The following is a 288,358-nucleotide window of genomic DNA, read 5'->3' as shown; positions in this document are numbered from 1 at the left end:
CAAAGACTTGCCGTATACTGCAGAACAAACTCTCCTGCAGAAAAGAGAGCACTGACCTGACTGCGCACCTTTGTCGAACACCAATTTGTGAACAAGCGCCACTTTAGGGCGTAAAGTTGCCTGGTAGAAGGGGCTCTGGCTTGGTTGATCGTGTCTACAATGGCAGGTGGTAGATCAGCTACATCTTCCGCATCCCGTCCAGGGGCCAGACGTGGAGGTTCCAGAGGTCTGGGTGCGGATGCCAGAGCGTGCACCGTCCCTGAGAAAGAAGGTCTTTCCTCAGGGGATTTTTCCAGGGAGGGACTGTTGCATGGAGTATGAGGTCCGAGAACCAAGCCTGGGTGGGCCAATAGGGAGCCACTAGAGTGACTTGTTCCTCGTCCTCCCTGACCTTGCACAGCACCTGTACAAGAAGGATCACTGGGGGAAATGCGTACTGCGTCTACCTGAACCTTGCCGAACTGTTTCCAAATCAGCTGGACCGACTTGGGGTGAATCCTCCACTCTCCACTGGGCAAGCGTTGTCGTGATAGCACGTCCGCCACCACAATAAGGTTGCCGGGGATGTGAGTGGCGCACAGCAACTTGAGTTGCTGCTGGCTCCAAAGGAGGAGACGACGGGCGAGTTGTGACATATGGTGGGAGAGTACGTCGCCTTGGCGATTTATGTACGCTACCGCAGTGGTGCTGTCTGATCTGATCAAATAAAATAAATTCAAATGGATTTGAAAAGGATTCTCCTCCTGGCCCTCCACCAGGGGACGGAGTGGTCTGCTTACCTGCTCCGGAGCGAACATCTCGGCCTCTGGGTAGATCGTCTCAGGAGTGCCTGCAAACCTTCCAGGTCCTCGAGGTGGTCCGTGAGACACGTGAGCTTCCTGCGGGGTGCTCGACACTGGGGCTGAGAGCTGGGCCAGGTTGAGGCAGAGCATGTTTTCTAGCCACAGGAGGACGCCCTCAGTGAGCATACGGGGCATGGCCCGTGGCAGGAGGGTTGTGGTGGGGCAGGATGTGTGAAATGGCCTCTGTCTGCTTTTTCACTGCGGAGAACTGCTGGGCGAAGTCCTGAGCTTCCATTTCATGCATCTCGACCAAGTTCAGCCACAGATGACGTTCCTGAACCACAAGTGTGGCCATCGCCTGCCCAAGTGACTGCATTGTGGCCTTCGTGGCCCAGAGGGCGAGGGCGATCACTGAGCGCAGTTACTACAGCACGTCGGGATCAGGACTACCTTGTGCAGATCTTTAAGTGACTTGGCCTGGTGGACTTGCAGGATGGCCATGGCATGCAGGGCAGAAGCGGCCTGTCCGGTGGCACTGTAGGCTCTGGCAATAAATTATGACATCGTCCTACAGGCCTTGGAGGGGAGCACAGGGCGACCCCGCCAGTTGGCGGCGTTCTCGGGGCATAGGGGGACTGCAACCACCCTATCCACCTGGGGAATCGCCGTGTACCTGTGGGCCGCTCCGCATTCGAGGATAGTGAGAGCGGATGAGCGAGGGGCTTCGTGACGAGCAGAGAGGGGTGCTCTCCATGCAGTCGTCAGCTCATCATGCACCTCTGGGAAAAAAGGGACCTGGGGGTGCATGGCTGTGAGCGGCGCCCAGAGCCCAGGAACCAATCATCCAGCCGTGATGGCTGTGGGGAGGACGGAGGGTTCCAGTCCAGCCCTACGCTGGCGGCGGCCCGGGAAAGCATGTCAGACATCTCCGATGCAGCTGCATGCTCATCCAGCTCGGGTGGCTCAAGAGGATAGGCAGGCTGGCTGTGAGGTGAGCCGCTGCTGCCTTGAGCCCGACGGAAGTCAACGAGCATGCCGGGGGGCAGGAGGTTCGCGGGGACGTACCTGGCGAAACCGCGCCCGCTGCCATCCCCGGATCTCCTCCATCGCCAGCCGCGTCATCCTCAATCCCGCGGGAAGAAGAGCGACGCGGGGGGCGGCTGGAGTGGCGTTCCTTCGGTTGAAGGAAAGCTGCGACTGCAAAGTTGCCATGGTCATGCTCTCGCAGTGAGAACATGGGATGGTACAAATGCTGCCTCGGTGTGATCGCAGCCCAGACACACGAAACGGAGAGCACTCTACCGCATCCAGAAACTACACAGGGGCGGAAAGGCATCTTTACAAAGACGCATCCTGAAAAGGATGTTCAACGTCACTGTCGAAGCGCCAAGGGGCAAACTGCACTGCCGTGCAGAGAAGGAGAAAGACGCTGAAGTGCGCCATAGATCCAACAGCAGTATCGCTCAGAGGTAGAGGAACAAGTGTGTGACTCGCAGCTCACTGCATACATGACCATTGGCTCCGAAGAACATTTCTGAATGAAACAGATGCATTTCCCCGGCTTTATACCCGTATGTCCGGGGGCGGGACATGCAAATTCTGTCAAATTCTGTCAACTCCGCACTTTATTACCTTTTTTTTCTTTATTATGTTATTTTATAGAGTTTACTTGCATGCAGAACTATAAATTGTAGTGTACTATAGGTTCGGTTTGAGTAATTTTGATTTGTTTTTGTGTAATTTCAATAATCTCCTGATTTTAGTGTTATACTGCACCCAGAGCCGCTGATCTCGGTGTGAGTGGCGCGGCAAAAATAGGCTCAACTCCAAAACAATTAGCTTATTGTCATGTCCGGGACGCTTCTGGGACGCATCACCTCGCGACTTACGCTTGCAGTGCAAACGGTGTCATCTGTTAATATGGGTGCCGAAACAAAAACGCGGCAATCACGCTCCGCTCATGGAGGATGTGTAAACCTGATGTTAAAGTGGAGAAACAGATGCATCTTAATACCAGGTGTAAACAAGGTATTAATACATGCCTGTCTGTTTGTATCTGTCACACTTCTCCTAGAACAGAGGGTCATGTGTTTCCACGTGTGTTTGTGATCAGATCGGATGGACTTGAGAGTCGGGTAGTGTGCTATTTGTTTAAAATCTGTTTTTAAAATTTGTGTAGTGTAATCCAGTCTTGATTTGCTTTTTTATAGAACTGTTATATAAAAGCAATATAACACAAGGAATAAAGCTGTTGTTTTTGCAAGGCTGTCAATTCCTGTGGCCTTGTGCCTATGGCCGATTCACCGCTGTGCTGATATTCAGTGCCACAGAACTCTTGCTCATGTGATATTGCTTAAATACATTGTCAGTGTGCATGTTTGATTTCAAACTGCATGTCTAATAACGTAGTCTAGGCCATCCATCACAGGATGGGCCAGCTGAGAATGTGATATTCTCTTTTTTCACCTCTGTGAAAGGTTCTCTTATTCTTTTCTCTCTCTCACTCTAATCTATGTATAAGCATCTCTCTAAATCAAAGGCAGCCCAATGAGTCTCCCTGAGGGAGTCTCTTTACCACACAGAAGAAGATTAGACACTATCACACTCCTACTGGAACTCTCCGTTCTAGAACCGATTACTGAGAGATAGAGAGCTCAGTCTTTACAGCCATTCTCCATTTCACTTTCTTCAATCTTTTTTCTCTCTCTCACGGTCTGATCAATTTTCCAGCAAAAATGATAGCAGATAGCAATTTTGTTGCTAGTGACGATAGGCTGTACGGGCAAGTCAATAGCTCCAGTATTGATTGTGTTGGGAACTCACAACCCTTGAAATTTTCTCAGGTTTTGAGGCTCCTCTTAGACAAGTAACTCTGATTAGTTTCAGCATACCCTCAAGATATGATCGGCCACATATTCTGTCCTATTTGTGAATCTAGTATGCGCTATATGAGAACATCAGCCATTAGACTATTGGCTGATGTATTTATTTTAGTTATTCTGATTGATTTTCTAATTGAAGCTAATAAAATACAGAGAAATCCATGAAAAGTCTGATACATTCACAGTTTACATTGAAGATCTAAATGATTCTAACAATACATTTAACATGAGGTATGGAGTAACCTCTGTATCTGCTGGTGTGTGTATGTTTGATGTCTAAATGGTGACTGACGATCTGGCCTATGACAAGATTAGGGATTTGCAAAACTACCAATTTCTTTTATAATCGTTATGTTGGTGGGTTGTTTACATGACCTCCTGGTGGCTCAGTGGTTAGCAAGAAGGTCCCGGGTTCGAGTCCCAGCTCAAGTGGGCCTTTCTGCGTGGAGTTTACATGTTCTCCCCATGTTCTCATGGGTTTCTTCCCCCACAAGTCCAAAAACATGCAGGTTAAGTGAATTGGAGACTCTAAATTGCCCACATTAAGTCCCCCAACCACTGGGGGTTGCTTCAGGAAGGGCATCCGCCATAAAACCTGTGCCAATAGGTTTTTATTATTGAAGATCTCTGACGTTCACCTCTACATTTCGACTGTACAATAACAAGCACATTTTGAATGAAAATTCACAAGTTTAAAGTTAACATGAAATAGTTTTTACATCCCATTTTACTTTCGTAATGTAAGACATTTCCAAGTGAAAGATGATATTCAATGGGGAAAAAAGTAGGACGGGACGTTATTCTATCCATCATGGACTGATTGAATTGTGAAAAGTGGCACTGTATACAAGAATAGAGCAGTACTCTCCTCCTCAAAGACCACCGGTTCCCATTTCTTTGGTTTTCTAAACTAGACATGGAAGCTGAGGGTCAAGGTCACCTCGAGATAATCAACTATTGGCAGGATTTAAGAAAGACTGTATCACCTACAATACTAGCCTAAAAAAAATGCCTAAATAGCTATTTGGCTATTGTTTAACATTGACCAATAGCCTGCATGGCCTAGGTGACATGAGTCAAATAAGAAAGTTGTCACAGAGGCGGAGCAAGTCATTGCATTTTGGTGAAAGACAACAAAAACAAACTTTCTAACAGATAAAAAGGGTCAATTAGGATTTCCAGAGAGAAATTAATATATATCAAGCATGTGAGCAGGGAGATGAAGATGAAGCAGACAGGCAGAAGTGATGAAGAGTCTGTCACTGTGCATCAATGAAAAGTGGGTGTTTAATGTCAATTCTTAAAGGAGAAGCAGCACCAAAACCAAGCGTTTCTGACAGAGGGTCAGAATGAGAGTGGAAAATGATCATGATTTACAAATATATGACTGTTTTTTGTGCAAAATTTTGTTTTTGCTTTCATTTCTTCAAACATATACCTTTCGAAGACTTTTAATATGACATAGTAGGAGTTCCATGGATTCTGGGTCCCTTTTTAATCTTTAAAGTGAAGCCCTTTCCACTATAATTGCATTGGAAAGACAACCTGTGATATCCATTAAAGCATCCACTTTAGTGTTCCACATAAGAAAGAATGACATCAGGGTTAGTTAATCATGACAGTTTTATACATTTTGGGTTAACTATCCCTTTAATGCAAGGAGCGATGAGGGGTCTTGCGCCCCTGCTGTTCATTCTTTTTAGGAATGGTCAATTGCTCTCTGGTGCCCCTTCTTTTGCCTAATTATTCCAACCTCTTCATGTCTTCTCTAAATCACCCCTCTCTCTGGGATAATCAATAGTTAGCTTCTTATATTCTGACCCAGTTGTGTGTGTTTGTCCAGTACCCACTCCTTCCATGTGTGTATCCACCCCTCCCCCCACCAATATATGTGTGTTTGATTGTCTTCTGTGCTAGGCCTCCTATTAGTATTCGGTAACCATGGTAATCCTGCTTTACTGCAAGATTATCAACATATGCCGACACTGTGGCGTTCTCTCCCCCTCTTCTCTCACTCAGTTTCTCATTCAACCAGAACTCACTCATTCATCATTCCCTCCCTCCATCACACTCTTTTTTTGAGATGGCAATACAGTAGAAATGAAGATGTTTCCATCATATCATGTCTTGTGCCTTTGGGAGGTGTCTTTCTCTGTATCCAACAACACACACTTGAAACTCTACTGGACAGAACAACATAAATGAGAAGAAAAAAAAAACATTCAAGCTGACCCAGTTAAAGCAAAGTAGAACAGTGACACCCTCCTTTACCTCTCTTTCCCTTACACACACACACACACACACACACACACACACAACAATAACATTCCTTGCTAAAAAGGTTGTAGTCATGGAAGTAACATTCTGAAAGGTCTCTTGGTTTGCAGCCACTCAGAACAATAAGTGTCTCTACACTTGAATTATAAGGGCAAATCCCTCCAGACTGGGTTTTGTCTACATCCAAAGCAATCAGGGGTGCCAAAACCATATATGCAATATATGCAACGCATGGGGTGGTTGGATGGCAAAACCTTCAAAGGGCCGCCAACTGATATATTGCAAAAATCCAGTAGACAGCCCTTGGTATCAATGTATTTGTCTTCTTCATTCTGAAAATTTATTTATCCAGCCTGATCTCATGAAAATTATGTGTCTGTGGCAAAATGTTTGGAAAATTTAATGACGTAGTTCATTAGATGTATCGCTGCAGTTTCAAGGTGAATTGTCCTCTGAGGGGCGCTATAAGCAAGTTATACTTTCTCCCAAAAAGATTAGGTTTTTAAAGGTTTTTCATTGCATCCAAAAAACGACAGACTGGAAATCAAACATTTCCATTGTAGTCTCGGGAGGGCTGCGTGGGGTTCCGACCATCTCCAAATGCGACATTTTCAGATCTGATTTGAGCTTCAGCTGTGTTGAAATATTTCACCTTGTGCGATTAGACCGTATGCAACCGCCCAAGCAGATGTGATGTATTAATAAAAAAAATTAGCATGAAGTGAGAAATAGCAATTATTTTTGTCCTTAACTTATTCTAATCGTAATATTGAATGATTATGATTGTATAAGTCAGAAATAATAATTTATGTTGCAAATATATCACAACAGCTTTTTGTAATAATGGTCAATGTGTGATTAAATATGTTCATTTATCTCTTAACTTCTGCTGTCTGGCTAAATACAAATCAGAATATATGTGGTTTATTTAGCGTTTTTATTACGTTAGATGATGACAGAATGCAAATATTTGGGTAAACTATTCTTTTAAAATAAGAGAACTGGAAAAATTTTAATTAGAAAATGTTGAACTAATGTTAAATATGCTTGATCTAAAGTTGTATTCTAACAAAGTTTATGAAAATTGACAATAATACTGTTGTTTACTTCCTGCAGATTAAAGTGACAGTTTGCCTGCAGTATGCTCTCTGTCCTCCAGACTAACTCTGTCCTCACTCACACCCTTCCTAAAGGCAGCAAGAGAGAGCGAGAAAGATAGATTTATATAATAACTGTCATCAACACTGGTAGACATCAGTGTTCGTAGAGTGACAGGAAATCATAGGCTGCCCTGCAGATGTCTCACTGCATTAGAGCAGAGGTCAGAGTTAGGTCAGCACTCACCCTGTATTATATAAAATGTTAAGCTCATTGAGGTGAGCAATACACACATACACACTCATACATGCAGGAATATGCTAACAGAGATGCTGTGATGATCTCAACAGACTGATGGGTTCACAGACCTCATCATCACAACAGAGTGAGATCATATCTACCCTCAAACACATACTCACACAGTGGAACTGTGTCAGCAATCAAATCACAGGTATGTCAGCATGTGGAACAGTAACTCTGGAGATGTGAGTATCAGACTGATCTCACTCACTCTCTTCTCTGTCAGACTCTCTGTATTGTCCATGGCACACAAACTCAAGGAGAAAGACTAGTAAATGGTAACAGCCTGGTACCGCAGGACGCTTTGCCCTCTTTATTTCTTTTCATGAGTTTGTGTGAAATGGAGCATTCTAAATTCTTTGCAAACTTTTGGGTTACCTCTCTGCGACCTCTTACCAAAACAACTACATATCACTTTGTTGTCCAGGGAACATTATAAAAATGCTTTCACTTTATTAAAGTCAATGTGTGTGATTTCTGCACCTTCAATGACACCAAATGTAACTGCAAAAATAATGTTTTCTAACAGTTTCCTGAACACTTGTCTGTCATCTGTCAAAAAACAGGTAGTCCCACACCAAACTCACACCACTGATTGAGCCAATGTCTGGTTGCTTAAACAAACAGCATAAAGTTTAAAGCACCACAGGGCCACAGTAGCTATGTTGTATTTAATTTATTAGAAATATCTGAATATTGACAAAACAATTTGCGAGTAAAGCTGCGTTTCCATCCCATGTGTTTAAGAGGACAAAATTAATTCCAAGAAAATTGGAAGTTGAAGCCATTGTGGCTCATTATTAAATGTAGTTGCTTTAAGAGCGTGCAGACATAACACTCAGAAAATGTAATGTTTGCAACATGCTTTGGCTCTCGCATTTCAGAATAACCAGAGAAAAAATTGAGACGAGATAATATTGCTGATATTTTCTGAGTGAAATTTGTATACAAGTGGCTTGTTGAGGCAAAGTCAAGTGACTTTTTTGAATTATGGGGACACTAGAAATGTCCACATAAACCACATTTATATGATAATAACCTTGTAATTACCAGTTTTGACCCTAAAAAAAGTCCTCATAAGCCACCCAAACCGCCCACACACACACATACACACACACACGCACGCACGCACGCACGCACACACACACACACACACACACACACACACACACACACACACATACACCAAAAGCAGACTCATTAGTGCAAAACCAATGGAGTGGAGGTCTTGTGACAGACATGACAGAACAAAACACTAAAGATACCTACAAGTGCGACAGGTGTGATTTGAAATAATGATGCTACCTGGGCACAAAGTACTTTTGAAGAAAAAAAAAAAAAAGAACTCTTTTGACCAATGCATTTCAATTTCTATTCAGTGACTTTTTCATTTGCTTGTGGTTAAATAATAATAGTGATTTTTTTTTAAATCATTGTATAGAGAATTTTTATAAGGCACACATTTGTGTTTGGGAGCAAGACATTTATGATGTATACCAAACTAAATGAGAATGTGTGAGTGTGTACCCACCACTGGGCCACTAGCATGGTAAAGGCATCTGCTTCAGAGTTCTGAAAGATTTTCAGTAACTGCAGGTCAGATGATAAGTGAGCCAAAAGACGCAACTCCACCTGACAGAAATCTACACAAACACACATACACAAGCTTAATGATGTCCTCTTCCAAACTTCATCTTCATCCAAAATGATGCCATAACTCTCTCTCATGAAAAGAAATGGAAAGGGGAAGATGACAGTGATTAGTGTGTGTGTGTGTGTGTGTCAGCAGGAACATTAATCCACCCAGCAGCTTCTCTGTCAGATAAAAGAGAATGTGTGAGAGGATAAGCACACCAACTCTGTGTGTGAGTGTGTTTACTGCTTTGACTGCCAGAGTGCTGACTCACCCCCCTAACACATACACACACCAACACTCTGGAACCCAACATATCCACTGCCATTCTCCCACATTCTCCAATCCTTTTTGAAAACTGTTTAGTAAAATGTGTTCTGTAATTGTGTCGTACAGATGCTGAGCAGCACATTTACAAATTATTTTAGAAAAGATCTAAAAAAAGAAAAATAGAAGAAAACTTAAACTAAAAAATTTATTAATAACAATATATGTGCATCTTTTCATGCATGCTTGTATATATAAATACAGATAATGAGGTAGTCTGGGAGTATATGTTGTGCAAAGATATGCATTATCCTTGTAGCGCAAAAGTAAGAAACAAAGTTTTCCCATTCTTAAAATTGATAGATAGATAGATTAATCAATACATTTATTTATATACAGAAAATGCACACACAGAGATAAACGCAGGGTAAATCTCATTATTAATGAGCAGCATGCTGGCAGGCCATGGGTCATGGTGTCAGTCAAAGGAAATCCAGTCAAGATTCAGTGTTACTTTCTCTCTGTCACCATGTGACAGCAGAATCACAGGGCAATACGTCAACTCATATACCACACCCCATTTCTTATAAACAAAATATAATAAAACCAGCTTCATTACCTTTGCCAGTTTATGGAAATCCTGACTAATCTGACTTGAGGCAGTCTGTGTGTCAATCCCTGTTTTTTTTATTCTTTCTTTTGATGGATTGAACAATATAGAGAATATCACGTATAATATTTCAAGAATGTTAGTAGCATGCCTTCTGTAAATGATGGATTGAACTGAAACATTTCTTAAGGGCAGATTTGAATAAATAAAAAGTGGACAGCATTAATCATTTTGGGGTTACAGATGCTTGGATGAGGGCCAGATGGCCATATTGGATCAAACCCTTTCCTCTAAATGAGCAACTGTTGACCTTTTGCAGTGGCATAATGGCCATGAATCTAATATGCCTAATACACCCAGCATTCTTCACTGCTTCTCTCTGACACACTTACCAAAGTATATATATTACACATTGCTGGCCAGAGAATATACAATTGTTTTTTTTTAACTTTATTTGATTACAATGTTTTACTTTATATAATGCAGTCTATTAGACTTTGTAGCCTGCTTTATTGTCTGCCAGGCAAAAGTCTGAATGCTTTCAAAGGTATTTGCACACCTATCCTCAACAAGCCTCACGATTTGAAGTATAATCCCCTATCTATTTCAGTGTTCGTGCTCCTCAACTCAAGAAGCGGCAGGAGGGCTTCCAGGAAAATATATTTATTCATAGAGGCTATTGACTGGTGGAGCTATTAAGAGGTTGCATTGTGGGTTGTTGGTTGATTCTTTTTTTAGTTGCAATGCTGGAGCAGCCTGCCAATGAAAGTTGATGGGGAATGATAGAGTGAATGATTGTGAGGTGATCCGAGGGCTCATCGGAGAGTACAGGTGAGCAGAGGCGATTCTAGGGACTCTGGGGGCCCTAGGAAAAAAAAATAAAAGAAGCACAGTTTAGCCTGTGCTTGATATCACCAGACAAGCAGGGAATGTGGCATGACTTTGTCCTAATTCTAGTCTCTCTCTGTTCTCTTTATGGAAATGACAAGATGCATCGCTCAGTTGGATATGACAAGGACATCCCAGGGACAGCAACTCAAACTGTTCCTCACACGTATTTTTTGCCCATCTCAGCTAACATATATGAATAAGTACATTTAATGCTTAAAAATATCAGAGAAAATAAAACTATTAGCCAATCTCACTTCACTCTCCTGTCTCTCTCTCTCTCTCTCTCTCTCTCTCTCTCTCTCTCTCTCTCTCTCTCTCTCTCTCAATTAATTCAATGGGCTTTATTGAAAGTTGCAAAAACAATGTTGCCAAAGTATCATATAGAATAAATAAAATAAAAGCAAAATACATTTTGTCCAATAACTTGGACAGTATATAATATAATTATTAGTAATATATAAATAACAGCAATACTGTATATAAATTATTATTATTTTTATTTATTTGACCATATCACATCTCTCTCTCTCTCTCTGTCTCTCTGTCTGTCTGTCTGTCTGTCTCTCTCACACACTCACACACACACACACACACACACACACACACACACACACACACACACACACAAACACACACACACACAGTTTTAGGGCCTTTGTGTATCAGACTGTTGTTTGGCCAGTTGATGAGATTGTGGGCCAGAACAGGCTGTTTTCAAGGTTATGGTTATGCTGCTGGCATGGTGTCTGTCTGATGGCTGGTTTCCTCTGCTGCAGGTTACGATGTCCTAACTTTGACACTGTTACATAACAACACACTGACACACCTCACACACACATTACTATGTGCTGTCAGAACACATCCACACAAACCTTTCCTGAGGTACAGATAAAAAAAACACTTTGTGCATCACAGCACATTGCACAATCCCATAAAAATAAAAGAAGACACCTCACACATCAGTTGGAGGTTATGGAAGGACTGGTATGCATCATCAGCTTCGACACACGAGGAGACAGGGTTTTGGACCATTGCTATTCTCCTTTCCGGGATGGCTACAAATCCCTCCCCCGCCCACCATTTGGCAAATCAGACCACTCTTCCGTTCTGCCTCTGCCCGCTTACAGGCAGAAACTGAAACGGAATCACCCACCCTCAGAACGATCCAGTGCTGTTCGGACCAATCAGACTCTGCACTACAAGACTGTTTTGATCACAAGGACTGGGAGATGTTCCGGTCCACCTCTGATGATGACATCGAGGTTTACGCTGATAGCGTAACGTGTTCCATCAGGAAGTGCATAGAGGACGTTGTTCCGACCAAAAAAATATGGATCTACCCCAACCAGAAACCATGGGTTAACAGGGATGTTCACACGGCACTTAATGCGCGGACCTCCGCTTTTAATTCTGGGAACGCGGAGGAGCATAAACAAGCCAGTTATGCCCTCCGTAAAACTATCAGAGCAGCCAAACGCCAGTACAGGCACAAAATTGAAAGACAGTTCAACTCCACCGACTCTAGAAGTATGTGGCTGGGAATTAACATCATCATGGACTACAAAAGGAATAAAAACACCGTTTCCTCTCTCCCGGATGAGCTAAATACATTTTATGCTCGTTTCGAGGAAAATAACACCACCCTCGCGGAGAGAGCACACACGGCCGACACTACAGAGGTTGGTTCACTCTCCGTCTCTGTTGCGGATGTAACACGATCCTTCTGAAGGGTGACCATCCGTAAAGCCGTGGGTCCAGACAGCATTCCAGGCCGCATCATCAGGGCGTGCGAGAACCAACTGGCTGGTGTTTTTACGGACATTTTCAACATGTCCCTCTCCTTGTCTGTAGTCCCCACATGCTTCAAAACATCCACCATTGTGCCTGTACTAAAGCAATCAAAATTCACTTGTTTAAATGACTGGCGTCCTTTTGCTCTGACCCCCATCATTAGCAAATGCTTTGAGAGGTTAATCAGATATTACATCTGCTCTGTGCTGCCCACCTCACTGGACCATTGCAGTTTGCCGCAACAACCACTCCACTGATGATGCCATTGCATCTACAATACACACTGCTCTCTCCCACCTGGAAAAAAGGAGCACATATGTGAGAATGCTGTTTGTAGACTACAGCTCAGCATTCAACATCAAAGTGCCCTCCAAGCTTGATGTGAAACTCCGGGCTCTGGGCTTAAACAGCTTGCTGTGCAGCTGGATCCTGGACTTCTTGTCAGGCAGACGTCAGGTGGTTAGAATGGGCAGCAACATCTCCTCATCACTGACCTCAACACTGGAGTCCCGCAGGGCTATGTTCTCAGCCCACTCCTGTATTCCCTGTACACACATGACTGTGTGGCAACACATAGCTCCAATGCCATCATTAAGTTTGCTGACAATACAACGGTGGTATGTCTGATCACTAACAATGATGAAACAGCCTACAGAGAGGAGGTGCACACTCTGACATGCTGGTGTCTGGAGCACAACCTCTCCCTCAATGTCAGTAAAACAAAGGAGCTTGTATTGGAATTCAGGAGGAAAGACAGAGAACACAGCCCCATCACCATAAATGGAGCACTGGTGGAGAGGGCCAGCAGCTTCAAGTTCCTCGGTGTCCACATCACTGAGGAACTCACATGGTCCGTCCACACTGTGGCCGTTGTGAAGAAGGCTCTCCAGCGCCTCTTCTTCCTGAGACGGCTGAGGAAGTTTGGAATGAACCACCACATCCTCATACGGTTCTACACCAGCACTGTAGAGGGCATCCTGAATGGCTGCATCACCACCTGGTACGGCAATAGCACCGCCCACAACCGCAAAGCCCTGCAAAGGGTGGTGCGAACTGCCAGACACATCATCGGAGGCAAGCTTCCCTCCCTCCAGGACATACATAACAGGCGGTGTGAAAAAAGCTCAGAGGATCATCAGAGACTCCAGCCACCCGAGTCATGGGCTGCTCTCACTGCTACCATCAGGCAGGCGGTATCGCAGCATCAGGACCCGCACCAGCCGACTACATGACAGTTCACTTGATCTCTCACGATCAATATACATCAGCACTGCACTTTATTAATCTTATTATCTCACACTGGTCTGTCATAATTATATTCTCTTCACAATACAACTACTGTATATACAGTATATTTTTATTTACATTTTATTAAAAAAATATATTATATGTGTATTCTATATTGTGTGTATTGTTTATTGTACATTGTATATAATTATTGTGTTGTGTAAGTATGTGTACATTTGATATGTAAATTGTGTTGTGTAAATATGTTGTTTATTGTAATTGGTATATGTCTCGTCACTGTCATGACTGCTATGTTGCTCGGAACTGCACACAAGACTTTCACCCACTGTTGCACTTGTGTATATGGTCGTGTGACAATAAAGTGAATTGATTTGATTGATTTGACACACACACACACACACACACACACACACACACACACACACACACACACGATTATGCAGTCGTGTGTGTGCCTGCTTGTGTGTAGAGTACAATATGTTACTGCATGTTTCTAATTGAAAGTATTTACAGTGTTGTGTTGTTAATGGTGACTAGAGGGTATCAAAATGCTTCACGTTGTCAAATACATTTAAATACCAATGCAATTGATTAATAGTTTTTGATTTCATGTGAACAGGGACATGGTGCTAACTCATCTGATCCTAGATCAGCTTTCTCACACTCAGAAAATGTGCTGGGCCTTGTCTACATATCTATTAGTACAGTAGTATAGTATTTGTAATAGTATTTGTGACATGATCCTTTTAGAACTATTCTGAGATCAGCGTTCTGTTGCTGTTTCAGCATGTATGATATCAATTGATCTCAGGTTATTGTGCACAGTAAATCTGGATGTGATAAAGGCTGCTAGTCTGGGAGAGAGGAAGAGCTTATAATAGCAGCTGAGGCTCCCTGCTTCTGTTCTCTATCGATCTACAGCAATATAAGAGAGAGAGAGAGCGAGAGAGAGAGAGAGAGAGAATGGAAGAGTGAAAGACTGTTCTGATTCCATATATTATTATTATTATTGAACTAGCCCCTAAACCTAGGTATTAAATGTCACAATGTAACTCACCCAGCTCAATGTAACTACAGTATGACTGAACGTAAAACACCAGACACACTTCAAATTGTTTACTTTGTTGAGCAATTTCTTTTCTAAGTGATAAGACAATTTTTTCCTGGCAGATGATACATTTTGTTAAAAAGAAAACTATTAGATTTACATTAATGCAGTGGTTCTCAACTGGTGGTCAAGACACAAATATGGGTCACAGCTTATGCATATTTTGGATAGTAAAATAAATAAATAGGCTTATCAACTTTCAAAAGGCTGAAGAATAAGCTTCCCATATCTTTTGTTGTTGATATTAAAGGCTGCACATTCAATCTAATTGTACCGTATCATATCGTATTCATCTGTCACTTTGTAATACGGTTAATACTAATACAATAATTGACCAAGTGTTTGTTCCACTTAGTTAGGCTGGTAAGTCACACTCCTATTGTTATTTATGAAGTTGTAAGATTTTAAATGTTCCTATTCAGCTTATATATTAATAATTTTGCATTTGTTGGTATTTTCAGTTCATGGTAATATTAATAATGTTCAATGTTTGATTTAAGGACATTTTTGTTTACTTTTAATATGATAAACAATTTACCCAATTTTAGTATGATAATTATTATTATTTTTATTTTTTTAATGACATTTTATTTTAATGTATTGTAGATTCATCTGTACAGCACTTCGGTCAGCTTTGCTGTGTTTGAGTGTGCTTTATAAATAAATTGTACTTACTTACCCTTCACTAAGCAAACAATTATCACAAACAATTAAAAGAGAAAAGTGTCATATAATAGCGATACACACCTGATAACCTTAGTGTAAGTGAACAGAATGTCTCATAACACACTCACTATGATGCTGTGATCTCCTTATTTACCATAACCTTTACTAAGACCTAAATCAATAAAAAAAAATAATTACCATTAATTATTAACTTTAATTTACCTTGGAGCAAATGTAGGTGTCTTGTCTGATGTTATACATGTTCATTTGTGAATGAGGGCAGTTTAATCCATAACATGTGCTTCTCAAGATTTATTTAAAGATGTTAAAAAAGAAAGATAAAGACTGCATTTATTGTCTGTAAGTACCTTGTGTCACTATTTAAAGTGACTCAGCAACAATGTTTTTTTTGGAAACAGTTAAAACTACTTGTGGCAGGGTGGAGGGCGGGGCCGGGTCGTGATCCTACACACCCGGTCCCGTATTAGGCTAATCAAGCCTCCCGAGAGGGATAAAGGTCGACTGCAGAGGATCGTTATCCCTCTCGTGAGGCTTGATTAGCCTAATACGGGACCGGGTGTGTAGGATCACGACCCGGCCCCGCCCTCCGCCCTGCCACACTACTCAAACACAAGTTACCCCTGTAGACTATCATTGGAAAAGGGCAAACACTTGTAAGTAAAATGGCAGATGGGATTGGTCAAAAATGCTCTTAAGGCGGGGCTTAGCAAAGGGTCAGTTTTGGGCCGCCACTTGATGTCGAAAGTAAAATCTAGGTCTTGAAGCAAAACCATTTGAGTACCACTGGATTAAAGAACAGACCCAAGCCATAGCAACCACCCAGAATGTCCTAGCAACTACATAGCAATGTGCTAAAAAACACTGAACATCCTAGCAACGCCCTGGCAATCACTCACAACCACTTATTTTAGACTGTTCAGTATCATAACTACTGTCTTACAATAAAGCACACTGAAAACTTAAGAAAAACTGAGGGAGGCAAACTCAAAGAGAGGGGGAGACAGGGATAGAGAAAGAAGAAGAAACAGAGTGAGAAAGAGATGAAAGAAATGGAGGAGAGCGAGAGGGAGTAGCGGTGTAGTATTGATTTTAGGATCAGGCTGGACTCAGCGATTCGCTCTGAATCTTATCCAGCTTAATCTGGACAAGACAGTACTGCTGCTCACCACGCTTTTCTCACACAAACACACACAAGGGCATATTTACACTCAAACACAGGCACTGAACAAACACACACATAGAAAGTTAAGCAGCTTGTGGGCATTGGGTGATTTTCTCTTTAACCTTCGTTCTTGCTCTCTTCAATTCCCTCACTCTTGCACACATTCCTCATTCTTGAGACAGGTGATTTTGCAAAGCTAGTGAAGAAGACACCACTGCTCATCCAGAACTCAACTGATCAATTAGATCAATAGAGAGAGAGAAAGCAAAAGAAAACAGTGAACAAAAACAACTGAGAGAGCGAGGGTTGAAGTTGTTTACAATAGTGTGTGTGTGTGTGTGTGTGTGTGTGTGTGTGTGTGTGTGAGCGTGTATTTATCACTTTGTGGGGACCAAATGTCCCCATAAGAATAGTAAAACCCGAAATTTTTGACCTTGTGGGGACATTTTGTCAGTCCCCATGAGGAAAACAGCTTATAAATCATACTAAATTATGTTTTTTGAAAATGTAAAAATGCAGAAAGTTTTCTGTGAGGTTTAGGTTTAGGGGTAGGGTTAGGTTTAGGGGATAGAATATAAAGTTTGTACAGTATAAAAACCATTATGTCTATGGAAAGTCCCCATAAAACATGGAAACACAACATGTGTGTGTGTGTGTGTGTGTGTGTGTGTATGTATACGCACTTCACTACAGTTTGGGGACAAAACTGTTCACAAAAGTGAGCTGAATCTAACAAAACCTACCTTTGGAGACATCGACTTATAAAGCAAATATTGTTTTTCAAATTCTAAAAAAGTTACAAAGTTTTCTTTTAGGGGTAAATGTGTTTATAATTAGCTATATATAAAATGTCTATGGGATGTGCTCATTTATCAAGTAAATGTTCCATTTTAGTAGCTGCTAGGTAAATAACTAGAAAGAGAAAAATACTTACAGTAGGTGGTATAGGGTTAGAATCTATGACACAACAAAATAATTAACATAGCATTGTAATATGAATCTAAAGTATGTTTTGGCAACAACTACAATTACGATGTAACGATGCTGCTGGTAAGGATGAAGACGGTGACATGAAGTGTAGAACCCAAGTGCAGTTTATTTACAGAAGTGATATCCAAAAACCCTAACTTTAAACGTGAACAAAACATAAACATGAACGTGACTATAGAACCAACATCACACCAAAAATACTCGACAAAGGACGATGGCAAACATGAGGGATTAAATACATGACATGGGGGAACATAAACCAATGAACAAACAGAAATCTAAACAAGATAATTAAACAATAAATTGATGAAGACAAGACAAACAGGACATCACATGACCAGGGGAACACATGACACGAACAGGTACTAAACTTTTCAAAATAAAAGACATGGAATCAAGAAATGAACAAAAACATACCTAAACATGACATAGGATACAGTAATGAAGTAATTCGATCATTCACACATTAAATTGTCATGCTATAGTTTTGTGCAGAAACGTTAGAGCCTCTATGGTGTTAAAGCATAAAATGCAGTTTCTTCCTGTAAAAGTAAAGGAGAGCATGGAGATGCGATAGAATTCTTCAGTGTAAACCTTCATTCATATTTATCTGCATAACCCAGATGATACAGTTATTCATTTATTTCCAAAGGCTATGTTTAATAAGCAGCACTAAATGTGAGATCTACATGTCTATGAACTATACACCTGTAAAGAAAGAAAGAAATGTTCTGACTCAAGAGGAAAAAAGAATATTGTGTTTATTATTTTGCCAAGATAAAACTGCTGTTTACTGTAGTGAAGGTTGATGCAATAAAAGTAAGTCTGTGAACTGCTTTGTGGATGCCATGAGACAGAGAGACACAAAGAGAAGTCAAATACTGGTGTCTGCCTCAAATGGGGCTTTTGAGGACTGTCAGTTTCAGTGTCTTGCTCTATCATTCATTATCCCGACAGTCTAAACAATTGTCTGCTGGTGCACAGGCGTGTAAGGAATCTGTTGCAATTTACACAGCCGCAAAGTGCAGAACAAGATAAAACTATATGCACAGTGAACCAATGCGTTTATGGGGCCTTTATGGGGCCCTAAGCAGAATTTTATTTGGGGGCCCTTCGGTGCCGCCAATATGATTGAATATTGTCAATGCTTCATTATTCGCACACTATAAATCTAACACACCCCTTATCAATTGTATTAGTTTTAGCTGTGTTGCTTACAACATACCAATGTCTGCCTGGCATGATTTTACCCGTCTACGGTTTTAAATGTAACAATAGCACACCTATATTTACCCAATCCTGTTGATCCTCTGTTACCAGTTTTGTGTACTTCCTAGAGAACAATTTGCAGCAGAAGCTGCAGACTGCATCATGTCTTTTTGAATAAGTGAGCAGATCCACTTACATTTTTTCCCCATTAATTAACTTTCTGTAGGTGTAGTGGAAGCTTCGGCCATCAGGTTTTTCAGGGGATGTGAAGTTTTTTTTGTGAAGTTTTCTACTTACCAGATCAGTCCTTTCTGATGAAAGATGAAAATAATAATAATAAAAGATAGCCATGTTAGATGTCATATTAGAAGGTAATGCAACTGTCTGTCAAAAACAAAGGCATGGTTTATCCATATAAATATAATGATCTGGGATTGTTGAAAAATCATCATCAGCTGTAGCACTGGAACTTGGGACACTCGGGGCAGGTGGCGTTGGTTGTGCCCCACGTCCAAAATATTTCAACAGTGCTCCTAGGGAAGTTTCATAAGAGTACATATTTGACAGAATATTTGACAAAATATGTTATTTTCTCAACACAAATTATTATACACAGCAGCAAGCCATCTGTACACCTAAAACAACAACTCTTAATCTATAACTAGCTAATTGAGGCATAATGATATTGGAATATAATAGCAAAGACCCCAAAATGGTAGACTAATGTAAATAATGTTACGTTGTTATCAGTACCAAGTTTATGGAACAGAAGCTTATTTTTATTACAAAAATATACACCCAGGAAAAGTTATTTTTTACACAGAAGACAAAAACTTGAATCTAAAACTTGCTAAGTAATATGTTGTACTAATAATATATTAAGATGTCAAGGCTATTTACGGATGTTTAATCAAACTTTCCTAAAAAAGAAGATATGCTACATAGGCTATGTTAACTAACTAGCCAGCTAATGTTAGCTCGTAAATTAGCCTAGCTACTTAACATACCTTTATCGTGCTGTTTTTTTTATCTTCCTCTGTTTTCTTCTTTTTCCTTTTCTTTGCACCAGAGGATATGTCCTTTTTTGTGACATTGCTGTTTTGCTGTCTGAATGTGCTTCAAAATTATGAATTATGCCCGTTAAGATAATATTGCATTTACTATTGCGTTTTTGTATAATTACCATTGTCCATTGACAGTATAATCACCCAAAAAAATCAAATCAAATCAAACTGTCATTTCATGTGCTCTTTGGGGCCCCCTGGTGGCTACCGGGGCCCTAAGCAGCCGCTTAGTTGGCTTATGCCTTGGGCGGGCGGCTCTGACGGTATATTTGCACTAGTCATATAAAAATCCATATCAGTATTGGCATTGGCCATTAAAAAACCCAAAGCAGTTGGCCACAAGTAATAATAATTAATAATAATATTACAAAAACAAACATTGCAATATAAATTTTGCAATATAAAGCAGCATAATTAAGTATTTTTGTACAGTTAAATTAACTGAATAGTAATTATAAGCATATAAGTCTGTGGTATGTCCCCATTTGTCACTTTAAACAGCATATGAGGTAAAATTCAAGAACCTTCAATAAAAATGTTTATTAGGAAGTGTTGTAAGGCCCTATAGATGTTAGAGCCTTTTTGTGTTAGCGTTTACTTTTTTAGCATACTAAATCTGAGACTAAATATGAATAATACGTAAGATACAAGAGGGGTGTGTAGGACTCTGTCAATGATGGTCATTCCAAAGTTTTGCAAATCTGCATATCTTTTTGTAGAATTGGCACAGATTCTGTGCAGGCCTGCATCTGAGAAAGTGTAGAGTGTAGGCTGGTTGATTTATGATGTCAGATCCACCTGCTCAGCTCTCCCAACAAGCATCACTAGAGTGTGACACTAAAAGTTTGGACAACAGGGAGCATTATCACCAGCTTTCAGTATACCGCAATACGCGCAGCCTCAATGGTGCAACAAACCCACCCACTGCTCCTCTCTGATTCTAGTTCACCCACAGCAGAGGACTTCCCTTTATTTTTTTACCTTAATCTCTCTCACTCATGAACATGCACACATTTATACACTGACAATGATGGCACTGCAGGAGTGTTGCAGGGTGACAGAAGGCTGGTCTCCACGCTGCAGGCCTTTCCCCTCCTGAACATATGCTGCACAAGGATTACACACATATACTCACACTACAAGAGATATGTGATCTCTGTCTCTCTCTAAAACACACATATGGTAGCAGCGGTGGTATTAGTCTGTCACTCACTCCAGTAAGTGAGTAATTATTCCCAAACACATACATGCAATCATGTACACATTGTCTGCCCTGTTTTTTCAGGCTTTATGTCCATCCTCAGTTTTTCATTCTCGATCTCTACTCTTCTCTCCGTCAATCATCACAGTAGCTTTTAATTAAAATGTGTCACACTGTGAACCTGTGACCTATGCTTGTCTGGGGTTTAAGTGACAAGGTTTGCATCACTCTGGTCACAAAGACAGATGACATGGCAGAAAAAAAAACGCAGCTTGGTTCAGCTCCTTCTGTTACTGCTGACTCACACACACAATCAATACGCATCACTCACATGGAAGCCGCCCTACAGTTTCCCTGCAGCTGTTGAGTCAGGTTCTCCTCAGTTATCAAAGTAGAATAGTAAGCAGGAGAGGAAGTGTACGTTTGTGTGTAAAGTCATGACAAGGTCTGAATTTATTCATGTTTGAGTATGTGCAAAAATTTATAACAGTACTGGGAGTGTTAGCTTACTGGTTCAGTCTCAACTCACTAATGTTACTTTCTGATACAATGTTTATATCAGGACAGTTGATCAGTTAAAATGCAAATTGATGTCAGTTGTAATGATTTTAAAGGAATTTTCCAGATTCAATACAAGTTAAGCTCAATCGACAGTATTTGTGGCATAATGTTAATTACCACAAAAATTATTATAATTTGTACCTTTACAATTACACAGTTACAGAAAGGCCCTTACACTGGAAGTGAATGGGCCCATTTTTGGAGAGATTATACTAAAGGCAACCGTGTGAAGCTTATAATCTTATAAAAGCACTTACATTAGTTCTTCTGTTAAAACTTGTGTATTATTTGAGCTGTAAACTTTAAGATTTTATAGTTGATTTGGAGTTGGCATTATGTCGTCATGGCAACAAAGTTGTAAAACTGGATATAACATTGCACATAAAAGATTACTAAACGATTTTATCAAACTAAAATCATGTTAACATGCATATTGTTTACGTCTTGTGGCAATACTTTTAAAACAGTATTTTGATGGTTACGGATTGACCCCATTCACTTCCATTTTAAGTGCCTCATTGGAACATTGGTTAAAAAAAATGGCAAATTAATTTTTGTTGTAATCACCATTATGTCACAAATGATATCGGTTGAACTTAACTTTTATCAAATCCAGAATATTTCTTTAAAATGCACATCGACATCTATCACAAAAATGGTACTGTAGCTATCATCCTCACACCCCAAAAACAACTACATCTTTAACTTTCAGAAGAAAATGTGAGTGTTGTTTGCCCTTGCCCCTGCAAAACTACTATGATGCTAGGATGTTCTAGCTAGTTGCAAGGATATTGCTATGCAGTTGCTAAGGTGTTCTGAGTTGCTGTTAGCATGTTGCTAAGCATTTGCGAATGTGTTCTTGGTAGTTGCTAGTCCAAGTCAAAAGAGCCCACCACCAAGTCGCAATCTGGTCTCATAGTCATGTAACTATACCTATATTTTTGCTAAATTAAATTTACGAGGCTGGTTGTACATATTTTGGCAATTTACTGGTGAAATGAACACTACATCAACAATTAATTTGATTAACTTTCACAGAAATCACGAGTAAAACGGCAGATCATCAAAACTTTTTGCCCTGTTCCTTGCTCAATACTATCTTATGATATCTAAACACTTTTACTATAGCACATGACTTGTAAGGTGATATATTTTAAGGTTTGCATTACACAACCAACTACATTAATAAGCTTGTTTGGATGCAATCAAACTGCACTGTAGTATTAGGACTGCAAAGCACCACAGTCCTGAAGAGCACGAGTCAACACGAGTCAAAATTATCATTTAAGCATCACAAATTATCTGATTGCTTCAGCAATTGTGTTTTTCATCTCACATTTAATTTTATGACACTAATGGCTAGGATTAAGTGTAAAGTTTAAGTTAGGGAGGTCAGTTTTGTTGGTTTAAAACTCAATACAGCATTAACATATCATTAAAATAACATTTGTTTTTCTTCTCACATTTGCTTTTTATGACACTATTGTTTAAGATTTAGGTTTAGGGTAGGGAGGTAAGTTTTGTTGCTTGACATTTACATTTATGCATTTGGCAGACACTTTTATCCAAAGCAACTTACAGTGCACTTATTACAGGGACAATCCCCCCAGAGCAACCTGGAGTTAAGTGCCTTGCTCAAGGACACAATGGTGGTGGCTGTGGGGATCGAACCAGCGACCTTCTGATTAATAGTTATGTGCTTTAGCCCACTACGCCACCACCACTCCATAAAACTGCCGTGATACATGTCATAAACAACGTAATAACATTTTGAAAATATGTCACCACAGTCACATAATTTTCAAGATATTCTGGTCCCTATATATGGCTTGAGTACCTCCTTCAATGTAAGTCTATGAGATGTATTATCGTCTGCCAGATGAACTCCGATCGCCTTGTAATTTGTGGTATCATAGATGCTTTTTCAACAACGGCAAATGTGTGCCAGGGCTATCAACAGGTAAGCCAGGGCCGATAGCCTCAGACCTTGAGACCAAACTTGATCTGCATTCCCACAATTGGGCTTATAGCCCCGCAGCTTTGCCCTCAAACCATCCCATAATAAATCAACCTTGTGCTGACTCACAGACCTGTATCATCTACTGATCAATTCTGATGATTCTCCATTCTCCGTTCATCTGTTGAGGCAAGCTGATAACTAGATATGAAAAATTGGGAAATGAGTATCTTGGGCCTGATGACCTGACTCAATTAAACTCCGCCCTTGACATTGACCCCACCTTCTTTGTCCCAAGGGTAATTGATGGGCCAAAGGCACTTGGCCTTTGGCCACGAGGAGGCACAATGAAGCCCCGAAGTGACAGTGGGAACACAACTGGCTATGGCACGCAGTAGCACGCTCTCATTCCTCGATGGTGAAAAGCGGCTATCGATGTCCATAGCATAAATGTGTGGGACAAGATACATGCTAAAGTTTAAAACTCAAGAGTTAGGGGTTTGTTCAAACACTACAGTGATAGTGATGTTTGCTTTCCATAGCACAAGAGAAAGGTTGTCATCCTCACACATCCCTTCTTTTTCATTTTTTTTTAAGAAAACAGAAGAATTATGAGATCTAGTGATCATGATGAGTTTGCAGCATACAATCTGTGAGCTTGATAGAAACCCTACAATTCTTCAGGGAAGAACTGACCCAAGTTAAATGTACAAAGAGCAATTCAGGATTCCATCCAACAGCCATAAGTTTATTTACTTTTCACAGTTCACGTGTAATACTTCTCTGTGAACAGCTCAAGTAATGGTTCTATTGGTCAGGGCTGCTGCCATCAACTGGAAGATTACTATAACTGCAACTACCTCATCTTTACTGCAGTACACACCAACGCCCACACACAAGATCATCATTACACACAGGGGTGTTGGATGTTCATTAACCAACACAACAGGGGGTTACAGCTGAAAGAAGAGAAATATAGTGAGAGAGTCTGTGTGCACGCTCATATTTCCTTTTTTTTTTTAAGTGTGAGTTGGGGTGGCAACATCAGCCAGTAACGGTTGGACAATCTGCTATATTGATTTTGAGATCAAAGAGGTTTGGTCTGTTAATTAATTGAGCAATGCAACTGTAGAAATCACCAATTAGAGACTCAAAACCACCAGCAGAACACATAATCTAGAAACACTATAGTTTATATAATACACATAATTTCACAAGGATGCAAACATCTGAACTGGTGACCTCAGCCCTTTATATTAGCGTGTGATAATGATATTCATTAAACTCCAGAAATGTCTTTATTTATCAAGACACAAAAGCAGAAAGACAAAAGATTTGCTGCTTCATAGGGGCAAAAACATCTCTGATGTTAGTGTTTTATCACACTTTCAGTCCAAACTGAAATTACCCCCTATACACCCTCCCTGTGTTTCTGCACAGTTACCGTGGCAACACACCCCTAAATCATTTAGGCGATGGGTGAAATCCATCACCATCCCACAGCGGCACCCTGTCGGCATGACAATGATGAAACATGCTGCCTCTGCTGTTTCTGAGGCTGAGTAAGAGATACAGTACAGGCCTTGTTTGTGAGTCATTGTTATGAGTGCTTTACAATGATTTGCCACAGTCTTTGGCAAATTACTGAAAGATAAATGGTTTTCCCTGCTGTTCATCCTTATGATAACTACAGCGAATTGTATTGACAATTCTTTGGGGTGACGGCACAGATGTTTCTGAAGCCTGTGAGACAACAGAACCCATAGTAAGAACTCTCTCTCTCTCTCTCTCTCTCTCTCTCTCTCTCTCTCTCCTCTCTCATTAGCATATTGTTGCCGCATGGCCTCTCTTCTCTGTTGTTACTCATCTGCCACTGTTTGTGTTGTGTAGCCAAAGCTCAATAAACACAGTAAGAAGCGCAATGCAGAAACAAATTAAAAATGAATAGGAGGCTGTTGTTTTCAGAGCTCATCAAACCAGGCAGTGTGAATATAATAACACAGATAAACATCTCTTTGACACTAATGTGTTACTTAAGCTAGTAGAGCTTGGTTTGCTGTGTGATGTCTTTGTTTCTGCTCTGTGCTCAGTGAATGTTCACTTTTTTTGTAGTGGATTAAAACAATAATTGCTTTGTTTGGGCAGTCAGTCAGGCTTTGATGAGATTTCACTATTGCACATGAAGGTAAATTGGTAAACAAACATGTGTTACGTGTTAAAGCAAATCAATGTAGTGGCCTGGGAAGCTCAGCGAGTATTGACGCTGACTCCACGCCTGGAGTCCTGTTCGAATTAGTGTCTCCAGCCAGGTCTCCTAAGCAACCAAATTGGCCCAGCTGCTAGGGAGAGTAGAGTTACATTTTGTAACCTCTTTGTGGTCACTATAATGTGTGGTTCTCGCTCTTGGTGGGGCACATAGTGTCTGGATGTGCGTGGATGCGGTGGAGAAAAGCTTGGGCATCCACATGCGCTACATCTCCACGGTAACGCACTCAACAAGCCACGTGATAAGATGCACGGATTGACGGTCTCAGATACGGAGGCAACTGAAATTCGTCCTCAGCCACACCACCATGAGGACTTAGAGCATTGGGAATTGGGTATTCCAAATTTGGGAGAAAAGGGAGCACAGACAAACACACACTGGTGACCCATTTTTCACATACAGTATACAGACACAGATCTGGCTGCAGATTTAAGAATGTGAAAATAACAATGCACATGGGATCTTCAGGTCTACCAAAAGTGGGTGGACTTTCAGCTAAAGTTTTTAAGCTAAAGAAATGATTATGTAACTTAAGCCCTATACAACAGGATTTGTTTCCTAAACGATGTTTGAGTTACATTTAGCATCACATCTGAGGTTTAACGTACTGCGATCTCTATGTTTAGAGATGGGAATGTCTGTTTTCTAGATGAGGGCATTACAGAAGTTTGAACACATAATTTAGGTGATAACATTAACCTAAAATCGCAATGCGATTATCTTTTAAACTTTATCAGTATACATTTAAAATAACTTACCAAAAAAATTATTTATTGATTTTATTGTAATTTATTAATTATATGCTACATTATAAATGACTTTTTTTTTTTAAAGCCTATTAAAATACATTTTGCGTGAGTTTATAGAAGTGGCTGCTTATAATAAAAACTGAAATAAACAATATGTATCTGTGAATGTAATTATAACCCTACGTAATTGTGCGGAGAAACAGCAATCACAGACATGTGTATTTGGACTGGATTACATTTCTCTTGAGCTAGCCGAGATTGTGTGAGAAAAACATACTTTTCAGATTCGGACGGGATTCAAATCACAAAGGATCTGTGAAAGACGAAATTCCCTAACCTCTTCAGGGAACATGAAAGTCCCAATTGTTTCATAAGCAATGGATATTTCAAGCTCTATTTTCGTGAGTGAGCAAAGCGCAGCGCAACGCGCTACAATCCTGCGCAAAGTCTTTTTTCGTGAGAGCTCATTCTAAGTGCAATTTTTGTGCCATTGCAAAGCGCAAATGTGTGTGGGTTACTACTGTGGGTGTATTGTATGTAAATTAAGTGGTGCTAAGCGCATTTTGCTATTTTTCGAAGAATTTGGTCAATGCGCTAATACATTTCAAAACCACCTCTTAACTCAGGAAAAGTCCAAACTCAGTCCAAGATTTCATCAGCAGGTGGTAATAAAGTTCATATCCAAATTCTGAGAGTACAGAACCTCAAATAATGTCCTTGACGATTGCTGTTGAAGCCGACTGTTGAATACAAAATTATGAGATTTGTGTTACATTTTCAGGAGATCATGGTTTGTTTTTTCAATTATTATTATTTGTATTGTTATGTTCAAGTCACTGCGAAAAGGGTTTGGTGTGCTTTTTGACCACTTCGTTATTCTGATTATATTATATAAGTGTAATTTGAATATAGGCCTAGAAATATTTTTGGTATAATTATTTGGTGTTTCAATAAATGAATAAAATGCTTTCAAAATTAATGTCGACTGTTAGAAGCGAAGTTTGTTTCGATATAATCACTGTTAATACTAGCCATGAGTTGTGTGTCAGTAGATGACAATTATTAATAATATTTACATTTCCATGTGTGTAAAAGGAACATATCTCATTTAACAAGGACGCACAAAAAAAAAATACAAAAAACGTAAACCATATTTTCTTCCAATTCATGGCATACTGTCCATTTATACTACCAACTTCTTATGAATGTACTGTCTTTGTTTATATCTCTGGTGCTTGACAGGGAATGGACTGTATAATAGTACGGAGACAGTGCCGGAAAAGAACCTCCATTGACCCGATTAGTGCCTCACACAGGCGATTTCACCAAACCCAATTGTGCCTATTAGCACATATACACGTAAATACCAAAAAATACCAAAGACTCCAAAAATACCATTTACTTTTTGCTTATGAGTTAAAGCATTGCGCTGCGCTTAGCACTTGCATTCTTAAAATAGGGCCCTTGATCTTACACCAACTCAAATGAAACATTTATTATTTGTAAAAGACTAAGATGTGCATCTATCATTTAGGTAGGTGATATTTGAATACTAATGGAATACGTTAAAGGCAGAGCACCTTTAGACTTATATAATAATTTAATCATTTGTAAATTTAGCATTATTAAGCAGCATGTTACAAGCCTTTCACAAAACAAACAAAGTTTGCAATATTTTGTCAAATTCATTAAGAGATGGCATCATCTCTGGCATGATATGGAAACACAACACTTATAATAGGCCTACAGAGTTAGTATAAAGCTGTTAGCTGTTTATAATGAGAACAAATGCTTCCATTATAATTTGACAGCCCATTTAACTATAGCAAACCACATGCTGCACTGTTGTGGTGTAAATTGCACTTTTGTTTGTTGTTGGTACATCGTTACAATAAGAAAAATATAAAAATTGTTCATTTAGAATATCATTTTCTAATATGAGTCTAAACAAACCCTTCCTGACAATTCACTGTACATAGAACTATAACTAACAATTTTCTTAAAGGTGCATTCAGTAGTTTGGAGCCGATTTTAAAAGTTTTACACTGAATTGTGTTTTTGTGATATTTATTCTGAATTATGTACACTCACATGAGATAAAAAATGTACTCAATAGTTTCCTATAAAAAAGTGTTTTTAATTATATATGGTGCAGGTCAACCCTTCAATGTGTTTCGCCATGATGAAATTACAGGACCCGTGGTGTTTCACAAAACGTCGAAGAAGAAAATCCTTGTGCTCATTGGCTAACGCCTATGTAGATATGCTTTGCTATGCTATTATACTTATTTAGCGTGCTTTAACAGCAGAGAAAATGTGAGATCCAGTAGCTGTACTGCTTGTACAGTTATCAAACACAACAGTAGCAAAATAGCGCCCTGTTTTTAATTTTGAAGAGGCGATTACATCTTTTTCTAGCATTTCTTTGTAACAGCAATGGTTTAAATGTGTCTCTCTTGCCACCTTATGGACCAACTAATTAGTGCCACTAACTCGAGGCACGTGCATTCTGCGCATTTAAAGACTCCGTTAAGGAGTGGTACCTTTAATCACTTTGCGTGTTCGGTTCCATCTCGTCACAACTTTGAAAGTACACCTCACGTGGATGAGCATGAATGGACACGTTTGACACATGGGCAGTACAATTTCTTTGTTATACGCTACCAGACGTTAGAGGGCAGCACAAAGTCGTCATTTCCAGGACATCCGCTCTGAAGGATAAAGAAGAAGAAAAACTGAGGATCCGCCATTAGAGGAAGCAAGAACAACAACTACAAAACAATGAAGAAGGATATGTTCTTCGAATAGTGCTTGACAGTACAGCCCAGCTGTGCATATTGCCACCTTGTGGACTCTTCTATCTCAACAGTCAACCTTGCGCATGCGCGTTTGTCTCAGCAACTCGTGTATCATCTAGAACTGAGTTTCCCACTCAACTTTGTACAACTTTGCTTGATCGTACATGTGCACGGAGCTCATAAGTATAATATTTCGGAGCTTTAAAACTCAAATAATAAATGTGTAAGCTTCACATTCCTTTCTTTAAACCCTCTAAAAATTGGCCCCATTCATTTCCACTGTAAGTGCCTCACTGTAACCACAAATGAGGGGCAAGTCAAAATAAATTTGTGTGGTAATCACAAATGCTGTCGTTTGACCTTATCTTCTATTGAACCCGGAATAGTCCTCGTGGTGGCGCGGTTACTCACCTCAATCCAGTTGTCGGCGGAGGACAAATCTCAGTTGCCTCTGCTTCTGAGACCGTCAATCTGTGCATCTTATCACGTGGCTCATTGTGCATGACACCGCGGAGACTCACAGCATGTGGAGGCTCATGCTATTCTCCACGTGCCCCATTGAGAGCGAGAACCACTAATCATGACCACGAGGAGGTTACCCCATGTGACGCTACCCTCCCTAGCAACCGGACCAATTTGGTTGCTTAGGAGACCTGGCAGGAGTCACAGCACGCCCTGGGTTCGAACCCCACATTGCTTATATAATTTCATAGCCACACAACCCATTTTGGGTACTGAAATCATGTAAGTTATAACTGTTTGAAACTTTGCTGGGAAGAAATTTAGTGAACAGACATTTTGGAAATGTATTGAATAGCTCTAGTATATATCAAGCTACTGAATGATTAATATACCATGATAATAACATAGTACAACAAGATGTTTTAAAGAATACAATGGTATTACCATGGTACCATATACAAAATATTATAACTAGCTAATACAAAAATAGGCCAACTGAACAATCCATCCTAAAAGACCTGCGGTCCACCTTAGATTTTAGAGCTGAAGTCGGGCCTGAACAAAGGCCTATTTATACACAATAGAGACTCTAAAAGCAGAAAAAAGATTAAAACATTCACCTCTTTAGATTGAAGTACTGGGCGCATCAAGAAATGAAGTAGTTTTTAAAGAGTCATTATTCACGCCATGTTAGATCATGCTACTTCGTGGTTTCAACATGTTTCAACTCCATCCGAACAGTCGATTCCCTTGCAACTTTCAAAAAGTGTCTAAAGTCGCATCTCTTTCGTAAGCACTTAACTCAATCCTTCTAATGCACTATGACAAAATAAATAAAGAAACAAAAAAGAATTATATATTCTTTCACTATGGTCTCTCACTCTCCTCCAGCTTGGACTCTTAGCAATCTTCAAACTTTTGTATTGCAGCACTTCTTATTGCCTTATAAGGATGAATAACTTCATTTATAAGTAGCTTTGAATAAAATATCAATTTTAGATTTCCAAACATTCCTTTTGAAAATAGAAGTAGAACAAGGAGCCCTGCAACAGATGGTTTGGCCCCCACGGAGTCTGGACCTCACTGAGTCAGTCTGGAATTACATGAAGAGAAAATTGAGAGCCTAAACACATATAATTGTGTTAATTTCTCTAAGATGCTTGGAACAACCGATTTGCCCACAACCTTGAAAAACTGTGCGCAACAGTTCCTAGGAAAATTGGTGCTGTTTTGAAGGCATAGGGTAGTCAAAACACATTGCATTTGTATTTTTTGCACAGTACTGCATATATATTTACAAACGCACACACAAAGAGATGAGAAGTTTATGGGATTCTGATACTCTCTCTTCTCTAGCACACAAACATAATCCTGTCAGATCTCTGTGTCAGTAGAATTTAATTAATCAGCTCACACACACATACACAGAGTGAAACAATGAGTCACCCACCCTGCAGCAGTGTTATTATGCACAGCTCTGTGATGCTTGGGTGCAGCCAACTTCAAACGACTAAAGGAAAGCCATGCATCACTTAAGCCCCTACCACAAGAATGACAAATGGATAAAATGTGTTTCTCATGTTTATTTGAGTTTGTCTAATTGCACTTTGAAAACACCTCACGAGAGTGTTTAAATGACTTACTAATTAATGACTTATACAAATGTTAGCAAAGAGCAAATATACTGAATAATGAAGATCACACAAGAGACATTATTCCTGAATGTGGCATTTCTTGAATGGAAGCAGATCAACTCTCTGGTTTAAATTGCAGGCTAGCAGGTGTGGGACAGTAACTGTATGTAAAAGATACAGTACAAGCGATTTCGTTGATTTTAGCAGGACATTAAAACCCACCCAATACAGAGGCTGATTTGAACAGTGCAAAGAAAGAAAGACAAAAAGAATTGAAGATGAAGAGAAAGATGTCTGGCCTCATTCTTCTGTTCTTGGTGTAATTTCAAAGAGTGTATGTGCATGTCTCTGGAAGGATGAGTGATGTCCTGCTGTTTTGTTACAAACAGAAATCTTGGGGGATTCTGATCCAAAGGCAGGTCATTTTTTGATTGTCTAACTGCCTCTGAAGACTATTGAAGAGTTGCCTTAACTTGACCCATATGAAAGCAGAAAAAGCTGCTAGCATCCTTTTTCATTTGTAATTATGAAGATTTTTATGTGCATATTGAAAGACAAAGTAGGAGAGAGAAGAAAGAGAGAGTAAGGGGGAGAAAGTTTGTGTGTGCGTGCACATGTGTGTGTGTAAAAGAAACATATTAGCACGAGGCAGCCATCCCCTCTGCAGTAGAGCAGACACAGCATTCAAGTTTCTCAAATAGAATAGGGTACAATCCGTATTACACACATATAAACATCAGTCAGGGTAGACACCATATTTAAAATGATCCAAATGTGAATGAGCCTTTGAGGGATAGACGTTCAATAAGGTGCACCTTGTTTTTAATCCCAAACATCGGTGATATAAGACATTAAGACTAAACTAACCTATTGAAGGACTCTAAATAAAGTCCTCCTGGAAGTCAAATAAAAAAAAAAAACAGATATAAAAATGCAAAATGCTTCACTTACACTTTGCGATTAAAGCACACTTTTTTTAGCACAAAGGATGGAAAAATTACACAAAAATCAGCTCTGATGAAAAACGCTGAATTTAATCCTTTTTAAAGCTGCATAGTCTGAAAGCTTTTGGCTTAGAATTACTTTCGAAGGATTCGGAAAGTGGAAGAGAAGAGAACAAATGAAAAAAGTATGACAAGCAGAAGTGCATTGGCATGTTTGCTAGGTTTATGGTATAATGTAAAACTAAACTCAACCACTGGAACAGAGAAAAAGTATTAAAACGTTGAGTTGAATAGGGAATTGCATGAGAATTTCAGCTTTTATATCACATGATTCAGCATAATACTGCATAAAAACATCCTCTTATTACTACTGTAATGACGCTTGCAGTCGCACCCTAGATTGCAATTAATTGATAAAGATCTTTCCAAATTAGTCCCAGCAGCTAATGAAGCTCTTTGTTGTACTACCTCATCAATGCAAATTAATTTAAGTGCCCTGGTTATTGTACAACACTCATGTGAAAAATCTCCAGAGGTGAATTGATTGAATTCAGTTTGCAGGAGAAACAGAACATTCATAAATGTTTTTGACAAGTGTGAGGTCTGAGGGATTTCCTGGTAAAAAAAAAAAAGAAAACAGAAAAAGAAGATAAATTCAGTTATATTAGAGAGAGAGAGAGAGAGAGAGAGAGAGAGAGAGAGAGAGAGAATAACCAAAATGATGGATTAATGATGGATTGAAAGCTTGGTTGGAGGAAGCAGATATTATTAGAAGAGAACATTCCGTGTCTGTGTGGTAACAGTGGAACTCCTTGAGCATGGACCTGCTGGACCCAGACCATGAGATGAACTATCAACCTGTCCCAACAATGTCACACACACACACACACACACACACACACACACACACACACACACACACACACACACACACACACACACACACACACACACACACACACACACACACACACATGTTGTGTTTCCATGTTTTATGGGGACTTTCCATAGACATAATGGTTTTTATACTGTACAAACTTTATATTCTATCCCCTAAACCTAACCCTACCCCTAAACCTAACCCTCACAGAAAACTTTCTGCATTTTTACATTTTCAAAAACATCATTTAGTGTGATTTATAAGCTGTTTTCCTCATGGGGACCGACAAAATGTCCCCACAAGGTCAAAAATTTCGGGTTTTACTATCCTTATGGGGACATTTGGTCCCCACAAAGTGATAAATACACGCTCACACATACACACACACACACACACACACACACACACACACACACACACACACACACACACACACACACACACATGTTGTGTTTCCATGTTTTATGGGGACTTTCCATAGACATAATGGTTTTTATACTGTACAAACTTTATATTCTATCCCCTAAACCTAACCCTACCCCTAAACCTAACCCTCACAGAAAACATTCTGCATTTTTAAATTTTCAAAAAACATAATTTAGTATGATTTATAAGCTGTTTTCCTCATGGGGACCAACAAAATGTCCCCACAAGGTCAAAAATTTTGGGTTTTACTATCCTTATGGGGACATTTGGTACCCACAAAGTGATAAATACACGCTCACACACACACACACACACACACACACACACACACACACACACACACACACACACACACACACACACACACACACATGTTGGTCTACCTATCATTATGAGGACTTTCCATAGACATAATGACTTTTATTCTGTACAAACTATAGATTCTATACCCTAACCCTAACCCTACCCCTAAACCTAACCCTCACAAAAAACTTTCTGCATTTTTACATTTTCAATAAAACATTGTTTAATATGATTTTTAAGCGATTTAAATTATGGGGACACTAGAAATGTCCTCATAAATCACATTTATAGCATAATACCCTTGTAATTACTAATTTGTAACTTACAAAATTGTCCTCAGAATACAATCACACACAATACAACACATACACATACACACACACACAACACATCACACACACACACACACACACACAGAGCCACTATTTGCTAAGTCTAATGCATTGTACCTGACAAAGCTGGTATTTTTGGAACTGGGTTGCAATTTCACCCAATAAGATATGAAACATTGCTGCAAAGTTGTATTGTACCATCCCAGCTGTATTGTAGCCTGTAAAAGCACCATCTTGGTAGGATGACTGACAGAAGCTTGCAAATGGATAGTGAAATATTTATTTCATTTTCAAATGTTGTGTGTGTGTGTGTGTGTGTGTGTGTGTGTGTGTGTGTATGTGTGTGTGTGTGTGTGTGTGTGTGTGTGTGTGTGTGTGTGTGTGTGTGTGTGTGTGTGTGTGTGTGTGTGTGTGTGTGTGTGTGTGTGTGTGTGTGTGAAAGAGAGAGACAGAGAGAAAAAGAGAAACAGTTCATGGCAAAATAAAAAAGTGCAGAAGGGAAAAGAAGGAGAAAAGGAGGAGGAGAACATGAATCAATAGGAACTGAGCACTTAATGGAGGGATGAAAGAGAAAGAGAAGGAGAGCACTTACAGGATGTTTAGCAGACAGTCAGCCACTCACTGTAGTCGCCTGATTCCATGTGGAAGAAATGAATGTCTGAGAAGCAGAGAGAAAATTAAACTAAACACTGACTTTATATTAGCTGTGTGTTACACAGCTATATACTACTATACTTAATTTGCACAGACATACATTTTCAAACACGAACCATTCAGCAGCTCAATTTCATTGCAAAAGCACAGAAACTCTGTGAAGTGAATCAACCAATTATGACACTCTTGCACTGCCATCTAGTGTTTTTATTTCCTTCTCTCCCATAATGATTCATATAAAAAATTTATATTGCTTCTGAAATTTTCTGTCAGAGAGACTGGTATTTCTCACCTTGAGAAGACCAGTGGTGATGGGCCAAAATGAGTGCTAGACAATAACAGCTCAAGAATGAAAAGTGATGGCTGTTTGTGTGTGCTGTTGTTTGCTTGTTTTGAGAAGCTTCTTATTTTCACAAAGCTCATGCAAACGCAGCTTCTCAAACAGGATCTGAGAGAGAGAGAGAGAGAGAGAGAGAGAGAGAGAGAGAGAGAGAGAGAGAGAGAGAGAGAGAGAGGTTTATTATACAAACTCTATATAGGATCCTGCCAACTATTAACAGACTGAATACTAAATATAGTGCAGGATGCTGAAATGTCTCATGAAGCCATTTCTGGGCATTATAGGCATATTTGAACATTGTGATACCCAAAAATGCAGTCTAGATAGGCAGCTCCCTAGGTTTGGAAACACAGCCATGAACACACTGACCAGTCTGAGGTAAGCACTGCTGGACACCAACAATTGTTGACTTGCAGCCCGGTGAGCTTCCTGCTCCAACAGCTTAGACTGAGAGAAAGAGGGAGAAAACATTCTCATTCTATTGCTCACAGTAAGTACCATAGGAAGAAACTCTGGCACATTCTGACATTAACAAAACCAGGATAGACTAACTGTACAATACAATAAGGGGGTATCCACACTGAATGCATTCTTATATTCGGCTACACAGAGTATGTGAGTGGAGTACAGCGACAGCTAGTTTCCTCCGTCCTCAAAGCATTGTGCAATCACCTCTGTCCAAACCAACTAAAACGTCCTATGCGTCATTCTTTTTTTTCTTTTTTTAACCTTGCTCTGATAATTTTATAATTCCATCTCTCTTTTATTCTGACTGCTAACAGTCTATTAACACTTTTGAAAACATGTTTAACTGCTGACATGCAATTGTATTTTGGGCCATTAGCATACATACTATGCTCGAGTGCTTTTGAAGCCATCTCTATAATAAAAAAATGCTTCTGGCTCCAAGCAAAAACAGATCTTGTTCCATTGCACACTGCTCACATACTCTGCCCGCTGCACTAAATGTAATTATTGTTATACAGAAACATAGACAGATATCTTTAACTGTTTTTTTAGCATCTCGCACCATAATCACTACGTTTTAAAGTTAAAACGCCACGTCAAGTTAAAAAATGTAAATCTATTAAAAATGCATCACTACACCCAGAGGCGCAAAAAACATATATGCAAACGCATAGGGGCACCATATTAAAGGGGGCACCGGCTGCACACCAAGAAGGCACAATTGGGACCACCCCCCAGAGATCAAAAGTGTGTACAAATGTAGGTCATACATCCTTGAAAATGGTTAGTTGCGCCCCTGACCACACTCGAGCATTTTATTCCCTTTCGCTTTGCTGTTTTTAACACAAGAACACTCCCTGTGGGAACAGCCCCTAACACACACACAGTGAATAATCTAGCAGTATTTAATGCATCCTTTCATTTCATCTGATGAGAGGAGTTGAAGTAATGTTCTTTTTGAGAGAACAGGTGCCAGCAGTAGCAATTCTGGTCATTAATATTAACTAGAGTCCCACAGCAGAGTGCCCACCCCCTCAGGACAGAGAGGAATGAGTAAAGAGCCCAAGAAAATCATTCATATTTATAGAAAGCCGGATGCATACATTTGCTTGCCTGTCAGTGATTTTTTTTAACTGGTTAGTGTTAACTCTTTTATTGAATCACACACACTCTTTTTTTCCAGCATATCTGAAGTCCTTTTCAAGGCCTCCTTGTCCATGTGCATTTTTATAGTTTTCCATTCCTGAGAGAGAGAGAGAGAGAGAGAGAGAGAGAGAGAGAGAGAGAGAAAGAAAGAAGGAGAATAATATTGAAGAAGCACTCAAAAAGTACTGACTTAAATACTACTTCATAGTAACTGAATGAATGAATGAATTAATTAATTAATGAGTCATTAGAGCAGTTATATATGGCTCCTTTCTCCAATAATGCTTCATTTAAATTTAAAGATGTAAAGAATAAATGTGCTAGACTGAAGATTAAAAATCTGACTTAATCATTTAATAGCGTCTCTACACCTACACATCCTGAGGTGAGCAGAGGAAAATAAATTGAGGAGCTGTGTTTGGTGTGGAGTGGTGGTGGCGTAGTTGGCTAAAGCACATAACTGTTAATCAGAAGGTTGCTGGTTCAAACCCCACAGCCACCACCATTGTGTCCTTGAGCAAGGCACTTAACTCCAGGTTGCTCCGGGGGGATTGTCCCTGTAATAAGTGCATTGTGAGTCGCTTTGTATAAAAGCATCTGCCAAATGCATAAATGTAAATGTAATGTGCGTGTGTGTGTGTGTGAACAGTATGTATGTATGGATTTTATATTTATGCATTAAAAAACTAATCTTTCACATGCTACCTGATTATAGAGAATTCACTTTTAAAAATACTAGTTTGAAAAAAACGGATTAAATTAAAATCAAATAGGGCATGAAGTGTCGATTTTAAGATATCACTGTCCTTTTCTACAGTATAAAGAAGTCTACGGATGTAAAATTACATGACTGATTATTTTAACCCAGTGTGCATATGTGTATGGAGGACAAATCCTGCAAAAATAATAAATAAATAAATACATAAATAAATTTAATAAGAAGAAAATAAATAAAGGAATAAATGTCTTGATAAAACAAATATAATTAGTTTTTAATTAACGTTATTCCTGAATTTATTTTTGTAGACTTTTTTTGTTTATTTATTATTTTCTGTTTTTATTTTTATTCTTTAAAACGTCTTTTATTCTTTCATTTTTTTAATTTATTATTATTTATTTATGCATTCATTTATTTTTATATTTATTCTTACATTTCTGTCTCTTGTATGATAATGATGTGGGCGGGTCCTGCTTACCATTGGCTTATTGTAGACTGAAACGTGTGCTCGATTACTCTTGACTTGTTTTGATGTGACGTTAGGTCATATATCATGTAAACTACAGCTATTTGTGGGGCTAAAAACATAAGAGCTTAAGTCAATCCAAGATTTATTGGTTATACTACAATCACAAAATAAATGGGGAGCTGTTTCTTCAACAAAACCACAAAATGGGCAAGTTTCATAAATTATATGATTTAACTTTATGCTTTTCTATTTTTTTCTGTGTATTTAACTTCATATTTTGATGTCCGCAAATCTATAATTTTGCTTTCTGTTGTTATGATTGTTCATTGTAAAAGATACAACCATGGTTAATTTCCCTGATCGTTTATGTATGTATGTATATATAAGTTCTGCAATAAAAAACGCTAGCTGACTCTTCACATATATCTAGAGAGTTGCGCAACTTAGCGAATTAAGTCGATAACCACACATCAAATGACTATGTTTAATTTAGAGTAGAGGTGCTTATTGATGGTTTAGGAGAGCTGTAGGCTTGAATGTCGAAGCACATCCTGGATTGTTAGACTCTCTGCAAAACGTTTCCCTGCATATTCTAAATCTGTGCGAGTCAGAGGGTGTTGAGGTGGGACGTCCATCTTATTTTCTTCCGATAAGTACTATTGAGCTCTTAACCAATGATGCACTGGAGTTACGCAAGGACCGCCTCCCTCATTTCCATGTTGCACACAGAAAAGTAAAAATAAATACATGTATAAATACATAAATATGGAAATAAATGTATGTGGGAATAAATAAATATAAAAAATAAATGAACACATAAATAAAAAAATAACAAACAATGCAAAATAAATGAATAAATAAAAAAAATAGTTAAAAATAAATATAGAAAATAATAAAGGAATAAAGTCATACAATAATAAATTCAGGAATACATTTTATGAAAAACGAATTATATTTGTTTTATCAAGAGATTTATTCCTTTATTTATTTTTTATTATTACATTTATTTATTCTTTTTGCAGGTTTGGGCCTCCATATATGTGAACATGTTGATGGAAATACACTCACGGAACACTTTATTAGGAACACCTGTACACCTATTTATTCATGTGATTATCTAATCAGCCAATCATGAGGCAGCAGTGCAATGCATAAAATCATGCAAATACAGGTCAAGAGCTTCAGTTAATGTTCACATCAACCATCAGAATGGGGAAAAATGTGATCTCAGTGATTTCGACTGTGGAATGATTGTTGGTGCCAGACAGGCTGGTTTTAGTATTTCTGTAACTGTTGATCTCCTGGGATTTTCACACACAACAGTTTTTACTTTTTACTCAGAATGGTACCAAAAACAAAAAACATCCAGTGTGTGGCAGTTCTGCGGACGGAAATGACTTGTTGATGAAAGAGGTCAACAGAGAATGGCCAGACAGGTTCCAACTAACAAAGTCTACTGTACCTCAGATAACACCTCTATACAATTGTGGTGAGCAGAATATCATCTCGGAATGCACAACACATCAAACCTTAACGCGTATGGGATAAAACAGCAGAAGACCATGTCAGGCAATTTATTAGGACCATAGTGTTTCTTAGAAAGTGCTCACTGACTGTAAATGCCATAAGAACATGACATGTCTCAAAAGGGATGTCTAAGAAATTACATGAAAGAGGAATCGCTTGAATAAAAATGTGCTGTATCAGTATGATTTTTTCATTAAATGGAGGAAAATGCAGTATGGTGAAATCATTAACTTTTTTATCTCATAGATGTGTTTACTCATACCTGCCAGAACTGGAATCATCTTCTATTAAATGCAAGAATAGAGCATCCACAGTCCCTGAGTCTGCAGAGAGAGAGAGCTAGAGGAGAGACAGATGGAGTAAAACAGGAAGAGAGACAGAATCTGCATAATGACTTATTAAGAAAACATTCAAGGTGAAACTACCTGAAGCTTTTACTGCAGTTCTGCCATTAGTCTGTATAGCACAGATACATTCGAGTTCACTTGTGTCACCTGATAAAGCAGTGGGGAGACAAGAAAGAGAGAGAATGATTTGAAAGATGAATGGAAAAATGTAATAAAACTAATATTACAAGAGAAGATCTCTAGTTTGTGTAAATGTGAAAGTGCCAAGGTGAACTTGCTGGATTGTTTCCATATACACCTGCTGGGTGCTTTTTCTGAGCACCCTGTTGCAGAAACTAGCCTGTGTATTCTGACCTTGGAGTGTCCGGGCACAGGTTGTGGTGGTTTGCTTGTAACTGGATGTGTGTAATGTTTGGAAAGCAGGGTCTGAAAGCAGGATGTGGATTAGGCAGTGTCTAATAACCATGCATCAATCTGAGGATCCATCCCCTGACATCCCAACACCAAACAGAACTAGCAAGGCCATTCAAAATCACTAAAATATTACAGACAAAGCCACTGTTCCCAAATACAGGGGAACGTTTGTATTTAAAGAGTGTTTCCCTAAGTTGGGAATGTTTATTAAATGGAAGCTGGTGAAATAATCAGAGAAAAGGATCTCAATATTGAAGTTAGCACATTTTCATCACCTTGTTGCAGCTAAGGTACCTACTGAAGTGTCTCAGTACTGTGTGGAGCAGGTCTTTAGCTTTAAAGCATACAAATGGCTTCATGCTGTTCACCATCTGCAACTGCATCAATCAAAAGACAGAGATGTATAGATGCACACAAACGCACACTGAACACAACCTGCCATCTACAAAATTATCTCAGTATAACATACTGTACCACCATTTCTTTATAGAAAAGCTAATAATGAATGTCACAAACCATCTGTGATAGAAAAAAAAAGCAAAGATATAAGGCCTTAAAAGGAGAGAAGACTAATGCAAACAACTCTCAGTCTTGTTTCCTCTCCCAGAAACACACACACCTAGTAATGACATCCTTCAAGTGTTTATTGTCTTGTTGTAGTCTAAGATATAGCACTCTTTACGGTGGTCTGTCATCAAGACCGTCTGATTCCAAATCCCTCTTATGCAACACCAGCAGTCCACACACTCCAGGGCATGACCTCTTTAGGAAAGACAAAATACAGTACACACACAGCCATTGAAAATGCACTTACATCAGCAAACTGTTTTAAACAAGATCAGAGTTTACTTAAGACCAGTGGATCTCAACTGGGTTTGCTTCAGGGCCCAGATTTTACATTAGACATCAAGTGGCAACCCAATACGGTAAAAAACGTAACCTCTATTTAATGTAGCCTGGGTGGCATTTTCTTTTATCTTTCAAGTTTTGTTCATGGTTTAAGAATAAAGCTATGTATCAATTGATATTATTTTTGGGGTTGATGTCATCAATAAGATAGAGTTCGTTTTCTCTCCCCCTTTTCAGAGTTAATGCGGCTAATAATTGAAAGTATAGTCAGTTCTATTTATTGTCCAGTTTATTTCCTAATATCAAACATCATTCAAACAGAACATTACAATGGAGGAAAACTTTGTACCTAATTTGTCCATATATCTTGAAGGTTCAGATTTGAAAGCCCTTTATGAACCTGCCCTTATATTTATAATGCAATTTCATATAAACAAAGGTAAGACCATAGATGGCTCCTCAATACAGTGGTTAGATTCACGTAGCTAGTCTTTCTTAAAACAATAAATAAAATAAAATAAAATAATTATATATATATATATATATATATATATATATATATATATATATATATATATATATACAGTATATAACAGTAGCCTCAACACATTTAGAACCTTTAACTACAAATGCCACAGTAGATATAATATTAACTATAGCACTCACAGGGGTCAAAATTTCATCAAAATGTTGGGGGACAATAAACATAACAAGTCTCAAGAGCAATTTTTGAAGGGGACACCAAGGGTTTTTTTTGTTGTTGCCCCATTTGCATTTGTATTATTTTATTTCTTAAACAATTATTTTAAGAATATATCATTATATTATTTACAATACACATATTTTAATGATATTTTAGGGGGACAACCTCGGGGGTCCTGTCCCCGACCCCCTCGATTTTCTCCTATGAGCACTCATCTATTTTAACTATAACATTTTTATTACTACTGTAAAATCATGATTAATTTAGTAAGGGTCATGATGTGTAATTTGAAAAACATTTATTTTGGCGTTTTTTTCCTTTCCTTGTGAGTGCTGTTTATGATGTCAGGGCTGTCTTGCTGTTTGAGTACTTTGACTTATTTCACAGCACTCTAAACTTGAAAATTCTCACTAGATTTCAAATGGGTTTCACAGTCTGCACCACAGTATCAAGGGAAGTAGGGTTGACATGCAGGCTCTTCAGAGATAGCAGAGCAGATCATTGGCGTGAGTGGTTATGTAAAGGCAAGAACAGACCTGCGACCCACCAGTTGAGAAACACTGATTTAGAGAGAAGAGATCTTTTATTACTTAGTTTTGATCTGCATTTGAAACAGTATACATCAAAAACCACTTTTACTACATTTGAGCTACATTTTCTTAAGAAATTATGAGTTGTGCTTAACCATGCAAAACTAACTCCCATGATGCTAGGGTGTTTTGGGTGATATTCAGAGTGTTGCTAACATTTTTATGTCCATATTACAAACAGCACAGGACAAAATTCACACCAAAGTTTAATTTGAAAACAAACCAATAACCCTAAGTAACAGTATCACTTGCCTTTGCAGACACTCCTTATTTCAGTCCAGGCATGTATTGTATGTTGTGAGCACAGTGGGTACATTTTAGGATCACTTGTGATACCCTGAAGGCCTATTTGCCAAAATTTGCTGTATATAAACAAAGCTTAATAGTTTAGCTACTAATGCCCATGTGCAATACTTTCTATACATACCCTTCAGCTTGATTTATGTCAAACTAAACTGAAGACAATGTAGTGGCTCTGTTAACATACATGTTCTGGATCAAGCTGTATGGTGTCATCCTGGTATTCCATGGTAACAATGAATACTTCTGCTTTTCCAGCCTCCTCTAACACACACTCTCTCTTTAACAGTGAAAGATGGCCAGCATCACACACACTGGACAGGTCAAACTATAGGAAGCTCTGGAAGTCAGTCATCTCTATCTTTCTGCAGTTTCTGAAGCCATTTGATTGCTTGTACTGGATCGTGACTGACTTGGTTCAGTTCTCCTAGAGGCTTTCAAGTGGATCAGTTCATTACACTCATGATTCTTTGATTCTATCTGAGGTTACAGTATGTCTATGCCTATTAAATCCTGACTTTGGAGTTTTTGGTTGATTTCTTAATGTTGTCTCGTGGAAGATCTGTGTTCTATGAATAGTGGAGGTGGTGGAGAACCTCAATTTTCTGAATGTCTTTCTGCAACTCTCCTGGGATGAAGTGATCTTACGAGTTCCTGTGAAGGTCTGGGGTGTTTCCATTTCTCTAAGCGCTTTGGACAAGTTAACTTTGCCTTCCTTATGATCACCTTACCAGCTTGTATGTATCAAGAAAGCACATATACAGGGAAAGACAGAAAGAAATAGAGAGCAGCAGTTACAGAGATAGAGGAAACTTTTATTAAATAGACTGGCGCTAGCTCATATTCACAAATGTGATATAAATAAAGCCAATGTCATTACTTCAAGCTCAATCAGCACTAGTACCAGCAAAAGAAAACACTCATATTCATAATGTGGCTGTCAGCACCAGAATAATCAGCTTAAGAACGCTTGATGTGAGAATATTACTGTCTCAATGCTGTCACTAAAAAAGCTCTTCAAAGCAGTTTTTCAAGCTGATGCACTCATAATGTTATCACAGAAAGCATAAGTCTTGTACTTCTCAACCTATGAATGACTCGTGTTTCTTTATGAAATAGACATTTGCAGTGTAATTTCCATTATTCATTAGAAGGCCTCCTCACCTTGAAAAGTTTCAATGGAACTAAAAACACTTCTGCCCACTAGATAATTGATCCCTAGGTAATTCTGAGTTTGTGAACTTGTTTTACTCATACAATGCCTAGAATTTAATGTATTCTTTGACTAGATTGTGTGGAAATATGTCAGAGAAAATGCAGTCATATTGTTTGTTTGCATGACTAAATGTTTAGTTTATTTTCAGTAGGCTACTTGTCATCACCCCTCCAAAGCCATCCAAAACCCTCAGGAAGTCTTCCTATTTTCTTCTCTCAAAAATGGAAACTTATTTCTTCATATTTCCAGGCTGCCACTTTATCTACAATCCCACAGTGTATTGCTGTGCCCCACAGTTAATCCTTTAAACTTTAACTGATCCTTTAAAGACCACCTTTTTTTTTTTTTTTTTACCTGAGCTTAAAATATTCTAACTGCAGTTTCAGACAGAATACAACACAGACTCATAATGCCAGCAAGTTGTAGAAAAGATCAGGAAGGCAATGACAAAAACTGGATTCAGAGGTCTAAAGAGGTGTCAGAGCAAGGGTGTAGCACTTACTGCATGTTACATCACAATGTCTCATGGTGCTCACATGGATGACACAAGTTCAAGTCTGGCTTGTCTCTCTCTCCCCAATCTCCCTTGCATTTCTCTTCTAAGCTTGTTAAGGGGCGGGTTTACTCCTGTCTCTTTGGCCTATTGATAAGTTGAATAATTTCACAAACAATTGTGATAATTAAACAATTAAGCAAGAGTTTTATTGTATTGAAGTTTTTCTGTATTCTTTCACCAAGAAATATTCAGGCTCTTAAAGTGTGTAAGTGGGAGCTGTGAGTTATCAATGTTTTGTTTTAGAAGAAAAGGAAAACATTCAGCATTCAACATTCAGAGTTTCAATGACAATCAGCATTTTTAGAAGATACAGCCTGTAATTTCTCTTAGAATGCAGTCTTTTATTTTCATTTTTATATTTCTATCTCTCTTATAATATTTCTCTAAATCTATTACAGGAATTGTTGGAGTGATTGGATGTTTGTAAGTCACCCTCTTGCACCAGAAGAGTCCTACTGGTTTTACGATTACATCTGACCCTATTCTGCGTAGATCAGCATTTCACCGTATTTGGATAGTTTCCATAAATGTTTGTATGGCTAACCTATCAAAAGTCTGTAAAGATGACGTCAACTCATATGCATTTGCCTATAATTGTTGCCATTTTTTTATTTAATTCAAGGATAGAGCCTCAAATTACTTTCTGCTTCTGTCTTTTGCCTTTGAAAATGTGGAGAAATTTGTCTTCAGTAAACTCTCTCTCAACTAACTGAAACTTCAACTTTGACTCCTGGTCTTTACTGGGTATAACTGTATATTACCTTACACTTGTCAATATGATATAATATGATTTAATAATATAATGTCTTCAGAGGTAAATGTTGGATCTAGAAAACAAGACTATTAATGATTTCCTCTGCAATTTAATGACACAAAACTGTCAAGATTGTCTTCTCTCACCCCTGCTCGAGAACCACACTTTAGAGAGGGACTGGATGCTGTGCTGCACTCTTTCAGTAATGAGAGGCACTGTGGGCTCCAGCTCACCACCATCGGGGATGTCAGGAAAGGCAGCAATACAAAGTATTTTATACTATTTTTGTAGAGTACTGGATGTATCAAGCACTGCACTTACTAGTTCTTCCCTCGATAAACTTTATCCTCTCTGATCCACTGTCTTCTTTATCCATTACTGAGTCCAGTGATTTACAAACAGGTGCATCCAAGTCATGCTCAAGATCAATGATGGCTGACGAGTCTGTGTTTGAGACGGTGATGCTATCACATTTTTGGGCATGTGGACAGCTTTCCAAAGACACAATTCAGAGTTTCTGCTGTCATGGCATGAAAAGCTGGATTCTAAACATTGTAACTTGTATTTTGGTTCCTTTACATCAGATCCAGTATTACTGGGATGCGCTTCAGCTACCTTACCTATCCAATTATGGTCACATTTTGCCTCTTTTGCGATGCCTTCACAAGAAGAATTAATGTTATCTCTTGCCGTCAAACCCTGACTTTTCATTTGATTCATTTGAAATCATCTTCTGAATTCAATCTAGACCTCCAAAATTAGGCTACCTGTCCATTTTTTTCTCTGCTTATCCACAATATCCATCCAACATCTGTCTTCTCCTGATGTCTTATGACAGCTGTTTAGTGGCAGTGTGAGCTCTCCAAAGCTTGATGAGGGGGAGCCTCATGTTGATTACCATCTATTGGACTTGGTGGTTGAATCCTCTTTTTCAGTCTATGTCTCTCTGGTTCTGTCATAATTCCTGATTTAGCTTGGGGGCTGCCCTTGCTAGTAAAGCCACATAGATAAAACTTCTCCCTGTGCAACTGGCTTATTACACAGGCCAGCATACTTTATGACATCATAATCAACATTTTAGAGTGCAGACCTTTCATTGCTAATTACATCCCTCCACTTGAAATACTTCGATTATTCCGTTAATGCCAATTCGTGTAAATCCAAGAGATAAAGATGACATGAATTGGGTATCAAGCTGAGAACTCTCTGGTCTGACTGTTTGAGAGCTGGAGAGGCCTGATGAATGCCTGTACCAGCAGCTGAGACAGTGAGAGCAATACACAAGTCTTTCAAAGTATTTCAAAAGTTGGTTTTTACAGTAACTGGACTCAAAAAGATAAAGGGTATCATTTGTAGCAATTAAACACATTTTCTGCACATTATGCCATTTCAGATATTACTCACTTGTTTTCGGTTGTATACAACTTCAGATTTCTGAGACAGGTACATTCTACCACACAAAGCTGTGATTTTAAATAACACAGACTCCAACAGACAGAACTTTATTTTATTACTCCTGTTTGTGAACTCAAAGTGACAACAGCTCTTTTAACATGTCTTCCTTTGCTGTCATAAAAAGAGAAGTCAGAATAGTAAAGTATTTGGTTAGTGAGCCTTATGATACCTTTTGGTTTATCTTTGAATACAAGAGCATCTGCTAAATGGCATTTATTTGGAATACATTGCTGTATAATTTAGGTCTACAATCATTCCCACCTGCTGTTCTCCCATCTTGTGCCTTAACCCTATACACACATGCAGAAAAATAACAGTGCAAACTAGAGGTGCTGGAATAAAGTTAAATCTGACAACAAAATGTGAAAATGTGAGACAAGCAACATCAATTGGCTGCTGTATGAATGACTATCCATTATTCCAAGCATAGGCTTCCTGATTTCAGGACTACCAAGGAATAATACACACAATTTGTTGGAGTCTTTTTTGGCTAATCTTTAAAATCAGTAAAATAGCTTAAGTACATAAATGACTAAGTACTTAAAGTTTTGCCACAAAAAATTCAAACACAGGTTACAAATATTTGTTTATCCACAAAATTACAAGAACCGTTAATCAAAAAACTATTTAACAACGTTTGAAACATTTGTTAAGTTACAGAAAAAAATGTATGCCAATATGATGATAATTAACACAAGTGTAAAGTTTGTCTTAAAGAACATTCACTTTTTGTAGAAAAAAAGAATGAATACATGAGTATAACAGTTCTAAGGAGAAGCACAGCATTGAAGCAATATTGGTCCATAAAAGTCAACTTTATCTTTTGTAGACTTCTGTATATTTGTGCTAATGAAAACAAGGTGAATCTAAATCAAAGTAATTTCTTAAATTCATATCCTACATAACCACCTCTCGAGCCTCCATATCTCTCACTGCTTTGGTGAGCAGTCTGGGATCTAGGTGGAAGTAGACATACAGATCCCTTTCTCTCCTTAAAGTGGCACTGCGTTCAAGCTTGGCTCGTTTGGCCTTCAAGTCACCAACTATGTCCTGAAGAAGCTTGTACAGAGTCTTCTGCTTGACCTCCAAATCATCAAGAACTATTGTGAGGTCCTAAACAGAGACATTAAGATAGTGAGGATAAGAGGATTTGACAGGACAGATGGGCAGACAGACAAACGGGAAAGTGTGGGAAAAGACAGTAAAATCCCAATCATCATACTTATGAACAGTTCATGCATTCAGCTATGTGCATGCAGGCACAAAGAGGTGAATAAAGCCCAAAGTATACTTCAGCTACAAAATATTCACAATGGACAAGGATATCATTTTAGCGGTGAATTTCTTTTTAATTTTACTCAGACTTTAACTGCAGCATTAAAAAAAGAGACTGCTTGGTCATTCATTTTTTTGCTGGTTTCACGTGCTCAACATTCGCCATGCCTTCTTCGCCCCTGGAATTTGCCCATGTAAACACAAGTTATGACCCCAACATAAGCGTTCACGTCAAAACCAAAGTATACTTTGGATGATAAAGAATATGGTAGCGAGAGTAAAAAGAGTAGAAAGACATACCTGTGCATGAGGGAAGAGCTCCGATGTGGATGTAGCACATACCTGCGGCCTCAGAAGAGGCTGCACAATGTCGGAGTATGCCACTTGGTCGAATGCATCTCGGTCATGTTCTAACCGAGCTCCAGTGTAGGCCTGCTCTCGTCTGGCCCCATCCAATGCCTCCTGTACAGTGATCAGCTCCCCCTGTAGGTTAAAGGCTGCTCCTTCCAGCCTACTATATGTTTGGAATGGATCCTCTCGCTCTATAGAAGCCTTACCAAATTCAAGAATTTGCTGCAGCCTGAGGGATGAACACATGATAAGGCTTACAAACAGCAAGGCTTATTTCAGAAATTTTTCTTTGAGAAATAGCCTATTTTGCTAAATTAAAGGTGCTGCAAAGGTGCTTTTTTTAATGGAATGGTATGCAGAAAATATTCAGTCTATCTAAAAGATATCTCTGAAATAAACGTCCCGAGATATCTAACTGGTCTTTGTGTCAGCACTAGACTGTGTAAACAGCAAACAAAAAAATGTGTCTGTGGTCACATTCTTTGATCAGCCATTGAGAAGACTTTGATATAATGTCTACTTGTCAACCATTTTGCACATTCCCATAGTTTAGTAGTTGAAGCGGTTCATTCGGTAAACAGCATATTCAGATTCATAACAGTCATCAGCTGAGGGCATTATTTTGCAATTTTTGTGTTTGACAACAGTGAGAAAACACACTGCTGATCTTTTGCAGTGGTGGTCTCAATGGTATCTTTGGAGGTTGGTGTTTTGGAAAGAGGGGCTGTGCCTAATTAAACGGCTCAGTCTCGTGGAAGTTCCAGAATGGCTAAAATCACTCACAGCACCTTTAAGTTTCTCATTTTATTGTATGGCATGTGTTACCTGCTAAAGGCTGTGTCCTTGTAGCTGATGACCTGTTGTTTGGCATTAGTATGGCGTTTAATTTTGGACAAAACAGCGCAAGCACAAAAAGAGAGCAGCCAAGACGGACACTTTGGCCCTGTCCCAATACCCCCACTTGCGGTGTCAGTCTTGCTACCCACTTGTCTTACAGATTTCCAGTGATTGGCAACTAGTGTGCAAGTAGTCGTGAAGACTGCGAGTGTGTTTGTATGACTTTTAACTGCAAGTTGGGACACCCGTAGACTTAAAGATGTTGGTGCTGGTTGTGACTGCTGTCTTTTCACTCAGTCGAAGACTGATTGTTTTTGGTGACTGTTATAGCCTAATTAAAATAATAAATAACTGAAAGTGTTACCCATCATTTCATTTATTAATACACTGGTACATACATACTTGTTGTTGGAAGTGTATCGTGTTGTAAAAAATATTTTTTTAATATAATGTTTTTACTGTGTGAAAATAATTGTAACAAATTTTGATTTCAATACTTTAAACATGAAAAAAAAAAAACAAGATTCATGTTTAACTATAAAATTGCATTGCCCAAAACTGCTGTAAAATATTAAATAAAAGAAATTCCTTTCTACTTTCTTTCTCATTACACTTAACTATTGTAACAGTTCTTTTTTTTTTTAACCTTGGTTTAACTACTGAACTTCAGAACACCAGGTAATAGACCAGTTTTGGTTTGCTATGGAGGGCAAGACTGATATGACTAGGAAAATATCTTGAAACAATGTTATATTTAGAAAATTTATGAATGTGTGTGAAATGAAATTACAATACAGGAATACAATAAAAAATAAAAAACACAAATGAATGTTTTTTCCCTTATTAGATCCTTTGAATTCCTTTTTAATAACCTCAATGTTATTTTAAGCTCTTTTATTATTTTACTTATTTATATTTCAATTATATAATTTTAAGGTTTAAATTATTTATTCTATATTGATTTTATAGATATTTAGATATATTAGTTTAATAGCTTATTTTAGAGCTTTTGCTTTTTGGATTTGTTCTTCACTATTTATTTATTTCTGATATGGAACTATTAACCCATAAACAGAAATTACAGAGTCACAAAAAACAGGTTGAAATCAGTAAGAGAACAATGCAACTCCTCAAATATTACAACAGCTTAACAACATTTCACAATCTGTGAAATAAAATTCTCAGTCCCTAGAAGCGTAGTGTGTGAATTAATGTCCTTTGAGGCATCCAAAATAGATATAATAGTCACTGGTAATAAGTAGTAGTGGAAAAGAATCAGTAGAGAGGTAATCAGTACAATCCTACCGATGAGAAATACCAACAGAAATGAATGGGCTCCACTTAGTTGTAATAGTAGAAAGGCTCTACTCTGGTGATCAACTTTAGAATCTCTTCTTCTCTTCTCTCTAATCAATAATCAGTCACTGGGTGGCTCGCCATCTCAGTTTTTGAAGGGTTTGATCCAATCACAAAACAAAACCTGACCAAATCCGGGGGATGTTATGTCAACCTAAGCTCATCACACTTTTTTTTTTTTAAATTACACCATGGCTTTTAGTAGACATTATATTTCATCTGTTTAGTATTTCTGTTGAAAATATAGTTATTGCAAATTATATTATTTTTATAGTCAGTCGAATTACGACCTGTGTTACACACTGCATAAAATTAAATAAAAAAATAAAAACTTTATTCTATAAACCTGTGTGATTCATTAATAGCTAAATTAAATTAAAGACGCTGACTACCACCCCTGGAGTCAGGAGTTAGAATCCAGGGCGTGCTAAGTGATGCTTTTGTAAGTCGCTTTGGATAAAAGCGTCTGCCAAATGAATAAATGTAAATGTAAATGTAAGTCACTCCATCCCAGACTCTTAAGCAACCAAATTGGCCCAGTTGCTAGGGAGGGTAGTCACTATGGTCACTATTTGTGGTTCTCGCTCTTGGTGGGGCATATGGTGAGTTGTGCGTGTATGGCGTGGAGAGTAGCATGAAGCCTCCACGCGCGCTATGTCTCTGCGGTAAAGCGCTCAACAAGCCATGTGATATGATGCGCAGGTTGACATTCTCAGACACGGAGGCAACTGAGATTCATCCTCCGCCACCCGGATTGAGGTGGATTGAAGACACCACCACGAGGACTTAGGGAGAAAAAATGTATACTTGTACAAACCATTTAAATGATATGCTTTGGCTTGTCATAAGATGACCAAAGACTGCTTTACACAAATAATCAGTGATGTGGTTTCATACAAAAAATGAAAATCATTAAAACATATATTTTAAATACATAAAGATGAATCTGTGGTTTTAGTTGATACATTTTTAATTTTAAAACAACTTTACAAGACCAAATATTGTGTGCTGGCTGATAAATGACCAGCAGTATTAGGCAAGAACAAACAAAATAAAGTGATTACTGGGCGAGAAGGATAACAAAGAGTTAGCCTTTATAAATATACACATAAATAATATTTTATAATTATGATGCTGATATTAAGTCATCCCAAACATGTTATATATTGTTGAATACTTTCATTTATACTAAAATAAATGTATGCTTCACTTATGTTTCACTGTCTGATTATAATAAATATCTTATGTTGAAAAGCTTCCCTTGACATTATCATGGCGAAAATATACTGTTCGCTCAGGTAGGCGGGGCATGGCTCCTGATCGTAATGAACTTTGGGAAACACTAAAGGGGCTTTTCCACTACACAGTACAACTCGACTCGACTTGACTCTGCTCTGCTCTGCTCGCTTTTTGGGGGGTTTCCACTGTGGATGGTACCTGGTATTTTTTTTTTTGTATCACCTCGGTCGAGGTTCCAAGCGAGCTGAGCCGATACTAAATGTAACGTCAAAACCCTGCAGATCACTGAATGGTCAGAGAGAATCGTCACTACCAGCGTCACTGGATTTTCGACATGAGACATCAACCCGCTAGTTTTCAAGTTAGCTACAGCGATAGCAGTATTATTTGTTCACGTGACTTTCGAATTATAAAAAGAAATGGCTTTGCGCATAACCACGCCGTGGTCAGTAAACGAGGTGCAGACGTTCCTCTCGTTAGTGACAAATTAAATGCAGAAAATAAGTGTTTTAGCCGTGTTTGCAGCACAGCTGAGCATGGCTACCACCGGACCTACCAACAGTTTAGGGAAAAGTAAAAAAAAATACTTAAAAGTGACTACAGAACCATCAAGAAAAAATGGATGCTATCTAGACCGGCGAGCAATGGGAGGGAGAGCGTCCTGGACTCAGCCAAGGCTGGAGTCCACGATGGAGGATGGTACGTTAACTCTATACTCTGCTTGAAATCTTCACTTTATTTAGTTGACCAGCTACTGGAAAGCTTGCTAAAACAACCAGGCCAATTTAACTGTTACACATGTGTAAAATCACCATGCAACAACTTCTTTATGCAGCACAATGAGCTAGTAGCTAACAGCTAGTGGTTGTGTTATTGTTTTGTGCTGTATTTAAGATGATGTCACGGCAGTAGAGGCAGTGCAACTATGACGATCAGCCTATAATCCCATCCACGTTGAGGCGGCACTAAACAGCAGTGGAAAAGCAAGCTCAGAAAAGTAAAGCGAGTAGAGTCGAGTCCAACCATAACGTGCAGTGGAAAAGTGCCATTAGCCTGAAAGACTGCTCCAAAATGGTATTCGTACTAGTCTGGATTTAGTGTGGGTTAAGTGCACTGAGCTTTGGCATGTTTTAGACATGGGACAGTTTTGAATACTTACTTCCTGTTGCGAGTACATGCACTCAAGTGGCCAAGACCGCAAGTGTGGGTATGGAACATGGCCTTTGCTCTTCTCTTGGTCTGCTGAACCTACATCAGTCGCAGAAGATCTCGAGATGTTTACAGACGAAATGTGATTCTGATAGACAGATGCTTGAATTTTACACAAATAATCAGAAACATTAATTTGAAAGGTTTATGTGCTGCTTACACACACGCACACACACAGTTCACAAGTTTAAAGACCACACTTACAGAATACATTTAAGGATCTTTACTGGAATATTATTGAACTACATACAAGTTCAACTCCTCTCATAATCATCCCCTCTCGTCTCTCTGTTAATGCCTCTTCGCTCGTTGCTGTATATGAATTGACACTTGTGGAATGACAACACTGGTCAGTTCCAATCTTCTTGGGTACAATTTGGAGAATATGTTCACAGCTTCACCTAGGTTGACTGCCATGTCATAGTGAGTATGGATGAGGGTCAGGGATGACAAGCGGTCCTCTCCCATGCGGCTACGCATGAATATGTTCAGTCTCCGGAGAGTGCTGTCTGACCGTTCACATTCACATGAGGTGATTGACAGAGTACAAGCTATTTTGAGAAGTTTGAAGATGTTTGGGTAGATCAGCACATCACAATCTTTGATTGCCTCAGCACATGAAGTTGGCCTTTGTTCTGATGACTTGTGTTGCCACTTCAGTTTCCAGCGTTGGAGACTATAGGCCTCTGCTTTGTATTTGCCCTGCCATCCAGTGGACATCTTGGCTGTAATCTTCTTTATGGAGACCAAGTGCGATGACTTCTAAAGTCTTAACAATAAAGACGAAGGCACTATAAAAGTGGCTGTAGGTGTCATGTCTTTCTGCCCATCTTGTGCGACATATGTCAATCAGGGGTTTCTTCTGTCAGGAAGAGTGTGCATCCTTATTTACAACCTCCACGAGTAGGTGTTCACTCTTCAGGCTGTAGGTGAAGAACTGGAAGAGCACAGGAGTGTGCAATGACAAGGTTCAGGCAATGCCCATTACAGTGCATGTACACTGCCTTAGGTGTGTCTTTCTTGATCAGAGCCTGGACAACAACATTGTTGTCATGTTGCTGGCACCGTCATACCCCTGGGCTCTGCAATCACTAATCTCTGTGTTGAGGGGACTCAGCACATCCTTAATTGCGGCTGCAATGTGGCTGCCTGTGATTCGTGGCAGAGAGCAAATCTCCAGCAATCAATCCCTAATATTTAGGTCTTTGTCCACAAACCTTACACACAATGGCATCAGCTCTACATTATGGGATGTCACCTCATCAGCCATGACTGTATAGATCTGTGTATTTTTGACCTTGTCCACAATTTGGGCCTGAATCTTTCACTTTCCTATCATGTCAAAAGCTCAGAAATGCCACCTACCTCTCACCCCAAACCATGTATATTATTTGGCATGGATAACCAAAACTTCCCCACAAAAAGTTCACCACAAATTACAAATTCAAATCACAAAACCAATTAAGCTAACATATTTTTTTAAGTGTTTTTGTTTCATGTTGTGAAACTTTTTGAAGTTTTGAAGAAGTCACTCAATTTAAATTAATATTTGTGGGATCACTAACTTATAATTTGTCAGCAAACTAAGGTTGTTTTAAAGGGTAAAGGTGCTTTATTGATTTGGCCTATACTGCGTGCACGCAAGCATGCACACACACACACACACACACACACACTTGTGAATGGAGCGCAGACAAAGAGGAACACACATCACAAATATGCAGGGTAAAAACCTTCTGAATTGGTCACTGTAGCTAGCTAGTTCCACTGGATGGATAATGGTCAGAATTGACTGTGTTCTTCAGTGACCCATGCTATACCGCTCCACTGAGTTTTTTGAAAATCGGTCTTGTAGTTTTTGCGTAATCCTGACAGACACAGACACACATGAGTGAAAACATTAGCTACCTTCTGCTCCTGTGCAGGCGCGGAGTTCGTGGGGGGCAGGGGCTCATTGCCCCCGGTGGCTGAAACGGGTAATTGCATTTTTTCAACAAAAAAAAATATTGCATTGTTTAAAAAAGATATTATAAATATTTTAAATAACACAAAACAACTAAATGGTGGTAGGTAATACATCTGATTTTATATACTGCTTTAGTAAAAAAAAAAAATTCAGGGCTCTGGGTCATGTGATAGGCCATGTAACAAGCGCAGTTATGTGGTCGGACTCGTTACACCAAAATATGGACATAAGGAGATTTTTAAAACGTCGAGCTCCAAATGACACAAATAGTCAGTCATCGGGATCTAAGGATACAACACAAACAACAGTAACCGATGATGACGATCTGCAAACAGACACTGCTGTGAAATTGGAGGGAACACCGAGCAGCTCTGGATCAGCAGCAGCAGCAACCGCTAGCAGTCCTGACGTTCACTCCACGCCCACAGATCGCTTAGCTGCAGGTAACGCCAACAAAGATGATCTTGGAGAAAAACACAGCTGTCCCAAATGTTTTAAATGTTTCATGAAGTAGGCTACAACAAAATGTGAAATATAACTTTGCCACAATGTGTTTCAAAAGTGGAGAGTATTGTGTGATTGTGTTAATTTTTCCCTCTCAAAATGTTTTAAATGTTTCATGAAGTACAACAAAATGCGAAATATAGGCCTAACTTGTTTTTTAATCCCTCTCATTACCACAGTGTGTTTTGAAAAAAGGAAAGAAAAACTTTAAAAATCTTTTCGTTTTGGTTGAAGATAATATTTTAACAGTGCAAAAGTGGTCCACATTTCATTGATCCTAATTGTGTCCGAAGTTCCGATGAAGATGCGATGCGAAGTCAAGTGGCTGTTTATGCGAAGTTCTACTGGTTTACAAATATGATTGTATTGTAGGCCTACTGTTTTTTTCTTGGGTTAAAAATAAATATGTGTTTATTTAGCATGTTTGTTTTGTCCATATGTGCTAGTGCTGAGTTCCCCAATAGACCTTTTTCACATACGGCGATGACGCATTTCCGCCTTATGTAGCAGCGTAAATCTCACGAATATATGTTCTTTGCATTAAAAATAATCATAAAAAAATATATATAAATAACGGTAAAAAAAATTTGAAAAAAAATCTCACGAATATTTTTATTTTATTAATTTTTAAAATATTGAGAGTAAATTTATAACATTATGCTTTGTGTTATATTACCATGGAATTCGTTAAAAAAAAATTAATTACCACAGCTGTGAGGGGGTTTCTATTAAAGCTGTTGAGGGAGTGACAGTAAATTTGGCATCATCTCAAATTTTAACGTCTTACTCCACCACTCTCTATTTTTCTCCTTTTCTGGAAAGTCATTCAAACGTAATAGTTGATTTTTTCTTTTGGTCTTGGGGCAAATGGGTAAGTGAAAATAATATTTGCTGTGATCTCCCATTCACCGCTGTCGAAGTTTACCCTGCAATCGTTTACTTCCGCGTTCCAAAACCTGGAGTGTGAAAAAGGTCTACGGCTACAATGATTTTTTTTTTTTTTTTTTGCCCCCCCTGGCTCGAATGTCAAACTCCGCCTATGCTCCTGTGGGGTTGACGACTGTTAGCTAGCACGTAGCTAGCGTTAGCTATATCAACTGTTAGGTTAGGTAGTAAATATAACAACTTTACCCTGTTTGCAGTCTTTTTGAACATATATTAAATATTCTGGTCGTTCGAACTACCCGAACTCCCCCCAACCCCCTGTCTACGGGCATGTACTCTTATTTCTGCCATAGACTGACATAGCAGAAGTAGTAAAAGTAGTAGGTGAAGTATGCAGTTGTAACGCAGCCGTGAAACATGCGTAACTGTTGTCACGTTGTGAGTCTGGCCAATCGTGAATGAGATGCAACTCCTCTGGGGCGGGCTGCACCAGCTGTGCATAAGTTAAAACTTAGCCTAGTTGTGGCGTAAATTGGCAATAAGTCACACACAATTCGCACCTTCTAAATATTTGAGCGTTGCACCATTAAACTTAGGTAGGATGTAACCTTACATATAAACTAAATATTTACGGAAGTCTCCTACCAGGAGTTACGGATGGAATAAAAAGCAGACTAATTTAATGACATAAACGAGCTCATGTTTTGGCTGACAGGCAACAAGCCTTTCAACATATATGATGGTGTTGGCATTTTCACCCATTTACATTTACAAGAGAGATTTATTTTTATTTTATTTTTTTACTTTTAAACAGCTCTTCTGATGCCTAATTGTGCCGTTTTCAGTTTCAACATATACAAAATATATAAGATATTAAAATGAATAAATGTCTATTTTTCCATCCTGTTGTATTAGTTTAGTTTTATTAGTTTATTACGCATCTTATTTTAATGGGGATATAATTTATTATATTATATATATATTATATACAGTTTACAGATACGTGAACAAACAAGGATTGAACATCAGCCTTAACAAGATCAAACTGAAGCTGGTGGATTTTTAACACTTCTGTGTACAAATTTGAAGGCTGTTTATTGGATAAATACGTCTATGCCTCTAGTTACAAACAAACTAGTAGTTACTAAGCCCTTAGTGTGAACTTTACGTCCCAATTTACGGGAGAATGTACGCACAGCTGCTGCAACCCAGAGCCATCTCTCTATGGCTCTGGTGTATGGCAAGCCCTTTTAACATTTAAAAGCTAGATTGGATAGGTGTTGCAGATATCTGTAATTCAGTTTTGCCTAGTCAAAAAGAACTTTTCAGATATCCGAAACTACATTCTTCCTATCCATAATTGTCATTTCAGATATCCACAAAGACATTCTTCCTAGGACAAATGACGTCACTTTTGCCATTCATTTGTATGGGGTTTATCATTACAGATATCTACAATTCAGTTGCAGATATCCACTATGTGAATTATGGATATCTGCAACTGAGTTGTAGATATCTGTAATTCCAGTTTGTGATATCTACAATTTGATTCTGACTAGTCATAAACTCCAGTTCAAGATATCTTTAATTCACCTCAATTCAAGATATCTACATGTTCCTTTTCAGATATCTTAAATTAAGTTTTGACTAGGCTGAAATTATGTTGTAGATATCTGTAACTGGAATTATGACTAGTCAAAATAACGTTGTAGATATCTCAAACTGGAGTTAGGGATAGTCATAATTTAATTGTAGATATCTATTATCAATTTATAGATATCTTGAAATGAATTTTGATTAGAGATATCTAAAATTTGAGATATCTGTAACTTTCATTCTGCCTAGTCAAAATGTAATTACAGATATCTCTATCTGTAGATTCGACTGGTCACAGTTACGTTACAGATATCTTGAATGACAATTCCAACTATCCAAAATGTAATTACGACTAGTCAGAAAGACGTTGTTGATATCTACAATGTTAATTCCGGATAGTCAAACTTTGCTTTTAAATGTTAAAAGGGCTTGCCATAGTGGTGCAACCCTACCCTAGAACAACTGCAGATGCTGCACAAGCCGGCTGCTCTCGAATCGCTCTCGCGGTACTTTGATGGCGGTGACGCGCCGGTGACGTCGAATTTTCCAACCGTAAACGTCATATCTTATCTGTCGTCTTAAAAGAAATGGAAAATTATTTAAATGTGATAACACTGTTAATAAGAAAGCTATAAGGACTGTTGAATTTGCTCTGCTTTTGGAGTCTTCGTGTGATCCTTTTTATTTGATATAATGGCCCTCTTATTTTATTTTTTTTTTTTTTATTGTTGTTTTTTATAAATGTTATTGTTGTTGTTGATATTTTGTGCTGTACGTTTATTTATTTTATTTTTTTGTCGAATGTTCTCAACAATAAATTAACCACCATGCACTGCTTCAAGTCCAGCGCTGCATGAAGTCGAACACGCCTTTTCACTGCAACTGCGACTGTGTGCTGTAAGTATAATAGAAGAATAGAAAGCTTTGTGGACACAACGTTGACAGGTATGTGTATTAGGAAAGTATTATTAAATCGTGGTGCTTATCACGACTGTTCCGACCGCTGCTTTTTTATGTAAATGAATTGTGAATGGATGCACGGTGTAAAGAAAGTTGGCCTCCCGTTAATTTTAGTGTTGTAAAGGGAGAGAGTTAACATCTTTTCTAGTACTCTTCTTTGCATATGTCGAAACGTGCATGTAATATTTGTTTCATTTATTTTCCATTGTTGCTCCAAACAAAGAGCCATGGTTCTTCAAGCCAAATCTTGGGTCCTGAAGCAGCACTTTGAGGGCTTTCCCAAAGTCAGCGACTTCCAGCTGAATGAAGAGCAGCTCCCTGAGCCCAGAGATGGAGGTTTGTGCTTCTCAGATTTCATACGTTTCTTCTACTTCGTTTCTCTTTGCCCTGTTGAATGCCAAATGACAATTATTATTATTATTATTATTGTTTTTTTTAAAAGAGGTTCTTCTGGAGGCTCTGTTCCTTAGTGTGGATCCTTACATGAGGTGAGTGAGAAGTGCTTTAATGAGCAGGTGCACTAACATATCTGTATTTAAACAATCAGACTGATCCTGCATGTTTGTAAATCATTCTTTGTTAGATTTTTTAATGTAAATTTTTCCTCTGAAATCATTGAAGACCGTTCAGTCGTGTTCGAATGCAACCTGGAGACGTGATGATCGGAACTCAAGTGGCCAAGTAAGAGAACTAGCCACTCTCTCTCATAACAGCTGCTTAACATCTACCTTACCTTCAGACCAGTTTTATTCTGTCTATTCCTATTCGCCAGCATTACAATAGAAATCCTGAATCTCCAATCAGTGTAAAATGGCATCTTGCTAACAATCTGGTTATAGTAGAAAAGAGAACGCCTCTGTGATTCATTTACACTCCCATGATTAAATACTTTGTAATATACAGTTTAGGGACTGGCACATTGTTCAAAGTAGTGACTGTTTATATCATGCATGAATCTGTTTTTGACACACACAACAATGGGATAATGCCTTTTACAATTGCAGCTTTAATTATAGGGGTTTGTGTTGCAAACTGATACCTGCAGAATTATTTGATATAACATTTATTTTTATATGCGTTTCAAAAGGTAGATTGATTATAAATGGGCTTTTACTATATACATCATGACTGGTTTAAATACAGCAGGCTCTTTAAATCACACTCTGTGTGTTTGTTTTATTCGTTTAATTTTTCCGAATCTCTTGTTATGCTGTTTTGATTTTAGGGTGATTCAAAGCAATAACCCATCATTTCCTGTGGGCTGCCATGTGCTTAGTCGATGCGGATGGAGAACACAGACAGTTTCAGATGGGAGTGACATCACACGAGTCTTGGCTGACTGGCCTCAGGATGTCCCCCTCTCCCATGCCCTCGGAGCCATAGGCATGCCAGGGTACAGACTCACTGCTTTTTTTGAACCATTAAGAGCAGGAATATTTTAAAAAGAAAAGTGTTTGTTCCATTTCAGATGAAAGTGTAGGACAAACTCCAAATCTGCTAAATGTTCAGCTTGTATTATTATCAGATGTTTGAGCTGTGCTTATGAAAGGGAAACAATTATGTTGTGAATAGATTACAGCTGAGTTCCAGGAAAAGTGGACATGTTTTTTAAATTACTCACTTTCTTAGCTTTACTAAACAAACATTTGTTACCCACATGTGCTTGATGGTGAGATTCTTTCTGGATCACTTTTAGCATGCATTCATGGATTGTGCTGTTGCTGACTGTCCACAGTTAGAAGCACTAGGTAAACGAGAAGAATTCAACAGCACAGTATGTCAAGCTCTAAAGCTGGAAAAAACGAAATCAGTAATGCAGTGCAGAAAATATATAAAGAAGGAAGCCGTTTGTTTTGCCAAGCTCTTCCAGCTAAAATGTCCTTAATCCTTTTATATCCTTTATTTTATTTGGCTAAGTATACTCTGCTTTTTATTTGTGGCACAACAGTGAAACCGCCTTATTCAGTGGCTAATTTACCAATGCATTTTAGGCAGCCAGCAGCTGTTTTAAAGATAGGAAATGACCGCGCATCCATGTCAGAAATTAGCTTTTTTTTTATTAAGGGATTAAGGGGCAATGTTTGTCTGTTGAATTAATGTTATGGGGCATTTTTACAATTGTGAGGGAATTTTATATTCTAACTAAAACATATACTTCACAAACTTTAATCAGAATCAAATAATTGAAATAATTTCTCAATCTGGAAAACTATGGCAGTTCATCATAAAATTATAAAAAGTTTTGCCTGTGACACTACATATTCTAAAAAGTGTTAATGATAGATAGACTTGTATATTGGTTTTACCGATAAATCTGTGCCGATAGTTGTTTTTGGAACTTTTATCGGAAAACATCTATGCTGTTAGTTTTTATTATTTATTTTTATTCCAATATAACCGCAGCCTCTAGAAGTGAAATAAAAACAATCACTGACACCTTGTGGGGATTTGTTATAGCCACATCTTTCGTCATTGATAATATTCATTCATATTTTTATCATCACTTCAATGCATATTTTTGCTATTTTGATTAGTGTTCTAAATTGAAGTGAGAGCATGCAAAGAAAAATGCAACTATATAGAAACATGCCCAATGGCACATACATCATGTCTCCAACCTTCTGGTGAATAATAATAAAAAACCTCACCTGGTGATATATAAATTCCATATATATAAGCACATAACTGGTAGTCTAGTAATCAGAAGGACACTGGTTGAAACCCCACAGCCACCACCATTGTGTCCTTGAGCAAGGCACTTAACTCCAGGTTGCTCCGAGGGGATTGTCCCTGTAATAAGGGCTCTGTAAGCCGCTTCGGATAAAAGCGTCTGCCAAATGCATAAATGTAAATATAATTCTCTGTCATCTCAAAATAAGAGTCCCAAAATAATTACATGTATTTCAGGCTTGTTTCCTTTATGAGTCCTTTATTTTTTCTGGCTATTAATGGGATTTGGTCGCACAATAGACTGAATCTTTTTTTTTTTGTAGCCTCTAACTGGCTATCTGCCTATTCAACCTAGTACATTACATAAATAACATTAGTTGTGCTCCACAGGCTGACTGCACTCTATGGTTTGGAGGAAGTCTGTGCCATCAAACCAGGTGAAACCTTACTGGTGAATGCAGCTGCAGGGGCAGTGGGCTCTGTAGCAGGTCAGATTGCCAAACTTAAAGGTTGCAAGGTTGTGGGTTCAGCTGGTAGTGATGACAAGGTGGCATACCTGAAAGAGCTGGGCTTTGACCAGACGTTCAACTACAAGACTGTCTCCTCACTGGAGGAAGCACTGAAGAACGCTTCACCTGAAGGATATGACTGCTACTTTGAGAATGTAAGAAATGTATATAATGAAACTACTTCTCAAAATATCAATAGATTTGAGTGGGCCTGATTTTAAGATTAGAATTGGATTTTAATGTAAATAAAACAGTATCATCCTGATTATTCAGTTATTTTGTAAACTTGTTTGGGTTCCAGGTGGGTGGTCATTTTTCAAGTGTTGCTATTTCACAAATGAAGGCTTTTGGACGAATTGCAGTGTGTGGAGGAATATCACTGTACAATGACACAATCCCTCAGACCGGTTTGTACCTCGTGTGCGATAGCCATTTTGCTGTTGACCTGAAGAGGGCTCAATAAATTGGCTTTGCACCAGAGCTTCTGCACCTTCATAGTGATGACCTAACAAAATCCTAATAAATGTCAAGTCACCATTAGTGGATAATAAATGGAGTAATGAATCATACACAAGACTGTCTATTTACAGTGATAATGTGTTTATGTTTTTGATCTTTGTAGGCCCTTATCCACACCTTCCCATGATTTTTAAGCAGTTGAAAATGGAAGGTTTCTTGGTGGGCAGGTGGGAGCATAAAAATGAAGAGTCACTAAGGCGAATGTTGACCTGGATGCAAGAGGCAAGTTAGAAACACTTGGCTTCATTCAACAATATTGGCTTATTATTTAGTGCATGGCTTTTTTCAAGTTTTGCATTTTTTATGGACTAGACCAAAGGGTAGATGGTTTTGGCTAATGGTGTCATTTCTGTTGTTTTGTGATTCGGTGGCTTACAGGGAAAGCTCAAGTGTAGAGAGCATGTTACATATGGGTTTGAAAACATGCCTGCTGCTTTCATGGGGATGCTCCAAGGGGAAAACATCGGGAAAGCTATTGTTAAAGTCTTTCAGTAGTTTGCCCTTGTAACAACAATGCTGCCTCTTCTGTTAGGAATTCTGCATTAATAAGTAATCTTTTCCATGTTGTGTGTTTTACTGTTCAATGTCAAGTGCTTTATTTTGTTTTCTAAATAAAAGTCTTTAATGCATTTCTTTGTAAATGACTATCATTTTATGTGTTTCCTAGGACAGAGAAATGTGTAAATCGGAAAAGAAATAACATACTTTTCTCAAATTGTAAGCCTGTTTTTATAAACTTGTTTAAAGTCTTCAATTAGTTCAAAATTATTAAGATTCTGAATTTCTAAATTCTGTTATTAAATGATTTTTTTTTTGTTTGTTTAAACCAGGATCATGATGAACAGCAGCAGATACTGTGAATTAACTATTGATTTTTAAAAGTTTTAGGAAACAGAATTTGAAAGTTTTCATTTATAAGGCCCATTTCAATGAAGTGCGCTAATAATTAAATCCTTGTGTGATTTAATATGGTTATAGGGTATCAATGCTTACAAGTCATTTAGGACTAACTCCTAATTGTTAAAGGGATACTTCACCCAATATTTAAAATTCTCACATAATTTACTTTTTTCATGCAATCCCAGATGTGTATGACTGACTTTCTTCTGCTGAACACAAACAAAGATTTTTAGAAGAATATCTCATCTCTGCATAACCTTTCAATGTACTTGAATGGTGACCAGACCTTTGAAGCTCCAAAAAGTACATAAATGCAGCATGAAAGTAATCTATTTGAGTGATTTAATATGTCTTCTGAAGTGATGCAATGGCTTTGGGTGAGAAACAGGTCAATATTTAAATCCTTTTTTACTATATATCCACTTTCAGAATGTTGATAAAAGAAACATGATATTTGCAATTCTAATAATCTCAGGTAACTAAGTAAAACTACTGGAGTAGTTATGAAATGGATGAGCTTGAAATACACTTTCTTTCTATTTTTTTCTACTTTTGGCTATGTCCCTCATTACTACAAGTCAAAGGAAGTGTGATGACAATCAGTGCTTCAAAATAAATAAAAGTGCAATTAAATATTTATAATATTTTACCAGAGTGTAAAGCATGCTTTAAATGTATATTACTGGACATTGTAATTTAAAAAGATAATACTTGTTTCATTTCTGACATCATTCAGTAATATTGAAGCAAAACAAACCAACCCATAATATAAGATCATTTGCTGTGCTAATTTATAATGATACACATCTTGGATATTCAACTTTACATACTGGCTTGTCAGCACACATTTTGAGATACAGCACACAATGTTTGTGACATGGCACCTCAATATTAACACACTTCCTCACGAGTGCGAATGTTCTAATTTCAACCCTAATTCATCATTAGTTAAGCTTCTGGTTTGAGTTCACGAAACCACTTCTTTGTACTCCCAACTCAAGATTACCTTCTGCATGTTGCTGCCTTCTATACTATAGAAACAATACCTAACCATTCCTTATGAATGTCACCCATCAACCTTAGAAATAAGCAAATGTTGATCATAGATGCATTTATTGAAACTGAAAGCCATTGCATAACAGAAGAGAAACTTTGCTATCCTTGATTCTACTCAAACGGCAGAAAAGGTAGGCTTCCAACGGTACAAACCTAACTTACCTGTACATGTTTTTCACAAGCGCAAGTATACAAGTAAACAAAGGTGTTATTGCCTATCTACCCACAAATATCAGTTCAGTGATGATAATTTGCAATGTAATTTAAGTCAATAAAAATGTGTTTTTGGATGTTTGTGTATTTGACGTGAAATACTTGGGAAGTTGACATGTCCTGTGGTGTGACAGGCTGTGCTTCATCTAAAACTCTTTTTAAACAACAGCATTTTGCTAATGAACTATTATGCAAGCAGTTTTTTTTTACTTTGTATTAACTGAGAGTGTAAATGGGATATTTGTACTTTTAAAGAAATAGTTCACCTAAAAATTTAAATTCTCTCATCATTTACTCTCCCTTATGCCGTCCAAGATGTGTTTGATTTTCCTGCTTCTGCTGAACACAAACAAAGATTTTTAAAACAATATCTCAATTCTGTAGGTCCATTTAATGCAAGTGGATGTTATTAGCACTTTAAAGCTACAAAAAGCACAATCACAGTAAAAGTAGTCCATATGACTTCAGTGGTTAAATTAATGTCTTCTAAAGCGTTATGATTGCTTTGGGTGAGAAACAAATCAATATTTAAGTCCTATAAAGGCCCAAACTTACTCTACTTAAGTACAGGAACGCAGACGCACCTTGCTACGCTAGCTCGATTTGACACGCCGTTGCAATGGGAAATGTGTCAGCGCTCAATTCATAACCCAATGCAAGTTCACGCTGCATCTCAGCATTGCCACAAGGGGCGCTAGAGTGGATTTTCTTCTTTCAATCAACAACTGTTATGGCGGACTCAGGCAGCAATTTGAGTTGAATCTCTTTGAAAAATATATACAACTTTTTGTCCCCAGTCCATTCAAACAAATAGTTTTTTTCTCCATGTCTCTCCTCACTTCTCAACTATTGACTCATCTACCACATCCAGTTTTGTGGTCATGCCTAAAAAAAGTTATTGCCCCCTTGTGATGTGAGGTTTGTAACCGCGAAAGAAACACAAGAGCGCATGTAATATATGTACAACAGGACCATGCGTTGTCTAAGCACTCACGTCTGCATTTGCGTACTTGCGTGAAGTATGTTTCGACCATAATTGTTTACTTCTGGTCACACTCCAATGCACATTCATGAAAGGATGAGTTTACGCAACATCTCTACCCAGGCAGTGATGTTGGGCAGAATGTTAGGGACTGACAGCATCAGTCACTATTCACTTTCATTGTAAAAGATGCAATGAAAGTGAATGGTGACTGAGGCTGTCATTCTGCCTAACATCTCATTTTGTTTTCTGTGGAAGAAAGAAAGTCAACGCAAGGACAAGTGTGACAGAATTGTCCCTTTGACCACAAACACATCAAAGAACATCAATGGTGTCAAACCCTTCCATAAATGATAAAAATTAAAGAGAGGGTTCTTGAAATAAAATGACCTGCATTACTCAAATGATTCTGTAAAGATTCACAGTTATCCAGATCTTCACAGAATGTCTAGAATAGTTATTCTCGGCAACTACAAATTACTCATCCATGTGGCTTCATTTATGTAAACTGATAAAGCCACTTTGATGAATGGTGAAACATCTTGAGCCACAGAGAAACACATTCCATTAACTAGAATAACTCCATTAGACATGACTCTAAATGACTTTTGTGTTTCATTTAATCAAGAAAATAAGCAAATGATCTAATTTACATTTATTATACAGTGTCATATACCAGAATATATTCATTCAAATACAGTTATCAGTTTTACCAAAATCCTAATTCATTGTTTGGTTGCAGGGTGCTACAGAGCAAGGACCCAGCATTTCCTGAGGGATGTTATTTGCTAGCTGAGTGTGGGTGGAGGACACACACTGTAACCAGAGCAAAGGGCCCAGATGGGCCAATCTTGACCCAAATAGTACCGGAATGGCCCAAAGACATGGCCCTTGGTTCCTTAGGGATGTCTGGGTAAAGTACAGTAATCACTACTTACAGGAAGAGGTTTGAATAGAAGGCAATGAAACAAAGACTCAAAGTGGGGAAAAAATATTTTTTATTTATTTTGTAATTTATTTATTGACTTTTCAGCATTATTACAGGTTCTTCAAGATGTTCCTCAATGCAGAACACTGAATTATTTTTCCGTTACAATAAAACGTCAATACTAGTTAAACAACAATTCAAAATACAATAAAAAAAACATACAGTATTAAGATATACCCAATTCTAATCTAACATCAAATACCCCCACATTACAAATTCTGTAAATAAATTCTAAAATCTACAATCATTTAGAAGTCTGCACATATAGGGAATGGGTGATCTCCAATATCTCTCAGTTCGACATCTTGGAATTGTCAGTTTATTTGAGTTGCTTGTCTGGCGATCTGTAAGTTCCTCCCTGAAGGGGGGTAGCCAGTCTCTGAAACTAGACTTGAATAGCTTTCTGGCAAAGTCAAGACAGGCTTGAATTCGTCTCTCTGCTAGAGTGCACAGTCCAAGGAGACAGAGAGCATCTGAGTACCCTAGATACCTTTGACCAAGTATAATTTTACAGACCTGTTTCTGCACACTTTCCAGCCTTTTAACTTGATTTGCAGTCAAATAACTGTGCCAAACAGGAACTGCATACTCCAGCACAGGGCGCACATATCCTGTATAGATGGTAACCAGTTCAGGGTCTCGGACACCACATTTCTTTAACCGATGGAAAACAAAATATTTTTGTTGGCCGAGGTTAACATGTGATCCACTTGACTATCCCATCTCAAATCACTCTGAATGGTGACCCCCAGAACTTTAACAATGTCACAGACTTCCAAGACGTTCTGTTCAATAAAGAGTAATGGCCAAGCCGGTACCTGTCTCAAACTAGTCACATGTAAAACCTTGTATTTCTTTGGTTGAGTTTCATTTTGTGCTCCTCTACCCAAACGTCAAGACCATTCAATGTCTGTTGGAGGGTACAGGGTAGTTGAGAATTCCACCTCTGAGCCATGTCATCTCCAACTATTTCATCCTGGAGAGCACTGTTAATCAGTGCTAGGAAGATTAAGGGCCCTAATATAGGTGCATTGGTGGGTCAAATCTGCTAGATCAAAGGCTCCAAGGTTGAGGGTTCAGCTGGTAGTGATGACAAGGTAGCATACCTGAAAGAGCCGGGCTTTGACAGACGTTCAACTACAAGACTGTCTCCTCACTGGAGAAAGCACTGAAGAAAGCTTCACCTGAAGGATATGACTGCTACTTTGAGTATGTAATTAAAAAAATAAAAATAAAATGTGTATGTATGTTTACAAAAGCTAAGTTAACATATCTACAGAAGGAACTAACACTCTTTGTGTTTTCTTTGTTATACTCTCAAGGTGCAGGACCCTTTACTGCAGCACTGAACAATATGAATTCAGGTGGCTGTATTGCTGTCTGTGGTGCAATAGCTACATACAATGACACAGCACCACAGATGAGTATGTCTTTAATACTTTAATGGACACTGAATTCTTGTGGCAATTTATCAAAGGCAATGTGGATTTTATTTTTATTTATTATTATTATTTTTGTGCACTATATGCTGACCAATGAAGTTATGATTATAGTGGTTGATGTCAAATATTTGTATTGTATTTAATAACAAATAAAATATTTTGTAATTTTTTAATATTGTAATAACTAGCTACAGAAGCAATGATACTTTTGAATAGTTGCATATGTCAACCACTAGAGGACGCACAGTACCAGGACATGAATTCACCAGTAATTTCTCATTAAATATCCCTTTTAATTAGAGAACAAATGCAAGCTGGGTAATGTAACATTAGGCCATTGAAACTGTTTGTTTTATCTCATATAGGTCCTTATCCTCACTTTACGATAATTATTCAGCAACTTAAGATAGAAGGCTTTATGGTGGCACAGTGGAAACACAAAGAGCCAGACAAGAGAACGCTGCAATGGATGAAAGAGCAAGTTACTTTAGAAATTATCCAAATGTATTAAAGTTGAGTTAATGAGTTAATGATAAAAACTTTTCAATACCTCATAATCTGAGATATAATATAGTTACTATTACACTGACTTTAGTTTAGAAGAATCAACCTGCAGATGAGAAATAAAGTTTTTGCTTATTGTTACTGCTCGTGTTTATAATCAGATATGTTCAACCTTTTCCTTGCAGGGCAAGCTGAATACGAAGGAATTGGTCACTATTGGCTTTGAGAATATGCAAACTGCCTTCATGAGGATGCTTAAGGGAGATGGAATTGGGAAGGCGATGCGTGTGAAACAAGATTTCAACCAAGGCTGTACATTTTGAAATCTATGTGCTTTAATTTTAATCAATATGAATATTAATATACAAATAATTCACAGTATGACAAATTCTAACAGTATCTCCTAGACTGTAAAAGTGAAAATTCTTTAAGGCATTACTACTACTACCTGATCTGACCCTTAAAAATGACTCGGATTACAATTACACACAATTACCTGTAGTCAGGTCACTTGAAACAATTTTACAAGTTTTGGCACTTCTTTTGCTCTCTATTTTAACCCAATTTAGGAATATGTTTTACAAATAAAGCTATGTAATTCCTCAGATTTGGGTTGGATCTCGCTGATTGCTCTCTGAGAACACGGTGCATACCAGAGTCTTACAATTTATAGAAATTTGGGCCAACATTTGTTTTTGTCTCTCCCAACAAACTACTATTAATATTCAAGTTTATGTTTGGCGATTACTCAAAAATATTTATCACGCGCTTTTGCAAGATTGCGCAAAAGTATAAATAGTCATATTGGCTATTATTACACATATTTTGTCTAGAATAAATTGTTGGAATAAAAATAGTTGGTTCTAGAATAAAAATAAAAAAAGTAGGCACAAAAGTTTTCTAAAGAACTGCATATGATCAAGGAAAAAGGTCATCGCCCTCATGTCACAATTCACAACACTGAATAATAAAGGAGGAGGCTAAAGGTCAGAATTCAAAGTTAACCAATATTTTTAGTCCTTCTTCATGATTTAGTTAGTAATAACGAAACATTATCACCAGACAACTTCCACAAGATGTGACATGGTAATGAAAATAATTTCATGATATTTTAGTACATAAAGTTTGAAAGGCAGATAAACACAACAGAACAGTACACACTTGCTCATAAGCAGACATGTCTTCTGTTCATTGCAGGCTACTACTCTTCAGTCAGTGTTGCATCAGGTTTAAGTACACAGGAAACACACTCCACTCTTTTGGCTAATCTCTAATGTTCAGGCCTGCTGCTCTGTTCACATTTTAACTGACTGCTTTGATTTCTCATTACTAGATATTATCCTTTTTTTCCATTGTACATAACCTCTGATCTTCATTAGCAATGAAGATCCTCTTTAGCTATAGTTACAGTATACGGTGTATAGCCGGTAATTTGGATTCCCTCCCAGTCCCAACTGAACTAACTGCAGACTGTTGTCCTGTTCTTGCTTTTAACCTTCTCAAGATCTATCAACACTGTCCTCAAGCATCCACTAGACATTTTCCTCCATAATTTGTCCTTTACCTTACAAAAGCTTGCATCAGTGCAGGAACTCGAGTCATCATTCCTAGAAAATTTATGTAAAGAAGCTTGAATTGAAACTGAAAATGGTATAGTTATTTATAGTGCCTTTTCTGAAGTTTCATTCTTTCCTGGCTGACCACAGGGGTATGGGTTTTCCCTTTATGCATTGGTTTCTCTTTGCCTTTTGCTTGCTTACTGAGACAAACTCACAAATGCTCTAAAGTTATAATGTATATATAGATAACTTACTGTCAATAATAAAATCCCCATATTAAAAGGGTGGTTTAAATGTACCTAATTTTAAATTGTGCAATTTTCCATGTCAGCTTCATAATATTTTATATTAGTTTAATATGAATGATACTTTCCCTTCTTGGGTACATATAGAACTACAAATGATGAATATTCCATTAAAGTACATTTTGTACATCGAATCCCAAAAGGAAGTGTGTAAATGGTCTAAAAACCCAATTATAGTCCACTCATATACTGTAGGTGTTGGAGAAATTGTAATGAACTGTTTGGATTTGACAATTTAACAATATATACCCCACTATGGGATAAAGTAAGAATACCACATATTCCCATAGATAGTATTACATTGGCATGGTGAATTTTGCATTAACACTATGGGTCATTTGTTCTCTACTTCCTCCATATTGTGATGTCACACTGTGGAATACATTTGCATAAGACCGCCTCCACAGCAATACATGTAGCAATACTACTTTGCCTTTAATCACTCCTGTAGTCGATGGCAAGGAGAGAAAGCAGGTCAGTCAAGAGCAGAGAGCCAATAATAATAGGGAGATTTCTGACAGAGGGTTAGAATGAGGGTGGAAAATTATCATGTTTTACAAATGTATGACTGTTTTTGTGCAAAAAAACTAATATAATAAGGCGTGGTAAATAAAAAATGTTATTTATTCTGACTATATTAACCTGACAAATTACAGAAGGTTATACAAACAAAAGCAATGTTTATAGATAAGACAAAATTGAAATAGATGGAAATAGATTTGAGGTCCACCTCTGAATTAATATGAGTCATTACAGACTTGTGCCTGCAAGAAAAGAGTGAAAAAATTATTATGCTTGTTGCCTTCAGGTTTTTTCACTTGTTTCAAAATGAATATTCTGAAGTTGTGTGGTTAACATGGAAATCAGCCACAGTGATTTAAAAAAAAAAAAAGGAAATACAGGAAGCACAAAAAAACTTTCCAAAGAACCCAATGACTCCTTGCATTACTCTCACAATCTGCCATTATTACTTAGATTTGTTAATGAAGGGAGATGTTTGTTTTGAGAACATGCCAATTGTCTTCATACAGATGATGGAAGATGGCACTGGGAAGGCTATTGTTAAAGATGTATTTCATCGAATATCTATCATGAAATACATTTTTTGGTGTAGAAAGTTTTACTGATACATATAGTGCCAGTATATGCCACAAAGCCCCAAGATACAAAGAGCTGACCCCAGAGAGAATCCCCCTCAGCCAGTTGGTCTTAAACCCGTTCACACCACAGGCGGCATGTCGCTAGACATTGTGATCTGTGTCATTGGTGGGCGTTCCTACTGCTGCTGCTCTAACATTATTGGTGGACTGCTCAATTGGCCATAGTAGCATTTGAAATGCTGTTTACAGATGATACTGCAGATAAAACTAAGACATCATACTAATTTGACAAGAAATGTGTTCTTTTGCCTCTAACCTACAGCACTGCTTAATGCATCATATCATTAAACAAGACGTCTCTTTTACGTACGTAACCTCGTTTCCCTGAGACAAAGGGAACGAGACATTGCAATTATTAACGCATATGGGGAGTGTCCTTCCACATGACCTAGCTGAAACCTCTCTACAATAACACAAATATTCTAATATTGGCTATGGTGTTTGAGTCCTGCCCTTTTGCTATAAAAGCAGGCGTGCAAACACCATTCCTCAGAATTTTCTGAGTACTGAGTACACTTGAAATTGCGTTTGCTAACACATATGGGGAACAGAGTCCCATTACGCCGCATTACACGCCATAACCTTCCAGAGAGGAAACATGACATGAGTATGCTGCTAGTGAGTGACCCTCATGTTGGGCCAGGGGGGAGCACTCAGAATGAATGGTTGGCTTATAACCTTAGGCTCATAGCCTTTTCTGGGTTAGACAGTGGCTTTGAAAGACCTGGGCCAAACTCCAAACATGAACTGTAAATTGATAGTGCATGCAAGTCACCAACCCGTTTGACTGAGGCCAGAGCCAGCAGTAGTGCGGTCTTAATGGAGAGCATGCTTCCAAAGAGTCCAAAGGTTTGAAGGGGGGCCCTAACTTTAAGAAAAAAGTTAGGTAGCAAGTCGGGAATGTAGCCAGCCAAAGTGGATTTAATTGTCTTGCTCCTCAAAGGAACTTTATGATTAAATCACTTTTGCCATAGTGGCGTCGGCTTCAGGTGCCTGATATGCAGATATAGTTGGCACATAATTTGAGCACTGACGGAGTGAGTCCTGTGTCTAATCGCTCTTGAAGGAATATGAGAATTTCATGTATGGGCAGTTTACTGGGTCTTTGCCATGTGAGACACCAATCAGTGAACATATTCCATTTTAGCACATAGAGGCATCTTGTGGGCAACGCTCTGGCCTATAAAATGGTGTTCAGTTCTGGCACGTTTAGCGGGCTCAGATCAAAGGCCACGTGTGTGTGTGTATATGTATATATATGTATGTATGTATGTATGTATGTATATATATATATATATATATATATATATATATATATATATACTGCATCAAAGCCCGCCAAAATGGGCGTGGCTAGAGTGCATATAAGCGTAGTTCAGTAGGCTGGAACCCTGGTTTTCATTGAATGAAGCGAAAGTCAGCTCATGGCGCTGAAGCACGGCGGCTACGCTAATACTCGTTCCCTCATCTAGAGAGAACCGAGGTTACGTTAGGTAACCGATTCGTTCTCTTACGAGAGGTTCTCTCAGATATGCGTAAGCTAGCTTACGCTCACGGGAACCCATTGTCAACGCCGTCGCGCCAAGCATCCACTGCATGAGCCCGGGGTGGGGGACCGGGGAGCCCTTGTGAGTGGGGAAATAATATTTGGCCGGCACGAGTGCGGGCCAGTGTGTGTGTAATACATAAGCACATAGTGGGAAGGGAGCGACAGAGCGGCGGTGCCGGTCTGTGTGGAATGAGTCCCATCAGTGCAGCTCACCAGGGGAGCTGTAGCGTATTAAACCGCTAGTAGTTTTGCCTGCAGGGCGGGCACTTCCAGATTGTAAAATCTGACAAAGGTGGAGGGAAGCCCAGCCCGCTGCCACACATGTGTCGTGAATGGAAATCCCGCTGGACCATGCCCACGATGAGGCCATGCCTCTAGTGGAGTGAGCCCTAATGCCCAACGGGCATGGCAGGTCTTTTGACACGTATCGCGGCAGCAATAGCGTCCACTATCCATCTAGACAGTGTCTGTTTCGAGGCGGCGAGACCTTTGGTGCGCCCTCCGAACGAAACGAAAAGCTGCTCAGAGCGTCTGAAAGAGGCGGAGCGCGCAGTATACAATCTCAGTGCTCTGACTGGGCAAAGGAGATTGGCGTCGCATTCGCTATTGGATGCTGGCAGCGCCGATAGGGAAATGACCTGTGCTCTGAAAGGAGTACCGATCACCTTGGGAACATAGCCGTGTCTAGGCTATAAAATGACCTTGGAGTCACTTGGTCCAAATTCAAGACACGCAGCGCTGACAGACAGCACGTGAAGGTCTCCCACACATTTGACTGATGACAGGGCAGTCAGAAAAATGGTTTTGAGTGAAAGGTATTTCAAATCCACGGATTGAAGCGGTTCGAAAGGTGGGGCTTTCATAGTTTCGAGAACTATAGAAATATCCCAGATAGGAACCGATGGGAGCGCTGGGGGTTCATCCTTCTAGCTCCCTTGAGGAAGCGGATGACCAGCTCGTTTTTTCCCAGTGACTGGCCGTGCAGGGGTTCAGCGAACGCCGCGACGGCCGCCACATACACTTTGAGCGTGGATGGGGATCTGCCCTTATCCAGCAGCTCTTGTAAAAACACGAGCAGCGACGACACCCCACATGTCCATGGGTCCAGGTCTCTGTCTGTGCACTATTTTGAAAACACAGACCATTTTGACGCATAGAGTCTTCTCATGGAAGGGGCTCTAGCGTGTATGATGGTGTTTATTACCCCTTCTGGCAGAGCGACGGGTAGTCGTTGATCACCCACGCGTGCAGCGCCCAGCGCTCTGGGTGGGGAAGCCAGATCGTGCCGCGAGCTTGAGAGAGGAGATCTGCTCTCACTGGGATGGGCCACGGCGCTGTCAGTGACAGCTGCGTAAGCTCCGGGAACCATGTCTGATTCTCCCAACGCGGGCTATGAGGAGCACCGAGTGGCCGCTTCCCTGATCCTCTGCATTACCTGTGGCAATAGCGAGGCGGGAGGGAAGGCGTAAAGCGGGCGGTTGGGCCAGTCCTGGGCCAGCGGCGTCCTCGCTCGAGAAAACTATTAGGCAGTGAGAGTTCTCTTCTGACGCAAGAGGTCTATCTCTGCTCTGCCGAATATGCGCCATAACTTCTGGACTGTTTGAGCGTGCAGGGACCATTCCCCTGGAGGAATATTGTCTCTGGACAGTCTGTCTGGGCCGTCGTTCAGGTGGCCTGGCACGTGCGTCGCCCTCAGTGAGCGCAGGTGGCACTGGGACCAACTCAGTATGCGTTTAGTCAGATGGAAGAGGTTCCTGGATCTGACACCACCCTGACGGTTTAGGTAGGATACCACAGATCTGTTGTCCGAACGGACCAGGACGTGGTGACCCTGAATGACCGGAGAAAGCGCATGCGGCGTACTCGACCGCTATCATTTCCAGACAATTTATGTGAAGGAGCTTTTCCTGAACTGACCATAGGCCAAAAACCGGAGAGCCCTCGCCCCAACCCGTGTTGGACGCGTCTGTCGAGATGACTTTTCGGCGAGATACAGCTCCCATCGTCACTCCCCGCTGATACCATTCGGCCACTGTCCAGGGCTGCAGAGCTGAAATACAGGTCTGAGTCACCTTGATCGGCTGGCGGCCTGTGGCACAAGCCCGGCGAGACGCGGGTGTTTAGCCAATGCTGAAGCGAGCGATGTGCAGTAAACCCAGCTGAAGTACTGCTGCGGCTGAGGCCATGTAACCTAGCACTCTCTGAAATTTTTTCAGAGGCGTGAGGCTGTACATCTGAAAGGACGCGGCTAGTCGCTGAACACGGCGCGCTGTGTAGATAAGCGAGCCGTCATTGCCACGGAGTCTAGTTCTATTCCAAGGAAGGAAATTGCCTGACTGGGCTGTAGTGAGCTCTTGGTCCAATTGACTGCAAGACCCAAACTGTTCAGATGGCTGAGGAGAACTGTTCTGTGAGACAGAAGCTCCGTATGTGACTGTGCCATAATCAGCCAGTCATCCAAATAGTTCAGAATTCGCAAGCCCTGACTCCGCGAGGGGTGCGGCGCCGCATCCATGCACTTCGTGAAAGTACGGGTGCTAAAGACAGGCCGAACGGAAGGACGGTGTATTGATAAACCCGGCCGTCGAGGCGAATCTCAAGAATGGCCTGTGACGGGATTTATCTGAATCTGAAAGTAGGCATCTTTCAGATCGAGAGAGATAAACCAGTCCCCCTGGCGCATATGCGCGAGGAGTTTCCTGATTGTAAGCATTTTGAACGGTCTTTTTGCAAGCACCTTGTTCAAACCCCTGAGATCTAATATTGGTCTGAGGCCGCCGTCTTTCTTGGGAACAAGAAAATAACGGCTGTAAAACCCCGAGGCGGCACTTTCTCTATGGCCCTTTTGCACAGAAGGTTTGCTATTTCTGAACGAAGCATGCAGGCTGCTTCCGTGTTCACAATAGTTTCGAGCCGAGCTCTGAAGCGGGGAGGGCGGCGATCGAACTGTAGCAAATAGCCCTGATTTATTGTGCTTAACACCCATTTGGATATCCCTGGGATAGCTTCCCATGCTTTGAAGCATAACGCTAGAGGGTGAATGGCCAAATCGCCTGATTGCCGCACACAGCAGCTGAACAGAATGTGTGAGCGCTTACTGTGCTTATGCATGACTGCTCGCAGACAGCAGGGACAGGCTGTTCTGTGAGTGACTTCCGATTGAGGTGAATGGGGAAAGAGTCACATCTGTTAAGTGATGCGCGAGCATAGTCACGGGCACTGGACTTACATACAGAGAAGTGTTTGCTGGCCGTGTGACAGAGCGGGCAGAGAATGGGCGCGCGACGTATTCGTGAGCGCGTTTATTGACTCTAACACTCGAGCGGGTTGTGTCCGCTTTATGTGAGTGGGCTCTGATCGGGACACGGGAAGTGTAATGCTTGTGTGTAGAGGTGAACACTGGATTGTGGGCACATTTTCTACACATAAGGCTGGTCGTGTGACAGAGCGGCCAGAGAAGGGCGCGCACAGATTCGGTGGGCGCGTTTATTGACTCTAACACTCGAGCGGGCTGTGTCCGCTTTATGTGAGTGGGCTCTGATAGGAACACGGGAAGTGTAATGCTTGTGTGTAGGGGTGAACACTGGATTGTGGGCACATTTTCTACACATAAGGCATGTTTGCTCTTTACAAGATTTCTTTGGGTCGCTGTGAAACGGCGTTTGAGTGCAGGCAAGCGGGCAGTATCACCGGCTTGTTGGCTGCTGAATCCACCACTGTAGTAGCCTGAGAGAGGGGACTGACAGGGGCTGAAGCTTTGACTGTGGTCCGCCGCGCGGGACTGAGCCGTCGTTTTTTCAACAAGGCTAGGAGGACTTCGGTTGCTCAGGTTTCAGCGCAACCTTAGACCGAGGCCTGCGGGGGGGCGGCGGTCTGCGGCGGCTGTCTGAGCGCGATCGAGGGCGGCCGCCTTGTCGACGCTGAGAAGTCTGACTTTGTTGAGCTGGGCGCTGTGAAGAGGCTCGTGCAGGAGGCTGGTCACGTGGGCGGCCTGCAGAGGAGCTAGCGCGACAGGAAGAGGTTCATGGCTTGGGTGGCTTTCTGGACTTCTGAAAAGCGGTCAACAATGCAACTCACCGCGGAGCCGAAGAGACCGGTCGGAGAGAGCGGTGCGTTGAGGAACGTGGAGCGCTCTGCTTCTCCCATGTCGGCTAGCATTAGCCACAGATGTCTCTCGGTCACAGTCAGCGAGGCCATGCACTTCCCTAGAGCTTGGGCTGCAGCTTTGGTGGCGTGAAGGGCGAGGTCCGTCGCGCTTCTTAGATCTGTAACAGCCTCTGGGTGCCTGCCTTTCTCATCCCACTCCCGAAGAAGGTCCGCTTGGAGGATCTGTAAGACGGCCATGGAGTGCAGAGCAGATGCGCTTGGCCGGGCGGCGGAATAGGCGCGCCAACATAGGCGGAAGTCGCTCTGCAGGCCTTAGACGGGAGCACTGGCTTAGACCGGCATCTCGCGGAGGGCGGGCAAAGGTGTGCTGCCACCGAATCCTCGACCGGGGGGATGGAGGAGTAGCCCTTGAGTGTGGAGTTCCGGCAGGATGGGAGCGGCCCGGGCCGCGGGTGTTGCGCGGCGACGGCTCTGAAGAAAGCAGCCGTCGAGTCTGTTGGGAGCCTGCTCAGGGGCGGTGACCACTCGAGCCCGAGGCGGTCGACGGCCTGTGTGAGGAGGCGTGTCAGTTCCCCTTCGACTCGGGCGCTGGTCCTGCTGGATTCCTGGGCCGAGGAGGAGCGTGGGAGCCTGACCACTCCTCGCTGTCCGAAGCCATGATGGAACAGCCCTTATCCTCCGCCTCGTCCTCCGAGATGGCAGCAGTGCGGCCGCTGGGCGGCAACTCGCGGCGTCCGGGGCGGGGAGGGTGAGAGCGATGCTTGAGAGAGAGGCTCGGCGAGGCAGTCGCTTCTATCACCGGTTCTGGCAGCCTTTGAAGCGGCGCTTTTCCTGCGCTGGCGAACGGAAGGCGCGCGGCGGCTCGGTTCTGAGCGCCGAGTCGAGCCTGCAGGGTCGACATTGGAAGCTCCTCGCAGAGATCTTCTGAGTTAAGTCAAGACATTTATATTTGTATAGTGCCTTTAACAACACACATATTTTGAAAGCAGCTTTACAGAAGATCAGGCATTAACAGAAGATAAAACTGAAATATCTAATGTATAATGTTCGTGAATGTAGCTCATCATTTGCAAAAAGTTAAAATTTTCCCAACTTGTCTTGTCCCTCCCCACAATAGCTTGTGTCGCACTCATCGAAAATGAATGGCATTGTGGTGCTTCATTGCGTGGGCGCCGCTTGCGGTGTGAATGGGGATTTATAACAGACAATACAATCCAAAACATATCCAGCTAAACCCAGAACAAAACAACAGCTAGACCAAATCAAATTATTTAAACATTGGACAGAAGTAACAGCCCAACAAAGTAAATTGGAATGCTATCTGTCCCTAAACAGAGAATATAAAAGGACAGAATACTTGAGCACAATCAATGACCCCAAACAAAGAAAAGTCCTGACCATGAACAGGCACAGTGAACATAACCTCACCATAGAGACGGGCAGACACAGACAGACCTGGCTGCCAAAAGACATTCAGTCCCCACTAAATGAAATGGAAACAGAACTGCACTTTTTAACATCATGCACTAGTTATGCACAAATTAGGGAAACAATTTTCCCCCACTTCACCACCCATCAAAAAGACTTTAATCAGATTCAACACAAAGACAAACTTTCATACCTACTTGGAGAAAATCCAGCAAACCAAAACCTGGCTGCGAGATATGTAAAGTCCTGCTATGACAAAAGGACAACCAGTGGAACACGACCACACCGAACAATAACCGAAACACTATGCCAGTTCAATGGAAACATAGAACTGACAGCTTTTATTTACACTTTTTACTATTCCATTTTTTTTATTATTGTATTTTAACATCTGTTCCTTTAAATGCATAAATATGTGTGTAAATGTGTATGTATGCATAGTTAATGTTACCATGCTTTGGCAATGTAAAGCTTTGCTTTTACCATGCCAATAAAGCTATTTGAATCTGAATCTAGTGCCAGTATATAAGAAGTCCAAACTAAAGTCCCATGTAAACCCTACTGTTTAATCTGACGCATAGTAATTGTCCTATTGCTCTTTCATAGTTTAGTTCCCCAAATGCTTGGTAAGCCTTTGTGACGTCACGGTGCGTACAGTAATCCTGGAATCTGTCAAGTCATTCTGACTAGCTCATAGCAAAATCAGGATTGTTTGCCTTTCCGTTTCATTCTGTTTCTAGATAAATTGAAATATTCTACTCTGTATCGAAGTATATAAAATATCACAATCTCAGGCTACACAAAACGTAGATATATAACGTATAGCCAACTATTCCGGCTGATTATATCATCGTTTGTTGAGTACTCGTGCGGTGAGGCGGAGTCACGGGATTTCAGTATTCCATGATTGGGTCGTCGTCATCATAAAGGCGGGGCTAAACAACAGCGTTCATATACGACGTTAATGACACTCCTGCGTCTTTGGCTGTAACCGAAGTAGGCGCGTCCGAGCAAACGTACACAATAGTCAGTCAGAAGACATCCAAAATGGTTTTGATAATTGAGGATAAGGTAAGAATATAATAACAGTATTTACGATGCCTTTATATATATATATATAGATATATATATATTTTAAGATATTATAATTCAATATGGCTTATTGTGATGTCTATTGATAAAATCTATTCAAATAAGTTGTTAATAGATCCTTTTAATTTTGTAATAGATAAAAGTAGTAGGTCTGTTTGATGTTTGGATAGCAATTTAATAACCACACGACTAATGCCAAATACTGAAACTCTCGAAACAGGCTGTCGGAACACGGGCGGCAACTTCACATCGTAAAAAATATGAAGGTTTAACAACAGGTCTAAAGATCAACAGAGCAGTTGCACTTGTACCCTAACTTAATGAATGGCTATATTTTAAACTTTACAAGAATTGGAAGCAAGGATTGAGCATTCCATTGTTTTTGGCACATTTTTAAATAGGGCATATGCTTGATTTGAACCGTGATAATCAGTGATAAATTGCTCGCATGTGCAAAAACCTGCACAGTTGTACTCACATGTGGTTTGTAGAGTGTTGCTGTTCTAGACTTGCGTGTCAAACATTAATAAAGATGCAATTCAAGTAGCATACCTCATATTGCTCCACGCTTCTGCTTACAAACTCGAAAGTTTTAACCTTTTAATGCAAGGGAATTTCATCAAACACTTACATTTTAGGGTCTTTACAGATGTATGTCTATCACAAATGGATAGAAAAAATGCCCAGACAGTTTCATATATTTTCAAGATAATTAGAAAATAATGTAATCAAATATATTTAGCTATTTTATTTGTCATATATCAAAGAGATATTGCAACACATCAGAACAAATCTAGAACAGGATTCATTACTTTCACTGAAATTTCATGAACTGGCTGTCAAACACATATTGAGCTACACCAAAGTTTTTCTAGCAAGTCAGTCCACTGTCGGCAATCTTTGGAACGCTCTCAGGAGGCTATTTCCAGTCATGCCAGTAAAGCCCCTATCTACCTGAATGGAGAAAGACCAAAATCTCAAAAACGGTTGGTCAAGATTACGATCAAAGAACATATTTCAAATCAGCAATAAAATCTGACAATAATGATTCTTTACCTCATATTATGCTAAAAAAACGTAATTTGCATAGCTAATGCGCATTGACGAGTTGATTGACAGACGATGTCTGTAGCCTATTTAAAAGGGGATTGGCTCTTTTATCTGTAAGGCAGGACTTCCTTTCTACATCTGTTGGACGCTCAGAGCTTAAGCATTTCTCCAATTCATTTTAACTGAAGTGCCAAATCTCTGTTAAATAATCTCTGGCTAAACGTAACATAAAAAGATACACAGGGTACATACATATAATCTACGTACGAGTGTTTACTCAGGTTTAGTACATCATTTCAGTACACCCAAATGGCAAGTCATATCATACTTTTCATGTGTTGTATTTGCTATAGTTTACTTGCACATTGCTTTTTCCTCAAATATAAAACAAGTCAATCACTGACACATCAGCGCTACCTTGAATAAGAAATAGCATGTATAATATGTAGGCCTACTGTATGTGTACACGCATATGGAATACAAATAATTCAGATTTTGCGCTGAAATTCAATTTCTCTTGTTATAAACAAAGAAATGGATATCATGTGATTGGTAAATATATAGATATGAAATAATCATAAATATAATTTATGGAAGTGTAAAAATTTAATAAAACTGAGACTATTACATAAAGACCCAATAAACTTTTGGTACTTAAGCTAATATATATATATATATATATACACACACACAAGATAGATTGAGGAATACTAAATAGGTGTGGTCACAACTCCAAAAATATGATGAGGTGGAATGAGGTCCCGGTTACCAAAGACCAGAGGCATGCATTTAAGGGGTTAAATAAAGGTATTCAATTCATACATTATATAGTAAAAATTTTCACCATTAATGTATACACGTACATATTAACTTTGTAAAATTTGTATATTTTGCAAAAACATTATAGTCATTGCAAAGCACAACGTTTGAAATACTATGTGCTTAGCCATCAAGACATTGTTTACTCTGCTTGCTGCACAGCTTCATCAGCTACTTGTCTTAAAGCAGTGTAATTACAGGGAAGTGGACTAAGTGATGCGGATATGGGCGGTTTTCCCAGCTGATAATTGAGTGATAAGAAACCGTTCTGTATATGCTTCCTGGTTCCTCATAGACCATAATTATGGAACACCAGTCCCTTCTTAAACCACAGCACTATGACGCACACATTTGAATGAATCTCAACTACATGATTCCAGAAAAGAATGTGTCATGTTACTTTCTAAATGAGTAACAACCTCTCTCTCTCTCTTTTTCGCAGCCTGCCTTTGATAATGCTCTGAAAAATGCTGGTGACAAGTTAGTGGTAGTGGACTTTACAGCCACATGGTGCGGGCCCTGCCAGAACATTGCACCATTCTTTAAAGTGAGTATTCATACAGCACAAATTATGTCACCGCATCCAGGATTCAGAGTGGCATGTCATGATTCTATAGAGGCCTCCAGAATCATCGGGAGTGGCTGCAATGTTGTGCTGTGTTGTCGAGGCAACCGTGGGGGAAGCCTGAATCCTTAACAGAATGCAAATGATAGTATTAATAAAGGAAGAAGAGAAGGATGAAAAGAAAATAAGCCTATAAGTGCGGATTTATTTTGGTATAGTTGAGAACCAATGGCACAACAAAAAAACAATCTCAGGCACCTGTACTAACTATATAAAATTTGCTGCGTGCTTAATTTTGTTTTCACTTAAATATAATTGAATTGATAATTGGTTAAGGAAATGAAGCACATGCAAATTTCCCAGATGAAGCAGAAGGAATGAAAAACTGAAGTTCAAAGGAAGCTCTTTGATTGCGAGCTTTGTGGTTTGCTTTTTACTACCGCCTCTTTTTTCACAGGGGCTGTCTGAAAAACCAGAAAACAAAAATGTGGTGTTTCTAAAGGTGGATGTGGATGATGCACAGGTTAGTGACCTGGTTTTTCTTCTCCAATTAAGAAAAACACCCTTTTACACAGATTCACCTTTATTGACAACGATGGGCGACATAGCAATTTACACAGAAACATGATGTTTATAAGCAGCCTAGAACTGAATTTGCATACTCTCATACAGACCAATCCTTTTGCCTGGGATGAAAACTGGATGTGCATGCATTAGAGCATCCCAGCGCACCCCTTCAGCTGGTTGCTGTTCTCCAGATTGGCTTTGCTGATAGTGTGTTATTTGATACACAGGATAACGCTCAGAAGGGATATTGGCTGTCATTCAGCAATACGAGTTAGATCAGGACAGGGCCAGAATGGTACAATTCTGATAGTTGCCCATGTTGTTTTGGTTACAGTGACTTTAATTACAATGCCGTGTTGCAAAGCAGATTATGGGGTGTGTGCGTGCGCGAGCTGAATTCTCTGTAAATGTTTGCAGTTTGTTGAAATGTCATGGTTTAAATTGCAAGTAAGGATGGCAAATGCAAGTAGATTTTGTGCTGTTTTTGATGTTTCTGATAACAGTCCATACATCCGACAATCCAGTGGACCTTTTTTACGACTGAGATTCATGCTAAAGATCAATTAAAGGAATGTCCCGGGTTCAGTACAAGTTAAGCGCAATTGACAGCATTTTGATTAATACATAAAATAATTTCGACCCGTCCCTCCTTTTCTTAAAAAATAAAAATCAAGTTTATATTGCGGCACTTACAATAGAAGTGAATGTGCGCCAATTTTTGGAGGGTTAACTGGCAGAAATGTGAAGCATATAATTATATAAGTACTTGCATTAATTCTTCTGTTAACTTTATTTGAGCTGTAAAATTGTATAAATGGAAATTTTGTCATTTTAGGGTTTGTTGACTACATTACATGGCAACAAAGTTGTAAAATTGCCTATAAATTTACACAAAAAGTTTAGTAAGCGATTTTCTCACACTAAAATCAAGTTTACACGCATATTGTTTGTCTTATGACTACTTTTTTGAAAAAAAATTTCCCCCTCCCCAATTTGGAATTCCCAATGCATTCCCAAGTCCTCTTGGTGACGTAGTGACTCACCTCAATCTGGGTGACGGAGGACGAATCTCAGTTGCCTCCGCGTCTGAGACCGTCAATCCACGCATCTTATCACGTGGCTTGTTGAGCGCATTACCGTGGCGAACTAGCGTGTGTGGAGGCTCATGCTATTCTCTGTGGTATCCACACACAACTCACCATATGCCCCACCTAGAGTGAGAACCACATTATAGCAACCACGAGGAAGTTAACCCAACGTGACTCTACCCACCCTAGCAACCGGGCCAATTGGTTGCTTAGGAAGTCTGACTGGAGTCACTCAGCGCACCCTCGATTTGAACTTACTCCAGGTGCGGTAGTCAGTGTCTTTACTTGCTGAGCTACTCGGGGCCCCCGAAACAGTGAGTATTTGAATGTTTATGGACTAGCCCCCATTTACTTACATTTTTTTTAAAGAAAAGGAGGGACGAGTCAAAATTAATTTTGTGGTGATCATCATTACGCAACAACTGCTGTTGATTTGAATTTAACTTGTATTGAACCTGGAATATTACTTTTTTAAGCTAAATAAAAATAATTGAAACAATTGGTCGTTCCAAGTTTAATTTTGATGCTATGCCTTTTAAGCATTAAATATGTTTATCATCAAATACCAGACTGAATAAATCTATTAAATCATTCTCCATCTCTCTAGGATGTGGCTAGTTCCTGTGACATCAAATGTATGCCAACATTCCATTTCTATAAGCATGGGAAGAAGGTATAAATACTTGGATATTTTCAATTTCTAGAGTTAGCTTAAAGAAATGTGTTTACAGTACCTGTTCTTTGACTGTTCAGCCTATTTGATCCCCTACTTCGGATGGGTAAAAACAAACTTTTGTTTTTCACCAGTGGATTGTAATTGAGGATTGTTTTTTTTGAAAAACTAACATAGATGTAACTGTGTTCTTACAACTTTTTTTTTGCAGATTGATGAATTTTCTGGCTCAAATCAAGCTCTGCTGGAAGAGAAAATCAACAATCTTAAATGAAAACAAACATGCACACATTCATTTACACAAACCAATGATTGTAATAGCTCAACACAGGTTAGACTTTCCAGCATGGGTTTGAGAATGTATGACATCAAGTAAATATATTTACAGTACAAGTAAATTAAAAGGAATTGAAATGCTCTTGTATTTTAGTTTATAAACAGAGAAAATGCATTCCTGAAACACTTTTTTTTTTTTTTTTTTTAAGGAATATTTGGGCCTGCTGTATATTTTATGTTGGCTTTGTATGAAATGAAAACGCTAAATTAAAAAAATAAGTTGAATTTTACAGGTTTCTATACTTTGTCCATAAGAAATTATTCAAATATTTACTTCACTAAGTCATATGAGAGAGACAGGTAAAACAAACTGAAAGTTTAATTGAAAATTCTTCATAATTAACTGAGAAAGTGAGAATTACAGTTGGTTTATGGTTCTATTTTGTTTGAATAAAAACATGACAAGAATAGTTTATATACATGTACACTGGACAATCACATCAACATTTTTACACATCGAACAAGTTCATGTATATAGCAGCAGCATATATTTAATACTGTTTCATTTTCTACATGAAAAAATACAGCTTTAATTTACAAAAACACTAAGGACTTTAGGTGGGATAGAGAAAATGAGTTGTTTACAAGTTTCTGACATGAAGGCCTCTTGTTCCAACACGGTCAGACTCAAGCTCATGTAGCTTGGCACATTAAAAATGAAAGTATGCAGATTTTCTTTTTCTGAAAGATGAGAAATAAAATTCAGATTCAGATATTTATTACATGGGTGAACATTAACATCAGCTGTGTGTGTGTGTATGTGTGTGTCATTATCTATATATATAGATAATGACACACACACATATTATGATTTTGTTTTTAAGGAAAACCATTTCAAATATCATATTCTACAAACATGGATAAATAATTAATATCTTTACTAAATGGGTCTGCTTTTCATCCCAGATGTGTATGACTTTATTTCTTCTGCTGAACACAAAGTTTTAAGAATAATATTTGAGGTCTGTAAGTCATTTTGTTTTGAAGAAACTGATTAAAAGTCCTTTATATGATATAAGAATATAATTCCAAATATAATGGAAAACAAAACAATCAGTCTGGGGTTACTGTTCTTATAGTTTAGAGAAAGTCTTCAAGTCCTAAGAGCTCATTTGATTAATTGACTAACGAAGCATGAAGTAAATCTAATTGTGAATCACTCTATCCTTTAATGATAGCTGCAGCCTCTAATTAGCAGAGGGATATGGATACCAGCAGACTGGCTGGAAACACTAATAGGAAAAATCAGCAAATCAATAGTACTCGAGTGAGAGGCTCTTTTGGTCAATGAAATCTTGACATTGGTACAGAGCCAATTACTTAAAAGAATGAATCACTAATTTAATAGTAGCTGTATCGGTTAACAATTAATCATAGTTCACTCTCAGAGACCAAGGGCAGCCGTATAACTCCCTTTGCCAACACAGTGTTTAGATTCATACCAACTAAAGTGCCCTGGGAAATGCATGTTTACCATTATTAAACTAGGTGTGTCAAAGACAAAAATTAACATACTGACACACAGAGTTTAAAGGATGTATATATCTCTATAATGTCTTAACATTCAAAATCAACAGGAAACTCCTAGTTTAGAATGTTAGTGCTCCATATGCATATGTTAACATAAACATGCCACATGAGATTCACTGAACACATGTCCATCAATTGTGTATGGCTTACCTTGAGCAGTCGTATCCTCCCCATCCTTGACTACAATGACACCTGTTGGGTCGGATACACCTGCCTCCATTCAAACATGGCATGGAACACACCGCTGTGAACACATATCAAATAATCCCATTAACCCTTGCACATAACTACATCTGTAAATATAATTTGTTCATGCATTATTCTGTTCTATTTTGTATTTCTCTATATATTTTATTTACTGTATTCTATTTTAGTTTCATTATATGTATTTTGAATTCTTGCAGTGATAGCTTTTATCACCAGGAAAAATTCCTTGTGTGTGTAAGCATACATAGCACTAAAGCTAATTCTGATTTGAATAATTCACATAGAATATGTACACTTTACAGTTATAGACCTCTAAAGCAACATTATATTAATTTAAACTTTTCATTATACAGAAGTTAAACATTATATGAACTTTTATTTCCACTTACTATGCATTAAGCTACTTATTACAGACATCAGAGTATAACTGTGTAACTTGAATAACTTGTCATGTTGCCAAAATAGAGGTGTGAATCTTCACTGGCCTCATGATTCGATTACGATTCAAAGGGTAACAATTCGATTTTAAAACAATTCTCGTTGCATCAAGATGCATCTTGTCCTTCAATTTCTTTTTTCAGTTTCTGAATATTACCTATTTTTTCCCTTTCAGTTTTTTATTTAGCAGCTGATTTAAAAAATCAAAATGAGTCACATTACATTAACTGGCCTTTTCCATTCAGTATGAGCTGTGAAGAAAACATGGAACATCCACAAGATTTAAGAAATGGTTCTATAGTTTCTCAGTTTTTCAGTTTCTTTCTTTTGAACATAATACAAAATCTCTTAAAAGAACAAAAAAAATATTGGTTCTCCATCAAAACACACTGAATACTATTACTTCAATTTATTATATTATAATTTTTATTTAAGCATTGTAAATCATATAATAGTATTTAATTATTATTTAAAATTAAAATTAATCTATGTCATGCTATACATTTTCATTTTTAAGCACAAATGGAAGTTGCTGGTCCAGGATGAGAGATATATCTTCTTCTATGAGAGAGCAGCTGAAGCTTCTCCTCTCCTCACCTGCACAGGTGATAGTAAAGCGGTTTAAATCGTGCAGTTGTTGCTTCAGAAATGTATCAAGTATCTCTTATTCCATCAGTTTAATCTGCGAGTAGAACATCGCACGACCCTGTCGCAAAAGCTGCGATGGATTTCAAACCTTTATCGTCAGGTGTGCGCACTGTCCTGGCAAGTGAGTGACTGGCAATAAAGCGAAAGTCAATGAAATGGAGAGCGTGCAAGAGTAGAGAAGATAAATATTTTTAATTTGGTAGTTCATATGTCCTTTCAGGAACTGCAACTGCAGGTCACAGGAACACAACAAAAACAGTAACCATAAAGTAGACTTAACTTTACACCTCCACAATTCTTTTAAACTTACTTGAAACATATATTTAGGTAAACAAGGCTGGTTTGTAACAAAACCAGGTAAGTTCTTCACAAGAGATATCCCCTGTAATTTGGAGGACTTTGCCCTACATGCTTTTGTTCTGACACATTTAAGCACGCCTCATAAATCAACACAGGCTGAGATAAAGATAAAACACAAAGAGACTAGTCACAACAGCTGAATAATAGCCAGTACCTAACCAGTAAAACTTGTACAGCAACTATTGTATGAGTGTAGGTCACAGGATTCTCCAAACCCATCAATCCAATGTACATTTCATATAATAGTGCATTTCAAATGCAAGCTTGCTCTTAACAGGTCATAAGGACAGAAGATTATTGTAGTATTGTGATTTTGTATATCACAACAACGGTATAGACCGGGCATGACTGATGTAAAAAACAGCACCATCACTGTTTGAAAAATTTCATTTTTGATTAAATCAGGACAGGCCCCATCATCAGCAGCCATCACTCCAACACCTTATCCTTGAGAAATCATGCTAAATTGCTAATTTGGTACTAGAAAATCACTTGCCATTATTCAACAAACACAGTTGAAAGCTATTTGGTTTGTTAAATGAAGCTTAACATTGTCTTTATGTTTGTTTTTGAGTTGTCACAGTATGCAATAGACTGACATGTCTTAAGGTCAAAATTAGGCCAAATATGGCAAAAAAGAAACAACATTCTCTAGAGACTCATCATTCAATTATTGTTTTGAGGAATGAAGGCTATACACAGACATTGGACAACAGATAATTGGAAAAGTGTGTTATGGATCTTAACACCATTGAGCTTTTGTGGGATCAGTTAGACTGTAAGGTACGTGACAATACAGCCACATTTATGGCAAGTGCTACAGGAAGTGTGGGGTGAAATGTCATCTGAGTATCTGGACAAACTGGCAGCTAGAATGCCAAGAATCTGCAAAGTTGTCATTGCTGCACGTGAAGATTTTTTTGATGAGAACTCTTTGAAGTAGTTTCCGAAGTTCTGAAATTGTTTTTCAAATTGTAATAGTAATTTTTCACTTTATTAATGTCCCCACTATACTTTGTGATCAGTTGAATGCCACTTTGGTGAATGAAGGGGAGTGCAGTTTCAGCTCAACACCTTGCTCATGGTTGCCAGATTGCCTAAAAAAGCATAACACTTGTAGAATATTTGTGCAAGCATAAAGATCTGACTGGAGGATTGCAACCTCACAGTTCTTTGGATTGTTGGATTTTAAAATCTGATAGTCCAATCACAGTTATTTATCATTAGGAGAGAATTTAATCATTTTATTTGCACTATTAATTCTAAGTAATACATGATAATTAATCTAAAGGGGATGGTGAGAGGGATGGCGGTTTTACAAAGGCGATGTTTTTTTGTCATTCCTTTGAACAAGGGGGGTGGCATCTCTTGTCAACCCCCTCAACTCGAGCGCTGTCTATACATATCTATAGGCCATTGCTCCTAGAAGGGCCACTCATCATGAATGTGGCCTAAATCAGATTTTCTGTTCAAATCTAGATTTTTTTTTAAGGTTGTTCACGTGCCATTTTAAATGTAGCCCAAAATACACTAGTCTGAACAGCCAAAGCTCATTAACTGACCCCCATGCTTATAACATGGAGCATTTGTGTAACAAACCCAGACATAAATTATTAAAATTGTTATTAGCGTTTTTTTGTTTTTTTCCCCCAAATAGGACACTTAATTGATATCTAATAAAATATCTGCAAGTGATGGAAGGCCAGCTAAAAAAAATATTTTAAATAAAGTAATTGCAGTCATATGGTTGAATTGAATTACCACTGAAGCTCAAGAATGTAACATTATGAACAAGACAAAATCAAATTAAAGGACAGCAGGAAAAACTGCATTATATATGTAAGGTAAGATTTGTTACCTGCAATTTCTTTCATATTTGCATTGACTTGCTTGCATTCACATTTTGAAACAGTTTGAGAAATTCAGAAACTGTTTTCTGCATGAGTGACATGAGCAAAGAGCCGTGTTACCTCTGCATGCTTTCATGTGCTTATTTTACTATGTGAAATTCAAATGAACTGCTGAACCCAACTGTTGAAGCCTAAAATTTCCTTTCTTGTCTTAAAAATGAACTGAATGCATTAACTAGAAAATATATGACTTGAAATTAAAAGTTTGTATGATTAAAAGGCATATTACAGTGTAAAATCAAGCATGCAAGTGACGAATGTTGAGATAGACTGATGTAAAAAAAAAAATTACATTAAATCTGACCTAGCTGTAAAAATTGGAAAAAATCAGATACATATTCAATTTATTTCCACATATGAATGTGGCCCAGATCGGATTTGAAAATGCTTTTGGCTGTTCACATTGTCAGCCAATTAACAGATTTGTGTCACATCACATGTGAGTGAAAAAAATAAGATTTGGGCCACGTTCAGCTGGGGTGTGAACGTAGCCCATGTGGCCTTTTGTTTTATCACCTGTGTTACTATGGGGGTTTACAGAACATTTAAAAGTGCAAAGCAGATTTTTTTTAAAACCTAAGTAGGTTGGTATATTAACATTATTTCATTTACTAAAAAAATAGGGTAGTGAACCGTAAAATACACAGGCACCAAAATGACATCAATTTAGAGTGTATATATTTATTTTTAAATATATATAAATCAAATTACAACCAAACGTGAATTAAAACTGAACAAAAAATTCTAGTTGAAGGGAAGTTTATCAATAAAAACATCCCCAATAATAACGCAATTTTATATATTTATTCACTCAATGTGTTTTGTTTAATACTTGAGCTCCTGGGATATATTGCAAATCACTATTAGTGGACTGTTGTCACAGGCGTTGCCTAGCAACAGCATCAGTGTGACATAGGATGACCCCAGGAGATTGAGCAATCCCTACATCCCACCATGAGGTCCTTCTCCCTGAAATCAAATCACTCTCTTGCAAGCCACCTTAATTTATATCTCTTAAGTTTAACCAGTTTAGCAAAAAAAATTAAAATGATGGCAAGAGATGTTTCCCTAAGAAGCAACTTTTTTTTTAGAATTAGTTGACTTGAGTCTTAGACTAAACTCTGAATTGAAGACAGATCATAAATAGCTTGGGGGAAATGGTGGATGTTATTTAGACTCCATTAATTGCCAGTAATTAAATGCTGTGAGGTTATAACTAGGCTAAATATAATAAGTCTCAACTTGTCAGGATTGAATAAAACAAATGATGTTCCCAAATTCTGTTATTAATTGTTGTATCATACAAACAAGATTCCCCACACTTAAATAAACATACACTCTTACCATTGTGGCAGCGTGTGCCTGTCCAGCCTGTTGGGCACTCACACTGGTATGGAGCTACACAGTGTCCTCCATTGAGACAAGGTAGGATGCAGATGGCTGCATTTAATATAACATAGATACACAATTTTATTACAGTCTTAATCTATTGACAGCCCTAATATATCAACACAGATCAGCCACAACATTAAAACCACCTGCCTAATATTGTGTAGGTCCCCCTTGTGTCTCACCACAATTGTACAGAGTGGTTATCTGAGTTACATTAGACTTTGTCAGTTCGAACCAGTCTGGCCATTCTCTGTTGACCTCTCTCATCAACGTGGTGTTTCCATCAACGAGAACTGCTGCTGTTTTTCCATCAACAGAACTACTGCTGTTTTATTTTTGGCACCATTCGAAGTAAATTCTAGAGACTATTGTGTGTGAAAATCCCAGGAGATCAGCAGATACAGAAATACTCAAACCAGCCTGTCTGGCACCAACAATTGTGGTGAGACGAATATCATATCAGAATGCTATTCTAAGATGCGGGTTGGTGCTGTTTTGGCAGCACGAGGGGGACATACACAATATTAGGCAGGTGGTTTTAATGTTGTGGCTGATTGGTGTGTGTGTGTGTGTGTATGTGTGTGTATAGGTAGGTAGGTAGGTCGGTCGATAGATCGATTTCTTTCCAATTAATTAAATGCAACTGTTATTTTGTTAAATAATGCATACATTCACAAGCAAACACAAGTGTGGCTTAAGCATCCAAACACTTTTTGGAGCCACTATGCTACTTCACTGTTGTTTCACTGTGCAACATCAACATCTGTGTTCTAGCTCTTACTTTTCTGTCTGATTCCATTTCCCACAAATTCATGCATGCAAATTCACACATTTACACATGTATGCACCACACCCGAGGGTTATGGCTTTCTGAAGGAGACCAAAGATAGGAGTTTTTGTTTCTGTTGAATTATCTCTGATGGTTTGTTAGTGTGAGAGAGCAAGAGAGTAGGAGGAGCAACTCTGAGACAGGAGATGAGAGAATGAGATGCAAAAAGAGATTGGCCATTCCAGTGAATATTTTAATATTTATTGTTTTATATGTGTGTGTGTTGTACGTTGGAATGACTTACGCTCCTCGCAATCACGGCCCATCCATCCCTCTGGACAGGAACAAGCATTTGGTCTTTGGCACACACCTCCATTCTGACACTGGAGCCAACACACAGCTGTACAAACACACAATCATGAATAATAATTGGTAACACTGAGTAAAATCATGTCATCTCTAAAACAGAATAAACGGTACAATCATTGTGCAGCTCTCCTCGAGTATGGAAACTCTCCACGACCATTCCAAAATGGCACACAAAACATGCAGCAAGAAAATCCAAATGTTAGATGAATGTTCAGACCTCTGTGAACTTTCACTGGTAAGAGCTGGTTTAAACAAGCACCCAAACCAAACAAGCCCAAAGACTCAAAAGACAGAAAGAGAGGTTGAGGAGGATGATTCTTGCATAATCAGAGTTAAAGCACAAGCATGCCAAAAAGAAAAGCACTTCATAGCTCATCAGTCATGACTTGATGAAAAGAGTGGCATCCTTACCAAAGCTCATCTCTATAAAATCTATAAGTATGGGACAACCCTGTTATTCAATGGCTATCATAAAATGGATAGTTCTGCTCCTGGATTCTGAATGATTAATATAGCTTACCAGTCATACTAAATTACATGAAATAGTAACAAATATCATGCAAAACACTTGTTCACCTAGTTACTGTTACTAACAGTGTATATCACTGCATAGAACCCATAGAGAACATGTTCTGTTATTGTTTATGTCTAAGGGACTAAATCTTCTTGAGGAAGGATGGCACTTAAAACATTTGCTTAATAAAAATTATGTTTAATGAAAATGTGTCCTAAATACTTTTATCTAATCCATATATACTAAATAAAATGGCTTCTCAGACCTTATTGCCCAAATACACTGCCTGGCCCAAAAAAAAATAGCATACTCTAATATTTAATTGGGCCGCGTTTAGCTTTGATTATGGCACGCATTCAACATGGCATTGTTTCGACAACCTTATGCAATGTCACAATATTTATTTCTGTCCAGAGTTGCAGGTCCATTTTTGGCCAAGATCTTGTAATGATGACGGGAGAGTTGAACCACTCCTTAAAGTCTTCTCCAGCACATCCCAAAGACTTTCAATGGGGTTAAGGTCAGGACTCTGTGGTGGCCAATTTATGGAAATGAAAAATATTCCTCATTCTCCCTGAAGCACTCTTTCACAATTTGAGACAGATGAATCTTGGCATTGTTGTCCTGGAATATGTGCGTGCCGTCAAAGAAGAAAAAATTAATTATTAATGGGATAACCTGGTCATTCAGTACATTCAGGTAGTCAGCTGACTTCATTTTATTGCTGCATAATTTTGCTGAGCCTAGACCTGACCAACTGAAGCAAACCCAGATCATAACATTGCCTCCAGAGGCTTGTACAGTGGGCACAATGCATGATGGGTGCATTGTTTTATGAGCTTCCCTTCCTACCTTGATGCACCCATCGCTTTGGAATAGGATAAATCTGGACTCATCAGATCACATGACCTTTTTCCATTGCTTTATGCTCCCTCGTTATTTTCCAATTAGCCTCACTAACAAGTGACTTTCTTGAGGCCACACAGATGTTTAATCCCAATCCTCTACGTTCTAGTCACATTGTGTATGTGGAAATGCTCTTACTTTCACTATTAAACATAGCCGTGAGTTCTACTGTCGATTTTTTTATGATGTGACATTTTACTGATCTGATCACGATCATTCAAGATTCTTACGCGAAGATGACGGCAAAAAAGAAACTATCCTTCAAGGTTTTACTAATTCGTTGGACAGTTCTTAACCAAATTCTAGTGATTTCAGCAATCTCCTTGCTTGATGCAGGACAATAATTAGCCACTCCTGAAACACAGTAACATCTTTTTAATGACCACGGGATACATCTTCCGACATGGTTGTTTAAGAAATGGAAATCTACACACTGCATCAGTTAGGGTTAAAAGAATTGTTGCCAGCTGAAACATATTAATCCCTGCAATAATGATCCAATCATGGCTCTTAAGTATCTGCTTATTTAAATCCAAACTGCAACTTTTTTTTGGACAGGCAGTGTATTTTAACGTTGGCTGATTTAGGGCATGTTCTAGCCTGGGATAGTTATCATACAGAAAGTGCATAGGCATTTGGGGTTTTGTATGCATAATCCAATCTTATAACTTTTTTCTTTGATTGGTTTCCAATCTTTTATTTTGTATTATTAATATCATTATTATTATTTTAATGCAATGGAAGTGCATGTTGATATTGGGTATATTTTTTATGTATATTTTCATGTGCTTTTTAATATACATTTATATGTTTCACCATGAAAAGTGTAACCTTTAAAAGGAACTTTATAAAAATAAAGTTCATTATTTTGAAGCAAGTTTATTATTATGTTTATTACAAAGGTCGAAAAATAATATGCACAGGTACGTGAATGCAGATGCTTTTAGCAAAGCAAAGTTGATTTTGTGCATTTTGTCACAATGTGTCTGACGTAATTCATAACAGTTTCGATACCACAGCCAAAACTAATTTGTAATTTAAGTAAATAAATTATATATAAACTGATATTTTGCTTACGCTCACTTTAGACATAACTGTCTCTGTTTTTTACATTAATGACTCGCCAAGGGTATACTGAATACATTTTTAATTGTATATGACTGTTTAAACTGTTATGACTGTTTGTTGTGTATTTGCATCTGCATCTGGTAATCAGTGAGAAAGCGCACTGGTACCAAAACTTGGTACTACCGGTACTGCAGAATGTCTGGTAGTGTTACAGCTTTTTAATTTTAGTATCAATTTGAATTTCACCTGAATAATAACACATCCAGATTAATGGCATATACTTGAACACTGAGGTTTCCTACCACCACAAGGAATGCACATTAACCTGTTCAAACAAACCACATATTGGCCAAGTCCTTTCATCTGGTTATGCGTACTTGGGTAAAGAATGTTTCTGGCCTTAGTGTACTGCGACTTTTGACACCAAAAATGCCTCACAGGGTTTTAAATCTGAAGCCATTGACTAGCAGTGTTGCTTTGTAGTCATTTGCAGTAAAAACACTATTGGTTATAGTGCCCAGACAGCCAGCGCTTGTGTTCATTTGTGTTTGTGCAAGCCCAGTCAAAAAGAATTGTAAAGATGAAGGAAAGTCCTTTGAAGTCAAAGCCAGGTGGGACTGAAGGGCAATTTCTACTGCTACCTTTGCAGGTAGGGGGTGGGGTCCAAGTGCTATTCTCCAAGCACACACTCCTGCTAGAACCCTCCATGGTGTAGCCTGCATAACATGAGTACACCACCATATCTCCAAACTGGAACACTGCCCCACGGGCAATCCCATTTGACACGTAATGAGGTGGGCCACAGGACACCCCTGTGTATGATCAAAATGGACCAAATCGTTTGGTTAGAAAGGAAAATTCTCAGCAAGGATGAAGCAGTCCATTAAATAACTAAAGAGAACTTTGTGGGTCTTTCAGGAATTGTTAAGAGGTAGCATACTTGGTTGCTCCACGTATAAAAATGGATGAAGTTTGCCCACAAAACAGTCACAGAGGGAAAAATTTGATATTAGAGCTGCCACAATTAGCAAGTTATCAGAGGTGATTAATTAAAGTTTAATGCGTACATTTTTCTTAATCGTGATTAACGCATAAACACTGGTCAATACACTGACGCATATTCAGTGATTCAGTGTCAGTGATAAATTGATGGGGAAAGGATGCTCTTAATGCTATTTGTTGTACAAAACAAGCCTAGATGGAACTTGTGACAGAAATCAAATAATTTTCAGCCCAAGTAAGGTGAATTTTAACTACCACAGAAGTACAGCAAGTCTTAAATATGACCAAAACTCAGAAAGAGACGTTTCTGTCTGCAAGCGCTTTTCATGTGGAGTTCAAAGTGGCGCTTGATGCTGATGCCCTGATGCGATTATGAACGCGGCTTCATGATATCTGAAAAAAAGTGGACAGACACATTCAGCCAGCTGATTAATATTGTGGGGGATGAGAGTTTAACAAACTTAATGCCTCTTGCTATGAAAATGAAACATGTGTGGGGAAACTAGTTCTTCCAATTAGTCAAACTTCCACTTAGATCTTTATACTGTGGAAGGCTTTGTTTGGAAAATGTTAATAAAGCATTATATTGTTACACATTGTTTTGTTTTTTTTCTAAGAAAGAAAGAAATGTGTTTTGACAGGAAAAGATTTATACATTTAGATTAATCACGATTAAACATTTTAATCAACTGACAGCACTAGTAGATATATGTGTAAATGTAAACATTGCAAGCAAGCAAGCAAGCAAGCCACCACATACATTAAGTAGTACACATATCATACTGAAAAACTTCAGTGCCAGCATGCAAATGACCAAAGGTTTAAATATCATAAATAATGCAACACAGCAGAGGAGCATGAACTGACTGTGAGATAGAGTAGGCTTGTTTAATTCTAAATGATATCATGCAGAAACAATGGGACCAGAGCTAACTGCAGCTGATTCAGCAAAGTTTCTGAAAAAATACAGATAGTGCTATGGAGATACCATGCAATAAGATCAGTAGAGCACACAATCACTGAAATACCAGATAGATGTGATATTTTCATTCATATACATGGCTAACCAAACCTTCTGCAAATAACACTTTGTGGAAGAATGTAGTGATTTTTATTCATTACACATTTAGGTTCAAAACTGATTAAGCACTAAATGAGGAACAAGGACATTGTACCATTGGTCAAATTTCATACCTTACACAGCTGTAATCAGCAGCTGAGCTTGAGTGTGATTACGAGAAACAGAAGTGCCTTAAACCACCAAAACATGCAGCTATCCTAAATCAGAAAGTCTGTTTTCTCTACACCTTGTTGATATGCAAATATTGTATTCAGTTTGGGGGTTTTCTGCAGTACATCCTGTTTAGATATATCAAGGGGACATTAGATATTAGAGTAGTGTTATGTAGGCTATCTGGAGGTTGTGTGCTAGCTTGAATGAAAGTTTCTTACATATTTCAGAGTCTCTTTCTATGTTGAGTGATTTGAGTGCATTTTCTATTTTCAAGCATTTTTTAAAAAGTTTATAATTTCAATTGTATGTTTTAATAAGAAAAAAAGAACAGTAAGCTCAGATTGAATTGTAATGCATGTACCTTTCCCTCTTTTTTGTGCAACATCTGTAGGACATTAAAATAAATTAATTGAAGTTGTTAATTTTAGCCTTTTAAAGCAACTGAAAACTACCTTAGTGTAAAAATGGAAAAAAGAAAGTTTGTACTCACTCTCACACACTGCACTAATGGGGGTCCAGGTCTGATCACTTCTGCAAGTTAAGGTGGCGGTCCCTTTTGCCTGGTTACCTTTGACCCGTTGACCTTTAGGACACTTGACTGGTACTGACTGTCCTACCAGGAAAACTTTCTGTGTAGTGTTGCTATTGACACCAGTCCAGCCAGTAGGAGGGTGGCATGATTTGGCTGTGGGGAGGGGGATAAGGTTTGAGATGTGTATATTTAAGCTATTTTGTCTTATTGTGCATGACTTTGTTGTTAAAATGGCTAAGCAGACCTATTATGCAGGAACATCAAATTTTCTTTGATATACAGTATTAATACTGTACTCTAAAAACATACTGTAAATTTCAGAACCCAAATCTTCCTCACCAGTCCAAAAAAGAGCATTTATAGTTGCCACCCTGCTGAAACGTTTCATTTGGAAATATATCTGTTCGTGACGTCCCCACACATTGCTCATTTATTTTTACACATCCCACAACAGAGAACAGGCCTTTCGTGGCTAAATATTTCTAACATAACACCTAAGGGGACCCATCTGGATATTTTGAATTATTTTGTATATGAGCTACATGAACTACATAGATTCTATGACCGCTGCCATGTATCTCACAGCTTTTAAAAGACACGGTGTCAAGTTACAACGCTGAAAGTGAGAAGAAAAAGCTGCTGCCTCTTGCTGATGCTCTCGATTTCAGGCGATGTGCACCTCAGTATGTGTGTGCATCATTACATTGTTCTTTGGACTATGATGTGCTAATTCTTTTCAGCTTGTGTCAGCGTCTATTATTTTAAAACCATCATAAATGATTCATGCTTTGCAAAGGAACTGTTATTGATGGGTGGGGCAGGTAAAAACCATTTCATTCATGAATATTTCCAATGTCATGACTGTTTGACAGTTCATGGTGATAACAGTTGTGCTTGATATTAACAGTTTAATTTATTCAGATGCAACATGTTGGAGGTGCTTTATGTGTAAACCCAGCAATTTTGTTTTATAATGTCATGGTTCATTCTCTTCTGATTGAGTTTGCTGAATTTGAGAGGCTGCATGATGTTAGCCAATCATAACAGTAGGCGTTTAAGTTTAAGGAAGCGCACAGTCCAATACCAAACGTTTCAGACAGAGTGCCAGAGACAGGGTGGAAAATGATCATATATTACTAAATTGGGACAGTTTTGGTGCAAAAAAAACTCTTATAACATTATCATTGGACCTCAGGGAAGATAATAAAATAATAAAAAAATAGCACATTACGACCCCTTTAAATGTTCCCTGCTTTGCAATGTAAACTGCATTCTCTCAGTGTCAAAGGGCATAAATAAAGCCTGACTTGGGCTTGAAAGCTTTATCTTGGAATATTTGACAAGTCTTGCAATGTTTGCAGAGAGAAAGGAATGCATATTCTTAGACTGAGAGTGAACAAAATGCCAATAAACAATAAACAAATACCTAACTTAACAGAAACAAGCAAATTAGGCTATAGGGCAATATCAATGGGCCTTAGGAAAAAGCATTCTTTTAAATTACACAATTAACTCTAAAAAGGGCTCTGAACCTATGTATTACACATAATCTTAAAACTGGAGTAAAACAATGGTTCTGTCCTTTATTATGTATTCTCTTACAAATATGTTTTATTTATTTTGTATTACTTGTTTTCTGTATAGTCGGTTATACAGTTTTACATGTAGTTGATAGGTCAATGGGCAAGCCCTTCATTCATAAAAGTCTCTCTTTAAAGTTTGTCACAATAGATTGCTTGACATACGTTTGCAGACAGGGAACGATGAACTCCAGGAGCTGTTTCCCAAACACATGACAAGAGACTCTCCCTGCAGCGTGTAGCCTTTCTCACACTGAAATTCAAGTGCACGCCCACTGGCTAGGTTGTGTTCCTGCACCTTTCCATTCAATAAGTCTGTTGGCTTCTCACAGCCCCCTGGGACTGAATATTTGTGTGTGTGTGTGTGTGTGTGCATTAGTAAAACAAAAAAAGGAGAGAGAGGGAAACAAAAACGTGAAATAGAGAAACTGAGATGGAACCTTATACTGTGGTCCTTCTATACATATACACACAATTACACAGTGACTGTTCAGTCTTACCTTCACATGCTGGTGGCGGTAAGCTCCATGTTCCATCAGCCTGACAAGTGATGTTATGTGGATAAACCAAACTCAGGCCTGAGTTACACATATAGCTGACAGTACTTTGGTATGTCTCACCACTGGACACAGTAACTGCATTGGCCACCACTGGTGGAGGACCACATGACACAGCTAAAAACAAGAGACAACAGATATGTTTGTTTAAATAGGATGAGATAATGTGTGAAAATGACAGAAAAGAATATATGGGTGCCAATATATTTCAAGTTCAACTACCTATGTATAAAATAGATATTTCTTTGTTGTGCTTGTGTTGTTCTGTCCTGATTAGTTCAAAGGCTAAATCTCATCTCTATTGAGATTGTTATTCTCCCTTTAACTTGAAAGGATAATTTTATTTATTATGTAATATTCCTCTGAAAAATTCTTACCAGCACACACTGGCTGAATGCCACTCCATGTTTTATCATACTGACATGTCTGAAAAGAGTCCCCCTAAAAGAGGGTGATGAGAAAAGAGAAAGATATAAAGATTGCTCTTGGCTGACAAACATACATCTGATTAACTATTGCAAAATCATTTGTGACTGGGATATTGCTACATTTGCTTAAAATGATAATTCACCTAAGGCACCCAAGAAAATTCTCTCATCATAAATCACCCTCATGTTGCAATTAAAGTGAATGGTGTGTGAGACTAACATCTCCTTTTGTGTTCCATGGAAGAAAGAATGTCATGCAGATTTGGAACAACATGTGAGAAAATTATGCTAGACTTTTTGGATGATCTATCCCTGCTGATTTTGTAATGTAAATAAAGGTAATGTAGCTTTCTTAAAATAAAATAAATTTCTGACATATAAAATCATGTACCAGCAGTTCAAATCCTGGCATACAAGTGTAACTAATAATATCTCCATAATTGTAGCTCTTGCCCTCAACAAAGCCATTGAGAATGGGGAGAGGCTTCTCACAAATGACAGGCACACAGGTCTTTGAAGAGAATGGTGGTGACCATTTGCTAAAGAGCTAGATCAAATAAGAGAGAAATAAAATGTTAAGACGTTAGTGTTAATGACAAAATCTTCATCAAACGATACTTGAATTGGTAGTCGTAAGAGCAAATGCACAGCATATAATCAAATATTTCAAACTCTTAGCACATTACTTACAGCACATTCAGATAACCCAGGTCCCTCAAGATAGTACCCTGGTCTACAGGAGATTATGACTGTGCCCCCTACAGGTGTGAGCTGCTTCCCTGTGACAACTAAATGGGTGAGGTTGGCAGGGAGGCTGCAGGGTGAAGGTCGACACCTAACACTGTGTTTTGACCAGGTCCCATCACTTTGACAGATAACGGAGTCTGTCTTTGTTGCTAATTCATACCCCTCTTTACACCTGCATCAGTTAGAAACATTTATTAGTTCAAGGTATTTATAGCTAAATATCTCATCTTTAGCTTTTATTCAAACACAAGACATATTACCTGTACTGAGCTTTGCTGCCATAGGTGATCACCAGTCCAACAGTCTCAGCATTCAAGAACAAAGGAGGCACGCCACAAGAAACAGGTTCACAGTTCAGATTGGGCTCCCCCCACCTGCCCAACCTTCCACAGGAGAGATGGGGGAAACCTTTCAAATGAAAGCCTGGCCTACAACGGTAGGTGACTGTGTCAATGGAGTAGGCAGCACTACCTTGTACGACAGCATTAGGCACAGTTGGCGGAGGGCTGGTACATCTCCCTCTGCTGCAGATAGGTACTCCTGGACTCCATACACCACCCTTGTCACATAAGGCCTCTGTGGGGCCAAGAGTTTTATAGCCTTCCTCACATCGGAACCAGACGCTAGCTCCACAGGTGTGGTCTCGGCCAAGAACAGCGCCATACTTCAGCACCGGGGGACTGCATACACATGGTCTGCATTCGGGAACCTCCCCTTGCCAGATTCCTTCAGCAGAACATCGTAAAACTGGACTGCCAATAACCTCATAGCCTGGGAAGCAAATATACTCCACAACATCATCAAAATTAAAGCTTGATCCATTCAGGTAACCATGGCTAATGTCCTCAGGTGGATCGCACGTGACTATGTCGCACCGTGGAAGGGGGTCATCCCATAGTCCATCACCTCTGCATATTAGAGTAGGATTTCCAGTCAAGATGTAACCAATGTCACACTCATACCTAACCATGCCATTGTAACCATAGTTTTTGCCTGTTACTCTGCCGTTTTCAATTACGGGTGGTTGACCACAGTTGGCTGGGAGGCATTTTGGAGCAGTCTCACTCCAACTGCCATTGGGCAAACAAACACTGGTCGGTGCTCCCTGTAGGACAAACCCGAGATTGCAGCTGAACAACAACCTCTTGCCAAATGTGTAGTCATCTCCTCTCACTAAAACCTCCTTTGAAACAACAGGGCGACCACAAGATACTGCTTTACACCATGGAGCTTTGTTGTCCCATTTTCCATCATCTTGGCAAGTTCTAGTTTCCACACCCTCTAGGACAAACCCACTATGGCATTCATAGTGAATAACTGCCTTGAAGTGAAAGTATTTTCCAAGCACCTCACCATTCGCAATGCCTCCAGGATCACCGCATGAGATAGGAAAACAGTAAGGAGCTTCATTGCTCCATTGGCGGCCAGAAATGCACTGTCGGACAGGCTGTCCATTGAGTTCGTAACCCTCCTCACAACTGTACTCTGCAAGGCTGCCAAGTGCGCTACTTGCTACTGCTACAGATCCATACTCAGGGCTGGGCGGTGTCTCACATTGTGCAGGAGCACACACAGGGGCTGTTCCATTCCATGTTCCATCTTCCTGACACATCAACAGAATGCCACCATTCGTTTCATACCCTGCATGGCAGTGATATTGAACCATGGACCCATGTAAAAAGCTATTCTCTACAGGTAACTGTTGGTCTGTATGTGTCTTGTCTTCTGCTAAAGGGTCTCTGGCCTTCATGTAGTCTCCAAAATCAATATGTGGAGGCAGGCCACAATCAGCAGGAGCACAAATGGGCTCAGAGCTTGACCAACCATATTCTTCGCAAGTGAGATGATTATTACCAACTAGGAAGAAACCTGGGAAGCAGCTATAAAAGATAGTGACCCCAAACTTATGGTCCCTTCCTTCCACAAAGCCATTGTCAATAGGTTTAGGAGGAGAACAGTAGATTTGCACACAGGAAGGAGCCTCCTGGTCCCATTCTCCATTCTCCAGACAGGTGAGTGTTTCTGGGCCTTGTAAGCGGTATCCCCTCTGGCAGAAATATGTAACAGTTTGGCTAAACTGGAGCTTTGAATACTTAACCGAGCCATTGGGAATATCCTTAGGTGCAGCACACTTAACAGGGTGACATACAGGTACACCTCCTATCCACAACCCGCTTTGACCACAAAGTACAGTGTTGTTACCTACTAAGTCATACCCTGCTTTACAGCTATAAATGGCAGTGCTGAGGTACATGAGACCATGAACATCCACAATTCCATTTGATATCTCCTCAGGCTGTGGGCATTCAACAGGAATGCATTCAGGATAAGGTTTGCTCCAGGTTCCATCTGCCTGGCAGCCAACAGAAGCTTCTTTCCGCAGAGTAAAGCCATCCATGCAGGAGTAGTTCACGACACTCCCGAAGTAGGATGGTGTATCGGATGGGTCACCAAAGGAAATATCAGGAGGAGGTCCACAGATCACTTGCTTGCAGACAGGGAAAGAGTCATTCCACTCCTGTGATGGGGTGCAACGAAGAATTTGTGCACCATGAAGAACATAGCCTTCCTCACAAGAAAGCTCCACTGTGCCAGAGTCAGAATCTAATACATGCAGTACGAGATGATTCTCTTCTAAAGGTGGCTCGGGGCACTGAACAGGGGAGCAAAGTGGGATTGTGCTCTTGTCCCACTTTCCGAACTTTAAACATGTCCATGCAGAATCTCCAATAAGTTCATATCCCTCATTGCAGACAAATTCTACCTTACTGCCAACCTCAAAGGTAGAGGCATGATAGCGTCCATTTTTGATATCAGGTGGGGTGGAACAGGTGAGGAGGACACAAACAGGAGGGTTTCTGTTTGACCATTGTTTGTCAGCCATGCATATACGTTCAGGCTTCCCAGTCAGGCGATAACCATCATTGCAAGCATAGGTCACCTTACTGCTGTACACATAGCTGTTGTTTCTCATTTGGCCCTATAGAGAAAAAATAAACATACACATTTCATAATGTATGTAAAATGATTCAGGATTGCATTTAAACCACTAAACAAGTATAAATGCAATGGATATTTATTACATTGATAGATTGCATTCTATTTACCTGGACGAAACCATTAGCCAAGTGAGGTGGCTTGGGGCAAGAAACAGGCTGACATGTAGGCAAGACACCACCCCATTCACCGCTGGCTTTACAAATCCTCCTTTTCTCTCCTCGAATGAAATAACCTTTATCACAGCTGTATGCAATCACAGCTCCAAAACTATAATTACTCCCACTTACATAGCCTTTCTCAATACTCTCTGGCTTTGAGCATCTTACAGGCATACAGCCAATGTCCAAAGTTGAAGGTGTCCATTCCCCTCCTATCAGGCACTTCACTGTTCCTGTTGTATTGAGAACAAAGCCCTCCTCACACTTGTAGCTGACCTCTGTGTTGCTTGCATACTTCGGTTTGTTGATGGAGTCCAGAATGGCATGAGGTAAATCTGGTGGGCGCTGGCAAAAGTTGGCAATACAGCGAGGAATACCAAAGCCTTCTGGGGGTGCCCAAATACCTTGGGCATTGCAGAAAAGTTTAGTATTGTTACCAGCAGTGTAGCCATCATTACAGAAGAAGTTAGCCATGTCACCAAACAGCTGGTGTCCAATATCAGGAAGGTAGGCATGGTCAACTGGTGGTGGTGGCCCACAAGACCGAGGTGCACACTGGGCAGAATGCTGAGTCCAATTACCACTTGGGAGACATTCCTGAGTTTCTACGCCAAGCAAGGTGTAACTACAACAAGACAAATAGGATTTAAGTCTTTCTTGAGTAGTGTCCTAAAACTTCAATATTTATCTGATTTAGTGATAACAATGATGGACCCTTTTCCCATTTTCAGCTTTGGAACGTGGAACAGCAAATATTATTTTAGCATTCTCATTTGCTCCCATAGCAAAAGAAAAGAAATCCACTATTATAGGAAAAAAAGAGATGGATTACAGCAGTCAGAAGAGACAAAGATGCCAAATTTACTGCTATTGCGAATGTATTTGATATTACTTATTTTTTAAATGCAAGGGTAATATAGCACCAAAAAAAGTTAATATAAATATTAAATAATGTATACATTTTGTACTAGATTTACGATTCTAAATCAAGATGGAAATGTGTAATCACTGTCTGTGAAAAGAGTCCATGGTGTCACTGGTATCAGTATACACAGATAAGTTTAATCTGATCAAAGCTATTGTCACAAATGATACATACTGTAAATTAAGTAATTTACCCCTCTTTGCAAATATAGTAGACTCGGCTGCCCATTGTGAAGTTGTCACCCTTAATCACAGCACCTGTCAAAGGAGGAGGTTTGCCACAGTTCACTCTGGCACAGACAGGGGGAGGAGATGCCCACTCGCCTGATGCCTCACAATGCAGATCCATGGCACCCTGCAATCTTTTAAAACAAACTAGCAGTGTCAATGCATTCACTAACATCCATATTTTATAAGCACTAGAGGTCGGCCGATAGTGGATTTTGCCGATACGATAACTAAGGTGGTGGAAAAGTCTGATAACTGATTAATCGAATGATAGTTTTTCAAATTAAATTATAGAATGTCAAAACGAATTTTTGTTTTCTTACTATGACAGGCACAGAATAAGAGTCCTAAATTAATACCAACCAAAATCCCCCAAAATAACCAGAACATTTCAAATTTGGAGCATAATGTGGGACTTTTTAAAGTATAAACAAGTCTGAAACATGACAGGGACTCTTATTTTGAAATTACTTTGTCACAAGGTCTCTTCCTTAGTCTTGAAGGAAACAGGGGAAGGGGGTGTAAACGCTCCACGTAAATATTTATTTTACACACTTTTTCTAACACACAAAGGATTGCTTTTCAGCACACTTTTCACTGCAAACACAAACAGTAGAGTTTATTTTAGAGATAATTAGGATAGATGACAGGTGTCAATCCTTACCGTTCTTCCTCTCTCAGCCTCACTCTCCATAGAAGTCACTCGGCCACACCATCCCTAAAGTCATGGGGACAGCCTCCCTCCAAGGTTTTAGTAAATTGAGGTGGTAAATCTGACATGCTCTGCCTCTATACGTTCGTTTAACCTCATAATCGTGTGATCTCAAATGGCCCTTACCAATAAGCCAGTAATTTATAGCTGGATGTGGGGAGTTATACAAGGACTTTATCTCCCGGTGTAAATTCTTGTAGCCGAGTACCCCATTATACAGCCGGCTTTGACGTTCTTGAGCCTTGAGCAAATACTTCTGTGTTCTCAGGTCAAGAACATATACAATTTATTTTTTGCTGTTTGAAGGTCCCTCCTCCCAATTTTCTATGGCAGCAAGGACACCCATACAATAATTAAAATGGGGAGAACCCCGTGGAGGCTTGGCAAATAATAGGGTCTCAAGCCACTTGTCCCAGTTTCGAGTGTCTTCCTGCACGAATTTACAGATCATATCTTTATTGTCCGATTAAAACGTTCAACCAAATCATCCATTCTGGGGAGCTAAACGCTGGTCCGAATCAGTTTAATCCCCAATAATTCATACAGTTTGCGTAGTTAACGTGACAAACTTTGAGCCCTGATCAGTGAGGATTTCTTTCTGAATCCCCACTAGGGAGATTATTCTGAAGAGTGCCTCTGTAATACAACATGCTGAGATGTTGCGCAGAGGCTCTGCTTCCGGATATCACTTTTCATAGTCCACCAGAACCAAAACAAAGTGATGCCCTCATGACGTCTGCTTTAAGGGTCTGACGAGGTCCATGCCAATTCTTTTGAAGGGGATCTTGATTAATGGAAAGGGGTACAATGGCGCTTTTGAGGTGGCCGAGGGATTCACCAAATGACATTCACAGCATGCCGCACACCACCAGCGAAAATCTCTGTGAATGCCCAGCCAATAGAAATGGGCCATCAGACGGTCTAGTGTTTTTCCCTGTCCTAAATGACCCTCCATCGGATTATAATGATTCGTCTGGAATAACGTTTCCTGACGGCTCTTCTCTTACAATCAATTGGGTTGTATCCTCCTTTGTCTGAGCATCGATACAACCGATCCTTAATAATCAAAAAGTACCGAAATGTGAGTGCAATGTCTTGCTGGAGGCACTGACCATCAATCACATTCACTTGGTCATAGGCGTGCCTAAGGGTCTTATCTCGTGTCTGATCCAGAGCGAAATCGCCAGCAGGGAATCCTCTAAGGGCTGGGGAAGCCAAGACTTCCCCCTCCCTTACGTCCTCCTGATGTGGATGTAGACGACCCTGGCTCTGCCTCCCCAGCCAGCGAGTCACACACCTCACACCAATACGCTTTGTTGCAGGACCCATCCACACACATTCCCCTTAATAAAGTAGTAAATGCCGGCCAATTCGAACCACTCCACCGTTCCTGTCGGTACCTTGGTAACTGTTCCAGTACCACCAGATCGAGCACTTCATCTGCGCCGCGTTCTTCAGCCAGTAGCCACCTTCGGCATGTACCGGAGCTGTTGGGAAAATGCGCATCGGTGACCATGTTCATGGCAAGAGTCCAGTGAGCGGAAGTGTTGCTGATGTTGTTCTGGGCTGCGGCCGACCCTTTGCAGAATGGCCTTCCTCAAGTCCTTGTACACCAGGAGGTTGGCTGTGGGAAGTTGTTGAGCCGCGAGCTGGGCTTCCCTGGACAACAGCAGCAGTAGGTGGGCTGCCCACTGGGTGCTCGGCCACACCCTCATCTCCACAGATGTTATGATGAAAAAATTATTGCTAATTATCTGCATATATTTTTGCTGATAACGATAGTACCAAAAAGCAACTATCGGCACCAATTAATCGGTTAAATCGATATATCGGCCTACCTCTAATAAGTGATGCAAAGTATTCAACTTTACCTGTATCCTTCAATGCAGGTATATGTTAGGGTGGATAGGTAGACTTTTCCGTTGAGGGTATACTTGGCATAATCCACTGCTGGAGGCTCACCGCAGGTAACAGGCAGACAAACAGGGGGGTCTCTGCTCCACTTTAAATTAGATTGACACTGGCTTTCTATTGGCTCATGGGGGACATAGCCCTTCTCACAACTGCAGCAGACCAGAAAAGGCAAAGATTATCTACACACACAAAAAAAAACATTCTTTCCAGTTAAATGCAATTGAGGGCTGAACAATTTGGACAAAAAATCTAATTGAGATTATTTTGAAAAATATTGTGATTTTAACTGCGATATGATTATTAACATTTAAAAAAATAAATGTATACCATTTTCTCACAATTTGGAATGGCCAATTCCCACTACTTGGTAGGTCCTTGTAGTGGTGCGGTTACTCTCCTCAATCTGGGTGGCAGAGGACAAGTCTCAGTTCCCTCTGCTTCTTAGACCGTCAATCCGCACAGTTTATCTTATTACGTGGCTTGCTGTGCAAGACAACGTGGAGACTCCAACTATCCTCCGCAATCCACGCACAACTTACCATGTGCCCCATTGAGAGCAAGAACCACTAATTGCGACCACGATGAGGTTACCCCATATGAATCTACCCTCCCTAGCAGCCGGGCCAATTTGGTTGCTTAGGAGATCTGGCTGGAGTCACTAAGCACACCCTGGATTCGAACTCACAACTCCAGGGGTGGCAGTCAGTGTCAATACTCACTGAGCTACCCAGGCCCTATGATTATTAACATAAAAAATTAAATAGTAAGTGTTCCTTAGTATAGTATATAACAGTATAGAAATACTGTTCAAGAAAGAGTGTGATAGGGTCTTACCCCCCCTTTTTATCATTATTTTTTGGAACCCGATAAGAAGTTATGAAGTTAAGTAATTATTATGTAAATATATTTTTAGAATATTAACAACAACAACAAAAACTATTATTATTCGTTTTATTATTATTATTATAAAACAGTAGCATATTTATTTAATATATTCAAAACCTGCATGCGACATATTTTTTTTTTTAGCAGAAGCTTTTATTTTGGCAGTACACTGAAGGAAGACCTTTCTGAAACACTCTCATCCACACTTCTGTCAGCAAAACCCAGTGTTTTGAGGTTATTTTAGATTTGTATTACTTACTACAAGTGGCAAAGCATATTTGGAATAACACAAATGTGCAATTAGTGAATCTAGTGTGCTGTAAATTTAACACGCTTTACTCACGTGTCCTTTATTAACACTACAGAGATCTGAGCTGTGCTCATACAGTAAGCACAATGAGCAGCGCTTATTTATTATAATAAACGATGTATTTATTTCATTAAATTGTAGCCTTTGCAGTTTGATAATCACGCTATGTCATATTGCAATTGTATTTAGTCATATTAAATTTTATTTAGTTTAATCGTTCAGCCCTTGTACAAATCAGTGATGTGCAGTGTATTAACCGGGTACCCCTTCAAACCCCACAACCCTGAAAAAAAAAAGCCCAAAACACACACACACACACACATACACACACACACACACACATACCATGTAATATTACATCACAGTCCTCTTAGGCCTATTTTTGGTCTTACTTGTTCTGTTGTGTTTCTTGCATAACTGTTTTTCTGAAGATTCTGACATCGCAATAGTGAAAACAAAGTCTCTTTCACTGGGATTACGATTGCGCACATCACAGGAAAGTTGTCAATTAGTCTATTCGTTTGAAGAAAATAATATCAGTTGGATTAATTGCTGGTAACTCCTCCAAGGTTTTTAAGACTGCATGCTCTGTCTGTAGCTGGAACATGTTGCACTGTTCACCGTCAGAATCGGGTAGAGACGCAAATGCTGCCAGAGGAAAGGAAACTAAGTGCTTCTCCTTGGAGCTGTGCAGACTCCTGAGTCCTGACAGCCAGGACCCAAGGTGAGAATAATTAATTTGATTGGTCAGATTTGCTGTCTTTCTGCTAATACAAATGAATTACAGAACCCTTCAAAATCTCCTGTGTGGCCGCAATAATGTTGAGCTACAGCGCGATAAAGAGTCATTCTGATTGTTTCACTCCGTCAAACAGGATAAATGATGCAAAAACATAATTGATTAATTGATTTTTGACACGTTTTAATTGATTTATTTATAATATGAATATGTGTATAAATAATATTTCCATCCTCATTAATGTCACCCTTTCTCTGAAGGATTTGAAGGGTCTGACTGCACACCACTGTTACAAATACAGTCCCTCTAAAGATTTGCTACAATACCTCAGAAACCGATTCTACATCTAACACTGACAGTGATACCTGAAAGTCACCTTGCTTCCGTATGTGAAGTTTGTCCCTTTCAGTATTCCATATTCTGGGAGAGGGGGAGGAGCACAGGAAAGGGCTAAGGGGGGAAAGTTTAATAGGAAAATCATTAGAACAAACAAGCAGATTATATTCTGTGCTCAACTACATGAATTGAAATTCAGACAGTCATTGTCATCTTCACATTAAATTCTGTTATGTCAAGAGAAAAAACAAAACAAAACTAAGTTAAAAGAGTGTACCCAGAATGTGTAAAAATGTAATTTGATTGGTGTGCAGTGGCTTAAGGTTGCAAGGCATTAAAAGCCATTTCAAGTTGTTGGCCAGGGATAAGGATAACACTCAGACAATGCAGAAACACTGAATTGTTCCAACAACAAGGACAGAACAAAGCTACACAGTTGTTTATCCGGTCAGGTTGCCAACATATAATGTACAGTCTCTATATCTCTATCAGGCAAGTTACTCAATCCAATCACATGTGAGAGCAGTGAGGCTTGGTCACAGGGTCACACATACATCTACATTTAAATTAGAGGCTAAAACCATTTGCATTCCAATATCTCTTTTTATAATACAACATCAGTCCATTAGTTCAATATACTGTGTATACTATTTTATAATTTTTATTCTAGATTAGATTCATTAATAGATTAGATTAATAATGTTCTGGATTTCTATAACAAAATAGTTGTGTGTTAGCATTTCTGCATGTTTACTTATTATGTTGGCAACCTTTAGCACTGATAAACAGTATCTCCTGACAATACTGTTCCAACCGATACAGAATAATGTTTATAAAAAAAAGGCAGCAAAAATAATTTTGAATCTGATCCAAAGCACATTTCTTACAACACACAAAAACAAAATATCAGATTGCTGTTACAATAAAGTTAATGTATAATGCTGTCCTATCTGAGAGTATGCAGTACCTCTGCAGTATGGGACAGCTCCCTCCCAAATTCCTTCCCCTGAGCAGGACATATGAGATGAGCCAATTAGCTCATAGCCCTCTGTACAGGAAAATACCACATCATTGCCCATGATGAAGCTACTGCCCTTACGGTGCCCAAACTCGGGAACACCTGGATCTTGACATTTCACTGGCTCTAGTGAGAGATAAAGAAACAAATTACTGTCTTCAAGTCAATTGACTTATTTATTTTGTACTCAGTAATTTTTCCTAATTTTATTTTTTTACCCCAAAATAAATGAAGAGCACTTCTGAAATATATATATATATATATATATATATATATATATATATATATATATATATATATAATATACACACACACAATGCATCCGGAAAGTATTCACAGTGCTTCACTTTTTCCACATTTTGTTATGTTACAGCCTTATTCCAAAATGGATTAAATTCATTATTTTCCTTAAAATTCTACAAACAATACCCCATAATGACAACGTGAAAGAAGTTTGTTTGAAATCTTTGCAAATGTATTAAAAAAAAAAAAAAAAAAAAAAATCACAGCTGTGAATATGTATTCACAGCCTTTGCCATGACACTCAAAATTGAGCTCAGGTGCATCCTGTTTCCACTGATCATCATTGAGATGTTTCTACAACTTGATTGGAGTCCACCTGTGGTAAATTCAGTTGATTGGACATGATTTGGAAAGGCACACACCTGTCTATATAAGGTCCCACAGTTAACAGTGCATGTCAGAGCACAAACCAAGCCATGAAGTCCAAGGAATTGTCTGTAGACCTCCAAGACAGGATTGTATCAAGGCACAGATCTGGGGAAGGGTACAGAAAAATGTCTGCAGCATTGAAGGTCCCAATGAGCACAGTGGCCTCCATGGAGCTGGCCACCCGGCCAAACTGAGCGATCGGGGGAGAAGGGCCTTGGTCAGGGAGGTGACCAAGAACCCGATGACCAAGAAGCACTCCACCAATCAGGCCTGTATGGTAGAGTGGCCAGATAGAAGCCACTCCTCAGTACAAGACACATGACAGCCAGCCTGGAGTTTGCCAAAAGGCACCTGAAGGACTCTAAGACCATGAAAAACATCTGGTCTGATGAAACAAAGACTGCTTGGCCTGAATAGCAAGCGTCATGTCTGGAGGAAACCAGGCACCACTCATCACCTGGCCAATACCATCCCTACAGTGAAGCATGGTGGTCATGCTGTGGGGATGTTTTTCAGCGGCAGGAACTGGGAAAACCTGCTCCAGAGCGCTCTGAACCTCAGACTGGAGTGAAGGTTCATCTTCCAACAGGACAACAACCCTAAGCACACAGCCAAGATAACAAAGGAGTGGCTACGGGACAACTCTGTGAATGTCCTTGAGTGGCCCAGACTTGAACCCGATTGAACATCTCTGGAGAGATCTGAAAATGGCTGTGCACTGACGCTCCCCATCCAACCTGGTGGAGCTTGAGAGGTCCTGCAAAGAAGAATGGGAGAAACTTCCCAAAACTAGGTGTGCCAAGCTTATATTATCATACACAATAATACTTGAGGATGTAATTGGTGCCAAAGGTGCTTCAACAAAGTATTGAGCAAAGGCTGTGAATACTTATGTGCAATAATTAATTTAATACATTTTGGAATAAGGCTGTAACATAACAAAATGTGGAAAAAGTGAAGCACTGTGAATACTTTCCGGATGCACTGTATATATACACACAGTGTACACTCACCGACCACTTTATTATGTACACCTGTACACCTACTTATTCATGCGATCATCTAATCAGCCAATTGTGTGGAAGCAGTGCAATGCAAAATATCATGCAGATATGGGTCAGGAGCTTCAGTTAAGGTTCACATCAACAATCAGAATGGGGAAAAATGTGATCTCAGTGATTTAGACCGTGGCATGATTGTTTTTGCCAGATGGTCTGGTTTGAGTATTTCTGTAACTGCCGATCTCCTGAGATATTCTCCAGAGAGTAAAGAGGATGGTGCTAAAAACAAAAACCATCCAGTGAGGGGTAGTTCTACGGATAGAAATGTCTCGTTGATGAGAGAGGTCAATGGAGAATGGCCTGAAAGTTTTGAGATGACAGAAAGGCTATGGTAACTCAGATAACCACTCTGTACGATTGTAGAGCGCAGAATAGCATCTCAGAAAGCACAACATGTCGAAACTTGAGGCGGATGTGCTACAACAGCTAGGGTTCCACTTCTGTCAGCCAGTCAGCAAGCAGTTTTGTACCCCACAGCCATTGTGTCCTTGAGCAAGGCACAACTCCATGAGGGGATTGTCCCTGTAATAAGTGCATTATAAGTTGCTCTGGATAAGAGCATTTGCCAAATGCATAAATGTAAAGGTAAAACAGAAAGCTAAGGCTGCAGTGGGCCTACCATCTGTGTACCTCAGCAGAAATTGATATTCATCAGACCAGCTATGTTTTCCAGTCTTTAACTGTCCTATTTTGGTGAGCCCGTGCCAACTGCAGCCTTAGCTTTCTGTTCTTGGCTGACAGATGTGGAACCCAATTTATTAGAGATGTGGTCTTCTGCTGTTGTAGCTCATCTGCCTTGAGGTTCGACATGTTGTGCATTCTGAGATGCTATTCTGCTCACTACAATTGTACAGAGGGGTTATCAGAGTTACCGTAGCCTTTCTTTCAGCTCGAACCAGTCTGGCCATTCTCCTAATCAACAAGGCATTTCTGTCCACAGAACTGCTGCTCATTGAATGTTTTGTGTTTTTGGCACAATTCAGAGTACTCTAGAGACTGTTGTGTTTGAAAATTCCAGAAGATCAACAGTTGTAGATATACTCATACCAGCCCATCTGGCACCAAAAATCATGCCACGGTCCAAATCTCGGAGATCACATATTTTCCCCTGATGGTTGATGTGAACATTAAATGAAGGTCCTGATTGCATGATTTTATGCATTGTACTGCTGCCAAACGACTGACTGATTAGATAATAATATTAAACTATAAAAATCTATTATAAAAATACTAAAGTTTGAAAATATGATAATCAAAATAAAGAGTAAAATAAACGTTAACCATTTCAGTTTTTATGGTGTAATCAATTTTTAATTTGTATACATTTTTCAACATTATCGACAGTACCAAAGTTGTGGCATAGTTTACCTGTGCAGTTTCTTCCATCTCCACTGTAAGGGTGTATGCAGGTGCATATATGAGAGCCGTCTGTGTTCTGGCAACTAGCATGTTTATCACATTCAGACCCCAGAGCACATTCATCCACATCTGTAATGTAAGTAAAAACCAACACAGCCACACACACACATGTTGGGTTTCCATGTTTTTTGGGGACTTTCCATAGACATAATGATTTTATACTGTACAAACTTTATGTTCTATCCACTAACCCTACCCCTAAACCTAACCCTCACAGAAATGCATTTTTACATTTTCAAAAACATAATTTAATATGATTTATAAGCTGTTTTCCTCAAAGAGAACTGACAAATTGTCCCCACAACGTCAGAAATGTCAGGTTTTACTATCATTATGGGGACATTTTGTCCCCACAAAGTGATAAATACACGCACACACACACACACACACACACACACACACACACACACACACACACACACACACACACACACACACACACATGTTGTGTTTCCATGTTTTATGGGGACTTTCCATAAACATAATGGTTTTTATACTGTACAAACTTTATATTCTATCCCTAAACCTAACCCTACCCCTAAACCTAACCCTCACAGAAAACTTTCTGCATTTTTACATTTTCAAAAACATCATTTAGTATGATTTATAAGCTGTTTTCCTCATGGGGACCGACAAAATGTCCCCACAAGGTCAAAAATTTCGGGTTTTACTATCCTTATGGGGACATTTGGTCCCCACAAAGTGATAAATACACGCTCACACATACACACACACACACACACACACACACACACACACACACAAAGTGCAAATGAGAGAACTAAGACAAACATAATGTAAAAAGATATTCCAGGCTCCAGGTGCACCTTTGTATTCTGGTGTTGTATAACTCTGATGTAGACATATTGTAGACCTATTGACAATTCAGTGCTTCTCTCAGCATTTGCTGTGCATCTCTTACCCAGACATGCAGGTGGGTTGGCGGTCCATTTGCCATTATTTACACACAGCATCTTGCTCTCCCCGAGCAGGTAGAAGCCTGGTTTACATTGATAAAACACTGAGCTACCAGCATAGAAATCCTCTCCATGATACTGGCCATGCTCCAGGTCAGGGGGAGGACCACATTCCACACCTACAGAAAAACGACATTGACAATTCACTGTGTCATGGGTAACATTAATGAGCATTTCATGACATGCATGTACTGTATATGCAGTATACACTTGTATATTCCTGTAGGTGCATAAATGTGTCTTTTATGTTACAGCTTGTATTTGAAAACAAGGTGAAGTGTGTTATTTATGTACAGTTTCTGAGATCCTTTTGAAAATATGTTTGTGTTATCAAGGCCAGCACACATGCACAGTACGTCCTCTGGTGTGTATGTTTGCTTTCACATTACTCACGTTCACAAATTGGCTCTGCATGGTTCCACTGTCCTCTGTTTAAGCACTGCTGCACTGGTTCCCCCACCAGATAGAAGCCGGGACTGCAAGAGAACTGCACCTTCGAGTCTGGGCTCACTGCTTTACTGGAAGAGCGAAGTTGAGGAACAGAAGCCTCCAGCAGAGGGCAGTCTAACAAAGACCAAAACAATGGAAAATAAATGTCAGACTGTGGTGTTAATATCAAATAGCATAAATACTGTTCATTGTAGACCACATACTGTAAACATACATTATATGTATGCAAACACTACAAATTAATTTGTTAATTCTTACTAGAACAGAATATGCTCTTGCTGCTGGTCTTTACTCTTCCTGTGACCCCTCCCAAGAAGTCAGGCCAAGCAAACACATTCCCTTTCTGCAGATCACGTGGACAGCTGCTGGCTAGAGACCTGATCTGAGAACAGTGGAAATGGAAGAATAAGTTAGCAGGCTAGAATAACTCTGTTTATGTGCTGGTCTCAGAAAAGTTCAGAGAGATATTATCCTGTTTTTTTATGTTATGGGATTAATTTACTTTTCTTCATTTGGCAGAGACTTTTATCCACAATAGCTTTCAAATGAGGAAAAACACTTGTTGTACATTGTACACCAACAATAAACTTTGCTGTTGAAGTGGTTGAGAATTACCTGCTGTGGAGTTAAAACATAGTTCCATACATTGAGCTGGCTAAGAGTGCCAACAAAAGACTCTACTGGGTTGAAGCCATCTCCTCTCTGGTCCTGATCCTGTCCTAGTACCAGAGCACCCCCTCCTGTTTGAAGTATAGAGGAAATGTTTCAGCCTTTTCTGATTTTTATTTAATTTTTTATACACACATCTTCTATTTGAAGTACTGTCCTTATAACGTAGCAACAAAATTGTATTTCTAGACTGCAAAAAGTCACCAATATCATGTGCACTGGCACTGTGTTTGAATTCTTTATCTGGCCAACCTGGTATAGTTGTGCCAATGGACAATCCTTTTCCTCCATCTGAAGGGCTCCCATCAATATAAACTCTCCAATCTCCATCCTTGCTGCGCCATGATACACCAATGTGGTGCCAGAGGCCATCGTTTACAGCTGGGCAGTCAGTGATCCGCTCTTTTCCGTTTACATACAGCACCCATCTGAATGTAGATGAAAAAAAGAGGGAGGAAAAGGTAGAACAAGGGTAAAATACATGTGTTTAGGTAAGATCTATATAAATCAGATTTGTTTTATAGGTTATACCATATCAAAAAGTAGCAGAGAAGCATATTAAAAGGAATGTTCCTTGATTAATCGATAATCTAAAATTATTTCAACTTGTTGCTCAGTTTACAGAAACTAAAAACACACATACAGTAAGGCACTTACATTGGAATTCTATGGGGCAAGGCATTTCAAAATGTTAAAATACGTTTTTTAAAGTATAGCCTTCAACATTATATGTTAAAGGGATATTTCACCCAAAAATGAAAACTCATCATACATTCACCCTCATACCATCCTAGATATGCAGACTTTCTTTCTTCTGCTGAACACAAACAAAGATTTTTAGAAGAAAATTTCGCTCTGTAGATCCATACAATGTAAGTGAAGGATGAGGATGGTTCAAAAAGTACATAAAGGCAGCATAAATGTAATCCACACAACTCAAGTGGTTAAATATGTATCTTCAGAAGCGATATTATAGGTGTGGGTGAGAAACAGTTCAATACTTAAGTCCTTTTTCACTATAAATTCTCCTTCCATCTCAGTAGGTGGCAATATGCGCAAAGAATGTGAAACGGCAAAAATAAAAGAGTACTTTAAAATTTAAAGTAAAAAAGGATTTAAATAGTTATCTATTTCTCACCCACCTAACATATTGGTTTAACTGCTGGAATCATATTGATTACTTTTATGCTGCCAACAGGCCTATGTGTTTTGGCGCTTCAAAGTTCTGGCCATTATTCACTTGCATTATATGGACCTAAAGAGCTGAGATATTTTTCTAAAAACTTTGCTTTTTCTCTTCAGCAGAAGGAAGAATGTCATCTACATCTGGGATGGCATGAAGGTGAGTAAATTATGAGAGAATTTTCATTCATATTTTATTTGATAATCAAAAGCAGAAAGTCACAGATGCTGTCAACAGAATTTAAATTTGTACCGAAACTGGAACATTTGTGTAAGTAAAAATATTTCAGTATTCAACAAACTAATAGAGCTCTTACCCATTATAGTCTATAAGCAAAAATGCATTGTCACTTCCTTCAACAGCATAAGAGATGGGAGTTCCATAATTAACTGTGTCTGATGACCTCATCCAGAATGTACATGTGATCTGTGTGAGTGATGGCATGTGACCATCCATCATCACATAACCATGGATACCAGAAACTTCAAACTCCAGATCAAATGAGAGGGGCATTTCTGTGTGTAAAAAAGTAATATACAAATATTTGTTTTTTTAATTGTAAGAGTACAAAAGCATTGGAAATAAAACAGATGATGTGTGCTTATCAACTGTAAAGCAAGAAGTTTAACAGTCTATTGGATCATTTTAAAGCTGAAGTGTGTGTATTTTCTGTATTAAAATATTTTCTACTCTCCCAGCTTGGAGAAACCTATTTAAGCCATCTGTAGGTTGATTTCCCCAACATGTGTAAACAATGTTGCTCTGTGGCCCTATCAAAACATTGCTCTATTTGTTTGAGTAGCCCAACATAGCAACAGTGTGCCATTGGTTAAGCAACAAAGGCTTTATCTGTGGTGTGAGTTTGGGTTGGTACAATCTGTTTTTCTTCCATTAACCTGTTTGGAAATAATTTTTTATGCAGTTCCGACTGATGGTGGTGCAGAAATTAAGTGCAGTTGGAAATTTTCGAAACTCTTCTACAAACACATTAATCTAATTAAAAGTGATGCCCAGACTCTCTAATACAGTATGCTTCTTTCCATGATGAAGATGATTTTTCATGATCTCTTTCTCTCCGACTCTGCTGCTATGCCATCTATACCTGTCTCACACCTGGTTCCGTTGAACCCAGGAGGGCATTGGCAGGTGAAAGTGGCCACTCCGTCCACGCATGTTGCACCATTCACACACAAATTGGGTTTGCAGTCATCTATATCAACCTGGCACAGCATGCCTCTGTATCCATTAGCACATTCACACCTAACGGCAAATGTAAGAAAGTATATCTGTTATCTAATACATAATAAATCAAATGAAACTACAAATACTCAATGCATTAAAAACATATTACAGTTGTATATGCATGAAGAGGTTATGCAAAGGCTTTCACACTAACCTAAAATTATTGACAGCATCCACACATGTTCCTCCGTTCAGACAGGGGGTGCTGTAGCACTCATCGACATCAACCTCACAACTGTCACCAGTAAAGCCCTGAGCACAGGTGCAGAAATACCCACCCTCCAAATCTTTACAAACACCTCCATTCTGGCACGGATTGGAAGCACACTCATTTATCTCCAACTCACAACGCGGACCTAGACATAAATGACAAAAACTACATTAATTGTGGTGCTCAGCATGTAGGATCATTACTTACAATGGCCATATTGAAAAGCTATGTAGCTATGTGATATCAGGGAATTTAATTTAAGGGAATCCCTGTACAGTGTACTACATTATAAATAGCATAATGTGTAAATGAACAGGTGAGGCAGAGGTAAGGTGCTAACCTGTGAATCCATCTGGGCAGCTACATTTGAAGTAATTCACTTCATCCACACAAACACCTTCATTCAGACAAGGCGATGAGCTGCATTCGTTAACCTCTGCCTCACACAGCAACCCTTCCAGAGACAAAACAGATGCATGAACACACACACAGAAATGAAATGACATGAAATGCTTTATCATGTCCACGTATCAAAGATGAAAAACAATGGCCTAAATGGAAAGTGTTATAAGGTTCTGAATGTTGTGAAACACTGCCAGACTCATAATATTTAGAGACATCTAGATCAAGCAACAAATAGTGAGAGTAAAGAAAACCTTTAGAACTGAGTGGAATTTTAGGTTTGTTGTGTAACTGCTTTACATATTTAGATTCTAGAATATAGCAATATGCCTCAATAAGCAATGTGAAAAATTTAATTTACCATGGGTAAAGGTTGAAAGTTCATTTTTACCAGTTTATTGCTTTTATAAAACAGCGGTAACAACACTTTAATAAAAGACACCAATGTTCAATAAACAGTTACATACACTCACTGAGCACTTTATTAGGAACACTTGTACACCTACTTATTCATACGATTAACTAATTTATTAACAAACTAATTAACTAATTTATTTAGTGCATTATCCAGTGCAATACATAATCATGCAGATACGGGATGATTTCAATCATATCAATGATTTCAACCGTAGCATGATTGCTTGTTCCAGACAGGCTGGTTTGAGTATTTCTGTAATTGCCGATCTTCTGGGATTTTCACGCACAACAGTCTCTAGAGTTTACTCACAAATGGTGCCAAAAACAAAAAACATTCAGTGAGTGGCAGTTCTGTGGACGGGAACACCTTGTTGATGACAGAGGCCAATGGAGAATGGCTAGACTGGTTTAAGCCAACAGAAATCTACGGTAACTCAGATAAACACTCTGTACAATTGTAGTGAGCAGAATAGCATCTCAGAATGTACAACACATCGAACCTTGAGGCGGATGGGCTACAACAGTAGAAGACCACATCGGACACTTTATTAGGACCACAGTGTTCCTAATAAAGTGCTAAGTGAGTGTATGTTACTATCCAAATAAATTCTTCCACCAATTAAATTAGTTCATAAGCCTAACCATTAGCAGCCTCCAAGCAACAAAGCAATTTGGCGCATTAATATAAAATGTATTATGAGATGAGCTGTCTTTTCCTTACCTACAAACCCAGGCTGACATTGACACTCAAAATCTCCCATGCCATCTCTGCACAATCCTCCATTTTGACAAGGAGCAGAATCACATTCATTAATGTCACTCTCACACTTGGCTCCTGTGATGGAATGAATAAAAACTGGGCAGTGATTCACCTAAACCACAGAGACTTGCAGAGGTGAGTTGATACATTTTTTATAGTGATTACCACTCTAGCTGAATTATTAAAAACACTTCAGTTTGAGTTGTCTTATTCCACACATAAGCTTTATCATTGAGGTTATTATCTTAGTGACATGTTTTTAACAACTAGTGTGCTCCCTAGATAATTAGTTTTAGAGATTTTGAGAAATCCATAAACTGACTGAACTAACAGCTGGTTTAGTAAAGTTACTTGTAAGTTATGGTTAAAGAGTCTCAAGTGAGAACTTGCCGAACCTGTGAATCCTGGAAGACAGGTGCATACATATCCAACCCCAACTTCCTCACACGTGCCTTGATTTTGACATGGATTCAGAAGGCATTCGTGGAACATCTGTGGTAGAGAGCAAAGCAGACAGACACCTTTATAAAGAAAAATTTTGAACTATTTTATTCCAGCCCTCCAGATGGTGCTGTGAAACCAACAAGTTGAACAGTATTTATCCCAGTCTCTTATCAACATTCCTATGATTCTTGACATCAGAGACTCCCATCCAACACAGCTCATGTACTGTAGGACAGTGGTTCTCAACCTTTTTGACTCCAAGGCCCCCCATGTAGGCTATTCAATATTTATAAGATACACTCACCTAAAGGATTATTAGGAACACCTGTTCAATTTCTCATTAATGCAATTATCTAATCAACCAATCACATGGCAGTTGCTTCAATGCATTTAGGGGTGTGGTCCTGGTCAAGACAATCTCCTGAACTCCAAACTGAATGTCAGAATGGGAAAGAAAGGTGATTTAAGCAATTTTGAGCGTGGCATGGTTGTTGGTGCCAGACGGGCCGGTCTGAGTATTTCACAATCTGCTCAGTTACTGGGATTTTCATGCACAACCATTTCTAGGGTTTACAAAGAATGGTGTGAAAAGGGAAAAACATCCAGTATGCGGCAGTCCTGTGGGCGAAAATGCCTTGTTGATGCTAGAGGTCAGAGGAGAATGGGCCGACTGATTCAAGCTGATAGAAGAGAAACTTTGACTGAAATAACCACTCCTTACAACCGAGGTATGCCTCAAAGCATTTGTGAAGCCACAACACGCACAACCTTGAGGCGGATGAGCTACAACAGCAGAAGACCCCACCGGGTACCACTCATCTCCACTACAAATAGGAAAAAGAGGCTACAATTTGCAAGAGCTCACCAAAATTGGACAGTTGAAGACTGGAAAAATGTTGCCTGGTCTGATGAGTCTCGATTTCTGTTGAGACATTCAGATGGTAGAGTCAGAATTTGGCGTAAACAGAATGAGAAAATGGATCCATCATGCCTTGTTACCACTGTGCAGGCTGGTGGTGGTGGTGTAATTGTGTGGGGGATGTTTTCTTGGCATACTTTAGGCCCCTTAGTGCCAATTGGGCATCGTTTAAATGCCACGGCCTACCTGAGCATTGTTTCTGCCCATGTCCATCCCTTTATGGCCACCATGTACCCATCCTCTGATGGCTACTTCCAGCAGGATAATGCACCATGTCACAAAGCTCGAATCATTTCAAATTGGTTTCTTGAACATAAACATGAGTTCACTGTACTAAAATGGCCCCCACAGTCACCAGATCTCAACCCAATAGAGCATCTTTGGTATGTGGTGGAACGGGAGCTTCGTGCCCTGGATGTGCATCCCACAAATCTCCATCAACTGCAAGATGCTATCCTATCAATATGGGCCAACATTTCTAAAGAATGCTTTCAGCACCTTGTTGAACACCACGTAGAATTAAGGCAGTTCTGAAGGCGAAAGGGGGTCAAACACAGTATTAGTATGGTGTTCCTAATAATCCTTTAGGTGAGTGTATATCTATTATAACATCTTTCCTCTACTGCTTCTACTGTAATGATGACAAAGCTTGTTTTTTAATAAATAAAAAAAAACTAATGAAATACTGAAAATTCCAGAAACTGTATATTCTTCATAAAAAGCAAGCTGTTAAATCATTTTCAGTAAGCTGAATTATATTATAATAATCTACCTTAATTTAAATAATTTTAAGAGATCTTTGAGGCCCCCCTGGAAGTGTGCTGAGGCCCCCTAATGGGTCCCGGCCCCCTGGCTGAGAATCAGTGCTGTAGGAAATACCTGACAGTTTTAAAACAGTCTGTCCCTGATTTACTTGCTCATCTGGTGTACTGACTAAGAGGATGGAATGTTATGGTCAGTTTTACACAGACAGGGGTATATGTAAGCCAAACACACCAGGAACACATTTCAAAGATATACAAATTCAGATTCCAACTAGTGAGAGTGAAAAAGATACTCACCTGGCTACTGGCTTGATATTCATTTCGAACAACCACTTCTGGCACTGGAGTTGCACTTTCCTCTTTAGGCAAAAAGCTAGAGCCAAAACCTGAGTCAGACCAAGAAAGAGAGAAGGAAAGAAAGAAAAAGTATAAGGAGGAGACAGGAATGAGAATGAAACAGACAGAATAAGCACAACACATAAAAACACATATAAAAAGATGTGAAAGAGGAGAATTTATGCTGTCAAAACTGGAAAACATTATCCAAAGGCATTCATCATCCTCATCTTTTCCAGACTGAGGCACTTTTTCCCTGTGCGTTCAGAGAATCAGATTCCATTATGTGCATTGGATTCTCATTGCAAATCCTTTACACACCTAACCCCAAGACACAAGCATGGGAATGGCCCATCTACAGTATTCCACTGAAAACTGGTAAGTGAATGTGGACAGCCTCTGCACACCATCATTTGTAATTTTTCTATGTAAAATACTGTCCTACTATACTTTAATTAGCAAAAACAACTACAACTGAGCCATTTGTAGGTTGACTTCCCAAAGTGTGTAAAAACTGTGGCTCTGTGATGTCTGTGGGAATTGATTAGGTCAAGAGGGTGTAGTAGGAGTGTTTGCGAAACCTGTTCAGAAAACAATTATTTTTGTAATTCCTTATGTGCTGCCAGTGGCACAGAAATTACATACCGTATTTTCCGGAATATAACTTGCTTTTTTTGTCATCCGAAAGGACCTGCGACTTATAGTTCAAAGCAACTTATGTAACACAATTGATGTTGGGCAGTAAAACACACTGTACACCAAAACACATAAACTTACACACAAACAGAGGAAAACCTCAGTCATATAGATGGGAGCAGCATTGTTTTTTATCCCCTTTTTTCTCCCCAATTTGGAATGCCCAATTCCCACTACTTAGTAGGTCCTCATGGTGGTGCGGTTACTCACCTCAATCTGGGTGGTGGAGGACAAGTCTCAGTCGTCTCTGCTTCTGAGACGGTCAACCCACGCATCTTATCACGTGGCTCGCTGTGCATGACACCGTGGAGACTCACAGCATGTGAAGGCTCATGCTACTCCACGCACAAATTACCACATGCCCCATTGAGAGCGAAAACAACTAATCATGACCAAGATGAGGTTACCCCATGTGACTCTACCCTCCCTAGCAACCAGGCCAATTTGGTTGCTTAGGAGACCTGGCTGGAGAATCTCAGCATGCCCTGGTTTCGAACTCGTGACTCTAGGTGTGGTAGTCAGCGTCAATACTCGCTGAGCTACCCAGGCCCTGATTGTAGCATTTTATATTTGCCTATACTAAATATTTTAGCAACCACATGTACATGTGTTATAAAGAGATTTGGCTCATCTGTCATGTTTTTCATGAAACATAAATAGAATAAGAAAAATATTTGAACATGATTAATAAAAGCAGATGCTCCCGATTAAAATATGCCCAAATACAACCTGATCAGACTTAAATTATTTTTAACCAGGTGTGACAAATACAGTACTTTTAATAACTTACGTAACATCTTTAACTATTCAGACCAAGCATCAGAATCTCCAACATATAGAAATAGAATAGTTATAATACAGTAAAGGCAAAGAAGCATACTGGAGCACTGTTGGATGGCTTTGGCTCCAGTTATGGTAGTAGTGCCATAAAAGGGGCAGGACAGGCAATAGGATCGACCCTCTTCAGGCTGGTAATAATCTCTGGGGCAAGGATAACACGGAACCAAACCCGTACGGGAGAAGTGACCCACAGAACACGGTACTGGGGAGACAAAGAGAAAGAGAGAGAGATGAGGACAGTATTAAGGAGAGAAAGGGAAATATTAGACAGAAAGAAAAAGAGGGGGAATTTATAGAGATAACACATCCAACAATTCATCAAATGTATTAAGGAAAAACTGTTCAAGGAATTCTTAGATGTTTAATAATGTGTTACATCTCACCACCACACTCATTGACGCCCACAGCCCCTCTGTTAACAGTGGTAGTGGTGGGAGGGCAAAACATACAGGTTTGAGAGCCAAAACCCGACTGGTACTCCCCTAATGGACAGGACTCGCATGTCTCCAACCCACTCTGTGATGAGCTGCCGGGCTGACACTGTGCTGGAAACATGCACACATGCAAGTATGCAAACACATTAACACAGGGAGACACACTAGGAAATACTATCTATATGCAAGCTTCTGCTAGAACTTACAAAAAGATTATAATTGTATCATTGTACCTAGTACTGTACATAATAATTGTAAATGTATGTTTGTTAGGTTTTAAATGAAAAAACAATAGATATGCTGTTATACAAGATAATATATTTTGGATTTGGTTGCCAAGAACATAGCAGACAATGTCTGTAGTTAATGTGATCAGGTTCTACATTAAGTTACTATGCTAGGACACCAGTGTGAACTTGAGGGGAACTGAATTCTTAACCTTGGGATCAGCTGGTTAAAATAATTGTTGATAAAAGGTAATTTGGTTTGATACTTTATCTAATGCAATGAAACATTAAGTGTGGTTTAAGCATCCAAATACTTTTTGGGGCCATGTATAAACTTTCAATCAACAAATAATATTATAACAACAATATTTTATATTGTGCTGTCAGTTGAAAAATAGCACCAGTCTAAGTACCATTAAATGTTTTGCAGAGTCTAAGAGTGAGGTTGACTAATTGAAAGAACTATGCAACCTTAGACAGCAAATCCATTACTGTGCACATTAAAACTTTAAGACTGTGGCTATCTGCTTTGCTACAGCAATCGTGAGCTGCGTTCATGGCATACACGCCAGCATCAAGCTGCCGCTTTGAACTCCACATGAAAAGCCCTAGATAGTTAAGACTTGATGTGCTTCTGTGGTTATTAAATTGTGCCTTAAAGAGGCTGCAAAGTAATTTTGTCACAAATCCTATCTGGGCTTGTTTTGTACATCAAATAGCGTTAAGAGGTCCTTTCCCCATCATTTGATTACTGACTTGGCTTTTGTGTGTATGTTTGTGGTTTGTGCATCAGTGTAATGACACCGGGCAGACACAATGCACAGGTTCCACTCTGCTCTGACCAATGTACAGTACATGCAGGTTTATGGTTTATTAACGGTAAACACATTAATTGTGATTAAGAAAAAATAATGTGTTGAACTACTTAAATAAATTGCATGCATTAACACGTAAAATTTCACAGCTATAATGAGATATAGATATATATATTTATATATGTTCACCGCTCAGCCACAACATTAAAATCACCTGCCTAATATTGTGTAGGTCCCCCTTGTGCCACCAAAACAGTGCCAACCCACATCTCAGAATAGCATTCTGATATGATATTCTTTTCACCACAATTGTACAGAGTGGTTATCTGAGTTACAGTAGACTTTGTTGTTGTTACAGTTTGACTTTCAAACTAGTCTGGACATTCTCTGTTGACATCTCTCATCAACAAGGCATTTTCATCCACAGAACTGCCCCTCACTGGATGTTTTTGGTTTTTGTAGTTTTGTGAGTAAATTCCAGAAACTGTTGTCCGTGAAAATCCCAGGAGATCAGTACTCAAACCAGTCTGTCTGGCACCATCAATCATGCCACAGTTCAAATCACTGAAATAATTTTTTTTTCCCCATTCTGATGGGCGATGTGAACATGAACTGAAGCTCCTGACCTGTATCTGCATGATTTTATAAACTGCACTGCTGTCACACGATAGGCTGATTAGATAATTGCATGGATGAGTGTTGGTGCCAGACAGGCTGGTTTGAGTATGGCATGGTTTTGGCGGCACGAGGGAGACCTACACAATATTCCTCAGGTGTTTTTAATGTTGTGGCTGATCGGTCAATATATATATATATAGACATCACTTGATGGGTTATCTTTATTATCAATTAATCAATAAATAAAGCTGATTGATTACCTTTGCACTCTGCTAGGCTGCGTGAATGAAGGTATGGGGTTGAGAAGCCATCTGGGCAAAGTTTACACTCCATTTGCCCCTCCTCATCCTGATATGACCCTCTCCAACAGCTCTCACACTCTGCATACTCCTGGGAGAAATATGTCCCTACTGGGCATTGCACTATGAGACGAAACCAGCAGGGAGGTCAAAACAAATACTGTTATGCTGCCAATTCAGATGCCATTACAACTAGTGCACTGTACAACTCACCACACATCCTGCCTTTGAGAACAGAGCCTGGCCGGCAATAAAGTGTAGCTTTTTTACTTTCCAGGGATTTGAGGTCAGCTACGATCATCTCTGATGACACATGGAAGGTGCTGAATGGCTGCTTGCTCAGCGTCCGCTTAAGCCTGTTGGTCAGCTGCTCAAGGGCTCTTAGCAAACGCTTCTGATTGACTATCTCCGCCGAGTCGTTCCTCGACAGAGGCAGTGGGATGCTTGCTGGGAAAAAGGAATGGTGTTGGAAGAAGTTGCAACTAGCTTTGGCTGAATAACCAGCTTGTGCATTACCCATAACAGTTACAATTATGAAGAGGGGCAATAATAACCTCAGCCACAGGGCCTAACTGCTTAGTGCAATAGTTATTATTTCTATACCTGTGATGTTGAAATTGATTTGTATCTTTTGCTCTCTTGTGGGGCCGGTGATTTTGCGATGACGTTTGGCCCTTGTGTGAAAGGTATGCTGTGATGTACCATCTTGTTGTAATTGTTGCTCTGGAGCAAAACCAGTGTCAAAATAAGTGTAGTCCTGACTGTTCTGAGAAGCCCAATTACTGCCCCATCCTCCAGGGCCTGAGGAGAAGCAAATACAGAAGATAGGAGATTTTAATCTGTAAGAAAATAATATAAGAATATAAAAAAAGAATTTGGTAATCTATAAAAATACTTTCTATTAACTTTTTTCCCTGATAAAAGAACATAGTTTAAGGCATTTACATGAGCGTTCACATTTTTGGTGTATTAATGGAATAGTTCACCCAAAAATGAAAATTCTCTCATCATTTACTCACCCTCATACCATTCTAGATGTGCATGACTCTCTTTGTACTGCAGAACACAAACAAAGATTTTTTGAAGATTATATCTGCTCTGTAGGTCCATACAATGCAAGTGAATGGTGACCAAAACTTTGAAGCTCCAAAAAGCACATAAAGGCCACATAAGCACATAAGACTGGTTTAAACCATTGTCTTCTGAAGTGATCCAATTGGTTTTGCATTAATTTATGCATGTCAGGTGCTTTTTTTTAAATTAATTTATGCATGTCAGGTTTAGGTAAGAAATTATTCGGGTCGGGTACAGATCTTAGGACCCAAAAAGACCTCTACAACATATGTTAATATTTATAGTGAAAAGGAGATACATTTTCATCTGTTCTCACCCAAAACAATTGGATCGCTTCAGAAGACTTCCAGATTAAACCAATGGGGTCTTATATGTTATTAAAAGTTCAAAGTTTCTTTGAAAAAATCTTCATTTGTGTTCTGCAGATGAAAGAATGTCATACACATTTGGGATGGCATGAGGGTGAGTAAATGATGAGAAATTCTTCAATTTTGGGTGAACTATGACTAATCAGTGTCAGACTGTGAATGTAAACATACACATGCATTCCATGGATTATCAGTAATATAAAACTAACTTCTTGTTAGTATTTTACTGGCCACCTAACAACTTAAAAAAAAACTGTTTTGGCTAGTTAAACTTGCAGTTAAAGCTCTTCATTTCCTCAATGGGTCAGTGTATTACCAAGAACTAATACTTGTCACTGCTCCCTTAGAAAACTTGAGGAAAAAGAAGCACACAAGTGACTCTGTAGTACAACTAACAACAATATAAAGCTAATTCATTTTACGGTGAAGCAGACACACTGCACATAATTTATTGCTTACCAATTGCAAATCCATTTGGATAATCATAGTTATATTCCAGGCAATGCCCAGGTGCCATAATTTCCAGCTTACAGGTGACATCACCACCACAGATGTTAGGGACCTGTGGGATTGTGTGTATTGTAAAAAAACAAAGAGGTTTAACAATAAATATTTGAAAGTGATGTGGCCACAGATTATGTGTATGTGTGTGTCAGATCTCACCATATCTTTAAGGATAGTGGAAAATTCCCCTGAGAAGGATTTTAGCAAGTCCAGATCGTCACAGCGGGATGCTTTAAAGAGCATCTCGAAGGGCTTAAAGCCATTGTTTGCAATCCTGTTCACTGCATACAGAAGATACATACAGAGCAAAGTCCTTAATATACATTCAAGAAAAACTTAAAATAAATAGCAGACAGGATCAGAGGGAAACTAGGTAGATTTTGTTTTAATATTTGTACATACGTACTGTAAGTAAAAGTGTAAATTACTTGAGAACAAAAATGAAAGACAAAATTTGATTAACAGTGAGGCAATACTCACAGGAGCAATCAGGCTTGTCTGGCAAGCGGGGCGGCTCCCAAATTCCATTATTGGCACAAAAGTAGCTGTGCACGGCATCCTGGGTAAGACTGTAACCCTGTCTGCAGATCAGAGTACAGTTCACCCCCTCCTCCGTCTTGGCACAGGAGAAATCCGCATTCACTGGCACAAATGGCTGCTCACAGGTTGATCCTGAGTTCAAAAACATTCGTCAGCACCAGTCATTTCATTAACTAGTTTATTTAAATAGGAACAGTGTAATCTAAAATAATTAAACTGAATTAATTTAGCCTAGTTTATCAGACTAACTGATCAATATTTTTTATTGTTTAAGAAAAAGCAAAACACTTCTTCAGAGACTGCATCAAAACAGTTTGGGATGATAGCTTACACTAACACACCTTGTACAGTAATGATGAGTTCACAGGTACGGTTGTTTCCAGAAGGGTCTGTGGCGGTATAATACACTAATGTTTCTCCAACAGGAAAGACGTCTCCAGAGGAGTGAGTACTGGAGATATTCAAATGTGCTCCTGAGAAGAAGAAAAAAATATTACCAAATATATCTATGTTTACATCTGTTTGCAATATTGGAGACAGATCACTTCAGTTGTATACTCTGGCATCACCCAGTGATGTAACAGGTACTTTCACAGACATTACCACAGTGAGCAATGTGAAGCTCCACAAGGACTTGCTCTGGTCAACCACAAAGTCCTACGAAAGCATGATACACTACTGTACTGTTTTTCACTAGGCCAGGGAATAACAGGCCTTGATGCCAGAGGAGAGTAATTGCTAGATCGCTTAATGACACAGAACTAAGGGTGCTACACTGTGGTCAGACAATAGAAGTCTTTCAAGGATGATATACGCACATACACACACACACACACACACACACACACACACACACACACACACACACACATTTATTTGCATGCACACTCTAACATATACTTAAATCCTACAGCTACTATAAAATACTTGTACATATAGCCACCAAAATATTGTTTTGTGACCACACTGAGGCTGTTTGTCGACGTCACACCTCGTTGCCCCAACGTCAGCATGTTTTGTTTTTCCATAGCCACACCCTGACGGTGGGTTATATTTAGTACAGACAAAGCTCCCTCCAAAACCCGCCAGACCCAGACATTTGTCAGACTGTTTGGAATAGCTCTGTAACTTCAGTCTGGAAATGTGTGTGTGTGTGTGTGTGCGCGCACACGTTTGTGGTATGATTAAGACTGGTGGACTGGTTAAGAACTAAATGAGTTCTCATACAGAACTGTCTCAGTTCATCTACATTTGTAGCAATGTATCAGTCTCATCTTTATCTGTGTATTGCACCCATTTCTCTTAGCACTTTTCTTGTCTTTTAACTTTAGCAATTGTAATAAACTCTGTAATAAACTTGATCTGTTCACAAGCAACACTAAGTCTGACATTCCAATCCTTATTTGCTGCTTATGGAGCCCATAAAATACATTATTATTATTTTATTTATTTTTTTACTAAAATGCCCATAAATCAAACTATTTCCAGTCTCTGCAGCTACTGTAAAAGTGAAGGTGTCTGTGATTATTCTACTAAACCTCAATCTCTGTTCATTTTCTCATGCACCAGCACTTACCATCTTAACTTAACCTAACAATTTTATAGTTTTATTTGTATTTACCTGAATTGTCTGAAAACAAAGGCTGCTCCCAGTACACTGCTGTCTCTTTCCCTGTGGCTTTAACAGTTGGTGGTGATCGACACCTGTCAATCAGAGGGCGTTCCGTATCTAAAGAAACAAAGAGATGCATTTTAAGTTGTAATAAAATGAAACCAAATAATACTACATTTAAAAATGACCATCTTAGTTCATATTTGGTATCCAACCTCACCAACTACAGTAACAGTAAAGGAGCAGTTGGCCTTGTTTCCTGTACGGTCAGTTGCTGTATAAGTGATGAACTCAATCCCTATAGGGAAAGGCTGCATGGGGTTCAAAACAGGTGTCACACGCACCACAACCTGAAGAACAACAGAGATAATGCAGTGTTATTAAGACCTCTTTAAAAATGCAAACAAGAAAAGCATGGGGTAACCTTCTCGTGGTCACTATAATGTGGTTCTCGCTCTCTGTGGGGCATGTGGTGAGTTGTGCGTGGATGCCACAGAGAAATGCGTGGGCCTCCACAAGCACTACATATTCACGGTAACGTGCATAACAAGCCACGTGTGGATTGTGCGGTTTGACGGCCTCAGACACAGAGGCAACTGAGATTCTTCCTCCGCCATCCGGATTGAGGCTTTAGTCACTACGCCACCACAAGGACTTAGAGCGCATTGGGAACTGGGCGTTCCAAATTGGTGAGAAAAGGGGAGAAAATAAAAAAAATAAAAAAAAGCGAGAAAGATGTAAACCTCATCTCCAGTATTGTCCCTCAGCATGGGTGCGCTCAGACTGATGTTTGCTGTCCTCTGATGCTCATCAGTCTCTGTGATGACATCACCAGGACACTGAATCCATGGAGGTTCTGTATCTACAGAAGAGAATCATCAAAATGAAATAAACAGTATGACAACCTATATGAACACACTCATGGGGAATTCTATGAGCCAAGTAACAATGATTCAGTGTAGGGCTGCAAAATCCATATAACGTCAACTCCAGTACCAATTACAGATGTAAACATAACATTATTATGTCACCTATTATGCCTGGCTACCTCATCTTTAACCATCAAAGACAAACTGTAGCAAAATTGTAACACTTGTGTAGAATTAATTAAATAATACCTACTTTTCCAGTAAATATGAGTCAAACCTACATATAACAGGAGTTCACACTCATTTTGAGGAAAATAAAATTTTAATCACTATTCACTAATAATCTTCCCCAAATCTCATTTGTGCATGTGCATATTCAAACCTGGTGCATCTAGACGTGTTGTGGCAGGTTTGACGTTCATAACACCAAACACCATTAGTTTTCACGGGTCTCATAGCCAAACGTGTTTGAAGTTTGAATAAGTGGAAGTATGACATATGAGAGCTAATGAGGAGGCAAAGATCTTAATAGAATAACAACTTATATTTCAAAATGTTTCTCATACAAAGCTATTGTATGGCTTCAGAAGACTTATGTTTTTAGCACACAAGTTGTATTAACTATATTTATGGTGCTTTTTTGGAGCTTGACCTCCCCTGGTAACTGTATCCTTTCATTGTAGGGGAAAAGGCAGTGTCAACATTCTTCAAAACTTCTCCTTTAGTGTTCAACAGAAGAAGAAAAAATCATACGGGTGTGGAAAAACATAAGGGTGAATAGATGATGATGTGAACTATCCCTTTAATGATGTGACTCTTGATTCATGTTGATTCTTTGGGGATGGAGTGTTACGATCTATTTACCGTGGTGCCTATCATTATCACATCCAGCTCATAGTAGAACCTATTAATCACACAACCTGTTCTCTGTCTCTCCAAGCCAAACAAATACTTCATTGTCAGAGTAATAAGCCCAAGAAAGAACAAAAATGAAAATTCTGTCATCGTATACTCATCATCATGTTGTTTCACACACATGATTATTCCTTTGATGATGCGACTGTAGATTCACGTTGAGTTTTTGTGCATGGAGAAGTTTAATCACAGCCCGTGCTCTCTCTCCAAGTCAAACAAATAATTCATCGTTAGTGTAATGGACCCAAGAAAAAGTCTGGATCAAATGCAACTACTCTGTCTTTTCCGTCTCTGGCTTAATCTCTTAAAAAAAACGTGAACACAATCTCTTCTCTCTCATGAGTAAATCATAGAGGCGCATGGGTGACAGCCAGAACTAATTGATTCTCATCTTTGTACAGTTCCAGCTTGGAGGGGCAGCTTTGGAATTTTATGTTGCTGGAATCCTTTAGTTTTACACTCTGTTACACACTGTTTGATGATCTTCAATTCATCTGTTCTTCATCACATCCTATAGTTCACAATAAATCTAAAGTACCTGTTTTACTGGCAGCACATCTGTCCTGAATGCAACACACCAAGTTACACCAGTAAGTCAAGATCAAAGAGGGAGTTTTACTCTAACTAACACACACACACAAACACACACACACACACACACACACACACACACACACTACACACACCAAACAAAATATGCAAACATATGCACAGTACAAATCCCTGCATAGATACACACAACTAGCTGAAATAGCCAAACCTGTTAATTAGAATTGGGTATCCACATACTTTTGGCCATGTAGTGTACACGCCCGAAAAAAATACATTACCTGAACAGGTTGCTTTATGCAGATTGTCACTCCAGTTTCCAGAGGGAAGACATCTGACTTCTGAGTCACCAAGCAGACTGTAACCAAGGGGACAATTTAACTGACAGGATGCTCCCATCCCAAGCTCAGTCTCCCCGCAGCCAGGGGGTGACAGACGGATATGCTTCAGGGTAACCAGTGGAGGACAGCGCACCTCTGAGAGAGAGAGACAAGAGTGGAAAAAAGATAATAAATGAAGAATGAGAAAACAAAAAATAAAACAAAAACAAACATTTTCCATAAATATAAATCAAAAGAATGAGAGAGAGAGAGAGAGAGAGAGAGAGAGAGAGAGAGAGAGAGAGAGAGAGAGAGTAAAAATATCTCCAGAAAGCGAAATGCAAGAGCAGTTGTTGACCACACTACGCGGCATTCTTGGAAACACCCTTTACACACATACTCAAAAGTAATGACTTTCTCTCAGACATCTGGAACTCCCTGTACTGCCAAAGCTCTCACGAAGAGAGAAAGATGAGTACAGAGAGAACAGAGTAGAGGAATTACAGTGTAGACATGAAGACATGTTACAGAACTCAGACAAAGAACTTTGTAGAGTGATGAACAAACCAAAATACAAACTTTCATGATGAAAGGCGATCAAAGTTATAATTATATATAATAGTTATAATTAAATATAGTAAAAGTTATAATTTATAATTATAAAGATTAGTTTGGCTAGCCACGCACACAGATGTCTACTGATTTTAAATGAGATGTCAATCCGTGTTTGAGTGAAACACACACAAAAAGTCTGCACAATTGACCCTTCAATAAGCCTGCCTCAAAAGCGTTTCTGAACAATCCTATCTTAGCAACTGTTGCCGTCCGCCATTTCTCTAACAACCCTTTTTCCAAGAGTCTACGGGAGTAATGTGTGTTTCCAGGAGTTTTAAGCATAATTTTAAAGAAATTATCAAAAAAATGTTGTTGAAATTTAGAATGGGTACTGTAGTCCAAATTCAAAATATTGGAGAGAGTTGTCTCCCCTGCCCCCTCCTCCCCAGACTCGAAGCTCACGTGGGTTGCCAGGCTGAGGACACGCAACAGGAACGAGCAAACTGACAATGGCACGCAACGAGCCTTACACTGTAAGTTAATCAGCAAATGTATATGTTTACAATGTTTTTATTGTTTGCAAATTATAAACCAGCTCATGTGGATTTTTTATAACTCTGTAAATGTTAGCTGGATGTATTGCTGGCTTTCATGGCTGCAGCGTGCTGTAGCCCGTTAATTTGTTTCAAATCTGGCAACCCATGTGTCAAAATACTTTTTGGAAATGGGCAGTGGGCATGATCACACAGGCCAAAACACAAACAGAAATTCCAGTCCGGAATGGACATTTAAATGTAGAATATACTGGCTGTTGTTTTCAGAGAGGCCAGTATTTCAATTTAGCATGTTTCCTAAATCTCAGATAACATATGATAATTGTATGCTTTAGTACAGTAAATATATTGCAAATTGCTCCTTTAAAATATTGTTTGATTAATTTAAGTATAAATAGGCCTTCCTTGCCATTCATACTATGATGGCATCTATGATTAATTTTCACACAATTAGAACAAAAATCTGTTTTTATTATTAAATAAAATGCTCCTAACAATCTGATGAATGAAGCTAAATTTAAACAGAAAAATATCCTGACACATACCGGGCTTAGCTGAACCATCTGATTCACATTTCAGACAGATGAAGATAGTTTCACTTTGCTTCATTTTTGTGTTCTACAGTGTGTTTAAACAAAAGATGGCAGTATCTGTAGTGGGGTCTCCACTACTATTGTTAAAATAACTACATACAGTAAATCAGGCTTTATGCGTTGCCTCATGTCTATAGCGGAGAGAGGCAACACGTGGAGAGCAGGTATAAGCACGTAGCACTGGCAGTGCTTTATTCCCCTACACAATCACTTATCCAGATGTCAGATAACTAGCTCAAAGATTTTGATCTCGGTCCAGATTGAAATGTCCCTCGGTCCGTATCTGGACTGGAGTCCGCCTGTTGAGTACCCCTGGCATAAACTGTGATAGACGGCATCATGCGGCGCCCCCCACCCCAGTCAATAACTTTGGGGGGTGTTGAAGCGGGTTTTGCCCAGGGTGCCAAACAAGCTAGAACCACTATTGTGTTAATGCAATCAATTCCTTAAGTGCTTTTATATCATCTTGTCTTTAGAAATCAGACAGAACAGAAGTAAATGAGTTAAGTATGTGAAATAAATTTCAAAGAGCTATTTAATTTACTTTAATACATATTTAATGTAATAAACGATCATGTTAACATTGACAGCCCAAAGTAGTGGGGTGCACTTCATGCAGACGGGCATTATTGTGGGGAATTTTGGTACTCAAGTACAGAAAAACAAGACTACACACACAAACGCATAAAAATAGCTGTAATCTTACCCACACACCGGGGCTGTGGCCCACTCCACTGTGAGTTGGCCAGGCAGGTAAGTTTGGCTCTGCCCTGCAACCTGTAGCCCATTTCACAGCGCACAGAACACTCCAGCCTGTAGGGGGCACTCCGTTCACTACAGTTCAGCTCCCCATGATGTGGAGGAGAGAGATCTGGGCAAGACCGAACTATAGGAATATACCACACGCACCAGACAGAGGTTAAGGCATCGCACAGAAAGTTTGGTGCTATGTTATTAAAACTTTGCTGCATTGGACAAACTTTAAATGATTACATGGAACAACACAGAGCTAAAATGAACAGCTGAGGAGAAACAAAAATGGAAAACATGGAAAGTGTAAAGGAGAAGAGAGCTTTTAAGAGAAAATGGGAAAGAAAGCAAGAGTAAGAGAGAGAGAAAGAGGAGAGTGGCTGGTAGCAAAGTCTGTGGTTAGGACTTTGAGACCTGTAATTTATTTCCAAACAAAGAAAAAACAAAATATTGTTATTTCAGGGTTGAGGTCACAAAAGATGGAACACTTAACAGGTCAGCTTTCACACACCCTTTTGTATATGTCTGAGTATATGAGTTGGTGTGTGTGTACATACACATATTCATTTGTATGTGTCAAAGTCTGCGTGTAAACATTCAAATTGTTGGCAAAGCATTTGAGCATTTTCTTTAACAGCAGTTTATTTTCCAGCTATCTATAGGCTACACACATGAACTCAGAGCGCTGCAGAGGGTATGCTTACTGGCAGAGAAATGCCTTTATGAGGCCCACTGCGCACACACACACACACACACACACACTGCAGTATATTAGCATTTCTGTGGGTGATGAAACATAAGAGGTGACTAAAGGCCTTTTGAGCTTCCAGTTGTGTAACACATAAACTGACAATAAAACAATTTTTGTTTTCCGGTTTGATGGAATAGGAGACAAATATGAGCACAAGAGAGAGAAAGGGAAGGTGTAAAAAGTCAAGGTATCGCACATAGGGCCTCATTCATGAAAAATGAGCAGAACAAATTTTTGTAGAAATTGTTCATAAGCCGGCCTGATGTCAATTTTCAGATTCATAAAAGTTTTCGTATTTTAAAAAATGTTAGTCGGTACGAACAAAATTTACACCTGCTCCCAACCATGTGAAAATCATACGTAAGACATCCAAACGTCATTCATTCATTTTTAATATACAGAATTTCAATATTCAATAAATATTTATAGTTCTGATCACTGTATTTCTGATAATATGTTTTTAAAAATCCATCTTTCTTTCATCCTAATATTCAGCTGCTTAACAAGTGGTGAATTCTTGATCAAATACAGTGTCATTATGTTAACGTATTGTGCTCATGATGGAGCGCTAGCTATCTAGCTAGTAGTGATCATTGTCATTGATGCGATGAAGTCATCTTGTCGCAAAACCTGACATACCACCCCGTCACACAACAAATGATCAAAAACCCATATTCAATCTGATTTGAGCGTTCAGATTGAGATGCATAAACTAATTAAATAAAAAACTAATTTTAATCAGAATTCAAACCTCCTACAAAGGTGGAAGTCCAGTTTAGACTACAAAAAAATGGAACAGATTTGAGTCAGAGAGGGGGAAAAAATCTGATTTTTGCTGCCAGTCTGAACATAGCCTAGGATAAACATAATAGGCAGCTAGCTATGGATTAGCGAGGACTGGATTTACAAACTTGCAAAGGTTAGCTAGCTAACATCTTAACAGCTAGCTGACAAACAAGCCCATGAATTACCAGTTGCATACCTTAATATTTCTCTTTCTTTTGCCTTCCTATTTCTTCTTTTTACGAAATTGTGTAACAGGGCTTTGACTTTTTCATGATGACTGACACTTGAGCCACTAGGTGTGCATGGTCCCTTTCATCCCCCATTTCTCTCTCTCTTCCCAGTAGTGGCCACTAACACCAGGTAGATATGGCAACCATAAAGCGTCACCTGATTGCATAGTGAAATACAACTACAAAAATAAATAATAATACATCTAAAAAAACCTAAAAAACAAAAGGGTTTCGTGGTGCACCTCCTCATTGGCGCCCCCCAGCTGGTTTCTGCCTACGCCTAGAAATGACCCTGCATGAATTAGTGTCCACTCCCACATCACCCTCAGCCATAACAGCCCAGTCTCTTACTCTCACCTCTGCAGCTCGGCTGAACTCCTGACCAGGTCCCGTCTGGCTGGCAAAGTCTGATTCCGTCTCCCTGGAGGTCAAAGCCTGGCATACAACGCACCCCACAAGCAGAGTTAAACTTATTATTACACACATTCTGGACAAAGAAGCCATTCTCTGGAGGAGGGAGGACTGGACAAACCACCACTACAGAAGGAAAAAATGGAGAGAGAGAGAGAGAGAGAGAGAGAGAGAGAGAGAGAGAGAGAGAGAGAACAGAGTGGGAGATTTACATCTATACACTTATAAACATAAACTTGAGCAGACATCTGTTTACAGAAATAAAACAGATCAGCACCTTGGCATGTGTTGTTATGGGGTCTGTAGCCCTCCGTACACATGCAGTCTGAGATGTGTGTACTTCCAGGCCTGGATGTGTGATGAAGGTCTGGGCAGGGCAGACAAGTACCCACACCTCCAGGAACTGCCTCAGGTTTATAAGTGCCAGATGGACAAGCTAAGAAAACAGAGAGAGGGGGAGAATTAAATGTTTTCAATTCACATTAAATGTATTTATCTTCACCTTTCATTACATGTTTTTATGTCACACTTATGGAGCAGTTTTTCCTTAGTTTTCTAATATTATATACTTACTTGCTTTAATATTTTCACTTGGTCTATTGTGTTTTCATAATGACTAAAAAATTATCCAATATTATACTAAATGTGTCTTCACTCAGCCAAGATATGGTGGTGTGGCAGTCATATATATTGTGATTCCATTTGCCATGACCATATATGTATCTCATTTTTTCCCCTCTGGGATGGCATCTATCTTAGCGCTACCCTTCTTTCCAGTCTATTTGATGCCATCTCATCAGTAGGTTGTAAAATTGAAGTGTTGCTCCTATAACCTTAGATTTTGTCATACGTTACAATTTCCCTTTGTATTTTTACAACCATATAAAAAAAATTTGAGCTGGGATAGAGCTACATAATACTGTTGCCTTTACCAGCATGCTGTGAGCAGCAATAAAGGTGAGCTTGGTGGCAAATATTTGTAAACTCCAGCAATTGTTTTGTCACAACACAGATTTCGAACCGTTAAAATGTCTCTGAGGTTGTTCTGTTTCGCCTACAAACTGTGTAGAGGTACAATGTCGCAAAAAAAATATGCCAGCTCTGACCTCACCTTTCCCCTTAGAATCAAAAGTGTGTAATGCAACAAAAAACTACCATATGCCTTAAGAAGACTTGGAATATGACAAATGAGTTGCATAGACTAATTTTATGATATATTTGGTTCCTTTAATTTTTAAAATGAGGCAATACCCACTGCCACTGTATTGCAAAGACGCAGGGGGATCTTCATTAAGAAATCTCCTTTAGTATTCCACATAAGAAAGAAAGTCATACTGGTTTGGAACGATATGAGGGTGAGCAAATTATGACAGAATTGTTATTTTTGGCTAAGCTATTATTTTAAGTGTTTGCTCTAGTGTTAAAAATTAGAATTTTAATATGAAGATGGTTGCAACATTTTGCAAATTTTTGTGGCACATATGGCCCTGTAAATATGGCTTCTGTGTTGTCATTGCAGTTTTAAGATGGCTTAAATAAATTACATTAGCCCAATGTCAATGTATTTGATAAATACTAAATCAAAACACTTGTGATAAAATGCCATCTGATAATATGTTCCTAAACCAAAATACTCCCAGACGACTAACTTTCCACTGCTTAAATGATGCATACAGTAGACTTTGGAGGTTAACAGTGGATTCATGAAATTCCAAGCATATTTTTAGGCTATTTAGTTTTTAAACTGTGTTTTTCACTGGAACAATTCTGGCGAAAATATCAAGAATCTTCCCAAATAAGCTCATGTAAAAATATCAAGAAGAAACAATCTAGACTGCCTTTATCAATAGCTGCTTTGTACAGCCAGCCAGACATCTCAACTGAGTCAAAGTGGTGGACTTAATCTCTGAGAATATTAAGGCACACTCAGTGTAAGATTAAATTAAGATAATATAAATATTATGGGCCCTGTAGTCTGAGACGGGTAGTCAAAAATGTCACTTCTTCCATCATTTAAAACCACCACCCTCTTTCCCCTTTCCCTCTTTCTCTGTTCTTCTCTCTCACATACATACACACACAATGGTCCTTTTTGCCAGAACATAATCTTTCTATCAGGAAGACTCACAGATTTGAGTGAAATTGAAGGAGCCTACACCCGTGCAGGACGGGACTCAACTGGTGATGGTGGGGTGGTGGAGGTTGCAGCGTTAGCACATTGAAACAGCAATGTGTGCAGACTTATAAAGCAATGGCTTACATGTGATTGGCTGGGAATTATCCAGCTAATGGTGCGATGATGTACAGCTGCTAGTCTTCCTGCTAGAACTACGCTGTGCTTACATTTCCTTAACTAAACACATTAAGGGTCAATTTTACAGACTGTTTGTTCAATATATACACAAAACCATCAACACATGCCCTTTACATGTGTTGCTGCTGATACAGCAGAGACTGGCACCTGTCCATCAATCAGTATGGACAGATCAAGTAGCCGGTCAGACAACCACTGTTTTGTCTAATTGGTTTCATAACGTGTTATATGTGAGATTACTGTAAATCATGTTCCATTTGAGTCTTCCAGTTCCATGCAGTATTAGCATCATTACAATCATTTCAATTCGGTCAACAGGAAGCCCAGTAATTTTTTAGGCAAATAACATTAATTTGCCTTTGACAATGTTGTGGTGTTCTGAGTTTTTAATGGCTGGAAATGGGTTTTAAAAGATGGTGCTGATGGGTGGCCACTCACTCTGAAACAGTGGGCCCAAAAAGATGAGCAGATGGGCAGAAAGCAAAAAGAACAGATTGAAAGAAAAGCTAGCATACACGAAGAGACAAACAGAAAAGTAGATGGGAGAATTTATGTAAGAAGAACAGAAATAAACAAAGAAAGATTGACATTGAAACTGAGACAGGAAGAGAGAAGTAAACAGACAGATGGGGGGAAAGAATGTAAGACAATGAAAAAATGTGTGCATCTGCACTAAAGTGAGAGACACAGACATACAGATGGACTGATAGAATAGGTTAGAACTAGGGCTGGGAATTGCCACAAACCTCCAGATTCGATATTTCAATTATATTTCCTAGCCGATTCGATATGTATTGTGATACTGTGATTCTGTAAGTATTGCAATTTGATGTTTTGATATAAAAACTGCTTTTCTCAGAAAGAAATGTCTATTGAAGAACAGATGTGTCTGAAATGACAACTGTTTACACTCTGTAATATACACTGATCAGCCACAACATTAAAACCACCTGCCTAATATTGTGTAGGTCCTTCATGTGCCGCCAAAACAGCGCCAACCCGCATCTCAGAATAGCATTCTGAGATAATTTTCTTCTCACCACAATTATAAAGTTACGGTTATGTGGGTTATCATAGACTTTGTCAGCTCTAAACAGTCTGGCCATTCAGTTGACCTTTCTTATCAACAAGGTGTTTCCATCCACAGAACTGCCGCTCACTGGATGTTTTTGGCGCTATTTAGAGTAAATTCTAGAAACTGTTGTGTGTGTAAATCCCAGGAGATTAGCAGTTACAGATATACTCAAACCAGCACATCTAGCACCAAAGCGCGGATTAACTTCTGAACAAAAAGCAAATCAAACACCCTTTCGTCTGTTCTTCAAATCAGAATGAGGTGTGTTTCCTCAGGCACACGTCTTTGTGTCTAGCAGCATTTCTTGTAGACAGTAGTGGGTAAATGTGCGAAATTCCCCTCCACTGCACATGAATAGCCTGGCTGTTAGATTATAAATACTGAGTGGGCGTGAAAAAACGTATGCCTAGGCCTAGTTTACAGCATCCAACAGTTTGATAAGCCTTTTTTCAGCTAAACTATTTATCAGTGTCAGACAGAATCTGCAGAATGAATTCTGACACATACTCTCCACAACCTCTCAAATTAACTTTTGGATTATGCATAATAACACGAACATTGATCATAGCAGAGGATTTTGATGTCCGACAGTGAACAAATGGCACTTGATGGCTCTTGTAGCGGTGCATTAAAGGACTAAATGTAAAGATTAAAGAGACAAACCTTCTCAGAGAAAGGCTAACCTGTTAATGTGGAACTCTAAACTAATAAAACTTCCTATATTTATTTATTTATTATTATACATTAAGATATATTTTTTTTAAATAATAAAAATAATAATTTCAGGGTGACTGATTTAAAATAGCTTGGCTCAAGAATAGCGATTTTTTTATTATTATTGATGATTGGTTTCCTTTCTCAAAATGTAAAAAAAAAAAAAGAAGAAAATTCTGGGAAAAATGGTAAGCAACTGGATATTTAATTTCCTCACATTTACACAAATGCACTGAGATTTTTACGGTGTCTGGTAGAACTTTGTCTTTCTACTGATGACATTTTGACACTTATCCAAATGGCTTTTAGGAATTGTCTGATGGCTGGAATTCCCCAGCATCCAACAGCTGATGAAGTCATTGAGATGGGTGGTGAAACATATTCACTCACTGAAAATACTAATAGTAATCACAAATTATATTTAAAAAAAGTTTACTCAACTTAATCTGACATTTTTACTATTCTTACTAGTTTAAATTATGTTACTGTAACTCTCTAAATCCTAAAGTTGTCATTAATAAAAACATTTAAGTGGTCCTACACTACTTGAAATGCCACATTTTGGAATCATAACTCAAATACATACATTCTTAAATTTTGGCTTTGAGTACAACTAACTCAAAATTACCAAGTACAAAACTGCAGCTGTGCGAATACCCATAAACCCTTGTGCTTGAATACATTATGTTTGTTTGGTCAAAAAAAGGAACTTGTGAAGTAAAATAATTATTTTTTACTTTTTATATAAAAATGTATTTAGTTTGAATTCTTATGACTATTGTTGTTGTTTTGTTGTAGCTGGTTGATTTTTGTGAAATCACCATGAGGGTGATTAGTGTTACCTCTTGGAGCCTGTTAAATTTAAAGCATTCTTCTTTCCTCCATTCTACTTTACAAAACCTACAGACTAGTCATAATTTCCCTTATATTGAATAAGAAATGTTATAACCCAATTTAAATAATTAAATCAAAACGATGCTTTAATCGGAGATGAGTTAAGCTTTCTTGTAACTAGTTAACGTTACTTAAATAATTACGTTCACATTACTTGAGACAAATAATTATGTTTACTTAGAGTAAGCTTGCAAACCGATTGCCTTGAGAAATCTATGTGAGGTCAACTAATGCTGGAAAAATTTAATTGCTTGTGAATATATTCTAACTGATACTATACAATAGGCTTAATAAAAATGGTCATAGGTGTTATGACTATGATACAATTAATTAGATAATTATGCTTTATGCAGTGTTGGGTAGATTTCTTCTGAAATGTAATATGATGAGGATTACAAATTACACAACAAAATTGTAATCAGTAACAATTTACATTCTTTCGTTAAACATTAGCAAACAAAGTTAAGGCTGGTAGGTAATTTAATCAATAGGTGTTCAATAAAAACTAACCGATCAAATCTTAGCAAACCGAACACCACCTGAAATCATTGACACCATCATTTATTTGTAGAAAGCATCTTTTATGAACTCTTTACACACTGAAGTTTAAGATAATTTATGATCCATTAGCACAATTGTAGTGTTTCAAGCCCAACTAATTCCCCCATCAGCTACGATAAAGCTAAAATCAGTTTTTATATATGTGTGAATTATGAGATGGTTACAACATTCTCCAACAGCCATGACAGATTCTTCTTGAAAAATTCATAAATCAAAGGCCAAATTACAAATATTAACTTGTGTTTACGGGTGCATATTCATTTGGTGGAGCTCTGTTTTTATCAGGTTACCCTCATGTCTGTATAAGATAGTCTTTGATAATCATTAAGTATATACTGTGATCTGATTTGAGCTCTACATATTTCTGAATATTTAAAATTAGGATTAAGGCTATTTTGAGTGGTGTAGGTAATTGCTGTTTGCCTGCTGCATGTCTCATAACTCTGAGTTAAAAACTCTCATCCTCTCGGAAACCCACAATAGAAGAAGGGAGAAAGAAAAGAGAAAAAAAATTGAGACAAAAAGGGGTTTAACCCAGCAGATGGACAAGAATTTAATAGCCCATAGAAAGGATATGAAGAGGCCAATATTTAGTGAACCAGGGAGAGGAGGAAGGGGTTTAAAGTGCTAGTATGTGTTTAGCATGTCAGATGGTTGAGTGACCATGTGGAAGCGTGGCTTATTTTGAGCATTTCCGATGCAGCTGTAAAAGTCTACCTCAACTGAAACAACATGCATTTCCCGACAATGGCAATGCTTCATGCAGCATCTTTTTCTCCACTGTCTCCTCTACAACTGTAGCTGCTATAGATCTAGACAAATCGATTTAGTTCATATGACCAAAATCAAAATGTACAGCAAAAATATTTTCCACTCAATGTTGCTCGATCACATTTAAATCTGTAAATGAAATACCCCATGAAAATAAAATTTTTGTTTTGTGGCTTTTAGTTCATGTCTGTTAGCTTTGAGTGCATCTATGTGATGTGCTGTATACTAGAAAAAGGGTAGGTGGAAGGAGTATTTTAGTTATTTGGTTACTGGGGTTAATAATGAATCTATTTTAAACCTTATAACCTTAATAAACTCTGCAAATTTAGATTTATGCATTTAGTGAACACTTTAATCCAAAGCAATTTACATTGCATTCAAGGTATACTTATAGTTTATTAGTTTATGCATTCCTAAGGAATCAAACCCATGACCTTGCATTGTTAGTTCCATGCTTTTCAAGTTGAGCTGAAGGAGCAGGTGTGTGGCAAGTCCACAGTCTCAAAGTACATGTATGTGGTAAGTCCACAGTTTTAAAAACAATATTTTTAGGACACCTAAGAGCAGCATATTTTAAGTTATTTGATCATATCACATGAACCATCATTCAAACATGCATATACTTCCACCACTGTGTGCATATAGTTGTTTCTTTATGCCCAAAACATGGACAAAATGTTTTTGAATAAAAGTGAAATGTGAACTGGACTAATTCTAGAGTTAAACCACATTACTGGCCACACTAGAATTATACACAACAATTTAAATCTTCTTTCAGTGGCACAGAGAACAAACAACTACATCACACACCATGTTGGACATAAAATCCCTGTATTCTAAAGCAGTATGTCAAACAGGATGTAGATGCAATTCAGATGTAAAAACAACATAAACAAACACATACACTACCCATAAGCATATATTGCATCTTTCTCATAGCAAAGATGGCTGTGTCTTCTTCACCTTACCTTAATTAACACTATATAAACTAAATTGCTGTAAATCGCTTTAGTGTCCTTAAAGACATCATCATTCTAAAATGAAAGAATCAATTCAAGCTACAACCAGTTCACCACATTCTATTGTTTTCAGCCACAAAAATGGCATTTTGCATGTTTATATAGATCTCATCATTTCCTTGTTGCTCTGAATTAGAAAATGAGGTCAACCACAAATGCAATGTGAAAAGGGAAAAATAAATAATAAAAAAAACCATCTGCAATTATGATGTTGTGCATCAGTTGTTAGTCTTTGCTTTGAAACCATGACCCACTGACACCAGTTACTCTTGCAGACAGAAAAAATTTAACTCTTTTCCTCAATGAGACCAGATCAAAGTGCCCCACAACAGTCAGAAACACTGTAAACAAGAGTCTGTCTTTAGGGTTTGGGGTCATCGGCTGAGTAGTGCAGAGCTCTGGATTCTGCCAAAGGGGCAATTTTTTGTTTAAATCAAATTAAGCCTAAACCTCTGTAATGAAGAAAAACTTGATTGTAGACTTTGTGCTTGGAAATGTTTAAACCCTAAATCCACTGTGTTCTCTCTCAAGCCAACCCTTAAAGTGAAAGTTCCTTTTTTCGCACTCAAAATATAAAATTGTCATGACTTAATCACTTTCATGTTGTTTTAAAGCCATATATCTTTCTTTTCTTCCATGGAACACAAAAAGAGATGTTAAGTACAATGTGTGTTTTAGTCAACGTTCACTTTCATTGTATGTAAAAAGATGCAGAGAAAGTGACTGAGCTTACTCCCTGAGGATACTCACAAACTTTCTGTCTAACATCTCTGTTTGTGTTCCACAGAAGAAAACAAGCCATAAGTCTGAAACAAAATAAAGCAAGTGTAATAATGAATGATGAATTTTCATGTCTGGGTAAACTATACCTTTATGTCACAAAATAAACAAACAAACAAACAAGCAAACATAAAAACTAGCTTGCCAATTAAGTTTCTTGTGCAATCTGTAGAGCCAGTATAAAAAGGCTGTTTCAAAATCTGTTTATTACATGCAAACATTTGTAACTATACTGTTGCTTTAAGCCTGTGTGCATGGGTCCATAGTTGTCTAGAATGATTAAGTAATGGCAGAGGGTGTGAGGTTCAGTAGCAAAGACCTCTGTCTGCAGTGAGTGATAGTGGGGTAAACACAGAGGGTTCAGAGAGGGGACTTCTGGCTGATAGCACATAAACTGACGGGCAGAAATTAATGGGGACATGGAGCAACGCTAACACTCCCCTTCCAACTCTAACTGTCTCTCACACTCATACACAAAGAAAAAGGCAATAAATCCACACTAAAAGGCCAGTTCTGTAGAGAGACATGAAAAAGTTTCATAATAGCTGCAGAAAAGATGGAGAAACATAGAAGGTTGACTCTATTTAACTCACATAACCGTGGTTAAATGGCACTACTTGGACCATTAGACAAGAATGTAGAAAGGCTGAATGTAAGAGGCTGAATGACAAGTTTCCTATGATATTCTGAAAGAGTGTTTAATAAATTATCAAAGAGCTGTTAAGGTGGCCAGATCTACCTATTCTTCTGGGATTATCTCACGAAATAGCCATAATCCGAGAGTTGTGTTTAACAATGTAAATAAAGTACTTAATCTGGTTATTACAACTTTTAAAAATCCTTCTATAGATTTATGTGAAAGGTTTTAAAAATGTCATTTATAAGGTTGCTCGGCAAATAAATGCTGTTATGAAAAACTGTTTCTTTCAGTTAAGATCTATTTCAAAGCTAAAATCTATCCTTACTTTTATAGATTTGGAAAAAGTTATGCACGCTTTTATTTCTACCCATTTGCAGTACTGTAATGTCCTGTATTTAGGTATTAGTCAGTCATCTGTTTCTCACCTGCAGCTTGTGAAAAATGCAGCGGTGAGGTTTTTAACAAATACCAAAAAAAGGGATCATATTACACCTGTTTTGGCATCATTGCACTGGCTACCGGTAAAATAAAGAATCCAATATAAGGTGCTGCTTTTTGTTTTTAAAGCCGGTGTACATTAAAGATTGAATCACCCTTCACCAATACCAAAGATATTTGTGTTGACCAGCTGTGCTTAAATGTTCCTTGGTCATTTATAATAACTACAGTGTCCTAATTAGAGGCAATAAAATTAAAAAATAATAATAAACAATAAATATATATATATATATATATATATATATATATATATATATATATATATATATATATTATTTTATCTTTTTCAAGTATTTCGAGAAGACAAAGATTGGATTACATCTATTTTAGAAGCTAAGAATATACACTCACTGACCACTTTATTAGGAACACATAACATTTTTCCCCATTCTGATGGTTGATGTGATTATTAACTGAAGCTACTGACCTGTTTCTGCATTTGCTGATAAGAGAATCGCATGAATAAGTAGGTATACAGGTGTACCTAATAAAGTGGTGGATGAGTGTAAGTGGTGGTTCATGTGGTTCATTTGAAAGGATGTTCGTACAAATCCTCCATACAGGTAGACTGCAAGGGTTTTTGTCTTTAGATAAACAAGCTGGAACCAAGGTACACTATTCCCTCACATAATTGTTTTAATGACACTGATGTGCCTATGCTCTATGCTACTTATATGGCTTTAAAATTAAGCAGGAAGTTCAGTATTTTTTGCACAAGTCACCGAAGTTCAATGAAGATGAATGAGAAACAAGTGAGTAAAATATTTATATTATAGTTTTGAATCGTTATATAGTAATCAAAGAATCACAATATGATTGTACTGCAACACATATTGCATATTCTTCTGCTTATTCCCATTCCTGATCCCAATCCAGTGTTATAAACTTGGGTCGTTCTCAAGAGTGGAATGAGAGCTTAATGAGGGTAGTTCAGTCAGCATGTGGCATTCTTTTTACACAGCACACATACTATAAATCTATTTTAAGAACCAGTTACACTGACATAGTGAGCTATTCTATTACTGTCAAGGGAAAAGGGGTATAGTAGAGAAGTACAGCATAATAAATAAATAAAAAAGATGCTTGAAAGGTTAGTGCAGCTCAGCTACTGACTCTTGTCACAATGTCCCATTTATCACCCCCCACCTGCCGGCAGCACTAATTGCAGTCAGTTTACAGTCAACCCACACATACACTCAAACAAACTATTCCTCACAAGCAAATTTATGGTCATGCACACGCCTCTTGTATGCACGAGTGTCTATTTATGACCTAAAGTAACAGTTACTTTACAAGATCACACACTTTCTACAAACTATAAACTTACATTCTCTTTCCAAAGGCATTAATCAACATAGTTTACCACACTGTGGCAGCTGGGCCAAATAGAAAACTCCCTTTGCACTCATTTCAGGCCAGAAACAACTTTCAATATCTACCTATTACTCACTGCCACAGAGAGTGCAAAACTGACACAAGGTCAAAGAAGCCTCATTTAGAAGCCTCATGTGGATCTTTTCCTGTCCGAACAATATTGCAAAAACAGAAATCTTCACTTTAATCCAATAAAGTTAAAAAATTTAGGTGAACCCGATTGACCCTGAACCTTACTGTCTCCTGATATTCAAAGGCATCTGCTCTGTTTGGCCAGACGTCCTGGAGCAGAGCGCACCAAAAGTTGAGCAACCATCTGTCTTTATCTTGAAAAGGAAATCCAAAAATACTGGCTGAGTTCAAACATTTTTTTGAGGATCTCCCCTTTGTACAGTCGGAGATCATTGTGCCCTTTTGTACAGTGTTTAATTATTTTAATGTATAATTATAATTGAACTGTGTTCATAAACACAGTTGTTGTATTTCAGGCTGATAGAATGGTATTAATGACTACTAGTAGATAAGGCTTGTTATAAGCCATGCTTGCTATGCCAAGCATCACCATTACTATTGCTCAAACATTGCCCTTCGTAAAAAACTTTGATGCATAACTCGTCCCACACCAATTGTTGTGACATGAATGATCAAGTCGTGTAGTTCATTGAGAGGTGTGCTTTTACTTTATCAAGGGATCACTAGGGCTGGGTTTTGATAGAGATTTCACGATTTGATCCCGATTCACAAGCTCTCGATTTCGATTCGATATCGATTTATATGGGTATATTTCAGTTATAATTTCCCTTTTGCTTACATATGAAAGAAATTGTCTCCCAGCTAATGCTGTGAATTATATTTTGTTTATATATGTTTTTCATCATTTTGTTCACATTTTAGCCTTTTTTTAAATAAACAAATCCATGAATTCAATCAATAAATAAGATATTATATTTCATATTTATTAAATTTTGTTACTGTTTAATTACATAATTTGTCCTATTTTAAAGTATTTACATTGATTTGTTGAACACATGCTTAAACAGGTACTGTCTCTTTAACAAAACCGCCATTTCTGTAAAGAGCATCTGTAGATGAGCGTATGTTAACGAGAGAGGTTTCTTTATGGCTTTATCTCATCTCATACATGATTAGAATTAAATGTTTATTTATTTTATTTTTTTGATACGCAACTGAATGTAGAGAAAAGGAAGGGTATTAAAAGAGACATTATTCAAATGACAAATGTGTTGTGTGGATCTCATGTTTGGACACCTAGAACAACTATTAATCTCAACAAGCAGTGAAAGGATCTCACTGCTGAATACACCACCACTATACTACACAATTACTGGTGAGTGAAATGTAAACATTTAACAGCCAGTTGCAAAATATATGCATTTGAAGTTGCATAGCTCGAAATTTGGTTGCAAATGCAATTGATTTCCTCTCATTGTAGTGGAGAATTGCACAATAGTGTAAAAGATCAATCTTGGGATTTAAGAATCGATATCGAGATCATTCAAATTAAGATTGCGATGCATCAGAAAATCTTTATTTTTACTCACTTTTAGAGATCACACTCATGATTTTTCTGTGGGAGACCATGAAACAGGAAAAAAGTTAGATATTTGGGTTCTTTTGACTTGAGCCCTTAACAACCACCCAGTACACTCATGCAACTACCTAGCAACATCCAAGCAGTCACGCAGAATTTCCTAGCAACTTCTTAGCAACATGCTAAAAACCACTCATAAAAGAACAGCTTAGCAATTGCATAAAAACACTTTGGCGACAGCCCTTAACACCCCAGCATCATAGGGCAAGCTTGCATAGGCAAAGCACCACTCACAATTTCTTTAGAAAATCTAGTTGCAGTTTGCATTTAACATAAAATTTACATCAGATGATTGACAGTTCAGATCTAACATCAGTGGTCTAGAAAAGGGTAATTTCTTATTTGACTATGTGCAAACAGTCTAGTCCAGCTCACATTAGGCAGGGTGACTTCATACAAAACAGAGTTCAAGAAAATGTAACTTTGATTAAATGGATACGGCTGACTAATATACTTAATACAGTACTCTATAAGCTCAAGAAATAGACCCTCAAGAGCAGAAAGAAAGTGGTTGGGGTTTAAGACAAAGTCATCCGTTTCACACTTCACTGAACATAGAGCACTTGGAATGATAAAACTACACTAAAACCTTTTTCCAGATTGTTTGCTGAAGCCCAGGTTGGCACTGCACCACAGTAGAAATGAAAGGCCCCTGTAGCCAAACATGCATTACAGCATCTCCTCTGACTTCATTCCTGGCAGGTAGGAAACCAGCACGGGGAGGTTTATTGTAAAAGGAAGATGGAAAACATGACGAAAGACGAACACTGGGTGAAAGGAAAGGTGCATCAAAAGATAGTGGAAATTAGAGAAAGGGCAATGTGGCATTGAGTTTTGGAAAGTGAAAGAGTTATTAGCAATGAAAAATGAGGAATATGAGGAAGAGAATGAAAAGGCAAAGGAGAGCTTTAAAACCTTCAACCTGGTTTTGTAAGACTGGATGTTCATCTTTTGCCTGACATGTGTCTTTGTTCGACGTGTGGAAGAGATTACAGATGCAAATGGCAAGAAAGAGATGAAAAAGAATAAAAGTACGCCCACTCAATTTTTTGGACTTGTACCATTTTATTAATAGACAAAGTAGAGCAATAAAAAGGAAATGATGGGGAGATGAGGTGGAAACAATCTCTAGACATGATGTTGGCTGTACTCAAACCCATGTCGCGGGAACTGGTTCTTATTCAGAATGAGTTCCATTACAAACAAATACAAGAAATGGATGACTTTCATGACTGTAGATTCAATTATTTGCTCTCGAAAGCAGATTCTTAAACTAATGCAGATGCAACCCCTTGCTCTTATCAGCCAGTCCTTTTAGTAAATAAAAAATGTACTGAACTGCAAGTCATTCATTTCGTCACCTCAAAATGAATTATGAACTATGTGTTATATGCACCAAAGGCTTGTGAACTGAAATCAGTGTTTACTGGATGGTTGTTGATATGACAACGTGCGGTTAAAGATGCACATTATGAGTTTTGTTGTAATTAGTGTTAATTTAAATGAACAAATGCATAAAATATCTTGGTCTGTGTAAACAATACATTTGCAAAAATGTTGAGTATTTCAAACTTGTTTTGAGTGTCTTCTGTATTAGTTTTACTAAAAAAGACATTTTTAGTAAGTAATTTCACTTTACTTAAAAAAAAAAGCAGGAAAACGATTGCAAAATTATAAATACATTATATGGCGAATTAAGGTAAAGTGGGCCAATTTACGTAAATTCACCATATAAATTATTGCTAAATTGCTACTGATTGAAGCTTCAGTCCTACAGTATATATTGTTCCTGCTCATCTTGCTTGGAAGGTATTAGACACAAGAGTCTGAGACGTGTTGGATTTCAGTATTGGAGAGGTATTAGACTGTAGAGCTGTTTACTGGCACTCTGCCTGTCACCATGTGTGATGAATATCGGCCCTCCAGCCTTCACATCTAATTTATCATAAAACTACTGATGTGTCTCTTGGTTTATGAGCAATTGCTTGTTATTGCAAACAAGACTGGGTGTCACACACGCACCAAAGCATACACAGTAATATACATACATATGCACATGTGGCACACACTTTCATCTTTTTACTAACTAAATCCACATTGAGTTCATTCCTATACACTCCAGAGAGTTGATGGGGGGTGTTGTTGTTCACAAGGTTGCAGAAGGGGGCGACAAGGAGGAAAAGAAGGGGGACAGAAAGAGGTCAAACACAAAAAACATGATTGCAACATTTCCTCACTTGGTAGCTCGCCAACATTTCCCAGATTCCTTGTACTTTTTTACTTGGAGTTTTATTTCATTGGATAGATTTATGTTTGTCTAGGGGCTTGCGTGTGGAATCCGGGGCGTTCTGCTGAGGGTACATATTTACGATAATATGACTAAATAAAGTAGCATCTCCTCTCAAACATGCTCTGACCTCTGACAACCAGTCCCTGTCACACAACAGCTGCGATGCATTATGGTTACTGCATTTATCAGTTACACTGGCTTGCTTAACACAAATTGCGATTCTGAATAAATATGTCTGGTCACTACAGTGCCAATGGAATGCTTAAGTCACAAAACAAAACACACAGCTTTGCAAATAGTGTCATTCATCTTTTGTCTGTTTCTGTTCATCTATGTTCATTCATGTCATCTATGTTTTACTTTCACTAAATAGTGGAAAGAGGTCAGTTCAAATGAAATGGCCTTTGGTCTTGTTATTGAGCACTAGGTTTTTTGCTGTTTAGACAACAGTGCATTGCACGTTTTCAAGCTTTTCAGAAAGCTCTAATGATGTACATAGCGCCTTTCTTTATAAAATCCTTAAACATCAACAAAAGATTATAGCTTGACCTGTGGGCAGAAGTAAATGAGCCTGACCGGAATAAAGATTGCAAAGTCCATAAAAAACAATATTAGCTCCCAGAAGAACTTACCAGGATTAGCTTTTGTCCCTTTGTTTTTCATGATTTGAAATATATAAAACAGCCCGCAGAACAGACACAAGAAACCTTGGCTTTCATTTTGTTTTTCCGGTGGCCTTCACAGGCCAGCTATGCATTTGCAATCTGCCAATTAATTAAAACATTCTGCTGTTAATTGACAGTCAGACAGAAATTAACTGTGGGGAATGCTATTGCCCTAACAACATCTGATTGTGATTTAGAGTTTTGTTTGTTTATAGCTTTTGTTATCACATTCTAAATCAGCAAGTAAAAGGAGAAACACTATGAAACAAAGAAAAGAGAAAACATTGAAGTCAATGATCCCAAACGCCATTGGTTCTGTTTCTCGTAGCCAATCCTGAAGCACCAAGTTTTAAAGGGATAGTTTACCCAAAAATTTTAATTCTCTCATCATTTACTCACCCTCATACCATCGCAGATGTGTATGACTTTTGTTAGCATTTTTAAGAAGAATATCTCAGCTCTGTAGGTCCATCCAATACAAGTGAATGGTGGCCAGAACTTTAAAAGTAAAAGAAAACAAAATATAAAGGAAGCATAAAAGTAATCCATACAACTCCAGTGGTTAAATCAATTTCTTCACAAGTGATATGATAGGTATATGTGCGAAAAACATCAATATTTAAGTCTTTACGTCTTCTTTTTACTATAAATCTCCACTTTCACTTCCACATTCTTCTTCTTTTGTTTTTGTCAATTAGTATTCTTTGTGCATATCGACACCTTCTGGGCAGGAAGGAGAATTTATAGTAAAAAAGGACTGAAATATTGATCTGTTAAATAATGATTCCACACTTATCATTTTGATTCTGAAGATATGGATTTAACCATTGGAGTCATTTGGATTACTTTTACGCTGCCTTTATGTGCTTGTTGGAGCTTCAAAGTTCTGGTCACCTTTCACATGCATTGTATGGATCTACAGAGCTGAGATATTGTTCTAAAAACCTTCATTTGTTAGCTTTATTTAACATAATAACTTAAAATTGATTTAGAATGGACTTCTCAAGGTGTTAAAGGTATTCTCATTTGGAGTAGCGAGTTTGAATCCAGGGCATGCTGAGTGACTCCACCAAGGTCTCCTAAGCAACCAAATTGGCCTGGTTCCTAGGGAGGGTAGAGTCACATGGGGTAAACTCCTCATGGTCGCTATTGTTATGAATGAGGCAGCGAAGGCAGACGAGGAGATGCGGTTCCAAATGCAGTTCAACTTTTATTGATAACAAAACAAACAAGGCAGGTCCACGGAAAATACGGGAACAAATGAAAAACCCTCAATGGGGAAATAAACACAAGACTGAAGAAAAACACGGGCAGGGGAAACATTCCAGGCTAACAACAACATTCAACGACAGACAAGGACTGAACCAAAAACCAGGATATAAATACAAAAACATGGGACAAAGGGGCCAATGAACAAACAGAACACAAACTAGATGACAAGGTGATTAACAGAAACCAAAGGCAAATTAACAAGGGCAGGTGAAAACAATGAACAGTAAACACGAGGGAAAATAAGACTAAGGAGCTACAAGGGTGCCAAAAGTGAAAACTAAGGAACTACAAAAGTGACAAAAATGACAAACAAAGGGCAACGGAAAAAACAAGACAAGGTAACCGTTACAGAGCCCCCCCTCAAGGATCGGATTCCAGACGATCAACAGAACAAAACAAAAAACAGGAAGAACAAATGACCATTGACTGGGGGCACAGAGGGCAGACAGGTAGTCCAGGGGGCAACGAGGGGCAGACAGGCAGTCCAGGGGGCAACGAGGGGCAGACAGGCAGTCCAGGGGGCAACGAGGGGCAGACAGGCAGTCCGGGGGACACAAAGGGCACTGGGTCAGGGGGCCTGGGAGGTGGCCACAGGACAGGGACCGGTTCAGGAGGCCTGGGAGCTGGCCACAGGGCAAGGACAGGTTCAGGTGGTCTGGGAGCTGGCCATAGGGCAAGGACAGGTTCAGGTGGTCTGGGAGCTGGCCACAGGGCAAGGATAGGTTCAGGTGGTCTGGGGGCTGGCCACTGGACAGGGACCGGGTCAGGGGGCCTGGGAAGAGGCCACAGGACAGGGACCGGGTCAAGAGGCCTCGGAGGAGGCCACAGGACAGGGACTGGGTCAGGAGGCCTCGGAGGAGGCCACAGGACAGGAACTGGGTCAGGGGGCCCGGGAGGAGGTCACAGGACAGGGGCCGGGTCAGGGAGCCTGGGAGGAGGCCACAGGACGGGAACTGGGTCAGTGGCCCTGGGAGGAGGCCTCAGGACAGGGGCCGGGTCAGGAGGCCTGGGAGGAGGCCACAGGACAGGGGCCAGGTCAGGAGGCCTGGGAGGAGGCCACAGGACGGGAACTGGGTCAGGGGGCCTGGGAGGAGGCCACAGGATAGGGGCCGGGTCAGGAGGCCTGGGAGGAGGCCACAGGTCAGGAACAGGGTCACAGGCCCTGGGAAGAGGCCACAGGACAGGGGCCGGGTCAGGAGGCCTGGGAGGAGGCCACAGGACAGGGGCCGGGTCAGGAGGCCTGGAAGGCTCTGAGGACGGAGCTGAGGAAGGCTCAGGAGGCGGAGCCGAGGAAGGCTCAGGAGGCGGAGCCGTAGGAGGCTCAGGAGGCTTTGGGGGCGGAGCCGTAGGAGGATCTGGAGGCGGAGCCGTAGGAGGCTCAGGAGGCTCAGGGGTGGAGCAGTAGGAGGCTCAGGAGGCTCGGGAGGCGGAGCCGTAGGAGGCTCGGGAGGCTTGAGAGGCAGAGCCCTGAAAGGCTTGAGAGGCAGAGCCCTGGAAGGCTCGAGAGGCTTGAGGGGCGGAGCCCTAGAAGACTCGAGTGACTTGAGGGGCGGAGCCCTGGGAGGCTCGAGAGGCGGAGTTCTGAAAGGCTTGGGAGGCTCGGAGGGCGGAGCTCTAGGAAGTTCGGGAGGCGGAGCTCTGGAAAGCTCGGGAGGCTCGGAGGGCGGAGCTCTAGGAAGCTCGGGAGGCGGAGCTCTGGAAAGCTCGGGAAGCTCGGGAGGCAGAGCTCTGGAAAGCTCGGGAGGCTCTGACTTTTGGACGGGCGCGACCACTGGCGCTGGCCTTTGGACGGTCGTGGCTACTGGCGCTGGCTCTTGGGCGGTCGTGGCTACTGGCGCTGGCTCTTGGGCGGTCGTGGCTACGGGCGCTGGCTCAGGCACGGTCGAGGCTACGGGCGCTGGATCAGGCATGGTCGAGGCTACGGGCGCTGGCTCAGGGACGGTCGAGGCTACGACCACTGCGGACGGCGAGGCAGGGTCCCCCCCAGCAACGCCCACCGCGAGCGGTGAGTCGCACACCAGTAGGGTCGCCACCAGGAAGTCGCGGAGGGTCCAGCCACGCGTAGCCTGTGGCAGCCGCTCCTTCAATGCTGGGTGCAGATTGCCTCTGAAGAAGACCACCAGTGAGTAGTCCGGGAAATCCGAAACACTCGCCAGCTTAAGGAAGTCGTGGATGTGGTCCTCTATAGGGCGGTCCTCTTGCCTCAAGCAGAGCAGGTGGTAATTTGCCCACTGAACTGCTGGATCCATAGCGGTCTGTCGTTCTGTTATGAATGAGGCAGCGAAGGCAGACGAGGAGATGCGGTTCCAAATGCAGTTCAACTTTTATTGATAACAAAACAAACAAGGCAGGTCCACGGAAAATACGGGAACAAATGAAAAACCCTCAATGGGGAAATAAACACAAGACTGAGGAAAAACACGGGCAGGGGAAACATTCCAGGCTAACAACAACATTCAACGACAGACAAGGACTGAACCAAAAACCAGGATATAAATACAAAAACATGGGACAAAGGGGCCAATGAACAAACAGAACACAAACTAGATGACAAGGTGATTAACAGAAACCAAAGGCAAATTAACAAGGGCAGGTGAAAACAATGAACAGTAAACACGGGGGAAAACAAGACTAAGGAGCTACAAGGGTGCCAAAAGTGAAAACTAAGGAACTACAAAAGTGACAAAAATGACAAACAAAGGGCAACGGAAAAGACAAGACAAGGTAACCGTTACAGCTATAATGTGTGGTTCTCGCTCACGGTAGGGCGCGTGATGAGTTGTGCATGGATGCCGCTGTGGATGGCGTGAAGCCTCCACGTGCTAGGTCTCCATGGTAATGCATTCGACAAGCCACATGATAAGATGCGCGGAGTGATGCGGAGGCAATTGAGATTCATCCTCCACCACCCAGATTGAGGCGAGTCACTACGCCACCACGAGGACTTAGAGCACATTGGGAATTGTGCATTCCAAATTGGGGAAGGGAAAAAAGGTGTTCTCATTGGTGGCATGTATGTTATGAAAAAAAGAATGCGATAAAGTGTGAAGGCAAGTGATGCATAATAACATTTGGTTAACACTGTGAATATAAGAAACTTCCATCACCAAACTCTGTAGAAGAAGTTCACCTGGTGTTTGTTCCAGTAACACTTTCCTAACACCTCATTACTCACTTTAATAAGGCAGTAGGATTATTTTAATGCTCATTTATAGCTCAGTATGATAGATATTTTTAATGGGACTGCACTTTAAAAATGTAAACATAAATTCATCTTAATTTACATGATGCATTGCTTTTTCTTCAAACAGTTTAATGGGGTGGACAAAATGCAGGGGTTGCCATATTAGTATTAAGTTAACTGCAAAAAATTGTTAATACAGCATATTATGTGGTATACTGTAGTATACAAAGTGATGACGGTGAATGTTTTACATCATATTTATGGGTTTGTTATGAGAACAAAATGGAAGCTTAAGCACCACTCTGACAACATACTTCAGTGTGCCATCTATTTGCTCTGTTGTTTGACATTTTCTCTGTCTCTGTGGATATTTGATGGACGTGTTCCTTCTACTTCATATCAGGAGAGGATCTGGCATTTATTTCACATTTCAGCCTTACCTGTACATTCATGCTGAAGCCCCTTTCCATAGTATCCTCTTTCACACACACAGTCATACTGCCCTGTGTGTGTACCACATTTGCAGCTGGCCATTATATCACAACAGTGCTTTCCCTCTTCACACAATGATGAACACTGGGCCAGATCCTCCTGGGTATAACTTCCAGTGGGCAGATCTGGTTGAAGAAAGAAAAACAGAGAAAAGAAAGAGGAAAAGAACGAGAAAGACAGAATGATGGAGAGAATATGACATTGAGAATATTAGACTTTTCTCTGATGCTGAAGAAAATCATTTATTAGCTTAAAAAAAAAAAGAAAGAATTTGGCCTCATAATTCATTCGTTCCTAACGCTCTAATTGAACTCCAAGCTGCTCTGGAACAGTTTGTATGAGTGTGCATTTTGGTATTGGCATCTGCTACGTTACTAACTAACTATAAATACCTTCACTTTGGCAGGAGAGGAGTTTTGTCTCCCTAAATACAAACAAATGCATTTCTCCAGATGTTAGCATTCACAAACAGGTCAAGCAACTTGTCTTGGACTAAGGATACCACAGACATGATATCACAACAGGTGAGGTGAGAATAAATAATGCCACTGCTTTATTTGGGCATATCACAACCTCCCCTTGCTCAAAAAATTTTGATCTGGTTGGATCCAGAGAGATTCTTTGTTTTATATCTCGCTGGGTTTGGTGTAGTCAGGTGATATCATTGTGAAGAAAGTGGTCGTTTGAGTTCATGTGGCTGGCTGAGCTGAGAGCTCTGATAAGCTGATCTGTTATTGCCAGACAGCCAACAGAAATAATAACACTGATTAATTTTACCAGTTTTCTGTTACATTGGAATTAAAAAGGATTCATATTTGTCAGGCTCAGGAAAAAAATTATCTGGATTGGCCATCACACCTCGTTTCCCTTTACAAAACTTCACCATGGTAATAATAGTTTCCACCAAAATACCATAGTTACTACATTTATTGTACAATAATATAGTACAATAAAACGTGGTAACTTGGCATTAGCCACCACAGAAAAAAAAAAGAAATTAATAAAAGTGTTATGAGTTTATAGTAGTAACTGTAACTATGATGTCTTTGCACAGACTAACTTACATGGTTAACTTTGTAAATTTGAGGATTGGTTTGTTTTAGATAACATATTGTTTGGATATAAAATATGTAAAAACACAGTATTTCTGTCAGTATTCCATCCAGTATTCCAGGAATATTCAGTGTTCAATACAAGTGAAGCTCATTCAAAGCATTTGTGGCATAATCTTGATTACCACACAAATGCATTTCGACTCCTCCCTCCCTCTTTATTTTTTTATTTACTTTTAAAATGCAAAACCTGGGTTACAGCGAAACACTTACAATGGAAGTGAATGGGGCCAATCCGTAAACTTTAAAATACTCAATTTTTCAATTGTATACATAATACATAAAATCACTTACTTACCTTTTCTGTGTAAAGTTAGGCCTATAGCAAATTTTACAACTTCACTGCCATGTAGATATAATGTCAACAAACCCTAAACCCCTCAAAGGACTTCAAAGCATTGCGATTTAAACAGTTTCACAGCTCAAATATTACACACGTTTTAACAGAAGAATTAATGCAAGTGCTTTTATAAAATTATAAACTTCACATTTCAACTTGAAAGCCCTCCTAAAATAAGCCTCAAACTGTGACCGCGATTATTTATTTATTTATTTATTTTATTTTTTTTAAGAACAGTAGGCCTATATATATATATATATATATATATATATATATATATATATATATATATATATATATATATATATATATATATATATATAAACAATTGTGGTAATCAACATTATGCCACAAATGCTGTCGATTTAACTTAACTTGAATTTAACCCGGAATATTCTTTAAAAGTGTTTGTGACGCATTCGCACCTTCATGAAGGGCACGTCGAGCCAGAGCTTCAAACTCAGCGAAGTTGTGCACTAGGTAGCAGTGCTGGTCTTTCGGGTGAGAGGCCATATCGTGTAGCTCACGGATGTTCCCCTGCCAGATGCCCAGGGTGAAAATCTCCACGCCTCTCTGCCGCAGGGCCGCTGCCACGGGCCGTGGGTCTCCGCCATTGGAATAGCCGTCAGTGATGAGGAAGATCACCTTCGTCGCGTTCTCCCGCGAGTGCCGCAATATTTGCTGTAAGTTATAAACAGAAACAGAGATATTCATTGTGTTGAACTGCAATGCAGGTGGCTACCAACTTTTTTGTCAGCCGAAAACCTTCGACCTAAATGATTTATTTGAAGTACCCACTGATATTTTAAGTAATGCTAACCTTTAGAAATATTATTAATTTTACAACTTTGCATTTAAATTTTTTTATTATTTTATCTTTGAATTAACCTTTATTACATCTAGTGTCCTTATATTTATATATTTAATTTCATTTAATTCATCATTGCCATTTCTATCCCAATCAGAGATTGCAGTACATTCAGTTTGCTAAAATTCACACATGCACGCACGCACGTATGGAGGATTCTCCATAGACATAATTAATTTTATACTGTATGAACTATAGATTCTATCCCCTAACCCAAACGCCTAACCTCACCTATTGCGTTTCTTGACTACTGGTTAAACAGTGCCAGGTTTATGAAAGTTTTTATGAACCATACATTATAGCGACCAGGAGGAGGTTACCCCATGGGACTCTGGGCCAATTTGGTTGCTTAGGAGACCTGGCTGGAGTCACTCAGCACACCCTGGATTCGAACTGGTGACTCCAGGTGATACTCGCTAAGCTACCCAGGCCCCCTGGGACCAAACATTTTGGGGTCATGGGTGTTGAGGTCACAAATATAATGGTCCTCTTTGCTCCTTTAATATAGTTAAGGCACTGAATGTAATACATTTCTGAAAGAACGCTTGAAACACGATAACATTTTTGGTTTTAAAAGATACAAGTATTTTTAAAGTTCACAGAGTACAAGACAAAATCTTTTTGGTGCTGTATCAAAGAAAAGATTAATATAATTTTAATTTCTTTTCATCATTGGTGTATCTGTAAAATTACATGACTGTGCCAGCTGGCTAGCAAAAAGAAAATACACAAAATTATTTACTGCTCTCAAGTTGTCCCCTCATTGTTTCTTCCTCCTTGTAGAATCTTTATACAAAATATTTTCTTCAAGAATCCTAAAGCTGCTCTGTTTATATTGATCACTGCTGTCAAGGTCCAAAGTAAAATAAAATAAAAATACCATAAAAGTAGTACATACAACACATAGCTTTGTATGGCCCCAGAAAGCTTGGAATATAGTGCACATATGGACTTCTGTTATGTCTTTATACTGAACCTTTTATTACACTTTATAGTATTTGTCCTTTTTGAAGCTTGACAGCTCCTGCTCACAATAACCTGTTATTCTATGGAACAGAGCTGCTTAAAATATATATTTTTATGTTCCAAAAAAATTAAAATAAAACAGCATATGGGTTTTGAACAACATAAGGGTGAGTAAATGAGTGAGTAAAAGGACATTTTCCATTTTTAGGTGAATTACTCTGTTAACTGGTGGCTTATCCTCAAAACCAAATGGTCTCTTTTAAAAGACTATTAGGTGATGCTGTACAAAATTCAGAGTTAAATACATAAAGAAATTATTTAGAAAATCTTATTTTGGTTTAAATATTATTATTACCTAATAATATTTGCATTACAAATATGACACTGTCCTTGCCACATAATAAAAACTCAGTTGAAGCCACAAGTCACAGTCTAACCATGTTCTAGTTTTAATCTGATGGTGAAAACACTCTAGTTTGTGTTATAGATACATTTTGTTAGACAATATCAAGTTAATTTTCCAGATAACCACATTCATTCAATTCCTTTACAATATTCACACATTTGCTCTTTGTCTTAAACCTGATATGCTGAAAACGGTTCTGTTAACGTTTTCACGTTCAAAATTATGAATGACATACAAATCACGTACTTTATGTGACATATTTTTAATTCAAAACTGCAAATTTCGCCAAATGGTGAATAGTTTGCACCACTGGAAATTACTGTTATTTCAGTCATAAAATAGTGGGCAAATATTGCATGTTTAGTTAGAAACTTACATCTTACGTGACACAAACACTCCTGAACTTCTTGCTGATGCACGGCACTGGAATAATCCACAAGGTTCCCACTTAGCTTCTTAAACTTGAGTCCTGCCTTCATCGATTTGATTGGCTCAAATGACACTGACGAGCAGTGTTAGACTACTGAGCGTAGTAAAAATAAATCTTTTTTAAACCATTATTTTATTCTTGCACCAACTTAAAGGTGCAATGTCACAATTTTCATGTAATAATGTTTTTTTGCCAATGTGTGAACGGCTTGTAACGCAACTTAAAAATACAAGCCCTTCCCGGACTTCCTAGGTTGCCTATTAAAGCCTGTAGACTGATTTTCATGTGAAGGGAGCGGGTTGCTTTTGCCGGGAAAATCCAAAGGATGTGACGTTTATGCATGCTCCCGAGAGCCTTGCCTCTCTTCGCGTCAACAGACCGTCTGCAACACTAGGTAATGTTATCTTAGAAATGGATTCCAGCAAATGGCCAGCTCCCAGCACAACACCGACTCCTACACAAACTCAGAGTAAGCCAAAAAAAAAATTATGTATCTACTGAATCCCATCTGTTACGATCCCTGGTTGTCTGCCCCGTGTTTTTCGTGTCACCGCCACCATCACCATGTTCCAGTCGTTTGTAATCATCCTGTCCTTGTGTATTTAAACAATACTGTTTCCCCATTCCCTTGTTGTTCATTGTCTCAACTGTTGTGATGTCGCTGATGTTCCCGTGTTCCGATGTTCGCTCCCATGCCTGTCTTCCCGTGTTCATTCCTGCCGTGTTTTCCCAGTTCGTGTGCCCATGAATGTTGTACGTGTTCTTAAGGTTTATGAAGGTTAATGTTTCCACTGTTTCTATGTTCGCTCTGTTGCCTGTCCTGCCGTGTTTTCTTAGTTCCGTGTTCCTCCGTGGTTGTTTCTTATGTTTATATTTTGGTTATCCCCTGGTGGATGTTTTGTTTGTTCCCAGTGTTTTGTCTTATTCTGTGTTTTCGTGTTTATTTAATAAAAGAACCTGCAAGTAGATCCTCGCCCCTCGACTGCCTTCACCTGCTCGTCTGCAGGTCATAACACCATCTAACTAATCGGAAACGTGATCGTGGTCGAGCGAAAACTAGAGTGAACATCAGCAGGGCAACCAGGTTTTGGAGATCAAAACCGACCCTGAATTAGTGTTCTTCTTATTGGACAGGTAAGCTTACATAAATGCAAAGTGTGTAAAATATCACGCCATAAGGATTGATCTGTGTAATTTTAGCTAAACTACAATAACACATGAAATGAATGCTATAGATAATGTTCAAGATAATGCAAAAAGACCCATTCATTAGTGTAATGTAACGTAAAAATATTTACATTCTATTATTATAAAACAATAGCTCATCGATATATCAAAATGACAGTTGTAATGGAATCACATCAATATTGAATTGAGTCAACATATATATAATGTACAGTCTATTTTATAAATAGCTACAGTCATCATCCACCAACTTTAGCTAACAGCTATTGATAAAGCTTTCTAGCTAGCTAACGCCGACATAGGCTATCGTATAAATGCAGTCAATGTATCATGCAAAGAAAATGTATTACTTCAAACTACAGTCTCGCATTGTCAGACCTATATCCACACTTTGTTTTAGCCTTGTTCCAGCACTGGAGTATAAAATATAATATACATTCTCAAAGGTTGTAGTAAAACAATCATAACTGTGTAATTTTAATGCAGTTGAATCACGTTCAGTCTATTTGCACGTTATGTCATTGTTTTGGCTGATGCTCGCATCACGTCCTTATGGAGTGTGAGCATGAGCCCGATCATAAGCAACAGGTAGCTGGCTGCAGTTCACTTAACGGCCACAGGTGTCATTAATAACAAAGGTTTCAGAATCTTAGGTTGCCTTCACACTTGTAGTTCGGGTCTCTTGGTCCGGGCCAAAAATTAAAATGATACATTTAGTCCTTGTTCGCTTAGCGTTCACACTGGCATTTTTAACAACGACCTAACGATACAAAACCAAAAGCATCATGAAAAAGTCACAACCTGATTAGACAGCTTTTATGATGTATTTTTATTTATTTGAGATATAGTTCTTATATATTGTTATTTACACAGGGCAAATATACTATTTATAAAATCTACTTTTATTACGTATCGTATTTTAATGGAGATATAATTTATTACAGCTGACAGTTACGTCAAAAAACTTGAAAATCAACCATACCGAGATAAACTGAAATGGGCTTTTTAACACTTCTGTGTACAAATTTGAAGTCTGTTTATTGGATAAATACGGGTAAACATCATAATATGTGACTATGTATTACTTTACGGAGAGTTTACGACCTACTAGTTAAGTCTTGACTTAAGAACAGGTAGTACAACCAAATTAAGCTCTGACTTAGTTACAAACAACTAGTAGTTACTAAGCCTTTAGTGTGAACTTTACATCCAACTTACGCACAGCTGGTGCAACCCTACCCAGGTAGGTATAAATTCCCAGTCAGAGTTCACTGGGGAATGTTGGGCATTGTCCTGTGACCCGAATCTATGACATAGTAACAACAACCACGAACCACGTTTACTCTCTTTGTTTAAGCAATATCACACGAGCAAGAGTGCGAAATGGCCCTACATCGGCACTGCTGTGATTCGGCCACAGGCCGAGTGCAGTAGGTAATTACAGCATTGCTGATGTAGGGCCATATAGCATGATTGCGAGTGTGATATTGCTTATATAACAGTTCAATGAACAAGTACATCTAAAAAAAAAAAAAAAATAGGAAAAACTGAGTACGGTCATAAAAATGCATTTGTGTATGGAACTACTTTATTACACGACCGATCAGAATCTGCCGTTGCTGGTTCAAAACAAATGATGCGTCTAAGACTCATTCAGTAATTTAAAAAGTTAAGTTCAGAAATAGTATCACGGCTTGTGCTGTTTCTAACAAGTTATTCGATAAACAAGAATAGACGGATGGAAGAGAGAGAGAGAGAGAGAGAGAGAGAGAGAGAGAGAGAGAAAATGCAATCACCTGTTGCCACACCCAATCAGAGATGCTTACAGCTTTCTGAAGGTCAGCTTTCTCAGTGGAATATATAGACATCCAAGCAGGGTATTCCTCTATATTCCTGGGTAGCCTGTGCGCAAATGTCATTCACTATAGAAACAGCGATGTCCTCCGCCATTTTAAACAGTATGTATCCAATGTGGAAACTCATGGATCGCTGTTCTATGTAAACAATGACTAACGGATTCACTTTACGTCACCGACTGTCTCATACACACAAAAATTTTCTTTTGCCACCACCTGCTGGCTAACATATGTAATTTCAAAAATAAAGATAGTATCACCTAACACATATGCACTGCTCTTACACTTTAATATAGGATGACGAACACAAGCAGAGTGATACACACAGTGAAGCGTCTGAGTGCTGATGCTGTCAGACCATCAGTGCTCATGGAACGTCTCTCGTCCAATCAGATTCGAGGATCGGAACTAACTGTGGTATATATGCGGCCTCGTGCCTGCGGCCGAATCACAGAAGTGCTGATGTAGGGCTATATAGCAAGATTACGAGTCTGATATTGCTTAAGTGTAATATAGACAAAATGCAATTACCCTGCCTCCTTATTTTAGCCAATGTAATATAATATTTTGCTTACAAGATACATAAAACTATAACTGAACTGCTGTTATATGTAAAATAAGTTATACATTTAAACAAAGAATATAACATTTGTTACCCATTAGCGTTGTGTGTATTAAATAATTTACTATATAAAGTTAAGACCAGAGTGAACATGTTGCTGTGTATAGAACATGTCTGAGCATGTTTGAACATATTGAACAGATGGGAAGTCGAAAAGATGAAGGAAGAAGATCAGAGAGATAAAATGGCTTAAAGAGTTAGATTTATGTCCCAGGTGCAAGATGATGGCTGCATAGAGTTGAATTCAAGGTCAAAGACTTTAGACGCAGTTGCAGTGGGGAGTCATCTAGGAAAAAACAACTGGGAAATTACCGAGAGGCATGTCATCTATAAAAGACTGTTGCACTGATAAATACTTGAGATGCTGCTTTGTTTTGAATAGTATCTCTGACGCTAAAGATGCCAAGCTGATGTTGCCTATTGAGGTTTTGATTTTTGAGTTTGTGAGCCTGAACATACCACAAAGAGTCTTCTGTTCAATTTGTAAGTATGTTTGTAGATACTTGTAATCTAGGCCAGATTTGACTTCCTTTAACTAACCTGAGAATAATACAAACAAGGTAAAAGGTGTTAGGTTACGCACCGAATAACAATATATATATATATATATATATATATATACACCGTATATTCGTATATATACACCGTATATTCGTATATATAAACAAGCTCAATCTAAGCACAAAGAAAACCTTTTTAACGTACAGTTTAAAGAGCAGCCTGACTTGTGGTTCTTTGCTGTGTTTGTTTTGAATCTGAGATCTGCTCAGCTCCCGAGGCATTATGGGATAGTAAAGTGTCCAGTGGATGCATACTTCAGAATTTCTGAGGATGCAGTTGATCATCCAGGTATTTTTCTTCAACTGTTTTATAATTAGGCCTGCTATTCATATTCAGACGTAGTCTACTTCTCCTGCCACATACTGTTTTTGGCTTACTGTATGCATATTCGGACATGTGGACAGTGTGTAGTTATTATATAAACCTACACATGGCATACTTAGTCTCTGCATATAAAGCTGAAAACACAATATGAAAACACAACAAGTATGGCTCATGTAAGGTCACATTTAAGTCTAAATAAGAATTGGCCATGTATGCAGCACATAACTTGTAATAATAATAAACTTTATTTTTATAAAGCGCCTTGAAAGGCGGCTTCTCAAGGCGCTTTACATGGAGAGAAAAAAACATGATATAAGAATAAAGAGCATGAAAGAAAAAGATATACAGAATATAAACATGCAAGTTGTTAGAATTAATAATAAATGAATCCTTTTATTATTTTAATAAAAGCATTAAATAAACTCAGGGTCCGTGCTTGTCGAATATCAGCTTGTGGCGAGATCTACAGTTAAGGAGCATAGGTAGAAAAAGCCCTATCACACATAGAGCATTAATGGGTCTGATGGACAGCGAGGAGACCAGATTTGGAGGAGTGAGAATTTAAAGAGTTAAAAGCTGAGTTAAAATCTAAACATGCGTTAGATTGACGTCTTGGCCATTGTGCCATGTCTCAATAGTTTTTCAGCACCTTGCGCAGAAGCTACGCATTTTTAAGACACCATGTCAAGTAAAAAACAATTTTTAAAACACCTTGAGTTACCTGTATTCTGTTTCATTCGTTGCACTGTGGCTAGTTTCTTTTTATACCGGAACATAGTCGTTCTGAGTGGCCTCTAAGGCAACATAATGAAGCATAATTCTAAAAACTAGTTTTTGACAGCATTATTGCCAAAATAGTACCACAACTATTAGCTCTCACACATAGCAAACAGATTCACAAGTACCAGAGGTGGGAGCAAGTCACACATGTTCAAGTCACAGGCAAGTCTCAAGTCGTAACCATCAAGTCTCGAGTCAAGTCTCAAATGCAGTGCAGACATTCAAGTCAATTCGAGTGAAGCCACAGTACTAAAATAAATAGAGGTTAATTTTTTTAATAAATATGTATTTTTGCTCTGAAAAGATGAACTTATACATATCTTTACATTTATTTTTTATATGAATTGTATAACACACACACACAGGGCTGGACCGGTAATCTGGCATAACAGGCATTTTCCCGGTGGGCCGACGCACTTTGGGGCAGATCAGGGGCGGACTGGCCATGAGAGAACCGAGTGGGCAGTTGTAGGCCTATTGGCCGCGAAACATGATGAATGGGCCGCGATAATCTAAAATGAGCCGGAGCGGTATGCAGAACGGACCACAAAACGGCGCCGCGATATGCATGCAAGGACAGCGAACACCCTTAACTACTTTTGTCTCGTCCACCGCCCCCTTAAATACGTTTTAGCCAGTTGCCATGTAAAATCCTGGCCTGATTTCTCTTTCCAGCCCTACACACACACATATATATATATATATATATATAATTTGATATAGATATTAGAAAATTTGTCGCACTCAAAAACATGAGATTAATTGTGAATCATTTAAATTTATTGACAACCCTCAAACATTTGAACAATAATTTTACATATTAATCTTTCTGGATAATGAAATTATTTACTTACCTTTCCTTGTGGTTTTTGAAATGTCTGATGAAATTCGAGGTTGTGGTGGTTGTATCCGATATTTTTGCGTTGCATATTTTGGCATGGTCCAATTCGAAATCTTTATATCCAAAGGAGATTATTTTGGGAACTCAACAATCATTTGTAATTTTGGCATGTTGTTTGCGCAATGTTAACTGCGCAGATGCAGATCAGTGGTGCTGGCGGGCTTACATTTTTGCACATTAATTTGATGTTGCAATAATTTTAAACACATTTCATTACTGTTTAAAATAAGTTATTGAAAATAATAATAATAAAAAACATTGTCGAGTCACGACATAATAATGATTTTCTTCATTTAGTCAAGCAAGTCACAAGACCTTAAATTTGCAACTCGAGTCCCCCACCTCGGACAAGTACAGAACAATACACTCAGAATAAAAAAAATTAATAAGCCTAATTACATTTTAACAGCTGCAGTGCATTCTGATAAAATGCTACATGCTGCCCTGGACATCATAATGTGTTACTCTTGCATAGAAAATGAATTAATGGTGTCATGTTCTGTCACTTACAAATTACATCAAACGTCATTTGTTCTAACTTGTTTTGTTCTTGACTTCTGGTGAAATACGTCTTTAGGTGGCATATTAGAATGTATGTGAATTAGATTTGAGAGTTATGACAGAAGATTTCCAGCAAACAAGAACAAGCATTCTTTATACAAAGCTTTCATATGGTTTCATAATACTGGAATATAGGGCACAAGTTGTAAAGACAACTTCAATGGTACTTTTTCAGAGCTTGACAGCCTCTTTTCCCATTTACTTCCATTGTATGAAAAAGAGCAGCCAGGAAATTCTGCATAATAGGGCTGCATTGATACTGTAAAATATTGATATATCACAATACTTTTAATCATGATGTTGTATGGATACTTTAGATCCATGTATTAATATTTATATGAAACTATTTGTTTATTCATATCATGTAAACATACAACAAATGTTAGCAAACTGTTACTTCCAAATCAATATAATGAGCTCACCAAGAGACAAAAATGTAAAGTTTGGAGTTACATGCTCTTCATAAGACATCAGTATATAACTGAAATATACCCAAATTAATTGTAATTGAAATTGTAATTGTAATTGATTCGTAATCTAATCAAATTATGATATTGTGATGTATTGGAATATATTGAGTCCTGACATGTGTATTGCAGTACGTATCATGCCGTGAGGTGACCCAGCCCTACTGCCTAATATGTTTAATGTTATAAATTAAACAGTAATGGAACGATATGAAGGTGAATAAATTATTTAATTCTTTGGTGAAAAATGTATCTTTGATAGAATTTGTGTGTGTGTGTGTGTGTGTGTGTGTGTGTGTGTGTGTGTGTGTGTGTGTGTGTGTGTGTTAACTGCCTCATATCGACATTCCTATACATCAAAATATCCCTACAAACAGAGCAATAATTCTTATAGAGTAATGTCCTCCTTCTCTCTGGAACCATTACATACCCAGCAAAACACCAAAACATGGCTACATTTTACACTCACTCAAGCATACGCATAGTCTTTTTATGACTAAATGTATTTATTAATTAGGAGGCTTGATTAAAGATCAGAGAGAATATGTCTATATTTTCGCATGGGTGTTCTTAGTGAAACACAATTTGCTGTCTCATTTCTTTATACAGAATGAGAGAGAGGAGAATTTGTGTGTGTGTGTGTTTGGGGGGGCAGGTTTGGGTGGTTGACAACAAGGATATTATGCTATTAATGTGGTTTAAGAGGACATTTTTAGTGTCCCCATAATTCAAATTGCTTAAAAATACTTGTTCTGTTTTTTTGAACAAGTAAAAATGCAGAAGTTTTTTGTGAGGGTTAGGTTTAGGGTTAGGTTTAGGGGATAGAATCTATAGTTCGAACAGTATAAAAATCATTGTTTATGGAGAGTTCTCATAAGGATAGCCACACAAATGCTTGTGTATGTGTGTGTGCAGGCACGTGCATATATCGAAGGGGGCTTGAGCACCTGCCCTTTTACTTCCTTTAGAAAAAGTGCCTTTTTTTCCTGGTGTGCTTTTTATATATACATGTATATATATATATTCCTGTTTGCGGAGAGCTTCCCTGTCAAACAAATGTATTTATTGAATAAAAAATCTAAATATCATGTCGGTAAATGAGACTTTGTCGAGTTCTGCAGTGGAGCACACATCCGCACATCAGACAAATTACAGACAGGCAGACAGCAGCCCCTTCCAGCTCCGATCCCAGTTGTGTTTTTCTTGGCATGTGTGGAATTGAGTAGTGATGAACAAAAGACTAAGGTACCAGTGCCTCGACTTTACAGCTAATTAGCTCATTTGGCAGATGCATTTATCCAAAGTGACTTTGGATAAATGCATCTGCCAAATGCATAAATGTAAATGTATTTGTCTTTTGGCTAATTAGCTGTAAAGTCGAGGCACTGGTACCTTAGTCTTTTGTTCATCACTACTCATCACTACAGAGCCCTTATTACAGGGACAATCCAACCTGGAGTTAAGTGCCTTGCTCAAGGACACAATGGTGGTGGCTGTGGGGATTGAACCGACAACCTTTTGCTTAACAGTTTAGTGATTTAGCCCACTACGCCACCACCACTCATATACAAATATAGTTAACTTGTGTCTTGCTAACATGTATAGCTCATGAGCTACTAGCTAGTGTAATAAGTTAGCTTAAGTTTAGATAAATATATCATGACCATACAGGCTAATGTACTGCACTTAATGGAGACACTACAGGTGAATACAGTAAAATTTGTCTCTAATAATGTCATCACAATCGCCACATTGGTATGCCAATATATACTTATATAATAAATACTTGAAACTAGTATCATAGATAACATGCTCATTGTGGCATAGTTTCCTTTGCTGTTGCCTGCTCTTGTGATAAACATAATGAATACTAAAGAAGACCATGGTCTGTGTGAACTGATTATTTTTTAGAAAAATGTGTGTGTGTGTGTGTGTGTACAGTTAGTGCTAATCCAATTTAACACACACACACTGTTTTCCTTTGCCAGTGAGCATCCATTTTAATATCTTCTCTAAAACTTTTATTGAGCACTCTTTACTCTGGTAGTGACATCTTTTCTAATTGAGGCCAGGCAATGGACAAGACCAAGTGAAGGATTGACTGAAAAGAAAGCAGCATTAGTCTTTATTGTCTAATTGGCTTCAATTCAAGCATCTCAGACAGGCGCAATAATTACAAAGCCTGGAGCCTGGCCTACACATCCAATTAAACCACATAGTCTTGAATGCACACACCTCAGTTCTAGAACTTGCCGTGCAAGAGGTGCCCCGCTGCCACAGTCAAAGAATCCCAACCCCACAGTCTCCCCTATACCCACAAAGACTCAGACACAAATATACAGATACCGCCGACTGTCACCACAGTGACGTCACTGTGGTTGGGCCCCAAGGGAGTTGGTGCATGGGCTAAAACAGGGTGTGATTGTGGCCATTTATAAGGCGGCAGCTCAAAAACACTAAAGGCGTGAGGGTGTTTAGATATGAGTCAGAGGTGGTAATGGGACACAAACATGTCTGCACATCATTAGAGGAGGGCAGACAACTGTCAGAGATCACAGAAATAGTAGAAAGAAAATGGCTACTGATGCTCTGAGATGTGTAATTTGACACACTTATTATCAACCACATATACTGTGTTTGCACCCACATAATTACACAGTACTTTAGTCATTCCTACACAATATAAACCCACTAAATTTTTATACACAAACATACACACATCTTGTCTCCCATCAAAACAGTGGTAAATGTCTTGCATTAGTGGCTAATCTAATTAGCTCAGTTAACAGTTTATATATATATATATATATATATATATATATATATATATGTAATTCAGTCAATCATAGCGCTGTGGGTATATGAACAGCAGAACCATTTTTCAAGCCTCTCCTTAATCGTAAACTCTGCTCTGCAGTTGAGAGTTGAAGCTGCATTTTGGTACTTGTCATTGTGTTTTTTTAAAGTGTGATTGTGTTTGTGTGTGTTTATGCAAGTATGATTAACATGCAGCAGTAAATTCTATTGTATCATAAGCAGTACGTTTACATGCACAGTTTTAATTGCGCTACAGTGGGTTTTTGCATAGTCAAGCGTTTTTATCTGTCTGTTAGAGTATACATGACACAAAGTGTCTTTAAATATTTAAAGCAAGGAAGCTGATTCCAACTGGTCTTGTTTTTCATCTTTCCATGTATTTAATTATGTTCTGCTGCAACAACGTGAATGCATCCCATCCAAAAATGTATGTTCTTAATTCCTAGCATTCCCTATGATACCTTTTCCTTTTCTGTGCTGCGTTTGTGTCACCTATATCTTTCGAAGTATGTGCACAACGAAAAGGCAAATTGTGGTTCAATTCATGTGTATATCAAAGAGCAATACTTTGGGCCGGTTGCACCAGCCATACATCAGCGTTTTCACACCTGGCTCATTTGGAGCGTTTGATTCGGAACCTGGTGCGCTTTCTCCCTTGGTTTGGTTCATTTAGGCAGATATGAACACGACAATCACTCTCGGATCCACATCAAAATAATCGATCCGAGACCTCCTGAACTCTGGAGCAGTTTGCTTGTGGTGACAAAGGCAAACCGACCCAATGGGCTAAAGCACCAAATAGTATTCCTATAAAAACCTTGAACATAACTGATGGATCTGTGGAGAACAAATCTGTAGGTCAGCATGTTGCTGTAATTCATAATCAAAATGTGGATAGAGCCTTTTGGCACTATATTAGACATAATTGCACATTTAAAATAGCAGTTACTTTATAATTCCTGAGGTAAATAGTACAATCACTTCTTTCTTTGAGATGGCAGCAAAACAAACACAGGTAGGATGACGTTAGGATGAAGGAGATGGCGGGCGAGTTGTGACTTATGACGAGAGCGCACGTCACCTTGGTGATTTATGTACCAATGCCTGAGCAGATCAAGACGTGCTTGCCCCGAATCAGCAGGAGAAACCTCCGCAGGGCAAGGAATACAGCCAGCAACTCTAGACAGCTGATGTGCGAACGCAGCGAGGGCCGTCTCCAGGAGCCAGCTGCTGCGTGCCCATTGCACACAGGGCTCCAACCCTGTTTTGAGGCGTCTGTGGTGACCAGAACACGTTGGAACACTTGCTTTAGGGGGACTCCTGTCCGCAGAGAACAGAGGTCCGTCCAGGGGTTGAAAGTCTGGTGGCAGGTGGGGGTGATGAACACATGGTGCGTGCCGTGACGCCATGCCCATCTCGGGACTCGAGTCAGGAGGCAGTGCTGAAGCGGTCTCATATGTATCAACCCCAGTGGTGCAACCACTGCGGAGGATACCATATGCCCCAGGAGCATCGTGAATTGTTTTAGAGGAACCACTGTGCCTGGCTTGAACAAGGTGAGGCATTTCAGCATTGACTTCACGTGCTCGTTGGTGAGGTGCGCTGTCATTGAGACTGAGTCTAACTCCATACCGAGAAAAGAGAACCAGGGTGCTCTGAACCAGGGTGAGCTTTTCCCAGTTGACCTGAATCCCTAGACGGCTGAGGTGCCTGAGCACCTGGTCCCTGTGGGCGCACAGTAACTCTCCAGAGTGGGCAAGGATGAGCCAGTCGTCGAGGTAATTGAGTATGCGGATGCCCACTTCCCTTAGCGGGGCAAGGGCTGTCTCTGCGACCTTCGTGAAGACGCTAGGGGACAGGGACATGCCGAAGGGGAGGACCATGTACTGATATGCCTGGCCATCGAACGCAAACCGTAGGAAGGGTTGGTGTCGAGGCAATATAGAGACGTGGAAGTACGCGTCCTTCACGTCTACCACTGCGAACCAGTCTTGATGCCGGACGCAAGTTAGAATGTGTCTTAGCGTGAGCATTTTGAACGGGAGTTTGTGCAAGGCCCGGTTGAAAACTTGCAAGTCCAAGATCTGTCGTATGTCGCCGCCTTTCTTGGGTATGATGAATTAAGGCCTGTAGAAACCCTTCTTCATCCCAGCTGGAAGAACAGGCTCCATCGCGTCTTTAAGTAAAAGGGTCGCGATCTCCGCATGCACCGACATAAAGCGGACGCCGGCGAAAGGGGAAGGGGGCCTGGTAAACTGAATCGCGTAGACGAGTTGGATGGTCTTTGCCAACCAGCCACGTGTCCAAGCTCCGTGCGAGGGGCACTAAGGGGACAATCGTTTTCGATGTACCTGGCGAGGCTTCGCAGCGGTGCGGGTTAGTGACTGAGGAGGAGGTCCCGTGTAGGCGTCCTCTGAACTCGTCAGAACCAGCTGGCCGGAGGGCAGCAGTCATGGGTCCAGAGGCATCAATCCCATGGGAAGAAGAAGCAACGCGGGAGGTGGCTGGAGTGGCGTTCCTCTTTAAGAAGGAAAGCCGCAACTGCAACATTGCCATGGTGAGGTTCTCGCAGTGAGTACACGAACCATCCACAAATGCTGCCTCGAAATTGACCGCATCCAGGAACTACACAGGGGCGGAAGGGCATCTTTTTAAAGATGCGTCATGAAAAGGACGTTCAACGCCGCTGTGTATTGCTCTTTTATAGAAAATAAACTCTTAAGAAATATTCTCTATTAGAAGCACTGTCGAAGCGGCCAGAGGCAAAGCTGCACTGCCATGCAGAGGAGAAAGCCACTGATATGCGCCATAGATCCAACAGCATACGCTCTATAGAGATGAGTGAAACAGTTAGTGACTGCAGCTCGCTGATCACACAACCACTCGGCTCCGAAAAAAAAATCAGAATGGACAGACGTATGATTCCCTCCTTTTATACCCTTATGTCGGGGGGAGGGACATGCACATTTCTCATTGGCCTTTTCTCAATTTCAGAGATGCGCGAGGCTCTCAAGAGAGACCCCTAGTGTCGCTTCTTCGACACAACGTTGAAGTGAGCAACAGACGGGGAACTGTTTTTTGAAGAGGCAATGGGAGCTGAGCAGGGAATAATTTCCTCATTTTTGGTGAGCACATGCAACACCTTGTAATTGTCTACAGGCTATATATCTAGTAATGTCCATGTCTGGCTCACCATGTCTGCTCGGAATCTCACATTCTTTGATCATTGAGCCCTTCACAGCACTCAGACACCCCTTACACCCCTTATCCAAATAGAAACCTAAACAATATAAATCTGGATGTGGTCTAATTCTTGTAATTCTTTTTATGAAATGTTTACTATAGATATAAACCATTGTTTGATTTTGCACATGGGAGACTCCCAGTGTGTGCCTGAAATTGATATGACTTCCACTGTACACTAGTACTGTACTTATTTTCTCCTTTGGTTCTGCTTGAGCGAATACAATTGGTTTAATTTCCCCAACATGTCAGACACACTTGGCCAGCTACATCTCGTTTAGACAGACAGACACAGAGACAGTTAGGCTGACGGATGGGGTATACAGCTAATGACTGTTGGAAATCCCAAGATCCTTATTAGAGTTCTCTCTCTGTGAAGTGAACTGAAGTGGATGTTCACGTGTGTGTGGATGGATGTGGGTGCGTGTTTGTAGATGAATGGAGTTTGTACAAAGAGAGCATAATTGGTCTGGATAAAACATTAGGGTGCAGGGTTTGCAGAGCACGGTTAGTGGTTTCTGTCAAAACAGTATTTATCAACCCATGGAGAGTGAGGTGGCAGAGGAAATCATTTTTAAAAGAGAAAAGGGCCCTCATCAAACACAAGGTAAAATTTGGTCTCTACAGTCCTCTGATGGGACAGTGGCCTACAAGGAATAGTAGAACAGTTATGCACAAGCAAAACTAGCAATATGGATTTGGTCTGATAAATTGTATCTCTATTCCCCATGCTAGAGAATAAAGGAGACATTATCTGAATGCTTTTACAAAAATGTATTGTGACATTCCCTGTAATTGGAGGCAGATTAGTAATAAAATAGATTAATGTGAAACCAAACAAGCCTCATCAATATAACCAGACTCTTGGCCTACTAGATGAGAAGAGGTGAAGGCAAAAAACCAAAAGCCACCAAAAAGATGTCAGTTGAAAAGATATTTGTTTTTCATTTTCGACTTAAGAGTTGTGGTCAAAATAATCAATAGAATTAATTTTGCCTTGTTTACTTGAGTAAATGCTTTATCAAACCACAGTTTGATATAATGACTTTTTTGAGGAAGACACAAGGGTAGAACTTACAGATGAATTAATTAATAAGAAACCAATAAAACACAGTTTGATTAAATTTCAATGGTGTACTTTAGGCATTTGCAATAAGGTTTTTGTTGGTTTTATAATACTAAAGTCAAGTACCAAGTCAAATATGCGAGGTCCGCTGTGGTGACCCCTAACCGGAGCAGCAGAAAGAAGAGGAAGATAATACTAAATGCATTTCTGGAAGTTTAGGTTAAAGGGGCACCAAAAATTGGTGACCAAAAACCATTGCTTTTGCACAAAACAAAGTATGCGAACAATCTTACAGATGTAAGTTTTCCCCAGCTCACTACAAACTCAGCTCAGCGGTTTGTTCATGTTGACAGATCTTAACTGACTGAACAACGTATCCGGAATTAGCTGTCAGCCTCAAGGCAGGTGGTTAGCATCTAGCTGATATCATGAAGCCCTCTTTAAGACAATCTCTTAAGGTACTCATGGCAAAGTTCTTCTACGTTCTTCACTCAGCTCAGCAACGGTAAACTTTGCAAGCATTCAGACATAGGCCGCAGGCGTTTAGAGAATTTAAATTTGAGGACACAAGACTATATTTAAAATTATAACTAATGTGACAGTGTGTTATCAATGACTTCATGTCTCATTCTATGAGTTGAATTCACATGAGATCAGTAAAAGAAGCTGTTTTAACTACTCCAAGATAATTTAAAGTAATATATATGCAGTGGATAATGTGTAATTTATCATATTTATATTCTTCATTCATGGCACTAATGTGCTAACACACTCTACGCAGCTATAATATACACAAGTTACACTCTTTTATTGTAATTTATGATAACATTAACACTACTGCAACAGGGGTGGAGCTAGGGGGTCAGGCTTCGGTCCATGGTTTGGCCAACCCACTCGCAATGCATAGACTCTATGCATGGTCACTTTCACGTTTAGCCTCAGGGGCACTCTTACTTCTGGTGCATCGGCGGAAACTATTTCTTTCTACGCTGTTTAATGCTGTTGAGACGACTCGAGGGAAAATGACTTTTCGCATGCCTTATTTACACAAGTTTCTGCGGGTGACATTGGACAATATCCATTGCACATTGAGACATAGAGCTTTTGCTCCATCCAGTAAAAGGATGAAGGGGTTTAACAACGTGTATTTTAAGTTATCGACCACAATGAGGGTGGATATTCACAAGCCATAGACTAGCACAGGCTTAGCAAGGTCCCTGTTTCTGATTGTATTACATGTGTAATTATTGTGATTCATTTTGCTAGATAAAGTGTAGCTCTGTGATATTATAAATTTATATAATATGATACTCCAGCTTCACAGATTTATTAGCATAGTGACTTTAACCATGCAATTTGTCTAGTAGTGGTCAATATTAGTTTATTGTATTCTATTTATGCATTATAATCTAATTTTCACTTTAAGTATAATTAATGTTAATAAAAATCATGTCCCGTTTCTGAGAGATTTGTCATGTGCGTGTGCAGAGGTCTGCCGAACTGAATAGAGCACTAATGGTGGATGAATGCTTATGTGAGAAGTAAACATTTTATTCTCCTTTTTTCTTTTATTTGCAAAAAAGGACTGTTAACAGTGATTAAGTAATTTGACACAATATCCTAAATATAGAATAAATTGTGTGTTAACACTTTACAATAAGGTCCCATTCGTTAACATGCTTTCATGTATTGGGTATGTTTCATTTGTCATGATCAAACAATTAACAATATATTTTTGGGGTGCCTGGGTAGCTCAGCGAGTACTGATGCTGACTACCACACCTGGAGTCACGAGTTCGAATCTAGGGTGTGCTGAGTGACTCCAGCCAGGTATCCTAAGCAACCAAATTGGCCCTGTTGCTAGGGAGGGTAGAGTCACATGGGGTAACCTCCTTGTGGTTGCTATAATGTGTGGTTCTCGCTCTTAGTGGGGTGCGTAGTGAGTTGTGCGTGAATGCCGCAGAGAATAGCGTGGGCCTCCACACGCGTTACGTCTCCGTGATAACGTGCGCAACAAGCCACGTGATAAAATGCACAGATTGACGGTCGCAGATGTGATTGAGATTCATCCTCTGCCACCCAGATTGAGGCAAGTCACTATGCCACCACGAGGACCTAGAGCACATTGGGAAGTTGGCATTACAAATTGGGGAGAAAAGAGGAATATTGTTAATTGTTAATTCAGGTTGTCTAATATTGTTAACTAATGTTAACAAATTACCTTATTATAAAGTGTTACCAACTGTGTTATTATATCATTATTTATGAATATTGTGATGTTATATTATAGATTATATGAATAGAAATCCTCAACTGAGTTTTTTTTCACTCTGTAAAGCTTTACTCATGTGTAATTTACAAAAATCAGTACTGTGTGTAGTGTTCTCAGTGATGTTTCGTCGCCCTGTGGATGGCGCTAAAACCTCAGCTGAGTAACGGAGCAACTGTCCCATATCCTCTACTTCAAGTGAGAGTTTGTTTTCTCGAATCGCATGTGTTGCTGTATTTCTCACTTGTAAATCACTGTACAATTGCTGGATGTAAATTCTTTGAACACAGAAGTAGTCTTACCCAATGGTATAGCAGTGCTTGGCCATTCTGCAAGCTTCAGATCGTATATATATTTACACATTTGGAGCACATTACTGAGAAAATTTGATACTTTTGCTAAGTAAAATCTAATTTTTTTGCATTAAATCTCTTTATTTTAGAAATAATAATAGTTTTCTACAACTCTCGACACTTTTGCGTTAGCTGGATACGATACCAGAAGATACCATTTTTCATGATCCAATCGATTCCAAATTGATAATGTCAAGTCCTGACCTATGTTTTTTCTAGCTGAATATTCTGTTTCACAAGGAAATCAGATTACAAAAGTAAAATGGATCAGCATTTCATGTTGACTTTAAATGATAAGTTAACTTGAGAACTTGACTGGGCTTCCCCCACATTCGGTTTGGGTAGCAGGATGAGGTTCTAGGGCTCAGGAGCAAGAGAGTGCCAGTGTCCCTCAATCCATCCCAGCTGAACCTGATTAAAAACACCTGGTTGAAGAGTAGTGATATCACTGATCTTGACCGTGAAGACAGTATGTTTTTTTTTTTTTTTTATGTGGGGTGAGTTATAGAAGGTTAACGTGGGTGAGAACTTAAGTAGTATGTGTTTTGAATTCTAGATGCTGTACACTAGGATGAACTTAAGAGGGAGAAATATTTGGATAAATATATGTTCTTTTTAAATTGACTTAAATGCTCACATAGGCCTTTAACATTGCGACTTCATGTTCTTGATAGCTCAGGAAGTCATACAGAGGGGAAATCCATCCATCAATTCCAAAAGTGCAAAGGTTTTGCCAGGAAGGATGAAAAAATTCACAAATTATAATTTAGAACATCTATATCTACATAGTTTCCTGTGAATAACAACAGCAGGCCTACATATTTTGATGTTATGTAACTACTGTCTGTAATTGTGAAACATCTGTTTTCATTTATAAAATTTGCTTTCCCATCATGATCATTATTGCACTCGAAGTAGAACTGAAGCCAGAAAATTCTTCTTAACTTCCATTTTCTTCTTAATTTAAGAAAAAAGTTATGAAAATGTTGTATTCCCGAAAAAAAACAGAAAATCTTAAAAATCATCATAACATCTTAAAGTTAGTTAGGATAACCTCACAGTTGTCTTAAATCCCAAGAGGTAAGATGTTTAATGAATTTACTACGATGTTTTGTATTTGACGCTTTCTGTTATGTTGAACTGGAAGTCGCAATGGGCCATTTATGTAGAAATGTGATTTTATTCCAAAACACTTTTTTATATTACTTTTATTTTCAGCTTTCAAACCATGAAAATGATATAATGAAATTTAAAGAATAAATGTTGTTCCCCTTATGTCACTCACTCGACATTGTGTCAATGTAGTGACACTATGGGTCGCTCTTGATAGCCCCAAAACACCTCATCTTTGAGAAATGGCCAATGAGAATTGACGATTGGAATTTGCATGCCACTCCCCCGGACATACGGGTATAAAAGGGAGCTTGAATGTAGAGTTCCTTCTGATTTTTTCTTCTACGCCCCTGGGCACTTTGACAGTGCTAATAGAGTGTTTTTCTCCTCTAAAGAGTATATTTAGTCTATTAGAGCTTGTGCCCAGTCCCCTTCTTCCCAGAGGTGTATGACGAGCAGCCGAGGGTTATGCTGCGATACCCCAGGTGGATAAGGTGCTCGCGGCATACCTGTGCCCACTGAGCACCACCACCTGGTGGAGTCGCCCGGCACTCCCTTCCCGAGCCTGTAGGACTACGTCGTTGCTGGCGACCAAAGCCTACAGCTCTACTGTTCAGGCCGCTTCCACCCTGCATGCCAAGGCTCTAAAAGAGCTGCACGAGAGTAGTTCTGATCCCGATGTGCTGCAAGAACTGCACTCGGCGACCGATATCGCCCCCCGTGCGACAAAGGTCATGGTGTGTGCACTCGGGCAGACAATGTCCAATCTCTTGGTCCAGGAACGCCACCTGTGGCTGAACCTGGTTGAGATGAGAGACGCAGACAAGGCACAGTTCCTTAACGCACCCATTTCCCAGGTTGGCCTTTTCGGCGACACCATTGAGGACATCACCCAGCAGTTCTTGGCAGTGAAACAACAGGCCTAAGCCATCCAGCACATCTGGTCCGGACGACTCTCACGTAATCCTGAGACCACGACCGGGCTTTTTGCCCTAGGTTGCCACGACCCCTTTTGGGGATCAGGTAGTGAGTCTGCAAGCACTGCCCCCGGAGGAGGCAGACCCAGACTTATCGTTGCTGTGTCCGGTGCGTGCTTTGCGCATCTACCTGGATCATATGCAGAGCTTTAGGTGCTCTGAGCAACTCTTTGTCTGCTTTGGTGGACAGCGGAAAGGGAACGCTTTCTCCAAACAGAGGCTTGCCCACTGGATCGAGGACGCCATTGCATTGGCCTACCAGACCCAGGCTGTGCCCGCCCCCTTGCAGGTTTGAGCACACTCTACAAGGAGTGTGGCATCCTCGTGGCCACTGGCCAATGGTACCTCTCTAGCAGACATCTGCAGAGCAGCGGGCAGGGCAGCACCCAACACCTTCACAAGATTCTACAATCTCCGAGTTGAGCCGGTTTCGTCCCGTGTTCTTTCATGTACAAACAGGTAAGTTTCATAATGCGGGGCAGCTGGCCAGGTGAAGGAGGTGAAGTTGTGCACTCTTTTCTCCCATGAGAGTTCACGGACCGTGAACCCTGGATGTCCTTCCTCCTAGCCCTCTGGTTCACAAATTCAGCAGAGGAATTCGTAGTCTGACCCAGTATGTGTGCTAATGTGCCCTGTACTGGGCTAAGTGCTCCACAGGTGTCGTAGTATGTCTGCTTACACTTGGCCCGGCAGTTCACGTAACACAGTTCAGCCATTGTGGCATTTCATATAGGGACCCCTAGTGGCACTACATCGACACAAGATCTTGTTCCCTCCATCAGGGATCGGAGGTTACAACAGTAACCGAGATGTTTTGAAGCTTCTTAATGTGGTGACCTATCATGCTAGCTAGTCAAATTAAATGGATGCACTGCATAGCGCTCTCTCTCTCTCTCTCTCTCTCTCTCTCTCTCCCTCCATGATCTTTAGTGTTAATTATTAGAAAGCTGACACTGTCCCCTGCAACCCTTTCCCATAATCGGCACTTACTTTACAACGTGATATAATTATTAAGCTTCCCAAGGAGAACTTTTTCCTTGCTGTAAGTTCCACAACAAGAATTCCAGCTCTTGTCTACTGAACTTTTTCCCTCCATGTCAAATTAAAAGTTGTCAAATGGTAAAATTAGCAGCAAGTAAATTCTTCTCTGATGGTGAATGTTGTTAAAGTAACACATCTCATGAACTTTAAATAAAAAAAATTATCAGATCAGGATGATAAAAAGAAGTAACTTCCTTATTTTTTTTTTCTTAAGAACATTTTCGTGAATCTATTAAAATATTCAAATTCATTATGCATTTTCTTCTTTTGAGATCAAACCAGGCAACTTTAGAACAAATTGCACTTGTGACACACCAGAGAGAATTAATCAAACCACAACTATTAAAAACATATAAAACATAAACATTAAAATACTTCTGAGCCTAATATATTTTTACATATCTACAACCAATTCCAAATACAACACATGTTCTTTCATCCTGTGAATTCTCAGCCCTATGACAGCTCTTTCACTTTCCGACAGGCTAGCTCAGCTGATGTCCTGCTGGCCATTAGCAAGCTATCCTCTAACAGTGGACCGGGCCCTGACGGCATTGAGGGTAAGTTTATCAAAATTTCTTCACATGCCATATCCTCTCCGTTGGCTGAGCTCTTTAATCTGTCACTTCTAACCCATGAAGTGCCTCTGGCATGGAAGTGTACCAAAGTCATTCCATTGCATAAAGGAGGAGACACTCAAAATATGAACAATTACAGACCTATCTCAATAATTAATAGTATTGTGAAAATTTTTGAGAAAATTATCTTCAATCAATTATCTAACTACCTCTCTGTTAACAATTTACTATCTCAATGCCAGTCAGGTTTCAGGAAACATTATTCAACTACCACTGCTCTTTTGAAATTTACAAATGATATTTTCTCTAGTTTTGATAACAATATGAGTACTGGAGCCATCTTCTTAGATCTTACAAAAGCGTTTGATTTAGTTGATCATTATCTGCTCCTGGATAAATTATACGCAATTGGCCTTTCCCGTTCATCTCTTCTGTGGTTTAATTCATATCTCCATCACCGCCGTCAGTGTGTGTCCTTCAGGGGTAGTCAGTCGAATTTTATAGGTGTAGATAAAGGCATACCCCAGGGTTCTTCACTTGGGCCTTTGTTATTTTCCATTTTTATTAATGACTTGCCACTCTGCTGTTCAGGATGTGACATTCATCTTTATGCAGATGATACAATTATATATTGCTCCAATTTGAATATTTCTGACATAAATTATTCCTTACAGTGTGACTTTGATTCTGTCCAGCACTGGCTGTCATTCAATAAACTTCTGTTGAATAAGTCAAAATCTTACTGTATGCTTTTCCAGAAGAAAGAGAGAAATAATCTTAATCTGCATTTTCTGGATTCTTCTCCTTTAGAGTTAATTGAAAAATTTAAATATCTCGGTGTTTGGCTAGAAAATGATCTTTCATTCAAAGCTCATATACACACGCTTAACAACAAACTTAGTTTTCGATCTTAAAACATTATATCAATCGATAGACTGCTTTAATTTTCAGGTTAGGAGAAGAATAGTCTCCCAGTTGCTGCTACCTATACTAGACTATGCAGATATTATATATGCTAACACTACTGTCACTTGTCTACACTCTCTCGATGTGGTATACAACAGCCTGTGTCGATTCGTCCTTCAGCTGCCCCTATAGGACACATCATTGTGTGATGTATGACCAGCTGTCCTGGCTTGCACCCTCAGCCAGAAGACAATTTCATTGGTTTCAGCTTATATTTAAATGCATTCACTTTCAATATCCATATTATTTATCGCAATATTTAGTGCCTTATAGCTCACAATATAATCTTCGTCACAATGAACAGATCTTCTTTACTGTTCCTAGAGCTAAGAGAGAAATTGGGAAATATGCCTTCTGTGTTAAAGCCCCTCGTGACTGGAACAGCCTTCCTGCATTTATCCGCTGCTACATCTTTTCCTCTGTTCGAACTACTTTAACACATCTTGAGAATACTTGTCTATGTTTCTAATATTTCAGATTTAGCATTATTATGTGTCATGTTAGCTATGGGTGTATGAATGTGTTTATTTGTAGAAATACATATCTAGTGATGTCAACTTTGTCAGTTATTTTTGGGATTATTGTGTCACACTTATTACCACTCTTAAAATGCTTGACTTTCAGAGCACCATCATGCTGAGTCTAAGATTAAATAAGGTGTTATTGTTTAGTGGTATACATACCACAGTTTGGGAACCATTGTGATTTACTTTACTTTCTGTGAAGGGGAGGGATAGTAAGAGCTTGTGTGTGTGTGTGTGCGTGTGTGTGTATGTGTGTGTGTGTGTGTGTCGTGAGTGTGTTTAGGTTTTTCTTGTATCTTGTATACTGTATCTACTCTGTTGTTTTACTTTTCTATATTGCTTGGATATGTTACTGAGGACCCCCATGAAAACGAGATGTTTCATCTCATGAGGCTGATCCTCTAATAAATGTTTATAAATAAATAAATAAACATGTATATAATGTATCCTAAAACCATTAGCCTTGGACATCATCTTCAAAAGCACTGTGAGAGTTGAAAGGACCCATTAAAATATCAAAATATTCACAGCGGCATCTAGGTAGGGAAACAATGTCTCATAAGTGCTTAGATGTTTTCCAGACTGTCAACTATGAAGCAAACGGGTAGCCAATATGAGGCACAGAGTAGAGAGTGAAGAATCTATTTTCAGTCAGAACAGACTGTGATGCTGTTGACAGGTTGAACTGTTATCCATTTTAACACTTCTATGGCTTCTCTTCAGTGGTATGTCCCGCCCTTCCTTTGAGTAAGCACATGCACAAGCACAAGCACAAGCACATACATGCACTTTCAGAAATTACAGCACCTCTAACACACACAAATACATACTCAGTTCACACAAACCACTTACAGTGTTATGGGAGAAACCTGACTGTATATTTCTTTTTTAAATTTGCTTTGAACTCTATAGGGTGGAACTGTGGTCTTAACTGTGAGGTATTTTAAGTGAGACTCCTAGAAAGCCCGCACAGAGCTGTCAATTACTAGCCTCAGTATCATACTGAGGTCACAGGCACAAATCATGCATCTTGGCACAGGGCTCTTATGCAGAACGCTTCTAAAATCTTAGTTATTCTTAAACTTTACTGTCTTTTATAATCATAGTGGTCACACTGATCCATACTGGTCTCTCAAAACAAAAATAACATCTGTGTGTTGCAGGTGATTCTAAGGTTTGGCCTCCACATAAGTTACGCTCCTTTGGTGGTGTGGTGGGGGGGTTCCAGCATTATTGCAGGAATTACCTCATTGCATGGGGCCATTAATAATACTAAAATAAATGGTAACATGTTTTCTTAAAGAGACACAACATCACTCTCACAAGCTGTCATTTATTTCTTGTTTTCTTACTTCTGTTTATTTCTTGGCACTGCAGTAGACTATGCTGCTGGTGTTTTCCTGGTGGTAATTTCAGGCTGAGAACACCCCACTGATCTAAATTTGACTTATTCCAGGGTCCAGTTACCACTAATCACTGTTGAAACATAGTGCAGTATATAAATGCAGGCAACTGGCAAAACAGAACAGTTTGCAGTAATCAGAACTGCATTACGACTAAAGCAATGTTCAATCTATGTGTTGGAGAGGTGAAACAGTGTTTAGTTCATTTATTAAAGCTGAAGTGTGTTTAAAATACACTCCCCTATTCCAGGTTAATGTGCTGAGCCATTCGTAGGTTGATTTTTCTGAAATGTATAAACACTTCATCTCTGTGTGTTTGAGCATCACAAACCAAACATTGCAACACTGACTCAACCAATGGTTTGTGTTTGGGGCAGGACTATCTGTTTGTCCAAACATTGAAAGACATGGTTCTGAAAACCTATTTGAAAAACAATTGTTATTTTTGCAGTTCCATTTGTTGATGTTAGTTGTGCAGAAATGACACACTTCACCTTTAAGTGATCACATGGTTGTTGCTACTTGTGGCTACTGTGGACAAAAAAGAAACAATAAAAACCATAGATTTGAATTATGTTTGTATTCCTGTACGCTGGTCAACTGATGGATAAAGAAAAGATAAAGGCTTTTCTTCCCTTCGTGTTGCATTCAGTACATCTCGCCATCAAATGTGTATCATAGACAATGCAGCTGGTTGCATCCTTTCTAACTCTTTCTCTCTGTCTCATGCTTTCTCCATTCATAGGTCCATTCATTTTTCCTCAGACATATCTCTAACCCTTATCCATTCTGGTTAAGGTAAACAATTACAGCTAAAAGCAGACAATACTAAATAATTACAAGCAATGTATTCCTCCAACACAACTCACCCCAATGCATTGGACTTGACAGAGATGCTATTCAGGCCTTAACCAGGACTGGTTGATTCATTGTAAACCTTGTTGCCTCTTTGGATGATTAAAGACAGAAGGAGCCTTATCTGCCTGTCTGCAGACATATCTGTGGCTCTTTTGCTGGTTTAAAGGCATTCCTGGCTGTCTTATCAGGGTTTGTGGGGTACAGGCTGTCTCTCATAAGGATCTCCCTAATCAGTCTTAATTACCAACACAAATACAGCATCACAGTGCTAGAGTTTGATTGTGGAAACTGTATTGCCCTTTGTACAGACAATACCAAAGAGAAGCAGTTCATACAGCCATTAATTTTCTGTATTACCTCCATTGTTCTATTTATTACAGCTTTATTTTTCTGTCACACCTTTTCTGTCGATCCTTCCTCTCCATCTGTGGAAAGATATGGTCTTATGCGAGTAGATGTGCTCAACCAATTTTACCCGATAGGAATAGTTCACCCAAAAATGAAAATTCTGTCATAATTTACTCACGCTTGTGTTGTTCCTAACATGTATGACTGTATTTCTTAAGTGGAACACAATGCTCTGTGTATTGTTACTGTGTAACAATACTGTGTATTGTTAACAACAGAAGTTCTTGGGTGAACATATAAGCCACTGAAACAAGCTTCTCTCTTAACGCTTATGAACGGCATTATCACATCAATATTTTAGAAGAAAAATAACTTACATTTTGTGTAGTTTCTCTTCAGAACCTGTCATATATCTTCAGAATGCTTGGAACATGATGCATGAGTTACATGCAGTACTTTTATTATTTTACTTTTTGGTCATTTTTAAAGCTTAGAAGTGTCACTATCAACTGCCATTGTATTGAAAAGATGGATTGGAATATTCATTCAAAATGTTCTTTTTGTGTTCTGAATAATAAAGTAAGTTATACAGGTTTGTAACTATATGAAAGTGATTAAATTATTAGATAATTGTATTTTTTGGATGAACTATTTCTTAATCAAGAGATTAAATATTTATCTCACTGTTACACATCTGTTATGCATTCATAGTGAAATTCCAGTCAATGGTGTCAACACCAAGAGTCGAATTTGCATGAAAAAGCGTGTCTGTTTTTGTAGCGAAGGATTCAGGGTTCATTTGTGTGTCTTTAATTATGTGTGATGGACACATCTTTAACTATCATTATGTTTCCTGCTTTATGTCTCTTTGTTTTTGCACAGCACATTCTGAAGAGGGGGCTTGCCGACAGATGTTTTCACAGAGACAATATGAGATACTTGGACACGTTGATCTGTCTAGACTCAATGACAGTCTTGCTCCTGCTGCCATGTGTTTCAAAAACCCTGTCATGGGGTCAATGTTTTCTTTTTTTTTTGAGAAATGTTCTCTGGAATTTCTGATGCGGGAGTTTAAAAGTAAGGGTCATGTAAGGATAAAGAAATGAAGCAGGAGGTTGATGAAGAGAGAATGTGATCAACTGCGCGAAAAAAAAATCCCTCTACTTCCACCCCAATATGTTTATGCTATTAAATGTCAGAGGAGGAACTGCTCTTTATGTGTGTATTGTTCGTGTGGATAGTTGTATTTACAAATGTGCAAGTCTCATAGAATCCCCCTTCCTATTGAATCTCAGTTGGCAAAAGGCAGAATTCTGCTTGGGACAAGCAGTCATCGGAAATAGGAAATTTCAAAACCATTCGGTCAAGGACTTTGATGTAATGACTCCCTGTGGAGGTTTATCAGAAAAGCAGGCAAATAATTTGGAAAGCTCTGGAGGCATTCACTAACTTTTGGAATGAGAGTAGAGAGAGAAAGAAGTTTTATGAGTTAGTTGTGCTCTGGTTTGGCAAATGACTGGAAGGAGGCAAATTAAATGACAAATGCTCTGGTTTGGTAAATGACTTCTCACTCTGCATTTTCATGATAGTTAAGTCTTGACATGCTTCTGTGGTGAATAAATTGTAGTGCCACAGGAAAAGGTAAACACATTTGAATTGATGCAAAAATGTCTGATAGGAGATGTAACTCTGCAGAATTGAGTCAGAGGACGTGAACTTTCAATAGCAACATGTCGACTTGCCGTGTCATCATGTTGCAACCTACATGGCCTTACAAACCAAATCAGAAGTGGAATTCGCTGTACGTATGTTTTTATGTATACATATGCACATGTGGCCTACTCTTCTAAATAGTTTTGAACCGATTCTGCTGTTAGGATAGATAGCCATTGCTATCCTTTCAGGAAACCACGTGCTGCTAACTGAGCGATGACATCTGGTGAGTTATCTTTTCAGGGATTTAAAAAACTGCTGTTATGACTTAGACATCCATCATTTTTACATTGGAGACGTGTTTCTGGTGAATGTGCTGCAATTTAAAATTATTTAGTTCTCAATAGTGATCTAGTGTATAGTGTTGAAGAACATCAAAAGAGCCGTGGAGGAATATGGATTATTCTCAGTATAAATCAAAATCGGAACATTCATGAACTGACACTAGATGATAGACTGACGCCTAAAACACTGTCAGGCTCTCGCTCATGTTCTCGTAACTCTTTTTTCTGTTTCATGCTCAATTACCCCCTTCTGTCTATCTCCATTATTTCCCAGTCTATCTTTTAGGATTTTCTCTCTTCTCTTCTAGTCTATAAACTATTTCTTGCATGCTCAGACTCGAAATCACTCAAACAATGTGATTACACAGCTGCTCTTACCGCTGCCCGCTGGAAAGCCCCCCTGGTGTAGGTGCCTCCTCCTCTGTAGGTGATGGAGGGGATCTCTTTGCTGAAGAGAGAGCATTTGTGCTGGTGGGCCTTGGGCACAGACACATAGTCCACTCTTGTAACCACATGGTTCTTGGAACTAAATGTCACCAGCGCCACACGTGTTGCCTCCGGTGACACTGGAAAGTCTGACAGCAGCTTCCGTACGAATCGCAGCTCGTTCCCAAAGTTTGAAGCTCCCACACTGGACGACTCATCCACGAGGAAAACCAGATCCAGAAGGCCACCCTGCTCCCGAAGAAGACGGACGTTCTTTCGGAAGACCTGGCCCAGACGCTCCACTTTCCTTTCCGCACTCTCTGAAAGGTTTTGCCGGGATTGGGCTGCATGACGCAAAGCCTGCAGGGACAGCTGCTGAACCTGTATTGGCCAGGCGGTAGAGACAGTCCAGAACAGCAACCAGACCATTGAGGAGAACACTGTCAGTCTTAGTGTCACCATTATAGCACCGCCAACAAAGAAGTGGTTGCAAAAAAGTGATGAGGCAATAATAATAATCGTAATATCAAGGAACTTGTTGGTTCTTCTCTTTTTCTTCTCTATTGCTCTATTTCTTTTCCAGGCAGTTTGAGGCTCCTGTATCTCTGCTGGTCACAGGCATCTGTGGTGCTCCTTCATCTCAACCACCGTCTAAATGCTTCTCAACTCTCTATCTTAGAATCATTTAAAAAGGAGCTAGACGGTGGAAAAAAGTTCTGTGAGAGCGAGAAAGAGAGAGGGTGTGTGTGCTGGTGCAAGACTGAGAGGGAGTGAGAAGGACGAGGGAGAGAGTACAGCAGCAGAGGAAAAAAGGGGGCAGTCAGAGGCGTGAGTGTCTCTCTCTTTTCCTTTTTCTACTTGTCCCGTTCTTTTCCTTATTCCCCACCTTTCTTTTTCCTTGGCTTGTCTTGAAGTACTAGGTTGTGTGTCATTGGAGCACTCTAGACAGTCTGTCGGCCAATTGGTGTGTGTGTGTGTGTGTGTGTGTGTGTGTGTGTGTGTGTGTGTGTGTGTGTGTGTGTGTGTGTGTGAGAGAGACGTTTGTCTGTCAGCCTGTCAACATGCCCAAAGAAAACATCAGCATGGAGCCTGTTGATCAAGTCCATATGTCTGGCACTCATCAGCTTTTGGATGAACAGTCTCACCACACCAGGCAGATACCAAGAGAGCCATCTGCTAATGAGAAAAACTGGGGGAGGGAAATAAATGAGGGAAGCTGTAGACAAAACAACAATGAAATGGATACCAAAGTAATAGAGAAGCAGAAAGGTTGTTAACAGGTTTATATCTTAGCTCCTGGAGCTTACATGTTATTATAAGGTGCAACATATCACAAAAGTGTTTTGTTAGATCAACGGTGCCTGCAGTCTTTATTACTTCCGCTGGTTTTCTCTTGGGGGTCTTGTGGGGAGAGAAATTTGAAGGAGGATCTGACCCCCCTCTCTGTCTTTTTTCCCTTTCTTTTATTATTTCCTTCTTCTCTTGTGTGATTTTATCTGTAACCAAAACAAATGCTTCATAGAGTTTTAGGTGGACTGGCTAAAGCTAAGCTATATGACAGAGGATATCGAGGCATATTAAAACCGGAATGAATACAAATGGACATCAAGTGTGAAGAATCCCAGCTGTCGTAGCTTTGATAGGACAAGAGGGACAACTATTGTTAATATTGTGAGATTATAGCACAGGCAGCTACTGAATCTTAACTGAAACAGCATGCTGAGTATTAAGTGTGAGCTATAAATCTAACTGTGTAGGAAACTTTGCGTCTGAGAGTAAAAGAGACCTAGACTCCCTGAGTCCCTGCACTCGCCAACAGTGTTGGTGTAATGCATTAATTAAATTACTTTTTCCTTGAAAAGGTAAAGTAAGGGATTACTCTTCATTTTTCAGTAATTTAATTACAGTTACTTCTGATGTAATTGTGTTAAATATTGTATAGACTATAGAACAATTCTATATATAACAATTGTGAATTTAAAATCGAAATGTAACTTCTGATGTTAAAATTTATGTTTTTTAATTTAATGCTGCCCCCTTAAATTCTTTGGCCAGTTCAATAATAATTTGTGATTTTATATAATTTATTTTAAAGAATTTAAAGATCAGTTTCATGTTTATCCTTGTATTGTTCACCTGGTCGAGGTTGATATGGGTTTTAAAAAGTAATTTGTAATAAGTAATTAAATTACTTTTCAGACAGAGTAATTAGTACAGTAATGTATTTACACTGTAGATGATGTTATTAGTAGTTAGTAATTAATTACATTTTTTGAGTAACTGACCCAACACTGCTCGCCAGTGATGTGTGCACGAGAAGAGCAGAAGTGTCTGATCTGCTCGGAGGAACAGAAACCTCCACTAACACTAAAGAGACCCCATATACATAGAAAATGAGGTCTGCAAATTTGGGGTCCTGGGCCGCATTAGCGCAAACATAGCAGACTGTATTTCAACATTATATGAACCTGTTTCTGTGTGTATTCATTTATTTTGTGTACAGAAACTGTAACACGTTCTTAATATTTATCTAAACAAGAGAAGGAAATGTCAATTTAAGACAGCAGCCAACTTCTCATAACATTAGTGTTAAGCACTGTGTTCAAAAATGATATCAATGCTTTATCAGATGCACCAAATATTTTACATATACAATACAATACTACAACAGAAACAAAACCTTACTCCCCCTCAAATATTTGCCAAGTGTCTCTTACATAAAAATTAATAATTGCAGAAATGTGCCATCATAATACAGGGTAATAAAGGGTTCTTGAATTTGAGTTTTCTGAATTTGGCTGTTGATCAAGCCAGTAGTCTTTATGTTATTAGTAGTCAGTAACTGGTTTTGAACATTCAAAGTTTTGTGTCACTTGCTCATTCTTTCTTTCTTTCTTTCTTACTTTATTTATTTTTTCACATTTTAGAATAATAAAAGTAAAGTCATTGCAACTATGAAATAATAGAAATGGAAATATGGGAATTATGTTGTGACTTAAAAAATCCAAAATTAATCAAAACTGTGTTATATTTTACCATCTTCAAAGTAGTCTAGAATTTGCCTGGAATTTCCAGACATGTACTCTTGACATTTTCTCAACCAACTTCTTGAGGTCTCACCCTGGGACAATTTTTAAACAGTATTGAAGGAGTTCCCGTCTATGTTGGGCACTAACTGGCTTCTTTTCTTAATTATTCGGTCCAAGTCATCAATTTAAAAAAAACTATTTTTTTTATTACATTTTAGTTTTGTAATTAAATAAATGAATATGGTGGCACAATTATATTTTTGTCTACAAAACTAATTTCAAACATTTAAGCATACACCTTCAGATCAAAATAATTTTAAGATCATGAGAAACATTTCAGTCAAGTGACCCCAAACTTTTGAACGGTAGTGTACATTACGTATTTCATTTGAATTATTTAAGAATAATTTTAATGCTAATAAAAAATTATTTAATCACATTTCACTGCACTAACACGGATAGTTATGAATCACTGGCCAACAGCCAGTTCTGGAGTAGAAGTGTGATTGTGAACTTTACAGTAATGTCTATCTTGATATGAGGACGTTTAATATAATTAAATCAAGCCAATCGGAAAAAAGAGGACAGGAATCTATAATATCTCTGTTTTAAAACTTCTGTGGGTTTTACTGATGCAACTTTTCTGCACTCCACTTTTGGGTAATAAGTAATTCAATATTGTAATCTAATTACTCTTTAGTAATTTAACACATTACATTTTTAATTTTGTAATCAGATTCAAGTTACTGGCTTTCCATTAATTAAATTAATTTTAAGTACATTACTTGGGTTACACATATTTCTAAAATCATATTTTTCATATAGATTACTTTTAAAACCTAAATTACATTTATATGTACAGTATGTCTGATTGCATTTCTGTGAAATTTCAAGGACGTGCGCCCCTAATAAGTCTTCATAAGGGAGAAATGCGTAGTGCTGTATGTATGGCTTGCGTGCGATAATGAAAAAGAAGAAAATATATAAACATCATTTTGATAGCTTTGAGACATATGGGACTCCTCTACACAGATTTAGAGGATAATCTATAAGGCTTCAGCTATACAATGACACCTGGCAGGGGGCATAATAATACTGTACCGCATTTCTACATGCACTACAATGCATCGTAAAAGGGGATTTCTCTCAATTCATGTTTCTGACAAAAACAGAGTTGTGGAGGCAGAGTAGGGGAGCGGAGGAATCCAGTTTTTCATAAGAAACAGTTGTTCAAGTTTTTTATGAAATCTTTCTTTCAGCCAAGTTGATGGACATATTGGACACATGTGATTGTAAATCCTTTTATTATTATTTTAAGAGACCAAACCTGAATTCAGGTTGTTATAAAAGTCAGCAATAAAAATCAATACTGACTCACTTGTGCCCAAAATGTGCAAATGTGCATTTGAAAAAAAATAAATAAATAATGTTTTGTCCTTTTTTGCAAACTCAGTGTCCTGAACACAAATGAGTGAATTAAATCTTCCACCAAAGGATATGCAGAATCCAAGGGGTGCTTAAGCAGGTTTAAGAGGATACTTAAAGGGTTTTGTTGTTGCTTGATTAATCCAATAAAACAGAAATTACTTGTCAAGTATTAAATCAATGAAGCGCTTTGTAGTTGTCTTTTTGATGTTGTCATGTTAACACATTCAGTTCCTCATTAATGAGAGAACGCAATATCTTACATTAGAGTTGGATTTGGTTATTACAATTCTTCACTGGAAATACATGAGAAGTCTGTACCTAGTCCATTGGTGCCATCTGCTGGTGAAAAGATGCGTGAACATCGTTATTCGAAACTTTTAAAGGTGCAGTGTGTAATTTCTGTGCAGCAGGTCCAAACAAAAGTGCAAAAATAATAAGAGTTTCCAGTTCTCCAGAAACTCCCCTTCTCAGCCATTGTTCAGAGATGAGGGTCCATAATGTAATAATGTCAGAAATGTATGTCCTGACTGCTTATTGGCAGATGGCACCACATGAACATGAAAAGTCCCAAGCACTCACTTGCCACTATGCCCCTTTCCCCAATGTCTTGAGGTCTTGTGTCCTTCACTCACCTTCGAAAATGAAAAGTGGGGATTTATAGTATATTAAAAAAAAAACATAAATATTGAGATTTTCCATCCACACCCTCCTCTTGTTGCTTCTGATGATATGAATTTAACCACTGGAGTCATATGGATTACTTTTATGTTGATTTTACATGCTTTTTCGCATCTTCATTTTGATTCAGTTGCGTTGTGAAGAACAACAGAGCTGAAATATTCTTCTAAAAATCTTTGTGTTCTGCAGAAGAAAGAAAGTCATAAAGGATGGCATGCGGGTGAGTAAATTATTATTGAATTTAAATTTTTGGGTGTACTATCTCTTTATTTGACAAGTCAGGACTTTTTTTATGATAAAGTGTATAATATTCGAATATTTAATCAAAGGATGGCCCCTATATGTATCCACAGAGGTCTGGGCTGAGCCCTGTATATCCACTTACCCTAGAACTGCCCCTGTCCCTCTGTCAAGCCTGCACTAAAGTGCATCAAAATCTCTCAATCCAAATATGATGAATGCATCACATTTTATTAATAAAGAAGCTAGCAACAACATTTACTGAAATAAAAAATAATCGGACTACACTTTTGTGTTCTGAACACATAGGCTTCTATTGTGTTGTTGGCCACCTTACCTAACATAAAATATTTAAAGGACTGTATTTACTTTCTTACCATTTATGATCGTTATGGTAACCAGTCGAAATGTTGACAACATGGTTTTGGATTCAAATTATTGGGGCAGAAAGTGTGCAAACTTTACTGTTTTTGATAGCTCTATGACATGACCATAAATTAATATATGAGATCTGCAGCTGAATGATGGTCCGACATCATAATACACCACTGACGTAGACTGAGATGACACCATCTGCATACATAAAATCACACATGGCTTTCCAATAAAAAGAAACTACTTAATAAGTCATGTTTAACTTATTTATCCATTTGAATATGTGAGAAAATAATACTGCTTGAAGAGATAAAACCATACTTTGAGTGAAAGTTGAACACAAAAAGGATTTGGTCATTCAAGGAATTGTGCTGTTTTTTATCAATCTATCACACACACTGAAAGATACAGTTAGCTACTTTTATTGTTGTTTGTTCTCAGTGCTTTCCAGCGCTACCTTGATAGACAAGCTCACACACATTCACTAAACACACACACACACTTACCCTTAGTATACCCACAACAGAACACACAACAGTGTCTCGGTGTGCACTTGATCTTGGAGTAATTTGTCAGTGTGATGACTAAGAACAATCCTCACATATGTGCAAAAACCAGAGGACCAATAGGAAAGCAAAAGTGCATGTCTTAGATGGGACAAAAGAGAGTGAAGGAATGAAAAACAGAGTGAGGGAGGAGAGAAATACGGGGAAAAGCAGAGGAGACTGGATTGAACCAGAGCTCCAAAAACAGGATCACGCTGAGGAGAGTGTGGTGAGGGGGTGAAAACAGAGAAGACTTGAAAAAGGGGGAGAGACCGAACTAGCAAATGGGGGAAAGAAAAAAGTATTTCATTACAGCAAACAAATGTAGCAGAAAATCAGAACTTAACCAAAAAAAATTATCTGAAATCTTATGCTTAATGTAACCACATGCTAGAGTACAATCTAATTCAAAACTTTAACAATTAAGATGTCACAGTAAATTAAGCTTAAGTAAAGCTTTAATAATATCATCATTAGATGATGAAAGAGGTAATTAGGTAGAAGTAATGTAATTATCACTCTGCTTTTGTCCATACCATTGTGATTGATCACTGAGATTCCACCTATGATAAATACAAAAGAAAGCTTATCACTCCACAATACATGTAAATAGCCTACAAAGTTTATAATAAAAAACATAGTGGGATAAATAGATAAGATGGGATCAAAGCAAAGCTGACACAACATCCTGTATACATGTACAGGTGAAACTCGAAAAATTAGAATATCGTGCAAAAGTTCATTAATTTCAGTAATTCAACTTAAAAGGTGAAACTAATATATTATATAGACTCATTACAAGCAAAGTAAGATATTTCAAGCCTTTATTTGATATAATTTTGATGATTATGGCTTACAGCTTATGAAAACCCCAAATTCAGAATCTCAGAAAATTAGAATATTACATGAAATCAATAAAAAAAAAGGATTTTAAATACAGAAATGTCGGCCCTCTGAAAAGTATAATCATGCATATGTACTCAGTACTTGGTTTGGGCCCCTTTGCATTAATTACTGCCTCAATGCGGCGTGGCATGGATGCTGTCAGCCTGTGGCACTGCTGAGGTGTTATGGAAGACCAAGATGCTTCAATAGCTGCCTTCAGCTCTTCTGCATTGTTTGGTCTCATGTCTCTCATCTTTCTCTTGGCAATGCCCCATAGATTCTCTATGGGGTTCAGGTCAGGCGAGTTTGCTGGCCAATCAAGCACAGTAATACCATGGTCATTGAACCAGGTTTTGGTACTTTTGGCAGTGTGGACAGGCTCAAGTCCTGCTGGAAAATGAAGTCAGCATCTCCATAAAGCTTGTCTGCTGAAGGAAGCATGAAGTGCTCTAAAATGTCCCGGTAGACGGCTGCGTTGACTCTGGACTTAATAAAGCACAGTGGACCAACACCAGCCGATGACATGGCTCCCCAAACCAACACAGACTGTGGAAACTTCACACTGGACTTCAAGCATCTTGGATTGTGTGCCTCTCCATTCTTCCTCCAGACACTGGGACCTTGGTTTCCAAATGAGATGCAAAATTTGCTCTCATCAGAAAAGAGGACTTTGGACCACTGAGCAACAGACCAGTTCTTTTTTTCTTTAGCCCAGGTAAGACGTTTGACATTTGAAGCCCATGTCCAGGACCCGCGTCTGTGGCTCTTGATGCAGTAACTCCAGCCTCAGTCCACTCCTTGTGAAGCTCCCCACACATTTGAATGGCCTTTTCCTGACAATCCTCTCCAGGCTACGGTCATCCCTGCTGCTTGTGCACCTTTTTCTTCCACACTTTTCCCTTCCACTTAACTTTCTATTAATGTGCTTTGATACAGCACTTTGAGAACATCCAACTTCTTTTGCAATTACCTTTTGAGGCTTTCCCTCCTTGTGGAGGGTGTCAATGATGGTTTTCTGCACAACTGTCAGGTCAGCAGTCTTCCCCATGATTGTGAATTCAACTGAACCAGACTGAGAGACCATTTAAAGGCTCAGGAACCCTTTGCAGGTGTTTAGCTGATTAGAGTGTGACACTTTGAGCCTACAATACTGAACCTTTTCACAATATTCTAATTTTCTGAGATTCTGAATTTGGGGTTTTCATAAGCTGTAAGCCATAATCATCAAAATTATATCAAATAAAGGCTTGAAATATCTTACTTTGCTTGTAATGAGTCTATATAATATATTAGTTTCACCTTTTAAGTTGAATTACTGAAATTAATGAACTTTTGCACGATATTCAAATTTTTCGAATTTCACCTGTATATGGGTATATTGTTAATAACATGGGATGTGTTTACACACAAACACAAAGAGACGCACCCGTGTGGTTAAACCCATATACAATCACACACATGGATAACTGACACAGTAAGAAAAACATATTAACTTTCAGCAGTCAAACACATGGAACTGAATGTGACATATTTTTATTTATAAACATAGTTTTATTCTGTATATTTACAGTTATTGGAAAAGTAACCATAAGTTCTTGGACATATTTTTGGGGCACATGTGTTTCCAGTGTATGGTAAACAGATCTCAAATTACACTTCCTAGAATCATGCACACCCCCTAACTACATACCTCTTTCCCCAGTCTATTCCGCATTCTCCCTCTCTCTCATAAGCCTGTTCTTGTTTTATTTTGAAGTCAGAAACTGCACTCTATTAATGAGACTCCATAAGCATGGGAGGGTTACCTTTTAAATGAATTCCAATACAGAATCAATACTGAAAATAATTTGGATTACTTCTTCAGCACTGGTAGATTTTTTCACTAGTTTTGACTATAAAAACTCTGCCAGTACAGTAAGACAAAATACACATGATAAAAATATATTATCTGAAAAACCAAAATATCTTATGCAGTGTTGTTTCTAAAACAAGATTAATAAAATGTATCTTATTTTAAGGATTTTTAAAATATTTTTACAGGAAAACAATACCAACTTTATTATCAAGAATATTATTTTTTTCATGGTCTTACTAGAAATAAAGAAATTATGATCCAAAACGCACGGAACACATGGACGGCCATTTCCGGAAGCAAATGATTATAGTTTATAAAGTTTTAAATATGAATATTTTTCTTACAAAAATGCATCGCTTCACTTCAGAAGGCCTTTATTAACCCCCTGGATCCGTACGGATTACTTTTTTGATGAATGGATGCACTTTTTTGGGCTTTAAAATCTAAGGTAATCCATTCATTCCAATTATAAAGCTTGGAAGAGCCAGTATATTGTTTTTTAAAAAACTGAAAGAAGAAAGTCATATACAATTAAGATGACTAAGATTTGTATAAGCACATTTCAGCTCTTTTTGTCCATACAATGTAAGTAAACAGGTGTCATTAGACTGCTGGCCATTTGATGGTCCAAAAGTCATATTGAGGCAGCATAAAAGTAATCCACACAACTCGATCAATTAATGTAAACGGATAGGTTGGTGTAAGAAACACCAACTTTAAATTGTTGCTTCCGGCCAGCGTTGGATTGATGTTATTAATGACCTAACTCTCGCGTGACGTTCATTCCTTTGTTGTATACAAAGCGTGCGCTTCCGACTACTCGCTTGAATGCACCATGATAGATTTGTGTAAAAAACTAAATCGATAATTAAAACTTTATTAACTTACAAAATTGCTTCATGCCAGCAACGCAATATAAGCAATTTTTTAAAGTTAATAAAGTTTTAATTATCTATATATTTTTACACAAACCTATCAATTTGCTTCAGAAGACATTCATTGGTCGATTGGATTGGTGTGGATTACCATCAAATAGCCACCAGTCCAATGACACACTTCTATTGTTTTGACAAAAAGAGCTGAAATGTGCTTATAAAAATCTTCACTTCGTTTATGCTGAAGAGGGAAAGTCATACACATCTGGGATGGCTTAAAGGTAAGTAAATCATGAGAGAATTGTCATTTTGGGGTGAACTAATCCTTTAAGCGAGTAGTATTCATCTTGTAATGTGATGCTAACATGGCTGCCTTCATGAGGCGCCCCTGCTCAACGCAGAATAAAAGAGCTTTTATAAGGTAATTGATATGACTGAACTCTTCATCTCACATGACTGGTCATGATTTTATACATATGTTTCAAACTTACTTTTAATTTCTTTAGAAGTACAACTTTTCAAATGAAAAAAATACTGAGTGAACCTTAAATCAAATTGTAATACTCTGGCTCTGAAATGACTTTCCTTGTCGGCTGATGTTACCAAGCCCTATTAATTCTCGATCCCATTTCATATAGACCATATTTTACAAACAAATCCATTTCTGATTAATTATTACTAAATCCTGCCCTACATTGTTTTCTTGTATACTATTTCACTCTGAAATATGTAACATTATGGAAGAAAATGGGTTACAAACACATGTCATGTTGATGTGAAGTGCTTTAAAATGGTGATACAAAACGAAAATTAAATTTTACGAGTAATACATCCATTTATCAAAAATATTTTACAGTGTCACTGCTGGGAGTCGGCTGTAATTCACCTGCAAGTGATGCCGCTGCTTGGGCAATATATCTATCTTTCTCCTGCTGATTAATGATCGCTGAAATGAAGTTATATCTTGATGCTATCTTGTTACAGTTTAATAGTCTCTTAAGATATGCTTATTTGTCTGACTGACCTCTGTTTTTGTGTTAATATTGTCATTGCTGAGATTTTTTCCAGCCACTGGGAAGTAAACGAGCTAAAAGCTCTGGGTATTAATTAACTTCATATCTCTGCAAATTGGATCGCTTTCTACTGCCCTCTTATCGCCAAGAAAATAAAATGTTTGTGTGCGGTATATGAGAAGAGAGAGGAAGAGACAAAGGGTAATACTGGCCATATCAAGCAGCTTCTTTATCAGTGTTTAAAGCTAAATAATGCTGACTTTTGACTATCTGCTGGAGTTTAAACTCAAGGCTCTATCCTCCCTTCCAACTCTGATTGTCCGTCTTCTCTTTCTCCATAACCTGATCTCCCCCCCGGGTTTACTCACTCTCAAAATACCTTTCAACGTTCCCCTTGTTTTTTTTTTATCTTCTGTGTCTTGTTCTTAGTTACATTTGTTTTGATTTTTTTTTAACAAATTTACCCACTTTTCAGTTAGAAATGTGTAACAGCTGTTGAAGCTTAAAAGATATGTTTGAAATTAAAGAATGTTTACAACTTTTATTTCTATACTGGCCGCATAATTCCTATTTTCTGTGGCCTCCTCACCCTTTACACATTATAAAATGAGTAGTGTGAAAATTCATCATTTTACACCCTCTGCAGTTGTAGCGTGTAAATAGATCAATCACAGAGGAAGGTCTCCATCAAAACAGCTGTCTGTTTCCTGTGTATTTCCTTAGGTCCCATATTGAAGGGTCCACTCGATTACTGTGGATTTGACATCTTTATCTGTCCACTGTCTTGCTGATTAAAAGGAGGAGATTGGGCCAGTCCAGACGAGATTAGTGCACACAATCACATACAACTTCATTCATACAAACACATTTTTAACATGCACATTTACACTGAAATGCCTTTCTAAATGTTTTTCAGCAACATTAACAGTTTCCAAATCTCTTTATTATCACTCCCAACCATATACACAAGTGGGTGAAAATCTTGGGTGCAGTTCCAAGCAACATAGCAGTCATGACAAAATCTAGAGCCAGTCAGTATCAAACTTAGACTATTAGTGCTGAATTCCATCTCGTACCAGAATGAATGAGATCTACTGTATGTACCTGTGAAAGATGGTATGAGTTCTGCACCTTTGTTCGGTGTGTTTAGTCAGCACTACATTGCTGTCTGGTGTTTTTTAAAATGCTATTTAGCCAGTTGAGTTTGACCCGATGCCCTACTTCTACTCACTGAGCTCATTAAAAAGGAACGGAAACCATCATGGGGGCGAAGTGTGGCTCTGTGCGCATGTGTGTAGATGTGAATGTGTGTGTGAATATGAGTGAGTGAGTGTGTGTGTGCGCGCACGCGCACGTGCGAAAGAAGACCATTAAGATATCAAGCAGTTGACCATTACTCTATGACAGCACAGCTGTGCCAACACAGTCTGAGTGTCATCTTGTCCACTCTCATTCACACAATAATGAATGATGTGTGATACAGTGATGAAAACGGCACAGCTGCTCTCCTGTTTTCTGTCTCTTGCTTTGCGATTGGTATTTGCTTTTATGGTCACTGTAACAACAGCAAAAGCTGTACCTCTGTATCTCTCGAAGAAGAAGAAGAAGAAGAAATGCCCTTTGAACAACCATGACAATTAGCCTAATATACAGGCTGCTCTTTTATGACTGCTATAAACATAGTCTTCAAATTTGATAGTTGCACACCATTCCCTTAGAATAATGATGGCAATCCTTTCACTGATACATATAAAATAGTTAAATTGAAGGAAAAGAGTATACTGTGGAGCACTAGCTTGTTTTATCATTCATATATGAAGACAATATAGCATTTTCATGCATTCACACAGACACTCGTTTTTATTAACATTTAATTTTGATAGTAGGTTGGGTCAGGTAAGTCTTCATTTCTTGCAACTGGGCAGGGGTTTCACGGGGAGGCGTGTAGTATTAGTAACAAAAACTCGTGCTGTGACGTGAGGAAGGGGGAGGAGACCAACTGTACTTATGGAGACTAAATACTCTGTAGGAGCTTGGAACACTGTGTGGTGTTTTGTAAATCACTTCGAGTCGCGCGGACATTGCGCCCAAGGCGTTAGGCAGGAGTCCTTGTCAATAGGATACATGCGCTTTCTGAGAACGAGGAAAAAATGCGGATGAATTGTGCTTAATCGGCACAGGAAGAAACAATAAGAATCCATTTTTCCGGCCTCTCTTACGCGTGGTGTTTTGGTTTAAACCGCAGATTAAACCCAAGATAATCGTCATCACAGACTGAACAAAAAAACGGACACAGAAAAATTCGTACTTGAATATATTTGTAGATTTTTTTTTTTTTTTCCACAAAAAATTTCAGCGCTGTATATAGACGTTTATTGATCGGAAAATAAATCTAGCATTTCAATGACACTGACAGCGCCTTAATTATTATTATTTAAGTGTATATCTGCCCTTTTCACGTCCATATTTGTGTTATCTCTATATAAGCTACTAACACGTAGCTATTGTACACTGACAAGTGTTTGAAAAAACAAAACAAAAACATACGTACATAAAATAGCGAGAGTGACAGCATATTTATTTATGCATAAATGAAAATCGAACCCGGTGCACGTCAAACGCTTTTCTAGGACAGCCGCACATCAGCGCTCAATATCTGCTCTCCATATAGTGGAGACTGAACATCTCGCTTAACAACATGACGGATGGACCGAGACAAAGAGGGAGCGCCGCGCCGAGCATCAACGGGGATGGAGCGTCAGACTCGGGGAAAGCCGCTGGAGAGTCGTCGGTGGCGTTAAAGAAGGAGATTGGTCTCGTCAGTGCTTGCGGTATTATTGTTGGTGAGTAGATTTATTTTCATATGAGTGGATGAGTCTTTGAATGATGCATGGTCAATAAACATTTTTTAAACGGAATTTACAGAAACCAGTGCTAAATGAATAATGAACAATCTTGCTGCACCCATCCCCCCGTTACATGATGATATATTATTAATCATTTCAAATCCGGGGAGGGCTGATTTACGCAAAAATTAAATGGGATATTAATGCCTGGAAATAAAAAGAGAAAGTTGGTCTTGTAAATGTGCAATACTTTATAATCACTGTGTCAGTAGACTTCTGAAAATAGACATGTAGCCTACTTATCATTTATTCCGCAACACAGTGCATAGGGCCTACTAATTGCTAACCTGGAATAAAAATGCCCTTGCTTTGCCCTTGTAAAACATTTTGTCACCTGTCTGAGGGCGTTACCTGTTGGAAGGTGTTTTCAATGCAGTGTCTCCCTCCATCTCTTTCTTAATGTATCTCCTCCCTTATTCCTGTTTCTATTTAGTTTACATTTTACATACTAAAATAGTTGTAGACTACTCCTTAAGGTTTGCTATATGTAAGATTGACAACAAGCGTTTGAAATGGGTACTGCAGTCCAAATTCAAATATTGGAGAGTTGTCTGCCCCGCCCCAGACTCGAAGCTCATGCGGGTTGCCAGAATGAGGACATGCAACAGGGAACTGTATTTAAATTGCATTACATCAATTTACTTAGTTTCAGCTACATACTTATGTATTCATATTAGGATATACACTTCACAATGGGGGTTGAAAACGAATATCGATTGAGATACTGACTGGCCTGAAAGTGTTCCACTAGATAGACATCCAATACTGGACAGTGCCAGGGCCATCAAGTGATGCTTCTTCCAGTCCTTCTTGCTTGGGGTGGAGGTGCTTGGATGCTCGTGGCTAAAAAGAATGTGCCATAATCAACCTATGTACACAGAAATGTATCTAAAATATCTACAATCTAAAGCTAGCGACATTTCACCACATTCATTGATTCAGTCACAAAATACAATAAACTATTCTAAAACGGATGTAAGGTTTACGTTAGATTAGATAGATAACAACTGTAGCAAGTAGCTAGGGATGGGCATGAGTAACATTATTAAATTTGGACGTCAGTATTCATTAAACGTATAGAGTAAGCGCATTCGTAAATTGAGTCAATTTTGAGTCAAGCTTGTGGTTTCTGTCGGTTGTTGTCGAGGCAGTAAACAGCCGTGGCCCGCTCGCTCCACCGCGTTAGTCAGGATCACTTCAACGGCTGTGTCTCGCTGCCTTAAAACCAGGCTGCATGTGAAACACAGAGTATGAATGCAAGTACTCAAATGTTGAATTTACTTTTAATGTCCATCCCTACTAGTAGCAGAGATAAATTAGATGAGGTGACGCTTTTAGGTGACGCTCAATGCTTTCCTGTTAAGGAGAAAATTAGCCAACTCAGCATCCATTTTAAAGGATATCTGCGCTTTAAGTCTCTGTCTTCAAAAGGCATCTCCAATATTATCCTTGTTTTACTACGCTTCTGGTCATGGTGGCTTTTAGACAGATGGCAATTTTTTTCGGTCAAGTGGAATCTATTATCTCAGATCCAGTTTGTTTGCTGGCTTCCATGGCTGCAGAACGCAGTGTTGATTGCCTGCAAGCTTGTTCAAATCTGGCAACCCGGTAATGTCGAAATATTATTGGTGAGTGGACAGTGGGCGGGATCACACAGGTAAAAACATAAACAGAAATTCCACCAGAATGGAAACTTCAAAGTAGAATATACTGGCTGTAGCATTGTTATCGGAGAAGCCAGTATTTCAACTTATCACGTTTCCTAATTCTCTAATGACATATTATGGTCATTTTATGAGTTAGTACAGTAAAAATAGTACATATAGCACCTTTAAGGAATATTCCGGGTTGAAATCAAGTTAAGATCAATCGACAGCATTTGTGGCATAATGTTGATAACCACAAAAATTATTTAGACTCATCTGTCCTTTTCGTATAAAAAAGAAGAAGCAAATATCGAGGTTAACCCTCTGGGGTCTGAGAGTGTTTTGGGCCCTGGAGAAGTTTTGACATGCCTTGACCTTTGTGTTTTTTCTGTTGCTTAAAAACATATTAATGCCTAAAGTCTGATAACGCTGCATTCAGCACAAACTGGGCTAAAATAATATCTGAGCAACATATGTGTACATGTTTGTATTTTAGTCATTGAAATAAGGCCATATAACATATAATAATAATTTGTCCACAAGACTTTGGAGAACTGGATCTTGTAGCCTATATCACTCATTCATACAAAACAATATAGGAATTTAACTTTTGTAAGACACTTTTAGTGTTAGAAAGGTCATATGGAGGTGTGAATGATCATGAATACTGATTGTAATTCACACCTGAGGAGACAAAGACCCCTCCCCTTGGCCTATCCCTGAGGAATGTGACAGAAAGAGAATGAATGTGAGGAGACTTAATGATCAAAATCAAGTTTTAATTTAAAAGAAGTAATCTGACTATACATTTTCTTTACATAAAGACTTCACTTAAAAATGTTAGACCTACACTACAGTTTAAAAGTTTTAGAAGAAGTCTCTTCTGCTCACCAAGGCTGCATTTATTTGATCCAAAATACAGTAAAAACAGTGATATTGTAAACAGTTTTCTATTTTAATATATTGTAAAATGCAATTTGTGATCAAAGCTGAATTTTCAGCATCATAACTGCAGTCTTCAGTGTCACATGATCCTTCAGAAATCATTATAATATGCTGATTTTCTAATATGGGCATATTTACAGCACATTTGACACAATTACATCTGAACACATATTTGCAAGCACAAGCTTCATTGATGATAATGAGGCAGCATAAACACTAGTTGAAGTATAATCTAAACATTCATATTATTTTTATATCATATTACATATCATATTTATATCATACAACATACAATTTAAATGCCTGCTTTAGCCAAAACAACATTTAAATGTAACTAAAACTTGCTTATTAGGACATATTTAAATACTCTGAATTCTGGCTGGCAAGTCTGGTCCCACTAGTGAAATATGTACATGTTTATATAAAATAGCTTGTCAACTAATATGTAAGTAAAACTAAATGACTTATTCATCTGAAATTGTATCCTTGGCTGGATCAAGTCTCTCTTCAAAATGCAAAAGTTCATCGGAGTCCCGCTTTTCTTCTGAGGAAAATCTTTAACTCTTCGTCACTATTCAGGAGTTTCCTCGCCTGTGTATCGTGCTATCTTCCAAACGCGCAGAAAAGTGAATGAACTTGATGTTTTTAAGGCACAGGCAGGGGCGTTCACCATTTGCTTTAATCACCTCAGCACATTTTCGTATGAATAGCGCCCTCTGCCTGTGGGTGTTATCACATTAGGGATAATTAGCTGAGCCAGGAGAAACTGTACATCGCTTTGTTTCATACAGATTACATTGCAGGAGAATATTTGTTTTAAATTTAAATTTTATTTAAAAGTAGACATTTTAAGCTTGCTTTAGACATATGTTTCATGTTTGTGTGATAAGTATTCGCAGAGTTTCAGTTAATTTTTGTGACGTGTTTCAGATATATGCTCATGAACTTAGAGACTGCTGTAAGCTCACCCTTTTTATTTTCTTGATTTTACAAAAGCACAAGGTTTTGTTGTTATTGTGAGTGTACACAAATAAAAGTAGACCCGTTATAGTCTCTAATGATGTCTTACATGTGTACATGTAATGTGTTTTAAAATTTCTATTCATTTCTTTAGAAGTAAAACATTTTAGAGTGTAGCTTTAAAGGTATGGCACTGATAATGGTAGTGAATTGTGGCAATTTTTGGTGGGTTTAAAGGCAGAAATGTAAATTTATGATTTGATAAAACCACTTGTATTAATTCTTCTGTTAAAACTCATGTATTATTTGAGCTGTAAAGTTGTTTAAATCGTTATTTTTTCAGTTGTTTTAGAGTTTGTTGACATAACATCATCATAGAAACGAAGTTGTAAAATTGACTATAACTTTACACAGAAAAGATTAGTAAGTGATTTTAATGCAATAAAATCATGTTTACACACATATCGTTTATGTCTTGTGGCTATACTTTTGAAACAGTAGCTGCGTTTACATAGACCCGGGTAATCCATTTGTGATCGGACTAGAAGCTCAGTCCATATAAAAAAGTAATGTAACTATGTCAATCGGATTAAATTTCATTCTGATTGTAAGGTGTGGTGTAAACCTTTTCTAATGCGTTTAAAAAGAGAATTTTTGCCATGTAAACACTTGATCAGATTACTTTGTGAAACTGGGATGATGTGCGCATTTTCAGTACAGACGCAGTAATGTCGTCATGACATTTCACGCACAATTACATACTTTTATCACAATGGGCATATTTTTAATCATTAGCATAAAGCTGCGTTCACACTTCCAGCTACTTTGTCGCTGCATGTCGCCAGTGGCTGGCGGTTAGGTCGCTAGTGGTGTGTATGGAGCCTTTCCTCCATCTTTCCGTCACTGCAGGAGCTGAGAGAGAGAAGGATCACGTGAGCTCTACCATCTTCTGTCATATTGGCTGTCGCTCCCAAAAGTCGCTCTTTGTCGCGTCGCTGGATACGCCTACATCTAGTCGCTCGTGTCGCCGGAAGTAGCCAGCTCTCATTGAAAATGAACGAGATTTGAGATGAGGTAATTTTGTCGCTGCGTGTTGCTTGCAATGCGAATGCAGCTTAAAGAAGCTACAGCGGTGAATGGAGAAACAATTCATATAGGTTATACTGTATAATGATATCACATGAAACAGGTAAACAGAACTGACCTCTTGGCTCAATTCAAAGGCTGTATATTTCAAAGCTGGATGTTTTTATTGTTGCTGGAAAATTAGTAGATGGTATTTTTAACATTTTGAATTGAATCTTTTTTGTTATTTCTGATTTATTGATTATTATATCTACAAGCTGTCACGCATAACATCATATCCTCATTTGTTGAGAAGTCCAAAATAATTTTGTGTGCTGAAAGTCAAGTGTGAACACCCCTTCAAACGTTGAGGGAATGCTGTATAATCGTGCAGTGTACACGTCACAATAGTAGTTCCGATCAATCCGATCACTTGTAGCATTCATGAAAACAGTACGTTCAGAATCATCAATCAGAATGATTTCAGTCTGATTAAAATAAAATGTGTTCATGTAAATGCAGCTAGTGAGTATTTGTATGTTTAAATAATAGCCTATTCACTTCCACTTAATGAATAAGACATTAAACCAGAATGTTTTGCTTTAACTACTACACTATGAGAACTTGTAAAATGACTGACAGGCAAAAAGCACATTAAAGTCTTCTGATTAGCTGATCAAAAAATGTGTCCACGGCCTGCGGTTACATTTTTTTTGCTGTTTACACAGTTTAGTGCTATTATAGAGACCGTTCACAGGACTGGACATTTCAGTGATTTTTTTTCAGGGAGAATGGATATTTTCTGCCTACTATTCCATAAAAAATTGCTTACAGTACCTTTAATCTCAGTAACTTCCCTGTTATTGAACACTTTTACTCATGGATTAACGTAATCAAGGCTGACGTGAATAGTGGATTTCTACAATGGCATTGGTAAATGAAAACTGTTGCTTTTAATAATGCTGCATCCAGGCCTCGAGGTGTTATTGTAGATCTATGAAAACATGCATAAAACATTACTGAGTTCACCTTTAATAGGTAGGTCAGATTGTCACGCAATGAAAAAGGGTCACTACTTTTGCATGGTTTTTATAATTACAGAAATATTTTCAACAATTCAGAAGGCATTTCACCAAAGAGACCATTTGCACTAGATTTAAGAAATTCAGCAAAACCTAACAGGAAGAGAAATAAGAAAATGTGACTGAACTCCTTTTAAGTATTTAGGGTGCTTTACATTTATTGCTTTAGGCAACATTAAGCTATAAAAAATGTGGTGGTGGCGGCGTAGTGGCTAAAGCACAGGGCTGTTAATCAGAAGGTTGCTGAAGGTCGCTGGTTCGAACCCCATGGCCACCACCATTGTGCCCTTAAGCAAGGCACTTAACTCCAGGTTGCGCTGGGGGATTGTCCCTGTAATAAGTGCACTGTAAGTTGCTTTGGATAAAAGTGTCTGCCAAATGTGTAAATGTAAATGTGATAATCCACTATAGAAACCTTGATCAGGATGCACATTCACATGCTCTTGTCTGCCCCACATGAATATAATTGATCAGGTGATTGTCGCTTTGATGCACTCAAAGCCTTCCTCAAGCATTTTTTCTGTGTGTGCTTCATTAAATTGCCCTGAATTCTTTATAACGGCTGCTATTTTTTCATTATCAGCTTCTCTAACTGTGACATTGAACCTTCAATGACTTGGAAATGAAACATGGACCTGAACATGAACTTTATTTGGTTTTTTTAGTGACTTAGCCACATTATTTATTTTCACTCATGTGGATTATGGTCCCTGGTGCTCAGTTGTGATTGTTACGATTTAACCTAGATTTAGGATGGAGACTGGTGCCAGTAACAGAGTTTTGATAGCAGACTTGATGAATCTTGGAGAATGGAGAATAAATTGAGGAGAGTAAATGTGATAATGGGCTATTATAAATTGAGAAGAAGAATGTAGAGCATTAATATGTTTTACTAAGAGTAAACTGGCCTCAAAAGAGATGCTGATAGAACGATTGAAGAATAGACAAGTGATTTTTGATCTGATACAGACATCTATCAAAGATTAGTGATTTTAAAGATGCACAGGGTTGTTGGTTAAGCCTCCAGTAAATCCAAGTAAAAACTTAATGTTGAGTTTAATAAACATTGAATATAATTTGATTGTGTGCACCACAACTTATAAAGGCCAAGTTTTTAATCTTGATTTCATTCTCAATGTCAGTTTCATGTGGAACTGAAACATGCAAGTTCAGTGTGCAAAAGAGATTTTCTGTAGACCTTTGTAATTTAAAAATAAAGCCAGGGTGTGTTTTTTTATATTTTACGAAACATAACACACTTTACCCCATCATATTTGATGAACAATGAAGCATTGTTAAAGGAAGCCAAGTTTAATGTTTTTATAAGTTTTAAAGCTCTGGATTTCAAGGTTACAAACCTGGTTTTCACAGAAACAGCTGGATCAATAAAGCAGTTGAGAGGGATGTCAGCAAGCATGTTAGCAATAGTCATAAACAGAAGTACAAGTGAATGTAACATAACGGCATAATAAATTAGCCTTGTATCTGCACAATGGACTTAAAATAGTCAGCATAAAAATTTGATAAGCTTACACTCAGCTTTAATTTAAAGGCTTCAACATAATAATAAGCCATTATTGAAGACAAAGACATGAAGTGATAAGGGTCCAAAAAATATTTGTTGAGTATGTAAATGGCGGATTTTAGCAATTATTGGTCATGCCACTGTTTTCGCATGCTTAGAAATCTTGAAGCAGCTCTTGAGCTATTGAGTAATGATTGATAAGACATTGCACAGTATCATTTGGCTAGTGCTGGAAGCAGATTGACACTGAAATCAGTACTTGTTGCTTTATTGCCATTGATGTTTGTGCAGTGAGCACGCACAGGAAACAAGAGGATCTAAGATGAATAGGAAATTCATCAGCATTTTTTGTTTCCACTTGAGTCAGCAAGACCCCTCAATGTACAAGTGTGCACAAACTTGTAATTTAGTTAGTGCAAAAAAATTGTATCTCTTTATGGATTTGAAAAACCTGTTGATGTTAGTATTTCCTTCTTTTTTCCTTATAGTCAGTGAAACACAACTTGCTGGCTGAAACCAGATCAATCCCTGCTGCTTGGATTACACTTTGGCAATAGTAAAAGATGCCTTTGATTATGTAAAGTTGTGTAACTTGTACTTTGAGGTCATGGGACATGCTGCAATTTGTGATAATCAGATCCTGACAGAGATAATTCAGAGCAGAGAATAAGGGAGAGAGGTGATAGAGAATAATCAAAGTCAGTAGTTGAAGAATCAGGTGTGGTCATAAAGTTTTATGGATATTTTTTTGGAGTGGATTATTTTGTGGATGCATCATGTTGATCACAGTGGTTCATTTCTTGTTTACAATGTCTGTGTTTTGCAGAACATTAATTGCAGTGAAAATTACCCAGGATAAACCTGCTGTAGTTTCCTTGGGCAGCAACTCTCTGTCTCATTGGGTCACCATAACCCGGATTGATGTTACCAGCCAAAACAATAGACTTTGATCTATCACTTTTAAGTGCAGAGTCAGGAGTCACTTCACATTTTCACTTCCACTTGTACATTTAGTGGCATCGTGCAATGGATCAGCATTTTCTGCTTCAGGAAGTCTTTGGACTTTGTCCTGTGTACTCAAGTCACCTTGATCCAGGTTGGTTTGAATTGACACGTTTTCACCTATATCCTCAAGGTATGTCACAGGGGTTTGGTGGAAATATGCATAACAGTATGTGTGACCAGTTTTGGCATTCCATTCCATAGTTATTACTTGGAAAAGAAAGCTTGTTCTAGATTAGCTTAAAAGGATAGCTTCTGTCCAGTGCTTGCAGCTGAGAAGTTGCATGTGATAAAGCTATAATAAAACAAGGGCCTTTTCAGCTCCCACATCTCTTTTTGTTATAGGAACAGAGGTTTAAATGATCTTTGTGGGATAGTTTGAATAATTACACGATTCCACATAATATTTCATTCTGATTGGTCAATTGCGGAATGATCGGCATACTATAATTGACCTTTACCTACAAACCCGTGTTGTTTCATGTCTATCAGTTCACTCTTTCTACTCACATTATACAATTATTGAAGTTCAAATCAACATTTCATGTGCATCTATTTATTTATTTGGTAAGTAGGCATGTAACAAGTGGGGTAATGTAAAGTCAGCTGTGTGTACTCATTCTGTCAGTACTAACTCCGCAAATTAGAGTTTCTTTTCCTTCGCTTTCACCACCTTTTTCCTTTCGCTCTCTCCCTCTGTGACATCTTCTGTTTTATTATTCATATCATACCCTGTGCCCTGTTTCTCTTCAGTGATCTTTTAATATCATGCAATTTTTCTTTGTCACTGGCACTGCTTTAGGTTTCACTGATCTCCTGGGCAGAGTACATTGTGCTACTATCTGCTTTCTCCTCATACCTATACTTTTAAAATCTCTTTAAATGCCTACTCAGGATAATGTCTTGTTCATTCAAATTGCTGTAAAATTGGAGCACTTTAGCATATTTGCTGTAATAGGCCAATACATAAACAGTACTACTTAGATGTTCAGAGAGTGATGGAGGTCCTGGTGAGGATTGAAAGTCTAAATAATGAGCTGTGCTCCTTCCATCCTACATTAATTCATTATTTGTGCACTCAATACACAATGTCTCTGTTCTTTCTTTTGTAGGTAACATCATTGGTTCGGGAATCTTTGTCAGTCCTAAGGGAGTGTTGGAAAATGCCAGTTCAGTGGGCCTGGCTCTCATTGTATGGATCATCACAGGCGTTATCACGGCAATCGGGGCACTCTGCTATGCTGAGCTGGGTGTTACTATCCCCAAATCTGGAGGCGACTATTCCTACGTCAAGGACATCTTTGGAGGGCTCGCAGGGTGAGGTTTTCTGATGCAACTACACATTGAGTGCATATCATTTTCAGTTTTAATGTGACTTAAAAATTAAAAATTGTTATCAACATATCAATGTTAGGGAATGACAGACTCAATCAGGATTCACTTTAATTGTATGGGAAAAATATGCATTTAAATGGAATGGTGACTAAGGCTGTCAGTAAAAATTGCATTGGGAATTGGGCATTCCAAATTGGGGGAAAAAGGGCAATAAAATCCCCCAAAAAATAAGTAAAAATAAAGGCTGAGTTGGGAATGGCATACTACCCATACTTCTCTTACTAACTCTGCCATATCTATCTATGAGAGTAGTATGGTAATTTGCTATTTTTAATTCAGCCGCATAGTCTACTGCAAATCAGGTATTGTAGTCTGTCAGCATTATCTGTTGGAGCTCATTTTTAAGCAGTTGAATATATTAATAATTTTGCAGACTTTAGTTTGTATGGGATCATTTTGACATGGTAGTGTTTTGGTGAACATAATCTCAATGTCAGTTTACTCCAGACTCAACAAAACTTTAAAAACAAACAAAGAATTGTTCAGATTGGAAAGTTTTAAGAAATCAAAATGTCTTACAGAGAATAACAGAGAAACTGTGGAATTCAGCTGTTTTTAATAATGTGCTGTGACAACAACTCCATTTTAGATTATGGTATTGAATGTGCCAGCAATAGAGTGAGCAAATTAAATATTTAAGCTTATGGAGAATGAATGGAAAATACCTGGCTCTCTTCCCTGTTATGAGTCCTATATTTTCCCCTCAACCACCTGTAATCTCCCTCTGTACCTCCCCCTCATTGCATGATAATTAACAAAACAGTGTTAACAGTATTAGCATTGCTACTGCCGAACAGCTGTCTACATCTGCAGTCCTTACAGCTCTAGCATGCCAAAAAACACTTGCTTGATGCTATTATGTCTCAAAGCAATGATGTTTCCCACAGACAGTTATTAGCCGGTTACTCAGCCGAGAATTAAAATTTTGTGGACCTTACACATATAGTGTATTCAATTCATGACTCTCCTAAATTCAGGACATTGCCATTAGACAAATAGCACAAAGCTTAACGCTAATTAAAAAAAAAAATACTGACAATAAAATGTACCATGGTGTTATCTTGTTTTTTGGACATGTCCATGGTAATACTATGTTTTTATACATGCGTTTCCACTATTGGGCAAAATGAGAGCAAGCTAGTGAATGCCAGGGCCAGTTGGGTTCCCACTGTCACTTTCGGGGCTTCATCGTGCCTCATCTGGGCTTCTTAGGAGCCAACGGCCAAGTGCCTTTGGCCCGCTGATTACCCTTGGGCCAAAGAAGGCCAACTTGGGTCAATGTCAAAGGCGGAGTTTCACTGAGTCAGGTCTCGCTTTCCACCAAGCAAAGACCAAAATAAGCAAACAAACAGCAGCTTCAGTCTCCACCATATTCATTTCGAGGGCTATAACTTGTCTCCAGAGTCTAATACCTCAACTTGAGCTTCCCTCATGTTTGCGAAATGGGTGTGGTGTGTGACATTGGCACCAGAGCGGTACATTAGGGTCAGGTTTTAGAGCAACCCTCCGGGGCTATTGGCCTGATGGTGGTAATGCAGATCAATTCTATTCTCGTGGCTCAAGGTCTGAGGCTATTGGTCCTGGCTGACCAGTTGATTGCTTGGCACACAGGCACAATAGTGGAATCTCAGCTATTCAGTACCATGGTAAGTACAAAGGTATCATGGTAATATAACATCTTTGTGTGTGTTCTACAGGTTCTTGCGGTTGTGGATTGCTGTGTTGGTGATCTACCCCACTAATCAGGCCGTCATCGCTCTCACCTTCTCCAACTACGTTCTGCAGCCTCTGTTCCCCACCTGCTTCCCCCCGGAGAATGGTCTACGCATACTCGCTGCCATCTGCTTGTGTGAGTACCACAAGGAAAAATTACAGAGATCTGTTCTTATTACGAGATTGTTTTGAATCTTTTTTCTCGACATGAATAGATTACCATATAAATGACTCTTGCTATGGCCTTTTCCTCAGAATTTAAGGCCTATCTTATTAAGTATTGTGAATTCCCAGTCACTTGTCCTGATAATTGCAAAGGACAGATTTATGCACTATATTGATATACTATACAGTTGAAGTCAGAAGTTTACATACACCTTAGCCAAATACATTTAAACTCACAATTCCTGACATTTAATTTGTGAAAACATTCCCTGTCTTAGGTCAGTTAGGATCACTACTTTATTTGAAGAATGTGAAATGTCAGAATAAAAGTAGAGAGAATTATTTATTTCAGCTTCTGTTTCTGTCATCACATTGTCAGTGAGTCAGAAGTTTAAATACACTTTGTTAGTATTTGGTAGCATTGCCTTTAAATTGTTTAACTTGGGGCAAACGTTTTGGGTAGCCTTCCACAAGCATTTCACAATAAGTTGCTAGAATTTTTTTCCCATTCCTCCAGACAGAACTGGCGTAACTGAGTCAGGTTTGAAGGCCTTCTTGCTTGCAAATGCTTTTTCAGTTCTGCCCACAAATTTCAATCAGATTCAGGTCAGAGCTTTGTGATGGCCACTCCAATACCCTGACAACATTTTGAGGTATGCTTGAGGTAATTGTTCATTTGGAAGACCCATTTGCAACTGAGCTTTAACATCATGGCTGATGTCTTGAGATGTTGCTTCCATATATCCACATTATTTTCCTTCCTTATGATGCAATTTATTTTGTGAAGTGCAACAGTCCTTCCTGCAGCAAAGGACCCCGACAACATGATGCTGCCACCCCCATGCTTCATGGTTGGGATGGTATTCTTCAGTTCCATTTTTGTTTCATCAGACCTGAGGAAATTTCTCCAAAAAAGGAAGATCTTTGTCCTTATGTGCACTTGCAAACTGTAGTCTGGCTTTTTTATGGTGGATTTGGAGCATTGGCTTCTTCCCTGCTGATCAGCCTTTCAGTTTATGTCGATATAGGACTCGTTTTACTGAGGATATAGAAACTTGTCTATCTGTTTCCTCCAGCATCTTCACAAGGTCCTTTCCTGTTGTTCTGGGATTGATTTGCACCTTTTGCACTAAAATATGTTCATCTCTAGGAGAGAAAATGCATCTCCTTTAGGATCTCCATCTCCTTTTATGATGACTGCATGGTCCCATGGTGTTTATACTTGTGTATTATTGTTTGTACAGATGAACATGGTACCTTCAGGGGTTTGTAAATTGCTCCCAAGGATGAACCAGACTTGTGGAGGTCCACAATTGTTTTTATGAGGGCTGATTTGATTTGATTGGCTCTGAGTTGAAGGTAGGCCTTAAAATACATCCACAGGTACAACTCTAGTTCTGTTCATCTCCTATCAGAAGCTAATTGGCTAATTGTCTAAAGGCTTGACATCATTTTCTTGAATTTAAGGCACAGTTCACTTGGTATATTTGAACTTCTGACCCACTGGAATTGTGATATAATCAATTAAATGTTAAACAATCTGACTGTAAACAATTGATGGAAAAATTACTTGTCATGCACGAAGTAGATAAACCACTTGCCAGAAGTATAATTTGTAATATTAAATTTGTGGAGTGGTTAAACAATTTGTTTTAATTACTTTAACCTAAGTGTATGTAAACTTCTGACTTCAACTGTATTTATGGAAAGGATTGAAAGAACATAACCAAACCCTAAAGGTGTGGAAAAATAAAAGGTTAAGGAAGAAAAAGAAAGGAAGGAAAGACAGAGCAGTCAACAAGTGGACGCTAAACATTTATCACGTTGTTGTTTTTTTTCTGCGATTAACATTTTTATTGACTCATCTATTAAATAAAGAACAGCAAAACATAAACATAGAGAATCAATATTTAACCCCCCTCCCCCAACCCTCAATCTGCAACCGACCCCCAACAACACCCCAGTCACATAATTATAGACACACAAACAAAACAAAACACACAAACAAACAAAACATACAATCAAACAAAAAAAAAAAAAATATATATATATATATATATATATATACTTATCACACACATATATACACCTCTCTCCACTGTCCCTCAAAGAAAGATATTTGCCCCATTTCTCCACAAACAGGTCTAGACTCCCCAGTCTTCTGGATACCCCCTCCTTAAAAGCTGCCACTCTGGCCATCTCTGAACATCACTCCTGAAATAGGAGCACTCCAACTGACTTCCAACTCCTTAAAATAATCTGTCTGGCAATTATAATACTAGTTAGGACCCAGATTTTCACATGCTTATTCTTCAAATGAATGACTGCCCCATCTCCTAAAATACAGATCTGGGGCAAAATAAAATTTGAGATGCCAAAACCTCACACATAAAACTCTTGAATCTTAACACATCCCCAATAAACATGGGTTGTGTCTCCATCTTCTGATTGACATTGCCAGCAGGTGGGTGTGTCTTTAGGACCAACCCTATGCAATCAAGACCCCCTCTTGATTGCATAGGGTTGGTCCAGTAGACTCTATGTAAAATCTTAAATTGCAGAAGGCAAACCCTTGCATCTCTAGGTGCAGATTTGTCATTTTTTTTCATCCTAGCCCACTCTCCCTTCTCCAATGCCAAATTTAGATCTTTCTCCCATAATCTCTTAAGGGAAGTTGAAGTTCTGTCCCCCAGACTCTGAATTACAAGGGAGTAATACACTGATGCCTCATGATCTTTTCCAAAAGCTGTAATCACCACTACCAGAGTATTTGCCATTTTAGGGGGGTGTAAACTACTCCCAAAAACAATACAGAGCAGTTGGCACTGCTGAAATACTTACAGAATTGAGATCTGGGAATCTTGTACATAATTTGGGGTTCAGCCATATGCTCAAGGCATTATTTAAAAAAAATTCAGAATTCAATACTCTGGCCACTCTTGTCCAAATCACGTGCAAATGTGAAATAACAGGGTGTGACTTAACTTCTCCGGTTAGTTTGATAAAAAGGCTTTGCAATGGCGAAATTGGGACTTCCTGTTCAATAGAAAACCAAGGAGGGGCTCTTTCAGGTGGAATCGACCAATGAGCCAAATGCCTGAGACCGAACGCATAATAATAAAATAAAATCTTGGGTAGGCCTAGCCCACCTTTGTCAATCGGCCTATGTAATTTGTTGAAATGTAGTCTGAAACATTTACTATTCTAAATGACGGAATTTTTCTATGCTATCAAATTGCTTGAAATAAGAGAGGGGGACATCTATAGGGAGTGACTGTAGCAGGTAGATGAATTTTGGAATACAGTTCATTTTAATAACATTAACCTTCCCAATCATCAATAAACGTAATGAAGCCCACCTGTCCACATTGCTCGTAAACCTTTTTATTAAAGGGTCAAAATTAACTCTAACTAAATCAGACAAATTTGCTGGGAATAAAATACCCAAATACTTAATGCCGTGTTTGGGCCACTGGAAGGCACCTGGCTGGAAGGCCGTTACTGAATAGTATGATGTCAAGCCAAAGTTTCGGATTTAGACCAGTTGACTTTGTTTCCTGAGAACTTGGAAAAGGAATTAATAATTCTGTGGAGGCAAGGCATAGATCTAGTAGGGTCAGAGACAAGTAATAAAATATCATCTATGTAAAGCAGAAGCTTATGTGTCACACCTCCCACCATCACCCCTGGAAAGTCATCCTCCTTTCTTATTGCGGCTGCTAATGGTTCCAGGGCTAGACAGAACAATAATGGGGAAAGAGGGCAACCCTGCAGAGTGTCCCTTTTCAGATTAAAATAATCTGAAATTAATCAATTTGTTTGTACAGCTGCTACAGGGTGTCTATAAAGTAACTTAATCCAACCAATAAATGTACTCCCGTACCCATACATTTCCAAAATCTTAAAAAGATCATCATATTCTACCATATCAAACACCTTTTTGGCGTCAAGTGAGATCAGACCTGCAGCAACCGGAGACTGATCATTCGCTACTGACCACATGATATTGATGAAACCCCTAATGTTAGCAGAAGAGCTATGGCCCAAATAACCCCCACTTGATCTATATGTATAAGAGATGTCATCATTTAACTTAACCAGTTAGCCAAAATTGTTGACAAAATGTTTACATATAGCTGGATCAGAGAAATTGGATGGTAACTTTTACACTCACTTGGATCTTTGTCCTTTATAAGAATCAGACTGATCCGGGCTTGTGTCATGGTTGTGGGAAGCTTTCCATTCTTTAATGATTCTGTATAAACTTTTAACAAAAGTGGAGCCAATTCTGTAGCATGAGATCTAAATAACTCAGCAGCAAAAGCATCTGGCCCCTGAGCCTTGCCTGTAGATAAGGTCTTAATTACCTCATCAAGCTCCTACAAGTTTATCTCAGATTCAAGGAATTTGTTTTGCTCAGTTGTCAATTTAGGAAGATCTAATGGTTCCACAAATTTTCGAATATCTTCAACAGTAGATGAAGACGTGGAACTATAAATCAAGACAGAACTCTTTAACGGCATTATTAATATCAATGGCTGAGGTAAAAATTTCACCACCAGCAGCTTTCACTGAGGGAATGGTAGAAAAAACTCTCTCTGCTTTATATATCTAGCCAAACGCTTCGCTGCTTTGTCCCCCAACTCAAAGTATGACTGTCTTGCCCTGAATAACCAAAACTCCACTTTCCGGGACAAAATAGTATTATATCTGTATTTCAATTGGGTAAATTCTCTGAGGCCATCAGATGACATTCGGCACTTCAGCTCTGCCTCGGCACTTTTAATATTCCCTTCCAACTCCACGAGTCCTTTGGATTTTTTGGTAAATGAGGCATACTCTATGATCTGACCCCTAAGAACCGCCATGCCCACAGAAGATACTGAGGACCAGATGGTCTCCATATAAACATGCCCACAGAAGATACTGAGGACCAGTTGGTCTCCATATAAACATTGATTTCAGTACATTTGTTGAAAATCAGGACTTTGCAACAGGGATACATTAAAGCACCTACTATATGATTTATTTTTCTCCATATGTGGCAACCTCTCTAAATTCACCAGGGCGTGATCTGAGACTAAGATGTTTCCAAAAACAGATGAAACGAGGGACTTATATATATATATATATATATATATATATATATATATATATATATATAGAATATATATATATATATATATATATATTCTAGAATAAACCTTATGGACTGATGAAAAATGTTTATAGTCCCTACCAGATGGGTTCAAAAGTCTTTAAATATCTGCAAGACCAAGATTTTTAAAGTCTTCTCACAATATTATATCATGAGGGGTGCCAGCGGCCGGCAACATCCCTTCAAGATCAATAAAAAGCCCTGATCATCAATGTCTATTAGCCAAAAACAAACTTTGCCCCTGAATTTCTGCTAAAACAATAATGATTCTGAGATCTTTCATCTGTTTGATACATTTGAATTGTAAATGTTTACTTATCAATGTGATGACTCCCCTACTCTTATTTGAGCCAGCACTAAAGAAAACATGCCCACCCCATATCTTCCCAATTTTTTCAGCTTCCTGTGGGAAAAGATGCATTTCTTGAAGAAACACTTTATCACATTTCTTAAGCTTAAGAAAAAAATAACCTTCCTATTAACATTTGACATTTTGATATAATAGACAAAATAAATTGAGTGTCAATATCAAGATTATACAGACCACATTCTAACATTAGTGCAACAATCAAACCCCGAACCAAACAAACAGAAAAATGAAAAATGTGTGCATTAACCCCGCGCACGACAGCGCCAACTGGCATCAATCCCTCAAAACTCAAAAGGTTCATGTACACCCACAAGCCCAAAATCCACGCACAAATTTTGTGTGGACTTTTTTGCACAAATTTTGTAAAGAAAAATTACATAACAGAAAATATTTTGTAAAACAAACCCCAGCCAATAGGCTGAACGTGTTGATTAATTCACAGAACTGTCACGAAGGTGTGTTCCTCCACAAAACAAATTCCAACCAATATATAGCTGTTCAGTTTCCTTGGACAGACAAACAAGTGGTCGGTGAGCCAGCTGTTTATGAGTGCAGCAGATGACATAATCATTCCCATGTCCTGCAAAAAGTACTCCACAAAACAAAAGGAGGCATAAGCACAAGGAACGAACAGATTCATCCACAACTGTCCCAAAGCAGTGTTATTCTACCAAACAAACTCCAGCTGCAAGGTGGAACCAGCACAAAAAGAAACAAAACAGGTGTCCCTGTTCCTTGGATGGTCAAGAGTCAAATTCACTCTGAGGCTGTGTGAAAAATTACACCATGACTTACTCAGTCCATCAACATGAGATCTTTATTTATTGGATGATCTCAAAAATTTGGCCAGAATTGATCAGGGACTGTTTCCCTCAGCTGATCTGCAAGCCGGAACTCTGTGAGGTCGCTTGATTTCCAGCTTATGGCCTGCTATGTCAAGCAGACTCGGGAAAGGCTCTTCTTGGAATTTCACCATATTTCTGCCTTCTTCGTGCTCAGGAATTCCAACGATCCGTATGTTATTTCTTCAGCTCCTATTTTCAAGATCTTCTAGTTTTTCCAAAATATTTTTTGGTCTCGAGCGGATTAGCGGATAATTCTCTCTCTGATGATTGCAGATAATCGATCCATTTCTCAACATCTGCCACTCTTGTAACCAATTCAGAAAATTTTGTTTCCATCGCCTTAATCGATCAACGTAATACAGCGAGATCCTCCAAGTCAGCAACAACCTTTGTCATCATCACAGACATGTTGGACAGTTGACGCTGGATTTCTTCTCCTGCCGCGCCATCCAAATCGAGTCCCCGGTCAGCAGACCCGTCTGAGGTTTCATCTTGAGCACGTAAGTGCCTTTTAATGTATAAAATACATTAAAAAAAATTAAAATAATAAAATAAAAAATATATATTTTTTAAAATAATAAAAAAAACTAGCAAAGTGCACAGAGCTCGTCGCTCACACGTCTGCTCCTCGCATGGCATCACGTGACATTTATCACATGTTATGTAAGGTTGCTTCTATGTTTTTAAGAGTCCTCTCAAATCTACAGCATACAACTGAGAGCCATCAGCTCTAAGAATAAACATTGTAAACATAAATTATTATTTTATGTTGTGGACCTGCTGATTGTTCCTCTTGTCTCATCTCAGAAGAAACAAGAATTTACACAATTGCTGTTTCCACATCTGGTTGTGATTTACTTGTTAACACTTGTATATTTAAGAAAAAAAATTCTGATTGCACATACACACACTGTTGCCAGAAAGGTGTGCCTTTGTGCTGCAAATCTGAGCATTAAGTCTCGACATTTTGACCATAGGGTCAAATCACATTGGAGCATCAGAATGAACAAAGAGAGAGATTGTGTTGTGGGACAGATAAAAAGAGAAAGAAGTATTGATGTGTGAATGAGGTTATAGACAGGGAGAGAGGACAGAAAGGCTGTGGGAAAGAATGTGGAGGATAGAGGGATGGGTAAAGATAAAGGAGAATGATGGATTTTCATTGCGCAAAAAGGCTGGAGCAAAGGCTTTCTGCAAACTTCACACTCCAGCTACAAATACTACAAGCTGTATGTAGACAGGCAAACAGACAAATACTACAAGCTGTATGTAGACAGGCAAACAGAGAGGCAGAGAGAGAGGTCAAGAGAGGGATATATGAGGTGGTATCTCACATTGTTTTGATCTTCAACCTAGGCGAGTGATCTTTTACATTGGTTTGTATCCATTTTTTGTCTTTTGTTGGAACAGCTGACCCAGAATTACTTCTACAATAGTACCAGCTGTTTATCTAGTTCACATGGCAGCAGATCTGATTAGCTGAGCCAGCATTAATTTGTGCTTCTCAACATGTTCCCATTAGGAAGTAAGGCTACCAAAAACAAAGCGTTCTGATTGGTTGAAAGTACTTCTAGTGCAAAAATTTGTTTCACACACAGATGTTCTCAAGCAGCTCTAGAGCTCTTTTTTTTTAGGTTTGCTTATGTTTTGTTTTGAGAACGGCGGGAAGTGAATGAAAGGCCAAAAGTGGACACTATGGCACAGTTTTACAGGATGTCCTTGTTTGCTTGTATTCCTTTATACCTCTTTGGCTCCTTTATGCATCCAGTTCTAGACCCAGCACCACAGTTCTGAGAAAAGTAATTCAGCTGTTGGCTGTTGAATACTAGTTAGTTTAGCACATGGTTCTACATTATGACCTTCACAAGTGGCTAAACATGAAGTGAGTGTTTTCATGAACATGTGCAGATTTTATTGCCTCAAATTTTGGAGGTGCAGTGACAGTTGAGCTAACTCGAGCTGCACTTTTTTCCGAAATAGTTTCACAAACAAGTCTTTGCTCCACCGTTTTAGACATGCCCTCCAGTCCATTTCCCAGAATGCATAGTCCTTATCTCCAGACAAGACTGGGCTCAGTTGAAGGCATAATATTGCTCCATACTGAATGGCAGTGTTCTTGTCACTCAGAGATAAGACATTAGGATTATACCTCCTTACTCAAAGCCTTTCTCTGTTTCATTTGACGGTGTTCCTCACACATTGTATTTGGAATGGTGTCAGTTTGCAGTGTCAGATTGTTTGTGTCCCAGTAATAGTCACAAACAGTAATTATCAGAGTGATTTCTTGTAACAAAATACACCACCCCACCTCAGTTCACCTTACTTTCATTGTACTACCAGTGACTCTGTCATGACAAGACTTCCAAGGTGTAAGCAAGTAAGTTTGGTTGAAGTCAGAGCTAAAAACTTTAACGGTTCAAAATAGCTTTGATCTTAAAGCCGAACTATATTATTCTTCTTTAAGGGCAAATATTGAATTTATATATGCATAATGTAATTGTGCAATAATTAAGTGGTGCTACACTAAATTGGTGCATTAAGGCCCCGATATACAGGTCCTTCTCAAAAAATTAGCATATTGTGATAAAGTTCATTATTTTCCATAATGTAATGATAAAAATTAAACTTTCATATATTTTAGATTCATTGCATACCAACTGAAATATTTCAGGTCTTTTATTGTTTTAATACTGATGATTTTGGCATACAGCTCATGAAAACCCAAAATTCCTATCTCAAAAAATTAGCATATCATGAAAAGGGTCTCTAAATGAGCTATTAACCTAATCATCTGAATCAACTAATTAACTCTAAACACCTGCAAAAGATTCCTGAGGCTTTTAAAAACTCCCAGCCTGTTTCATTACTCAAAACCGCAATCATGGGTAAGACTGCTCGACCTGACTGCTGTCCAGAAGGCCATCATTGACACCCTCAAGCAAGAGGGTAAGACACAGAAAGAAATTTCTGAACAAATAGGCTGTTCCCAGAGTGCTGTATCAAGGCACCTCAGTGGGAAGTCTGTGGGAAGGAAAAAGTGTGGCAAAAAACGCTGCACAACGAGAAGAGGTGACCGGACCCTGAGGAAGATTGTGGAGAAGGACCGATTCCAGACCTTGGAGGACCTGCGGAACCAGTGGACTGAGTCTGGAGTAGAAACATCCAGAGCCACAGGCACCAGAAACAGCAGCAGAAGCGCCTGACCTGGGCTACAGAGAAGCAGCACTGGACTGTTGCTCAGTGGTGCAAAGTACTTTTTTCGGATGAAAGCAAATTTTGCATGTCATTCGGAAATCTAGGTGCCAGAGTCTGGAGGAAGACTGGGGAGAAGGAAATGCCAAAATGCCTGAAGTCCAGTGTCAAGTACCCACAGTCAGTGATGGTCTGGGGTGCCATGTCAGCTGCTGGTGTTGGTCCACTGTGTTTTATCAAGGGCAGGGTCAATGCAGCTAGCTATCAGGAGATTTTGGAGCACTTCATGCTTCCATCTGCTGAAAAGCTTTATGGAGATGAAGATTTCATTTTTCAGCACGACCTGGCACCTGCTCACAGTGCCAAAACCACTGGTAAATGGTTCACTGACCATGGTATTACTGTGCTCAATTGGCCTGCCAACTCTCCTGACCTGAACCCCATAGAGAGTCTGTGGGATATTGTGAAGAGAAAGTTGAGAGATGCAAGACCCAACACTCTGGATGAGCTTAAGGCCGCTATCGAAGCATCCTGGGCCTCCATAACACCTCAGCAGTGCCACAGGCTGATTGCCTCCATGCCAAATATTTCAGTTGGTGTGCAATGAATCTAAAATATATGAAAGTTTAATTTGTATCATTACATTATGGAAAATAATGAACTTTATCACAATATGCTAATTGTTTGAGAAGGACCTGTACATCCAGAGAACTTCTTCTGCATTCTTCGTTCAGGGATAAAAAGAAGTTTGGAACAGCCAAGCAACAGTACACTTTTTGCAAACATTCAGACACCCACCACGCTGCTGTGGGAGGCGTTTAGAGGTACATTTAAATATGAGGCTGCTCAAGACGCTAATGTGACATTGATAATGTTATCAATTACTTTATGCCTCTTTCTATAAATAGAATTCACATGAAATCATTAAAAGAAACAGTTTTAACCTCTCAATGCTAATTTATAGTCATGCAGTATAAAATGCACCATTTGTCTTGTTTACATTCTGAATTCATGATGCTAATGAGCTAACACACTATATGCGGGCCATAATATGCACCGGTTAGACTCTGTTATTGTGCTTTATGATGGCACTGATACTTCTGCAAAGATTGTTGTATAAAAGAGTGTTAGTACAAAATACAAAAGAATGATGACTAAAGGCATATATTTATATTTATTCTGACTTATCCCTCCTTTTCTTTAAAAAAAAAGCAAAAAATCTGGGTTACAGTGATACATTTACAATGGAAGTGAATAGGGGCCAATTATTTGTGTTAAGACTCACTGTTTCAAAATTTTAGCCAGAAGACATAAACAATTAACATGTTAAAATTATTTGAGTGTGATAAAATTGCTTACTAACCTTTTTTTGTGTAAAGTTATAGCCAATTTTACAACTTCACTGCATGACAATGTAATGTCAACAAAACCTAAAATCCTAAAATGACTGTAAAATGACTATTTAAACAACTTTACAGCTCTAATAATACATGAGTTTTAATAGAATAAGTATTGTATGTGCTTTCATAAAAGTATAAGCTTAATATTTCTGGTTTTAAACCCTCCAAATATTGTCCCCATTCACTTCCATTGTAAGTGCCTCACTGTAATCTCAAAAAGAAGGGGCAAGTCAATATACATTTCTTTGGTAATAAATAATATGCCACAAATGCTGTCGATTGAGTTTAACTTGTATTGAACCCGGAACATTCCTTTAAGTAATCGTGTGTAACATTTCTTTATATTCTGTCTATGTTTCTTTGAAAAATTTTGCAAATAAGCCACGTCTGTTGTAACTATGCTGTACACAAATAAACAGCTTTTAGTCTGTGAGTAAAACAATATGCCTGTTGTAGTATATTTATTCATTAATGTTAGTGACTGTCTATCTGTGGATATTTCTGATATTTGCCTCCCTACTTGTTATGCATTATGTTTTTGCTAAGAGTTTGATGATACGTAATTTTATGAGCATGTAAGGAGTTGCGCTTGATTGAGTTTTTTACAACAATAATTGAATGATGACTGAACATTTAGACTGGTTGCATAAAGTACTTTTTAAAGGCTGTCGCTATGACTGATGTTTTCATCTGTTTGAGTGTGTTTTTGTTTGACCGGGTGACATAAATGCATATAAGTCGCTTCGGACTATAAATCGCAGGACCTTTCAGATGATGAAAAAAAAAAACTCGACTTATTTTCCGCAAAATACCATAAACAGAAGTATCTGTCTGCCACAAAGTAGGTGGAGCTCCAGGTCACACCTACTGATGACGTGGACCAATGGCAGTAAAAAGGTGTTTAGCAGCTGGTAAGACGTTTTCTTAAAAAGTTGCCCAGGCGAGCTGTTATGAACCACCAAAACATACTCAAGAACACGAGAATGATTTTATGACCCTGTAATTCGGTCACATGCCACCAGTAGTGTGTGTTTGTGTGTACATACATTATAAGTTTGGGGGCACATTTGTCCCCAAAAGTGAGATGAATCTAAGCCCATTTCTGAGCTTGAGATGTTTGTGTTTAATCTTGAGTTCCCAAAAACATAAAGGCAGAATGCTACTAAATATAATAGTTTATTCCTCCATATGTGACTCAAGGGCTTAATTAATCTTACTGATGGCTCATAGCATGTGTGTGTGTGTGTATGTGTGTGTTTCAGTGCTTCTGACATGGATAAATTGTTCTAGTGTGCGGTGGGCAACACGAGTACAGGATATCTTCACTGCAGGGAAACTCCTGGCCCTTATTCTCATCATCATCATGGGCATTGTACAGGTCTGCAAGGGTAAGTGCCATCTGTCTGGGTATGAGTGTCATAAGAAATGCATCAGACTCTTTTTACGTGTGCATGTTATATTACAGCCGATTCAAGGAGGTCTATGCTATATAAAGACATATATATGTAAGACTGTCTAGATATGTGTATGAGTGTCTGTGGCTGCATACACTGCATGCTATTGTGTCCTTTGGGGTGTATTGCTTCATCTCCAATACCTTAGTGAAAAATCCAGAAAAACATAAAGCACAGAACTTCCCCTCTATGCCTCATTGTCTCAACAGAAGTCACTGGGTTCAAACCCTCTAATAAAGAATAACACTGGTAATGCAGCTTTTCAGCCAGTGCGTCAGCGAGGATTCAATAATAATCACACTGCTGATGGTTCGTTAGCTTAGACACTGTCCTGATAATATTAGAGTGACAGGTGTTATTCCACATAGAAGCTCTAAAGAAAACTGGATTTGAGTTAGTTGGTATTGACTGCTCTTTTATGTGGGGTCTTTTCGGTCACGTACAAGGGAACTCTCAGAGAGTGTTCAGAGAGTGCCTGTGACACACAGACCTGACCACAAAAATGTGGAATTAGTTCAGTGGCTTTGGGAACAAAAGGATTGGAGGCTGAGTCTCTAGTAAGAGGCAACCCTGCAAAACCTGCAAAAACAGCTTAAAGGGATATTCTATCCAAAAATTATAATTCCATCATCATTTACTCAGCCTCACATTTTTCCAAACCATTATGACCTTCTTTCTTCTGTGGAACACAAATAGAGATTTTAGGCAGAATGTTAAAGCTCAGTAATAATTAACTTTCATACCAAAAACACTCTTTACAACCCTCAAGCTATTACGACCTGTTTTTTTCCAGAAAGGGAACCTTGGTAGTCCAGCTGTTAGTCCAGCGAGGAACCAGCTACCATGTTCCTCTCTTTAGCTGGATTTCCATACACTTTACTGACTTTAAGTTATTAAGATCACAATAATAAAATTTTGGTCCATGGACAGGAAACTTGACCCTTGATTGCTCAAATGGGACTGTATTTGCAATTAGTGTACTGTAAGCTGTTTTGGATGAAAGCATTTGCTAAAGGTTAACTAGCTGACTAATAAACAAGCTTTCCTTATAATATTTGATCATTAATAAACCCTCTCTCCTTTCTTCCTTCTCCAGGCGAATATTACTGGTTAGAGCCAGCCAATGCCTTTGAGCCATTTCAAGACTATGATGTTGGTCTGATTGCTCTGGCATTTCTACAGGGCTCCTTCGCCTATGGTGGTTGGAACTTCCTCAATTATGTCACGGAGGAACTGGTCGACCCATATGTGTAAGCCAACTTTAGTCTAAAGAGCTCACAGTAATGCAATACAATATTGTCAATATTTAATTAGTGTTATCAGGGTGCAAGCTAGTTATATATTTTGAAAAGACAGCAAAGAATTCAAATGAGTGAACTATTTAGGCCATTTGCAAGACCAGTGGTTTAGAATGGCCAGCAGTATATTATTGGAACCAAGAGAATGGCACTAAGACAAGAGAATGACACTATGACACTTCAGTGTAAGACATTAGTGTGTTTTACTTAAAGGTGCTGTAAGCGATTTTCCAGAATTTCCCGTTGGATTAGCCACAACCCCCTTTCAGTAACCCATACTCCATAGATGCCAAAAGAGCTTTATTGAGACCGACACAGAGCAGAAGCAGTTATCGAAAACAGCAGCAAAATAGCACCATCGACTGACAAACTGTATTGAACAACATGGTATTAAAATGGCATTAAGCCTCAATAGTTTGCTGTAATACTAAGAGAACGCGCAAGACTTCGTTTAGACTGTGGCCCACTGACTCATTCTTGATTGTTGTCTAGAGACAGAGTCTAGAGCTGTCACAGAGACCGGTGAGATATCTCATGACACTTATTTCATTAATATCTTTCAGGGAGTTTAAAATGTTTTCATACATTTCCATGAAAACTTCCTTACAGCACCTTTAATAAAAGTAAACGATAGGCTGAAAACAATGCAATAGACTTCTAAACAAGCACTCTTGTTTTTTGTTATTTTTCCATACAGGAACCTCCCGCGCGCTATCTTCATCTCCATTCCCCTTGTTACTTTCGTTTACGTTTTTGCTAACATTGCCTACGTCACTGCCATGAGTCCTCAGGAGCTGCTGGCCTCCAATGCTGTCGCTGTGGTAAGTGTCCTAAGGCAAAATCCTAGTCAGACACTTCCAAACTGCTATAAAACAAAAAGATTAGGCACAGATTTTACAGATTTTGTTTGTTTTATCTAGTTTAATGCATCAGTGGCTAATCCCTAGCTTGTGATTTATTATTTTGCTTAATGCAGGCAATTCTTTGACATATCTACCTGAGTATCAATATTTCAAGTTTTTTTATTGATACTTGCAGTGAACTGTTGATGCATGGCAATTTAGATATATCAGACTTCAGAATCTTCTGCATTCTGTTTCAATGACATTCCTGAATCTTGGTACAGTTAATGAACAGGACAGACATTATGGACATGATAATGCATGAATCCAACGAACGCCCTCTTTTCTTCTGCTTGTCTCTTTTTTCTCTCCTTCACCACTCTGTTGCTCTCTCCCAGACATTTGGTGAGAAGCTGTTAGGAGTGATGTCATGGATCATGCCCATTTCTGTGGCCTTGTCCACATTTGGGGGGGTCAACGGCTCCCTCTTCACCTCCTCTCGGTCAGTCCCTCCATCCATCCATCCATCCATCCATACATACATACATACATACATACATACATCTATTAATTATGCAATAATACAGGACACTCAAATGTTCTCTATCTCTCTGTCTGTCTGTCTATTGTTCTTCACATGCTCCCCTCCATTGAATGCAATAACATCCTAAATAACAGTATTGCTGGATTACCATAATTTTGTACAGGTTGTTTTTCGCGGGTGCTCGTGAAGGCCATCTCCCGAGCCTGCTGGCAATGATTCATGTGAAGCGCTGCACCCCAATTCCAGCCCTGCTGTTCACTGTGAGTATCGTGCATATGACTTATTCCATCCATACTTTAATTTTTTTTCTTTTTGCTTTTTTTTCTTCCTTTTGAAATTCCCATTCCCTCTACCTCTAATTCCTTATTTCTAATTCTCACTTTTCTCCTCTCCTGCATTATTTCATTCAGCTTGACAGAATTGCTGAATTTAAGACTTTGTCTTTTCACTTAGACTCTCTTATTGGTTTTATGGCTTTTAATACTATATTTCCTCAAGTATTAATTACTTTTATGATGATGTGGCATTTGAAACTATTTATAAATTACCTGTAACCAATCGATGTCTGTCTCTGTTACTTTTCAAGTGCATCTCGACTCTTCTGATGCTGTGCACCAGTGACATGTACACACTCATTAACTATGTGGGTTTCATCAACTACCTCTTTTATGGTGTCACTGTTGCTGGGCAGATTGTGCTGCGCATTAAACAACCAGACATTCATCGACCAATTAAAGTAAGTCCTTAGGTCAAAAACTGTGAATTACTGAAAATTCAGAGCGTGATATTGATGGTGATAGTGCTGTCCAGTTCTTGGTACCCTTTACATAGCATTGAATGTTGTTAGGATGTTGACCACATCTGTTCATAACCAGGTTGGTTCTTTGAGGTATTTTCTTTCAGTTCTTTCCTTCTGACTGCTAACCTGTACTCTGTTTACTACTCACAGATCAGCTTGGTGTGGCCGGTCATTTACTTACTCTTCTGGGCCTTCCTGCTGATCTTCTCCCTGTACTCAGAGCCTGTAGTGTGTGGCATTGGTTTGGCCATCATGCTTACTGGCGTCCCTGTCTATTTCTTGGGCGTGTACTGGGAAAACAAGCCCCAATGTTTCAATACATTTGTTGGTAAGTGTAATAGACAAAATTCGCTTTGTTGTATATTAGTGAAATAAAGAGCATTGCTGCATAGTCCTGTTGAAAATGCCAGTATATGTGGTCCCCAGCAATCTGATGCTGGTTTGCTCAATGAGCTTAACCAGAAAGACTACCTTAGTCAACCATAGATAGCTATGCTAGTTCACCAGTTAGACAGCACTAAACCACAATAACCAGCATAAACATTTCTGGACAAGCATGGAAATTCACACTGGTATTTTCAGCAGAGAGCTACTGAATTGTAGTCTTGGCAGAGGTTTTCCAAATTTGGTAAACATTATGTTATGGCTTTTGTATGATCCAATGACTTCATCTGTGTCTGTATAAACAGTCTTAGATTATTTTCAAAATTATTTTACTTGCTGTTGACATATGTGTTGAATTCTTCTCTGTGCTCTCAGATAAGATGACATACCTGGGTCAGAAGTTCTGTGTTGTGGTTTACCCAGCGGAGGACAAGAAGAAAAATGAAGAGTGTGAAGATGAGATGGAGCTGAAGGAACAATCGACTCCACTGTCAGGAGAAGATGTAGAGACACAGAAATCAGCTGACTGCTAAACAGACACATGGAGAGACACACGTTAAATCACTTCATACAGGGTGCCAGCCTTATTTTGATCAACACTGGACATCTCAAATTGTCCACATACCTCTAAGCTTGTTTCTTTAGGCCTTTTTTATAAGGAAGGGGTTGCACTGGAGGGCTGTAGCTAAGCTCGGGAGAGAGTATAATGAACAGAGGCTTGGTGCTCTATACTCAAGTGATTTGGCTATATAAGTCTTAGAACATATTCAGGGTCTCTCAGTTGATATTCTATTTGCAACTGCTTTATTCTCTTTTGTCTGTGCAACAGAATTACAAAATCAACATTTCTGATGACATGAAGAATGCTTTAGAATGTACATAAACACTGTTTTGAAAATGGAATTCAAATTTCAGAAACAATCTTTTTATTTTTGTGAAACACTGGGACTTATCTGAATCTAGGAATTAGACCGTTTTATGGTAAAATGGGCAAATTACATCATGGCCTCAACTGAAATGGCAGTTTTTTTTTTGTTTTTTTTTTTCATTTATTTATTTATTATTAAGTACATTCTAATGTTCTAATTCTTACCCCTCTAATCCCCCTCTATATTCCTACTTTTTTAGTTCAGGTTTGTCACACTCCTCATATTAAGCATTTTTACAAGTCAAAGCTGTTTTTAAATTGACACTCAAATTTTGTTTAAGTATGATTTTGATGTTTTAAATTGTCTTGTAATCATATTACATTCTAGTAGTGTCATACCTGTTATTATTTTATATTGATTTCTCTGATAATTTTCCTGAATTATAGGAAATCAGTTTTTTTTTAATCAACATATATTTAAGGCATATATATACAGTATATATATATATATAAGAACCAATTGTGGTGGTTCAGAGTAGTTTTCAGCCAGGTTACTCTGGTGCTATTACTATTATTTTTTTTGCCTTAATATTTTTGGTAAACCTGTATGATGTTATTGTAGATTTTATTATCAATGTTTAAGAATATTTTGATTTCTAATATTTTTGAAGATAAAATGGTGTCATCATGATGTATTTGACAGAGAGTTCAGGTCCTTTACAACCACAGTCAGAACCCCCATGTTCACTTTTATGCATTGTTATTATTTCAAAAGTATACATACAATTGTTGCTGCAAACTTTTATGTGAAAAACAAAATGGTGGCGCATAACTTGTGTCCGTAATGTTGACATATTTAAATGGAAGAAAAAACATTGTATTGATATAATAGCTATATATTTTTGGTCCTATCCTTTATTTTAAGACAATAAAAGTAGAATATGCTAATGTTCAAGAACTTAAAATCCCTCTTGACAGCCGGGTGAATCAAGTCAAATAGTAAACAATATGTTATACAATCAGAGGTGCAAGTGACTGGAATCAAACTAACAAGCTAATACAAATCTATTATAGACAGGATACAGATTACATTAACATACTGTATTACTCAACAATCAAACTACACATAAAAATTAAGCAAACGCCTTAAAAAATGTACATTTACTTAAAATGTGTAGTATGTTTCTGTAAGTAAATAAGATATGCTCTGTGGAAGAATCCTTGACTTGAGAGCTCTATGTAAGTCACTGTTGTACATAGGGCCTACTATAACTGCATAAGGCTTTTTGTGGTCACAGCGTCTTTTTAGTGTGCCTCTATGTTTATCTCACCTTTACACACACAATACTTATGAAAGTACTAGAAAAAGTGCCAGTTCTGTTCTTGTTTCCGCGTATCTGTAATGTGAAATTGCTGTATAAAAGGCAATATAGATCACTGTGTAATACATGGCCATTTTGCATGAGCTTATTCCCCCTAACATCAAATCTATTACCTTCCCCCTACACAATAAACACTGCCTTTTAGGTCTCTCCTATTCAGATGATAGCAAGACCTGTCATTATCAATAAAAAACTGTCAGCATAATTTCGATAATAATCTAATCTTTGATCATTGTAGGTTACATCAAAAATGCAGAGCTTCGGTTCTTGTAATTTCTACAGCACTGCCTACTGTGTTGCAAACACAAAACCACAATGTCTATTTTTTTATATATAAGATGTGACTTCTGACTGCTACAATTACAGCCTTTCACGGATGGGTTTAGACCGCCGAAAGCCATGCAAGATGAGTTTTCTGTACATTTTCACATGATATTATCACCTGTAACAAATGATTGTATTTTAAATGTCCTTGTCACAACTATATAACTCTATTAGTGAATGACCTTTATAGATTATATTCATATTGAAATGTGTACAGTCTGAAATAATAAAGATGTCAAAGTTCAAATTACCACTACTCATAACTGGGGGGTTTTACGAGAGTCATATTGTTTCCAATAAATGTATTATTTGTTTCAAAATGTATATATATTTAACGATAAATAAATCTGTATGCCGAGACAAAAAAATCAAATTGTTTTCAAGTAGGTATAGCTACCAGGCCGGAGACCATCAAATGAGGGCGGGATCTCCAAAAGAGGTTGGGGTTACAACAAAAGGGGGTTGCACCAACTCCAAAAGGGGGCGTTACTCCCAAATCACGGTTTAGGTTCGTGAAAGGATTAGGTAAGGTGCTCCCTGTATCCTTCATGGCGGTTTGGAGCTCCCGCCCATTCTTGAGAAATGCCTGTAGCTTTATTCTCATTGTTTTTGCTCTACACATTAAATGGAAGTAGGTTTACAGCTGAAGGCCGGAAACCTCCAAAAGAGGGCGGAGTTACTCCAAAAGGGGGTTGCATCAACTCCAAAAGGGTAAGGTTAGGGGCTTCCTATATCTTTAACAGCGATTTGTAGCTCACGCCCCTTTTTGGAGAAAAGCTTGCAGCCCTTTTCATTTAATGAGAGGGGAAAAAATATTATACTACAATGCCCTCTACTGTAGGCACCAAGGCAGGACAACACCAGATTATTGCCTACTTCTATAGCTTCAGAGATGTCACATCTGTTTCCGAATGTATAAAGATTTAAATCTCAGTTTGCAGGTGGGTGATCTGTTCACAAAATGGTGTATAGTAAAATGTGTGTAAAACGTGTGAATTGTAAAAGAATAAACACATTGCTACAACATGCTTAAATGTCAGCATCAGTATTTATTGACAAACTGGTAGTTTTAACTTGATTTCTAACACTCCTTGTAAACTTAACAAAAAGAGCACATATATGCTCTACTCGAATTCAGGGGGATTGACTTTATCAGGAGGAAGATGATGAATGTTCCAAAAAAATTATATAGTGGCTGCCATTCGTCAAACCACAATACGGTTCCAACGGGTTCTTGTGGCATGTGCGAGTACATTGACTGAATATCTGTGGTTGTCAAGGCAGAACTGGTGACTACATAGTTGGGATGATGCTGTTGGGCTGCAGGTGGGACTGCCCACCTCTTAGTGCAAGAACCAGATGCAGCACTGAGCCACCCTGGATCTTGTAGTCTGCTGCTGTTTTCTCATCATTCCTGAGGAAGGGAAATTAATTGTTTGGATTCAGATAAAAAGCTTTCTGGTGATCAGAATAATGAGTATGTGTATATACTGTCTTACATCTGTTTTCCACTGTAAATGAGTCTTTGTTGCTGGGGTGGTATTCCCTCTTTCTCCTCCACTCTCTCTTTTATTCTCTCCACCTAATGAAGATAGACATGTCAATGCATACAAATGCAAAGCACATCAAACTCTATTTTCAGTCAACTGTGCAATAGATAGGAATCTTTTTAGCTAATACACAAACTAAAAATACAATTTGCTATTATTAATTACTGATATAGTACCTTGTCTGTGGGCTCGATGTCAATCTCGATTTCTTTTCCAGTGAGTGTCTTTAAAAATAGTGCATAAGATGGTTAATCTTTATATATCAAAATCATAGACACAAGCTTTCCCTCTTGAACGCACTGTTCAATTACGCTCACACTATTACTATGTTTGTTATCCAGTGCTATATTTTATGAGATGCGTTCCAGAAATAGTTTAATTCGCTCAATTGAGCCACATTACACCGGTGAACTGGACGATAACTAAAAATGCCCGTGCTGAATGAAATTGCTGTTATTTGTTCTTACCTTGACTTTAATTAGCATTGTGACTTCCTCTGTTCTAGAAATATTTAAATATAATAAACTGGTGGTTGAATAATTTGAGACACCTCTAATTAATTATTCGCACAATTTCTCAACGGGATTCGCAGTTCCTGCTTCACTGACAAATAATTCCTACCAGTCTTGTGTCCACACAAAAGGTTCCGAGGTGAACGTGGAAAATAACGTGGTGGTCTCACAAACATTCTATGGGCGGTACATTGGCGAGGAGACGAGAAGGACGTTTTTTGAACGGATGTCTATGGAGGATATGCGTCATTGCGCAGAGTAAACTGTGTTTGTGAGAAAACAGCTCATCATTTAATGAATTGCCCACCTATCCACAAATCTTCAATATGCTTTACACTAAAAATCCGTTTGGAGTGAACTATATGTGGAGAAAACTACGATAAAATTGCTGTTTTAAAAGTAGTTGTCAGTTTACGTCTCTTCCAATTCGTTTGTATGGTATCCGCAAACGGTGACTTACTGTCGTGACACGCAAGTTGACCGTTACGCTCTTTACAAAGTTAAAAAGCGGAGGTTTGCTAAAATCTCTGAAATCACATACTTTGTTGCTAAAATAATAATAATAATAATAGTAGTAAATGCGTTTTATATTTCATTATTTAAATACTTACAACATACTAAATAACATTCAAACGCGTAGTAACAAACTATTTCCTTCAAAGCAATACGCACGGGAGAAAAGTTGCGACAGTTATTGCGACCCTGGGCTTCAAACCAATCCTTTTGTAGTTTTTAACAGAACGCTTGAAATTGAATATGCATGCGACCCCTCAGTAATAAGACTACATGCGCTGTCATTCATATAGGTCCACCCTCCAAAAAGAACCCCATTTGACACCGGAAACCTGCTTTAATCTTTCCCCTACTAGCTCTACAAGTAGTTGCACGGTTCCAGTTAGAGGTAGGATACAATTTTACTTCGTGAAATACATGCAATGAAACATTTGCGGTTTTTTGTAATGAAAAACAAATCCATGCTGTGTCTAGGTGACAGAAAATGAGCAATTATAACACTATGACCTAGATTACTTGACAGCCTGGACATATGCAGAATACATGTAACCAGATGTGTGACCAATATGGGTCCTATAATGATATGTCTGTATGTTGCATTGGTTTCCTGTCATGTCTGAAATGCCATGAGCATTACGTATTACAAATAGTTTAAATGTAGATTGAGAGTTTGCAAAAAGAAATATGTGTTTCCTGTCTCAGTGTATCACCACACCAACCTCTGTAGCTCCAATAAGTAAAGGAGCAGAAATGTATTCTTTCTCTTGTTTTGTTTTTCCACAAACAATGATATCCTGTTGGAGAAGTCTCAAGGCCACCCTCTTCTGCAGCCATGCCACGAATCGAAAATGATGTCAAACTTGACTTCAAGGACGTGCTTCTGCGTCCCAAACGAAGCACTCTGAAATCTCGCAGTGAGGTTTGCCACCCTTGATCTGTAATGTTAAAATAATTTGCATTGTTGGCCCAATTTGAATTAAGGCTCCATTGTATTCACTAATGGCGGAATATCAACCTTCTCTTCGGTCTCAGGTGGATCTCATGCGCAGTTTCACATTCAGAAACTCAAAGGGCAGTTATCGTGGAATTCCCATCGTAGCCGCCAACATGGACACTGTGGGGACATTTGAAATGGCCTTAGCATTACATCAGGTGTGACAGGACTCCCCAAACTCCTCTATTCTCTGCTTATTAATAATGAATTACTGCAGGGACTTGAAACATCATGTTGTTAACAAAAATAATAAAGATAAATAATAAATAAAGAAATTTGAGCTTTTATAAGGAGAGGAAGTAACAGTATATGTAGTGTTAGGGAGTTTATGGATAGCATTTAGTTCTGTCTTGGTACTTTGACGTCTTTAGTCTTTAGCATAAAATTAAAATTCTGTCATAATTTACTTGTGTCGTTCCAAACCTGTATGACTTTCTTTCTTAGGCGGAAAATAAAAGATGTACAAATTATGTTATAGCACTAAACAACTCAAGTTCTCACTTGTACATGTAATGCTCTGTGAACAAGCTTCTCACATGCGCACATGAACGTGTGACAGACATCATCACCTTTATTACTATTACTTGCATTTAAAAAGAAAAATTATATGCCTTTGTTCTGAAGAAAAAAACAACAAAATATTAAAATCATAAAAGAGTAATTCTAAAAAACGAGTGCAATTTACACTTTGCAATTTGCAAAGTTTTCATTAACCACCTTTTTTCTTTTACCTGAAATATATATTAATACTCCAAAAAAAACATATTTTCCCACCTCAGGCACAAAATCCTTACAAATATTATCCTTTTTATTCAGGCAAGGGAGCCTTTCTTGTACCACCCCATTACGGACAATATGTACGCCATTAGAGTAGTAAAACTAGAAATAGATTTTTAAAATCAAATGTTTTCCTAATAGTAAAATGTCCCTTTTATGGAAACCATCAATAGAAAGTCTGTAATTTAATAAAAAAAAAAATATTCATAGATTTTTAATCTTGAAATATGAATTCGACATTTCAATGGCCTCATTGTTGGTACTGGAAAAACAAATTCACTTAAAAAATACAAATGAAGTTACATTTATTTGATTAGTCCACACAACAAGAACATCATCCAACATTCATTTATGTAACATTTCCTTTCCTTTCCATAAAATTGTAACAAAATGACCCTGTGACGGGGTGGTAACTGATGTGACGGGGTGGTTCACTGTGACAGGGTGGTATGGACAAAGTGTTTCTCTACATTATAAACTTTATAAAACTGGGGGAGGGGAAATGCTGTGTTAAAATTGGAGATGTAATGGAAAACTTTGGTCATCCTCTCAAAAAATGAAAAGAGCATCATAACAGTGACTGGGTGAGTCAAATCCACACATCACTCTAGATTTCCATGTGGTGGGATGTCACAGGCTGTGGTGCTTGCATGATTTCGAGCACATCATCAAAGAAATACCACAGAAAGTCATCTCTTGGAGGCCAGAACAACCTGTTGGCACCAACACAGTGCATACATTTTACAAGGGTATGTGTTTCATCTGTATGCATGATTATCCCAGAATAAAGGTCATTGTCGTATATAAGCAGGCACCACTTTCCAATGATATTTCCACTTTCCCAAGCATTTGCTTCTTTTGGCACCTTTTGGGCTGTCTTGTTAAAAGTGAAATGCTGTGTGGTGAAGCACTGACATCTCAGCTGCTTTTGCGTGGAGCACATGCAACTAACTTCCCGGTAAAGGATTCCTCCTGGAGTGAATGTGACCACTTGGTGGGTTTTCATTGTGTATGGCACTGGTGGAATCTGGCCTGGCATCTTTTACATTGCCTGCTTCACTACTTCAGATGCTACATAAAACAACTTAACAGTTGTAGATGTTTCTGTGTGGGCCTTATATAGCTCATGGGCATCGGGTATGTCGCGGCCATTGGTCACCAGCTTGTCTGCTGTTCTTTTATGTTTCTGAAAAAAGAAGTCATACAGGTTTGGAACAACGTAAGGTTGAGTAAATTTTGACAGAATTTCATTTTTTTGTGAATTATTTGTTTAACAGAAACGTGTTTTTTTTTTTATAGGATTATGTTGTTTTCTTAAGTCTGCAGCTGTAAATATTATTTATTGTAATTATTTGTGTTTTCTTTTAGTTTAGTCTCTTTACAGCCATCCATAAGCATTACTGTGTGGATGATTGGAAGGAGTTTGCTACAAAGAACCCTGAATGCTTACAGGTGAGCAAAATCTTTCTCGATTTAATGGTTGATATTTTAAGTGGTCTGACTCAGTCTCTCATTATTTTTCATGCTTCTTTCTTTCTCTCTGTCTAGAGTGTAGCAGTCAGCACAGGGACAGGTGAAGGAGATTTTGAGAGACTGGGGGCCATTGTGGCTGCTGTACCTCAGATTCAGTACATATGTGTTGATGTAGCAAATGGTTATTCTGAACACTTTGTCAACTTTGTGAAAGATGTGAGGCAGAAGTTCCCCACTCACACTATCATAGTGAGTTACCAGTCCAGAACAGATAAACATTTACATAATCCCATTAGCAATTATATTGATATTTTGAAATCCTTGTTTTGTAGGCTGGCAATGTGGTCACAGGAGAGATGGTGGAAGAATTGATTCTTGCTGGTGCTGACATCATCAAAGTGGGCATTGGCCCAGGTAAAATAAGCCATAATTTATTGCAACAGATTCAAAAAGTGTCAAATGCGTGTTACATTATTTTTCACACATAGTTACTCATGCTTGATTTAGCATCTTTTTTATATCTTTATTTGTGTAGGTTCTGTGTGTACCACTCGTAAGAAGACTGGTGTGGGGTATCCTCAGCTGAGTGCAGTCATTGAGTGTGCTGATGCCGCACATGGCCTGGGTGGACACATTATATCTGTGAGACTCTTTTGGTTTGTTTGTGTTTGCTAGTGTCATATAGAAGAGCCAAGTTCTTACATTGGAAATTAATAATAAAAGACCTACCATGCTACTTGCATGCTTTGTGGAAAATTAATATTTGACCATTTTTTTGTCTCTTATGTAGGATGGTGGCTGTACCTGCCCAGGTGATGTTTCCAAGGCATTTGGTGAGTCTCGGTAATACTGCCTCGTAATCATAGCACAAGAATTATAAACCATTTAAACATAATAAATGCCAAGAAAAACAACAAAAACTTAAGGTAAGCGTGTAGGAGACCTTACATGTGATACATTAGCCACATTTCCACTATTGGGCCAATTGAGGGCATGCTAGTGTGGCCAGGGCCAGTTGCATTTCCACTGTCACTTCCAGGGATTCCTAGGGGCCATCAGCCTGCCTATTACTGTTAGGCCAAAGAAGGCACACTGGGGATCGAGATGGGGTCAATGTCAAAGTTAGAGTTTCTCTGAGTCAGGTCTCGCTTTCCACCAAGCACAGACCAAAATAAGCAAAGAAACGGCAGCTTCAGTCTCCACCATGTTCATTTCGAGGGCTAGCTTGTCTCCAGAGTCTGATACCTCATTTTGAACTTCCTTCTTGCTTGTAAAATGGGCAGGGTGTGTGACATTGGCACCAGGGCGGCGTATTAGAAGTGGATTTTAGGGCAACGCTGCTGGGCTATTGGCCCAATGGTGGGGATGCATATTGATTTTGGTCTCGAGGTCTTAGGCTAATGGCCCCGGCTGGCCTGTTGATAGATCTGACCCAGTAATGGAAAAGTGACTATTGTCACATGAGGCTTTGCATTTGATTGACTAATCTGTGTGACCAACAGGTGCAGGGGCTGACTTTGTAATGCTGGGAGGAATGCTTGCAGGTCATTCAGAGAGTGGGGGTGACATCATAGAGAAGAATGGCACAAAGTATAAACTTTTCTATGGCATGAGCTCGGACACAGCCATGAAGAAGCATGCAGGAGGTGTAGCAGAGTACAGGTGAGTACAGCTGAGAGAAGGTATTATGATCTAACTTGTAGATTATTTTATCCTAAATCAGTCATAACAAATCTTGGAATAAATTTAGGGTGGTATAATGGATATGATAAGTTTCTAAGTTTGGTCCTGGCGGACTAGGTCTGCTTATGCTGTTGCTGCTGCAGAGCAAGTACAAAAACTTGCCTCTGCTAGAACATAAACAGACACACTGTGTTGAGCATAAAGTATAAGACATGCTTCTGCAGCTACACAATTGGACATATAGACATTCAATTTCCAGCAGATCTAGACAAGTATTGCTTAGGGGTGGAGGGTTTCAGAGCGAAAACTGTCTTGGCATTCTGCAGTGAAACCAGTTTATCTTCAGACAACTGAGCAATTTAAATGTTACAAACAAGTTTATTGGCTACCAGATTACATGCCAAAGCTTGTAATCTGGTAGACCTTTCAGCTTGCACCATTTGAGGTAATTGGCTTAGTTGATTACCAGCAGCTTGCGCCATGTAGAGTTTCATGACTGAACATGGGATGAATGTTATTTACCGGTATGTTAAATAAGGGGTAGTGGGCAGATGTGGGTAGACCTGAATATCAGCTTTGTTAGCCAGTTTGATTTAAACTGGCTCTCAAAGACAGAATTGCAGTACCTTCTGGACTGTTTAAAAAAAACAGACATTTAACACACACTTGATTCTTATTTTTGTTAGGATTAATATTGTAATTAACCATCATATATGTATTTTAAGGGCATCGGAGGGCAAGACGGTTGAAGTGCCTTACAAAGGGCCTGTGGATGTGACAGTAAGAGATGTGCTGGGAGGAGTTCGCTCCACCTGTACATATGTGGGCGCTGGCAAGCTGAAAGAGTTAAGTCGTCGAACCACCTTTATTAGGGTGACCCAACAACTCAACACTGTGTATGGAAATAACTAAGGCAGGCCATTTCTGAGGTCTAACTGGGTCCTTATTGGGCCAAATCATAACGACAGGTCATTGTCAAAGGTCATATGCATGTTCACACACCTCTTATGCTCATTTAGGGATATATAATTTGTATTTTAGGGTTTGCACAGCTATGAAATTTTCAGTTGAATTTACCAGGAGTTAATAAGAACACAATTACTTAATTTTTCTTGCATTCCATCTATTTTAATTTTTACTTAATTATAATAAAGGACACGGTTAAAAAGAATGTGTTTAATATATTACACCTTACTGAAAGTGTATGTTTTGTGCAGCTTTTTTTTTTTTAATTATCACTGCCTTCAAACTGAAGTTGACTTCTGTTCATTAGTTTTAGTCCAAATGCTCTATTAGAGACTTATATTTTATCTTCAGGTACTATTTTAGAATGTGTTGTAAAGCTGAATGTCTATGCCTGATGTTTTATATTTCTGTAACCTGATATTTTTGATACAGTTAACTATTTCCATGCTATTCACACTCACTGGACCAACTCATAACCTTGAAAGGATTACCAGTGTTATCAGTGTATTATACTATGCTATAGACATCTGTTATACTATATATCACCTATTATCTATATTGTCTCTAGAGTAGACTATATTTTCTATTTTGTAGCATACATTTGAAGACCAAGGCCATGGCATTTTATGCTTAGCATACTATGCACTCTCTTTTGCTGAAAAATGATAGTAGTATTACATACGTGATTGTTGTATGTAACCAACACAAGTGTATTACACACACCTTTGAAATCTTAATAGGTTCCTGGCATGGTATTAGCATAATTGTATGCATTTAGCCCAATTTTATACTTGACACATCTTGATTAACCTTAATAATTGAATCTTTACCTTTTTATTTGTTTTTTACACACTTCATATTTCAGCCATTCCATTGCTGTTACTGTCCTCATTGATTAAAGTGTCTCTGATTGTGAAGTTGCTGCCGGTGCATGAAATGTTGAAAGAAAGTCAGATCTTGGCTAATTAGTGGATGATTTAATGTGATCCATATTGATTTGTATCTTTTGTATTGTTGTTAAATCTGATTGTTGTTCCAAATATGTCATTTGGAATAATTGCACTTCAAATTATTTTAGATTTTAATCAAATGTTAGCTTTCCTGTATTGTATTGCGAAAATAAAACGGTTGCATAAATATTGTAGTTTACCTTAGTAGTTTTTTTACACAGGTACACTATTTAATATTTGAAGCACAAGAAAATACAAAAGTATGTAGACCTGAAATGTAAATACTTTTAGGAAAAATAGGAATGACAAATGCAAGCCAGGCCTTGTGTATCTCCCAACATCAGTGCCTGACCTTACTGATGGTCTTGTGTCTGATTGGGAACAACCTAACGATTTGGATTTATAGATGTGGCAAACATACCATAAATAATTAACAAGTATTGACTTTATGAATAATAAATCTGGAAAATATTTTTTTTTTTGGAATAATTGGGTAACACTTTACAATAAAGTTCCATTCGTAAACATTAGTTAATGCATGAACGATACAATTTTTACAGCATTTATTATTCTTTGTTAATGTTAGTTAATAAAAATAAAATAGTTCATTGTTAGTTCATAGTGCATTAACTAATGTTAACATATACAACTTTTCAACAACACCTGCACAGGATCGTTACATCCGAATATCACATCCACGGGACAGGTACAGGATGGTAACAACAACTGTCAAAATGACACCTGGAATGCACTATCCCTCCATCGGTGCTCAGACTGTCTCAGGCTGAGAGAGGCTGGACTGAGGGCTTGTATGTCTGTTGTAAGGCAGGTCAACAACGTCGCCTATCGGCACAAACCCACCTTCGCTGGACTAGACAGGACTGGCAAAAAGTGCTCTTCACTGATGAGTCGTGGTTTTGTCTCACCAGGGGTGATGGTCGGACTCACGTTTATTGTCGAAGGAATGAGCGTTACACTGAGGCCTGTACTCTAGAGCGGGATCGATTTGGAGGTGAAGGGTCCGTCATGGTCTGGGGCGGTGTGTCACAGCATCATCGGACTGAGCTTGTTGTCATTGCAGGCAATCGCAACACTGTGCATTACAGGGGAGACACCCTCCTCCCTCATGTGGTACCCTTCGTGCAGGCTCATCCTGACATGATCCTCCAGCATGACAATGCCACCAGCCATACTGCTCGTTCTGTGCGTGATTTCCTGCCAGACAGGAATGTCAGTGTTCTGCCATGGCCACCGGAGAGCCCGAATCTCAATACCATTGAGCACGTCTGGGACCTGTTGGATCTGAGGGTGAGGGCTAGGGCCATTCCCCCCAGCAATGTCTGGGAACTTGCAAGTGCCTTGGTGGAAGAGTGGGGTAACATCTCACACCAAGAACTGTCAAATCTGGTGCCGTCCATGAGGAGGAGATGCACTGCAGTACTTATTGCAGCTGGTGGCCACACCAGATACTGACTGTTACTTTTGACTTTATTTTCTCAATATAATTTCAGTAGGTATAATGATAACATTGCCAAAATTGTAATCCCCCTGGTAAACCCATTTTATTAAAACTACAGTTAAATGCTTCACAGGAACACAGCCTCCACAGGAAGCTATGTTACCAGTGTAAATGTGATGTCTCAGTGATCTTTAATCCTGAGATTGGGAGGGCAATATAATTTTGGCAGGTGTAATGATAACATTTCCAAAATTATACTGTAATCCCCCCTGGTAAACCCATTTTATTAAAGCTACAGTCAAATACTATGGAGTACACAGACTCCATAGGAAGATATGTCACCAGCGTAAATGTGATGTGACCTCATATTGCTGAGTTGAGGGAGAGCAATATAATTTTGGCAGGTGTTCATATGACATTGCTGAAATTATTATGCCCACAGGTTATGCCCATGTTGTTATGGATAATGGATATTACAATTGATATGCCATAGCAAAAGGAAATTGGTATTACAGATAAGATTAAAATATATTATTTTAAGTAAATTACTAACAGGGTTGGGGAGTAACGGATTACATGTAATGGATTACATATTTAAAATACAAAATATACTGTAACTGAATTCCACTAAAGTTACAATTTAAATAATTGGTAATTAGAAAGCAGTTACATTCAAAAAGTATTTTGATTACTGAACAGATTACTTTGCATTTTATTGTCATTTGTTTCTTTTAATATTATGTCCTTTCAGATGGAAAATATTTATACAAATAAATGATGCGATCCAAAGGGCACTTGAACAGCAGGGAATCACTTTCTTATGATGTTCATACAAAGAAAGAGAAGTCTGAAGTAAGTTTGGAGCAGAAGAAATATAAATAAATAATATACATAAATCTTGTGTAAATTGTCAGCTTTATGCAAAGCTATAATGCTACTTCTACCCATTTTACATGCACATGTTAACAGGCATGATCATATTTTTTTATCATAATTTCTTCTAGTAAGACGTTTGGTATTAGGGCAAAAAGCGTATTCTTGATAATAATTATAGTATTGTTTTCCTGTAAAAAATTTTTAAAATCCTTAAAACAAGATCAGTTTGATTGATCTTGTTTTAGAAGCAACACTGCATGAGATATTTAGGTTTTTCACAGAATGTATTTTTAACATGTGTATGTTGTCTTATTGTGCTGGCAGAATTTTTGTAGTCAAAACAAGTGAAAAAAAATCTACCAATAAGTAATCCAAAGTATTTAGAGTATGTTACTGACCTAGAGTAATCTAACAGAATACATTACAAGTTACATTTTACAGCATGTATTCTGTAATCTGCAATGGAATACAAAAGTAACCCTCCTAACCATGACTAAGAAAAGTAATTAAATCCTTTAGCAATTTTGGGATCAACCTTTCCCATTTGGTTAAAATGTGAGTATGCCATCCATAAACATACTGGCTCACTTATTTAACTTACCTACATATATTCACTTCCATTGTCAGATTTGTCTGTGTGCCTTACTATCTATAAAAATATATTGCTTATTCTCTTATGTACGGTCTTGTTGTATACACACACAAGTTTAATTAATGTACTTTAGTATGTTTATTGAAATTTGTGTAAACCATAATAATACTACAGATTAATCAATATACATTTTTATGATGTTCATATTTAGGTGCAATGATAAGAGTTAATATAGTCAATATTACATATAAAATGACTAGAATGACACCATAACCTACATGAGTAACACATGTCAATGCTGTTCAAGTCTACTTTGTTTTATCTGTGAAAATTCTGAGTGAAATTCCTTGAATGCTCAGTAATGGTGGTGGCCCCTGTACTAAATTTAAATTTTAAAATTCGGGTGCCAGACACATTTAGGCCTGTCAAAATGAATACCTTGCCCCAGATAGCTCTAAAAGCCACCAATTACATGCAATAAAACGATAACAAAATAAAAGTGTATCAAATTTCAAAGCACATGTTTATTATTCAAATAACAAAAGAAAACAGTAAACAAAGGCAAGGAGTCAAAGACTCAAACAAAATATATAAATCCCAACAGAACAAAACATCCAACAATTATTAATTATTCAAGTGTGTGTAGGAAAAAGTTAAAGGCAGGAAAGTTTGTGAATGCGCACACTGGTTCACTGAGAGTTTGTACCAGTTTGGTGACTGTGGGCAATATTGCAGGACACAGAGCGGGAGTCCAACACAAGGGAATAAAAAAGATAGGTCAGAAGAATCAAGAAGTATGAAGAATGCAAGAAGTGCAAATCAACAGCTTTGAAAAAAATCCAGGCCTCACTCTCTGGTGAGAAGCACCATCAGATATGTCAGATTAAACTGACACTTCCTACAGCCCTTGACAAAATGTTCTCCACATCAGTCCACATTGTTGGACAGACTGCAACTTTGTTGAGTCTTTTAAATGTTTTGTAGACTCCCACATGGTTACTCACTGTGTTAACATGATAGTACTGAATGACTCGTGGAATGAGGTGTGCAGCAATGTGAACCCGGTGCTTAGAAACATCGGTCCTTGGTGGTCGAAATGTACACCCCTGTGAGTTGGTCTCTTGGTGGTGGCATGACTGATGACTGGATGGTTGTGCAGTGGAGGAATACAGCTTAGAAGCTAGAGGTTCTGGTTGGAACTCGTTACGCTGGTGGACTGATAATGGAATGGTGGCAAAAGCTGAAGTCAAGTGTGGGCAATTCCCTGGTGAGAGTGGTTGTAGGTTCTTTTGAGAGTTCACCAGGTGAGCTTTGATGTCCCGATGAATCTCCAATTGGAACTACTTTAGCATCACATCCACATCTAACAACAAGGTATCCTTGACTATTCAGTTCATTTGAAAATTATAAATTTTACCTCTGTCATGAGTTTGTCCATTTCTGATTTCAATGTTGGAAGTGTTCCACTTAAGTCTTCCTGTAAGATGGCAGATGAAACCTTGGCCACAGACTGGGTAGGAGTATGGAGATAGGTATGTGAAGATTTGAAGACAACTGATGTCAAACAGGTGACTGTTGCATCTTGGAGCTTCAATCATCATACAAGTGGATGTAGGGCTGGGAATGGACATGTTCAATTTTGGGTTTGTGTTAGGGGATGAACTGTTTAACATTACAACACACTTCCAACACCACTTTTACAACTGTCCTACGAAGTTGCTTTTTTCCACAGAGCAAATTATGGTATTTTTTTTTTAAGTTCAGTCCATCAACCCACTGGTTTTAAGTGTTAGATATCTCCCACAGTTTTTCTAAAGCCAAACAAACAGATTTCTTGGTTAAATTTAAATTCAAAGGTTAGGCCTACAAATGTCACACCAATTTTACACGTCACCACGAATAAAGTCACAAAGTGAACAATGACAAATGTTTGAATGTCTAGAAGCTTCTCAAGTGTCCATGTCATTAAAATAATAATTTTTTTTATATAAAGTTCAGTCCAAGTGTTTGGCTTAAATCAAGAACACCATGGTTCACTTTCCGGTGTTAATGATCAAAGTTTAAATGTTCAGGTTTGTGTATGGTTTCAAATGATCAAGTTAAAGTCCCTGTTCACTTTAAAACCACAAACAATCTCAAATGTTCAACATATAATCATATAACAATAATTTTGTGTGTGTGTGTGTGTGTGTGTGTGTGTGTGTGTGTGTGTGTGTGTGTGTGTGTGTGTGTGTGTGTGTGTGTGTGTGTGTGTGTGTGTGTGTGTGTGAGTGAGTGAGTGAGTGAGTGAGTGAGAGTTAAAGGCAGGAAAGTTTGTGAATGTCGCACGCTGGTTCACGGAGAGTTTGCATGTACCAGTTTGGTGACTGTGGGCAATACTGCAAGACACGGAGCGAGAGTCCAACACAAGGGAATAAAGGTAGGTCAGAAGAATCAAGGAATCACCTAGCGCTTTCACTATAGACCTTTATTTTACCGTCACACCTTAACCATGGAGCTCTTTGGCGCCTGAAGAGCCTCTGAACTCATGCCACTCCACTTTCACTCAAGAAGTGCAAATCAACAAGTGATAAACACTGTCAGATTTGTCCCTTTGTGGTTTCCTCTTCTCCGATCGCGTTCCTAATCCACATCCCAGTACACAAACTTTCCTTCTCCTTACATCAGCTTGGCACACCTCAACTTCACCTCTAACCAGTCTCAAATCTCTCTTCTTTTTCTTTTTTGTCATGAACAACCATCTTCCTGGTTACCTTTATTGTTGACGCCTGGTAATCTGATGAGCAGCCATTTTAGTTGGTGGTGGTGGATCCTTAAAGGGGCAGTGCGCAGTTCTGCTCTGCCACAGCTTGTTCCACCAAAGTGCAGTCCTCTTACACATCTATATACATATTATACTATTTAGCATAATGTCCACATTTGACATAATATGCCTATAACAATGCACATTACACAAACAGCAACGCTAGCAACATATGGTTTACTTATACAACATCGCAACATCACAGCTGCACATTTAAGTTAAATTACATGGAAATGTAAAACACACAGAGTCATTCAGGTTCCTGGAATTACATCCTACAGGACCAGAAGTGGGAGAAACATTGACTCTATTGTGAAAAAGGCCCAGCAGAGGATTTAAGAAGTCTGTTAAAGTTGGGACAAGTGCCAAACCCTTACACTTAACCTCATGCTTCTTCTTTTTTTTTAGGATGTCCCCCAAGAAATTATTGGTGTGGACTGTGGAGCCTTCATGTTGATGGTGAGACAAATTATGTTTTGATATAAATAAACTAATGATTGGTGTGCTTCGTAAGTAGTTGTTAAAGAAGGAACAAGGAAGCAATTTTTTATTTATGACATTTACAGGGAGAATTTTCTTGATTTTTGTTGCTTTACAGTATGCTCTACATCTTGTTTTGGGAGCACCCTTTGATTTTACATTTGTAAGTAATTTCAGTTCAAGTAATTGAACTTTATGATGGTGTAGCAGTTGCTATTTCAAGATTTCTCAATATTTTTGTCTTCCATTGTGACTTTTCAAACATACGGATATGGTGGACCCTTATTCTTCTGGAGAACTTTGGGGTTTTCTCTGAAATACTGGACATTTCCTCCAGCCCACCATTACATTTGCACCCCCTTCCTACCAAATCTAAATTAACCAAGAAATGTATGTTACAGTATAGAGAAACCCTTCAAGAGGCCCTTCCAAGTGGGGAACAAGCTACACTTAGCAGCAGTGAGGTATGTCTCAAATATAGACACACATATATATCAATGTATATATAGCTTTGCAAATATTACATTTATAATAAATATTCAAATAAAATTTTTCTTTAGCATTCTCTAATGAAGGACACATCACATGACAGAAGATGTGAAATGGCTCCATTCCAACAGACATTTACTCAGGTGCCCAGTGGAAGAGCCTCTTTTCCTTACAATGGATGAAGAGGACAAGGAAAAGGCCCTCAACAATCTCCTGGAATGATCAGAAGCTTCCAAAGAGCCCTTCACATTTAATTTTGTGTCAGGGAGTTATTTTTGCAGGAATGTCATCACAAAATGGGCCTAAGAGTGAATTTGACTATTTTTAATTATTTGTAAAGTTTGATTGTTTCTTTTAACATTATGTTGCTATTTTATATATATAGCAACATTATATTTATATATATATATATATAGGCCTATATATATATATATATATATATTAGTTGTATTGTAGTTATATTTTTATTGAAATGTTTTAGTTTTCATATAGATAAGTGTATGTTGCACATGTTCTTGACTTTGGAATAAATGTTTATTATAATGATAACATCATACAATTATATTACACAAGCTTTATGTTTTAAAATGCTCATTGTACTGTACCTTACTGTATCATTATAACTTATACATGTATGAACTGAGAAGTGGCCTTATTTAAAAGTATGAATTCACATGTAATAAAAGGAAATTACGCTCCAAAACCGTCGGTGGCGCGACTCCGTTTTAAGAACGTATGCTCCGCCCCTCACTTCCGTTCTGGCGCTGCTGTTCTGAAACTGCAGGTGCACGCCAGGGGGCAGGCGGATTCTGGCAGGAATTCCAATTTCGGCACAACACCTGGAAGGGTGCTAATATATATATATATATATATATATATATATATATATATATATATATATATATATATATATATATATACACACACACACACACACACACGTGAAAGTGAATGTTTTATTTTATATTCTGTTTTTTATTTAATCACATTTAAAACTCTAAAACATGTCTGAATGTGATCAGTCAGGTCAACTTCGGGTGTCGGGAATTTCTTTTTTTTATTATTATTTTATTTTTTTAAGTGACAGGAAAAAACACCTCACAAGCATTTTTACGTAGTAAAAGGGTGGAGTAGATTGACTAGACTTTTTTTCTGTTAATTTGTTTATGCCGGTACCCTCCATCTATTACTTTTAAATCTATGATGACCATTTAGGAAAAAGTAACGCAGAGCACATATAGATAATTCCAAAGACTTCTCAGATTTTCTCCCACAGTTTACTTCTTACTGAGAACATTTTTTCTCGAATCACTGGATCTTTTGTAACCTACATTTTCGCCTTTCCCCACTACTGTAACACTATGCTACAAATGCTGTCGATTGAGCGTAACTTGAATTGAACCCAGAATATTGCGTGGGAGGTGTTATGAAAATCATTTCTTGTAAAGTAATTTACAACAGCACGTGTACAATGCACGGTGGAACACCACAGCAGTATTGAGAACACATATTCAAATTTGTAAGTAAAAATTTTTCCTCTGCTTGTTGTGCATCATTCCTGCTTTATTAAGGAGTGTTTACTGACATTGAATGGATAATTGGTGAATCTACGCTTTTACAATTCGAAAGAGACCTTTAATATGCCTTCATATGTTTACAATTATGAAATCATAATATCAATGTCAAGTAAATAGTATGTTCTATTCTATATCCTGTAACAAAACCAGTTTTACAAGTTGAGTTTGTGTAAAAGGGAGGGTCAGAGACAGTGATATAAATGTACTTTGTGTTTGTACAGTCATTTTGTTTCCTTCTCTTACCCGTAATGGATTCCTCCAGCAGTTCCCTGTTTGCAGATCAGTTCCTGTGTTCAATCTGTCAGGATGTCTTCACCAACCCAGCAACCATCCCATGTGGACACAATTTCTGCATAAAATGTATTACTACACATTGGGACAGTAGTATGGAGTGTCAGTGTCCTCTTTGTATGAAAAACTTCCACTTGAGACCAGACCTTGGGATCAATAGAGAGTTCAGAGACATTGTTAACCGACTGAGGAAGGGAGAAAGTCCTGCCAAACCTGGAGAAGTACTATGTGATGCCTGTACAAAATCAAAGAGAGGAGCTGTAAAGTCTTGTCTGCATTGTGAAGGATCTTTTTGTAAAACACATTTAGAGCCTCATGACACTGTAGAAAAATTGAAGAAGCACAAACTGATTGACCCTGTGGAGAATCTGGAGAACTATATATGCCAGAAACACAAGAGACCTCTGGAGCAGTTCTGTAGAGATGATCAGATGTGTGTGTGTTTATCCTGCATCATGACTAACCACAAAACTCACAACACTGTTACTTTAGAGGAGGAGAGTAGAAAGAGGAAGGTGAGACACATACAAAAAAAAAATCTGTCGCATTTTATAACATTGCCTTAAAACAAACAAAGTTTCATCTCTTTTTAGTCTCAGTTGGGGCAGAGGCAGAATGAGTTTTATCTGATGATCCAGCACAGGATGAAGAAAATTGAAGAGTTCAAACACTCCATGCAGCTCATCTGGGTCAGTCTCGAGAAATTTAATGACATTTTAACTTAAATATGGTATTTATAATGCTCTAGTGGTTATGTTGAATAAATACTAATTGAGCTAATTTATCAGGAAAAGACAAAGTACGAGAGAGCAGACAGTATTGAGATCTTTGCTGCTCTGATACGCTCCATTGAGAGATGTCAGTCTGAGCTACTTGAAGTGATGGAGCAGAAGCAGGCTAAAGAGCTCATTAAAGAGCTGGAGCAGGAAATCGCTGAGCTAAAGAGAAGAAACACTGAGCTTGAGCTGCTCTCACACACTGAGGATCACCTCCAACACCTACAGGTCAGTGTCTCTTTCTCTGCTCACATCACAGCATAACCCACTCATACTCAATAATTTCTCACTACTCTCTCATGTTGAAGATTTACCCATCGCTGTGCAGCCCTTTAAACACCAGAAACTGGACTGAGATCAGTATTAACACTCATGTGAGTGTGGACATCTTAAGGAGAGCTCTGACAAAGCATCAAGAATGTCTCAATCATGCTATGATGAAGATTACAGGAATTGGTGAGTATCTCACTGTCTTAAGACTTCTGTGAAATCAAAATGAAAGTCAAATGAAAGTCAAGTCTGCTTCAAGTCCTTTGTAAGGTAATCTCGCGTACTTCTGAAAACTATTTATTTCAATGTTTAGAAGACATAAGCAATTAAAATATGCTTCTCTGCAGATATTAGCATTTAAATTCAAAAGGTTAAGAAACTTTGTCCAAATAAATGCTTTTAAGAAGAAGAACGCTCCCTCCCCTACATCTGAACACCACACCTGGCTGTGTAATTCCCAAAACTGATGATGCCTTTGCAGGGCACTCAAAGAGAAAATAATTCATGTTTTAGGGATGTTCCAAACAGAATTTCCAATTAGAATTGCTTAAAAAATGAGTTCTGAATCAACATTACCACCTTTCAGCCCTCTGAAGCTCTTAGTGAAGAGTAATTGTCTTCAAAGGGAATAGGGCATGATCACTTCTGAATAGAATACTTCAATGCAGGAGCTGGATGCGAGGAAAGTTGCTGGAGTTTATTTATGTTTAATGTAGGTTTCTTGGAATGTACACATGAGTAAGTGCTCTTTATTCTTTATGTTTAGTGTATTGTAATTCAAAATATTGATATATTGTGATCTTGTACTTGCTTCACACACACACACACACACACACACACACACACTGGTGGCCAAAAGTTTGGAATAATGTACTGATTTAGCTGTTTCAGAAGGAAATTGGTACTTTAATTCACCAAATTGTCATTCTACCCTATTGAGCTTTTGTGGGATCAGCTAGACTGTAAGGTGCGTGAGAAGTGACTGACAAGACAAGTGCTACAGGAAATGTCACCTGAGTATCTGGACAAACTGACAGCTAGAATGCCAAGGATCTGCAAAGCTGTCATTGTTGCATGTGGAGGACTTTTTTTATGAGAACTCTGAAGTAGTTTAATAAGTTCTCAAACATTTCTTTCAAATTGTAATTTTTCACATTATTAATGTTCTGACTATACATTGTGATCAGTTGAATGCCACTTTGTGACTAAAATGTATTTCCAATTTCTTTTCACAAGAGCAAAATCTGTACATTATTCCTTATTCCAAACTTTTGGCCACCTGTGTGAGTATGTATATACAGTGCCTTGCGAAAGTATTCGGCCCCCTTGAACTTTTCGACCTTTTGCCACATTTCAGGCTTCAAACATAAAGATATAAAACTGTAATTTTTTGTGAAGAATCAACAACAAGTGGGACACAATCATGAAGTGGAACGAAATTTATTGGATATTTCAAACTTTTTTAACAAATAAAAAACTGAAAAATTGGGCGTGTAAAATTATTCAGCCCCCTTAAGTTAATACTTTGTAGCACCACCTTTTGCTGCGATTACAGCTGTAAGTCGCTTGGGGTATGTCTCTATCAGTTTTGCACATCGAGAGACTGAAATTTTTGCCCATTCCTCCTTGCAAAACAGCTCGAGCTCAGTGAGGTTGGATGGAGAGCGTTTGTGAACAGCAGTTTTCAGTTCGTTCCACAGATTCTCGATTGGATTCAGGTCTGGACTTTGACTTGGCCATTCTAACACCTGGATATGTTTATTTGTGAACCATTCCATTGTAGATTTTGCTTTATGTTTTGGATCATTGTCTTGTTGGAAGACAAATCTCCGTCCCAGTCTCAGGTCTTTTGCAGACTCCATCAGGTTTTCTTCCAGAATGGTGCTGTATTTGGCTCCATCCATCTTCCCATCAATTTTAACCATCTTCCCTGTCCCTGCTGAAGAAAAGCAGACCCAAACCATGATGCTGCCACCACCATGTTTGACAGTGGGGATGGTGTGTTCAGGGTGATGAGCTGTGTTGCTTTTACGCTAAACATAACTTTTTGCATTGTTGCCAAAAAGTTCGATTTTGGTTTCATCTGACCAGAGCACCTTCTTTCACATGTTTGGTGTGTCTCCCAGGTGGCTTGTGCCAAACTTTAAATGACACTTTTTATGGATATCTTTAAGAAATGGCTTTCTTCTTGCCACTCTTCCATAAAGGCCAGATTTGTGCAGTATACGACTGATTGTTGTCCTATGGACAGAGTCTCCCACCTCAGCTGTAGATCTCTGCAGTTCATCCAGAGTGATCATGGGCCTCTTGGCTGCATCTCTGATCAGTCTTCTCCTTGTATGAGCTGAAAGTTTAGAGGGACGGCCGGGTCTTGGTAGATTTGCAGTGGTCTGATACTCCTTCCATTTCAATATTATCGCTTGCACAGTGCTCCTTGGGATGTTTAAAGCTTGGGAAATCTTTCTGTATCCAAATCCGGCTTTAAACTTCTCCACAACAGTATCTCGGACCTGCCTGGTGTGTTCCTTGTTCTTCATGATGCTCTCTGTGCTTTAAATGGACCTCTGAGACTATCACAGAGCAGGTGCATTTATACGGAGACTTGATTACACACAGGTGGATTCTATTCATCATTAGTCATTTAGGTCAACATTGGATCATTCAGAGATCCTCACTGAACTTCTGGAGAGAGTTTGCTGCACTGAAAGTAAAGGGGCTGAATAATTTTGCACGCCCAATTTTTCAGTTTTTTATTTGTTAAAAAAGTTTGAAATATCCAATAAATTTCGTTCCACTTCATGATTGTGTCCCACTTGTTGTTGATTCTTCACAAAAAGTTACAGTTTTATATCTTTATGTTTGAAGCCTGATATGTGGCAAAAGGTCGAAAAGTTCAAGGGGGCCGAATACTTTCGCAAGGCACTGTGTATGTGTGTGCGTGTGTGTGTGTGTGTGTGTGTGTGTGTATACATACTGTACATACACACTGATGAGCCAAAACAGTATGATCACTTAGAGGTGAAGCGAATAACGTTGATCATCTTCTAACAAGGCCACATGTCAAGGTCTGGGTAGATTAGATGGTAAGCGAAACAATCATTTATCGTAGTCAACGTGTTGAATGGAGGAGAAATGGGCAGGAGTAAAGACCTGAGCGACTTTGACAACGGTCAATTTGTTATGGCCAGATGACTGGGTCAGAGCATCTTTTAAACAGCAAGGCTTGTGGGGTGCTCCCAGTTAGCAGTGGTGAGTACCTACCGACAGTGTTCCGAGGAGGGACAAACCATGGTGTTACGGGGTGTTGGGCGCCTAAGGCTCATCGAGGCACGAGGGCAACGAAGGCTATCCCGTCTGGTCTGAATGGACTGAAGGTCTACTGTGGTACAAGTAACAGAAAATTTTAATGATGGTTACGAGATGAACGTGTCACAACACACAGTGCATTGCACCGTGCTCTGTATGTGTTTGCTTAGCTGCAGACCAGTCAAAGTGCCCATGATGACCTATGTACACCATTGAAAGTACCTATAATGGGCATGTGAGCAACGGAACTGGACCCTGGAGCAGTGTAAGAAGTTTGCCTAGTCCAATTAGTCCCATTTTCTTTTACATCACAAGGACAGCCATGTACGTGTGCTCCGTTTACCTGGGGAAATGATGGCACCAGGATGCAATGTGGGAAGACACCAAGCCGGTGGAGAGCGTGATGCTCTGGGCAATGTTCTGCTAGGAAACCCTGCATCTGGCCATTCATGTGGACATCAATTTGACACATGCCACCTACCAAAACATAATTAAAGGCCAGGTACACCGCTTCATGGTAGTGGTATTCCCTGATGGCAGTGGCTTCTTTCAGCAGGATAATGCGCCCTACCACACTGCACACATTGTTCAGGAATGGTTTGAGGAACATAATGAAGAGTTCACGGTACCCTGGCCTCCAAATTCCCCAGATCTAAATCCGATTGAGCATCTATGGGATGTGCTGGAGCAACAAGTTCGATCCACGGTGGCTCCACCTCGCAACTTACAGGACTTGAAGGAGCTGCTGCTAAAGTCTTTGTGCCAGATACCACAGGACACCTTCAGGGGTCTTGTAGAGTCCATGCCTCAGCGGGTCGGCACTTATGTAATTTTTATGTTATTTTAGAATATAAAATATAACATATATGCAACCTACATACACATGGAGGCTAAAGATTAGACAAGCACAGAAGAGAATGTCTTTAAGTACCATTTCTGAGGCTGTATTGCATTATGACAACACACATGCTGGGCATGTTAGCTCCAATGACCCTTTGAATACACAACGAATTAGGTATGTGCATTGACATATTTTCTTTTGTCTGTTCTTCAAAATATCATCAAGTGTGTTTCTTCAAGCATTAGTCTTTGTGTCAAACAGGATTTCTTCTCATATGTCACTCTGAGACTCATTACAGGTCACCCTCCACAGTTGTGGGTAGATTGGCAAAATTACCAGCCGCTGTGCACGAAATACCCGTATTTGGTCTGTACTAATTTCATACCCTGATTGACTTGCACATAGGCTCCAGCATCGTCATATGCAAAGACTGTAATGTACTGTTTGTGGGCTGTTTATGTAGTAACATGGTCAGTTAGATCATTGTTCGATTCTCAAGTTAGTGGAAAAGTGGTTGGACTGCATTGAAATCGCATCTTAGTTTCCTGGCTGAACATCAGCTCTGACATGAGAAGCAGCAAGAGAGTATGTGTGCGTGTGTGCGGCTTTGCCGTACTCTTCGATGTAAACGAAAGCCTATTTTCAATTTTTTTTTAATGATGAACATAGTGTTCCTACATAAAGCATAAAGCCTGTAATTAAGGCTATGCTGGCCCTATTTCCCTGGCAGCAAGTACTAGGAAAAACAAATGTACTCCTCTATCACCTCCCATAACCTTCAATCACAATATACAGATCTGAAACGCAGGTGGCACTCTAATGTGACTGAATTCTCATCCATAGTTTATTTTGTGATCACATACACCTCCCCCACTGTTTAGTTGAATATCTTGTCCTCTGAGTACACTAGAAGCTGATTCTAGGTGTTGTTGGAATTATGAGATCCTCAGCATTGCAATGATATATATATACAATTGCATCATGGATAGACAAGTCGACAACATATTTTGCAGATGATTGGTCTATCATGCTTTTTTCTGCTGGACTACATATTTTGGTATGAACATCTGAGAATTGTATTATTTACCCAAGCAAGCTAACAGACAAGTAGGAAATGTTCATATTATTCAAATTACAAAATGTTTCAGAAGTAATATAATTACTTGCAATTACTCCATATCTCAAATTACTTTCATTCTCTAAATGTAATATTAGAAAATTGTAGAAAAAAAAGAATATACCATAATGTATATATTTGTTTCTACAGAGCTACAGACGGTGGAGATGTTTTCAGGTACAGTGTCACCCTGCATTAACACATACATTTAAATATTTATGAAAATAAATTGTTCATCCCAAACTATACATTTATCTAAAAGTGTTATTACAAAAGTTTATATTTCTGATCTCTCGCTCTTTCAGTTGATGTTACTATGAATCCTGAAACGGCTCATCCTAAACTTATCTTGGATGACAAACAAGCTGGATATGGAGAAAGACAACAAAATGTCCCAGACAACCCTTGGAGGTTTGATTCATGTCCCAGTGTCCTGGGAAAGGAGGGATTCTCCTTTAGGAAATTTTATTTTGAGGTGCAGGTAAAAGGGAAAACTGAATGGGATTTAGGAGTAGCCAGAGAGTCTGTTAACAGGAAGGGGACAATTACTTTGAGTCCAAGGAATGGACTCTGGGCTCTGTGGTTGAGGAATGGAAATGAGTACAAGGCCTGTGACTGTCTTTCTGTCCCTCTCTTTTTGAGAGTGAAACCCCAGAAGGTGGGGGTGTTTGTGGATTATGAGGAGGGTCTGGTCTCTTTTTATGATGTGGAATCTAAGTGTCATATCTACTCTTTCACTGGTCAGTCTTTCACTGAGAAACTCTATCCATATTTCAGCCCAGGTTTTAATAATGGAGAAAAGAATTCAGCCCCATTGATCATCTCACCTGTCAGAAACAATATGTGGTTTTTAGTGAATCAACAATAAATATCAGAAATGAAGAAAGATAGCATCTTACCTATTCATTTTTTCTAACTTTTCACCAATTGTAGATAATCAAACAAACAATGGACTTAATTCTTTTATTCTATTTTTAAAGTATATTTTGGGATGTGATAAACTTGTGTATTCCTCTTCACAATAATGTTGCTAGAATTTTACATTGATTTTAGAGTTATTGTGTTCTTTTTTTTATTCTTGACATTTTCAATATTTACAGATTTGCAGTAAAATAAAAAAGGTGAAAAATGTTGGCTACAGTGACAGTTTGCTGTGTCACTGCAGCATAATCTTTGTAATGATCTTTAAAATGATGATAGGAAAGAAAAGGGAACTTAAATAAAGTACTTTTGTTAAATCAGTGTGGTAAAGCAGCACCAAAGTAGCCCTTTAATTCTTGGATCTACTGAAAGGAAAATAACAGGCTATTTTGGAGATCAATCTATAATAATAGTCCAATGCACATATAATGTGTCCCTGGTGACACCTTTAAAGGAACAAATCACCCATTAATACACTGCCGTTATTTACTCACCCTGCTGTTGACTTTCTGAATCAGTGGAACACAATTAAATAATAATAATAAATGAAAGACAAAAACATCCTGGCATGCTTTTCTATGTAATAAAAATACTGTAAGGGAAGGGTTGTCAAGCTCCAAACTGAAAAAATGTAAATAAAAAAAAAAAAGCTTCATAGATTCGGTTCAGATGTAAGTCCTTTTTCTGTCCTTTCAAGTATTAGGTGAGCTTCAGCTTCTGGAATGACACTATGTTTCCCAAATCATTGGAATTTATATTGTGAGAGTAATCCTAGTGAATACTCAAGTCAGTTACAAATATTGTGACAGCGTCCATGGTGGTCGGCTCAAAAACTGAAACTTAAAACTGACATAAAAGAAGTCAGTACTTAGTAAACTGGCATATGAGGTGAACAGCAATGTCTACTTGTCTATTTAGAGGGAGAAAGCATTACATTTTTACTTGATTCATTTTGAAGTTTAATGTTATTCATTAAAATATAATTTTTGGGGAAATACATACGTTTTGTATCATTCCTATATATATACACCTTGTATGCAGATGCACACTGTTCTATACTAGAATATACTTATGGCATTATTATAGGCATTGCATTACAGTCTGAGATTATAAAAGTAATAAAACTGAGTTCTCTTTTAGATTCACTTTAAGAATGATCTCTATTTGGTTTCAGTGAAGTTGTTTGGAGGTATGTTGCCCAAACATTAAATAAAATATAGTTCCCCAGAAGTATTTGGACATCTAAACCACACTTCAAAATGTACAAAGTCTTGCACCTGTTGTTTACATGGAAGAGTTTTGAGAAAAGGACTAGCTTCATTTGTTTGCAGATGCCATTTGGTTAGACATTTCATTAAACATGTACATCAGTGCAATGCAATTCATACATTTTAATGTGTGCGATAAGTGTCAACATACTTTTTTGGTGTCACAGTCAGTATGATGACATTTTAATAAATGAACATAAAACCACAGTTCAACAATAAAAGAATAAACTATATAGACACAGTAAAAGTCTGAATATGTCAAAAATGCCAAAGGTTGATTTCTCCTACATATTTGGTCAAAGTCCTTGAAGAGAGAAGAAGTGTTCAAGACTTCTGAAAATGGAGGGTAAATGTCTTTACTCCGTTAAGCAAGTTAGGGGGGAAATTACAACTAGTTTTACCTAAAATTATTTTGTTGCCAGTCAATTTGGTGCAGAGTAGTTTCTTAAGCTACAAGTTTCTCAGTCAAACTGTATTCTTCATTTCAGTAATGTTACCGTCCGTGTTATGAACGTGTCCACTGCACATTTGGACAAAACCATAATGCTGAAGGGAGTAATTAGTCATTATAAAGAGGTGCAAAGTCTGTGAAGACAATGGCAGAATTCTCACAGCCACCAGTTGACAGAAGATCAAGCATGACGGAACCAATTGAGTGTAAGTAAACAGCACATTGTACAGAATCAGTTTTCCGTCATTACACTTGTCAAGTTGTAACTTCTGAAGTTGAAAATAGGGTTATACTATAATGTTAAGTTACAGGAAAGTTTCTGCATTTGTTCTGGTATCTGGCATTTGCTTTCATGGTGTAAACATTGCACAAGGAAATATTTACAAATCAGAAATAATACATACATGGTATTCAGAATTATCTTTATTTTTACTGAAGGGATTAAGAAAAATCTATATTTTTCATACTTTACAGTGAAATCTCCTAAAAATCCCTTGATTCAATGCTCAATCTGTCTGGATGTTCTCACTGATCCAGTCACCACTCCGTGTGGGCATAACTACTGTAAGACCTGCCTGACAAAATGCTGGGACAAAAATCGGGACTGCCGCTGCCCACTTTGTAAGGAAAACTTTCCGAAGAGACCGAACCTTAAAATTAATACAGCACTCCGAGAACTTGCAGAAAGCTATAGGAGGAAAAAAACCAAAGTGTTATGTTACACCTGTGCAGAGAAGAAAGTGAAAGCCCTGAAGTCCTGCCTTGAATGTCAGACATCTTACTGTGAGACTCACCTGGAGCCTCATCAAAAAGTTTCCAATTTAATGAAACACAAATTGATTGACCCCGTGGAGAATCTGGAGGATTATATATGTCAGAAACATGAGAAACCTCTGGAGCTGTTCTGTAGAGATGATCAGATAAGTGTGTGTCTGTCCTGCACTGAGGAAGACCACAAAACTCACAACACTGTTCCTATAGAGGACGAGATTACAGAGAAGAAGGTAGTATATTCTAGAAATATTAAACACGAAGAACAGTTTGCTATTCCCTTAAGATCTTCTAGCATCTATTTAGAAATCTGGTTTTTAACTCGCACGGAGTGTTCTCACACTGCATGAATCTTTCTCTGTTTAAAGAGTCAACTGGCGAGTACACAGATGGATGTGCGACAGATGATCCAGGACAGACAGAAGAACATTCTAAACATGAAAGAGTCAATTACACTCAGCAATGTAAGTCTTAAATGCTAAGTGAGGTCAAATATCTAGTACAACATTTAGATATAGATTATATTGGTTAACGATGATTAGTACATAGTGATTATTTAAAGATAATAAGGTTACTATTCACGTTTACATTTTCTTAGTGAGTTGAATAGAGATAGTTTTTGACATTTCCATGTTTGTCTGAGTTAGGAAATGTTAGTATAAAGTGTATTGACTCCAGCTGAATCCAAACAATATTTTAAATGGCCTTTAGGAAAGCCGAACAGAACTACATCAAGTGATGGAGAATCAGAAAGCAGCAGAGAAGCAGGTTGAAGAGCTCATTAAAGAGCTGGAGCAGGAAATCACTGAACTAACGAGGAGAAACTCTGAGCTGGAGTAGCTCTCACACACTGAGGATCACCTTCACCTCCTAAAGGTCAGTGTCCCTCTCTCTACTATCATTACAGCATAACACTCGTCATACTCAATCATTTCTCTTTACTCGCTATAGACTGACCCATCACTGTGCAGCCTTTTAAACACCAGAAACTGGACTGAGATAAATATTAACACTCGTCTGAGCATGACCACTCTGAGGGAGGCATTGAGTCATTTTAAGTCTCTTCAGGAGATACATCAGCATCCGAGTGAAATAAGTACATATATTTTTTTAATAATTTGAAATCTCTGACACCATTTGTAGTAAGCGGAAATTAATGTACCTATTTAGCTATAGGTGGCATTAAAGACAACGTTTAGTCCCCTTATCCACTGATTTGTTCATATTTGTTCAAAAAGCTTTCAAGAAATCAAGTATAAGCTGTGCTATGTTATTTTTTTATTTGTGTGTGTGTGTTAATATATATGTATATATTATTTTATTTTATTTTGCTCGAAATAAACTTCAATCAATATAATGTTTTAATGTTATTAATCTCCGCAGATCTTAAGATGATGCAGGAGTATGCAGGTACATTGTGTGATTTTCTCAATTCACTGAAAGCACTGCCTTAAAAATACCATATGCAAGATTATATGTTTTTTAACTGTGTTAATGTTTAAAGATATCTTCTCTCTCTTAGTGGATGTGACTCTGGATCCTAATACAGCTCATGCATGTCTAATTCTGTCTGAAGATGGGAAACAAGTGAAAGTGGATTTTAGTGGCAACAATGAGCATGACCTCCCAAACAACCCAGAGAGATTTGATACATGTCCCAGTGTTCTAGGAAAAGAGGGTTTCAGTTCAGGGAAATTTTACTTTGAGGTTCAGGTAGAGGGGAAAACTGATTGGGATTTAGGAGTGGCCAATGGATCCATTAAGAGAAAAGGTGAGATTAAATTGAGCCCTAAGAATGGATTCTGGACTGTGGGTCTGTGGAAGGGGAATGAATATCAGGCAAGTGCATCTCCTTCTGTCTCACTTTCTTTGAGAGAGAAACCCCAGAAGGTGGGGGTGTTTGTGGATTATGAAGAGGGTCTGGTCTCTTTTTTTGACGTGGATTCCAATTCTCATATCTACTCTTTCACTGGTCAGTCTTTCACTGGGAATCTCTACCCATATTTCTATCCTGGTAAAAACAATGAGGATAAAATGCCATTAATCTTAATGAAGATTAACTGCTTCTGAAGTGGTGGTTCACACCAAACTCACGCAAAATACAAGATACTTGAGAATTTTGACAGAGACTTTCACTTCAGATTCACGTTTTTGTAATGGCAAATGGTCTTGGTCATTTCATGCTCATATACTGTACATAATCCCATTTCATGAGTAACAAAATACATGAAATGGGATTATGTATTTAAAATACTAAATATTAGTAACTATATTACACTATAGTTTCAATTTAAGTAGTTAGTAATCAGAATACAGTTACATAAAAAAATATTTTGATTACTGAAGAGGTTACTTTGCTTTTTACTGTAATTTGTTGCATTTAATATAATCTATACAGTTGAAAAAATTGTATCCATATAAATTATTCGATCAGAGGAGCTTTTAAACATCAGTGAAAACAATGATTTGCTTCATTCCTACAAGTGCTTTCACACTTTCGTGAGTAAAAATGTGGATATGATGTAATTGAGAAACTTTCCCTTGGGAGCTTAAATAGAGTAGCTACATCGTGTTTCTACAGCTTAACAAAATACAAATAGAAAGGCTTTGACAGATGAAACATAAATCCAATAAATACATGATTACATGCCTTGTCATTGTTAGGATATTTTGTTTTTTACAAGAACTGCTAACCAATGTTGCCTTTAACATCATATACAAATCTACAAATAATATATTTCCTGTCTGATTCTATGAGCAGAATCCACATACATTCAGAAAAGGATGTTTTTGTACACTGTGGGTTTTTAAAGTTTGGAGCAGCAAAAAGAGTTATCCTTGAGCAAATTGCCATGAGAACATTTAGCTTTATGTTAAGATACAATGCTATTTCTTGCCCTTACATGCATTTGTTACCAGGTGTGATTATTTTTTTTATAATTAATTATATGAAGTAAATTTACATTAGAGCATTTTTTCTTCTAGTAAGACCATTGATATTTGGGCAAAGATGTACTGCAAAATTGTTGTACTTAATATGAATTTAAATATTGTTTTCTTGTAAAACAATATCTAAAAATCATTAAAACAAGATAAATTAGAGTAACAAAACGGCATAATATATTTAGGCTTTTTTTCAGAGAACATACACTGGCGGTCAAAGGTTTGGAATAATGTAAAGATTTTGCACTTATGGGTACTTATGGGAACAAATGGGTACTTCTACTCACCAAAGTGGCAAATGGGTACTTCTACTCACCAAAGTGGCAATCAACTGATCACAATGTACATTTGGGACATTAATAACGTGAAAAATTACTATTACAATTTGATAATTAATTTCAGAACTACTTCAAAGAGTTCTCATCAAAATATCATCCATGTGCAGCAATGACAGCTTTGCAGATCCTTGGCATAGCTGTCAGTTTGTTCAGATACTCAGGTGACATTTCACCCCACACTTCCTTTAGCACTTGTCATAGATGTGGCTGTCTTGTCACGCACCTTACAGTGTAGCTGATCCCACAAAAGCTCAATGGTGTTAAGATCCATAATGCTCTTTTCCAATTATCTGTTAATGTCTGTGTTTATTTGCCCACTCTAACCTTTTCTTGTTTTCTGTTTCAAAAGTGGCTTTTTCTTTGCAATTCTTCCCATAAGGCCTGCACCCCTGAGTCTTCTTTTTACTGTTGTACATGAATCTGGTGTTGAGCAGGTAGAATTCAATGAAGCTGTCAGCTAAGGACATGTGAGGCATCAATTTCTCAAACTAGAGACTCTGATGTATTTATACTCTTGTTTAGTTGTACTTCTGGTCTTCCACATCTCTTTCTGTCCTTTGACTTTTAAGACTGTAGTGTACACCTTTTGTATGAAATCTTCAGTTTTTTGGCAATTTCAAGCATTGTATAGCCAAGTTTCTAGAGAAAGCTATTTCTTTTTTGCTATTTTTTCCTAATATTGACATGCCAGTCTATTGCATACTGTGGCAACTCAAAAACAAGCACAATGTTTTTTTTAATTTTTTTTATTTTTTATCCTCCTTCCAATTTGGAATGCCCAATTCCCTCTACTTATTATGTCCTTACTGGTGGCACAGTTACTCACCTCAATCCGGGTGGCGGAGGACAAGTCTCAGTTGCCTGCGCTTCTGAGACCGCCAATCCGCTCATCTTATCATGTGGCAAATTGTGCATGACACCACAGAGACTCCCAGCATGTGGAGGCTAATGCTACCCTCCGCAATCCACGCATAAATTACCACTCGCCACATTGTGAGCGAGAACCACTAATCGCGACCACGAGGAGGTTACCCTATGTGACTCTACCCTCCCTAGCAACCAGGCCAATTTGGTTGCCTAGGAGACCTAGCTGGAGTCTCTCAGCACACCCTGGATTTAAACTCGCGACTCTAGGGGTGGTAGTCAGCGGGGGTAAATACTCGCTGAGCTACCCAGGCCCCCTCACAAAGACAATTTAAAGCAATTTGGCATGATTACTCAAGGATAAGGTGTTGGTGTGATGGCTGCTGGAAATCGGGCCTGACTAGATTTGATTAAAAATGACTTTTTTCAAATAGTGATGGGTCTGTTTTTTACATCAGTAATGTCCTGACTATACTTTTTGATCAGTTGAATGCCACTTTGGTGAAATAAAGTACCAATTTCCTTCCGAAACAGCAAAATCTGTAGGCCTACATTATCCCAAACTTTTGGACACCAGTGTATTTTTACAATGAAGTGTATTTTCTTTATGTACTTGTTATGTCAAATCAAGTAAAAAAAATCTGCTAGTGCTGAAGAAGTAAACCAAAGTGGCATTTACTGACCTTGAATAATCTAATGAAATACATTACAAATGACATTTTACAGCATGTTCCCAACCCTGCAGTCCCTGTTCTACCGAGGTAGGCTACTTGAGCGTGCCGTGTTCATTTGGACAACATTATAACATTACAGGAGAATTAACTAATTTTCTTTTGTAAACCATGTGACACCTTAGTGTAAAATCTACCAGTAGGCTCGTGATTTAACGTTCAAATATCAGACAAAAAAGACCTAGAATCTACTTGATAAACGAGTTGTGTAGAAACACAGATATAAGTGATAGCAGTCGGCACAACACCGGCCACTAGGGAATTAGGGGAGGGGCCATGTTTTTCTGGAGAACTTTTGGTGAAAGTGAAACTCCGACATTTCTCTACACTAATGGTGGCTTACTACGGAAGCGTATTGCATTCACTTGAGAAAAAAAAATCTACTCTGTTTTTCTGAATTAACGACTTAATTATCTCAGAATTACGAGATAATTTTTCATGGAAAAAAGTTTTTGCTCTGTTTTTCTGAATTAACGACTTAATTATCTCAGAATTATGAGATAATTTTTCATTAAAAAAAATATTTTGTTCTGTTTTTCTGAATTAATGAGATCCCTCAAAATCCTGCCTCTATTTTAGCTGGATTGCATGGAAGTAAACATGTCCCGCCTTTCAAGTTTAATCCGGTTTTATTTTACTTTGGGTCTGAGACAATTTATAGAGATATATTTTAAACTTGGCCTTCAATACAAAGACATTACTGTCTATGACATTTGTAATACTGTCATGGCTGAGACACGCTTTGATCTTCCAAAGGACACTAATCAAGCAATATACTGGTACTTGCATTTAACACGAGAACTACCGGAATTCTATAACTACAAGAATGGCCATAGCGGTCATTCTGACCGTTCATACTAGACTGTACCAAAATGTCATGTCATATTTACATTCGAAACTTCTATTGAGGTTTTAGAATGAAGCTTCTAATGTCTGTCGTCATATTTTATGGCGTCATCACCCTAAAAATGTATTGAATAAAATAGAATAATAAGGATCAAATGGAGCGCCAAGCGAACACAGATAGTCCTACATAATACGATTTTTTTTTGTAATATATAATAGTGCTAGACTATACAAATACATAGGCCTATATATATATTATATATTAGCTGCTAGACTGCCCCGGAAGGTGCGTGCCTCGCTTTGTGTAGGCCTACAGCAAGTTTTTTCCACCACAGTGAAAATGTTTTCGAAAGTCTAAACGCCAACAAACATGGATTGAGGTGGAATATTTCGTTAGATAAAAACATGTTGTGAATTTTGGAAATTATTACATCTATCCTTTTTCAAAACATGTTGACTTTTGGACTTTACAACGCTCTGGAGTTATTGGAAATTGGAAACAATCCTATGCAGCCACACTGGAATAAAAATCCATGAATAAATGAATCTGTTATATTAATAATAAACACCAGGACACGAAATTTTAATTCTAATGAATGTGAAAATGTATTAGTTCATCGACAACCACAGAACTTGCTATTGTAGCTAATTACAGATACAAATTTGATTATTTATATTAAATAATTCTCTTTGTAAAATAAAAACAAATCAATACAATAGCTTATAAAAACATCACCAAAGTGTATTTCAATGCATAGTAAAAACCTTAGACATGTATGAAACACATATAGGCCTAACCCAAAATGGCCAAAGCGGTTAATAAAGAATATGAACATTCGCTAAACTGTGGGAAAACTGATTTAGAAAGCAATATTTGTTTTACTGTGAGCAAAAATATCATGCTGTAAAACGACTCGGTTACTAACGTAACCTCGGTTCCCTGAGAGAGGGAACGACTATTGCGTAAGTAGCTTACGCTATGGGAAAACTCCGTTTCTCGAGAAATATTGAAGTCTTTATGTAAAACGCATTGCAGCTGCACAGCAGACAGTGATGAGCGAAGCAGCTCGGTCAATGGCTGTGCTGCGGCAACTGCTCGAACCAATGACGGGGCGATTTAGAATGCGCCACCAATGGGGGCGCGCCCCGCTTTCGCGCGCTCATAGCCTGCTGAAATTAGCATATGAGGGCTATATAATGAGCATCCCGTCATTCCGGTTCTTTAAGTTCAATCGACTGAAGCGACTGACAAAGCACAGGCACGGCAGCTTACGCAATAGTCGTTCCCTCTCTCAGGGAACCAAGGTTACGTTAGTAACAGAGTCGTTCCCTTATCGAGAGGTCTCTCCTATTGCGTAAGTAGCTTACGCTATGGGAACCCCATGTAAAACGCCGTGCGTGCTGACTTCGCTGTATAAAGCCAGAGGCGGGTGCCTGAGCCTTAAAGCAAAGTGATGTTCCAAGAGCCGGCCAGAGGCGAGCTATTTAGTGGGGTATGACAGGGCGCCCTTACCTACAAGGTGGGGTGCTCCTTGTACAAACACAAATCTTATGTACTGAGTTTTTTGTGTACTGGTACGCATAAGAAACCCTCTAAGCCGGTCAGAGACGGACCTTATAAGGGAGGAGATAATGCCCAGCATGTACATACTCCAGTTCATTCCACAGTCAGACTGATAGAATGTTGGAATGCAATGAGGGGACCTGTAGGTTATAAAACCTGATAAATGTCGAAGGCGAGGCCCAGCCTGCTGCCGCACAAATATCTTCAATGGGTATCCCACTCGACCATGCCCACGAGGAGGCAATGCTCCTCGTAGAGTGAGCTCTGACGCCTAAGGGGCATTGAAGGCCCTTGGCTTCATAAGCTAGCGCTATAGCATCCGCTATCCAGCGCGATATTCGTTGCTTTGAGACAGCGAGACCCTTAGTTCGGCCGCCAAAGCATACGAATAATTGTTCCGTCTGTCTGAACAGGGCAGAACGTTCCAAATATACTCTGAGCGCCCTGACCGGGCAGAGTAAATTTGCGTCGCCTTCGTCTGCTGAAGACAATAGCGCTGCCAGAGATATCACCTGTGCTCTGAAGGGTGTAGAGAGCACCTTAGGAATGTACCCGTGCTTTGGCCTAAGGACAACTCTGCAGTCGTTAGGTCCAAATTTCAGGCAAGCAGCGCTTGATGACAGCACATGCAGGTCGCCCACTCTTTTAACTGAAGCGAGTGCCAGCAAGAGCGTGGTTTTGAGCGAGAGCTGCTTGAGGTGCACGGTTCGGAGAGGTTCGAACGGGGCACCTTTGAGTGCGTCCAGGACAGTGGCCAGGTCCCAGATCGGCACCGAAGGTGGGCGAGGAGGGTTCATCCTCCTAGAGCCTCTTAGGAAACGAACGATCAGATCGTTTTTTCCTAATGAATGTCCTTTATCAGGATTGTGTGATGCCGCTATGGCAGCCACATAGACTTTGAGCGTGGAGGGTGTGCGGCCCGCCTCCAGCAGCTCCTGTAAAAAGCGAGTACACTCGGTATCTCGCGACGCTTTGGGGTTCAAGCTCTTGGTATCACACCAGTCACTGAACACTTTCCACTTTTGGGCATACAAGCCTCGTAGAGGGGCTCGTGCCTCAGCAATGGTTTTCAGAACTCCACTGGGAGGTTCTCGGGAACCCGTTGAGGGGCCATGCATGGAGGGCCCACAGATCGGGCGGGATGAAGAATCATCCCGCTGGCCTGTCCGAGGAGGTCTTGCCTCAGCGGAATCGGCCATGGGGCAGATTGCATCATCTGTACCAGCTCTGGAAACCATGTCTGGTTTTTCCAGAGTGGGGCTACCAGGAGCACTGCACATTTCACCTCCCTGATCCGACTGATGACCTGAGGCAGCATCGTGATCGGGGGGAAAGCATACAAGGGGCGGCTCGGCCAGATTTGGGCGAAGCGTCCGTGCTTTTTGAGAAGAAGAGAGGGCAGTGCTGCGTTTTCCTTGGAGGCGAAGAGGTCGACCTCTGCCTCGCCAAAGGTTCGCCATAACCACTGAACCGTCCGAGGGTGGAGAGACCATTCTCCTGGGAGAACTTTGTCTCTGGATAGCATGTCCGCTCCTTGGTTCAGGACGCCTGGCACGTGCGCTGCTCTTAGCGAGCGCAGGTGGTGTTGTGACCATAGGATGAGCTCCCTGGCCATAGAGTGCAGGGAGCTCGACCTGAGTCCACCTTGGCGATTTATATACGAAACTACCGTCATGTTGTCCGGTCGGACCAGGACGTGTTCGTTTTGCAGGTACGGAAGCAGGGCTCTGAGAGCCAAGGCGACCGCTTTCATTTCCAGACAGTTTATGCGAAGGCGCTTTTCCGGGTTTGACCAAAAACCGGAAACAGGCCTGCCCTCGTAAAGGGCCCCCCATCCTATTTTGGAGGCATCTGTCGTGATCATTTTTCTCCGAAAATTCACGCCTAGACTCACGCCGGTTTGATACCATTTTATGGCTTTCCAGGGCGTCAGGGCTTTTATACAGCCGTGATTCGCTCTGATCAAAAAGTGGCCTGAGCGCCACGCGTGAGTGGGGACGCGGCTCTTGAGCCAGCGCTGGAGAGGATGCATGTGCAACAATCCTAGCTGGAGCACAGCTGATGCCAAGGCCATGAGGCCGAGCATTCTCTGAAATCGTTTGACGGGGGCGTGCGCGCCCGTTCTGAACGATGTTGCAAGGCGTCGAATAGAGAGCGCGTGCTCTGATGAGAGGCGCGCTGTCATCTGCACTGAGTCTAGCACTAGTCCCAGAAAAGAAATATTCTGGCTGGGGGATAGCACGCTCTTTGCAAAATTTATTCTCAGACCCAGGCATTGTAAATGGCTGATAGTCCAAGATCTGTGTGTCATTAACTGAACCTCTGATTGTGCTGATTAGCCAATCGTCGAGGTAATTCAGTATCCGCACTCCCCGCTGTCTCAGGGGGGAAAGTGCTGCATCCATACATTTCGTGAATGTACGGGGGGCCAATGATAGGCCGAATGGTAGTACTGTGTACTGGTATGCCTGTCCCTCGAAAGCGAATCTCAGAAAAGGCCTGTGATGAGGCGCTATCGGGATGTGAAAGCGTCTTTCAAATCCACTTATAGAAACCAATCCCCGGGGCGAACTTGCGCGAGGATATGTTTGGTTGTTAACATTCTGAACGAGCGGATCATTAACGCTTTGTTCAGATGTCTGAGATCCAGGATGGGGCGAAGGCCACCGTCCTTTTTCGGGACGAGAAAATAGCGGCTGTAGAAACCCACCTCGCTCAAAGAGGGAGGAACAGTTTCTATAGTGCCCTTCTCTATCAGTTTGAGCACCTCGGTGCGTAGAACATGTGACACATCTTTCCTCACTTTCGTCTCGACCACCGCTGAAAAGCGGGGTGGTCTGCGAGCGAATTGAAGTGAGTATCCGTGTTTTATTATGTTCAAAACCCATTTCGGCATGTCAGGGATTTTTTCCCAGGCTTCTGCTCGCACAGATATGGGCTGAATGCCGGCTGGGGGTGTGTCGCAGTGACTTATGGGCCCCGCTGGCAAATCGCTTTGTGCTAACACAGAATCTACAGCTCTCAGAGGCGCAGGTGCGCGCTGAGCAGCTGTATTGAATGCCGAGTGCAGAGGTGCGTGTGAGAGTACAGGCACATGCGCTATTTCCGAAATGCTGACAGCATGAGTGCTTGAAACTGTATGAACAGTGTTTTGAAGTGGGGGTGCATTCATCATTATGGGCACGCGCGCCACGTTCATAAAGCTTTCCGCATTTAGCGGGAAGTTTCTTAGCTCGCGCATTACATCTGTGATGTTTGCGGCATAGCTATTTGAAACTGTGTGGGTAGCTGTGTGTAGGGGTGCGTGCAATACAGCAGGCACACGCGCTACACTTATAGCACTTCCCGTTTTCACTGGGGAAGTGTTTATAACTGTGGGAACAGTGCTTGTGTGTAGCGGTGCATACGTGACAATAGGCACACGATCTACATGTTTGAGACATCCAGCCTGAGCTGGGGAGGTGTTTGGCACTGTTTGGACAGTATTGATATGTGGGAATGCACACTTTAGTGTGGACATGTGAACCCCTAGTGACACAGGCAGAAAATGACTCTTTTGGTGATTTCTGTGTGTCGCCGTAAAAACGGCGTTTGATTGCAGGTGAGCGAGTTTTATGACTGGCCCATTGACTGCTGTATAGACATTTCCAGCCGCCTGTAAGGGGACTGAGTAATGTTTTGAATGTTTGAGAGGAAGTAGTCCGGCATCTGCGAGACACATACTTCCTCTTTTTCTTCCTGCTGCTAGGAAGACTTACGAGGCTCCGTATTCAGGGTGATTCTGGGTCGAGGGCCTCGTTGCTCCTGCGGCTTTCTTCGGCCAGCGGAACGCGAGCGGCGTCGAGCGTCCTTCTCTGGTCTGCTCTTTGGCTGGGAGACGGGTGGCTCTGCCCTGGCTCGCTGCTGCTGCTGGGGCGGTTTTTGAGATGAGCTAGAGCGCTTAGGCAGGAAGTGATGCATAGCTTGCGAATCTTTCCGTGCCGCAGTGAAGCGCTCCGTGAAATCTCTCACCGTAGGTCCGAACAGGCCGCTCGGAGTGACAGGTGCGTCAAGGAAGGGTGCTTTATCCGCGTCCTTCATCTCCGTTAGCGTTAGCCACAGATGGCGCTCAAGGACGATCAAGTTAGCCATGGCCCGGCCAATGGATTGGGCGGTGGCCTTTGTGGCTCGAAGAGCTACGTCCGTAGCACTGCGCAGGTCCTTAAAAGCATCAGGTTCAGGTCCAGACTCGTCCATAGAGCGGAGAAGTTTGGCTTGAAACACTTGTAGAACCGCCATCGAATGCAGCGCTGACGCAGCTTGACCGGCGGCGGCGTATGCGCGACCGGTAAGAGCTGATGTGGTTCTGCACGGCTTCGATGGGTGAGAAGCTCTGGCCTTCCATCCAGCGGTGGAGGGTGGGCATAGATGGTTGGCCACAGTCTCTTCTAGGGGCGGAGTTGCCTCGTAGCCTCTTTCTCTCACGCCATCCACTGAGGAGAGCGAAGAAGAGAAAGAAGGCCGAGTGCGGGGCTTTCCACGACCTTGTGAGCTCGTCGTGCACCTCAGGGAAGAAAGGAGAGGGTCTCTGTTGGGGGGCCTGCCGGCGCCCCTGCAGGAACCACTCATCCAGCCGGCTGCGGGCGGGTTCTTCCGGAGAAGACCAGTCGAGCCCGAGGTCTTCCATGGCCTTAGACAGGATACGGACGATCTCCGAGTCCATACTGGTGCCCGCGCTCGTGTCCGCTGTTGTAGATGGCGCGGAGTCGAACGAGCCCGGCCAGTCATCAGATGCAGCGTCAAGAGAGAGGCTGTCATCCTTTCCATCGTCGTCCCCTGATGCGCCGAACGAGACGAGACCCACCGCTTCGTTGGAGGGGTGCAGGTCCGCTCTCGTGAAATGGACCGGCTGCGGGGAGACATCTGGTAGCGGCGATGCACGCAGGGACTGAGCCGGCGTGACATCACCGAAGTCGGGGTGCTCTGGCAGCCTCTGTGAGCGGCGCTTTTTCTTGCGCGGCTCGAACAGAGGTGGCAGCACGGGGGCAGCCGGCTCGCTTGCGGTGAAAACGGCAAAGCAAGCGCGCAGCTCGGCGAGGCCCAGGATTCGCATTCAGGGCATCCGCCCTGAATGAGTGCAGCTTCTGCATGGTCCAGACCCAGGCAGCGAGTGCAGAGGACGTGCCGATCTCCGTCGTGAAGAGGGCCTCTGCACGAGGCGCAGGCTGAAGGAATTTGAAACAACGCCTTGGAAAATTACTCTTTTAATTCTAAAAAGCCTCGCGGGGGCGAACGCTTGCAGAAGAAAAAGGATATGCGATGCACGCCGGATGGCGTAGCAGAAGGCTTCGAAGGCGGCTGAAGGTGCCGGCGTCCTCTCAGCAGTCCGGTCAACGGCAGCGAAAGACTCCAACAATCCGGAGGATCCAGCGAAGAGAAGGTCTTTGCTGAAGGAGATTAAATCTAAAGAACCGGAATGACGGGATGCTCATTATATAGCCCTCATATGCTAATTTCAGCAGGCTATGAGCGCGCGAAAGCGGGGTGCGCCCCCATTGGTGGCGCGTTCTAAATCGCCCCGTCATTGGTTCGAGCAGTTGCCGCAGCACAGCCAATGACCGAGCTGCTTCGCTCATCACTGTCTGCTGTGCAGCTGCAATGCGTTTTACATAAAGACTTCAATATTTCTCGAGAAACGGAGTTTTCCCATAGCGTAAGCTACTTACGCAATAGGAGAGACCTCTCAATAAGGGAACTATAATGAATATAGTATGCTGTAAAATCATTATGAACGAATTCTCCTAAAAGTGGGCTCACTTGAACAAAAAAGGGGGCCCCCTTTTAGGAGAATAATTTAATATAAATAATCTAATTTGTATCTGTAATTAGCTACAATAGCAAGTTCTGTGGTTGTCGATGAACTAATACATTTTCACATTCATTAGAATTAAAATTTCGTGTCCTGGTGTTTATTATTAATATAACAGATTCATTTATTCATGGATTTTTATTCCAGTGTGGCTGCATAGGATTGTTTCCAATTTCCAATAACTCCAGAGCGTTGTAAAGCCCAAATGTCAACATGTTTTTAAAAAGGATAGATAGAAAATTCACAACATGTTTTATATAATATTCCGCCTCAATCCATGTTTGTTGGCGTTTAGACTTTCGAAAACATTTTCACTGTGGTGGAAAAAACTTGCTGTACACAAAGCGAGGCACGCACCTTCCGGGGCAGTCTAGCAGCTAATATATAATATATATATAGGCCTATGTATTTGTATAGTCTAGCACTATTATATATTACAAAAAAAGATCGTATTATGTAGGACTATCTGCGTTCGCTTGGCGCTCCATTTGATCCATATTATTCTATTTTATTCAATACATTTTTAGGGTGATGACGGCATAAAATATGACGACAGACATTAGAAGCTTCATTCTAAAACCTCAATAGAAGTTCCGAATGTAAATATGACATGACATTTTGGTACAGTCTAGTATGAACGGTCAGAATGACCGCTATGGCCATTCTTGTAGTTATAGAATTCCGGTAGTTCTCGTGTTAAATTGTGAATTCTATAAGGGACTATAAAAAATGACTGCAAGCCTGACGGCTGATGAAAAAGGACCCAGGCTCCCCAAGGAGTGAGCCCGACAGGTTCTTTTCACTGGGGCCCGTCAAATCTAAGTAATCCCACCGCGTTAGTTTAAAATTAATCCATATAACTCCAGTGGTTAAATCAATGTCTTCAGAGGCGATTTGATAGTTGTGGGTGAGAAACAGATCAATATTTTAGTAAATTCTTACTATAAATTCTCCTCCCTTACTATAAAGTCTCCACTTTAACTTTCTGTTTCACATTCTTCTTCCTTTGATTTTGGTGATTCACATTCTTCATGCATATGCTCTCTACTGGGCAGGGAGAAACATTTCTAGCAAAAATTGGCTTCAATTTTGATCTGTTTCTCATCCACACCTACTATTTCACTTCTGAAGATATGGATTTAACTACCAGAGTTTTATGGATTAGTTTTATGCTGTCTTTTATGTGTTTTTTGAGCTTCAAAATGTTGGCACCAATTCACTTTGTATGGACCTACAGAGCTTTGATACTTTTCTAAAAATCTTCATTTTCATTTTTGGATTAACTATTCCTCTAAGTGCTGTTTCCATCCATGCAATGGAACGGCAGCTAAGGTAATTAATAAATGATGGACTTAAATATAAATTTGATTTATATTGGTTATAATTTGTGTCTGAATTATATTGGTAGAAGTCATGATCAGCTGAGCATCAGCTGGTTGCAGCTTGACTAATGTGACCTGCCTGAACTGATGCTTTGCTTGATTTTAATGGAATTTAATTGGAATTTTTGTGAAACTGAAATGCACAAATCTTGAAAATAGATTACAATATTTTTTGAGTGCAGAACAAATGATCAGTACAGGCTGGAAGATGGATATTTCTGCAGTGTTTTTGAATGAGTGAGAGGCCAGTCCATTAACATTAATTTAAATTACATCATTAATGTACATTTTGTATCACATTTAACTGTGTTAATTTTGAACAATAAATGGGCCTACATTTATGTGTTAATTGTCTTATTTTATATTGAGGCTTTAAGAGTGTAAGAAGAAATGTCTGAACCAACACCACCAAGGAAAAGAAATGGTAGAAGAGAAAGCATCGATTTACCTCCATGTAAGTCTTTTTTTATAAATATTGAATACGTTTAATGAATTAATATGTATATGCATAGAATTTCAAAGATATTTACTGTATATTTGAATGTAAATTAACCACTCATCTGGGCCCCGTTTCCCAAAAACAATTAATCTTAGTTATTAAAGTATTAGTTCACCCAAAAAATTAAATTTCAGTCATTGTTTACTCATGACTTTCATTCTTTTTCTTATCACAAAGAGAGAAATTTTGAAAAAATAAATCCTCTTCAAGCTTCAAAAAGACACAAAAGTATAATTCAGAAGTGTAATAAATTATTGTATAAGACATGTATCTTGTTCAGTAGGAATGGTGATCAGGTTTGGGGAGAATAAACCAAAATCGAATGTATTATTTATAGTGCGGTTGATAAACGTTTTTGGGAATTTGACTTTGTCCAATTCATGGGCATTTTTCCAACAATTGTTTACTGACTGATTATTTCAATTTTAATTGACTATATCACAATTCCAGTGGGTCAGAAGTTTACATCCACTAAATTGTGCCTTTAAGCAGCTTGGAAAATTCCAGAAAATGATGTCTAGCCTTTAGAAAATTAGCCAATTTGCTTCTGCTAGGCTAATTGGAGTCAATTGGGGGTGTCTGTGGATGTATATTAAGGCCTACTTTCAAACTCAGTGCCTCTTTGCTTGACATCATGGGGAAAAAAAAATATCAGCCAAGACCTCAGAAAAAAAATGTGGACCTCCACAAGTCTAATTCATCCTTGGGAGCAATTTCCAAATGCCTGAAGATACCACATTCATCTGTACAAACAATAGCATGCAAGTATAAACACCATGGGACCACGCAGCCATCATACTGCTCAGGAAGGAGACACATTCTGTCTCCTAAAGATGAATGTAGTTTGGTGCAAAAAGTGCAAATCAATCCCAGAACAACAGCAAATGACCTTGTGGACAATTATCTATATCCACAGTAAAACGAGTCCTATATCAACATAACCTTGAAAGCAAGAAAGAAGCCAGTGCTACAAAACCGCCATAAAAAAGCCAGACTACAGTTTGCAAGTGCACATGGGGGACAAAGATCTTACTTTTTTGGAGAAATGTCCCCTGGTCTGATGAAACAAAAATTAAACTGTTTGGCCATAATGACCATTGTTGTGTTTGGAGGAAAAAGGGTGAGGCTTGCAAGCCGAAGAACATCATCCCAACCGTGAAGCATGGGGGTTGCAGCATCATGTTGTGGGGGTGCTTTGCTGCATGAGGGACTGGTGCACTTGATGGCATCATGAGGAAGAAAAATTATGTGGATATGTTGAAGCAACATCTCAAGACATCAGCCAAGAATTTAAAACTTGTCAAAAATGGGACTTCCAAATGGCCAATGACCCTAAGCAAACCTCCAAAGTTGTGGCTTAAGGAGAACAAAGTCAAGGAATTGGAGTGGCCATTACAAAGCTTTGACCTCAATCTGATATTTTTTTTCTGAAAAAAAAATATTTTCTGAAAACTATTTCTGAAAATTTGTGGGCAGAACTGAAAAAGTGTATGTGAGCAAGGAGGCCTAAAAACCTGACTCGGTTACACCAGTTCTGTCTGGAGGAATGGGCCAAAATTCCAGCAAATTATTGTGAGAAGCTTGTGGAAGGATTCCCAAAATGTTTGACCCAAGTTAAACAATTTAAAGGCAAATCTACCAAATACTAACAAATAGTATGTAAACTTCTGACCCACTGGGAATGTGATAAAAGAAATAAAAGCTGAAATAAATAATTCTCTCTACTATTATTCTGACATTTCACATTCTTAAAATAAAGTAGTGATCACTGACCTAAGACAGGGAATGTTTTCTACGATTAATTGTCAGGATTTGTGAAAAACTGAGTTTAAATATATTTGACACCGTTTGCCATACTTCACTGTGGAGTATCCTACACGCCCTTGGAGCACCACCCAAGATCGTTGCACTATTCAAGCTGTTTTATAGCAACGCTCAGAGCTGTGTCCGTATTAACGGCAGAGACTCAGACTGGTTTCCCATCTCCAGTGGCGTTCAGCCAGGGCTGCGTGGCTGCTCCTGACCTCTTCAACTGCATCATTGACCATCTGATGTCTAGGGTTTGTGAGCGGGTCCCCGGAGTGTCCTTCGGCAGTTACCACCTGACTGACCTGGAGTACGCTGATGACACCATCCTGCTCAGCACATCCTACAGCCAGTTGAGAGACGCTCTGGGCATATACAGTGAAGAGGCTGAGAAGCTTGGCCTTCAGGTGAGCTGGACAAAAACCAAGTTTATGTATGTCGGTGATGGACCGCATCCAACCTCCCTGCAGTTTAGCAATGATATTGTAGAGCCTGTCAACAACTTTGTGTATCTGGGATCCTTAGTGACAGACAACGGGGACCTAAAACCAGAGATTACCCGTAGAAGAGCCCTGGCTGCGTCAGCTCTGCAGTCACTCTGGAAACCACTTTGGAGGCACCAGTCCATCTCACGCAAGACGAAGCTCCGGATTTACAACTCAGCAGTACTCTCCATCCTGCTTTATGGCTCGAAGACTTGGCCCTTAAATAAGACACTGATTACAAGATTAGATGGCTTTGATAGCAGGGCCCTCAGGACCATTGAGAAGATCAGGTGGCCCCAGCGGATTTCCAATCAAGTGCTTAGAGCCTGCACGTGCCAGCCCAGAGCATCTTGCCTGGCTGCGCAACGTCGCACCCGCTGGCTTGGCCATGTCCTCCGTTTGCCTCCTGACCACCCGACAAGAGCCATTCTCCAGTTTGATCCGAGAGTATGTAAACTTCTGACTTCAACTGAATATATACTTATTTTCTTATAAAAATGCATTTATTTCCATCTTAGGAAAGAAAACAAAACAATATGTAACAATATAATGCTTTATTAACATTTTCCAAATAAAGCCTTCCACAAGAAATGCACTAAAATAGCACCAATTCAAGTAACATTAAACGTCTAAGTGGGAGGTTGACTAATTGAAAGAATAGTATCCCCGTAGGTTGCATATTCTTTGCAATGGGCATTAAATCTCTTAAACTCTCATCCTCCAGCAGACTGTGACTATCCGCTTTGTTACAGCAATCGTGAAGCTGCGTTCATGAGTTGCTTCAGAGTGTCAACTCCAGCGAGCACCGCTTTGAACTCACTATGAACGTAGGTGGAAATCGGCGGGAGGGGGTCGGGGGTCAGGACCCCCCATATCTGAGGGTTGTCCCCCTCTAAAATATCATTAAAATATGTGTATTGTAAATAATATAATTGATTTATTCTTAAAATAATTGTTTAAGAAATAAAATAATACAAATGCAAACGGGGCAACAACAAAAAAACGTTTTAAACATTTTGAGTCCCCCCTCCCTTGCCTCACAGTGCTTTGGTCCACTGCCTCCGCCCCTTTTACCTCACCACCGACACACACACATTCCGGTGGCGGGAGAGAAGAACAACGTTTTTGAGTAGTTGTGGAACTCCAGTAAGTCAATGTTATTTTATTCACTTTAAACATCAGATGACGTGATTATTTTCTCTTTAATATAGATGATGCTGAGTCATTAATAAATCATGTCAAAAAACAAATATATGATTGTGTACTTGTGTACCAATGTACTTTTGTCACTGATGCAGTCTATGTTAGCGATTATAAAGTTTAACGTTACCCTTGTTTAATACAGTCTATGCTTTTACCTAGCTTGTTTAATACAGTAGTATATCCCCACTCACACACACCCATAGAGTGTAAGCATACACTACGTGATGTAACGTTAGTCTTGTAGATTAGACTAGTCCGGGTGCGCATTTTAGATTTTAACGCTTTCACTGTGATTTAGTCAGTTTATATCATTTAATATAGTTCATCTAATTATAATATCACACGAAGAGTGCAGTTTTTCTTGATTTTATAGAAGTTTAATAAACAAGAAGTTGATATTAAGTGATGTACATTTTAGACACCATATTGCCTGTTTTAGCTCCATGCTACACTAATAATAGTAGTAAGGCTTTCCTCGGTGTACACGTATCCTTGCAAGTACAATTTTGCCTGTATTATTGGTGTCCCCTTCAAAAATTGCTATTGAGAATTGTTATGTTTATTGCCCCCCCCCCCCAACATTTTGATGAAATTTTCACCCCTGACTATGAAAAGCGCTTCCAGACAAAAACGTCTCATTCTGCCTTTTGGTAATAGTTAAGACTTTATTTGCATCTGTTTCAATTAAAATGCACCTTACAAGTCCCATCTGTGAATGTTTTGTATATCAAATAGTGCTAAGAGCTCTGGTCTCCATTTTATCACTGACAGGGAAGCACTGTCAGAGATTCTTTTATCTTCTGAGATAACAACCTCCACAGCTCTATCATAGGAGAATATAAAGACCATAGAATGTCAATGGGGCCACCGTGTTATGCTACTTTATGCTAAGTTTGTAGGCTCATCTTGTTGGAAGGGTATCTTTGTGAAGTGTGCGTTAGTGTAATGACTCCAGGCAGACACATTACAAAGTTTCCGCCCTTCATACAAGTCTTTATGCTGTATTAAAGGTACATCCGTTAACTGCGAATTAGAAAAATGTACACGTTAAACTTTAATTGCATACGTTAACGTGTTAATTCTGACAGCTCTAATTATTTTGTGAAAATCCTTACTCTCCTGTGCATGTTCACAAGAGCAATAGCACAAACAGCCCCCGCTGGCAAGATGGGCTGTTAAAGTGAAAACTCATTTTCACAGCAAATTTTAGCTTTAATGGTCCCATCTTGCGAGAGGGTGCAGCTTAACTGCTGCTCTCATGCACTCTTATGAACACACACACAGGACAACAATGGTCTGTTAGGATTCTTGCTAAATTATACATTCAATTTCTATTTTTTTCACACTAAACTATATTGTATGCTTTTAGAAGAAGGCATGAGTTGCATACAATAATTCTGAATTATACTTTTGTGTCCTTCTTGAAGCTTGAAGAGGATTTATTTTTTCAAAATTTCTCCCTTTGTGTTAAGAAAAAGAAAGAAAGACATATGGGATTAAAACAAAACAGGGGTGTGTAAACAATGAGTGAATTTCCATTTTTTTTGGGTGAACTATCCTTTTAAGTGTGTTTTCTGAGAGTTATTTTATGGATTTTTGTTATTTTTTTTCATGCATTCCCCAAAGCGGCACTTAACACGAATGTGCGAGGACACACTTTAAATGCTACTTGAGAGAGTCACTGCCATGTGACAGTGTTGTGTCGCTCATCATTGTAACTTCATTTTATTTGTGTATAACTTTATAAATACTTATACTTAACATCGCTGGGAAATGTTTACATTTATTAACTACATTATTAAATGTAGTTTTGTGATCATTTTGTGCAGAATTAATGATCTATTACCTTTAGACAATCACCGCTTTGTTCATCAGATGTGCGTTTGCAATGTTTATTTTTCACAAATTCTGCGTGTCGAGGTGTAATTGCCTCCAGGGTCAGTAAAGACCTGCGTTGAGTCACTGTGAATGATCCTGCCAATGATCAAGCACATATCGAAAATAACAGGGTTCACTGTGTTGTCAGTGGAGTGCAAAGTAGAGAGCTGGAGGCTTGGCATTAGGTACATTGACCAATCAAGCGACGGAGCAAAACCATTTGCTCCCTAATGTGATAATGGCCAATGCTGCACATTGTGGTGCGGGCAAGAGCGCCTTTGAGTGTCTGAGAGGAAGATGAGGAGATTTTAGAAGAGTAGGATGGTGGGAAGACATTTTGACAAGCCAAAATAGACCATTTCACCCTATAAATATAACATCTCTATCCCTCTGAATTTTATTTGTAAAAAATGTGTGCTGCCACTTTGTATCAACTACGTGGTTGTGCACACAAATCTGTGTAGGTAATTTATTAATTTAGGCCTTATTATTTATTCTGTCATTTATGTATCTATTTTATGCATTTATTTTAAACTATACAGTATAATTATTACATTAGCCTAATTAAAATGATATAGGCTAATTTATATAAGTATACCTAAATAATTATATTCTGTATCCCCTGAGAGCTGAGCGTGACTGTTGTGTATATTTTCCATTTCTCTTTTTGATTTGTAACTATAGCACCTAATAAACAAGCAAAAACAAAATGTTTTTTTTTTTTTTTTGTAGAGCAAATAGTTTCCTTAAAAATGTATGCCAAACAGCAAGAATCTGATTCAAAGTAATGTCCAGCATTATCCAATCACTGCCAACCATGTTAAAATAAAATGTAGCATTATACAATTCTGAATCTATGTACTGATTATCATTATTGTCCCATGTCTGCCAAACATGTTGAGTGGCCCAAACATCATTTTTGGATTGAATGCACATAGCTGCATAGAAAGCTATAGGTATCCCCCTTTGCTCCCTATTTAATGAATTACTTAACCTCCAGAAGTCTCAGGACAGTATGAAATGCACCTTATTTTCATCCTAACTCCATATAAAGCCTCTGAAAGCACATTTTTTCAGCCTTTGGATGAACCCATTTATTCTCAATGTGAAAATGCACAGTAAATATATAGGAATGCATTTACTCATGTTAATTAATAGATTGTATTGCACAGAGATAATGTTTAACATAACAAAATGTATATTAAAATTAAGCTAAATGACCCATAGATGGGTTAAGTTATTCATAGAGTTGAAAGATATTCAAAATAACTAACGTGTGTTTTGTAATTTTTAGAGTGGTGCCAGTGTCCACATATGTTGACATCATGTTTATCAGTGTGCTGACGTGTGAAAAATTTACAGATAAAGCGGCAAATCAAATGAAACTAGAGACGCTACTCTTTACAACCAAACAAAAACTTTAAGAAATGTCTTATGTAATCTACTCGGTACAGCAGAAGCTAACTTTTTAAATGACAGCCTAGAGTCTTGTGAATAGTATTGAGTTTTTATTTATTTATTTAAATTATGCGTTGCATATAGCAAATCCAAAATAGCGAGTTCTCGCACGAGGCACTAGGATGTAGGTTAAAAAAGTTAAAGAATGAAGTATCTTGGTCACGTTTTATACTACTGCATAATGTGTAATAATCTCAACATTTACTTTATTAAATTGAATGAAGTGTAATTTTACAATTGTCTTGCAGGTGTCCGCATAAGTCTGCCTCCTTACAATGCTCTTAAGTGCTCTATGATTACTCCAGAGCACTCGTAGAAAGATATTCAAGTACTAAAGATACAATACTTTCGAACGTTTCTACAATATACTTAACAAGGCCCTGTTACATATTAATTAATGTCAATGATTTATTAATGTTATTATCAAATGATATTATTAAGTATTACCATTATAAATTCATATATGTATTCTATCTCTATTTTTAGCTATGGCTCTTTTGTTTAACCAGCTCCAGTGTCCAGTCTGCCTGGATATGCTCAGTAGTCCAGTCACAACTCCATGTGGACACAACTTCTGCAAGGCCTGCCTGAAACAATGCTGGGACAACAGTGAGGAATGCAAATGTCCATATTGTAAAGAACATTTCAGCCAGAAACCTGATCTCAAGATCAACACAGTATTCAAAGAGACTGTGCAACTTTTGGAGGAAAACTCAACAGGTATCTTATACATTTAAAAAATGTCTAACCTAATAATTCTATAATTCTGGTGAAGTGTTTCATAGATAGAAGGCAGAGTCCTCACCAGTACCATGGATGCAAAGAAAGAAGGATCAGGACCAAGAGAGAATCAGAATTTGCCTTTCTCAATCAGACTGTCTCAGACCTGTATTTGGACTGATTATAAATGAACAACTGAATTAACCAGTGTTGTCTTAACACACTGAAAATTTAGAAAATCCTGAAATTAAGACATTTATTTTGTTTTAGCCCTGTCATCTGCTAGCAGCCCACTGTCTGAAGAGCTCCAGTGTGCTATCTGTCTGGATGTGTTTAATGATCCTGTCAGCACTCCGTGTGGGCTTCTGCAAGACCTGTCTGGAAAAGTCAGACAGGTCTTGTCTGGGACATCTTTGAGAACTGCAACTGCCCAATTTGTAAACAAACATTCAGCAAAAGGCCTGATCTAAAGAGCAACACAGCTCTTAGGACAATTGGGCAAATCTTTGAAAAAATCACAGGTATATACAGTAAATATTTCAAAGCATTTGGAATGTGAATCCTGGAAAATATGCAATATGATGAAATATACTTTGCCAAGTCAAAATTGTTCAGTTAATTGAAGACCTCAGGGTTATGTTTTGTCTTTTCTCTGTGAAGGATATAAGAGGGAAACCATAATGACAGAATATTCACCACCATTTGAATCAAAGGCCCAAGAAGAAACTCTGGATAAACCTTCATGTAAGTCTGTGAGAGACTCAAAGAGAACTTTTGTTTCCTTCATTAAGATTATGGTAACAAATATGGATATATTACACCAGAACCTTCTTTGACAGTTTTTTTTTATTATTATTATTAAATAAATACATGTTTAGATAAAGTTAGTCTTTGTGTTCATGTATTATCAATTAAAGTTTATTTGCAATGTATGCAAAGTATTTTCTCATTTATTTTTTATATTTCCAGTCATGGGTTCTTCTAGCAGTGTTTTGTCTGAAAACCGTCAGTGCTCGATCTGTCTGGAGGTGTCCACTGATCCAGTCACCACTCCATGTGGACACAACTTCTGTAAGACCTGCCTGGAGGAATGCTGGGAAAACTGTCAGGATCACAGATGTCCATGCTGTAAAGAAATTTTCGGAGTGTTTGTGCAACTACAGTCTCACTCTGAAATCCTGATGTCCTGCTCTCACAAGGAACCAAAACAGGTGCCTCATCACAGAGTCTTGAATATAAAGAAAGTGAAAATGATTGACCTTGTGGAGGATCTGGAGAATTCTATATGTGAGAAACATGAGAGTCTGCAGGAGCTGCTCTGTAGAGATGATCAGTTAAGTGTGTGTCTATTCTGCACTGAGGAAGACCACAAGACCCACAACACTGTTCTTATAGAGAAAGAGAGTAGAGACATGAAGGTAAAGAAGCGTGACGATATTACAGGTCAAAAAGAAGTAATAGGCATTAACTAATCATTAATTAAAACATATACATTTATGCATCCTCTCATGACAGGCTCAGCTGACGAAGACACAGGAACGTGTGCTGCAGATGATCCAGGACACTATGAAGAAAATTCAAGAGATCCAACACTCAGTTAAAATGAGAAAAGTGAGTCTTACAGCTATTTATAAACTGGTCCTGTACAGAACAATTAAAGTTATAGCACAGGGTGTACTATAAAATTGCAATATCTGTGTTGATGTTTGATTTATTTAGCAAGTAAAGGTATTGCACTATAACTACTTTTTAGCGATTTATTTAGAAAAACTCGGAGACAGCAGACAGTGTTAAGTTCTGCACTATTCTGGATCGCTTCATTGAGAGATACTAGATCGTTTAGCCTACATGTATTCTAACAGCACACTATGACTTTTAGGATGTAGCTGTTATAAACAAAACATTTTCAAATGTAAGACAAAACTTGTAATAGTTTATGGCAATTTATACAATATCTACCTCTATACGTATATTCTAAAGCTTCATTTAAAGTACACAAATCGGCTGATGTCATTGCTTCTCATCTCTTACAGATGCCATTTCCTGAGCGCCTCTTGCATCTACAGGATGTAATTTGTCCAGCTGTGATGGAAAGCAAAAATGCTTCTCCAGTACTGAAGGGATGAAAGGACTGCCTTACCAGTTATTTCAACAACACACTGCTTAACCTGTCACATTTAACTAACTAATAATCACATAAAATATTTAGTGTATAACCACATTTAGTGTAGTGCAGCTCCACTGATCATTAAAAATGCAAATCTCCTTTTTAAAAGGACTTAGGGCAGGGAGATTAGGAGTCAGGCCTGTCTTTTAGGACTCTTTAGGTTTTCTTGTTGTATCATTTACAGAATCATAGTTTAGTTCATAGTTTGTGGCAGGTTGATGTGGTCTCTGCGGACCACATCAACCTTAAATTACACCAGCAGGTAGAGATTGTCCCGTAAGAAGCAATTACAAGTTAATAGTTTAAACCTTAAACAATTGCAGGTTACCAGTTTTTACCAAGGATTAAACATATGGGACCCTAAAGATGAGATGACCGAGAAAGTAATTTGTTGTGATACCAGTTCAGACAAAGATTGATTGCATTTGTTTGGTTTTGTTAATCTGAATCTCATCATGTAACCCTGACTCTTTTGTTCGTGATACAGGTCACAGTATATGGAAATTATAGCAGCATGTTTGTGTAGTATATAATTTTGTGCATATATTTTCTTTGTTTCTCCTTGATTTAAAGTTTGAATAAAATAATCATACATATGGGGGTATTTGTTTATCTTTTTCTTTATAATATACAATATATTTGACATATAAGTGGGATAAGCTGCAACAAGGATGTTGCAGCAATATAAAGTATGTTTCCACAGCATAGATTGCATGTTAGGCTGCAAATGCAGGTCTGCAGCCAGGAATCCTGGTGCTGGATGACACTTAGTGGAAGGGAAGGATATGTTAACTCTAAAAACTATTGAATGAATTTAGAACAATTTAAACTCTTTGTTTGCTTAAGAAAGCCATGCAGCAAACCTGTGGAGGTTGGAAGCCTCTATCTTTGGTATGGGTTAACAAAAGCAATGCATAAGAGTCAGTAGTGGATTAATTTGTGTATTTTTGTGTGTCTGTTTACATAAAACTTTATAAATGTACAAAAGACAAACAGCAGTTTTCCATAGAGCATTAGACCCTCTGGGAGATCTTTGTGATCCAATAGGATACTCTTTACAACAGAACCATTAGATCTGTGTGATTGTTTTGCAGCATCTTTGTTTATTTGCACTTGGCTTTACTTTTGTGCATATTTATATTTTGCACTTAATTCTTGTATTCTTTAAAAAAAAAAAAGAAGATATACAGGGGAGGCATCCTCCTCCCTCAAGTGGTACCCTTCCTGCAGGCTCATCCTGACATGACCCTCCAGCATGACAATGCCACCAGCCATACTGCTCATTCTGTGCG

General features: G+C 38.9%; 9 protein-coding genes, 1 long non-coding RNA gene and 1 pseudogene across 13 annotated transcripts; 9 read left to right on the top strand and 2 right to left on the bottom strand.

Annotated features, from left to right (window-relative positions):
* The first annotated feature begins 59,078 nt into the window (after positions 1-59,078).
* LOC127660755 (prostaglandin reductase 1-like) lies at positions 59,079-63,517 on the top strand. Of its 2 annotated transcripts, none has more exons than XM_052151161.1 (9): positions 59,079-59,133; positions 59,420-59,532; positions 59,639-59,684; positions 59,818-59,877; positions 60,422-60,589; positions 62,257-62,530; positions 62,677-62,782; positions 62,998-63,116; positions 63,273-63,517. In XM_052151161.1, exons 1-9 carry the CDS (start codon positions 59,090-59,092, stop codon positions 63,387-63,389), a joined length of 1,047 nt encoding a protein of 348 aa, XP_052007121.1. In that variant the 5' UTR covers positions 59,079-59,089; the 3' UTR covers positions 63,390-63,517. The 2 variants fall into 2 exon arrangements, with proteins under 2 accessions (XP_052007121.1, XP_052007130.1); XM_052151170.1 differs by having other exon boundaries at positions 59,090-59,181.
* A 4,469-nt stretch (positions 63,518-67,986) lies between these two features.
* LOC127655091 (prostaglandin reductase 1-like) lies at positions 67,987-69,302 on the top strand (annotated as a pseudogene).
* Positions 69,303-79,994: 10,692 nt separating this feature from the next.
* On the top strand, positions 79,995-85,465 carry txn (thioredoxin). The gene is made up of 5 exons (XM_052142660.1): positions 79,995-80,158; positions 82,491-82,595; positions 83,071-83,136; positions 84,876-84,941; positions 85,153-85,465. The coding sequence occupies exons 1-5, from the start codon at positions 80,135-80,137 to the stop codon at positions 85,213-85,215; spliced, it is 324 nt and encodes a 107-aa protein (XP_051998620.1). The 5' UTR covers positions 79,995-80,134; the 3' UTR covers positions 85,216-85,465.
* On the bottom strand, positions 85,299-191,189 carry LOC127655044 (sushi, von Willebrand factor type A, EGF and pentraxin domain-containing protein 1-like). 2 transcript variants are annotated; one of them, XM_052142640.1, is made up of 49 exons: positions 190,394-191,189; positions 160,961-161,216; positions 159,032-159,208; positions 139,206-139,364; positions 138,875-139,054; positions 136,707-136,886; positions 134,260-134,454; positions 132,389-132,507; positions 131,866-131,995; positions 131,655-131,762; positions 130,375-130,506; positions 129,974-130,165; positions 129,653-129,774; positions 129,449-129,551; positions 128,151-128,348; positions 127,761-127,994; positions 127,509-127,670; positions 125,538-125,699; positions 125,195-125,356; positions 123,580-123,668; positions 121,551-121,647; positions 121,117-121,230; positions 119,917-120,030; positions 119,520-119,721; positions 119,226-119,383; positions 118,440-118,638; positions 117,193-117,368; positions 116,887-117,011; positions 116,530-116,653; positions 116,215-116,385; positions 115,767-115,940; positions 114,794-114,913; positions 111,642-111,818; positions 110,704-110,788; positions 108,362-108,553; positions 105,745-105,912; positions 104,576-105,251; positions 101,729-104,448; positions 101,412-101,640; positions 101,113-101,268; positions 100,671-100,734; positions 100,237-100,410; positions 99,902-100,078; positions 98,115-98,309; positions 96,030-96,200; positions 92,836-92,931; positions 91,715-91,810; positions 86,958-87,051; positions 85,299-85,958 (listed from the first exon to the last, which is right to left on the bottom strand). In XM_052142640.1, exons 1-49 carry the CDS (start codon positions 190,901-190,903, stop codon positions 85,928-85,930), a joined length of 10,845 nt encoding a protein of 3,614 aa, XP_051998600.1. In that variant the 5' UTR covers positions 190,904-191,189; the 3' UTR covers positions 85,299-85,927. The 2 variants fall into 2 exon arrangements, with proteins under 2 accessions (XP_051998600.1, XP_051998608.1); XM_052142648.1 differs by lacking the exon at positions 96,030-96,200.
* Positions 191,190-203,385: 12,196 nt separating this feature from the next.
* LOC127656434 (large neutral amino acids transporter small subunit 2-like) lies at positions 203,386-234,875 on the top strand. Its single transcript, XM_052144762.1, has 11 exons — positions 203,386-204,207; positions 213,608-213,812; positions 215,588-215,739; positions 227,996-228,121; positions 229,284-229,437; positions 230,183-230,306; positions 230,726-230,829; positions 231,035-231,131; positions 231,458-231,607; positions 231,821-231,998; positions 232,430-234,875. The coding sequence occupies exons 1-11, from the start codon at positions 204,063-204,065 to the stop codon at positions 232,585-232,587; spliced, it is 1,593 nt and encodes a 530-aa protein (XP_052000722.1). The 5' UTR covers positions 203,386-204,062; the 3' UTR covers positions 232,588-234,875.
* Positions 234,876-235,668: 793 nt separating this feature from the next.
* LOC127656454 (NEDD8) lies at positions 235,669-236,823 on the bottom strand. Its single transcript, XM_052144796.1, has 4 exons — positions 236,646-236,823; positions 236,355-236,402; positions 236,128-236,210; positions 235,669-236,042 (listed from the first exon to the last, which is right to left on the bottom strand). The coding sequence occupies exons 1-4, from the start codon at positions 236,661-236,663 to the stop codon at positions 235,922-235,924; spliced, it is 270 nt and encodes an 89-aa protein (XP_052000756.1). The 5' UTR covers positions 236,664-236,823; the 3' UTR covers positions 235,669-235,921.
* Positions 236,824-237,461: 638 nt separating this feature from the next.
* LOC127656440 (GMP reductase 2-like) lies at positions 237,462-244,225 on the top strand. Of its 2 annotated transcripts, none has more exons than XM_052144774.1 (10): positions 237,462-237,591; positions 238,010-238,122; positions 238,236-238,355; positions 240,343-240,426; positions 240,523-240,696; positions 240,780-240,861; positions 240,983-241,089; positions 241,238-241,280; positions 241,950-242,109; positions 242,856-244,225. In XM_052144774.1, the coding sequence occupies exons 1-10, from the start codon at positions 237,477-237,479 to the stop codon at positions 243,040-243,042; spliced, it is 1,185 nt and encodes a 394-aa protein (XP_052000734.1). In that variant the 5' UTR covers positions 237,462-237,476; the 3' UTR covers positions 243,043-244,225. The 2 variants fall into 2 exon arrangements, with proteins under 2 accessions (XP_052000734.1, XP_052000742.1); XM_052144782.1 differs by having other exon boundaries at positions 237,571-237,591; positions 238,007-238,122.
* A 2,877-nt stretch (positions 244,226-247,102) lies between these two features.
* On the top strand, positions 247,103-251,359 carry LOC127661323 (uncharacterized). Its single transcript, XR_007972751.1, has 4 exons — positions 247,103-249,392; positions 250,185-250,235; positions 250,658-250,720; positions 250,817-251,359. It is a non-coding gene; the product is annotated as an uncharacterized LOC127661323 (long non-coding RNA).
* Positions 251,360-252,570: 1,211 nt separating this feature from the next.
* Positions 252,571-260,827, top strand: LOC127652797 (E3 ubiquitin-protein ligase TRIM39-like). Its single transcript, XM_052139184.1, has 6 exons — positions 252,571-253,128; positions 253,207-253,302; positions 253,402-253,617; positions 253,698-253,845; positions 259,074-259,100; positions 259,229-260,827. Exons 1-6 carry the CDS (start codon positions 252,571-252,573, stop codon positions 259,789-259,791), a joined length of 1,608 nt encoding a protein of 535 aa, XP_051995144.1. The 3' UTR covers positions 259,792-260,827.
* An 861-nt stretch (positions 260,828-261,688) lies between these two features.
* LOC127655082 (E3 ubiquitin-protein ligase TRIM39-like) lies at positions 261,689-264,404 on the top strand. Its single transcript, XM_052142691.1, has 7 exons — positions 261,689-261,769; positions 262,038-262,567; positions 262,703-262,798; positions 263,046-263,170; positions 263,286-263,299; positions 263,718-263,744; positions 263,857-264,404. Exons 1-7 carry the CDS (start codon positions 261,709-261,711, stop codon positions 264,402-264,404), a joined length of 1,401 nt encoding a protein of 466 aa, XP_051998651.1. The 5' UTR covers positions 261,689-261,708.
* Positions 264,405-276,158: 11,754 nt separating this feature from the next.
* Positions 276,159-287,622, top strand: zgc:153151 (uncharacterized protein LOC751646 homolog). Its single transcript, XM_052139196.1, is given in 9 exon segments — positions 276,159-277,304; positions 284,666-284,899; positions 285,170-285,260; positions 285,262-285,298; positions 285,300-285,420; positions 285,560-285,643; positions 285,869-286,317; positions 286,415-286,510; positions 286,933-287,622. Coding segments are annotated over 9 exon segments (1,269 nt in total). The 5' UTR covers positions 276,159-277,240; the 3' UTR covers positions 287,026-287,622.
* The last annotated feature ends 736 nt before the right edge of the window (positions 287,623-288,358 follow it).

The sequence above is a fragment of the Xyrauchen texanus genome, chromosome 2, assembly GCF_025860055.1.
Source record: "Xyrauchen texanus isolate HMW12.3.18 chromosome 2, RBS_HiC_50CHRs, whole genome shotgun sequence".
Taxonomy (NCBI): Eukaryota; Metazoa; Chordata; class Actinopteri; order Cypriniformes; family Catostomidae; genus Xyrauchen; species Xyrauchen texanus.
The sequence above is the reverse complement of the archived record's forward strand: the minus strand, read 5'-3'. Positions and strand labels throughout refer to the sequence as shown.

Coding starts and splice junctions, on each gene's coding strand:
- LOC127660755 (XM_052151161.1), top strand. CDS start 59,090: ATGAAGTCGAACACGCCTTTTCACTGCAACTGCGACTGTGTGCT. Junction 59,134..59,419: donor TGCAACTGCGACTGTGTGCT/GTAAGTATAATA, acceptor CTCCAAACAAAG/AGCCATGGTTCTTCAAGCCA. Junction 62,531..62,676: donor ATGACTGCTACTTTGAGAAT/GTAAGAAATGTA, acceptor TTTGGGTTCCAG/GTGGGTGGTCATTTTTCAAG.
- txn (XM_052142660.1), top strand. CDS start 80,135: ATGGTTTTGATAATTGAGGATAAG. Junction 82,596..83,070: donor ACATTGCACCATTCTTTAAA/GTGAGTATTCAT, acceptor CTTTTTTCACAG/GGGCTGTCTGAAAAACCAGA. Junction 83,137..84,875: donor TGGATGTGGATGATGCACAG/GTTAGTGACCTG, acceptor CCATCTCTCTAG/GATGTGGCTAGTTCCTGTGA.
- LOC127656454 (XM_052144796.1), bottom strand. Junction 236,211..236,354: donor ACATCGAGCCCACAGACAAG/GTACTATATCAG, acceptor TATCTTCATTAG/GTGGAGAGAATAAAAGAGAG. Junction 236,043..236,127: donor ATTTACAGTGGAAAACAGAT/GTAAGACAGTAT, acceptor TCCCTTCCTCAG/GAATGATGAGAAAACAGCAG.
- LOC127655082 (XM_052142691.1), top strand. CDS start 261,709: ATGGCAGAATTCTCACAGCCACCAGTTGACAGAAGATCAAGCATGACG. Junction 261,770..262,037: donor CATGACGGAACCAATTGAGT/GTAAGTAAACAG, acceptor CATACTTTACAG/TGAAATCTCCTAAAAATCCC. Junction 262,568..262,702: donor ACGAGATTACAGAGAAGAAG/GTAGTATATTCT, acceptor CTCTGTTTAAAG/AGTCAACTGGCGAGTACACA.
- LOC127655044 (XM_052142640.1), bottom strand. CDS start 190,903: ATGGTGACACTAAGACTGACAGTGTTCTCCTCAATGGTCTGGTTGCTG. Junction 128,349..129,448: donor TCCAAATGGATTTGCAATTG/GTAAGCAATAAA, acceptor GCTTCTCCTCAG/GCCCTGGAGGATGGGGCAGT. Junction 105,913..108,361: donor ACCTGCATTGAAGGATACAG/GTAAAGTTGAAT, acceptor TTGTTTTAAAAG/ATTGCAGGGTGCCATGGATC.
- LOC127656434 (XM_052144762.1), top strand. CDS start 204,063: ATGACGGATGGACCGAGACAAAGAGGGAGCGCCGCGCCGAGCATCAAC. Junction 215,740..227,995: donor ACTCGCTGCCATCTGCTTGT/GTGAGTACCACA, acceptor TGTGTGTTTCAG/TGCTTCTGACATGGATAAAT. Junction 229,438..230,182: donor GAACTGGTCGACCCATATGT/GTAAGCCAACTT, acceptor TTTTCCATACAG/GAACCTCCCGCGCGCTATCT.
- LOC127656440 (XM_052144774.1), top strand. CDS start 237,477: ATGCGCTGTCATTCATATAGGTCCACCCTCCAAAAAGAACCCCATTTG. Junction 238,356..240,342: donor TGGCCTTAGCATTACATCAG/GTGTGACAGGAC, acceptor GTTTTCTTTTAG/TTTAGTCTCTTTACAGCCAT. Junction 240,862..240,982: donor CAAAGTGGGCATTGGCCCAG/GTAAAATAAGCC, acceptor TTATTTGTGTAG/GTTCTGTGTGTACCACTCGT.
- LOC127652797 (XM_052139184.1), top strand. CDS start 252,571: ATGGATTCCTCCAGCAGTTCCCTGTTTGCAGATCAGTTCCTGTGTTCA. Junction 253,303..253,401: donor ACTCCATGCAGCTCATCTGG/GTCAGTCTCGAG, acceptor CTAATTTATCAG/GAAAAGACAAAGTACGAGAG. Junction 259,101..259,228: donor GACGGTGGAGATGTTTTCAG/GTACAGTGTCAC, acceptor TCGCTCTTTCAG/TTGATGTTACTATGAATCCT.